This window comes from Heterodontus francisci, chromosome 29 (assembly GCF_036365525.1).
Source record: "Heterodontus francisci isolate sHetFra1 chromosome 29, sHetFra1.hap1, whole genome shotgun sequence".
Classification (NCBI taxonomy): Eukaryota; Metazoa; Chordata; class Chondrichthyes; order Heterodontiformes; family Heterodontidae; genus Heterodontus; species Heterodontus francisci.
In genome coordinates, this window is record NC_090399.1 from 66,447,831 (window position 1) to 66,691,623 (window position 243,793).

Sequence of the window (243,793 nt, forward strand, 5' to 3'; positions counted from 1 at the left end):
CACGTATTTAGTGAAGATTGGAGAGAGATTCTGTCAGTATCATGCCGATCATTTGCTTGAACGAAGGAATCCGACAGAAGGAGAGCATGATAATCATCCTATAGTCCAAATTCCTACTACAATCCAAAGTAGAAGTCAGTAAGAAAGGGAATGTCACAAAGTTTTCTGGTATCTCGGAATCCATCATTAGAACAAAGTGAGTCAGGGGCTTTAATTAAGACTAATCAGTCAATGTCACAGTCCCAACCATTAAGTAGAGCTGGTCGTCAAAGTTCAGAGATGTTGAGAGAACAGAGTCAAACTCATGGAAATGGAATAGGGGAGGAGATAGTCAGACAGAAAGAGAAAGAAACCAGATAGGTGAATTGAGAGACTGTCGGAAGGAAGAAGCAAGAAGTTCAAGAGGAATTGGGAAATTGGAAGTATAAACTAGTTCCCATTCCAAGAGAGGTTAAGAATTTATAAAAATAATTTTGTTGTCGATTCAAAGGCCATTCGACTAAATGGTATGTTGAAATATTTAGAATAGTGCCGTTAGATATTGTGTGTGTGCAAATTGTACACAAAACACAAGATACAGAGACATATTGCAGTGTTATTCCAGGAAAGAGGTTGTTCTTTTCATTATTTCTTTCATGATGATTTTCACTACACACGTACATGTATTGAAGTAAAAGACATTATTTTTAACATGTAATTTCTTTAGATTGTACCAGTCAAATATGTATTGGTTGTGATTACAGGAAAAACAAAAATGCAATCTAACCTGTTTAAACTGCAGGTATTGTTGGGATTGGTTGAGTGATGTTGTGTTGTGAGGTGACTGTATTTTTTTGAAGTGCGGAGGGAGTGTAGTATATGGTAAATGATGATCATTTTGTAATACTGCCCTCTCTGTTCAGAGGTTATAAGAATAAAAGGGAGAAGATAATATGGCTGATTAAGTAGAGTGTCTGTGTGAGTTATTTCCAGCCCAAACACCACACACAGTGGGCTGAGAGAGATAAATAACATTAGAGTGAAGAATATTTCATAAATTGGAGGGATCTGACGGGGCAATTTATTTTTTATTCTTTTATCATATCTAGGTGTCAATGGCATTTATTACACATCCCTAATTGCCCTTGAGAAGGTGGTGGTGAGCTGCCTTCTTGAACCACTGCAGTCCATGTAGTGCAGGTACACCCACAGTGCTGTTAGGAAGGGAGTTCCAGGATTTTGACCTAGCGACAGTGAAGGAACGGTGATATAGTTCCAAGTCAGGATGGTGTGTGACTTGGAGGGGAACTTGCAGGCGATGGTGTTCCCATGTATTTGTTGCCCTTGTCCTTTTAGGTGGTAGAGGTTGTAGGCTTCGAAGGTACTGTGAAAAGAGGCTTAGCAAGTTGCTGCAGTGCATCTTATATATGATACACATTGCTGTCTCTGTGCGTTGGTGGTGGAGGGAGTGAATGTTGTAGGAGTTGCCAATCAAGCGGGCTGCTTTGTCCTGGATGGTGTCGAGCTTCTTGAGTGTTGTTGGTGCTGCACCCATCCAGGCAAGTGGAGAGTATTCCATCACACTCCTGACTTGTGCCTTGTAAATGGTGGACAGGCTTTAGGGAGGCAGGAGGTGAGTTACTCACCGCAGGATTCCCAGCCTCTGACTTGCGGTTGTAGCCACAGAATTTATGTTGATGTCCAGTGCAGTTTTTGGTCAATGGATGTTAATACAAGGCAACATAAGATGCATTTGGAGTGCATGTGTGTAACTGGATGGAGTGTGGTAAAAACAGTCACTGAACTGCAAGCTCAGATCACTACATGGGACTGTGATATAGAGACAATAACAGAGACCTGACTCAAAGAAGGAGAAGATTGGAAACATAATATTCCTGGTTACAAGATACTCAGGACAGAGAGGGAAGGTAATGGAGGAGGAGGGGCTGGGGAACGGAGTGGCAGTAATGGTCAAACAAACTATTATAGATATGGAGAGGGATTATGACAGAATCTCTTTTGTGACAATTCAGAGACACCAGAGGTATTATTACACTGCTAGCTGTATGCTATAGACTACATTTTGAAACATAATTTTTAAAAATTGCTTTAAATATTTCTTGATGTCACACTCACGAGACGTGCGATGAAAATACAGAACCAAACTGCAAAGTTATAAAAAATTGACTTTTCCTTTAGAAAGTGCTCAATGTGCTGCAAAATGGCCACCCTTGGTCAGCTGACTTAACCTATATATTCAAACTGTATAGTCCCAGTCTGTAAAGAACAAAATGATACATTCCAGGCCAGGAGGTGTAAATTGCACCCTTCTTGAAACCATCAAGAGATGTTCCTGAATTGAATGGGCTCTTCTGAAACAAAGAGGTGTGAAGTAGCCACATCTTGCTCCATTGTGTTGTCACCACAGGGAAGGGCCAGAATTCTCCTAGCAGAGGCTCATGTGAATGATTTTTACCTTAAAAGGTTGGTCTCTGGAGAGAGCAAGAGATCACAAGAATATCACAGAAAGGAGGTCCAGCCTGTGGCTGTGGACAGGCCAGCCAAAATAAGAAAGGAGCATACTTTGAATTTTACACTTCAATGTGATGAACTGAAGCAGAGAACTGAAAGTGACCACTGCCTCCAGTCTGAAGACATAACCATCAAAAAACTATAAACACCCAGGCCTGCTTCTTTAAAAAGAAATTATCCTCTTAGAAGATACAACAGGTTTACCATGAACCCCGAACACCTACCTCACTTCAAAACACTTATCCTTTTCCTCTCCATCCATCTAATCTTGTGTTTATGTGTGTGCTCGCGCGTGCGCACACACGAGTCAATGTGTGCATATGTGCGGTTGCGACCATTTCAGGAATAAATATTTTTCAATACATCGTTAATCTTCTGTTTTCCACCTACAAGAAAACCTGTCACTGTCTGTTTATTTGGTAAATACAACACAAGGGGTTAAAACCCTAGTAACAGGTACGAAATACTTGCTCCCTGTATGGATGAGGAAAAGGGCTGCGGGGAGGATGAGCCAACTGACCACGGCACCATGGTGCAGAAGGCCATTCAAGAGGGGGGAGCAAAAAGACAAGTGGTAGTTATAGGGGATTCAATAATTAGGGGGATAGATAGTATCCTTTGCAAACCGGATCGGGAGTCCCGCATGGTGTGTTGCCTGCCCGGTGCCAGGGTGCAGGACATCTCTGACCGGCTTGAAAGGATATTGGAGCGGGAGGGGGAGGATCCAGTTGTTGTGGTCCACGTTGGGACTAACAACATAGGCAAGGCTAGGATGGAGGACCTGTTTGGGGATTATAAAGCACTAGGAACGAAATTAAGGAACAGGTCCTCGAGGGTCATAATCTCCGGATTACTGCCCGAGCCATGTGCAAATTGGCTTAGGGATAAGAATATTAGGGAAGTAAACACGTAGCTAAGGGAGTGGTGTGGGAAAGAGGGGTTCCATTTCATGGGGCATTGGCATCACTTTTGGAACCGGGGGGATCTGTACCGATGGAACGGTCTCCACCTGAACCGATCTGGAACCAGTGTTCCAGCGAAAAGGATAAATAGGGTGGTCTCTAGGACTTTAAACTAGTGACTCGGGGGGAAGGGAAAGGGAAAACGACAGGGAGTATGATAAATAAAAAGGTAAGCAGCAGGTTAACATGTGTGCAGGAGGGTTTAAGTTCAAGGCAGACTATGAAAGAAGCAGAAAGGAAGGATAACCCAGGAGATATTATTAGAGATGTTGGAAATAATGTGGGTAAGAAAGCTAACATAAAGTCACTTTACCTGAATGCTCGTAGCATTCGTAACAAAGTTGATGAGTTAACGGCACAAATCATTGTGAATGAATATGATTTGGTAGCCATTACGGAGACATGGTTACAGGTTGGTCACAACTGGGAGTTAAATATCCAGGGGTACCAGCCTATTCGGAAGGACAGACAGGAAGGTAAGGGAGGTGGTGTAGCTCTGATATTCAAGGACGACATCAGGGCGGTGCTGAGAGATGATATAGGTTCTATGGAGAATGAGGTTGAATCCATTTGGGTGGAAATTCGAAACTCTAAGAAGAAAAAGTCATTGATAGGCGTAGTCTATAGGCCACCAAATAATAACATCACATTGGGGCGGGCAATAAACAAAGAAATAACTAATGCCTGTAAAAATAGTACTGCAATTATCATGGGGATTTTAATCTACGTGTAGATTGGTCGAACCAGCTCAGTCAGGGTAGCCTTGAGGAGGAGTTCGTTGAGTGTATCCGTGATAGTTTTCTTGAACAGTATGTAATGGAACCGACGAGGGAGCAAGCTATCCTAGATCTAGTCCTGTGTAATGAGACAGGAATAATTAATGACCTCATAGTTAGGGATCCTCTTGGAAGGAGTGATCACAGTATGGTTGAATTTAGAATACAGATGGAGAGTGTGAAGATAAAATCCAATACCAGGGTCCTGCGCTTGAACAAGGGGGACTACAATAGAATGAGGGAGGACTTGGCTAAAGTAGACTGGAAACAAAGATTTTATGGTGGGACAGTTGACGAGCAGTGGAGGACTTTCAAAGCAATTTTTCAAAGTGCTCAGCAAAAGTATATTCCAGTGAAAAGGAAGGACTGGAAGAAAAGGGGTAATCTGCCATGGGTGTCTAAGGAAATAAGGGAGGCTTTCAAATTGAAAAAGAAGGCATACAAAGTGGCCAAAAACAGCATGAAACTAGAAGATTGGGAAAACTTTAAGGGTCAACAGAAAGCCACAAAAAGAGCTCTAAAGAAAAGTAAGATAGAACATGAGAAAAAACTAGCACAGAATATAAAGACAGATGGCAAAAGTTTCTATAAATATATAAAACGAAAAAGAGTGGCTAAAGTAAACTTTACATCCTTTAGAGGATGAGATGGGGAATTTAGTTATGGGATATGATGAAATGGCCGAGGCATTGAACAGGTATTTTGTATCGGTCTTCACAGTGGAGGACATTAATAACATGCCAGTAATTGACAAAGAGACGAACGTAGGTGAGGACCTGAAAACAATCATTATTACGGAAGAGGTAGTGTTGGGCAAGCTAATGGAGCTAAGGATTGATAAGTCTCCTGGCCCAGATTGAATGCATCCCAGGGTACTAAAAGAGATGGCGGGACAAATAGCAGTTGCACTGGCGGTAATTTTCCAAAATTCGCTGGACTCTGGGGTAGTCCCAGCAGATTGGAAAACAGCAGATGTGACGCCACTGTTTAAAAAGGGAGGTAGACAAAAGATGGGGAATTATAGACCGGTTAGCTTAACCTCTGTAGTGGGGAAGATGCTTGAGTCTATTATCAAGGAAGAAATAGCAGGGCATCTCGATAGAAATTGTCCCACTGGGCAGACGCAGCATGGGTTCATGAAGGGCAGGTCATGCTTCACAAATCTTTTGGAATTCTATGATGACATTACGAGCAAGGTGGACAATGGGGACCCAGTGGATGTGGTGTACCTAGATTTCCAAAAGGCCTTTGACAAGGTGCCGCACAAGAGGCTGCTGCATAAGATAAGGATGCATGGCGTTAGGGGTAAAGTATTAGCATGGATAGAGGATTGGTTGACTAACAGGAAGCAGAGAGTGGGGATAAATGAGTCTATTCTGGCTGGCAATCAGTCACGAGTGGTGTGCCTCAGGGATCGGTGTTGGGACCGCAATTATTTACAATTTATATAGATGATTTGGAGTTGGGGACCACATGTAGGATGTCAAAGTTTGCAGATGACACTAAGATGAGTGGCAGAGCAAAGTGTGCAGATGACTGTGAAACTTTGCAGAGGAACATAGATACTTTGAGTGAGTGGGCAAAGGTCTGGCAAATGGAATACAATGTTAATAAATGTGAAGTCATTCATTTCGGTAGGAGTAACAGTAAAAAGGATTATTACTTGAATGGTAAAAAGTTGCAGCATGCTGCTATGCAGAGGGACCTGGGTGTCCTTGTGCATGAATCGCAGAAGGTTGGTCTGCAGGTACAGCAAGTAACTAGGAAGGCAAATGGAATTTTGTCCTTCATTGCTAAAGGGATTGTGTTTAAAAGCAGAGAGGTTACGTTGCAGCTGTATAAGGTACTGGTGAGGCCGCACCTGGAGTACTGTGTGCAGTTTTGGTCTCCTTACTTGAGAAAGGATGTACTGGCACTGGAGGGGGTGCAGAGGAGGTTCACTAGGTTGATTCCAGAGTTGAGGGGGTTGGCTTATGAGGAGAGACTGAGTAGATTGGGATTATATTCATTGGAATTCAGAAGAATGAGGGGGGATCTTATAGAAACATATAAAATCATGAAGGGAATAGATAAGATACAAGTAGAGAGGATGTTTCCATTGGCAGGTGAAGCTAGGACAAGAGGGCATAGCCTCAAGATTAGAGGGAGCAGATTTAGGATTGAATTGAGAAGGAACTTCTTCACCCAGAGGGTTGTTAATCTATGGAATTCCTTGCCCAGTGAAGTAGTTGACGCTACTTCAGTAAACGTTTTTAAAGCTAAGGTAGATATCTTTTTAAACAATAAAGGAATTAAGGGATACGGTGAGAACGCGGGTAAGTGGATCTGAGTTCACGAAAAGATCAGCCATGATCTTATTGAATGGCGGAGCGGGCTCGAGGGGCCGGACGGCCGACTCCTGCTCCTAGTTCTTATGATCTTATGAACAGAAACACTTGCTGTGGTCAGTTGGGAGGTGAACAGTGGGAACAGGCCAGGTCATCACCCACCTGACTGTAACACTTGATGTTTTTAAGACTGGTAGCGGGGCAATTTAATAAACAAGTTTTTCTTTTGGGCCTCCTTATCTCGAGAGACAATGGATACGCGCCTGGAGGTCGTCAGTGGTTTGTGAAGCAGCGCCTGGAGTGGCTATAAAGGCCAATTCTGGAGTGACAGGCTCTTCCACAGGTGCTGCAGAGAAATTTGTTTGTTGGGGCTGTTGCACAGTTGGCTCTCCCCTTGCGCCTCTGTCTTTTTTCCTGCCAACTACTAAGTCTCTTCGACTCGCCACAATTTAGCCCTGTCTTTATGGCTGACCGCCAGCTCTGGCGAATGCTGGCAACTGACTCCCACGACTTGTGATCAATGTCACACGATTTCATGTCGCGTTTGCAGACGTCTTTATAACGGAGACATGGACGGCCGGTGGGTCTGATACCAGTGGCGAGCTCGCTGTACAATGTGTCTTTGGGGATCCTGCCATCTTCCATGCGGCTCACATGGCCAAGCCATCTCAAGCGCCGCTGACTCAGTAGTGTGTATAAGCTGGGGATGTTGGCCGCTTCAAGGACTTCTGTGTTGGAGATATAGTCCTGCCACCTGATGCCAAGTATTCTCCGAAGGCAGCGAAGATGGAATGAATTGAGACGTCGCTCTTGGCTGGCATACGTTGTCCAGGCCTCGCTGCCGTAGAGCAAGGTACTGAGGACACAGGCCTGATACACTCGGACTTTTGTGTTCCGTGTCAGTGCGCCATTTTCCCACACTCTCTTGGCCAGTCTGAACATAGCAGTGGAAGCCTTACCCATGCGCTTGTTGATTTCTGCATCTAGAGACAGGTTACTGGTGATAGTTGAGCCTAGGTAGGTGAACTCTTGAACCACTTCCAGAGCGTGGTCGCCAATATTGATGGATGGAGCATTTCTGACATCCTGCCCCATGATGTTCGTTTTCTTGAGGCTGATGGTTAGGCCAAATTCATTGCAGGCAGACGCAAACCTGTCGATGAGACTCTGCAGGCATTCTTCAGTGTGAGATGTTAAAGCAGCATCGTCAGCAAAGAGGAGTTCTCTGATGAGGACTTTCCGTACTTTGGACTTCGCTCTTAGACGGGCAAGGTTGAACAACCTGCCCCCTGATCTTGTGTGGAGGAAAATTCCTTCTTCAGAGGATTTGAACGCATGTGAAAGCAGCAGGGAGAAGAAAATCCCAAAAAGTGTGGGTGCGAGAACACAGCCCTGTTTCACACCACTCAGGATAGGAAAGGGCTCTGATGAGGAGCCACCATGTTGAATTGTGCCTTTCATATTGTCATGGAATGAGGTGATGATACTTAGTAGCTTTGGTGGACATCCAATCTTTTCTAGTAGTCTGAAGAGACCACGTCTGCTGACGAGGTCAAAGGCTTTGGTGAGATCAATGAAAGCAATGTAGAGGGGCATCTGTTGTTCACGGCATTTCTCCTGTATCTGACGGAGGGAGAACAGCATGTCAATAGTCGATCTCTCTGCACGAAAACCACACTGTGCCTCAGGGTAGACGCGCTCGGCCAGCTTCTGGAGCCTGTTCAGAGCGACTCGAGCAAAGACTTTCCCCACTGTGCTGAGCAGGGAGATTCCACGGTAGTTGTTGCAGTCACCGCGGTCACCTTTGTTTTTATAGAGGGTGATGATATTGGCATCGCGCATGTCCTGGGGTACTGCTCCCTCGTCCCAGCACAGGCATAGCAGTTCATGTAGTGCTTAGAGTATAGCAGGCTTGGCACTCTTGATTATTTCAGGGGTAATGCTGTCCTTCCCAGGGGCTTTTCCGCTGGCTAGGGAATCAATGGCATCACTGAGTTCCGATTTGGTTGGCTGTATGTCCAGCTCATCCATGACTGGTAGAGGCTGGGCTGCATTGAGGGCAGTCTCAGTGACAGCATTCTCCCTAGAGTACAGTTCTAGGTAGTGCTCAACCCAGCGGTCCATCTGTTTGCGTTGGTCAGTGATTATGTCCCCCGATTTAGATTTGAGGGGGGTGATCTTCTTGATGGTTGGCCCAAGAGCTCTCTTCATGCCATCATACATTCCTCTGATGTTTCCGGTGTCTGAGGCCAGCTGAATATGACTGCATAGGTGTTGCCAGTAGTCGTTTGCGCAACGCCTAGCTGTTCTTTGTGCAGTACTTCTGGCTGCTTTAAGTGCTGCGGATGTTAAAACGCTGGGGGCTTTCTTGTAGTTCAGAAGTGCAATAAACAAGTAAAGTCTTTTTAATCACAGTGTTAATCCACCACCTGTGAGTAACCCAATTTAAAATTACTGAAAATGGCTTTTAAAGACTCAATAAACATTTGTGCTTATATTGGGGTACAGTAGTCAGTTTCTTAATAAATTAAAAATACATTTATATTCCAAAGCTTTTAAAACATTCCTTTTGGTGTTCTTGTTCTCAATGAATCAGCTAAATTTTACAGCCTCCTCGAAGGCCGCAAACTAGTGGAATTAGTTGACTCAATGACTCTATGACTGGAGTGGAAATTCCCAATAGGGATAAATTCAATCTGGAGGTGGGGTCTGTTTTGTGGGTGGGGCCTATTTGTGGGCGGGGCCAGCCTCGTTTATTAAACAGCTATGTTTAATGATAAGCTATGTTTATTAAACTGGCTCTAAAGATCACAGAGACTCGATTTGTGCTGAATGTAATTTATACTGAAAATTCTGCAATCTCTGGCGCTGGTTTCACTGATTTCTGGAAAATTGAACAGAGGAAAGCAGCAGAACTGAGCAGGAAGTCCAGCTCATAGAGATTAACAAGAGACAGAAAAAGGAGGATTATAACAAATGTAATCTTGAGAATAGAGAAGCAAGAAATATAGTGGAGAGATAAAAAGGGAATAAGGAGGCAGAGAGAGAGGGTGAGAATCGATCAATGGTTAACATGAAAGGGAATGATAAAGTCTTGAATAAACATATAAATTGTAAAAGGGTTGTTAAAGGAAAGGTGGGGCTGATTATGAACCACAAAGGAGATATTCTCGGGCAGCTACACCTACGCCCAGATGTGTTGAGACGGGTCTGTAGGAGGTGGGGGTTTACTGTCAATAATAAACAAATGAAAAGATATGGAGTTGACACTGAGAAATGCAGTGCATCTTATATATGATACACATTGCTGTCACTGTGCGTTGGTGGTGGAGGGTGTGAATGTTGTATAGGGTGCTGATCAAACGGACTGCTTTGTCCTGGATGGTGAAGAGCTTCCTGAATGTTGTTGGAACTGCAATCATCCAGGCAAGTGGAGACTATTCCATCACACTCCTGACTTGTGCCTTGTAAATGGTGGACAGGCTTTGGGGAGTCAGGAGGTGAGTTACTCGCAGCAGAATTCTCAACCTCTAACCTACTATTGTAGCCACAGAATTTATGTTGCTGTGCAGTTCAGTATTTGGTCACTGGTAACCCCCAGGATGTTGATACAAGGTAATGTCAGATGCATTTGAAGTGCATGTGTGTAACTGGATGGAGTGTGGTAAAAACAGTCACTGAACTGCAAGCTCAGATCACTACATGGGACTGTGATATAGAGACAATAACAGAGACCTGACTCAAAGAAGGAGAAGATTGGAAACATAATATTCCTGGTTACAAGATACTCAGGACTGAGAGGGAATGTAATGGAGGTGGAGGGGCTGGGGGACGGATGGCAGTAATGGTCAAACAAACTATTATAGATATGGAGAGGGATTATGACAGAATCTCTTTAGTGACAATTCAGAGACACCAGAGGTATTATTACACTGCTGGATCTCTACTATAGGCTACATTTTGAAACTTTTCAAAAATTGCTTTTAATAATATTTCTTGATGTCACGCTCACGAGACGTGCAGCAATCAAAATACAGAACCAAACTGCAGAGTTATTAAAAATTGACTTTTCCTTCAAAAAGTGATCAATGTGCTGCAAAATAGCCACTCTAGGTTGGCTGTCCTGGCCTAAATATTCAAGCTCAGTCACTGTCTGGTAAGAACAAAATGATACATTCCAGACTAGGAGCTGTCAATTACACCCATCCTGAAAGCAGCAAGAGACATTCCTAAATTGAATGGGTTCTTCTGAAACAAAGAGGTGTGATGTCGTCACATTTTGCTCCATTGCCTTGTCACCACAGGGAGGGGGCCATAATTCCCCTAACAGGCTCACATGAAAGATTTTTTACCTTAAAATGTAGGTCTCTGGAAAGACAGCAAGAGATCACAAGAATATCACAGAAAGGAGGTCCAGCCTGTGGCTGAGGAAAGGCCAGCCAAAATAAGAAAGGAGCATACTTTGAATTTTACACTTCAATGTGATGTAGCAGAGAACTGAAAGTGACCACTGCCTCCAGTTTGAAGTCTTAACCATCATAAAAATACAAACACCCAGGCCTGCACCTTTAAAAATAAATTGTCCTCTGAGAAGATACAACAGGTTTACCGTGAACCCCGAACACCTACCTCACTTCAACCCACTTATCCTTTTCCTCTCTATCCATCTAGGTGTGTGTGTGTGTGTGTGTGTGTGTGTGTGTGTGGCCTTGGCATCCACAAGCGTGAGTGAATGTGTGCATATGTGTTTTTGCGACCATTTCGAGAATGAATAAATTGTTACTATTAATGTGAACCTACAAGGAAACCTGTCACTGTCTGTTTATTTGGCAAATAAAACACAAGGGGTTAAAACCCTAGTAACAGAAACACTTGCTGTGGTCAGTTGTGAGGTGAACAGTGGGAACAGGCCAGGCCATCCCCCACCTGACTGTAACACTTGATGTATTTAAGTGGCACAATTTGATTAATAACAAAAGAATTTTAATCCCAGTGTTAAGTATAGATATAAACATATAGACATATACCACCTGTAAGTAAGACAAATTTAAATTACTGAAAGTGACTTTTAAAAACTCAACAGAAACATTTGTGTTTATATTGGGGTACAGTAGTTAGTTCCTTAATTAGATATACATTTATATTCTCAAGCTTTTAAAATGTTCCTATTGGTGTTTTTGTTCTCAATGAAGCGGCTAAATTTTTACAGCCTCCTCAAAGGCCACAAACAAATGGAATTAGGGGAAATTCCCAATGGGGATAAATTCATTCTGGGGGTGGAGCTGTTTTGTGGGCGGGGCTGTTTGATGGGCAGGTCCTGATTTGTGGACGGGGCCTGATTTGTGGGCAGGGCCAGCTACTAACCCAATGTTTATTAAACTGGTGCGAAAGATCACAGAGACTGAAGTAATTTATACTGAAAATTCTGCAATCTCTGGTGCTGGTTTCACTGACTTCCGGAAAATTGCACAGAGGAAAGCAGCAGAACTGAGCAGGAAGTCCAGCTGATAGAGATTAACAAGTGACAGAAAAAGGAGGATTATAACAAATGTAAACTTCAGAATAGAGAAGCAAGAAATATAGTGGAGAGATAAAAAGGGAATAAGGAGGCAGAGAGAGAGGGTGAGAATCGATCAATGGTTAACATGAAAGGGAATGATAAAGTCTTGAATAAACATATAAATTATAAAAGGGTTGTTAATGGAAAGGTGGGGCTGATTACGGACCACAAAGGAGATATTTTCGGGCAGCCACACCTCCACCCAGATGTGTTGAGACAGGGCTGCAGGAGGTGAGGGGTTTACTGTCAATAAAAAACAAATGAAAAGATATGGAGTTGACACTGAGAAATGGATGGGACTCACAGGGATTTTTTTTATTCTTTCATGTGATGTGGGCACCACTGGCAAGGCCAGCATTTGTTGCCCATCCCTAATTGCCCTTGACAACTGAGTGGCTTGCTAGGTCATTTCAGAGGGCAGTTAAGAGTCATAGACTCAGAGAGTCATCGAGTCGTACAGCATAGAAACAGGCCCTTCGGCCCACCGCGTCCATGCCGACCATAATGCCTATCTATACTAATTCCACCTGCCTGCATTAATTCCATATCCCTCTGTGCCTTGCTCAATCAAATACCTGTCCAGATGCCTCTTAAATGTTGCTGCTGTTCCTGCCTCCACCACCTCCTCAGGCAGCTCATTCCAGATACCCACAATTCTTTGTGTGAAAAATTTACCCCTTTGATCCCCTTTCAACCTCCTTCTTAAATCTATGCCCCCTCGTTTTAGTCACCCCTACCATGGGAAACAGACTCTGGCTATCTACCCTATCTATGCCTCTCATAATTTTATATACCTCTATCATGTCCCCTCTCAGCCTCCTTCGCTCCAGGGATAACAGACCCAGCCTTTCCAATCTCTCTTTATAACTCAAGCCCTCCAAACCAGGCAACATCCTTGTGAATCTTTTCCGCACCCACTCTGCCTTAATCACATCTTTCCTGTAGTGCGGCAACCAGAACTGCACACATTACTCCACATGCGGTCTAACCAACGTTATGTACAACTGTAACATGACGTCCCAACTCTTGTCCTCAATGACTCGGCCGATGAAGGCAAGCATGCCATATGCCCTCTTCACCACCCTGTCTACCTGTGTTGCCACTTTCAGGGAACTATGTACTTGCCCCCCAAGGTCTCTCTGTTCAACAACACTCCCCAGGGCCCTGCCATTCACTGGATATGTCCTGCCCTAATTTAACTTCCCAAAATGCGTCACTTCACACTTGTCTGCATTAAATTCCATTTGCCAATCCCTTGCCCACTTTCCCAGTTGATCTATATCCTGCTGTAACCTTCTTCACTGTCCACTATACCACCAATTTTGGTGTCATCTGCAAACTTACTAATCATGCCCCCTATATTCACATCCAGGTCATTAATATATATGACAAACAACAGAGGACCCAGCACCGATCCCTGCGGCACACCACTGGTCACCAGCCTCCAATTGGAAAAACATGACCACCCTCTGCCTCCTATCACTAAGCCAATTTTGTATCCAATTGGCTAGCTGACCCTGGATCCCATGTGTTAAAACCTTCTGGATCAGCCTACCATGCGGGACCTTGTCAAAGGCTTTGCTAAAGTCCATGCAGACAACATCCACTGCCCTGCCCTCGTCAATCCTCTTGGTGACCTCCTCAAAAAACTCAATCAAATTCGTGAGACATGATTTCTCACACACCAAGCCATGCTGACTATCCCTAATCAGACCTTGCCTTTCCAAATGCATATAAATCCTGTCTCTCAGAATCCCTTCCAATAACTTTCCCACCACTGATGTAAGGCTCACCGGCCTGTAGGACCCTGGCTTATCCCTGCTGCCCTTCTTAAATAAAGGCACAACATTAGCTATCCTCCAATCTTCCGGTACCTCACCCGTGGCCTCTCCTTTATCTTATCTGCCAGGGAAATCTCATGGCCCCTTTTCGCCCTGCTAATTTCCTTCTTAAGTGTGCTCCTGCATCCCTTATACTCCTCGAGGGACTCGCTCGATCCCAGCTGCCTATACCTGACATATGCCTCCTTCTTTGTCCTGACCAGACCCTCAATATCCCTCTTCAGCCAGGGTTCCCTAAACTTGCCAGCCTTGCCCTTCCATCTAACAGGAACATTATTGTGGGTCCAGAGTTACATGGCCAGAACTTCTAAACCACCACCAAGATGTAGCTTGGCTGGTGGTGAAAAGGGCCTTCACCCAGAGTCTCACCACCTCCACATACTGCCCTCGCGATGGCTGTGGTGAAGAGACCATCACCCACCTCCTTCTGGAATGTGCCTTTACAAAGCAGGTGTGGAAAGAGATGCAGTGGTTTTTCTCAAGGTTCATCCAGAGTAACTCCGTAATGCAGGACTGAGCACTCTACGGGCTGTTCCCAGGGATGCACACGGAGATAAACATCAACTGCTACGGAGGACCATCAACACAGTGGAAGACGCTCCTTTGGTCTGCCTGAAACTTGCTAGTCTTCCAGTGTGAAGAGTTGTCCACGACTGACTGTTGCAGACTGGCACATTCCACTGTCCAGGACTATATACTGAGGGACACACTAAAGCTTGGGGCAGCCGCAGCAAAGGCTCAATGGGGAAAGACCCCTGTGTAATGTCCTCCCACCATAGCGAACCGAGGGGCTGGAACCTGTATAAAACTCCTCGGGCTGGATACACCTGAGAATGTTTGACTTTGTGAATGTAACCTGGAATGGTTTGACTCCTCCCTGTGAATCATCCAGAAATTCCCAGCTCCACACACTGTTTCCCTTTCACTTTAAACAGACAGGGGTTTATTTATGTATAGGGACATTCAGCCTCCCCCTCCCCCTGACACACAACACTGTCACTCCCACAGTGTGAGCAGCTCACACCCACCCTGACACACGACACTGTCACTCCCACAGTGTGAGCAGCTCACACCCACCCTGACACATGACACTGTCACCCCCACAGTGTGAGCAGCTCACACCCACCCTGACACACGACACTGTCACTCCCACAGTGTGAGCAGCTCACACCCACCCTGACACATGACACTGTCACTCCCACAGTGTGAGCAGCTCACACCCACCCTGACACATGACACTGTCACTCCCACAGTGTGAGCAGCTCACACCCACCCTGACACATGACACTGTCACTCCCACAGTGTGAGCAGCTCACACCCACCCTGACACATGACACTGTCACCCCCACAGTGTGAGCAGCTCACACCCACCCTGACACATGACACTGTCCCTCCCACAGTGCGAGCAGCTCACACCCACCCTGACACACGACACCGTCACTCCCACAGTGCGAGCAGCTCACACTCACCTGACACACGACACCGTCACTCCCACAGTGCGAGCAGCTCACACCCACCCTGACACACGAGACCGTCACTCCCACAGTGTGAGCAGCTCACACCCACCCTGACACACGACACCGTCACTCCCACAGTGCGAGCAGCTCACACCCACCCTGACACACGACACCGTCACTCCCACAGTGCGAGCAGCTCACACCCATCCTGACACACGACACTGTCACTCCCAGTGTGAGCAGCTCACACCCACCCTGACACCCGACACCGTGACGCCCACAGTGCGAGCAGCTCACACCCACCCTGACACACGACACCGTCACTCCCAGTGTGAGAAGCTCACACCCACCCTGACACCCGACACCGTGACGCCCACAGTGCGAGCAGCTCACACCCACCCTGACACACGACACCGTCAGGCCCACAGTGTGAGCAGCTCCCCCCCACCCCAACACACGACACTGTCACTCCCAGTGTGAGAAGCTCACACCCACCCTGACACACGACACTGTCACTGCCACAGTGTGAGCAGCTCACACCCACCCTGACACACAATACTGTCACTCTCACAGTGTGAGCAGCTCACACCCACCCTGACACTGTCACCCCCACAGTGTGAGCAGCTCACACCCACCCTGACACACGACACTGTCACTCTCACAGTGTGAGCAGCTCACACCCACCCTGACACACGACACTGTCACTCCCACAGTGTGAGCAGCTCACACCCAACCTGACACACGACAGCGTCACTCCCACAGTGTGAACAGCTCACACCCACCCTGACACACGACACTGTCACTCCCACAGTGTGAGCAGCTCACACCCACCCTGACACACGACAGCGTCACTCCCACAATGTGAACAGCTCACACCCACCCTGACACACGACACTGTCACTCCCACAGTGTGAGCAGCTCACACCCACCCTGACACACGACACTGTCACTCCCACAGTGTGAGCAGCTCACACCCACCCTGACACACAACATTGTCACTCCCAGTGTGAGCAGCTCACACCCACCCTGACACACAACACTGTCACTCCCACAGTGTGAGCAGCTCACACCCACCCTGACACACAACACTGTCACTCCCACAGTGTGAGCAGCTCACACCCACCCTGACACACGACACCGAGTGTGAGCAGCTCACACCCACCCTGACACACTCAGTCTGTTACTGCAGCTCAATACAGCCCTGAGTGGAGAGAGACCAATCAGAATAAAGATCTGACTGTAATCATCTGTTGCTGGGCAGAGTGTGGGAATTCAGGTTTGTTCCAGACACACGAGCAGAGGAACAGCCTCCGGCTCCCCCTGTGGACAAAGGAGGATCTGCAGTGTGTCCTTTATTCATTGGGGGATAATGGGGAGGCAGTGCAGGGCTGATAGTGGGAGAGAGAGAGAGAGAGATCTCAGTGCATGGGGGGGTGGGTCCAGAGATCCCCACACTCACACCCACACCCAGCTCACACTCACATCCAGACCCAGACCCAGCTCACACCCAGATTCAGCCCACACTCACAACCAGACCCAGCTCACTCTCACGCCCATACGCAGCTCACACCCAGATCCAGCTCACACTCACGCTCACATGCAGCTCACTCACACCCTACACAGACATTGTTCCAAAATGTAATTTTGTTCAAACTTTTGCTTTAAATAATGTTCTGTCCTGATCTTAAATCAGTTTAAGTGTGATCACATGATGCTGTTTGATCAATAATGTTGAATATGGGTTTAATCATAAAAAAAATAATTTTTAATCACACTGTCAATCACCCACCTGTGAATAACCCAATTTAAAATTTCTGAAAATGACTCTTAAAAAGTCTATGGAGTCAGTTTCTTGCTGAATTAAAAATACATTTATATTCTAAAGATTTTAAAACATTCCTATTGGTGTTCTTGTTCTTCATGAAGCAGCTACGTTTTTACAGCCTCCTTGAAGGCCGCAAACAAGTGGAATTAGTGGAAATTCCCAGTTGGGATAAATTCAATCTGGAGGCGGCACCTGGTTTTGGGCGGGAACTGTTTGTGGGCGGGGCCAGACTCATTTATTAAACAGCTATGTTTAATGATAAGCTATGTTTATGAAACTGGTGCTAAAGATCACAGAGACTCGATTTGTGCTGAATGTAATTTACACTGAAAATTCTGCAATCTCTGGCGCTGGTTTCACTGATTTCCGGAAAATTGCACAGAGGAAAGCAGCAGAACTGAGCAGGAAGTCCAGCTCATAGAGATTAACAAGAGACAGAAAAAGGAGGATTATAACAAATGTAATCTTCAGAATAGAGAAGCAAGAAATATAGTGGAGTGATAAAAAGGGAATAAGGAGGCAGAGAGAGAGGGTGAGAATCGATCAATGGTTAACATGAAAGGGAATGATAAAGTCTTGAATAAACATATAAATTGGAAAAGGGTTGTTAAAGGAAAGGTGGGGCTGATTACGGACCACAAAGGAGATATTCTCGGGCAGCCACACCTACAGCCAGATGTGTTGAGACAGGGCTGTAGGAAGTGAGGGGTTTACTGTCAATAATAAACAAATGAAAAGATATGGAGCTGACACTGAGAAATGGATGGGACTCACAGGGATTTTTTCTATTCTTTCATGGGATGTGGGCCCCACTGGCAAGGCCAGCATTTGTTGCCCATCCCTAATTGCCCATGACAGCTGAGTGGCTTGCTAGGTCATTTCAGAGGGCAGTTAAGAGTCAGTCACATTATTGTGGGTCCAGAGTTACATGTAGGCCAGACCAGGTAAGGACAGCAGATTTCCTTCCCTAAAGGACATTAGTGAACCGGATGAGTTTTTACAACGATTGACAATAGTTTTATGGTACCATTACTGAGACTAGCTTCTAATTCCAGGTTTGATTAATCAATTGCCTTGTTACGACCAGGTGAGAAAGATGTCGAGGGATCTTTTACTGTCTTCACCTGGTCTTATTGTAAAAGGGTTTAATTTTTAAACACACTGTGTTTTGAGCTCCCACTTTGGTGAATTCTTGTTCACCACTTTCCAATTATAAGGCAAAGAAATGAGCATAAACAGGCTTTCTTTGGTTTAAAGAAGAAAAGTGAAATTTATTAAAAACGTAAACTTAAACTCTAATACAGTTAGAGCCTCCAGATATACGTCGCACCCATGCAAGCATGCATATGCGATATGCACATGCAAATAGGGACAGAAAAGAGAAGAAAAATAAAATGGAGAGGTCTGAGGCAATCTGTGAAGAGGGGTTTTTACTGTGCTTCGAGCTCGCTGTAGGGTCCTTGATTGTAGGTAGTTCTTGCTTTTCATTGGGGCCCAGTATTCTTCTTAAAACCTGTTCACCGTAGGAGACTTTTCTCTCTTGGGGTTCATATGTCTTCAATGGTTTCCGAAGCTGGTGAGAGTGAGATGGGAGCAGATGGGAGAGAGATCTTTTCCAGTCCAGGAGCAAACAGCTTTCTCATTTCAAGTTCCCTGTTGGAAGCTCAAATTCAAAAAACTCCAACAGTCAGTTAGCCATGTGACCCAAACCGGTCCGACCACGTCTGTTTGTGTATTCGGCCATCTTAACAGTTAACCTGGAATGCTAGCCTTTCCACCTTCAATGTCTGGTAATCAAAAGTCCATTGTGGGTTAAATTGGAGCAGGGAATAGCCCCCTTTTTATACATTCATGGGACGTGGGCATCGCTGGCTAGGCCAGCATTGATTGCCCATCCCTAATTGCCCTTGAGAAGGTGGTGGTGAGCTGCCTTCTTGAACTGCTGCAGTCCATGTGGGGTAGGTACACCCACAGTGCTGTGAGGAAGGGAGTTCCAGGATTTTGAAACAGCGACAGCGAAGGAACAGCAATATAGTTCCAAGTCAGGATGGTGTGCAACTTGGAGGGAACTTGCAGGTGGTGGTGTTCCCATGCATTTGCTGCCCTTGTCCTTCTAGTTGGTAGAGGTCGCGGGTTTGGAAGGTGCTGTCTAAGGAGCCTTGGTGCATTGCTGCAGTGCATCTTGCAGATGGTACACACTGCTGCCACTGTGCGTCGGTGGTGGAGAGAGTGAATGTTTGTAGATGGGGTGCCAATCAAGCGGGCTGCTTTGTCCTGGATGGTGTCGAGCTTCTTGAGTGTTGTTGGAGCTGCACCCATCAAGGCAAGTGGAGAGTATTCCATCACACTCCTGACTTGTGCCGTGTAGATCGTGGGCAGGCATTGGGGAGTCAGGAGGTGAGATACTCGTCGCAGGATTCCTAGCCTCTGACCTGCTCTTGTAGCCACGGTATTTATATGGCGACTCCAGTTCAGTTTCTTGTCAATGGTAACTTCCAGGATGTTGATAGTGAAGCATTCAGCGATGGCAATGCCACTGAATGTCAAGGGGAGATGGTTAGATTCTCTCTTGTTGGAGATGGTCATTGCCTGGCCCTTGTGTGGCGCAAATGTTACTTGCCACTTATCAGCCCAAGCCTGGATATTATCCATGTATTGTTACATTTCTACACGGACTGCTTCAGTATCTGAGGAGTTGCGAATGGTGCTGAACATTGTGCAATCATCAGCGAATATCCCCACTTCTGAGCTGAAGATGGTTGGGCATAGGACACTACCCAGAGGAAGTCCTAGAGTGATGTCCTAGAGCTCAGATGATTGACCTCCAACAACCACAACCATCTTCCTTTGCGCTAGGTATGACTCCAGCCAGCGGAGGGTTTTCCCCCTGATTCCCATTGACTTCAGTTTTGCTAGGGCTCCTTGATGCCATACTCGGTCAAATGCTGCCTTGATGTCAAGGGCAGTCACTCTCACCTCACCTCTTGAATTCAGCTCTTTTGTCCATGTTTGAACCAAGGCTGTAATGAGGTCAGGAGCTGAGTGACCCTGGCGGAACCCAAACTGAGTGTCACTGAGCAGGTTATTGCTCAGCAAGTGCTGCTTGATGGCACTGTTGATGACACCGTCCATCACTTTACTGATGATTGAGAGTAGACTGATGGGGCAGCAATTGGCCAGTTGGACCTGTTCTGCTTTTTGTGTACAGGACATACCTGGGCAATTTTCCACATTGCGGGGTAGATGCCAGTGTTGTAGCTGTACTGGAACAGCTTGGCTAGGGGCGCGGCAAGTTCTGGAGCACAGGTCTTCAGTACTATTGCCGGAATACTGTCAGGGCCCATAGCCTTTGCAGTATCCAGTTCCTTCAGTCATTTCTTGATATCATGTGGAGTGAATCGAATTGGCTGAAGTCTGGCATCTGTGATGCTGGGGACTTCAGGAGGAGGCCGAGATGGATCATCAACTCGGCACTTCTGGCTGAAGATTGTTGCAAATGCTTCAGTCTTATCTTTCGCACTGATGTGCTGGGCTCCACCATCATTGAGGATGGGGATATTTGTGGAGCCACCTCATCCAGTTAGTTGTTTAATTGTCCACCACCATTCACGACTGGATGTGGCGGGACTGCAGAGCTTAGATCTGATCTGTTGGTTAGGGGATTGCTTTGCTCTGTCTGTCGCATGCTGCTTATGCAGTTTGGCATGCAAGTAGTCCTGGGTTGTAGCTTCACCAGGTTGACACCTCATTTTGAGGTATGCCTGGTGCTGCTCCTGGCATGCCCTCCTGCACTCTTCATTGAACCATCAACACCTCCCCACACACACACACAGATCAGCACAGACCATTAAACTTGTACATTCTCCCTGGTAACTGATGATATCTACATTGCCTTTCTCTGAATGGATAGTTGAATTTATTTGGAAAGTTTATTTCCACAACTCCAGGACTCTCCTACCCAGAGACCGATGATTCACAGGCTATTTTTATTCTCATTGGCTCACTGGTATATTAGTGTCCGATCAGTATGGAGATGTCTGAGTAATCCGGAACACTTCCTGGTTTGATACAATCAGCACTGCAATGGGCACACAGGCAGTTTGATGGGAAAGGATTCCCGACAATCTGTTCAACCCAGCCTATCGTGGGATGCAGCAATGATTGGACTGATAGAGCTGGTCCTGCTGTGTGGAGGGGTCTCTGCAGGTGGGTAATGGGGACTGAGGGGGTCTGAGTGCCAGGCTGGGTACTGGGGTATTAACCCTGTCAGTGGGTGATGAGGACTGAGATGATCTCAGTGCTCGGCTGGGTCTCCTTTGGCCTCCTTATCTCGAAAGACACTGGGTAAGCGCCTAGAGGTGGTCAGTGGTTTGTGGAGCAGCGCCTGGAGTGGCTATAATGGCCAATTCTAGAGTGACAGACTGTTTTTATTTATTTATTTTGAGATACAGCACTGAAACAGGCCGTTCGGCCCACCGAGTCTGTGCCGACCATCAACCACACATTTATACTAATCCTACATTAATCCGATATTCCTACCACATCCCCACGATTCCCCTACCACCTACCGATACTAGGGGAAATTTATAATGGCCAATTTACCAATCAACCTGCAAGTCTTTGGCAAGTCTTCCACAGGCGCTGCAGATAAAATTGGTTGTCGGGGCTGTTGCACAGTTGGCTCTCTCCTTGCGCTTCTGTCTTTTTTTCCTGCCAACTGCTAAGTCTCTTCGACTCACCACTCTTTAGCCCCACCTTTATGGCTGCCCGCCAGCTCTGGCGATTACTGGCAACTGACTCCCACGACTTGTGATCAATGTCACAGGACTTCATGTCGCGTTTGCAGACGTCTTTAAAGCGGAGACAATGACGGCCGGTGGGTCTGATACCAGTGGCGAGCTCACTGTCCAATGCATCCTTGGGGATCCTGCCATCTTCCATGCAGCTCACATGGCCAAGCCATCTCAAGCGCCGCTGGCTCAGTAGGGTGTATATGCTGGGGGTGTTGGCTGCCTCGAGGACTTCTGTGTTGCAGATGCGGTCCTGCCACCTGATGCCAAGGATTCTCTGGAGGCAGCGAAGATGGAATGAATTGAGACGTTGCTCTTGGCTGACATACGTTGTCCAGGCCTCGCTGCCGTAGAGCAAGGTACTGAGGACACAGGCTTGATACACTCGGACTTTTGTGTTCCGTGTCAGTGCGCCATTTTCCCACACTCTCTTGGCCAGTCTGGACATAGCAGTGGAAGCCTTTCCCATGCGCTTGTTGATTTCTGCATCGAGAGACAGGTTACTGGTGATAGTTGAGCCTCGGTAGGTGAACTCTTGAACCACTTCCAGAGCGTGGTCGCTGATATTGATGGATGGAGCATTTCTGACATCCTGCCCCATGATGTTCGTTTTCTTGAGGCTGATGGTTAGGCCAAATTCGTTGCAGGCAGCCGCAAACCTGTCGATGAGTCTCTGCAGGCACTCTTCAGTGTTGGATGTTAATGCAGCATCATTAGCATCGAGGACTGAGATGACCTCAATGCCAGGCTGGGTACTGGGGTGTTAACCCTCGGTCAGTGGGTAATGGGGACTGAGAGGGTCTGAGTGCCAGGCTGGGTACTGGGGTATTAACCCTCGGTCAGTGGGTAATGGGGACTAAGAGGGTCTCAGTGCCAGGCTGGGTACTGGGATGTTAACCCTCAGTCACAAAAAACAAGAGCAGGAGACCATTCAGCCCCTTAAGCCTGCTCCGCCATTCGAGAAGATCATGACTGATCTGATTATGGCCTTAACTCCACTTTCCAGTCTACCCCCAAATCCCTTGATTCCCTTGTGAATCTAAAACCTAACCCTGCCTTGAATATATTCAATGACCCAGCCTCCACTGCTCTCTGGGGAAAAGAACTCCATCGACTAACAACCCTCTGAGAGCAAAGAAATTCACATCTCTGTCTTAAATGGGAGACCCCTAATTTTTAAACTGTGTCCCCTAGTTCTAGTCTCTCCCACAAGGGGAAACATCCTCTCAGTATCCACCCTGTCAAGTCCCCTCAGGATCTTATATGTTTCAATAAGATCACCTCTCATTCTTCTAAACTCCAATGGGTACAGACCCAACCTGCTCAACCTTTCCACATAAAACAACCCCTTCATCTCAGGAATCAGACAAGTTGAACCTTCTCTGAACTGCTTCCAATGCAATGATATCCTTTCTTAAGTAAGGAGACCAAAACTGTACACAGTACTCCAGATGTGGTCTCTCCAAGGCCCCGTACAGCTGCAGCAAAACTTCTCTACTTTTACACTTGAATCCTGTTGCAATAAATGCCAACATTTCATTTGCCTTTCTAATCACTTGCTGTACCTGCATACTAACTTTTTGTGATTCATGTACCAGGACACCCAGATCCCTCTGTACCACCGAGTTCTGGAATCTCTCCATTTAAATAATATTCTGCTTTTCTACTGTCCCTGCTAAAGTGACTAAGTTCACATTTTCCCACATTATACTCCATCTGCCATATTTTTGCTCACTCACTTCACCTATCTATATCCCTGCGTAGACTCTTTACGTCCTTTTCACAAGTTACTTTCCTACCTATCTTTGTGTCATGAGCAAATTTAGCAACTGTACCTTCAGTTCCTTCATCCAAGTCATTGATATAAATTGTAAATAGTACAGATCCCTGTGGCACTCCATTAGGTAGTTAGCCAACCCGAAAAAGACCCATTTATCCTGTTAGCTAACCAATCCTCTATCCATGCTAATATGTTACCCCCTACACCATGAGCTCTTATTTTGTGTAGTAACATTTGATGTGGGTCCTTTATTAAATGCCTTTTGGAAATCCAAGTACACCACATCTACAGGTTCCCCTATCTCCACATTGTTCGTTACTCCCTCAAACAACTCTAATAAACTCACGCACCAGCCTGACTTGGAACTATATCGCCATTCCCTCACTGTCGCTGGGTCAAAATCCTGGAACTCCCTTCCTAACAGCACTGTGGGTTCAGGAAGGCAGCTCACCAAGAAGGAAATTAGGGATGGGTAATAAATGCTGGCCTAGCCAGTGACAACCGCATCCCATAAATGAATAAAAAAATTAGTCAAACATGATTTCCCTTTCACAAAACCATGTTGACTCTGCCTTATTGTATTGTGATTTTCTAAATGTCATGCTATCAGCTCCTTTATAATGGATTATGGCATTTTCCCCTGTGACAGATGTTAGGCTAACTGGCCCATAGTTTCCTGCTTTCTGTCTCCCTCCTTTCTTGAATAGAGATGACACATTTGCAATTTTCTAATCTGCTGGGACCTTTCCAGTATCGAAAGAATTTTGGAAGATCATAACCACTACTTTCTCTGCAACCACTTCTTTTAGGACCCTAGGATACAAGCCAACAGGTCCAGGGGACTTGTCAGCCTTTCATTCTGATAGTTTTCCCAGTACTTTTTCCCCTAGTGATTGGCATTGTTTTAAGTTCCTCCCTCACTTTTACCTCTTGATCTTAAACTATTTTGGGGATTTTTTTGTGTCTTCTACAGTGAAGACAGACACAAAATACCTGTTCAACACTTCTGCTATTTCCTCATTTCCCAGTATTAATTCCCCAGTCTCACCCTCTAAGGGACCACACTCACTTTAGTTACTCTTTTCCTTTTTAAATACTTGTGGAGACTCTGACTCTGTTTTTATATTTCTAACTACCTTTCTCTCATACTTCAATTTCTCCCTCATTAACCTTTTAGTTATTTTTTGCTGGTTTCTAAAATCTGTCCAATCTTTGACCTACCAGTAATCTTCACAGTACTGTTCACTTTTTCTTTCAATGTGATACTGTCCTTAACTTCCTTCATTAGCCATGGACGGTGCTTCCTTCTCATATATTAAAAGTCTGCCACTGCTTCTCTACTGTTCTATCCTTTCACCTAATTTCCCAGTTTACTTTCACCAACTCTGTCCTCAAACTCTTCATAATTGTCTTCATTTATGTTTCAGACACGAGTCTTAGACCCGCACTTGTCACCCTCAAACTGAATGTGAAATTCTATAATGTTATGATCACTGTTGCCTAGAGACTCCCTTACTATTGATCAATTGGCAGATATCCATTCACCAATATCAGGAAGCAGGAGACAGTCTCTGATCCACAACTGTTTTAGTCTCAATCCACAGTTCAGTACAAATACCAGTTTCTATTCTTCCCTCCTGGACTAACTCCCTGTCCAGAAGTAGCTGCCCAACTTGGGGGTGGGTGGGGGGGAGCAGGGTAAACCCAGCCCTTAAATACAAACTGCAATGAGCATTACCTGCTCTCTATTAACTCTGAAGTAAGTCCTGGTTAATTAAAGGGACCAGCATTTTCAACATGGTTAACTATGAGGTCATTAATTAATTCTGTCTCATTGCACATTCCCAGCTCTGAAATAACCTGCTCCCTGGTTAGCTCCAGAACAGTATTGTCTAACCCTTTCAATTGGGCGGGGGCATATTACAATTTATGTCTTTCTTGGGGGGCCGGTGAGACAATTTAAGAAAGATAAAGGCATCAAAAAGTTATCTTGCTATTAATCAAAACAACAGCAAATGTGCATTTTTCTGAAGAAGCTTTAAATGAGAAGATTAATTTATTGTCTTACTTTCTCATCACTATGTTGGATATTGATTTAGTGAGATACTTGGCATTTTGTTGCTTGCACAAGTAGTCAGTGTCTGCCTGCACACATGAGGCGATGCAGAGTATTCTGGACAGATGTCCATCTGTCAGGAGTGATCTCTCTCTCCCAGTCTGTCTCTCTCCCTGTGTTGCCACCCCCCCCCCCCCCCCCACCCACGGTGTTGTTCTCCCCCTCTCTGTGTCGTCCTCGCTCTCTGTATCGCCCCCCTCTGTCCCCCCCATTCTCTCTTTGTGCCTGCCTCTCTCTATATCTCTCTCTCTGTCCTCCTCTCGCTCTGTTTCTGTCCCCCCCTCTCTGTGTCTCCCTCTCTCTCTCTGTCCCCATCTCTGTCCTGCCTCTCTCTCTCCCTGTTTCCACTGCCCCTCTCTGTTCCCGCTCTCTCTCTTTTCCCTCTTTCTCTCTCTCTGTGGGGTTGGTGTTTTGGGGTTCATGCCCTGATGTCTATCTCTCGCTCTGTGGGGTTGGAGTTTTGGGGTTCATGCCCTGATGTCTATCTCTCTCTTTGGGGTTCATGCCCTGATGTCTCTCTCTCTCTGGGGTTGATGTTTTGGGGTTCATGCCCTGAAGTCTCTCTCTCTCTGGGGTTGATGTTTTGGGGTTCATGCCCTGATGTCTCTCTCTCTCTCTGCGGTTGATGTTTTGGGGTTCATGCCCTGATGTCTCTCTCTCTCTGGGGTTGATGTTTTGGGGTTCATGCCCTGATGTCTCTCTCTCTCTCTTTGAGGTTGATGTTTCGGGGTTCATGCCCTGATGTCTCTCTCTCTCTTTGGGGTTGATGTTTTGGGGTTCACGCCCTGATGTCTCTCTCTCTGGGGTTGATGTTTTGGGGTTCATGCCCTGATGTCTCTTGCTGTCTGTGGGGTTGATGTTTTGGGATTCATGCCCTGATGTCTCTCTCTCTGTGGGTTTGATGTTTTGGGGTTCATGCCCTGATGTCTCTCTCTCTGTGGGGTTGATGTTTTGGGGTTCATGCCCTGATGTCTCTGTCTCTGGGGTTGATGTTTTGGGGTTCATGCCCTGATGTCTCTCTCTGTGTGGGGTTGATGTTTTGGGGTTCATGCCCTGATGTCCATCTCTCTCTCTCTGGGGTTGATGTTTTGGGGTTCATGCCCTGATGTCTCTCTCTCTCTGGGGTTGGTGTTTTGGGGTTCATGCCCTGATGTCTCACTCTTTCGCTGGGGTTGATGTTTTGGGGTTCATGCCCTGATGTCTCTCTCTTTCTCTGGGGTTGATGTTTTGGGGTTCATGCCCTGATGTCTCTCTCTCTGGGGTTGATGTTTTGGGGTTCATGCCCTGATGTCTCTCTCTCTGGGGTTGATGTTTTGGGGTTCATGCCCTGATGTCTCTCTCTTAGGGGTTGATGTTTTGGGCTTCATGCCCTGATGTCTCTCTCTCTCTGGGGTTGATGTTTTGGGGTTCATGCCCTGATGTCTCTCTCTCTCTGGGGTTGATGTTTTGGGGTTCATGCCCTGATGTCTCTCTCTCTCTGGGGTTGATGTTTTGGGCTTCATGCCCTGATGTCTCTCTCTCTCTGGGGTTGATGTTTTGGGGTTCATGCCCTGATGTCTCTCTCTCTCTGGGGTTGATGTTTTGGGGTTCATGCCCTGATGTCTCTCTCTCTCTGGGGTTGATGTTTTGGGGTTCATACCCTGATGTCTCTCTCTCTGGGGTTGATGTTTTGGGGTTCAGGCCCTGATGTCTCTCTCTCTCTCTCTCTCGGGTTCATGCCCTGATGTCTCTCTCTCTGGGGTTGATGTTTTGGGGTTCATGCCCTGATGTCTCTCTCTCTGGGGTTGATGTTTTGGGGTTCATGCCCTGATGTCTCTCTCTCTGGGGTTGATGTTTTGGGCTTCATGCCCTGATGTCTCTCTCTCTCTGGGGTTGATGTTTTGGGGTTCATGCCCTGATGTCTCTCTCTCTCTCTGGGGCTGGTGTTTTGGGGTTCATGCCCTGATGTCTCTCTCTCTGGGGTTGATGTTTTGGGTTCATGCCCTGATGTCTCTCTCTCTCTGGGGTTGATGTTTTGGGGTTCATGCCCTGATGTCTCTTGCTGTCTGTGGGGTTGATGTTTTGGGGTTCATGCCCTGATGTCTCTCTCTCTGTGGGTTTGATGTTTTGGGGTTCATGCCCTGATGTCTCTGTCTCTGGGGTTGATGTTTTGGGGTTCATGCCCTGATGTCTCTCTCTGTGTGGGGTTGATGTTTTGGGGTTCATGCCCTGATGTCTCTGTCTCTGGGGTTGATGTTTTGGGGTTCATGCCCTGATGTCTCTCTCTCTCTGTGTGGGGTTGATGTTTTGGGGTTCATGCCCTGATGTCTCTGTCTCTGGGGTTGATGTTTTGGGGTTCATGCCCTGATGTCTCTCTCTGTGTGGGGTTGATGTTTTGGGGTTCATGCCCTGATGTCCATCTCTCTCTCTCTGGGGTTGATGTTTTGGGGTTCATGCCCTGATGTCTCTCTCTCTCTGGGGTTGGTGTTTTGGGGTTCATGCCCTGATGTCTCTCTCTTTCGCTGGGGTTGATGTTTTGGGGTTCATGCCCTGATGTCTCTCTCTTTCTCTGGGGTTGATGTTTTGGGGTTCATGCCCTGATGTCTCTCTCTCTGGGGTTGATGTTTTGGGGTTCATGCCCTGATGTCTCTCTCTCTGGGGTTGATGTTTTGGGGTTCATGCCCTGATGTCTCTCTCTCTCTGGGGTTGATGTTTTGGGCTTCATGCCCTGATGTCTCTCTCTCTCTGGGGTTGATGTTTTGGGGTTCATGCCCTGATGTCTCTCTCTCTCTGGGGTTGATGTTTTGGGGTTCATGCCCTGATGTCTCTCTCTCTCTGGGGTTGATGTTTTGGGGTTCATGCCCTGATGTCTCTCTCTCTGGGGTTGATGTTTTGGGGTTCAGGCCCTGATGTCTCTCTCTCTCTCTCTCTCGGGTTCATGCCCTGATGTCTCTCTCTCTGGGGTTGATGTTTTGGGGTTCATGCCCTGATGTCTCTCTCTCTGGGGTTGATGTTTTGGGGTTCATGCCCTGATGTCTCTCTCTCTCTGGGGTTGATGTTTTGGGGTTCATGCCCTGATGTCTCTCTCTCTCTCTGGGGCTGGTGTTTTGGGGTTCATGCCCTGATGTCTCTCTCTCTGGGGTTGATGTTTTGGGTTCATGCCCTGATGTCTCTCTCTCTGGGGTTGATGTTTTGGGGTTCATACCCTGATGTCTCTATCGCTGGCGTTGATGTTTTGGGGTTCATGCCCTGATGTCTCTCTCTCATTGGGGTTGATTTTTTGGGGTTCATGCCGATGTCTCTCTCTTTGGGGTTGATGTTTTGGGGTTCATGCCCTGATGTCTCTCTCTCACTCTGGGGTCGGTGTTTTGGGGTTCATGCCCTGATGTCTCTCTCTTTGGGGTTCATGCCCTGATGTCTCTCTCTCTCTTTGGGGTTGATGTTTTGGGGTTCATGCCCTGATGTCTCTCTCTTTGGGGTTGATGTTTTGGGGTTCATTCCCTGATGTCTCTCTCTTTGGGGTTCATGCCCTGATGTCTCTCTCTGGGGTTGATGTTTTGGGGTTCATGCCCTGATGTCTCTCACTCTCTGGGGTTGATGTTTTGGGGTTCATGCCCTGATGTCTCTCTCTTTGGGGTTCATGCCCTGATGTCTCTCTCTCTTTGGGGTTGATGTTTTGGGGTTCATGCCCTGATGTCTCTCTCTTTGGGGTTCATGCCCTGATGTCTCTCTCTCTCTGGGGTTGATGTTTTGGGGTTCATGCCCTGATGTCTCTCTCTCACTCTGGGGTCGGTGTTTTGGGGTTCATGCCCTGATGTCTCTCTCTCTCTCTGGGGTTGATGTTTTGGGGTTTTTGCCCTGATGTCTCTCTCTCTGGGGTTGATGTTTTGGGGTTCATGTCCTGATGTCTCTCTCTTTGGGGTTCATGCCCTGATGTCTCTCTCTCTTTGGGGTTGATGTTTTGGGGTTCATGCCCTGATGTCTCTCTCTTTGGGGTTGATGTTTTGGGGTTCATGCCCTGATGTCTCGCTATTTGGGGTTGATGTTTTGGGGTTCTTGCCGATGTCTCTATCTTTGGGGTTGATGTTTTGGGGTTCTTGCCGATGTCTCTATCTTTGGGGTTGATGTTTTGGGGTTCATGCCCTGATGTCTCTCTCTCTCTGGGGTTGATGTTTTGGGGTTAATGCCCTGATGTCTCTCTCTTTGGGGTTGATGTTTTGGGGTTCATGCCCTGATGTCTCTCTCTCTCTGGGGTTGATGTTTTGGGGTTCATGCCCTGATGTCTCTCTCTCTTTGGGGTTGATGTCTTGGGGTTCATGCCCTGATGTATCTCTCTTTGGGGTTCATGCCCTGATGTCTCTCTCTCTGTGGGGTTGATGTTTTGGGGTTCATGCCCTGATGTCTCTCTCTTTGGGATTCATGCGCTGATGTCTCTCTCTCTGTGGGGTTGATGTTTTGGGGTTCATGCCCTGATGTATCTCTCTTTGGGGTTCATGCCCTGATGTCTCTCTCTCTGTGGGGTTGATGTTTTGGGATTCATGCCCTGATGTCTCTCTCTCTTTGGGGTTGATGTTTTGGGGTTCATGCCCTGATGTCTCTCTCTCTTTGGGGTTGATGTTTTGGGGTTCATGCCCTGATGTCTCTCTCTCACTCTGGGGTTGATGTTTTGGGGTTCATGCCCTGATGTCTCTCTCTCTCTGGGGTTGATGTTTTGGGGTTCATGCCCTGATGTCTCTCTCTCTTTGGGGTTGATGTTTTGGGGTTCATGCCCTGATGTCTCTCTCTTTGGGGTTCATGCCCTGATGTCTCTCTCTCTTTGGGGGTTGATGTTTTGGGGTTCATGCCCTGATGTCTCTCTCTTTGGGGTTTATGTTTTGGGGTTCATGCCCTGATGTCTCTCTCTCTGGGGTTGATGTTTTGGGGTTCATGCCCTGATGTCTCTCTCTTTGGGGTTGCTGTTTTGGGGTTCATGCGCTGATGTCTCTCTCACTTTGGGGTTGATGTTTTGGGGTTCATGCCCTGATGTCTCTCTCTTTGGGGTTGATGTTTTGGGGTTCATGCCCTGATGTCTCTCTCTGGGGTTGATGTTTTGGGGTTCATGCCCTGATGTCTCTCTTTGGGGATGATATTTTGGGGTTCATGCCCTGATGTCTCTCTCTCTGTGGGGTTGATGTTTTGGGGTTCATGCCCTGATGTCTCTCTCTCTGTGGGGTTGATGTTTTGGGGTTCATGCCCTGATGTCTCTCTCTCTCTGGGGTTGATGTTTTGGGGTTCATGCCCTGATGTCTCTCTCTATGTGGGGTTGATGTTTTGGGGTTCATGCCCTGATGTCCATCTCTCTCTCTCTGGGGTTGATGTTTTGGGGTTCATGCCCTGATGTCTCTCTCTCTCTGTGGGGTTGATGTTTTGGGGTTCATGCCCTGATGTCTCTCTCTCTCTGGGGTTGATGTTTTGGGGTTCATGCCCTGATGTCTCTCGCTGTCTGTGGGGTTGATGTTTTGGGATTCATGCTCTGATGTCTCTCTCTCTCTGGGGTTGATGTTTTGGATTTCATGCCCTGATCTCTCTCTCTCTGGGGTTGATGTTTTGGGGTTCATGCACTGATGTCTCTCTCTCTCTGGGGTTGATGTTTTGGATTTCATGCCCTGATCTCTCTCTCTCTGGGGTTGATGTTTTGCGGTTCATGCCCTGATGTCTCTCTCTCTGGGGTTGATGTTTTGGGGTTCATGCCCTGATGTCTCTCTCTTTGGGGTTGATGTTTTGGGGTTCATGCCCTGATGTCTCTCTCTCTGGGGTTGATGTTTTGGGGTTCATGCCCTGATGTCTCTCTCTTTAGGGTTGATGTTTTGGGGTTCATGCCCTGAAGTCTCTCTCTCTTTGGGGTTGATGTTTTGGGGTTCATGCCCTGATGTCTCTCTCTTTGGGGTTGATGTTTTGGGGTTCATGCCCTGATGTCTCTCTCTCTCTGGGGTTGATGTTTTGGGGTTCATGCCCTGATGTCTCTCTCTTTGGGGTTGATGTTTTGGGGTTCATGCCCTGATGTCTCTCTCTCTTTGGGGTTGATGTTTTGGGGTTCATGCCCTGATGTCTCTCTCTTTGGGGTTGATGTTTTGGGGTTCATGCCCTGATGTCTCTCTCTTTGGGATTGATGTTTTGGGGTTCATGCCCTGATGTCTCTCTCTCTCTGGGGTTGATGTTTTGGGGTTAATGACCTGATGTCTCTCTCTTTGGGTTTGATGTTTTGGGGTTCATGCCCTGCTGTCTCTCTCTCTTTGGGGTTGATGTTTTGGGGTTCATGCTTGGATGTCTCTCTCTTTGGGGTTCATGTTTTGGGGTTCATGCCCTGATGTCTCTCTCTTTGGGGTTGATGTTTTGGGGTTCATGCCCTGATGTCTCTCTCTTTGGGGTTCATGTTTTGGGGTTCATGCCCTGATGTCTCTCTCTTTGGGGTTGATGTTTTGGGGTTCATGCCCTGATGTCTCTCTCTCTTTGGGGTTGATGTTTTGGGGTTCATGCCCTGATGTCTCTCTCTCTCTCTCTCTGGGGTTGATGTTTTGGGGTTTTTGCCCTGATGTCTCTCTCTCTGGGGTTCATGTCCTGATGTCTCTCTCTCTTTGGGGTTGATGTTTTGGGGTTCATGCCCTGATGTCTCTCTCTTTGGGATTGATGTTTTGGGGTTCATGCCCTGATGTCTCTCTCTCTCTGGGGTTGATGTTTTGGGGTTTTTGCCCTGATGTCTCTCTCTCTGGGGTTGATGTTTTGGGGTTTTTGTCCTGATGTCTCTCTCTCTGGGGTTGATGTTTTGCGGTTCATGCCCTGATGTCTCTCTCTCTTTGGGGTTGATGTTTTGGGATTCATGCCCTGATGTCTCTCTCTTTGGGGTTGATGTTTTGGGGTTCATGCCCTGATGTCTCTCTCTCTTTGGGGTTGATGTTTTGGGGTTCATGCCCTGATGTATCTCTCTTTGGGGTTCATGCCCTGATGTCTCTCTCTTTGGGGTTGATGTTTTGGGGTACATGCCCTGATGTCGCTCTCTTTGGGGTTCATGCCCTGATGTCTCTCTCTCTTTGGGGTTGATGTTTTGCGGTTCATGCCCTGATGTCTCTCTCTCTCTGGGGTTGATGTTTTGGGGTTTTTGCCCTGATGTCTCTCTCTCTGGGGTTGATGTTTTGGGGTTCATGCCCTGATGTCTCTCTCTTTGGGGTTCATGCCCTGATGTCTCTCTCTCTCTTTGGGGTTGATGTTTTGGGGTTCATGCCCTGATGTCTCTCTCTTTGGGGTTGATGTTTTGGGGTTCATTCCCTGATGTCTCTCTCTGGGGTTGATGTTTTGGGGTTCATGCCCTGATGTCTCTCTCTTTGGGGTTGATGTTTTGGGGTTCATGCCCTGATGTCTCTCTCTCTTTGGGTTGATGTTTTGGGGTTCATGCCCTGATGTATCTCTCTTTGGGGTTCATGCCCTGATGTCTCTCTCTTTGGGGTTGATGTTTTGGTGTTCATGCCCTGATGTCTCTCTCTTTGGGATTGATGTTTTGGGGTTCATGCCCTGATGTCTCTCTCTCTCTGGGGTTGATGTTTTGGGGTTCATGCCCTGATGTCTCTCTCTCTCTCTGGGGTTGTTATTTTGGGGTTCATGCCCTGATGTCTCTCTCTTTGGGGTTCATGCCCTGATGTCTCTCTCTCTTTGGGGGTTGATGTTTTGGGGTTCATCCCCTGATGTCTCTCTCTTTGGGGTTTATGTTTTGGGGTTCATGCCCTGATGTCTCTCTCTCTGGGGTTGATGTTTTGGGGTTCATGCCCTGATGTCTCTCTCTTTGGGGTTGATGTTTTGGGGTTCATGCCCTGATGTCTCTCTCACTTTGGGGTTGATGTTTTGGGGTTCATGCACTGATGTCTCTCTCTTTGGGGTTGATGTTTTGGGGTTCATGCCCTGATGTCCCTCTCTGGGGTTGATGTTTTGGGGTTCATGCCCTGATGTCTCTCTTTGGGGATGATATTTTGGGGTTCATGCCCTGATGTCTCTCTCTCTGGGGTTGACGTTTTGGGGTTCATGCCCTGATGTCTCTCTCTCTCTGTGGGGTTGATGTTTTGGGGTTCATGCCCTGATGTCCATCTCTCTCTCTCTGGGGTTGATGTTTTGGGGTTCATGCCCTGATGTCTCTCTCTCTGTGGGGTTGATGTTTTGGGGTTCATGCCCTGATGTCTCTCTCTCTCTGGGGTTGATGTTTTGGGGTTCACGCCCTGATGTCCATCTCTCTCTCTCTGGGGTTGTTGTTTTGGGGTTCATGCCCTGATGTCTCTCTCTCTCTGTGGGGTTGATGTTTTGGGGTTCATGCCCTGATGTCTCTCTCTCTCTGCAGTTAATGTTTTGGGGTTCATGCCCTGATGTCTCTCTCTCTCTGTGGGGTTGATGTTTTGGGGTTCATGCCCTGATGTCTCTCTCTCTCTGGGGTTGATGTTTTGGGGTTCAAGCCCTGATGTCTCTCGCTGTCTGTGGGGTTGGTGTTTTGGGGTTGATGCCCTGATGTCTCTCTCTTTGGGGTTGATGTTTTGGGGTTCATGCCCTGATGTCTCTCTCTCTGGGGTTGATGTTTTGGGGTTCATGCCCTGATGTCTCTCTCTTTGGGGTTGATGTTTTGGGGTTCATGCCCTGATGTCTCTCTCTCTTTGGGGTTGATGTTTTGGGGTTCATGCCCTGATGTCTCTCTCTTTGGGGTTGATGTTTTGGGGTTCATGCCCTGATGTCTATCTCTCTCTGGGGTTGATGTTTTGGGGTTCATGCCGATGTCTCTCTCTTTGGGGTTGATGTTTTGGGGTTCATGCCCTGATGTCTCTCTCTCTTTGGGGTTGATGTTTTGGGGTTCATGCCCTGATGTCTCTCTCTTTGGGGTTGATGTTTTGGGGTTCATGCTCTGATGTCTCTCTCTCTGGGGTTGATGTTTTGGGGTTCATGCCCTGATGTCTCTCTCTCTCTGGGGTTGATGTTTTGGGGTTAATGCCCTTATGTCTCTCTCTTTGGGGTTGATGTTTTGGGGTTCATGCCCTGATGTCTCTCTCTTTCTCTGGGGTTGATGTTTTGGGGTTCATGCCCTGATGTCTCTCTCTCTGGGGTTGATGTTTTGGGGTTCATGCCCTGATGTCTCTCTCTTTGGGGTTGATGTTTTGGGGTTCATGCCCTGATGTCTCTCTCACTTTGGGGTTGATGTTTTGGGGTTCATGCACTGATGTCTCTCTCTTTGGGGTTGATGTTTTGGGGTTCATGCCCTGATGTCCCTCTCTGGGGTTGATGTTTTGGGGTTCATGCCCTGATGTCTCTCTTTGGGGATGATATTTTGGGGTTCATGCCCTGATGTCTCTCTCTCTGGGGTTGACGTTTTGGGGTTCATGCCCTGATGTCTCTCTCTCTCTGTGGGGTTGATGTTTTGGGGTTCATGCCCTGATGTCCATCTCTCTCTCTCTGGGGTTGATGTTTTGGGGTTCATGCCCTGATGTCTCTCTCTCTGTGGGGTTGATGTTTTGGGGTTCATGCCCTGATGTCTCTCTCTCTCTGGGGTTGATGTTTTGGGGTTCACGCCCTGATGTCCATCTCTCTCTCTCTGGGGTTGTTGTTTTGGGGTTCATGCCCTGATGTCTCTCTCTCTCTGTGGGGTTGATGTTTTGGGGTTCATGCCCTGATGTCTCTCTCTCTCTGCAGTTAATGTTTTGGGGTTCATGCCCTGATGTCTCTCTCTCTCTGTGGGGTTGATGTTTTGGGGTTCATGCCCTGATGTCTCTCTCTCTCTGGGGTTGATGTTTTGGGGTTCAAGCCCTGATGTCTCTCGCTGTCTGTGGGGTTGGTGTTTTGGGGTTGATGCCCTGATGTCTCTCTCTTTGGGGTTGATGTTTTGGGGTTCATGCCCTGATGTCTCTCTCTCTGGGGTTGATGTTTTGGGGTTCATGCCCTGATGTCTCTCTCTTTGGGGTTGATGTTTTGGGGTTCATGCCCTGATGTCTCTCTCTCTTTGGGGTTGATGTTTTGGGGTTCATGCCCTGATGTCTCTCTCTTTGGGGTTGATGTTTTGGGGTTCATGCCCTGATGTCTATCTCTCTCTGGGGTTGATGTTTTGGGGTTCATGCCGATGTCTCTCTCTTTGGGGTTGATGTTTTGGGATTCATGCCCTGATGTCTCTCTCTCTTTGGGGTTGATGTTTTGGGGTTCATGCCCTGATGTCTCTCTCTTTGGGGTTGATGTTTTGGGGTTCATGCTCTGATGTCTCTCTCTCTGGGGTTGATGTTTTGGGGTTCATGCCCTGATGTCTCTCTCTCTCTGGGGTTGATGTTTCGGGGTTAATGCCCTTATGTCTCTCTCTTTGGGGTTGATGTTTTGGGGTTCATGCCCTGATGTCTCTTTCTTTGGGTTTCATGTTTTGGGGTTCATGCCCTGATGTCTCTCTCTTTGGGGTTGATGTTTTGGGGTTCATACCCTGATGTCTCTGTCTCTCTGCAGTTAATGTTTTGGGGTTCATGCCCTGATGTCTCTCTCTCTCTGTGGGGTTGATGTTTTGGGATTCATGCCCTGATGTCTCTCTCTCTCTCTGGGGTTGATGTTTTGGGGTTCATGCCCTGATGTCTCTCTCTCTCTCTGGGGTTGATGTTTTGCGGTTCATGCCCTGATGTCTCTCTCTTTGGGGTTGATGTTTTGGGGTTCATGCCCTGATGTCTCTCTCTCTGGGGTTGATGTTTTGGGGTTCATGCCCTGATGTCTCTCTCTTTGGGGTTGATGTTTTGGGGTTCATGCCCTGATGTCTCTCTCTCTTTGGGGTTGATGTTTTGGGGTTCATGCCCTGATGTCTCTCTCTTTGGGATTGATGTTTTGGGGTTCATGCCCTGATGTCTCTCTCTCTCTGGGGTTGATGTTTTGGGATTCATGCCCTGATTTCTCTCTCACACTCTGGGGTTGATGTTTTGGGGTTCATGCCCTGATGTCTCTCTCTCTCTGGGGTTGATGTTTTGGGGTTCATGCCCTGATGTCTCTCTCTCTCTCTCTGGGGTTGTTATTTTGGGGTTCATGCCCTGATGTCTCTCTCTTTGGGGTTCATGCCCTGATGTCTCTCTCTCTTTGGGGGTTGATGTTTTGGGGTTCATCCCCTGATGTCTCTCTCTTTGGGGTTTATGTTTTGGGGTTCATGCCCTGATGTCTCTCTCTCTGGGGTTGATGTTTTGGGGTTCATGCCCTGATGTCTCTCTCTTTGGGGTTGATGTTTTGGGGTTCATGCCCTGATGTCTCTCTCACTTTGGGGTTGATGTTTTGGGGTTCATGCACTGATGTCTCTCTCTTTGGGGTTGATGTTTTGGGGTTCATGCCCTGATGTCCCTCTCTGGGGTTGATGTTTTGGGGTTCATGCCCTGATGTCTCTCTTTGGGGATGATATTTTGGGGTTCATGCCCTGATGTCTCTCTCTCTGGGGTTGACGTTTTGGGGTTCATGCCCTGATGTCTCTCTCTCTCTGTGGGGTTGATGTTTTGGGGTTCATGCCCTGATGTCCATCTCTCTCTCTCTGGGTTTGATGTTTTGGGGTTCATGCCCTGATGTCTCTCTCTCTCTCTGGGGTTGATGTTTTGGGGTTCATGCCCTGATGTCTCTCTCTCTGTGGGGTTGATGTTTTGGGGTTCATGCCCTGATGTCTCTCTCTCTCTGGGGTTGATGTTTTGGGGTTCACGCCCTGATGTCCATCTCTCTCTCTCTGGGGTTGATGTTTTGGGGTTCATGCCCTGATGTCTCTCTCTCTCTGTGCGGTTGATGTTTTGGGGTTCATGCCCTGATGTCTCTCTCTCTCTGCAGTTAATGTTTTGGGGTTCATGCCCTGATGTCTCTCTCTCTCTGTGGGGTCGATGTTTTGGGGTTCATGCCCTGATGTCTCTCTCTCTCTGGGGTTGATGTTTTGGGGTTCAAGCCCTGATGTCTCTCGCTGTCTGTGGGGTTGGTGATTTGGGGTTCATGCCCTGATGTCTCTCTCTTTGGGGTTGATGTTTTGGGGTTCATGCCCTGATGTCTCTCTCTCTGGGGTTGATGTTTTGGGGTTCATGCCCTGATGTCTCTCTCTTTGGGGTTGATGTTTTGGGGTTCATGCCCTGATGTCTCTCTCTCTTTGGGGTTGATGTTTTGGGGTTCATGCCCTGATGTCTCTCTCTCTCTGGGGTTGATGTTTTGGGGTTCATGCCGATGTCTCTCTCTTTGGGGTTGATGTTTTGGGGTTCATGCCCTGATGTCTCTCTCTCTTTGGGGTTGATGTTTTGGGGTTCATGCCCTGATGTCTCTCTCTTTGGGGTTGATGTTTTGTGGTTCATGCTCTGATGTCTCTCTCTTTGGGGTTGATGTTTTGGGGTTCATGCCCTGATGTCTCTCTCTCTCTGGGGTTGATGTTTTGGGGTTAATGCCCTTATGTCTCTCTCTTTGGGATTGATGTTTTGGGGTTCATGCCCTGATGTCTCTTTCTTTGGGTTTCATGTTTTGGGGTTCATGCCCTGATGTCTCTCTCTTTGGGGTTGATGTTTTGGGGTTCATACCCTGATGTCTCTGTCCCTCTGCAGTTAATGTTTTGGGGTTCATGCCCTGATGTCTCTCTCTCTCTGTGGGGTCGATGTTTTGGGGTTCATGCCCTGATGTCTCTCTCTCTCTGGGGTTGATGTTTTGGGGTTCAAGCCCTGATGTCTCTCGCTGTCTGTGGGGTTGGTGATTTGGGGTTCATGCCCTGATGTCTCTCTCTTTGGGGTTGATGTTTTGGGGTTCATGCCCTGATGTCTCTCTCTCTGGGGTTGATGTTTTGGGGTTCATGCCCTGATGTCTCTCTCTTTGGGGTTGATGTTTTGGGGTTCATGCCCTGATGTCTCTCTCTCTTTGGGGTTGATGTTTTGGGGTTCATGCCCTGATGTCTCTCTCTCTCTGGGGTTGATGTTTTGGGGTTCATGCCGATGTCTCTCTCTTTGGGGTTGATGTTTTGGGGTTCATGCCCTGATGTCTCTCTCTCTTTGGGGTTGATGTTTTGGGGTTCATGCCCTGATGTCTCTCTCTTTGGGGTTGATGTTTTGTGGTTCATGCTCTGATGTCTCTCTCTTTGGGGTTGATGTTTTGGGGTTCATGCCCTGATGTCTCTCTCTCTCTGGGGTTGATGTTTTGGGGTTAATGCCCTTATGTCTCTCTCTTTGGGATTGATGTTTTGGGGTTCATGCCCTGATGTCTCTTTCTTTGGGTTTCATGTTTTGGGGTTCATGCCCTGATGTCTCTCTCTTTGGGGTTGATGTTTTGGGGTTCATACCCTGATGTCTCTGTCCCTCTGCAGTTAATGTTTTGGGGTTCATGCCCTGATGTCTCTCTCTCTCTGTGGGGTTGATGTTTTGGGATTCATGCCCTGATGTCTCTCTCTCTCTCTGGGGTTGATGTTTTGCGGTTCATGCCCTGATGTCTCTCTCTTTGGGGTTGATGTTTTGGGGTTCATGCCCTGATGTCTCTCTCTCTGGGGTTGATGTTTTGGGGTTCATGCCCTGATGTCTCTCTCTTTGGGGTTGATGTTTTGGGGTTCATGCCCTGATGTCTCTCTCTCTTTGGGGTTGATGTTTTGGGGTTCATGCCCTGATGTCTCTCTCTTTGGGGTTGATGTTTTGGGGTTCATGCCCTGATGTCTCTCTCTCTCTGGGGTTGATGTTTTGGGGTTCATGCCGATGTCTCTCTCTTTGGGGTTGATGTTTTGGGGTTCATGCCCTGATGTCTCTCTCTCTTTGGGGTTGATGTTTTGGGGTTCATGCCCTGATGTCTCTTTCTCACTCTGGGGTTGATGTTTTGCGGTTCATGCCCTGATGTCTCTCTCTTTGGGGTTGATGTTTTGGGGTTCATGCCCTGATGTCTCTCTCTCTGGGGTTGATGTTTTGGGGTTCATGCCCTGATGTCTCTCTCTTTGGGGTTGATGTTTTGGGGTTCATGCCCTGATGTCTCTCTCTCTTTGGGGTTGATGTTTTGGGGTTCATGCCCTGATGTCTCTCTCTTTGGGGTTGATGTTTTGGGGTTCATGCCCTGATGTCTCTCTCTCTCTGGGGTTGATGTTTTGGGGTTCATGCCGATGTCTCTCTCTTTGGGGTTGATGTTTTGGGGTTCATGCCCTGATGTCTCTCTCTCTTTGGGGTTGATGTTTTGGGGTTCATGCCCTGATGTCTCTCTCTTTGGGGTTGATGTTTTGGGGTTCATGCTCTGATGTCTCTCTCTTTGGGGTTGATGTTTTGGGGTTCATGCTCTGATGTCTCTCTCTCTGGGGTTGATGTTTTGGGTTAATGCCCTTATGTCTCTCTCTTTGGGGTTGATGTATTGGGGTTCATGCCCTGATGTCTCTCTCTCTTTGGGGTTGATGTTTTGGGGTTCATGCCCTGATCTCTCTTTCTTTGGGTTTCATGTTTTGGGGTTCATGCTCTGATGTCTCTCTCTTTGGGGTTGATGTTTTGGGGTTCATGCCCTGATGTCTCTCTCTCTCTGGGGTTGATGTTTTGGGATTCATGCCCTGATGTCTCTTTCTCACTCTGGGGTTGATGTTTTGGGGTTTTTGCCCTGATGTATCTCTCTCTGGGGTTGATGTTTTGGGGTACATGCCCTGATGTCTCTCTCTTTGGGGTTCATGCCCTGATGTCTCTCTCTCTTTGGGGTTGATGTTTTGGGGTTCATGCCCTGATGTCTCTCTCTTTGGGGTTGATGTTTTGGGGTTCATGCCCTGATGTCTCTCTCTCTTTGGGGTTGATGTTTTGGGGTTCATGCCCTGATGTATCTCTCTTTGGGGTTCATGCCCTGATGTCTCTATCTTTGGGATTGATATTTTGGGGTTCATGCCCTGATGTCTGTCTCTCTCTGGGGTTGATGTTTTGGGATTCATGCCCTGATGTCTCTCTCTCACTCTGGGGTTGATGTTTTGGGGTTCATGCCCTGATGTCTCTCTCTCTCTGGGGCTGATGTTTTGGGGTTCATGCCCTGATGTCTCTCTCTCTGGGGTTGATGTTTTGGGGTTCCTGCCCTGATGTCTCTCTCTTTGGGGTTGATGTTTTGGGGTTCATGCCCTGATGTCTCTCTCTCTTTGGGGTTGATGTTTTGGGGTTCATGCCCTGATGTCTCTGTCTTTGGGGTTGATGTTTTGGTGTTCATGCCCTGATGTCTCTCTCTGGGGTTGATGTTTTGGGGTTCATGCCCTGATGTCTCTCTTCGGGGATGATATTTTGGGGTTCATGCCCTGATGTCTCTCTCTCTGTGGGGTTGATGATTTGGGGTTCATGTCCTGATGCCCATCTCTCTCTCTCTGGGGTTGATGTTTTGGGGTTCATGCCCTGATGTCTCTCTATCTGGGGTTGATGTTTTGGGGTTCATGCCCTGATGTCTCTCTCTTTGGGGTTGATGTTTTGGGGTTCATGCCCTGATGTCTCTCTCTCTTTGGGGTTGATGTTTTGGGGTTCATGCCCTGATGTCTCTCTCTTTGGGGTTGGTGTTTTGGGGTTCATGCCCTGATGTCTCTCTCTGGGGTTGATGTTTTGGGGTTCATGCCCTGATGTCTCTCTTTGGGGATGATATTTTGGGGTTCATGCCCTGATGTCTCTCTCTTTGGGGTTGATGTTTTGGGGTTCATGCCCTGATGTCTCTCTCTCTTTGGGGTTGATGTTTTGGGGTTCATGCCCTGATGTCTCTGTCTTTGGGGTTGATGTTTTGGTGTTCATGCCCTGATGTCTCTCTCTGGGGTTGATGTTTTGGGGTTCATGCCCTGATGTCTCTCTTCGGGGATGATATTTTGGGGTTCATGCCCTGATATCTCTCTCTCTGTGGGGTTGATGATTTGGGGTTCATGTCCTGATGCCCATCCTTCTCTCTCTGGGGTTGATGTTTTGGGGTTCATGCCCTGATGTCTCTCTATCTGGGGTTGATGTTTTGGGGTTCATGCCCTGATGTCTCTCTCTTTGGGGTTGATGTTTTGGGGTTCATGCCCTGATGTCTCTCTCTCTTTGGGGTTGATGTTTTGGGGTTCATGCCCTGATGTCTCTCTCTTTGGGGTTGGTGTTTTGGGGTTCATGCCCTGATGTCTCTCTCTGGGGTTGATGTTTTGGGGTTCATGCCCTGATGTCTCTCTTTGGGGATGATATTTTGGGGTTCATGCCCTGATGTCTCTCTCTCTCTGGGGTTGATGTTTTGGGGTTCATGCCCTGATGTCCATCTCTCTCTCTCTGGGGTTGATGTTTTGCGGTTCATGCCCTGATGTCTCTCTCTCTCTGTGGGGTTGATGTGTTGGGGTTCATGCCCTGATGTCCATCTCTCTCTCTCTGGGGTTGATGTTTTGGGGTTCATGTCCTGATGTCTCTCTCTGTGGGGTTGATGTTTTGGGGTTCATGCCCTGATGTCTCTCTCTCTCTCTGGGGTTGATGTTTTGGGGTTGATGCCCTGGTCTCTCTCTCTCTCTGTGGGGTTGATGTTTTGGGGTTCATGCCCTGATGTCTCTCTCTCTTTGGGGTTGATGTTTTGGGGTTCATGCCCTGATGTCTCTGTCTCTGGGGTTGGTGTTTTGGGGTTCATGCCCTGATGTCTCTCTCTCTGTGCGGTTGATGTTTTGGGGTTCATGCCCTGATGTCCATCTCTCTCTCACTGGGGTTGATGTTTTGGGGTTCATGCCCTGATGTCTCTCTCTCTCTGTGGGGTTGATGTTTTGGGGTTCATGCCCTGATGTCTTTCTCTCTGTGGGGTTGATGTTTTGGGGTTCATGCCCTCATGTCCATCTCTCTCTCTCTGGGGTTGATGTTTTGGGGTTCATGCCCTGATGTCTCTCTTTGGGGTTGATGTTTTGGGGTTCATGCCCTGATGTCTCTCTTTGGGGATGATATTTTGGGGTTCATGCCCTGATGTCTCTCTCTCTCTCGGGTTGATGTTTTGGGGTTCATGCCCTGATATCTCTCTCTGGGGTTGATGTTTTGGGGTTCATGCCCTGATGTCTCTCTTTGGGGATGGTATTTTGGGGTTCATGCCCTGATGTCTCTGTCTCTGTGGGGTTGATGTTTTGGGGTTCATGCCCTGATGACTCTCTCTTTGGGATTGATGTTTTGGGGTTCATGCCCTGATGTCTCTCTCTCTCTGGGGTTGATGTTTTGGGATTCATGCCCTGATGTCTCTTTCTCACTCTGGGGTTGATGTTTTGGGGTTTTTGCCCTGATGTCTCTCTCTCTGGGGTTGATGTTTTGGGGTACATGCCCTGATGTCTCTCTCTTTGGGGTTCATGCCCTGATGTCTCTCTCTCTTTGGGGTTGATGTTTTGGGGTTCATGCCCTGATGTCTCTCTCTTTGGGGTTGATGTTTTGGGGTTCATGCCCTGATGTCTCTCTCTCTTTGGGGTTGATGTTTTGGGATTCATGCCCTGATGTATCTCTCTTTGGGGTTCATGCCCTGATGTCTCTATCTTTGGGATTGATATTTTGGGGTTCATGCCCTGATGTCTGTCTCTCTCTGTGGTTGATGTTTTGGGATTCATGCCCTGATGTCTCTCTCTCACTCTGGGGTTGATGTTTTGGGGTTCATGCCCTGATGTCTCTCTCTCTCTGGGGCTGATGTTTTGGGGTTTTTGCCCTGATGTCTCTCTCTCTGGGGTTGATGTTTTGGGGTTCATGCCCTGATGTCTCTCTCTTTGGGGTTCATGCCCTGATGTCTCTCTCTCGTTGGGGTTGATGTTTTGGGGTTCATGCCCTGATGTCTCTGTCTTTGGGGTTGATGTTTTGGGGTTCATGCCCTGATGTCTCTCTCTGGGGTTGATGTTTTGGGGTTCCTGCCCTGATGTCTCTCTCTTTGGGGTTGATGTTTTGGGGTTCATGCCCTGATGTCTCTCTCTCTTTGGGGTTGATGTTTTGGGGTTCATGCCCTGATGTCTCTGTTTTTGGGGTTGATGTTTTGGTGTTCATGCCCTGATGTCTCTCTTTGGGGATGATATTTTGGGGTTCATGCCCTGATGTCTCTCTCTCTGGGGTTGACGTTTTGGGGTTCATGCCCTGATGTCTCTCTCTCTCTGTGGGGTTGATGTTTTGGGGTTCATGCCCTGATGTCCATCTCTCTCTCTCTGGGGTTGATGTTTTGGGGTTCATGCCCTGATGTCTCTCTCTCTCTCTGGGGTTGATGTTTTGGGGTTCATGCCCTGATGTCTCTCTCTCTGTGGGGTTGATGTTTTGGGGTTCATGCCCTGATGTCTCTCTCTCTCTGGGGTTGATGTTTTGGGGTTCACGCCCTGATGTCCATCTCTCTCTCTCTGGGGTTGATGTTTTGGGGTTCATGCCCTGATGTCTCTCTCTCTCTGTGGGGTTGATGTTTTGGGGTTCATGCCCTGATGTCTCTCTCTCTCTGCAGTTAATGCTTTGGGGTTCATGCCCTGATGTCTCTCTCTCTCTGTGGGGTTGATGTTTTGGGGTTCATGCCCTGATGTCTCTCTCTCTGGGGTTGCTGTTTTGGGGTTCAAGCCCTGATGTCTCTCGCTGTTTGTGGGGTTGGTGTTTTGGGGTTCATGCCCTGATGTCTCTCTCTTTGGGGTTGATGTTTTGGGGTTCATGCCCTGATGTCTCTCTCTCTGGGGTTGATGTTTTGGGGTTCATGCCCTGATGTCTCTCTCTTTGGGGTTGATGTTTTGGGGTTCATGCCCTGATGTCTCTCTCTCTTTGGGGTTGATGTTTTGGGGTTCATGCCCTGATGTCTCTCTCTCTCTGGGGTTGATGTTTTGGGGTTCATGCCGATGTCTCTCTCTTTGGGGTTGATGTTTTGGGGTTCATGCCCTGATGTCTCTCTCTCTTTGGGGTTGATGTTTTGGGGTTCATGCCCTGATGTCTCTCTCTTTGGGGTTGATGTTTTGGGGTTCATGCTCTGATGTCTCTCTCTTTGGGGTTGATGTTTTGGGGTTCATGCCCTGATGTCTCTCTCTCTCTGGGGTTGATGTTTTGGGGTTAATGCCCTTATGTCTCTCTCTTTGGGGTTGATGTTTTGGGGTTCATGCCCTGATGTCTCTTTCTTTGGGTTTCATGTTTTGGGGTTCATGCCCTGATGTCTCTCTCTTTGGGGTTGATGTTTTGGGGTTCATACCCTGATGTCTCTGTCCCTCTGCAGTTAATGTTTTGGGGTTCATGCCCTGATGTCTCTCTCTCTCTGTGGGGTTGATGTTTTGGGATTCATGCCCTGATGTCTCTCTCTCTCTCTGGGGTTGATGTTTTGGGGTTCATGCCCTGATGTCTCTCTCTCTCTCTGGGGTTGATGTTTTGCGGTTCATGCCCTGATGTCTCTCTCTTTGGGGTTGATGTTGTGGGGTTCATGCCCTGATGTCTCTCTCTCTGGGGTTGATGTTTTGGGGTTCATGCCCTGATGTCTCTCTCTTTGGGGTTGATGTTTTGGGGTTCATGCCCTGATGTCTCTCTCTCTTTGGGGTTGATGTTTTGGGGTTCATGCCCTGATGTCTCTCTCTTTGGGGTTGATGTTTTGGGATTCATGCCCTGATGTCTCTCTCTCTCTGGGGTTGATGTTTTGGGGTTCATGCCGATGTCTCTCTCTTTGGGGTTGATGTTTTGGGGTTCATGCCCTGATGTCTCTCTCTCTTTGGAGTTGATGTTTTGGGGTTCATGCCCTGATGTCTCTCTCTTTGGGGTTGATGTTTTGGGGTTCATGCTCTGATGTCTCTCTCTTTGGGGTTGATGTTTTGGGGTTCATGCTCTGATGTCTCTCTCTCTGGGGTTGATGTTTTGGGTTAATGCCCTTATGTCTCTCTCTTTGGGGTTGATGTATTGGGGTTCATGCCCTGATGTCTCTCTCTCTTTGGGGTTGATGTTTTGGGGTTCATGCCCTGATCTCTCTTTCTTTGGGTTTCATGTTTTGGGGTTCATGCTCTGATGTCTCTCTCTTTGGGGTTGATGTTTTTGGGTTCATGCCCTGATGTCTCTCTCTCTCTGGGGTTGATGTTTTGGGATTCATGCCCTGATGTCTCTTTCTCACTCTGGGGTTGATGTTTTGGGGTTTTTGCCCTGATGTCTCTCTCTCTGGGGTTGATGTTTTGGGGTACATGCCCTGATGTCTCTCTCTTTGGGGTTCATGCCCTGATGTCTCTCTCTCTTTGGGGTTGATGTTTTGGGGTTCATGCCCTGATGTCTCTCTCTTTGGGGTTGATGTTTTGGGGTTCATGCCCTGATGTCTCTCTCTCTTTGGGGTTGATGTTTTGGGGTTCATGCCCTGATGTATCTCTCTTTGGGGTTCATGCCCTGATGTCTCTATCTTTGGGATTGATATTTTGGGGTTCATGCCCTGATGTCTGTCTCTCTCTGGGGTTGATGTTTTGGGGTTCAAGCCCTGATGTCTCTCGCTGTCTGTGGGGTTGGTGTTTTGGGGTTCATGCCCTGATGTCTCTCTCTTTGGGGTTGATGTTTTGGGGTTCATGCCCTGATGTCTCTCTCTCTGGGGTTGATGTTTTGGGGTTCATGCCCTGATGTCTCTCTCTTTGGGGTTGATGTTTTGGGGTTCATGCCCTGATGTCTCTCTCTCTTTGGGGTTGATGTTTTGGGGTTCATGCCCTGATGTCTCTCTCTCTCTGGGGTTGATGTTTTGGGGTTCATGCCGATGTCTCTCTCTTTGGGGTTGATGTTTTGGGGTTCATGCCCTGATGTCTCTCTCTCTTTGGGGTTGATGTTTTGGGGTTCATGCCCTGATGTCTCTCTCTTTGGGGTTGATGTTTTGGGGTTCATGCTCTGATGTCTCTCTCTTTGGGGTTGATGTTTTGGGGTTCATGCCCTGATGTCTCTCTCTCTCTGGGGTTGATGTTTTGGGGTTAATGCCCTTATGTCTCTCTCTTTGGGGTTGATGTTTTGGGGTTCATGCCCTGATGTCTCTTTCTTTGGGTTTCATGTTTTGGGGTTCATGCCCTGATGTCTCTCTCTTTGGGGTTGATGTTTTGGGGTTCATACCCTGATGTCTCTGTCCCTCTGCAGTTAATGTTTTGGGGTTCATGCCCTGATGTCTCTCTCTCTCTGTGGGGTTGATGTTTTGGGATTCATGCCCTGATGTCTCTCTCTCTCTCTGGGGTTGATGTTTTGGGGTTCATGCCCTGATGTCTCTCTCTCTCTCTGGGGTTGATGTTTTGCGGTTCATGCCCTGATGTCTCTCTCTTTGGGGTTGATGTTTTGGGGTTCATGCCCTGATGTCTCTCTCTCTGGGGTTGATGTTTTGGGGTTCATGCCCTGATGTCTCTCTCTTTGGGGTTGATGTTTTGGGGTTCATGCCCTGATGTCTCTCTCTCTTTGGGGTTGATGTTTTGGGGTTCATGCCCTGATGTCTCTCTCTTTGGGGTTGATATTTTGGGGTTCATGCCCTGATGTCTCTCTCTCTGGGGTTGATGTTTTGGGGTTCATGCCCTGATGTCTCTCTTTGGGGTTGATGTTTTGGGGTTCATGCCCTGATGTCTCTCTCTCTTTGGAGTTGATGTTTTGGGGTTCATGCCCTGATGTCTCTCTCTTTGGGGTTGATGTTTTGGGGTTCATGCTCTGATGTCTCTCTCTTTGGGGTTGATGTTTTGGGGTTCATGCTCTGATGTCTCTCTCTCTGGGGTTGATGTTTTGGGTTAATGCCCTTATGTCTCTCTCTTTGGGGTTGATGTATTGGGGTTCATGCCCTGATGTCTCTCTCTCTTTGGGGTTGATGTTTTGGGGTTCATGCCCTGATCTCTCTTTCTTTGGGTTTCATGTTTTGGGGTTCATGCTCTGATGTCTCTCTCTTTGGGGTTGATGTTTTGGGGTTCATGCCCTGATGTCTCTCTCTCTCTGGGGTTGATGTTTTGGGATTCATGCCCTGATGTCTCTTTCTCACTCTGGGGTTGATGTTTTGGGGTTTTTGCCCTGATGTCTCTCTCTCTGGGGTTGATGTTTTCGGGTACATGCCCTGATGTCTCTCTCTTTGGGGTTCATGCCCTGATGTCTCTCTCTCTTTGGGGTTGATGTTTTGGGGTTCATGCCCTGATGTCTCTCTCTTTGGGGTTGATGTTTTGGGGTTCATGCCCTGATGTATCTCTCTTTGGGGTTCATGCCCTGATGTCTCTATCTTTGGGATTGATATTTTGGGGTTCATGCCCTGATGTCTGTCTCTCTCTGGGGTTGATGTTTTGGGATTCATGCCCTGATGTCTCTCTCTCACTCTGGGGTTGATGTTTTGGGGTTCATGCCCTGATGTCTCTCTCTCTCTGGGGCTGATGTTTTGGGGTTTTTGCCCTGATGTCTCTCTCTCTGGGGTTGATGTTTTGGGGATCATGCCCTGATGTCTCTCTCTTTGGGGTTCATGCCCTGATGTCTCTCTCTCTTTGGGGTTGATGTTTTGGGGTTCATGCCCTGATGTCTCTCTCTCTTTGGGGTTGATGTTTTGGGGTTCATGCCCTGATGTCTCTCTCTCTGGGGTTGATGTTTTGGGGTTCCTGCCCTGATGTCTCTCTCTTTGGGGTTGATGTTTTGGGGTTCATGCTCTGATGTCTCTCTCTCTGGGGTTGATGTTTTGGGTTAATGCCCTTATGTCTCTCTCTTTGGGGTTGATGTATTGGGGTTCATGCCCTGATGTCTCTCTCTCTTTGGGGTTGATGTTTTGGGGTTCATGCCCTGATCTCTCTTTCTTTGGGTTTCATGTTTTGGGGTTCATGCTCTGATGTCTCTCTCTTTGGGGTTGATGTTTTGGGGTTCATGCCCTGATGTCTCTCTCTCTCTGGGGTTGATGTTTTGGGATTCATGCCCTGATGTCTCTTTCTCACTCTGGGGTTGATGTTTTGGGGTTTTTGCCCTGATGTCTCTCTCTCTGGGGTTGATGTTTTGGGGTACATGCCCTGATGTCTCTCTCTTTGGGGTTCATGCCCTGATGTCTCTCTCTCTTTGGGGTTGATGTTTTGGGGTTCATGCCCTGATGTCTCTCTCTTTGGGGTTGATGTTTTGGGGTTCATGCCCTGATGTATCTCTCTTTGGGGTTCATGCCCTGATGTCTCTATCTTTGGGATTGATATTTTGGGGTTCATGCCCTGATGTCTGTCTCTCTCTGGGGTTGATGTTTTGGGATTCATGCCCTGATGTCTCTCTCTCACTCTGGGGTTGATGTTTTGGGGTTCATGCCCTGATGTCTCTCTCTCTCTGGGGCTGATGTTTTGGGGTTTTTGCCCTGATGTCTCTCTCTCTGGGGTTGATGTTTTGGGGATCATGCCCTGATGTCTCTCTCTTTGGGGTTCATGCCCTGATGTCTCTCTCTCTTTGGGGTTGATGTTTTGGGGTTCATGCCCTGATGTCTCTCTCTCTTTGGGGTTGATGTTTTGGGGTTCATGCCCTATGTCTCTCTCTCTGGGGTTGATGTTTTGGGGTTCATGCCCTGATGTCTCTCTCTTTGGGGTTGATGTTTTGGGGTTCATGCCCTGATGTCTCCCTCTCTTTGGGGTTGATGTTTTGGGGTTCATGCCCTGATGTCTCTGTCTTTGGGGTTGATGTTTTGGTGTTCATGCCCTGATGTCTCTCTCTGGGGTTGATGTTTTGGGGTTCATGCCCTGATGTCTCTCTTCGGGGATGATATTTTGGGGTTCATGCCCTGATGTCTCTCTCTCTGTGGGGTTGATGATTTGGGGTTCATGTCCTGATGCCCATCTCTCTCTCTCTGGGGTTGATGTTTTGGGGTTCATGCCCTGATGTCTCTCTATCTGGGGTTGATGTTTTGGGGTTCATGCCCTGATGTCTCTCTCTTTGGGGTTGATGTTTTGGGGTTCATGCCCTGATGTCTCTCTCTCTTTGGGGTTGATGTTTTGGGGTTCATGCCCTGATGTCTCTCTCTTTGGGGTTGGTGTTTTGGGGTTCATGCCCTGATGTCTCTCTCTGGGGTTGATGTTTTGGGGTTCATGCCCTGATGTCTCTCTTTGGGGATGATATTTTGGGGTTCATGCCCTGATGTCTCTCTCTCTCTGGGGTTGATGTTCTGGGGTTCATGCCCTGATGTCCATCTCTCTCTCTCTGGGGTTGATGTTTTGGGGTTCATGCCCTGATGTCTCTCTCTCTCTGTGGGGTTGATGTGTTGGGGTTCATGCCCTGATGTCCATCTCTCTCTCTCTGGGGTTGATGTTTTGGGGTTCATGTCCTGATGTCTCTCTCTGTGGGGTTGATGTTTTGGGGTTCATGCCCTGATGTCTCTCTCTCTCTCTGGGGTTGATGTTTTGGGGTTCATGCCCTGGTCTCTCTCTCTCTCTGTGGGGTTGATGTTTTGGGGTTCGTGCCCTGATGTCTCTCTCTCTTTGGGGTTGATGTTTTGGGGTTCATGCCCTGATGTCTCTGTCTCTGGGGTTGGTGTTTTGGGGTTCATGCCCTGATGTCTCTCTCTCTGTGCGGTTGATGTTTTGGGGTTCATGCCCTGATGTCCATCTCTCTCTCACTGGGGTTGATGTTTTGGGGTTCATGCCCTGATGTCTCTCTCTCTCTGTGGGGTTGATGTTTTGGGGTTCATGCCCTGATGTCTTTCTCTCTGTGGGGTTGATGTTTTGGGGTTCATGCCCTCATGTCCATCTCTCTCTCTCTGGGGTTGATGTTTTGGGGTTCATGCCCTGATGTCTCTCTTTGGGGTTGATGTTTTGGGGTTCATGCCCTGATGTCTCTCTTTGGGGATGATATTTTGGGGTTCATGCCCTGATGTCTCTCTCTCTCTGGGGTTGATGTTTTGGGGTTCATGCCCTGATGTCTCTCTCTGGGGTTGATGTTTTGGGGTTCATGCCCTGATGTCTCTCTTCGGGGATGGTATTTTGGGGTTCATGCCCTGATGTCTCTGTCTCTGTGGGGTTGATGTTTTGGGGTTCATGCCCTGATGACTCTCTCTTTGGGATTGATGTTTTGGGGTTCATGCCCTGATGTCTCTCTCTCACTCTGGGGTTGATGTTTTGGGGTTCATGCCCTGATGTCTCTCTCTCTCTCGGGGCTGATGTTTTGGGGTTTTTGCCCTGATGTCTCTCTCTCTGGGGTTGATGTTTTGGGGTTCATGCCCTGATGTCTCTCTCTTTGGGGTTCATGCCCTGATGTCTCTCTCTCTTTGGGGTTGATATTTTGGGGTTCATGCCCTGATGTCTCTCTCTCTGGGGTTGATGTTTTGGGGTTCATGCCCTGATGTCTCTCTTTGGGGTTGATGTTTTGGGGTTCATGCCCTGATGTCTCTCTCTCTTTGGAGTTGATGTTTTGGGGTTCATGCCCTGATGTCTCTCTCTTTGGGGTTGATGTTTTGGGGTTCATGCTCTGATGTCTCTCTCTTTGGGGTTGATGTTTTGGGGTTCATGCTCTGATGTCTCTCTCTCTGGGGTTGATGTTTTGGGTTAATGCCCTTATGTCTCTCTCTTTGGGGTTGATGTATTGGGGTTCATGCCCTGATGTCTCTCTCTCTTTGGGGTTGATGTTTTGGGGTTCATGCCCTGATCTCTCTTTCTTTGGGTTTCATGTTTTGGGGTTCATGCTCTGATGTCTCTCTCTTTGGGGTTGATGTTTTGGGGTTCATGCCCTGATGTCTCTCTCTCTCTGGGGTTGATGTTTTGGGATTCATGCCCTGATGTCTCTTTCTCACTCTGGGGTTGATGTTTTGGGGTTTTTGCCCTGATGTCTCTCTCTCTGGGGTTGATGTTTTCGGGTACATGCCCTGATGTCTCTCTCTTTGGGGTTCATGCCCTGATGTCTCTCTCTCTTTGGGGTTGATGTTTTGGGGTTCATGCCCTGATGTCTCTCTCTTTGGGGTTGATGTTTTGGGGTTCATGCCCTGATGTATCTCTCTTTGGGGTTCATGCCCTGATGTCTCTATCTTTGGGATTGATATTTTGGGGTTCATGCCCTGATGTCTGTCTCTCTCTGGGGTTGATGTTTTGGGATTCATGCCCTGATGTCTCTCTCTCACTCTGGGGTTGATGTTTTGGGGTTCATGCCCTGATGTCTCTCTCTCTCTGGGGCTGATGTTTTGGGGTTTTTGCCCTGATGTCTCTCTCTCTGGGGTTGATGTTTTGGGGATCATGCCCTGATGTCTCTCTCTTTGGGGTTCATGCCCTGATGTCTCTCTCTCTTTGGGGTTGATGTTTTGGGGTTCATGCCCTGATGTCTCTCTCTCTTTGGGGTTGATGTTTTGGGGTTCATGCCCTGATGTCTCTCTCTCTGGGGTTGATGTTTTGGGGTTCCTGCCCTGATGTCTCTCTCTTTGGGGTTGATGTTTTGGGGTTCATGCTCTGATGTCTCTCTCTCTGGGGTTGATGTTTTGGGTTAATGCCCTTATGTCTCTCTCTTTGGGGTTGATGTATTGGGGTTCATGCCCTGATGTCTCTCTCTCTTTGGGGTTGATGTTTTGGGGTTCATGCCCTGATCTCTCTTTCTTTGGGTTTCATGTTTTGGGGTTCATGCTCTGATGTCTCTCTCTTTGGGGTTGATGTTTTGGGGTTCATGCCCTGATGTCTCTCTCTCTCTGGGGTTGATGTTTTGGGATTCATGCCCTGATGTCTCTTTCTCACTCTGGGGTTGATGTTTTGGGGTTTTTGCCCTGATGTCTCTCTCTCTGGGGTTGATGTTTTGGGGTACATGCCCTGATGTCTCTCTCTTTGGGGTTCATGCCCTGATGTCTCTCTCTCTTTGGGGTTGATGTTTTGGGGTTCATGCCCTGATGTCTCTCTCTTTGGGGTTGATGTTTTGGGGTTCATGCCCTGATGTATCTCTCTTTGGGGTTCATGCCCTGATGTCTCTATCTTTGGGATTGATATTTTGGGGTTCATGCCCTGATGTCTGTCTCTCTCTGGGGTTGATGTTTTGGGATTCATGCCCTGATGTCTCTCTCTCACTCTGGGGTTGATGTTTTGGGGTTCATGCCCTGATGTCTCTCTCTCTCTGGGGCTGATGTTTTGGGGTTTTTGCCCTGATGTCTCTCTCTCTGGGGTTGATGTTTTGGGGATCATGCCCTGATGTCTCTCTCTTTGGGGTTCATGCCCTGATGTCTCTCTCTCTTTGGGGTTGATGTTTTGGGGTTCATGCCCTGATGTCTCTCTCTCTTTGGGGTTGATGTTTTGGGGTTCATGCCCTATGTCTCTCTCTCTGGGGTTGATGTTTTGGGGTTCATGCCCTGATGTCTCTCTCTTTGGGGTTGATGTTTTGGGGTTCATGCCCTGATGTCTCCCTCTCTTTGGGGTTGATGTTTTGGGGTTCATGCCCTGATGTCTCTGTCTTTGGGGTTGATGTTTTGGTGTTCATGCCCTGATGTCTCTCTCTGGGGTTGATGTTTTGGGGTTCATGCCCTGATGTCTCTCTTCGGGGATGATATTTTGGGGTTCATGCCCTGATGTCTCTCTCTCTGTGGGGTTGATGATTTGGGGTTCATGTCCTGATGCCCATCTCTCTCTCTCTGGGGTTGATGTTTTGGGGTTCATGCCCTGATGTCTCTCTATCTGGGGTTGATGTTTTGGGGTTCATGCCCTGATGTCTCTCTCTTTGGGGTTGATGTTTTGGGGTTCATGCCCTGATGTCTCTCTCTCTTTGGGGTTGATGTTTTGGGGTTCATGCCCTGATGTCTCTCTCTTTGGGGTTGGTGTTTTGGGGTTCATGCCCTGATGTCTCTCTCTGGGGTTGATGTTTTGGGGTTCATGCCCTGATGTCTCTCTTTGGGGATGATATTTTGGGGTTCATGCCCTGATGTCTCTCTCTCTCTGGGGTTGATGTTCTGGGGTTCATGCCCTGATGTCCATCTCTCTCTCTCTGGGGTTGATGTTTTGGGGTTCATGCCCTGATGTCTCTCTCTCTCTGTGGGGTTGATGTGTTGGGGTTCATGCCCTGATGTCCATCTCTCTCTCTCTGGGGTTGATGTTTTGGGGTTCATGTCCTGATGTCTCTCTCTGTGGGGTTGATGTTTTGGGGTTCATGCCCTGATGTCTCTCTCTCTCTCTGGGGTTGATGTTTTGGGGTTCATGCCCTGGTCTCTCTCTCTCTCTGTGGGGTTGATGTTTTGGGGTTCGTGCCCTGATGTCTCTCTCTCTTTGGGGTTGATGTTTTGGGGTTCATGCCCTGATGTCTCTGTCTCTGGGGTTGGTGTTTTGGGGTTCATGCCCTGATGTCTCTCTCTCTGTGCGGTTGATGTTTTGGGGTTCATGCCCTGATGTCCATCTCTCTCTCACTGGGGTTGATGTTTTGGGGTTCATGCCCTGATGTCTCTCTCTCTCTGTGGGGTTGATGTTTTGGGGTTCATGCCCTGATGTCTTTCTCTCTGTGGGGTTGATGTTTTGGGGTTCATGCCCTCATGTCCATCTCTCTCTCTCTGGGGTTGATGTTTTGGGGTTCATGCCCTGATGTCTCTCTTTGGGGTTGATGTTTTGGGGTTCATGCCCTGATGTCTCTCTTTGGGGATGATATTTTGGGGTTCATGCCCTGATGTCTCTCTCTCTCTGGGGTTGATGTTTTGGGGTTCATGCCCTGATGTCTCTCTCTGGGGTTGATGTTTTGGGGTTCATGCCCTGATGTCTCTCTTCGGGGATGGTATTTTGGGGTTCATGCCCTGATGTCTCTGTCTCTGTGGGGTTGATGTTTTGGGGTTCATGCCCTGATGACTCTCTCTTTGGGATTGATGTTTTGGGGTTCATGCCCTGATGTCTCTCTCTCACTCTGGGGTTGATGTTTTGGGGTTCATGCCCTGATGTCTCTCTCTCTCTCGGGGCTGATGTTTTGGGGTTTTTGCCCTGATGTCTCTCTCTCTGGGGTTGATGTTTTGGGGTTCATGCCCTGATGTCTCTCTCTTTGGGGTTCATGCCCTGATGTCTCTCTCTCTTTGGGGTTGATGTTTTGGGGTTCATGCCCTGATGTCTCTCTCTTTGGGGTTGATGTTTTGGGGTTCATGCCCTGATGTCTCTCTCTCTGGGGTTGATGTTTTGGGGTTCCTGCCCTGATGTCTCTCTCTTTGGGGTTGATGTTTTGGGGTTCATGCCCTGATGTCTCTCTCTCTTTGGGGTTGATGTTTTGGGGTTCATGCCCTGATGTCTCTGTCTTTGGGGTTGATGTTTTGGTGTTCATGCCCTGATGTCTCTCTCTGGGTTTGATGTTTTGGGGTTCATGCCCTGATGTCTCTCTTCGGGGATGATATTTTGGGGTTCATGCCCTGATGTCTCTCTCTCTGTGGGGTTGATGATTTGGGGTTCATGTCCTGATGCCCATCTCTCTCTCTCTGGGGTTGATGTTTTGGGGTTCATGCCCTGATGTCTCTCTATCTGGGGTTGATGTTTTGGGGTTCATGCCCTGATGTCTCTCTCTTTGGGGTTGATGTTTTGGGGTTCATGCCCTGATGTCTCTCTCTCTCTTTGGGGTTGATGTTTTGGGGTTCATGCCCTGATGTCTCTCTCTTTGGGGTTGGTGTTTTGGGGTTCATGCCCTGATGTCTCTCTCTGGGGTTGATGTTTTGGGGTTCATGCCCTGATGTCTCTCTTTGGGGATGATATTTTGGGGTTCATGCCCTGATGTCTCTCTCTCTCTGGGGTTGATGTTCTGGGGTTCATGCCCTGATGTCCATCTCTCTCTCTCTGGGGTTGATGTTTTGGGGTTCATGCCCTGATGTCTCTCTCTCTCTGTGGGGTTGATGTGTTGGGGTTCATGCCCTGATGTCCATCTCTCTCTCTCTGGGGTTGATGTTTTGGGGTTCATGCCCTGATGTCTCTCTCTCTTTGGGGTTGATGTTTTGGGGTTCATGCCCTGATGTCTCTGTCTCTGGGGTTGGTGTTTTGGGGTTCATGCCCTGATGTCTCTCTCTCTGTGCGGTTGATGTTTTGGGGTTCATGCCCTGATGTCCATCTCTCTCTCACTGGGGTTGATGTTTTGGGGTTCATGCCCTGATGTCTCTCTCTCTCTGTGGGGTTGATGTTTTGGGGTTCATGCCCTGATGTCTTTCTCTCTGTGGGGTTGATGTTTTGGGGTTCATGCCCTCATGTCCATCTCTCTCTCTCTGGGGTTGATGTTTTGGGGTTCATGCCCTGATGTCTCTCTTTGGGGTTGATGTTTTGGGGTTCATGCCCTGATGTCTCTCTTTGGGGATGATATTTTGGGGTTCATGCCCTGATGTCTCTCTCTCTCTGGGGTTGATGTTTTGGGGTTCATGCCCTGATGTCTCTCTCTGGGGTTGATGTTTTGGGGTTCATGCCCTGATGTCTCTCTTCGGGGATGGTATTTTGGGGTTCATGCCCTGATGTCTCTGTCTCTGTGGGGTTGATGTTTTGGGGTTCATGCCCTGATGACTCTCTCTTTGGGATTGATGTTTTGGGGTTCATGCCCTGATGTCTCTCTCTCTCTGGGGTTGATGTTTTGGGATTCATGCCCTGATGTCTCTTTCTCACTCTGGGGTTGATGTTTTGGGGTTTTTGCCCTGATGTCTCTCTCTCTGGGGTTGATGTTTTGGGGTACATGCCCTGATGTCTCTCTCTTTGGGGTTCATGCCCTGATGTCTCTCTCTCTTTGGGGTTGATGTTTTGGGGTTCATGCCCTGATGTCTCTCTCTTTGGGGTTGATGTTTTGGGGTTCATGCCCTGATGTCTCTCTCTTTGGGGTTGATGTTTTGGGGTTCATGCCCTGATGTCTCTCTCTCTTTGGGGTTGATGTTTTGCGGTTCATGCCCTGATGTCTCTCTCTTTGGGGTTGATGTTTTGGGGTTCATGCCCTGATGTCTCTCTCTCTGGGGTTGATGTTTTGGGGTTCCTGCCCTGATGTCTCTCTCTTTGGGGTTGATGTTTTGGGGTTCATGCCCTGATGTCTCTCTCTCTTTGGGGTTGATGTTTTGGGGTTCATGCCCTGATGTCTCTGTCTTTGGGGTTGATGTTTTGGTGTTCATGCCCTGATGTCTGTCTCTGGGGTTGATGTTTTGGGGTTCATGCCCTGATGTCTCTCTTCGGGGATGATATTTTGGGGTTCATGCCCTGATGTCTCTCTCTCTGTGGGGTTGATGATTTGGGGTTCATGTCCTGATGACCATCTCTCTCTCTCTGGGGTTGATGTTTTGGGGTTCATGCCCTGATGTCTCTCTATCTGGGGTTGATGTTTTGGGGTTCATGCCCTGATGTCTCTCTCTTTGGGGTTGATGTTTTGGGGTTCATGCCCTGATGTCTCTCTCTCTTTGGGGTTGATGTTTTGGGGTTCATGCCCTGATGTCTCTCTCTTAGGGGTTGGTGTTTTGGGGTTCATGCCCTGATGTCTCTCTCTGGGGTTGATGTTTTGGGGTTCATGCCCTGATGTCTCTCTTTGGGGATGATATTTTGGGGTTCATGCCCTGATGTCTCTCTCTCTGTGGGGTTGATGTTTTGGGTTTCATGCCCTGATGTCCATCTCTCTCTCTCTGGGGTTGATGTTTTGGGGTTCATGCCCTGATGTCTCTCTCTCTCTGTGGGGTTGATGTGTTGGGGTTCATGCCCTGATGTCCATCTCTCTCTCTCTGGGGTTGATGTTTTGGGGTTCAAGTCCTGATGTCTCTCTCTGTGGGGTTGATGTTTTGGGGTTCATGCCCTGATGTCTCTCTCTCTCTCTCTGGGGTTGATGTTTTGCGGTTCATGCCCTGATCTCTCTCTCTCTCTGTGGGGTTGATGTTTTGGGGTTCATGCCCTGATGTCTCTCTCTCTTTGGGGTTGATGTTTTGGGGTTCATGCCCTGATGTCTCTGTCTCTGGGGTTGGTGTTTTGGGGTTCATGCCCTGATGTCTCTCTCTCTGTGCGGTTGATGTTTTGGGGTTCATGCCCTGATGTCCATCTCTCTCTGTGGGGTTGATGTTTTGGGGTTCATGCCCTGATGTCTTTCTCTCTGTGGGGTTGATGTTTTGGGGTTCATGCCCTCATGTCCATCTCTCTCTCTCTGGGGGGTTGATGTTTTGGGGTTCATGCCCTGATGTCTCTCTTCGGGGATGATATTTTGGGGTTCATGCCCTGATGTCTCTGTCTCTGTGGGGTTGATGTTTTGGGGTTCATGCCCTGATGTCCATCTCTCTCTCTCTGGGGTTGATGTTTTTGGGTTCATGCCCTGATGTCTCTCTGTCTGGGGTTGATGTTTTGGGGTTCATGCCCTGATGTCTCTCTCTTTGGGGTTGATGTTTTGGGGTTCATGCCCTGATGTCTCTCTCTCTTTGGGGTTGATGTTTTGGGGTTCATGCCCTGATGTCTCTCTTTGGGGTTGATGTTTTGGGGTTCATGCCCTGATGTCTTTCTCTGGGGTTGATGTTTTGGGGTTCATGCCCTGATGTCTCTCTTTGGGGATGATATTTTGGGGTTCATGCCCTGATGTCTCTCTCTCTGGGGTTGATGTTTTGGGGTTCATGCCCTGATGTCTCTCTTCGGGGATGATATTTTGGGGTTCATGCCCTGATGTCTCTCTCTCTGTGGGGTTGATGATTTGGGGTTCATGTCCTGATGACCATCTCTCTCTCTCTGGGGTTGATGTTTTGGGGTTCATGCCCTGATGTCTCTCTATCTGGGGTTGATGTTTTGGGGTTCATGCCCTGATGTCTCTCTCTTTGGGGTTGATGTTTTGGGGTTCATGCCCTGATGTCTCTCTCTCTTTGGGGTTGATGTTTTGGGGTTCATGCCCTGATGTCTCTCTCTTAGGGGTTGGTGTTTTGGGGTTCATGCCCTGATGTCTCTCTCTGGGGTTGATGTTTTGGGGTTCATGCCCTGATGTCTCTCTTTGGGGATGATATTTTGGGGTTCATGCCCTGATGTCTCTCTCTCTCTGGGGTTGATGTTTTGGGGTTCATGCCCTGATGTCCATCTCTCTCTCTCTGGGGTTGATGTTTTGGGGTTCATGCCCTGATGTCTCTCTCTCTCTGTGGGGTTGATGTGTTGGGGTTCATGCCCTGATGTCCATCTCTCTCTCTCTGGGGTTGATGTTTTGGGGTTCAAGTCCTGATGTCTCTCTCTGTGGGGTTGATGTTTTGGGGTTCATGCCCTGATGTCTCTCTCTCTCTCTCTGGGGTTGATGTTTTGCGGTTCATGCCCTGATCTCTCTCTCTCTCTGTGGGGTTGATGTTTTGGGGTTCATGCCCTGATGTCTCTCTCTCTTTGGGGTTGATGTTTTGGGGTTCATGCCCTGATGTCTCTGTCTCTGGGGTTGGTGTTTTGGGGTTCATGCCCTGATGTCTCTCTCTCTGTGCGGTTGATGTTTTGGGGTTCATGCCCTGATGTCCATCTCTCTCTCACTGGGGTTGATGTTTTGGGGTTCATGCCCTGATGTCTCTCTCTCTCTGTGGGGTTGATGTTTTGGGGTTCATGCCCTGATGTCTTTCTCTCTGTGGGGTTGATGTTTTGGGGTTCATGCCCTCATGTCCATCTCTCTCTCTCTGGGGGGTTGATGTTTTGGGGTTCATGCCCTGATGTCTCTCTTCGGGGATGATATTTTGGGGTTCATGCCCTGATGTCTCTGTCTCTGTGGGGTTGATGTTTTGGGGTTCATGCCCTGATGTCCATCTCTCTCTCTCTGGGGTTGATGTTTTTGGGTTCATGCCCTGATGTCTCTCTGTCTGGGGTTGATGTTTTGGGGTTCATGCCCTGATGTCTCTCTCTTTGGGGTTGATGTTTTGGGGTTCATGCCCTGATGTCTCTCTCTCTTTGGGGTTGATGTTTTGGGGTTCATGCCCTGATGTCTCTCTTTGGGGTTGATGTTTTGGGGTTCATGCCCTGATGTCTTTCTCTGGGGTTGATGTTTTGGGGTTCATGCCCTGATGTCTCTCTTTGGGGATGATATTTTGGGGTTCATGCCCTGATGTCTCTCTCTCTCTGGGGTTGATGTTTTGGGGTTCATGCCCTGATGTCCATCTCTCTCTCTCTGGGGTTGATGTTTTGGGGTTCATGCCCTGATGTCTCTCTCTCTCTGTGGGGTTGATGTTTTGGGGTTCATGCCCTGATGTCCATCTCTCTCTCTCTGGGGTTGATGTTTTGGGGTTCATGTCCTGATGTCTCTCTCTCTCTGTGGGGTTGATGTTTTGGGGTTCATGCCCTGATGTCTCTCTCTCTCTCTGGGGTTGATGTTTTGGGGTTCATGCCATGATGTCTCTCTCTCTCTCTGGGGTTGATGTTTTGGGGTTCATGCCCTGATGTCTCTCGCTGTCTGTGGGGTTGATGTTTTGGGATTCATGCCCTGATGTCTCTCTCTCTGTGGCGTTGATGTTTTGGGTTTCATGCCCTGATGTCTCTGTCTCTGGGGTTGGTGTTTTGGGTTTCATGCCCTGATGTCTCTCTCTCTCTCTGGGGTTGATGTTTTGGGGTTCATGCCCTGATGTCTCTCTCTCTCTGTGGGGTTGATGTTTTGGGGTTCATGCCCTGATGTCTCTCTCTCTGTGGCGTTGATGTTTTGGGGTTCATGCCCTGATGTCTCTGTCTCTGGGGTTGGTGTTTTGGGTTTCATGCCCTGCTGTCTCTCTCTCTGTGGGGTTGATGTTTTGGGGTTCATCCCCTGATGTCCATCTCTCTCTGCGGTTGGTGTTTTGGGGTTCATGCCCTGATGTCTCTCTCTCTCTGGGGTTGGTGTTTTGGGGTTCATGCCCTGATGTCTCTCTCTCTGGGGTTGATGTTTTGGGGTTCATGCCCTGATGTCTCTCTCTTTCTCTTGTGTTGATGTATTGGGGTTGATGCCCTGATGTCTCTCTCTCTCTGTGGGGTTGATGTTTTGGGGTTCATGCCCTGATGTCTTTCTCTCTGTGGGGTTGATGTTTTGGGGTTCATGCCCTGATGTCCATCTCTCTCTCTCTGGTGTTGATGTTTTGGGGTTCATGCCCTGATGTCTCTCTTTGGGGTTGATGTTTTGGGGTTCATGCCCTGATGTCTCTCTTTGGGGATGATATTTTGGGGTTCATGCCCTGATGTCTCTCTCTCTCTGGGGTTGATGTTTTGGGGTTCATGCCCTGATGTCTCTCTCTCTCTGTGGGGTTGATGTTTTGGGGTTCATGCCCTGATGTCCATCTCTCTCTCTCTGGGGTTGATGTTTTGGGGTTCATGCCCTGATGTCTCTCTCTCTCTGGGGTTAATGTTTTGGGGTTCATGTCCTGATGTCTCTCTCTCTCTGTGGGGTTGATGTTTTGGGGTTCATGCCCTGATGTCTCTCTCTCTCTCTGGGGTTGATGTTTTGGGGTTCATGCCCTGATGTCTCTCGCTGTCTGTGGGGTTGATGTTTTGGGATTCATGCCCTGATGTCTCTCTCTCTCTCTGGGGTTGATGTTTTGGGGTTCATGCCCTGATGTCTCTCTCTCTCTCTGTGGGGTTGATGTTTTGGGGTTCATGCCCTGATGTCTCTGTCTCTGGGGTTGGTGTTTTGGGTTTCATGCCCTGCTGTCTCTCTCTCTGTGGGGTTGATGTTTTGGGGTTCATGCCCTGATGTCCATCTCTCTCTGCGGTTGGTGTTTTGGGGTTCATGCCCTGATGTCTCTCTCTCTCTGTGGGGTTGATGTTTTGGGGTTCATGCCCTGATGTCCATCTCTCTCTCTCTGGGGTTCATGTTTTGGGGTTCATGCCCTGATGTCTCTCTCTCTCTGGGGTTGGTGTTTTGGGGTTCATGCCCTGATGTCTCTCTCTCTGGGGTTGATGTTTTGGGGTTCATGCCCTGATGTCTCTCCCTTTCTCTTGGGTTGATGTTTTGGGGTTCATGCCCTGATGTCTCTCTCTTTCTCTGGGGTTGATGTTTTGGGGTTCATGCCCTGATGTCTCTCTCTCTGTGGGGTTGATGTTTTGGGCTTCATGCCCTGATGTCTCTCTCTCTCTGGGGTTGATGTTTTGGGGTTCATGCCCAGATGTCTCTCTCTCTCTGGGGTTGGTGTTTTGGGGTTCATGCCCTGATGTCTCTCTCTCTCTGGGGTTGATGTTTTGGGGTTCATGCCCTGATGTCTCTCTCTCTCTGCGATTGATGTTTTGCGTTCATGCCCTGATGTCTCTCTCTCTGGGGTTGATGTTTTGGGGTTCATGCCCTGGTGTCTCCCTCTTTGGGGTTGATGTTTTGGGGTTCATGCCCTGATGTCTCTCTTTCATTGGGGTTGATGTTTTGGGGTTCATGCCGATGTCTCTCTCTTTGGGGTTGATGTTTTGGGGTTCATGCCCTGATGTCTCTCTCTCATTGGGGTTGATGTTTTGGGGTTCATGCACTGATGTCTCTCTCTTTGGGGTTGATGTTTTGGGGTTCATGCACTGATGTCTCTCTCTCTCTGGGGTTGATGTTTTGGGGTTCATGCCCTGATGTCTCTCTCTCTCTGGGGTTAATGTTTTGGGGTTCATGTCCTGATGTCTCTCTCTCTCTGTGGGGTTGATGTTTTGGGGTTCATGCCCTGATGTCTCTCTCTCTGGGGTTGATGTTTTGGGGTTCATGCCCTGATGTCTCTCTCTTTCTCTTGTGTTGATGTTTTGGGGTTCATGCCCTGATGTCTCTCTCTCTCTGTGGGGTTGATGTTTTGGGGTTCATGCCCTGATGTCTTTCTCTCTGTGGGGTTGATGTTTTGGGGTTCATGCCCTGATGTCCATCTCTCTCTCTCTGGTGTTGATGTTTTGGGGTTCATGCCCTGATGTCTCTCTTTGGGGTTGATGTTTTGGGGTTCATGCCCTGATGTCTCTCTTTGGGGATGATATTTTGGGGTTCATGCCCTGATGTCTCTCTCTCTCTGGGGTTGATGTTTTGGGGTCCATGCCCTGATGTCTCTCTCTCTCTCTGGGGTTGATGTTTTGGGGTTCATGCCCTGATGTCTCTCGCTGTCTGTGGGGTTGATGTTTTGGGATTCATGCCCTGATGTCTCTCTCTCTCTCTGGGGTTGATGTTTTGGGGTTCATGCCCTGATGTCTCTCTCTCTCTCTGTGGGGTTGATGTTTTGGGGTTCATGCCCTGATGTCTCTGTCTCTGGGGTTGGTGTTTTGGGTTTCATGCCCTGCTGTCTCTCTCTCTGTGGGGTTGATGTTTTGGGGTTCATGCCCTGATGTCCATCTCTCTCTGCGGTTGGTGTTTTGGGGTTCATGCCCTGATGTCTCTCTCTCTCTGTGGGGTTGATGTTTTGGGGTTCATGCCCTGATGTCCATCTCTCTCTCTCTGGGGTTCATGTTTTGGGGTTCATGCCCTGATGTCTCTCTCTCTCTGGGGTTGGTGTTTTGGGGTTCATGCCCTGATGTCTCTCTCTCTGGGGTTGATGTTTTGGGGTTCATGCCCTGATGTCTCTCCCTTTCTCTTGGGTTGATGTTTTGGGGTTCATGCCCTGATGTCTCTCTCTTTCTCTGGGGTTGATGTTTTGGGGTTCATGCCCTGATGTCTCTCTCTCTGTGGGGTTGATGTTTTGGGCTTCATGCCCTGATGTCTCTCTCTCTCTGGGGTTGATGTTTTGGGGTTCATGCCCAGATGTCTCTCTCTCTCTGGGGTTGGTGTTTTGGGGTTCATGCCCTGATGTCTCTCTCTCTCTGGGGTTGATGTTTTGGGGTTCATGCCCTGATGTCTCTCTCTCTCTGCGATTGATGTTTTGCGTTCATGCCCTGATGTCTCTCTCTCTGGGGTTGATGTTTTGGGGTTCATGCCCTGGTGTCTCCCTCTTTGGGGTTGATGTTTTGGGGTTCATGCCCTGATGTCTCTCTTTCATTGGGGTTGATGTTTTGGGGTTCATGCCGATGTCTCTCTCTTTGGGGTTGATGTTTTGGGGTTCATGCCCTGATGTCTCTCTCTCATTGGGGTTGATGTTTTGGGGTTCATGCACTGATGTCTCTCTCTTTGGGGTTGATGTTTTGGGGTTCATGCACTGATGTCTCTCTCTCTCTGGGGTTGATGTTTTGGGGTTCATGCCCTGATGTCTCTCTCTCTCTGGGGTTAATGTTTTGGGGTTCATGTCCTGATGTCTCTCTCTCTCTGTGGGGTTGATGTTTTGGGGTTCATGCCCTGATGTCTCTCTCTCTGGGGTTGATGTTTTGGGGTTCATGCCCTGATGTCTCTCTCTTTCTCTTGTGTTGATGTTTTGGGGTTCATGCCCTGATGTCTCTCTCTCTCTGTGGGGTTGATGTTTTGGGGTTCATGCCCTGATGTCTTTCTCTCTGTGGGGTTGATGTTTTGGGGTTCATGCCCTGATGTCCATCTCTCTCTCTCTGGTGTTGATGTTTTGGGGTTCATGCCCTGATGTCTCTCTTTGGGGTTGATGTTTTGGGGTTCATGCCCTGATGTCTCTCTTTGGGGATGATATTTTGGGGTTCATGCCCTGATGTCTCTCTCTCTCTGGGGTTGATGTTTTGGGCTTCATGCCCTGATGTCTCTCTCTTTGGGGTTGATGTTTTGGGGTTCATGCCCTGATGTCTCTCTCTCTGGGGTTGATGTTTTGGGGTTCCTGCCCTGATGTCTCTCTCTTTGGGGTTGATGTTTTGGGGTTCATGCCCTGATGTCTCTCTCTCTTTGGGGTTGATGTTTTGGGGTTCATGCCCTGATGTCTCTGTCTTTGGGGTTGATGTTTTGGTGTTCATGCCCTGATGTCTCTCTTTCATTGGGGTTGATGTTTTGGGGTTCATGCCGATGTCTCTCTCTTTGGGGTTGATGTTTTGGGGTTCATGCCCTGATGTCTCTCTCTCATTGGGGTTGATGTTTTGGGGTTCATGCACTGATGTCTCTCTCTTTGGGGTTGATGTTTTGGGGTTCATGCACTGATGTCTCTCTCTCTCTGGGGTTGATGTTTTGGGGTTCATGCCCTGATGTCTCTCTCTCTCTGGGGTTAATGTTTTGGGGTTCATGTCCTGATGTCTCTCTCTCTCTGTGGGGTTGATGTTTTGGGGTTCATGCCCTGATGTCTCTCTCTCTGGGGTTGATGTTTTGGGGTTCATGCCCTGATGTCTCTCTCTTTCTCTTGTGTTGATGTTTTGGGGTTCATGCCCTGATGTCTCTCTCTCTCTGTGGGGTTGATGTTTTGGGGTTCATGCCCTGATGTCTTTCTCTCTGTGGGGTTGATGTTTTGGGGTTCATGCCCTGATGTCCATCTCTCTCTCTCTGGTGTTGATGTTTTGGGGTTCATGCCCTGATGTCTCTCTTTGGGGTTGATGTTTTGGGGTTCATGCCCTGATGTCTCTCTTTGGGGATGATATTTTGGGGTTCATGCCCTGATGTCTCTCTCTCTCTGGGGTTGATGTTTTGGGCTTCATGCCCTGATGTCTCTCTCTTTGGGGTTGATGTTTTGGGGTTCATGCCCTGATGTCTCTCTCTCTGGGGTTGATGTTTTGGGGTTCCTGCCCTGATGTCTCTCTCTTTGGGGTTGATGTTTTGGGGTTCATGCCCTGATGTCTCTCTCTCTTTGGGGTTGATGTTTTGGGGTTCATGCCCTGATGTCTCTGTCTTTGGGGTTGATGTTTTGGTGTTCATGCCCTGATGTCTCTCTCTGGGGTTGATGTTTTGGGGTTCATGCCCTGATGTCTCTCTTCGGGGATGATATTTTGGGGTTCATGCCCTGATGTCTCTCTCTCTGTGGGGTTGATGATTTGGGGTTCATGTCCTGATGACCATCTCTCTCTCTCTGGGGTTGATGTTTTGGGGTTCATGCCCTGATGTCTCTCTATCTGGGGTTGATGTTTTGGGGTTCATGCCCTGATGTCTCTCTCTTTGGGGTTGATGTTTTGGGGTTCATGCCCTGATGTCTCTCTCTCTTTGGGGTTGATGTTTTGGGGTTCATGCCCTGATGTCTCTCTCTTAGGGGTTGGTGTTTTGGGGTTCATGCCCTGATGTCTCTCTCTGGGGTTGATGTTTTGGGGTTCATGCCCTGATGTCTCTCTTTGGGGATGATATTTTGGGGTTCATGCCCTGATGTCTCTCTCTCTCTGGGGTTGATGTTTTGGGGTTCATGCCCTGATGTCCATCTCTCTCTCTCTGGGGTTGATGTTTTGGGGTTCATGCCCTGATGTCTCTCTCTCTCTGTGGGGTTGATGTGTTGGGGTTCATGCCCTGATGTCCATCTCTCTCTCTCTGGGGTTGATGTTTTGGGGTTCAAGTCCTGATGTCTCTCTCTGTGGGGTTGATGTTTTGGGGTTCATGCCCTGATGTCTCTCTCTCTCTCTCTGGGGTTGATGTTTTGCGGTTCATGCCCTGATCTCTCTCTCTCTCTGTGGGGTTGATGTTTTGGGGTTCATGCCCTGATGTCTCTCTCTCTTTGGGGTTGATGTTTTGGGGTTCATGCCCTGATGTCTCTGTCTCTGGGGTTGGTGTTTTGGGGTTCATGCCCTGATGTCTCTCTCTCTGTGCGGTTGATGTTTTGGGGTTCATGCCCTGATGTCCATCTCTCTCTCACTGGGGTTGATGTTTTGGGGTTCATGCCCTGATGTCTCTCTCTCTCTGTGGGGTTGATGTTTTGGGGTTCATGCCCTGATGTCTTTCTCTCTGTGGGGTTGATGTTTTGGGGTTCATGCCCTCATGTCCATCTCTCTCTCTCTGGGGTTGATGTTTTGGGGTTCATGCCCTGATGTCTCTCTTTGGGGTTGATGTTTTGGGGTTCATGCCCTGATGTCTCTCTTTGGGGATGATATTTTGGGGTTCATGCCCTGATGTCTCTCTCTCTCTGGGGTTGATGTTTTGGGGTTCATGCCCTGATGTCTCTCTCTGGGGTTGATGTTTTGGGGTTCATGCCCTGATGTCTCTCTTCGGGGATGATATTTTGGGGTTCATGCCCTGATGTCTCTGTCTCTGTGGGGTTGATGTTTTGGGGTTCATGCCCTGATGTCCATCTCTCTCTCTCTCTGGGGTTGATGTTTTTGGGTTCATGCCCTGATGTCTCTCTGTCTGGGGTTGATGTTTTGGGGTTCATGCCCTGATGTCTCTCTCTTTGGGGTTGATGTTTTGGGGTTCATGCCCTGATGTCTCTCTCTCTTTGGTGTTGATATTTTGGGGTTCATGCCCTGATGTCTCTCTTTGGGGTTGATGTTTTGGGGTTCATGCCCTGATGTCTTTCTCTGGGGTTGATGTTTTGGGGTTCATGCCCTGATGTCTCTCTTTGGGGATGATATTTTGGGGTTCATGCCCTGATGTCTCTCTCTCTCTCTGGGGTTGATGTTTTGGGGTTCATGCCCTGATGTCCATCTCTCTCTCTCTGGGGTTGATGTTTTGGGGTTCATGCCCTGATGTCTCTCTCTCTCTGTGGGGTTGATGTTTTGGGGTTCATGCCCTGATGTCCATCTCTCTCTCTGTGGGGTTGATGTTTTGGGGTTCATGTCCTGATGTCTCTCTCTCTCTGTGGGGTTGATGTTTTGGGGTTCATGCCCTGATGTCTCTCTCTCTCTCTGGGGTTGATGTTTTGGGGTTCATGCCCTGATGTCTCTCTCTCTCTCTGGGGTTGATGTTTTGGGGTTCATGCCCTGATGTCTCTCGCTGTCTGTGGGGTTGATGTTTTGGGATTCATGCCCTGATGTCTCTCTCTCTGTGGCGTTGATGTTTTGGGGTTCATGCCCTGATGTCTCTGTCTCTGGGGTTGGTGTTTTGGGTTTCATGCCCTGATGTCTCTCTCTCTCTCTGGGGTTGATGTTTTGGGGTTCATGCCCTGATGTCTCTCTCTCTCTGTGGGGTTGATGTTTTGGGGTTCATGCCCTGATGTCTCTCTCTCTGTGGCGTTGATGTTTTGGGGTTCATGCCCTGATGTCTCTGTCTCTGGGGTTGGTGTTTTGGGTTTCATGCCCTGCTGTCTCTCTCTCTTTGGGGTTGATGTTTTGGGGTTCATGCCCTGATGTCTCTCTTTGGGGTTGATGTTTTGGGGTTCATGCCCTGATGTCTTTCTCTGGGGTTGATGTTTTGGGGTTCATGCCCTGATGTCTCTGTTTGGGGATGATATTTTGGGGTTCATGCCCTGATGTCTCTCTCTCTCTCTGGGGTTGATGTTTTGGGGTTCATGCCTGATGTCCATCTCTCTCTCTCTGGGGTTGATGTTTTGGGGTTCATGCCCTGATGTCTCTCTCTCTCTGTGGGGTTGATGTTTTGGGGTTCATGCCCTGATGTCCATCTCTCTCTCTCTGGGGTTGATGTTTTGGGGTTCATGTCCTGATGTCTCTCTCTCTCTGTGGGGTTGATGTTTTGGGGTTCATGCCCTGATGTCTCTCTCTCTCTCTGGGGTTGATGTTTTGGGGTTCATGCCCTGATGTCTCTCTCTCTCTCTGGGGTTGATGTTTTGGGGTTCATGCCCTGATGTCTCTCGCTGTCTGTGGGGTTGATGTTTTGGGATTCATGCCCTGATGTCTCTCTCTCTGTGGCGTTGATGTTTTGGGGTTCATGCCCTGATGTCTCTGTCTCTGGGGTTGGTGTTTTGGGTTTCATGCCCTGATGTCTCTCTCTCTCTCTGGGGTTGATGTTTTGGGGTTCATGCCCTGATGTCTCTCTCTCTCTGTGGGGTTGATGTTTTGGGGTTCATGCCCTGATGTCTCTCTCTCTGTGGCGTTGATGTTTTGGGGTTCATGCCCTGATGTCTCTGTCTCTGGGGTTGGTGTTTTGGGTTTCATGCCCTGCTGTCTCTCTCTCTGTGGGGTTGATGTTTTGGGGTTCATCCCCTGATGTCCATCTCTCTCAGCGGTTGGTGTTTTGGGGTTCATGCCCTGATGTCTCTCTCTCTCTGGGGTTGGTGTTTTGGGGTTCATGCCCTGATGTCTCTCTGGGGTTGATGTTTTGGGGTTCATGCCCTGATGTCTCTCTCTTTCTCTTGTGTTGATGTTTTGGGGTTGATGCCCTGATGTCTCTCTCTCTCTGTGGGGTTGATGTTTTGGGGTTCATGCCCTGATGTCTTTCTCTCTGTGGGGTTGATGTTTTGGGGTTCATGCCCTGATGTCCATCTCTCTCTCTCTGGTGTTGATGTTTTGGGGTTCATGCCCTGATGTCTCTCTTTGGGGTTGATGTTTTGGGGTTCATGCCCTGATGTCTCTCTTTGGGGATGATATTTTGGGGTTCATGCCCTGATGTCTCTCTCTCTGGGGTTGATGTTTTGGGGTTCATGCCCTGATGTCTCTCTCTCTCTGTGGGGTTGATGTTTTGGGGTTCATGCCCTGATGTCCATCTCTCTCTCTCTGGGGTTGATGTTTTGGGGTTCATGCCCTGATGTCTCTCTCTCTCTGGGGTTAATGTTTTGGGGTTCATGTCCTGATGTCTCTCTCTCTCTGTGGGGTTGATGTTTTGGGGTTCATGCCCTGATGTCTCTCTCTCTCTCTGGGGTTGATGTTTTGGGGTTCATGCCCTGATGTCTCTCTCTCTCTCTGGGGTTGATGTTTTGGGGTTCATGCCCTGATGTCTCTCGCTGTCTGTGGGGTTGATGTTTTGGGGTTCATGCCCTGATGTCTCTGTCTCTGGGGTTGGTGTTTTGGGTTTCATGCCCTGCTGTCTCTCTCTCTGTGGGGTTGATGTTTTGGGGTTCATGCCCTGATGTCCATCTCTCTCTGCGGTTGGTGTTTTGGGGTTCATGCCCTGATGTCTCTCTCTCTCTGTGGGGTTGATGTTTTGGGGTTCATGCCCTGATGTCCATCTCTCTCTCTCTGGGGTTCATGTTTTGGGGTTCATGCCCTGATGTCTCTCTCTCTCTGGGGTTGGTGTTTTGGGGTTCATGCCCTGATGTCTCTCTCTCTGGGGTTGATGTTTTGGGGTTCATGCCCTGATGTCTCTCCCTTTCTCTTGGGTTGATGTTTTGGGGTTCATGCCCTGATGTCTCTCTCTTTCTCTGGGGTTGATGTTTTGGGGTTCATGCCCTGATGTCTCTCTCTCTGTGGGGTTGATGTTTTGGGCTTCATGCCCTGATGTCTCTCTCTCTCTGGGGTTGATGTTTTGGGGTTCATGCCCAGATGTCTCTCTCTCTCTGGGGTTGGTGTTTTGGGGTTCATGCCCTGATGTCTCTCTCTCTCTGGGGTTGATGTTTTGGGGTTCATGCCCTGATGTCTCTCTCTCTCTGCGATTGATGTTTTGCGTTCATGCCCTGATGTCTCTCTCTCTGGGGTTGATGTTTTGGGGTTCATGCCCTGGTGTCTCCCTCTTTGGGGTTGATGTTTTGGGGTTCATGCCCTGATGTCTCTCTTTCATTGGGGTTGATGTTTTGGGGTTCATGCCGATGTCTCTCTCTTTGGGGTTGATGTTTTGGGGTTCATGCCCTGATGTCTCTCTCTCATTGGGGTTGATGTTTTGGGGTTCATGCCGATGTCTCTCTCTTTGGGGTTGATGTTTTGGGGTTCATGCCCTGATGTCTCTCTCTCTCTGGGGTTAATGTTTTGGGGTTCATGTCCTGATGTCTCTCTCTCTCTGTGGGGTTGATGTTTTGGGGTTCATGCCCTGATGTCTCTCTCTCTGGGGTTGATGTTTTGGGGTTCATGCCCTGATGTCTCTCTCTTTCTCTTGTGTTGATGTTTTGGGGTTCATGCCCTGATGTCTCTCTCTCTCTGTGGGGTTGATGTTTTGGGGTTCATGCCCTGATGTCTTTCTCTCTGTGGGGTTGATGTTTTGGGGTTCATGCCCTGATGTCCATCTCTCTCTCTCTGGTGTTGATGTTTTGGGGTTCATGCCCTGATGTCTCTCTTTGGGGTTGATGTTTTGGGGTTCATGCCCTGATGTCTCTCTTTGGGGATGATATTTTGGGGTTCATGCCCTGATGTCTCTCTCTCTCTGGGGTTGATGTTTTGGGGTTCATGCCCTGATGTCTCTCTTTGGGGATGATATTTTGGGGTTCATGCCCTGATGTCTCTCTCTCTCTGTGGGGTTGATGTTTTGGGGTTCATGCCCTGATGTCCATCTCTCTCTCTCTGGGGTTGATGTTTTGGGGTTCATGCCCTGATGTCTCTCTCTCTGTGGGGTTGATGTTTTGGGCTTCATGCCCTGATGTCTCTCTCTCTCTGGGGTTGATGTTTTGGGGTTCATGCCCAGATGTCTCTCTCTCTCTGGGGTTGGTGTTTTGGGGTTCATGCCCTGATGTCTCTCTCTCTCTGGGGTTGATGTTTTGGGGTTCATGCCCTGATGTCTCTCTCTCTCTGCGATTGATGTTTTGCGTTCATGCCCTGATGTCTCTCTCTCTGGGGTTGATGTTTTGGGGTTCATGCCCTGGTGTCTCCCTCTTTGGGGTTGATGTTTTGGGGTTCATGCCCTGATGTCTCTCTTTCATTGGGGTTGATGTTTTGGGGTTCATGCCGATGTCTCTCTCTTTGGGGTTGATGTTTTGGGGTTCATGCCCTGATGTCTCTCTCTCATTGGGGTTGATGTTTTGGGGTTCATGCCGATGTCTCTCTCTTTGGGGTTGATGTTTTGGGGTTCATGCACTGATGTCTCTCTCTCTCTGGGGTTGATGTTTTGGGGTTCATGCCCTGATGTCTCTCTCTCTCTGGGGTTAATGTTTTGGGGTTCATGTCCTGATGTCTCTCTCTCTCTGTGGGGTTGATGTTTTGGGGTTCATGCCCTGATGTCTCTCTCTCTGGGGTTGATGTTTTGGGGTTCATGCCCTGATGTCTCTCTCTTTCTCTTGTGTTGATGTTTTGGGGTTCATGCCCTGATGTCTCTCTCTCTCTGTGGGGTTGATGTTTTGGGGTTCATGCCCTGATGTCTTTCTCTCTGTGGGGTTGATGTTTTGGGGTTCATGCCCTGATGTCCATCTCTCTCTCTCTGGTGTTGATGTTTTGGGGTTCATGCCCTGATGTCTCTCTTTGGGGTTGATGTTTTGGGGTTCATGCCCTGATGTCTCTCTTTGGGGATGATATTTTGGGGTTCATGCCCTGATGTCTCTCTCTCTCTGGGGTTGATGTTTTGGGGTTCATGCCCTGATGTCTCTCTTTGGGGATGATATTTTGGGGTTCATGCCCTGATGTCTCTCTCTCTCTGTGGGGTTGATGTTTTGGGGTTCATGCCCTGATGTCCATCTCTCTCTCTCTGGGGTTGATGTTTTGGGGTTCATGCCCTGATGTCTCTCTCTCTGGGGTTAATGTTTTGGGGTTCATGTCCTGATGTCTCTCTCTCTCTGTGGGGTTGATGTTTTGGGGTTCATGCCCTGATGTCTCTCTCTCTCTGTGGGGTTGATGTTTTGGGGTTCATGCCCTGATGTCTCTCTCTCTCTCTGGGGTTGATGTTTTGGGGTTCATGCCCTGATGTCTCTCTCTCTCTCTGGGGTTGATGTTTTGGGGTTCATGCCCTGATGTCTCTCGCTGTCTGTGGGGTTGATGTTTTGGGATTCATGCCCTGATGTCTCTCTCTCTCTCTGGGGTTGATGTTTTGGGGTTCATGCCCTGATGTCTCTCTCTCTCTGTGGGGTTGATGTTTTGGGGTTCATGCCCTGATGTCTCTGTCTCTGGGGTTGGTGTTTTGGGTTTCATGCCCTGCTGTCTCTCTCTCTGTGGGGTTGATGTTTTGGGGTTCATGCCCTGATGTCCATCTCTCTCTGCGGTTGGTGTTTTGGGGTTCATGCCCTGATGTCTCTCTCTCTCTGTGGGGTTGATGTTTTGGGGTTCATGCCCTGATGTCCATCTCTCTCTCTCTGGGGTTCATGTTTTGGGGTTCATGTACTGATGTCTCTCTCTCTCTGGGGTTGGTGTTTTGGGGTTCATGCCCTGATGTCTCTCTCTCTGGGGTTGATGTTTTGGGGTTCATGCCCTGATGTCTCTCCCTTTCTCTTGGGTTGATGTTTTGGGGTTCATGCCCTGATGTCTCTCTCTTTCTCTGGGGTTGATGTTTTGGGGTTCATGCCCTGATGTCTCTCTCTCTGTGGGGTTGATGTTTTGGGCTTCATGCCCTGATGTCTCTCTCTCTCTGGGGTTGATGTTTTGGGGTTCATGCCCAGATGTCTCTCTCTCTCTGGGGTTGGTGTTTTGGGGTTCATGCCCTGATGTCTCTCTCTCTCTGGGGTTGATGTTTTGGGGTTCATGCCCTGATGTCTCTCTCTTTCTCTGGGGTTGATGTTTTGGGGTTCATGCCCTGATGTCTCTCTCTCTGTGGGGTTGATGTTTTGGGGTTCATGCCCTGATGTCTCTCTGTCTCTTGGGTTGATGTTTTGGGGTTCATGCCCTGATGTCTCTCTCTTTCTCTGGGGTTGATGTTTTGGGGTTCATGCCCTGATGTCTCTCTCTCTGTGGGGTTGATGTTTTGGGCTTCATGCCCTGATGTCTCTCTCTCTCTGGGGTTGATGTTTTGGGGTTCATGCCCAGATGTCTCTCTCTCTCTGGGGTTGGTGTTTTGGGGTTCATGCCCTGATGTCTCTCTCTCTGGGGTTGATGTTTTGGGGTTCATGCCCTGATGTCTCCCTCTTTGGGGTTGATGTTTTGGGGTTCATGCCCTGATGTCTCTCTTTCATTGGGGTTGATGTTTTGGGGTTCATGCCGATGTCTCTCTCTTTGGGGTTGATGTTTTGGGGTTCATGCCCTGATGTCTCTCTCTCATTGGGGTTGATGTTTTGGGGTTCATGCCGATGTCTCTCTCTTTGGGGTTGATGTTTTGGGGTTCATGCACTGATGTCTCTCTCTCTCTGGGGTTGATGTTTTGGGGTTCATGCCCTGATGTCTCTCTCTCTCTGGGGTTAATGTTTTGGGGTTCATGTCCTGATGTCTCTCTCTCTCTGTGGGGTTGATGTTTTGGGGTTCATGCCCTGATGTCTCTCTCTCTCTCTGGGGTTGATGTTTTGGGGTTCATGCCCTGATGTCTCTCTCTCACTCTGGGGTTGATGTTTTGGGGTTCATGCCCTGATGTCTCTCGCTGTCTGTGGGGTTGATGTTTTGGGATTCATGCCCTGATGTCTCTCTCTCTCTCTGGGGTTGATGTTTTGGGGTTCATGCCCTGATGTCTCTCTCTCTCTCTGTGGGGTTGATGTTTTGGGGTTCATGCCCTGATGTCTCTCTCTCTGTGGCGTTGATGTTTTGGGGTTCATGCCCTGATGTCTCTGTCTCTGGGGTTGGTGTTTTGGGTTTCATGCCCTGCTGTCTCTCTCTCTGTGGGGTTGATGTTTTGGGGTTCATGCCCTGATGTCCATCTCTCTCTGCGGTTGGTGTTTTGGGGTTCATGCCCTGATGTCTCTCTCTCTGTGGGGTTGATGTTTTGGGGTTCATGCCCTGATGTCCATCTCTCTCTCTCTGGGGTTCATGTTTTGGGGTTCATGCCCTGATGTCTCTCTCTCTCTGGGGTTGGTGTTTTGGGGTTCATGCCCTGATGTCTCTCTCTCTGGGGTTGATGTTTTGGGGTTCATGCCCTGATGTCTCTCTCTTTCTCTTGGGTTGATGTTTTGGGGTTCATGCCCTGATGTCTCTCTCTCTCTGTGGGGTTGATGTTTTGGGGTTCATGCCCTGATGTCTTTTTCTCTGTGGGGTTGATGTTTTGGGGTTCATGCCCTCATGTCCATCTCGCTCTCTCTGGGGTTGATGTTTTGGGGTTCATGCCCTGATGTCTCTCTTTGGGGATGATATTTTGGGGTTCATGCCCTGATGTCTCTCTCTCTGTGGGGTTGATGTTTTGGGGTTCATGCCCTGATGTCTCTCTCTGGGGTTGATGTTTTGGGGTTCATGCCCTGATGTCTCTCTTCGGGGATGATATTTTGGGGTTCATGCCCTGATGTCTCTGTCTCTGTGGGGTTGATGTTTTGGGGTTCATGCCCTGATGTCCATGTCTCTCTCTCTGGGGTTGATGTTTTGGGGTTCATGCCCTGATGTCTCTCTGTCTGGGGTTGATGTTTTGGGGTTCATGCCCTGATGTCTCTCTCTTTGGGGTTGATGTTTTGGGGTTCATGCCCTGATGTCTCTCTCTCTTTGGGGTTGATGTTTTGGGGTTCATGCCCTGATGTCTTTCTCTGGGGTTGATGTTTTGGGGTTCATGCCCTGATGTCTGTCTTTGGGGATGATATTTTGGGGTTCATGCCCTGATGTCTCTCTCTCTCTGGGGTTGATGTTTTGGGGTTCATGCCCTGATGTCCATCTCTCTCTCTCTGGGGTTGATGTTTTGGGGTTCATGCCCTGATGTCTCTCTCTCTCTGTGGGGTTGATGTTTTGGGGTTCATGCCCTGATGTCCATCTCTCTCTCTCTGGGGTTGATGTTTTGGGGTTCATGCCCTGATGTCTCTCTCTCATTGGGGTTGATGTTTTGGGGTTCATGCCGATGTCTCTCTCTTTGGGGTTGATGTTTTGGGGTTCATGCACTGATGTCTCTCTCTCTCTGGGGTTGATGTTTTGGGGTTCATGCCCTGATGTCTCTCTCTCTCTGGGGTTAATGTTTTGGGGTTCATGTCCTGATGTCTCTCTCTCTCTGTGGGGTTGATGTTTTGGGGTTCATGCCCTGATGTCTCTCTCTCTCTCTGGGGTTGATGTTTTGGGGTTCATGCCCTGATGTCTCTCTCTCACTCTGGGGTTGATGTTTTGGGGTTCATGCCCTGATGTCTCTCGCTGTCTGTGGGGTTGATGTTTTGGGATTCATGCACTGATGTCTCTCTCTCTCTCTGGGGTTGATGTTTTGGGGTTCATGCCCTGATGTCTCTCTCTCTCTCTGTGGGGTTGATGTTTTGGGGTTCATGCCCTGATGTCTCTCTCTCTGTGGCGTTGATGTTTTGGGGTTCATGCCCTGATGTCTCTGTCTCTGGGGTTGGTGTTTTGGGTTTCATGCCCTGCTGTCTCTCTCTCTGTGGGGTTGATGTTTTGGGGTTCATGCCCTGATGTCCATCTCTCTCTGCGGTTGGTGTTTTGGGGTTCATGCCCTGATGTCTTTCTCTCTGTGGGGTTGATGTTTTGGGGTTCATGCCCTGATGTCCATCTCTCTCTCTCTGGGGTTCATGTTTTGGGGTTCATGCCCTGATGTCTCTCTCTCTCTGGGGTTGGTGTTTTGGGGTTCATGCCCTGATGTCTCTCTCTCTGGGGTTGATGTTTTGGGGTTCATGCCCTGATGTCTCTCTCTTTCTCTTGGGTTGATGTTTTGGGGTTCATGCCCTGATGTCTCTCTCTCTCTGTGGGGTTGATGTTTTGGGGTTCATGCCCTGATGTCTTTCTCTCTGTGGGGTTGATGTTTTGGGGTTCATGCCCTCATGTCCATCTCGCTCTCTCTGGGGTTGATGTTTTGGGGTTCATGCCCTGATGTCTCTCTTTGGGGATGATATTTTGGGGTTCATGCCCTGATGTCTCTCTCTCTCTGGGGTTGATGTTTTGGGGTTCATGCCCTGATGTCTCTCTCTGGGGTTGATGTTTTGGGGTTCATGCCCTGATGTCTCTCTTCGGGGATGATATTTTGGGGTTCATGCCCTGATGTCTCTGTCTCTGTGGGGTTGATGTTTTGGGGTTCATGCCCTGATGTCCATCTCTCTCTCTCTGGGGTTGATGTTTTGGGGTTCATGCCCTGATGTCTCTCTGTCTGGGGTTGATGTTTTGGGGTTCATGCCCTGATGTCTCTCTCTTTGGGGTTGATGTTTTGGGGTTCATGCCCTGATGTCTCTCTCTCTTTGGGGTTGATGTTTTGGGGTTCATGCCCTGATGTCTTTCTCTGGGGTTGATGTTTTGGGGTTCATGCCCTGATGTCTCTCTTTGGGGATGATATTTTGGGGTTCATGCCCTGATGTCTCTCTCTCTCTGGGGTTGATGTTTTGGGGTTCATGCCCTGATGTCCATCTCTCTCTCTCTGGGGTTGATGTTTTGGGGTTCATGCCCTGATGTCTGTCTCTCTCTGTGGGGTTGATGTTTTGGGGTTCATGCCCTGATGTCCATCTCTCTCTCTCTGGGGTTGATGTTTTGGGGTTCATGCCCTGATGTCTCTCTCTCTCTGTGGGGTTGATGTTTTGGGGTTCATGCCCTGATGTCTCTCTCTCTCTCTGGGGTTGATGTTTTGGGGTTCATGCCCTGATGTCTCTCTCTCTGTGGGGTTGATGTTTTGGGGTTCATGCCCTGATGTCTCTCTCTCTCTCTGGGGTTGATGTTTTGGGGTTCATGCCCTGATGTCTCTCTCTCTCTCTGGGGTTGATGTTTTGGGGTTCATGCCCTGATGTCTCTCTCTCTCTGTGGCGTTGATGTTTTGGGGTTCATGCCCTGATGTCTCTGTCTCTGGGGTTGGTGTTTTGGGTTTCATGCCCTGCTGTCTCTCTCTCTGTGGGGTTGATGTTTTGGGGTTCATGCCCTGATGTCCATCTCTCTCTCTCTGGGGTTCATGTTTTGGGGTTCATGCCCTGATGTCTCTCTCTCTCTGGGGTTGGTGTTTTGGGGTTCATGCCCTGATGTCTCTCTCTCTGGGGTTGATGTTTTGGGGTTCATGCCCTGATGTCTCTCTCTTTCTGTTGGGTTGATGTTTTGGGGTTCATGCCCTGATGTCTCTGTCTCTGTGGGGTTGATGTTTTGGGGTTCATGCCCTGATGTCCATCTCTCTCTCTCTGGGGTTGGTGTTTTGGGGTTCATGCCCTGATGTCTCTCTCTCTGGGGTTGATGTTTTGGGGTTCATGCCCTGATGTCTCTCTCTTTCTCTTGGGTTGATGTTTTGGGGTTCATGCCCTGATGTCTCTCTCTCTCTGGGGTTGATGTTTTGGGGTTCATGCCCTGATGTCTCTCTCTCTCTGGGGTTGGGGTTTTGGGGTTCATGCCCTGATGTCTCTCTCTCTCTGGGGTTGATGTTTTGGGGTTCATGCCCTGATGTCTCTCTCTCTCTGCGATTGATGTTTTGCGTTCATGCCCTGATGTCTCTCTCTCTGGGGTTGATGTTTTGGGGTTCATGCCCTGATGTCTCTCTCTCATTGGGGTTGATGTTTTGGGGTTCATGCCGATGTCTCTCTCTTTGGGGTTGATGTTTTGGGGTTCATGCACTGATGTCTCTCTCTCTCTGGGGTTGATGTTTTGGGGTTAATGCCCTGATGTCTCTCTCTTTGGGGTTGATGTTTTGGGGTTCATGCCCTGATGTCTCTCTCTCTTTGGGGCTGATGTTTTGGGGTTCATGCCCTGATGTCTCTCTCTTTGGTGTTGATGTTTTGGGGTTCGTGCCCTGATGTCTCTCTCTCTCTGGGGTTGATGTTTTGGGGTTCCTGCCCTGATGTCTCTCTCTCTCTGTGGTTGATATTTTGGGGTTTTTGCCCTGATGTCTCTCTCTCTGGGGTTGATGTTTTGGGGTTCATGCCCTGATGTCTCTCTCTTTGGGGTTCATGCCCTGATGTCTCTCTCTCTTTGGGGTTGACGTTTTGGGGTTCATGCCCTGATGTCTCTCTCTCTCTGGGGTTGATGTTTTGGGGTTCATGCCCTGATGTCTCTCTCTTTGGGGTTGATGTTTTGGGGTTCTTGCCCTGATGTCTCTCTCTCTTTGGGGTTGATGTTTTGGGGTTCATGCCCTGATGTCTCTCTCTTTGGGGTTGATGTTTTGGGGTTCATGCCCTGATGTCTCTCTCTGGGGTTGATGTTTTGGGGTTCTTGCCCTGATGTCTCTCTCTCTCTCTGGGGTTGATGTTTTGGGGTTCATGCCCTGATGTCCATCTCTCTCTCTCTGGGGTTGATGTTTTGGGGTTCATGCCCTGATGTCTCTCTCTCTCTCTGGGGTTGATGTTTTGGGGTTCATGCCCTGATGTCTCTCTCTCTGGGGTTGATGTTTTGGGGTTCATGCCCTGATGTCTCTCTCTCTGTGGGATTGGTGTTTTGGGTTCATGCGCTGATGTCTCTCTCTTTCTCTGGGGTTGATGTTTTGGGGTTCATGCCCTGATGTCTCTCTCTCTGTGGTGTTGATGTTTTGGGGTTCATGCCCTGATGTCTCTCTCTCTGTGGTGTTGATGTTTTGGGGTTCATGCCCTGATGTCTCTCTCTTTGGGGTTGATGTTTTGGGGTTCATGCCCTGATGTCTCTCTCTGGGGTTGATGTTTTGGGGTTCTTGCCCTGATGTCTCTCTCTCTCTCTGGGGTTGATGTTTTGGGGTTCATGCCCTGATGTCCATCTCTCTCTCTCTGGGGTTGATGTTTTGGGGTTTATGCCCTGATGTCTCTCTCTCTCTGTGGGGTTGATGTTTTGGGGTTCATGCCCTGATGTCCATCTCTCTCTCTCTGGGGTTGATGTTTTGGGGTTCATGCCCTGATGTCTCTCTCTCTCTCTGGGGTTGATGTTTTGGGGTTCATGCCCTGATGTCTCTCTCTCTGGGGTTGATGTTTTGGGGTTCATGCCCTGATGTCTCTCTCTCTCTGGGATTGGTGTTTTGGGTTCATGCGCTGATGTCTCTCTCTTTCTCTGGGGTTGATGTTTTGGGGTTCATGCCCTGATGTCTCTGTCTCTGGGTTTGATGTTTTGGGGTTCATGCCCTGATGTCTCTCTCTCTGTGGTGTTGATGTTTTGGGGTTCATGCCCTGATGTCTCTCTCTCTGTGGTGTTGATGTTTTGGAGTTCATGCCCTGATGTCTCTCTCTCTGGGGTTGATGATTTGGGGTTCATGCCCTGATGTCTCTCTCTCTCTCTGGGGTTGATGTTTTGGGGTTTTTGCCCTGATGTATCTCTCTCTGTGGGGTTGATGTTTTGGGGTGTTTGCCCTGATGTCTCTCTCTGTGGGGTTGATGTTTTGGGGTTCATGCCCTGAAGTTTCTCTCTGGGGTTGATGTTTTGGGGTTCATGCCCTGATGTCTCTCTCTATCTCTGGGGTTGATTTTTTCTGGTTCATGCCCTGATGTCTCTCTCTCTCTGGGGTTGATGTTTTGGGGTTCATGCCCTGATGTCTCTCTCTCTCTGGGGTTGATGTTTTGGGGTTCATGCCCTGAGGTCTCTCTCTGGGGTTGATGTTTTGGGGTTCATGCCCTGATGTCTCTCTCTCTGTGGGGTTGATGTTTTGGGGTTCATGCCCTGATGTCTCTCTCTCTCTGTGGGGTTGATATTTTGGGGTTCATGCCCTGATGTCTCTCTCTCTCTGGGGTTGATGTTTTGGGGTTCATGCCCTGATGTCTCTCTCTCTCTGGGGTTGATGTTTTGGGGTTCATGCCCTGAGGTCTCTCTCTGGGGTTGATGTTTTGGGGTTCATGCCCTGATGTCTCTCTCTCTGTGGGGTTGATGTTTTGGGGTTCATGCCCTGATGTCTCTCTCTCTCTGTTGGGTTGATATTTTGGGGTTCATGCCCTGATGTCTCTCTCTCTCTGGGGTTGATGTATTGGGGTTCATGCCCTGATGTCTCTCTCTCTCTGTGGGGTTGATATTTTGGGGTTCATGCCCTGATGTCTCTCTCTCTGTGGGGTTGATGTTTTGGGGTTCATGCCCTGATGTCTCTCTCTCTGTGGGGTTGATGTTTTGGGGTTCATGCCCTGATGTCTCTCTCTCTCTGTGGGGTTGATGTTTTGGGGTTCATGCCCTGATGCCTCTCTCTCTTTGGGGTTGATGTTTTGAGGTTCATCTCCTGATGTCTCTCTCTGGGGTTGATGTTTTGGGGTTCATGCCCTGATGTCTCTCTCTCTTTGGGATTGATGTTTTGGGGTTCATGCCCTGATGTCTCTCTCTCTCTCTCTGCGTTTCAGGCTCTCATTCGCTCCGGTTTTTCTTTACCTCAATGACCCCGATTCCCGGTCTCCCAGATTTTTTTTCTGTCGGTTATGTGGATGAGGCTCAGATCGATTACTACGATAGCAACCTTCAGAAGGCGACCTTTCGGCAGCGGTGGATGTCGGAGAGTCCGGGTCCTGATTTCTGGCAGGAACAGACACAGAGGCTGCGGATTTGGGAGCAGACTGCAAAGGCCCAGATTCAGACCCTCATGAAACGGAACAACCAGTCGGCCGGTGAGTCATCCCCCCTCTCGGGGATCAGGGCTTGGAATGGGGCCTCAGACTAGGAGCGGGTGGGAGTACGTGATCCGGGGTCACGGTGATCCGGGTGGCTCCGCCCACTCCCTCATCACCCCTAACCTCTGGGGTCTCTGTGAACCGTGCTCTGATTGGCTGTGTGTATGTGTGTTTGCCATGGGACCTCTGATTGGCTGTGTGTGTTTGATTGGCAGTGGAGAGAGGGCGGGGTCTGTGTGAGCCAGGCACTGATTTTGTCAATAAAAACAAAACAAAAAATGTTGTAAATACTCAGGAACTCTGGCAGCATCTGTGGAGAGAGAAGCAGAGTTAACATTTCAGGTCAGTGACCCTTCATCAGAAACATAGAAAATCGGAGCAGGAGTAGGCCATTCGGCCCTTCAGCCTGCTTCGCCATTCATGATGATCATGGCTGATCATCGAACTCAGTGATCTGTTCCTGCTTTTGCCCCATACCCTTTGATCCCTTCAAACCCAAGAGCTTTTTCTAACTCCTTCTTGAAAACGTACAATGTTTTGGCCTCAACTGCTTTCCTTGGTAGCGAACTGGCAGAGCTAGAAATGTGATAGGTTTTAAGCAAGTAAAGTGGGGGTGGGGCAAGAGATAAGAAAAGCAAAGGTGTTGATAGGACAGAGAGTCACAGAGAATAACTGACCAGAAGGTCATGGAGCAAAGGCAAATGGTCTGTTAATGGTGTGGTAAAAGACAAAGCGTTAGTTCAGAGAAGGTGTTAATTGACAGAAAACTGAACAGCCCTGGCCCAAAGCACAAACATGAAAAAAACACAGTGGGCATGCACATGGTAAGAAAAATGAATGATGTAACAGACTAAAATAAAATAAAAAGAACGAAGAAAAAGGAAAAATACTGAAAATAAATTGGGGGGGGTGGGGGGTGGGGGGTGGTGGTGGGGGGTGGCCTGACATGCTCTGAAATTATTAAACTCAATATTCAGTTGCTACAACCTGCCGGACTGAACATTGAGTTTGATCATTTCAGAGCATGACAGGCTCCCCCTTTTCAGCGATGGTAATGCTTGTGAACATCAGGGGGAAATGGTTAGATATGCTCTTGTTGGAGATGGTCATTGCCTGGCACTTGTGTGCCACTTATCAGCCCAAGCCTGGATATTGTCCAGGTCTTGCTGCATTTCTACACAGACTGCTTCAGTATCTGAGGAGTCACGAATGGTGCTGAACATTGTGCAATCATCAGTGAACATCCCCACTTCTGGACTTTATGATTGAAGGAAGGTCATTGATGAAGCAGCTGAAGATGTTTGGGCCCAGGACACTACCCTGAGGATCTCCTGCATTGATGTCCTGGAGCTCAGATGATTGACCTCCAACAACCACAACCATCTTCCTTTGTGCTAGGTATGGCTCCAGCCAGCGGTAGGTTTTCTGCCTGATTCCCATTGACTGCAGTTTTGCTGGGGATGCTTGATGCCGTACTCGGTCAAATGCTGCCTTGATGTCAAGGGCAGTCACTCTCACCTCCCGATTGGCTGTCTTTGATTGACATTGCGGGGAGGGTGGGCTCTCTGGGTCAGGCTGTGTTTGGCTGTCAGTGGAGGATTGTCGGGGTCTCAGTAGGACAAGGTCTGATTGGCTGTGTGGTTGATTGACAGTTTGATTGGCGGTGGGGGCTCTGACTGGCTATCTGTTTGAACGTGGTGGAGAGGGCTCTGAATGGCTGTGTGTGTTTGATTGACAGGGATTCACATACTCCAGACAGTGTACGGCTGTGAGCTGCGGGAAGATGGGAGCACCTGGGGGTTTTATCAAGATGGCTGGGACGGGAAGGATGCCATCGTGTTAGACAAAGAGAACATGATGTGGGTCGCAGTGACACCATTCATGGTGCTGACCAAACAGGAGTGGGACAGAGACACTGCCAGGAACCAGCGGTGGAAGGATTACCTGGAGCAGGAGTGCATCGCCTGGCTGAATGAATTCCTGAAACTTGGAGAGAACGAACTGAGACCGGGTGAGTGAATGGGGAGTGGGGGTACTGAGAGTCGGCAAGTGAGGGCGGGGGGCAGGACTGAGAGTGGATGAGTGGGCGGGGAGTGGGGGTACTGAGAGTCGGCAAGTGAGGGAGGGGGGCAGGACTGAGAGTGGGTGAGTGGGGGCACTGGGAGTCTGCAAGTGAGGGTGGGGGGCAGGATTGAGAGTGGATGAGTGGGTGGGGAGTGGGGGTACTGAGAGTCGGCAAGTGAGGGCGGGGGCAGGACTGAGAGTGTTGAGTGAGGTACTGAGAGTAGGTGAGTGCGGGCGAGAGGCAGGACTGAGAGTGGGTGAGTGGGCGGGGGGACTGAGAGTAGGTGAGTGAGTGGGGAGTGAGGTACTGAGAGTCAGCGAGTCAGGGCGGGAGTGGGGGACTGAGAGTGGGAGGAGCTGAGAATCAGCGAGTGAGTATGGGGGTACTGAGAGTCGGTGAGTCGGGTGGGGGGGATGTGGAGCTGGGATTGGGAGCACAGTGAATGAGGGGAGGAGTTTGGGAGCAGGAATTGAGTGACAGAGGTCTGATCCCCAGTTTAAAGAGGTATGTAAAATTCCCCGGGGTCAGGAGTCTGATCCCCAGTTTAAAGAGATATGTACCATTCCCTGGGGTCTGGGGTCTATTCCCCAGTTTAAAGGGATATGTACCATTGTCTGGGGTAAGGGGTCTAATCCTCAGTTTGAAGGGATATGTACCATTCCCTGGGGTCAGGGGTCTATTCCCCAGTTTAAAGGGATATGTACCATTCCCTGGGGTAAGGGGTCTAATCCCCAGTTTAAAGGGATATGTACCATTCCCTGGGGTAAGGGGTCTAATCCCCAGTTTAAAGGGATATGTACCATTTCCCGAGGTCAGGGATCTAATCCCCAGTTTAAAGGGGTATGTACCGTTTCTTGGGGTCAGGGGACTGATCCCCAGTTTAAAAGGATATGTACCGTTCCTTGGGGTCAGGGGACTGATCCCCAGTTTAAAGGGATATATACCGTTCCGTGGGGTCAGGGGTCTGATCCCAAGTTTAAAGGGGTATGTACCATTCCTGCGGTCAGGGCTCTGATCCCCAGTTTAAAGGGGTATGTACCATTCCTGGGGTCAGGGGTCTAATCCCCAGTTTAAAGGGATATGTACCGTTCCTTGGGGTCACGGGACTGATTCCCAGTTTTAAGGGATATGTACCATTCCTTGGGGTCAGGGGTCTGATCCCCAGTTTAAAGGGGTATGTACCATTCCTGAGGTCAGGGGTCTGATCCCCAGTTCAAGGAGTATGTACCGTTCCTTGGGGTCAGGGGACTGATCCCTGGTTTAAAGGGATATGTACCGTACATTGGGGACAGGGGACTCATCCCCAGTTTAAAGGGATATGTACCGTTCCTTGGGGTCAGGGGTCTGATCCCAAGTTTAAAGGGGTATATACCGTTCCTGGGGTCAGGGCTCTGATCTCCAGTTTAAAGGGGTATGTACCATTCCTGGGGTCAGGGGTCTGATCCCCAATTTAAAGGGATATGTACCATTCCTTGGTGACAGGGGTCCAATCCCCAGTTTAAAGGGGTATGTACCATTTCCCGAGGTCAGGGGTCTAATCCTCAGTTTAAAGGGATATGTACCATTCCCTGGGGTCAGGGGTCTGATCCCCAGTTTAAAGGGGTATGTACCATTCCTGGGGTCAGGGGTCTGATCCCCAGTTTAAAGGGGTATGGACCATTCCTGAGGTCAGGGGTCTGATCCCCAGTTTAAAGGGATATGTACCGATCCTTGGGGTCAGAGGTCGAATCCCCAGTTTAAAGGGATATGTACCATTTCCTGAGGTCAGGGGTCTAATCCGCAGTTTAAAGGGGTATGTACCATTCCTGGGGTCAGGTGTCTGATCCCAAATTTAAAGGGGTATGTAACATAGCTGGGGTCAGGGCTCTGATCCCCAGTTTAAAGGGGTATGTACCATTCCTGGGGTCAGGGGTCTAATCCCCAGTTTAAAGGGGTATGTACCATTCTTGGGGTCAGGTGTCTGATCCCCAGTTTAAAGGGATATGTAACGGTCCTCGGGGTCAGGGGACTGATCCCCAGTTTAAAGGGATATGTAACGGTCCTCGGGGTCAGGGGTCTGATCCCCAGTTTAAAGGGGTATGTACCATTCCTGAGGTCAGGGTAAAGATCCCCAGTTTAAAGGGATATGCACCGTTCCTTGGGGTCAGGGGACGGATCCCCAGTTTAAACGGATATGTACCGTTCCTTGGGGTCAGGGGTCTTATCCCAAATTTAAAGGGGTATGTACCATTTCTGGGGTCAGGGGTCTGATCCCCAGTTTAAAGGGGTATGTACCATTCCTGGGGTCAGGTCTAATCCGCAGTTTAAAGGGGTATGTACCATTCCTGGGGTCAGGGGTCTGATCCCCAGTTTAAAGGGCTATGTACCATTCCTGCGGTCAGGTCTAATCCGCAGTTTAAAGGGGTCTGTACCATTCTAGAGGTCAGGGGTCTGATCCCCAGTAAAAGGGGTATGTACCATTCCTGGGGTCAGGGGTCTGATCCCCAGTTTAAAGGGTTATGTACCGTTCCTTGGGGTCAGGGGACTGATTGCCAGTTTAATGGGATCTGTACTGCTCCCGGGGTCAGGGGTCTGATCCCCAGTTTAAAGGGTATGTTCCGTTCTTTGGGGTCTGGGTCCGATCGCCAGTTTAAAGGGATATGTACCATTCCCTGGGGTCCGGGGTCTAATCCCTCATTTAAAGGGGTATGTACCATTTCCTGGGGTCAGGAATCTAATCCGCAGTTGAAAGGGATATGTACCATTCCCTGGGGTCAGGTGTCTAACCCCAGTTTAAAGGGATATGTACCATTCCCTGGGGTCAGGGCTCTGATCTCCAGTTTAAAGGGGTATGTGCCATTCCCTGGGGTCAGGGGTCTGATCCCCAGTTTAAAGGGTATGTACCATTCCTGGGGTCAGGGGTCCGATCTCCAATTTAAAGGGATATGTACCATTCCCTGGGGTCAGGGGTCGAATCCCCAGTTTAAAGGGAAATGTACCGTTCCTTGGGGTCAGGGGACTGATCCCCAGTTTAAAGGGATATGTACCATTCCCTGGGGTCAGGGGTCGAATCCCCAGTTTAAAGGGATATAGACCGTTCCTTGGGGTCAGGGGTCTGATCCCCAGTTTAAAGGGGTATGTACCATTCCTGCGGTCAGGGCTCTGATCCCCAGTTTAAAGGGATATGTACCATTCCTTGGGGTCAGGGGACCGATCCCCAGTTCAAAGGGATATGTACCGTTCCTTGGGGTCAGGGGACCGATCCCCAGTTCAAAGGGATATGTACCGTTCCTTGGGGGCAGGGGACTGATCCCCAGTTTAAAAGGATATGTACCGTTCCTTGGGGTCAGGGGTCTGATCCCAAGTTTAAAGGGGTGTGTACTATTCCTGCGGTCAGGGCTCTGAACCCCAGTTTAAAGGGGTATGTACCATTCCTGGGGTCAGGGGTCTAATCCTCAGTTTAAAGGGGTATGTACCATTCCTTGGGGTCAGGGGACCGATCCCCAGTTCAAAGGGATATGTACCGTTCCTTGGGGTCAGGGGACTGATCCCCAGTTTAAAGGGATATGTACCATTCCTGGGGTCAGGGGGCTGATCCCCAGTTTAAAGGGGTATGTACCATTCCTGAGGTCAGGGGTCTGATCCCCAGTTTAAAGGAGTATGTACCGTTCCTGGGGTCAGGGGTCTGATCCCCAATTTAAAGGGGTATGTACCATTCCTGAGGTCAGGGGAAAGATCCCCAGTTTAAAGGGATATGCACCGTTCCTTGGGGTCAGGGGTCTTATCCCAAATTTAAATGGGGATGTACCATTTCTGGGGTCAGGGGTCTGATCCCCAGTTTAAAGGGGTATGTACCATTCCTGGGGTCAGGTCTAATCCGCAGTTTAAAGGGGTATGTACCATTCCTGGGGTCAGGGGTCTGATCCCCAGTTTAAAGGGGTATGTACCATTCCTGCGGTCAGGTCTAATCCGCAGTTTAAAGGGGTCTGTACCATTCTAGAGGTCAGGGGTCTGATCCCCAGTTTAAAGGGGTACGTACCATTCCTGGGGTCAGGGGTCTGATCCCCAGTTTAAAGGGTTATGTACCGTTCCTTGGGGTCAGGGGACTGATCCCCAGTTTAATGGGATCTGTACTTCTCCCGGGGTCAGGGGTCTGATCCCCAGTTTAAAGGGTATGGTCCGTTCTTTGGGGTCTGGGTCCGATCGCCAGTTTAAAGGGATATGTACCATTCCCTGGGGTCAGGGGTCTAATCCCTCATTTAAAGGGGTATGTACCATTTCCTGGGGTCAGGAATCTAATCCGCAGTTGAAAGGGATATGTACCATTCCCTGGGGTCAGGTGTCTAACCCCAGTTTAAAGGGATATGTACCATTCCCCGGGGTCAGGGCTCTGATCTCCAGTTTAAAGGGGTATGTACCATTCCCTGGGGTCAGGGGTCTGATCCCCAGTTTAAAGGGTATGTACCATTCCTGGGGTCAGGGGTCTGATCTCCAATTTAAAGGGATATGTACCATTCCCTGGGGTCAGGGGTCGAATCCCCAGTTTAAAGGGATATGTACCGTTCCTTGGGGTCAGGGGACTGATCCCCAGTTTAAAGGGATATGTACCATTCCCTGGGGTCAGAGGTCGAATCCCCAGTTTAAAGGGATATAGACCGTTCCTTGGGGTCAGGGGTCTGATCCCCAGTTTAAAGGGGTATGTACCATTCCTGCGGTCAGGGCTCTGATCCCCAGTTTAAAGGGGTATGTACCATTCCTGGGGTCAGTGGTCTAATCCTCAGTTTAAAGGGGTATGTACCATTCCTTGGGGTCAGGGGACCGATCCCCAGTTCAAAGCGATATGTACCGTTCCTTGGGGTCAGGGGACTGATCCCCAGTTTAAAGGGATATGTACCATTCCTGGGGTCAGGGGTCTGATCCCCAGTTTAAAGGGGTATGTACCATTCCTAAGGTCAGGGATCTGATCCCCAGTTTAAAGGAGTATGTACCGTTCCTTGGGGTCAGGGGACTCATCCCCAGTTTAAAGGGATATGTACCGTTCCTTGGGGTCAGGGGTCTGATCCCAAGTTTAAAGGGTATGTACCATTCCTGGGGTCAGGGGTCTGATCCCCAGTTTAAAGGGTATGTACCATTCCTGGGGTCAGGGGTCTGATCCCCAATTTAAAGGGATATGTACCGTTCCTGGGGTAAGGGGTCTAATCCCCAGTTTAAAGGGATATGTACCATTTCCCGAGGTCAGGGGTCTAATCCTCAGTTTAAAGGGATATGTACCATTCCTGGGGTCAGGGGTCTGATCCCCAGTTTAAAGGGGTATGTACCATTCCCTGGGGTCAGGGGTCTGATCCCCAGTTTAAAGGGATATGTACCGATCCTTGGGGTCAGGGGTCTAATCCCCAGTTTAAAGGGATATGTACCATTTCCTGAGGTCAGAGGTCTAATCCCAAGTTTAAAGGGATATGTACCATTTCCCGAGGTCAGGGGTCTAATCCGCAGTTTAAAGGGGTATGTACCATTCCTGGGGTCAGTTGTCTGATCCCAAATTTAAAGGAGTATGTACCATTCCTGTGGTCAGGGGTCTAATCCCCAGTTTAAAGGGGTATGTACCATTCTTGGGGTCAGGGGTCTGATCCCCAGTTTAAAGGGGTATGTACCATTCCTGAGGTCAGGTGTCTGATCCCCAGTTTAAAGGGATATGTAACGTTCCTTGGGGTCAGGGGACTGATCCCCAGTTTAAAGGGATATGTACCGTTCCTTGGAGTCAGGGGTCTTATCCCAAATTTAAAGGGGTATGTACCATTCCTGGTGTCAGATGTCTGATCCCCAGTTTAAAGGGATATGTAACGTTCCTTGGGGTCAGGGGACTGATCCCCAGTTTAAAGGGATATGTACCGTTCCTTGGAGTCAGGGGTCTTATCCCAAATTTAAAGGGGTATGTACCATTTCTGGGGTCAGGGGTCTGATCCCCAGTTTAAAGGGGTATGTACCATTCCTGGGGTCAGGTCTAATCCGCAGTTTAAAGGGGTATGTACCATTCCTGCGGTCAGGTCTAATCCGCAGTTTAAAGGGATATGTACCATTCCAGACGTCAGGGCTCTGATCCCCAGTTTAAAGGGGTATGTTCCATTCCTGGGGTCAGGGGTCTAATCCACAGTTTAAAGGGATATATACCGTTCCTTGGGGTCAGGGGTCTGATCCCAAGTTTAAAGGGTATGTACCATTCCTGGGGTCAGGGGTCTGATCCCCAGTTTAAAGGGTATGTACCATTCCTGGGGTCAGGGGTCTGATCCCCAATTTAAAGGGGTATGTACCATTCCTGAGGTCAGGGGAAAGATCCCCAGTTTAAAGGGATATGCACCGTTCCTTGGGGTCAGGGGACGGATCCCCAGTTTAAAGGGATATGTACCGTTCCTTGGGGTCAGGGGTCTTATCCCAAATTTCAAGGGGTATGTACCATTCCTGGGGTCAGGGGTCTGATCCCCAGTTTAAAGGGGTATGTACCATTCCTGGGGTCAGGTCTAATCCGCAGTTTAAAGGGGTATGTACCATTCCTGGGGTCAGGGGTCTGATCCCCAGTTTAAAGGGGTATGTACCATTCCTGCGGTCAGGTCTAATCCGCAGTTTAAAGGGGTCTGTACCATTCTAGAGGTCAGGGGTCTGATCCCCAGTTTAAAGGGGTATGTACCATTCCTGGGGTCAGGGGTCTGATCCCCAGTTTAAAGGGTTATGTACCGTTCCTTGGGGTCAGGGGACTGATCCCCAGTTTAATGGGATCTGTACTGCTCCCGGGGTCAGGGGTCTGATCCCCAGTTTAAAGGGTATGTTCCGTTCTTTGGGGTCTGGGTCCGATCGCCAGTTTAAAGGGATATGTACCATTCCCTGGGGTCAGGGGTCTAATCCCTCATTTAAAGGGGTATGTACCATTTCCTGGGTCAGGAATCTAATCCGCAGTTGAAAGGGATATGTACCATTCCCTGGGGTCAGGTGTCTAACCCCAGTTTAAAGGGATATGTACCATTCCCTGGGGTCAGGGCTCTGATCTCCAGTTTAAAGGGTTATGTACCATTCCCTGGGGTCAGGGGTCTGATCCCCAGTTTAAAGGGTATGTACCATTCCTGGGGTCAGGGGTCTGATCTCCAATTTAAAGGGATATGTACCATTCCCTGGGGTCAGGGGTCGAATCCCCAGTTTAAAGGGATATGTACCGTTCCTTGGGGTCAGGGGACTGATCCCCAGTTTAAAGGGATATGTACCATTCCCTGGGGTCAGGGGTCGAATCCCCAGTTTAAAGGGATATAGACCGTTCCTTGGGGTCAGGGGTCTGATCCCCAGTTTAAAGGGGTATGTACCATTCCTGCGGTCAGGGCTCTGATCCCCAGTTTAAGGGGTATGTACCATTCCTGGGGTCAGGGGTCTAATCCTCAGTTTAAAGGGGTATGTACCATTCCTTGGGGTCAGGGGACCGATCCCCAATTTAAAGGGATATGTACCATTCCTGGTGTAAGGGGTCTAATCCCCAGTTTAAAGGGATATGTACCATTTCCCGAGGTCAGGGGTCTAATCCTCAGTTTAAAGGGATATGTACCATTCCTGGGGTCAGGGCTCTGATCCCCAGTTTAAAGGGGTATGTACCATTCCTTGGGGTCAGGGGACCGATCCCCAGTTCAAAGGGATATGTACCGTTCCTTGGGGTCAGGGGACCGATCCCCAGTTCAAAGGGATATGTACCGTTCCTTGGGGTCAGGGGACTGATCCCCAGTTTAAAGGGATATGTACCATTCCTTGGGGTCAGGGGTCTGATCCCAAGTTTAAAGGGGTGTGTACTATTCCTGCGGTCAGGGCTCTGATCCCCAGTTTAAAGGGGTATGTACCATTCCTGGGGTCAGGGGTCTAATCCTCAGTTTAAAGGGATATGTACCGTTCCTTGGGGTCAGGGGACTGATCCCCAGTTTAAAGGGATATGTACCATTCCTGGGGTCAGGGGGCTGATCCCCAGTTTAAAGGGGTATGTACCATTCCTGAGGTCAGGGGTCTGATCCCCAGTTTAAAGGAGTCTGTTCCGTTCCTGGGGTCAGGGGTCTGATCCCCAATTTAAAGGGGTATGTACCATTCCTGAGGTCAGGGGAAAGATCCCCAGTTTAAAGGGATATGCACCGTTCCTTGGGGTCAGGGGTCTTATCCCAAATTTAAATGGGGATGTACCATTTCTGGGGTCAGGGGTCTGATCCCCAGTTTAAAGGGGTATGTACCATTCCTGGGGTCAGGTCTAATCCGCAGTTTAAAGGGGTATGTACCATTCCTGGGGTCAGGGGTCTGATCCCCAGTTTAAAGGGGTATGTACCATTCCTGCGGTCAGGTCTAATCCGCAGTTTAAAGGGGTCTGTACCATTCTAGAGGTCAGGGGTCTGATCCCCAGTTTAAAGGGGTATGTACCATTCCTGGGGTCAGGGGTCTGATCCCCAGTTTAAAGGGTTATGTACCGTTCCTTGGGGTCAGGGGACTGATCCCCAGTTTAATGGGATCTGTACTGCTCCCGGGGTCAGGGGTCTGATCCCAGTTTAAAGGGTATGGTCCGTTCTTTGGGGTCTGGGTCCGATCGCCAGTTTAAAGGGATATGTACCATTCCCTGGGGTCAGGGGTCTAATCCCTCATTTAAAGGGGTATGTACCATTTCCTGGGGTCAGGAATCTAATCCGCAGTTGAAAGGGATATGTACCATTCCCTGGGGTCAGGTGTCTAACCCCAGTTTAAAGGGATATGTACCATTCCCCGGGGTCAGGGCTCTGATCTCCAGTTTAAAGGGGTATGTACCATTCCCTGGGGTCAGGGGTCTGATCCCCAGTTTAAAGGGTATGTACCATTCCTGGGGTCAGGGGTCTGATCTCCAATTTAAAGGGATATGTACCATTCCCTGGGGTCAGGGGTCGAATCCCCAGTTTAAAGGGATATGTACCGTTCCTTGGGGTCAGGGGACTGATCCCCAGTTTAAAGGGATATGTACCATTCCCTGGGGTCAGGGGTCGAATCCCCAGTTTAAAGGGATATAGACCGTTCCTTGGGGTCAGGGGTCTGATCCCCAGTTTAAAGGGGTATGTACCATTCCTGCGGTCAGGGCTCTGATCCCCAGTTTAAAGGGGTATGTACCATTCCTGGGGTCAGGGGTCGAATCCCCAGTTTAAAGGGATATAGACCGTTCCTTGGGGTCAGGGGACTGATCCCCAGTTTAAAGGGATATGTACCATTCCTGGGGTCAGGGGTCTGATCCCCAGTTGAAAGGGGTATGTACCATTCCTAAGGTCAGGGGTCTGATCCCCAGTTTAAAGGAGGATGTACCGTTCCTTGGGGTCAGGGGACTCATCCCCAGTTTAAAGGGATATGTACCGTTCCTTGGGGTCAGGGGTCTGATCCCAAGTTTAAAGGGTATGTACCATTCCTGGGGTCAGGGGTCTGATCCCCAGTTTAAAGGGTATGTACCATTCCTGGGGTCAGGGGTCTGATCCCCAATTTAAAGGGATATGTACCATTCCTGGGGTAAGGGGTCTAATCCCCAGTTTAAAGGGATATGTACCATTTCCCGAGGTCAGGGGTCTAATCCTCAGTTTAAAGGGATATGTACCATTCCTGGGGTCAGGGGTCTGATCCCCAGTTTAAAGGGGTATGTACCATTCCCTGGGGTCAGGGGTCTGATCCCCAGTTTAAAGGGATATGTACCGATCCTTGGGGTCAGGGGTCTAATCCCCAGTTTAAAGGGATATGTACCATTTCCTGAGGTCAGAGGTCTAATCCCCAGTTTAAAGGGATATGTACCATTTCCCGAGGTCAGGGGTCTAATCCGCAGTTTAAAGGGGTATGTACCATTCCTGGCGTCAGTTGTCTGATCCCAAATTTAAAGGAGTATGTACCATTCCTGTGGTCAGGGGTCTAATCCCCAGTTTAAAGGGGTATGTACCATTCTTGGGGTCAGGGGTCTGATCCCCAGTTTAAAGGGGTATGTACCATTCCTGAGGTCAGGTGTCTGATCCCCAGTTTAAAGGGATATGTAACGTTCCTTGGGGTCAGGGGACTGATCCCCAGTTTAAAGGGATATGTACCGTTCCTTGGAGTCAGGGGTCTTATCCCAAATTTAAAGGGGTATGTACCATTTCTGGGGTCAGGGGTCTGAACCCCAGTTTAAAGGGGTATGTACCATTCCTGGGGTCAGGTCTAATCCGCAGTTTAAAGGGGTATGTACCATTCCTGGGGTCAGGGGTCTGATCCCCAGTTTAAAGGGGTATGTCCCATTCCTGCGGTCAGGTCTAATCCGCAGTTTAAAGGGATATGTACCATTCCAGACGTCAGGGCTCTGATCCCCAGTTTAAAGGGGTATGTTCCATTCCTGGGGTCAGGGGTCTAATCCACAGTTTAAAGGGATACATACCGTTCCTTGGGGTCTGGGGTCTGATCCCAAGTTTAAAGGGTATGTACCATTCCTGGGGTCAGGGGTCTGATCCCCAGTTTAAAGGGTATGTACCATTCCTGGGGTCAGGGGTCTGATCCCCAATTTAAAGGGGTATGTACCATTCCTGAGGTCAGGGGAAAGATCCCCAGTTTAAAGGGATATGCACCGTTCCTTGGGGTCAGGGGACGGATCCCCAGTTTAAAGGGATATGTACCGTTCCTTGGGGTCAGGGGTCTTATCCCAAATTTCAAGTGGTATGTACCATTCCTAGGGTCAGGGGTCTGATCCCCAGTTTAAAGGTGTATGTACCATTCCTGGGGTCAGGTCTAATCCGCAGTTTAAAGGGGTATGTACCATTCCTGGGGTCAGGGGTCTGATCCCCAGTTTAAAGGGGTATGTACCATTCCTGCGGTCAGGTCTAATCCGCAGTTTAAAGGGGTCTGTACCATTCTAGAGGTCAGGGGTCTGATCCCCAGTTTAAAGGGGTATGTACCATTCCTGGGGTCAGGGGTCTGATCCCCAGTTTAAAGGGTTATGTACCGTTCCTTGGGGTCAGGGGACTGATCCCCAGTTTAATGGGATCTGTACTGCTCCCGGGGTCAGGGGTCTGATCCCCAGTTTAAAGGGTATGTTTCGTTCTTTGGGGTCTGGGTCCGATCGCCAGTTTAAAGGGATATGTACCATTCCCTGGGGTCAGGGGTCTAATCCCTCATTTAAAGGGGTATGTACCATTCCTGGGGTCAGGGGTCTGATCTCCAATTTAAAGGGATATGTACCGTTCCCTGGGTTCAGGGGTCGAATCCCCAGTTTAAAGGGATATGTACCGTTCCTTGGGGTCAGGGGACTGATCCCCAGTTTAAAGGGATATGTACCATTCCCTGGGGTCAGGGGTCGAATCCCCAGTTTAAAGGGATATAGACCGTTCCTTGGGGTCAGGGGTCTGATCCCCAGTTTAAAGGGGTATGTACCATTCCTGCGGTCAGGGCTCTGATCCCCAGTTTAAAGGGGTATGTACCATTCCTGGGGTCAGGGGTCTAATCCTCAGTTTAAAGGGGTATGTACCATTCCTTGGGGTCAGGGGACCGATCCCCAATTTAAAGGGATATGTACCATTCCTGGGGTAAGGGGTCTAATCCCCAGTTTAAAGGGATATGTACCATTTCCCGAGGTCAGGGGTCTAATCCTCAGTTTAAAGGGATATGTACCATTCCTGGGGTCAGGGGTCTGATCCCCAGTTTAAAGGGGTATGTACCATTCCCTGGGGTCAGGGGTCTGATCCCCAGTTTAAAGGGATATGTACCGATCCTTGGGGTCAGGGGTCTAATCCCCAGTTTAAAGGGATGTGTACCATTTCCTGAGGTCAGGGGTCTAATCCCCAGTTTAAAGGGATATGTACCATTTCCTGAGGTCAGGAGTCTGATCCCCAGTTTAAAGGGGTATGTACCTTTCCTGAGGTCAGGTGTCTGATCCCCAGTTTAAAGGGATATGTAACGTTCCTTGGGGTCAGGGGACTGATCCCCAGTTTAAAGGGATATGTACCGTTCCTTGGGGTCAGGGGTCTTATCCCAAATTTAAAGGGGTATGTACCATTTCTGGGGTCAGGGGTCTGATCCCCAGTTTAAAGTGGTACGTACCATTCCTGGGGTCAGGTCTACTCCGCAGTTTAAAGGGGTATGTACCATTCCTGGGGTCAGGGGTCTGATCCCCAGTTTAAAGTGGTATGTTACATTCCTGCGGTCAGGACTAATCCGCAGTTTAAAGGGATATGTACCATTCCAGAGGTCAGGGGTCTAATCCCCAGTTTAAAGGGGTATGTACCATTCTTGGGGTCAGGGGTCTGATCCCCAGTTTAAAGGGGTATGTACCATTCCTGAGGTCAGGTGTCTGATCCCCAGTTTAAAGGGATATGTAACGTTCCTTGGGGTCAGGGGACTGATCCCCAGTTTAAAGGGATATGTACCGTTACTTGGGGTCAGGGGTCTTATCCCAAATTTAAAGGGGTATGTATCATTTCTGGGGTCAGGGGTCTGATCCCCAGTTTAAAGGGGTATGTACCATTCCTGGGGTCAGGTCTAATCCGCAGTTTAAAGGGGTATGTACCATTCCTGGGGTCAGGGGTCTGATCCCCAGTTTAAAGGGGTATGTACCATTTCTGCGGTCAGGTCTAATCCGCAGTTTAAAGGGATATGTACCATTCCAGAGGTCAGGGGTCTGATCCCCAGTTTCAAGGGTATGTTCCTTTCTTTGGGGTCAGGATCCGATCGCCAGTTTAAAGGGATAGGTACCATTCCCTGGGGTCAGGGGTCTAATCCCCAGTTGAAAGGGATATGTACCATTCCCTGGGGTCAGGTGTCCAACCCCAGTTTAAAGGGATAGGTACCATTCCCTGGGGTCGGGGGTCTGATCCCCAGTTTAAAGGGGTATGTACCATTCCTGGTGTCAGGGGTCTGATCCCCAGTTTAAAGGGATATGTACCGATCCTTGGGGTCAGGGGTCTAATCCCCAGTTTAAAGGGATATGTACCATTTCCTGAGGTCAGGGGTCTAATCCCCAGTTTAAAGGGATATGTACCATTTCCCGAGGTCAGGGGTCTGATCCCCAGTTTAAAGGGGTATGTACCATTCCTGAGGTCAGGTGTCTGATCCCCAGTTTAAAGGGATATGTAACGTTCCTTGGGGTCAGGGGACTGATCCCCAGTTTAAAGGGATATGTACCGTTCCTTGGGGTCAGGGGTCTTATCCCAAATTTAAAGGGGTATGTACCATTTCTGGGGTCAGGGGTCTGATCCCCAGTTTAAAGTGGTACGTACCATTCCTGGGGTCAGGTCTAATCCGCAGTTTAAAGGGGTATGTACCATTCCTGGGGTCAGGGGTCTGATCCCCAGTTTAAAGTGGTATGTACCATTCCTGCGGTCAGGTCTAATCCGCAGTTTAAAGGGATATGTACCATTCCAGAGGTCAGGGGTCTGATCCCCAGTTTAAAGGGGTATGTACCATTCCTGGGGTCAGGGGACTGATCCCAGTTTAACGGGATCTGTACTGCTCCCGGGGTCAGTGGTCTGATCCCCAGTTTAAAGGGATATGTACCATTCCCTGGGGTCAGGGGTCGAATCCCCAGTTTAAAGGGATATAGACCGTTCCTTGGGGTCAGGGGTCTGATCCCCAGTTTAAAGGGGTATGTACCATTCCTGCGGTCAGGGCTCTGATCCCCAGTTTAAAGGGGTATGTACCATTCCTGGGGTCAGGGGTCTAATCCTCAGTTTAAAGGGGTATGTACCATTCCTTGGGGTCAGGGGACCGATCCCCAATTTAAAGGGATATGTACCATTCCTGGGGTAAGGGGTCTAATCCCCAGTTTAAAGGGATATGTACCATTTCCCGAGGTCAGGGGTCTAATCCTCAGTTTAAAGGGATATGTACCATTCCTGGGGTCAGGGGTCTGATCCCCAGTTTAAAGGGGTATGTACCATTCCCTGGGGTCAGGGGTCTGATCCCCAGTTTAAAGGGATATGTACCGATCCTTGGGGTCAGGGGTCTAATCCCCAGTTTAAAGGGATGTGTACCATTTCCTGAGGTCAGGGGTCTAATCCCCAGTTTAAAGGGATATGTACCATTTCCTGAGGTCAGGAGTCTGATCCCCAGTTTAAAGGGGTATGTACCTTTCCTGAGGTCAGGTGTCTGATCCCCAGTTTAAAGGGATATGTAACGTTCCTTGGGGTCAGGGGACTGATCCCCAGTTTAAAGGGATATGTACCGTTCCTTGGGGTCAGGGGTCTTATCCCAAATTTAAAGGGGTATGTACCATTTCTGGGGTCAGTGGTCTGATCCCCAGTTTAAAGTGGTACGTACCATTCCTGGGGTCAGGTCTAATCCGCAGTTTAAAGGGGTATGTACCATTCCTGGGGTCAGGGGTCTGATCCCCAGTTTAAAGGGGTATGTACCATTCCTGAGGTCAGGTGTCTGATCCCCAGTTTAAAGGGATATGTAACGTTCCTTGGGGTCAGGGGACTGATCCCCAGTTTAAAGGGATATGTACCGTTACTTGGGGTCAGGGGTCTTATCCCAAATTTAAAGGGGTATGTATCATTTCTGGGGTCAGGGGTCTGATCCCCAGTTTAAAGGGGTATGTACCATTCCTGGGGTCAGGTCTAATCCGCAGTTTAAAGGGGTATGTACCATTCCTGGGGTCAGGGGTCTGATCCCCAGTTTAAAGGGGTATGTACCATTTCTGCGGTCAGGTCTAATCCGCAGTTTAAAGGGATATGTACCATTCCAGAGGTCAGGGGTCTGATCCCCAGTTTCAAGGGTATGTTCCTTTCTTTGGGGTCAGGATCCGATCGCCAGCTTAAAGGGATATGTACCATTCCCTGGGGTCAGGGGTCTAATCCCCAGTTGAAAGGGATATGTACCATTCCCTGGGGTCAGGTGTCCAACCCCAGTTTAAAGGGATAGGTACCATTCCCTGGGGTCAGGGGTCTAATCCCTCATTTAAAGGGGTATGTACCATTCCCTGGGGTCAGGTGTCTAATCCCCAGTTTAAAGGGATAGGTACCATTCCCTGGGGTCAGGTGTCCAACCCCAGTTTAAAGGGATAGGTACCATTCCCTGGGGTCAGGGGTCTAATCCCTCATTTAAAGGGGTATGTACCATTCCCTGGGGTCAGGGGTCTAATCCCCAGTTAAAAGGGATATGTACCATTCCCTGGGGTCAGGTGTCTAACCCCAGTTTAAAGGGATATGTACCATTTCCCGAGGTCAGGGGTCTAATCCGCAGTTTAAAGGGGTATGTACCATTCCTGGGGTCAGGTGTCTGATCCCAAATTTAAAGGGGTATGTACCATTTCTGGGGTCGGGGGTCTGATCCCCAGTTTAAAGGGGTATGTACCATTCCTGGTGTCAGGGGTCTAATCCGCAGTTTAAAGGGGTATGTACCATTCCTGGGGTCAGGGATCTGATCCCCAGTTTAAAGGGGTATGGACCATTCCTGAGGTCTGGGGTCTGATCCCCAGTTTAAAGGGGTATGTACCATTCCTGAGGTCAGGTGTCTGATCCCCAGTTTAAAGGGATATGTGACGTTCCTTGGGGTCAGGGGACTGATCCCCAGTTTAAAGGGATATGTACCGTTCCTTGGGGTCAGGGGTCTTATCCCAAATTTAAAGGGGTATGTACCATTTCTGGGGTCAGGGGTCTGATCCCCAGTTTAAAGTGGTACGTACCATTCCTGGGGTCAGGTCTAATCCGCAGTTTAAAGGGGTATGTACCATTCCTGGGGTCAGGGGTCTGATCCCCAGTTTAAAGTGGTATGTACCATTCCTGCGGTCAGGTCTAATCCGCAGTTTAAAGGGATATGTACCATTCCAGAGGTCAGGGGTCTGATCCCCAGTTTAAAGGGGTATGTACCATTCCTGGGGTCAGGGGACTGATCCCAGTTTAACGGGATCTGTACTGCTCCCGGGGTCAGTGGTCTGATCCCCAGTTTAAAGGGATATGTACCATTCCCTGGGGTCAGGGGTCGAATCCCCAGTTTAAAGGGATATAGACCGTTCCTTGGGGTCAGGGGTCTGATCCCCAGTTTAAAGGGGTATGTACCATTCCTGCGGTCAGGGCTCTGATCCCCAGTTTAAAGGGGTATGTACCATTCCTGGGGTCAGGGGTCTAATCCTCAGTTTAAAGGGGTATGTACCATTCCTTGGGGTCAGGGGACCGATCCCCAATTTAAAGGGATATGTACCATTCCTGGGGTAAGGGGTCTAATCCCCAGTTTAAAGGGATATGTACCATTTCCCGAGGTCAGGGGTCTAATCCTCAGTTTAAAGGGATATGTACCATTCCTGGGGTCAGGGGTCTGATCCCCAGTTTAAAGGGATATGTACCATTTCCCGAGGTCAGGGGTCTAATCCTCAGTTTAAAGGGATATGTACCATTCCTGGGGTCAGGGGTCTGATCCCCAGTTTAAAGGGGTATGTACCATTCCCTGGGGTCAGGGGTCTGATCCCCAGTTTAAAGGGATATGTACCGATCCTTGGGGTCAGGGGTCTAATCCCCAGTTTAAAGGGATGTGTACCATTTCCTGAGGTCAGGGGTCTAATCCCCAGTTTAAAGGGATATGTACCATTTCCTGAGGTCAGGAGTCTGATCCCCAGTTTAAAGGGGTATGTACCTTTTCCTGAGGTCAGGAGTCTGATCCCCAGTTTAAAGGGGTATGTACCTTTCCTGAGGTCAGGTGTCTGATCCCCAGTTTAAAGGGATATGTAACGTTCCTTGGGGTCAGGGGACTGATCCCCAGTTTAAAGGGATATGTACCGTTCCTTGGGGTCAGGGGACTTATCCCAAATTTAAAGGGGTATGTACCATTTCTGGGGTCAGGGGTCTGATCCCCAGTTTAAAGTGGTACGTACCATTCCTGGGGTCAGGTCTAATCCGCAGTTTAAAGGGGTATGTACCATTCCTTTGGTCAGGGGTCTGATCCCCAGTTTAAAGTGGTATGTTACATTCCTGCGGTCAGGTCTAATCCGCAGTTTAAAGGGATATGTACCATTCCAGAGGTCAGGGGTCTAATCCCCAGTTTAAAGGGTATTGTACCATTCTTGGGGTCAGGGGTCTGATCCCCAGTTTAAAGGGGTATGTACCATTCCTGAGGTCAGGTGTCTGATCCCCAGTTTAAAGGGATATGTAACGTTCCTTGGGGTCAGGGGACTGATCCCCAGTTTAAAGGGATATGTACCGTTACTTGGGGTCAGGGGTCTTATCCCAAATTTAAAGGGGTATGTATCATTTCTGGGGTCAGGGGTCTGATCCCCAGTTTAAAGGGGTATGTACCATTCCTGGGGTCAGGGGTCTAATCCTCAGTTTAAAGATGTATGTACCATTCCTTGGGGTCAGGGGACCGATCCCCAATTTAAAGGGATATGTACCATTCCTGGGGTAAGGGGTCTAATCCCCAGTTTAAAGGGATATGTACCATTTCCCGAGGTCAGGGGTCTATTCCTCAGTTTAAAGGGATATATACCATTCCTGGGGTCAGGGGTCTGATCCCCAGTTTAAAGGGGTATGTACCATTCCCTGGGGTCAGGGGTCTGATCCCCAGTTTAAAGGGATATGTACCGATCCTTGGGGTCAGGGGTCTAATCCCCAGTTTAAAGGGATGTGTACCATTTCCTGAGGTCAGGGGTCTAATCCCCAGTTTAAAGGGATATGTACCATTTCCTGAGGTCAGGAGTCTGATCCCCAGTTTAAAGGGGTATGTACCTTTCCTGAGGTCAGGTGTCTGATCCCCAGTTTAAAGGGATATGTAACGTTCCTTGGGGTCAGGGGACTGATCCCCAGTTTAAAGGGATATGTACCGTTCCTTGGGGTCAGGGGTCTTATCCCAAATTTAAAGGGGTATGTACCATTTCTGGGGTCAGGGGTCTGATCCCCAGTTTAAAGTGGTACGTACCATTCCTGGGGTCAGGTCTAATCCGCAGTTTAAAGGGGTATGTACCATTCCTGGGGTCAGGGGTCTGATCCCCAGTTTAAAGGGGTATGTACCATTCCTGAGGTCAGGTGTCTGATCCCCAGTTTAAAGGGATATGTAACGTTCCTTGGGGTCAGGGGACTGATCCCCAGTTTAAAGGGATATGTACCGTTACTTGGGGTCAGGGGTCTTATCCCAAATTTAAAGGGGTATGTATCATTTCTGGGGTCAGGGGTCTGATCCCCAGTTTAAAGGGGTATGTACCATTCCTGGGGTCAGGTCTAATCCGCAGTTTAAAGGGGTATGTACCATTCCTGGGGTCAGGGGTCTGATCCCCAGTTTAAAGGGGTATGTACCATTTCTGCGGTCAGGTCTAATCCGCAGTTTAAAGGGATATGTACCATTCCAGAGGTCAGGGGTCTGATCCCCAGTTTCAAGGGTATGTTCCTTTCTTTGGGGTCAGGATCCGATCGCCAGCTTAAAGGGATATGTACCATTCCCTGGGGTCAGGGGTCTAATCCCCAGTTGAAAGGGATATGTACCATTCCCTGGGGTCAGGTGTCCAACCCCAGTTTAAAGGGATAGGTACCATTCCCTGGGGTCAGGGGTCTAATCCCTCATTTAAAGGGGTATGTACCATTCCCTGGGGTCAGGGGTCTAATCCCCAGTTTAAAGGGATAGGTACCATTCCCTGGGGTCAGGTGTCCAACCCCAGTTTAAAGGGATAGGTACCATTCCCTGGGGTCAGGGGTCTAATCCCTCATTTAAAGGGGTATGTACCATTCCCTGGGGTCAGGGGTCTAATCCCCAGTTAAAAGGGATATGTACCATTCCCTGGGGTCAGGTGTCTAACCCCAGTTTAAAGGGATATGTACCATTTCCCGAGGTCAGGGGTCTAATCCGCAGTTTAAAGGGGTATGTACCATTCCTGGGGTCAGGTGTCTGATCCCAAATTTAAAGGGGTATGTACCATTTCTGGGGTCGGGGGTCTGATCCCCAGTTTAAAGGGGTATGTACCATTCCTGGTGTCAGGGGTCTAATCCGCAGTTTAAAGGGGTATGTACCATTCCTGGGGTCAGGGATCTGATCCCCAGTTTAAAGGGGTATGGACCATTCCTGAGGTCTGGGGTCTTATCCCCAGTTTAAAGGGGTATGTACCATTCCTGAGGTCAGGTGTCTGATCCCCAGTTTAAAGGGATATGTAACGTTCCTTGGGGTCAGGGGACTGATCCCCAGTTTAAAGGGATATGTACCGTTCCTTGGGGTCAGGGGTCTTATCCCAAATTTAAAGGGGTATGTACCATTTCTGGGGTCAGGGGTCTGATCCCCAGTTTAAAGTGGTACGTACCATTCCTGGGGTCAGGTCTAATCCGCAGTTTAAAGGGGTATGTACCATTCCTGGGGTCAGGGGTCTGATCCCCAGTTTAAAGTGGTATGTACCATTCCTGCGGTCAGGTCTAATCCGCAGTTTAAAGGGATATGTACCATTCCAGAGGTCAGGGGTCTGATCCCCAGTTTAAAGGGGTATGTACCATTCCTGGGGTCAGGGGACTGATCCCAGTTTAACGGGATCTGTACTGCTCCCGGGGTCAGTGGTCTGATCCCCAGTTTAAAGGGATATGTACCATTCCCTGGGGTCAGGGGTCGAATCCCCAGTTTAAAGGGATATAGACCGTTCCTTGGGGTCAGGGGTCTGATCCCCAGTTTAAAGGGGTATGTACCATTCCTGCGGTCAGGGCTCTGATCCCCAGTTTAAAGGGGTATGTACCATTCCTGGGGTCAGGGGTCTAATCCTCAGTTTAAAGGGGTATGTACCATTCCTTGGGGTCAGGGGACCGATCCCCAATTTAAAGGGATATGTACCATTCCTGGGGTAAGGGGTCTAATCCCCAGTTTAAAGGGATATGTACCATTTCCCGAGGTCAGGGGTCTAATCCTCAGTTTAAAGGGATATGTACCATTCCTGGGGTCAGGGGTCTGATCCCCAGTTTAAAGGGGTATGTACCATTCCCTGGGGTCAGGGGTCTGATCCCCAGTTTAAAGGGATATGTACCGATCCTTGGGGTCAGGGGTCTAATCCCCAGTTTAAAGGGATGTGTACCATTTCCTGAGGTCAGGGGTCTAATCCCCAGTTTAAAGGGATATGTACCATTTCCTGAGGTCAGGAGTCTGATCCCCAGTTTAAAGGGGTATGTACCTTTCCTGAGGTCAGGTGTCTGATCCCCAGTTTAAAGGGATATGTAACGTTCCTTGGGGTCAGGGGACTGATCCCCAGTTTAAAGGGATATGTACCGTTCCTTGGGGTCAGGGGTCTTATCCCAAATTTAAAGGGGTATGTACCATTTCTGGGGTCAGGGGTCTGATCCCCAGTTTAAAGTGGTACGTACCATTCCTGGGGTCAGGTCTAATCCGCAGTTTAAAGGGGTATGTACCATTCCTGGGGTCAGGGGTCTGATCCCCAGTTTAAAGTGGTATGTTACATTCCTGCGGTCAGGTCTAATCCGCAGTTTAAAGGGATATGTACCATTCCAGAGGTCAGGGGTCTAATCCCCAGTTTAAAGGGGTATGTACCATTCTTGGGGTCAGGGGTCTGATCCCCAGTTTAAAGGGGTATGTACCATTCCTGAGGTCAGGTGTCTGATCCCCAGTTTAAAGGGATATGTAACGTTCCTTGGGGTCAGGGGACTGATCCCCAGTTTAAAGGGATATGTACCGTTACTTGGGGTCAGGGGTCTTATCCCAAATTTAAAGGGGTATGTATCATTCCTGGGGTCAGGGGTCTGATCCCCAGTTTAAAGGGGTATGTACCATTTCTGCGGTCAGGTCTAATCCGCAGTTTAAAGGGATATGTACCATTCCAGAGGTCAGGGGTCTGATCCCCAGTTTCAAGGGTATGTTCCTTTCTTTGGGGTCAGGATCCGATCGCCAGTTTAAAGGGATATGTACCATTCCCTGGGGTCAGGGGTCTAATCCCCAGTTGAAAGGGATATGTACCATTCCCTGGGGTCAGGTGTCCAACCCCAGTTTAAAGGGATAGGTACCATTCCCTGGGGTCAGGGGTCTTATCCCTCATTTAAAGGGGTATGTACCATTCCCTGGGGTCAGGGGTCTAATCCCCAGTTTAAAGGGATAGGTACCATTCCCTGGGGTCAGGTGTCCAACCCCAGTTTAAAGGGATAGGTACCATTCCCTGGGGTCAGGGGTCTAATCCCTCATTTAAAGGGGTATGTACCATTCCCTGGGGTCAGGGGTCTAATCCCCAGTTAAAAGGGATATGTACCATTCCCTGGGGTCAGGTGTCTAACCCCAGTTTAAAGGGATATGTACCATTTCCCGAGGTCAGGGGTCTAATCCGCAGTTTAAAGGGGTATGTACCATTCCTGGGGTCAGGTGTCTGATCCCAAATTTAAAGGGGTATGTACCATTTCTGGGGTCGGGGGTCTGATCCCCAGTTTAAAGGGGTATGTACCATTCCTGGTGTCAGGGGTCTAATCCGCAGTTTAAAGGGGTATGTACCATTCCTGGGGTCAGGGATCTGATCCCCAGTTTAAAGGGGTATGGACCATTCCTGAGGTCTGGGGTCTGATCCCCAGTTTAAAGGGATATGTACCGATCCTTGGGGTCAGGGGTCTAATCCCCAGTTTAAAGGGATATGTACCATTTCCTGAGGTCAGGGGTCTAATCCCCAGTTTAAAGGGATATGTACCATTTCCCGAGGTCAGGGGTCTGATCCCCAGTTTAAAGGGGTATGTACCATTCCTGAGGTCAGGTGTCTGATCCCCAGTTTAAAGGGATATGTAACGTTCCTTGGGGTCAGGGGACTGATCCCCAGTTTAAAGGGATATGTACCGTTCCTTGGGGTCAGGGGTCTTATCCCAAATTTAAAGGGGTATGTACCATTTCTGGGGTCAGGGGTCTGATCCCCAGTTTAAAGTGGTAAGTACCATTCCTGGGGTCAGGTCTAATCCGCAGTTTAAAGGGGTATGTACCATTCCTGGGGTCAGGGGTCTGATCCCCAGTTTAAAGTGGTATGTACCATTCCTGCGGTCAGGTCTAATCCGCAGTTTAAAGGGATATGTACCATTCCAGAGGTCAGGGGTCTGATCCCCAGTTTAAAGGGGTATGTACCATTCCTGGGGTCAGGGGACTGATCCCAGTTTAACGGGATCTGTACTGCTCCCGGGGTCAGTGGTCTGATCCCCAGTTTAAAGGGATATGTACCATTCCCTGGGGTCAGGGGTCGAATCCCCAGTTTAAAGGGATATAGACCGTTCCTTGGGGTCAGGGGTCTGATCCCCAGTTTAAAGGGGTATGTACCATTCCTGCGGTCAGGGCTCTGATCCCCAGTTTAAAGGGGTATGTACCATTCCTGGGGTCAGGGGTCTAATCCTCAGTTTAAAGGGGTATGTACCATTCCTTGGGGTCAGGGGACCGATCCCCAATTTAAAGGGATATGTACCATTCCTGGGGTAAGGGGTCTAATCCCCAGTTTAAAGGGATATGTACCATTTCCCGAGGTCAGGGGTCTAATCCTCAGTTTAAAGGGATATGTACCATTCCTGGGGTCAGGGGTCTGATCCCCAGTTTAAAGGGGTATGTACCATTCCCTGGGGTCAGGGGTCTGATCCCCAGTTTAAAGGGATATGTACCGATCCTTGGGGTCAGGGGTCTAATCCCCAGTTTAAAGGGATGTGTACCATTTCCTGAGGTCAGGGGTCTAATCCCCAGTTTAAAGGGATATGTACCATTTCCTGAGGTCAGGAGTCTGATCCCCAGTTTAAAGGGGTATGTACCTTTCCTGAGGTCAGGTGTCTGATCCCCAGTTTAAAGGGATATGTAACGTTCCTTGGGGTCAGGGGACTGATCCCCAGTTTAAAGGGATATGTACCGTTCCTTGGGGTCAGGGGTCTTATCCCAAATTTAAAGGGGTATGTACCATTTCTGGGGTCAGGGGTCTGATCCCCAGTTTAAAGTGGTACGTACCATTCCTGGGGTCAGGTCTAATCCGCAGTTTAAAGGGGTATGTACCATTCCTGGGGTCAGGGGTCTGATCCCCAGTTTAAAGTGGTATGTTACATTCCTGCGGTCAGGTCTAATCCGCAGTTTAAAGGGATATGTACCATTCCAGAGGTCAGGGGTCTAATCCCCAGTTTAAAGGGGTATGTACCATTCTTGGGGTCAGGGGTCTGATCCCCAGTTTAAAGGGGTATGTACCATTCCTGAGGTCAGGTGTCTGATCCCCAGTTTAAAGGGATATGTAACGTTCCTTGGGGTCAGGGGACTGATCCCCAGTTTAAAGGGATATGTACCGTTACTTGGGGTCAGGGGTCTTATCCCAAATTTAAAGGGGTATGTATCATTCCTGGGGTCAGGGGTCTGATCCCCAGTTTAAAGGGGTATGTACCATTTCTGCGGTCAGGTCTAATCCGCAGTTTAAAGGGATATGTACCATTCCAGAGGTCAGGGGTCTGATCCCCAGTTTCAAGGGTATGTTCCTTTCTTTGGGGTCAGGATCCGATCGCCAGTTTAAAGGGATATGTACCATTCCCTGGGGTCAGGGGTCTAATCCCCAGTTGAAAGGGATATGTACCATTCCCTGGGGTCAGGTGTCCAACCCCAGTTTAAAGGGATAGGTACCATTCCCTGGGGTCAGGGGTCTAATCCCTCATTTAAAGGGGTATGTACCATTCCCTGGGGTCAGGGGTCTAATCCCCAGTTTAAAGGGATAGGTACCATTCCCTGGGGTCAGGTGTCCAACCCCAGTTTAAAGGGATAGGTACCATTCCCTGGGGTCAGGGGTCTAATCCCTCATTTAAAGGGGTATGTACCATTCCCTGGGGTCAGGGGTCTAATCCCCAGTTAAAAGGGATATGTACCATTCCCTGGGGTCAGGTGTCTAACCCCAGTTTAAAGGGATATGTACCATTTCCCGAGGTCAGGGGTCTAATCCGCAGTTTAAAGGGGTATGTACCATTCCTGGGGTCAGGTGTCTGATCCCAAATTTAAAGGGGTATGTACCATTTCTGGGGTCGGGGGTCTGATCCCCAGTTTAAAGGGGTATGTACCATTCCTGGTGTCAGGGGTCTAATCCGCAGTTTAAAGGGGTATGTACCATTCCTGGGGTCAGGGATCTGATCCCCAGTTTAAAGGGGTATGGACCATTCCTGAGGTCTGGGGTCTGATCCCCAGTTTAAAGGGATATGTACCGATCCTTGGGGTCAGGGGTCTAATCCCCAGTTTAAAGGGATATGTACCATTTCCTGAGGTCAGGGGTCTAATCCCCAGTTTAAAGGGATATGTACCATTTCCCGAGGTCAGGGGTCTGATCCCCAGTTTAAAGGGGTATGTACCATTCCTGAGGTCAGGTGTCTGATCCCCAGTTTAAAGGGATATGTAACGTTCCTTGGGGTCAGGGGACTGATCCCCAGTTTAAAGGGATATGTACCGTTCCTTGGGGTCAGGGGTCTTATCCCAAATTTAAAGGGGTATGTACCATTTCTGGGGTCAGGGGTCTGATCCCCAGTTTAAAGTGGTACGTACCATTCCTGGGGTCAGGTCTAATCCGCAGTTTAAAGGGGTATGTACCATTCCTGGGGTCAGGGGTCTGATCCCCAGTTTAAAGTGGTATGTACCATTCCTGCGGTCAGGTCTAATCCGCAGTTTAAAGGGATATGTACCATTCCAGAGGTCAGGGGTCTGATCCCCAGTTTAAAGGGGTATGTACCATTCCTGGGGTCAGGGGACTGATCCCAGTTTAACGGGATCTGTACTGCTCCCGGGGTCAGTGGTCTGATCCCCAGTTTAAAGGGTATGTTCCGTTCTTTGGGGTCTGGGTCCGCTCGCCAGTTTAAAGGGATATGTACCATTCCCTGGGGTCAGGGGTCTAATCCCTCATTTAAAGAGATATGTACCATTTCCTGGGGTCAGGAATCTAATCCGCAGTTGAAAGGGATATGTATCATTCCTGGGGTCAGGGCTCTGATCTCCAGTTTAAAGGGGTATGTACCATTCCCTGGGGTCAGGGCTCTGATCCCCAGTTTAAAGGGTATGTACCATTCCCTGGGGTCAGGTGCCAACCCCAGTTTAAAGGGATATGTACCATTCCCTGGGGTCAGGGCTCTGATCTCCAGTTTAAAGGGATATGTACCGTTCTTTGGGGTCAGGGGTCTGATCCGAAGTTTAAAGGGGTATGTACCATTCCTGGGGTCAGGTGTCTGATCCCAAATTTAAAGGGGTATGTACCATTCCTGGGGTCAGGGGTCTAATCCCCAGTTTAAAGGGGTATGTACCATTCCCTGGGGTCAGGGGTCTAATCCCCAGTTGAAAGGGATATGTACCATTCCCTGGGGTCAGGTGTCTAACCCCAGTTTAAAGGGATATGTACCATTCCCTGGGGTCAGGTGTCCAACCCCAGTTTAAAGGGATATGTACCGTTCCTTGGGGTCAGGGGTCTGATCCCCAGTATAAAGGGGTATGTACCATTTCTGGGGTCGGGGGTCTGATCCCCAGTTTAAAGGGGTATGTACCATTCCTGGTGTCAGGGGTCTAATCCGCAGTTTAAAGGGGTATGTACCATTCCTGGGGTCAGGGATCTGATCCCCAGTTTAAAGGGGTATGGACCATTCCTGAGGTCAGGGGTCTGATCCCCAGTTTAAAGGGATATGTACCGATCCTTGGGGTCAGGGGTCTAATCCCCAGTTTAAAGGGATATGTACCATTTCCTGAGGTCAGGGGTCTAATCCCCAGTTTAAAGGGATATGTACCATTTCCCAAGGTCAGGGGTCTGATCCCCAGTTTAAAGGGGTATGTACCATTCCTGAGGTCAGGTGTCTGATCCCCAGTTTAAAGGGATATGTAACGTTCCTTGGGGTCAGGGGACTGATCCCCAGTTTAAAGGGATATGTACCGTTCCTTGGGGTCAGGGGTCTTATCCCAAATTTAAAGGGGTATGTACCATTTCTGGGGTCAGGGGTCTGATCCCCAGTTTAAAGTGGTACGTACCATTCCTGGGGTCAGGTCTAATCCGCAGTTTAAAGGGGTATGTACCATTCCTGGGGTCAGGGGTCTGATACCCAGTTTAAAGTGGTATGTACCATTCCTGCGGGTCAGGTCTAATCCGCAGTTTAAAGGGATATGTACCATTCCAGAGGTCAGGGGTCTGATCCCCAGTTTAAAGGGGTATGTACCATTCCTGGGGTCAGGGGACTGATCCCAGTTTAACGGGATCTGTACTGCTCCCGGGGTCAGTGGTCTGATCCCCAGTTTAAAGGGTATGTTCCGTTCTTTGGGGTCTGGGTCCGCTCGCCAGTTTAAAGGGATATGTACCATTCCCTGGGGTCAGGGGTCTAATCCCTCATTTAAAGGGATATGTACCATTTCCTGGGGTCAGGAATCTAATCCGCAGTTGAAAGGGATATGTATCATTCCTGGGGTCAGGGCTCTGATCTCCAGTTTAAAGGGGTATGTACCATTCCCTGGGGTCAGGGCTCTGATCTCCAGTTGAAAGGGATATGTACCGTTCTTTGGGGTCAGGGGTCTGATCCGAAGTTTAAAGGGGTATGTACCATTCCTTGGGGTCAGGGGTCTGATCCCCAGTTTAAAGGGATATGTACCGATCCTTGGGGTCAGGGGTCTAATCCCCAGTTTAAAGGGATATGTACCATTCCTGGTTTCAGGTGTCTGATCCCAAATTTAAAGGAGTATGTACCATTCCTGGGGCCAGGGGTCTAATCCCCAGTTTAAAGGGGTATGTACCATTCTTGGGGTCAGGGGTCTGATCCCCAGTTTAAAGGGGTATGTACCATTCCTGAGGTCAGGTGTCTGATCCCCAGTTTAAAGGGATATGTAACGTTCCTTGGGGTCAGGGGACTGATCCCCAGTTTAAAGGGATATGTACCGTTACTTGGGGTCAGGGGTCTTATCCCAAATTTAAAGGGGTATGTATCATTTCTGGGGTCAGGGGTCTGATCCCCAGTTTAAAGGGGTATGTACCATTCCTGGGGTCAGGTCTAATCCGCAGTTTAAAGGGGTATGTACCATTGCTGGGGTCAGGGGTCTGATCCCCAGTTTAAAGGGGTATGTACCATTCCTGCGGTCAGGTCTAATCCGCAGTTTAAAGGGATATGTACCATTCCAGAGGTCAGGGCTCTGATCCCCAGTTTCAAGGGTATGTTCCGTTCTTTGGGGTCAGGATCCGATCGCCAGTTTAAAGGGATATGTACCATTCCCTGGGGTCAGGGGTCTAATCCCCAGTTGAAAGGGATATGTACCATTCCTAGGGGTCAGGTGTCTAACCCCAGTTTAAAGGGATATGTAACATTCCCCGGGGTCAGGGGTCTAATCCCTCATTTAAAGGGGTATGTACAATTCCCTGGGGTCAGGGGTCTAATCCCCAGTTGAAAGGGATATGTACCATTCCCTGGGGTCAGGTGTGTAACCCCAGTTTAAAGGGATAGGTACCATTCCCTGGGGTCAGATGTCTAACCCCAGTTTAAAGGGATATATACCATTTCCCGAGGTCAGGGGTCTAATCCGCAGTTTAAAGGGGTATGTACCATTCCTGGGGTCAGGTGTCTGATCCCAAATTTAAAGGGGTATGTACCATTCCTGGGGTCAGGGGTCTAATCCCCAGTTTAAAGGGGTATGTACCATTCCCTGGGGTCAGGGGTCTAATCCCCAGTTGAAAGGGATATGTACCATTCCCTGGGGTCAGGTGTCTAACCCCAGTTTAAAGGGATATGTACCATTCCCTGGGGTCAGGTGTCCAACCCCAGTTTAAAGGGATATGTACCGTTCCTTGGGGTCAGGGGTCTGATCCCCAGTATAAAGGGGTATGTACCATTTCTGGGGTCGGGGGTCTGATCCCCAGTTTAAAGGGGTATGTACCATTCCTGGTGTCAGGGGTCTAATCCGCAGTTTAAAGGGGTATGTACCATTCCTGGGGTCAGGGATCTGATCCCCAGTTTAAAGGGGTATGGACCATTCCTGAGGTCAGGGGTCTGATCCCCAGTTTAAAGGGATATGTACCGATCCTTGGGGTCAGGGGTCTAATCCCCAGTTTAAAGGGATATGTACCATTTCCTGAGGTCAGGGGTCTAATCCCCAGTTTAAAGGGATATGTACCATTTCCCGAGGTCAGGGGTCTGATCCCCAGTTTAAAGGGGTATGTACCATTCCTGAGGTCAGGTGTCTGATCCCCAGTTTAAAGGGATATGTAACGTTCCTTGGGGTCAGGGGACTGATCCCCAGTTTAAAGGGATATGTACCGTTCCTTGGGGTCAGGGGTCTTCTCCCAAATTTAAAGGGGTATGTACCATTTCTGGGGTCAGGGGTCTGATCCCCAGTTTAAAGTGGTACGTACCATTCCTGGGGTCAGGTCTAATCCGCAGTTTAAAGGGGTATGTACCATTCCTGGTGTCAGGTGTCTAATCCGCAGTTTAAAGGGGTATGTACCATTCCTGGGGTCAGGGATCTGATCCCCAGTTTAAAGGGGTATGGACCATTCCTGAGGTCAGGGGTCTGATCCCCAGTTTAAAGGGATATGTACCGATCCTTGGGGTCAGGGGTCTAATCCCCAGTTTAAAGGGATATGTACCATTTCCTGAGGTCAGGGGTCTAATCCCCAGTTTAAAGGGATATGTACCATTTCCCGAGGTCAGGGGTCTGATCCCCAGTTTAAAGGGGTATGTACCATTCCTGAGGTCAGGTGTCTGATCCCCAGTTTAAAGGGATATGTAACGTTCCTTGGGGTCAGGGGACTGATCCCCAGTTTAAAGGGATATGTACCGTTCCTTGGGGTCAGGGGTCTGATCCCCAGTATAAAGGGGTATGTACCATTTCTGGGGTCGGGGGTCTGATCCCCAGTTTAAAGGGGTATGTACCATTCCTGGTGTCAGGGGTCTAATCCGCAGTTTAAAGGGGTATGTACCATTCCTGGGGTCAGGGATCTGATCCCCAGTTTAAAGGGGTATGGACCATTCCTGAGGTCAGGGGTCTGATCCCCAGTTTAAAGGGATATGTACCATTTCCTGAGGTCAGGGGTCTAATCCCCAGTTTAAAGGGATATGTACCATTTCCCGAGGTCAGGGGTCTGATCCCCAGTTTAAAGGGGTATGTACCATTCCTGAGGTCAGGTGTCTGATCCCCAGTTTAAAGGGATATGTAACGTTCCTTGGGGTCAGGGGACTGATCCCCAGTTTAAAGGGATATGTACCGATCCTTGGGGTCAGGGGTCTAATCCCAAATTTAAAGGGGTATGTACCATTTCTGGGGTCAGGGGTCTGATCCCCAGTTTAAAGTGGTACGTACCATTCCTGGGGTCAGGTCTAATCCGCAGTTTAAAGGGGTATGTACCATTCCTGGGGTCAGGGGTCTGATCCCCAGTTTAAAGTGGTATGTACCATTCCTGCGGTCAGGTCTAATCCGCAGTTTAAAGGGATATGTACCATTCCAGAGGTCAGGGGTCTGATCCCCAGTTTAAAGTGGTACGTACCATTCCTGGGGTCAGGTCTAATCCGCAGTTTAAAGGGGTATGTAGCATTCCTGGGGTCAGGGGTCTGATCCCCAGTTTAAAGTGGTATGTACCATTCCTGCGGTCAGGTCTAATCCGCAGTTTAAAGGGATATGTACCATTCCAGAGGTCAGGGGTCTGATCCCCAGTTTAAAGGGGTATGTACCATTCCTGGGGTCAGGGGACTGATCCCAGTTTAACGGGATCTGTACTGCTCCCGGAGTCAGTGGTCTGATCCCCAGTTTAAAGGGTATGTTCCGTTCTTTGGGGTCTGGGTCCGCTCGCCAGTTTAAAGGGATATGTACCATTCCCTGGGGTCAGGGGTCTAATCCCTCATTTAAAGGGATATGTACCATTTCCTGGGGTCAGGAATCTAATCCGCAGTTGAAAGGGATATGTATCATTCCTGGGGTCAGGGCTCTGATCTCCAGTTTAAAGGGGTATGTACCATTCCCTGGGGTCAGGGCTCTGATCTCCAGTTGAAAGGGATATGTACCGTTCTTTGGGGTCAGGGGTCTGATCCGAAGTTTAAAGGGGTATGTACCATTCCTTGGGGTCAGGGGTCTGATCCCCAGTTTAAAGGGATATGTACCGATCCTTGGGGTCAGGGGTCTAATCCCCAGTTTAAAGGGATATGTACCATTCCTGGTGTCAGGTGTCTGATCCCAAATTTAAAGGAGTATGTACCATTCCTGGGGCCAGGGGTCTAATCCCCAGTTTAAAGGGGTATGTACCATTCTTGGGGTCAGGGGTCTGATCCCCAGTTTAAAGGGGTATGTACCATTCCTGAGGTCAGGTGTCTGATCCCCAGTTTAAAGGGATATGTAACGTTCCTTGGGGTCAGGGGACTGATCCCCAGTTTAAAGGGATATGTACCGTTACTTGGGGTCAGGGGTCTTATCCCAAATTTAAAGGGGTATGTATCATTTCTGGGGTCAGGGGTCTGATCCCCAGTTTAAAGGGGTATGTACCATTCCCGGGGTCAGGTCTAATCCGCAGTTTAAAGGGGTATGTACCATTGCTGGGGTCAGGGGTCTGATCCCCAGTTTAAAGGGGTATGTACCATTCCTGCGGTCAGGTCTAATCCGCAGTTTAAAGGGATATGTACCATTCCAGAGGTCAGGGCTCTGATCCCCAGTTTCAAGGGTATGTTCCGTTCTTTGGGGTCAGGATCCGATCGCCAGTTTAAAGGGATATGTACCATTCCCTGGGGTCAGGGGTCTAATCCCCAGTTGAAAGGGATATGTACCATTCCTAGGGGTCAGGTGTCTAACCCCAGTTTAAAGGGATATGTAACATTCCCCGGGGTCAGGGGTCTAATCCCTCATTTAAAGGGGTATGTACAATTCCCTGGGGTCAGGGGTCTAATCCCCAGTTGAAAGGGATATGTACCATTCCCTGGGGTCAGGTGTGTAACCCCAGTTTAAAGGGATAGGTACCATTCCCTGGGGTCAGATGTCTAACCCCAGTTTAAAGGGATATATACCATTTCCCGAGGTCAGGGGTTTAATCCGCAGTTTAAAGGGGTATGTACCATTCCTGGGGTCAGGTGTCTGATCCCAAATTTAAAGGGGTATGTACCATTCCTGGGGTCAGGGGTCTAATCCCCAGTTTAAAGGGGTATGTACCATTCCCTGGGGTCAGGGGTCTAATCCCCAGTTGAAAGGGATATGTACCATTCCCTGGGGTCAGGTGTCTAACCCCAGTTTAAAGGGATATGTACCATTCCCTGGGGTCAGGTGTCCAACCCCAGTTTAAAGGGATATGTACCGTTCCTTGGGGTCAGGGGTCTGATCCCCAGTATAAAGGGGTATGTACCATTTCTGGGGTCGGGGGTCTGATCCCCAGTTTAAAGGGGTATGTACCATTCCTGGTGTCAGGGGTCTAATCCGCAGTTTAAAGGGGTATGTACCATTCCTGGGGTCAGGGATCTGATCCCCAGTTTAAAGGGGTATGGACCATTCCTGAGGTCAGGGGTCTGATCCCCAGTTTAAAGGGATATGTACCGATCCTTGGGGTCAGGGGTCTAATCCCCAGTTTAAAGGGATATGTACCATTTCCTGAGGTCAGGGGTCTAATCCCCAGTTTAAAGGGGTATGTACCATTCCTGAGGTCAGGGGTCTGATCCCCAGTTTAAAGGGATATGTAACGTTCCTTGGGGTCAGGGGACTGATCCCCAGTTTAAAGGGATATGTACCGTTCCTTGGGGTCAGGGGTCTTATCCCAAATTTAAAGGGGTATGTACCATTTCTGGGGTCAGGGGTCTGATCCCCAGTTTAAAGTGGTACGTACCATTCCTGGGGTCAGGTCTAATCCGCAGTTTAAAGGGGTATGTACCATTCCTGGGGTCAGGGGTCTGATCCCCAGTTTAAAGTGGTATGTACCATTCCTGCGGTCAGGTCTAATCCGCAGTTTAAAGGGGTATGTACCATTCTTGGGGTCAGGGGTCTGATCCCCAGTTTAAAGGGGTATGTACCATTCCTGAGGTCAGGTGTCTGATCCCCAGTTTAAAGGGATATGCAACGTTCCTTGGGGTCAGGGGACTGATCCCCAGTTTAAAGGGATATGTACCGTTACTTGGGGTCAGGGGTCTTATCCCAAATTTAAAGGGGTATGTATCATTTCTGGGGTCAGGGGTCTGATCCCCAGTTTAAAGGGGTATGTACCATTCCTGGGGTCAGGTCTAATCCACAGTTTAAAGGGGTATGTACCATTCCTGGGGTCAGGGGTCTGATCCCCAGTTTAAAGGGGTATGTACCATTTCTGCGGTCAGGTCTAATCCGCAGTTTAAAGGGATATGTACCATTCCAGAGGTCAGGGGTCTGATCCCCAGTTTCAAGGGTATGTTCCGTTCTTTGGGGTCAGGATCCGATCGCCAGTTTAAAGGGATATGTACCATTCCCTGGGGTCAGGGGTCTAATCCCCAGTTGAAAGGGATATGTACCATTCCCTGGGGTCAGGTGTCCAACCCCAGTTTAAAGGGATAGGTACCATTCCCTGGGGTCAGGGGTCTAATCCCTCATTTAAAGGGGTATGTACCATTCCCTGGGGTCAGGGGTCTAATCCCCAGTTGAAAGGGATATGTACCATTCCCTGGGGTCAGGTGTCTAACCCCAGTTTAAAGGGATAGGTACCATTCCCTGGGGTCAGGTGTCCAACCCCAGTTTAAAGGGATAGGTACCATTCCCTGGGGTCAGGGGTCTAATCCCTCATTTAAAGGGGTATGTACCATTCCCTGGGGTCAGGTGTCCAACCCCAGTTAAAAGGGATATGTACCATTCCCTGGGGTCAGGTGTCTAACCCCAGTTTAAAGGGATATGTACCATTTCCCGAGGTCAGGGGTCTAATCCGCAGTTTAAAGGGGTATGTACCATTCCTGGGGTCAGGTGTCTGATCCCAAATTTAAAGGGGTATGTACCATTTCTGGGGTCGGGGGTCTGATCCCCAGTTTAAAGGGGTATGTACCATTCCTGGTGTCAGGGGTCTAATCCGCAGTTTAAAGGGGTATGTACCATTCCTGGGGTCAGGGATCTGATCCCCAGTTTAAAGGGGTATGGACCATTCCTGAGGTCAGGGGTCTGATCCCCAGTTTAAAGGGATATGTACCGATCCTTGGGGTCAGGGGTCTAATCCCCAGTTTAAAGGGATATGTACCATTTCCTGAGGTCAGGGGTCTAATCCCCAGTTTAAAGGGATATGTACCATTTCCCGAGGTCACGGGACTGATCCCCAGTTTAAAGGGGTATGTACCATTCCTGAGGTCAGGTGTCTGATCCCCAGTTTAAAGGGATATGTAACGTTCCTTGGGGTCAGGGGACTGATCCCCAGTTTAAAGGGATATGTACCGATCCTTTGGGTCAGGGGTCTAATCCCAAATTTAAAGGGGTATGTACCATTTCTGGGGTCAGGGGTCTGATCCCCAGTTTAAAGTGGTACGTACCATTCCTGGGGTCAGGTCTAATCCGCAGTTTAAAGGGGTATGTACCATTCCTGGGGTCAGGGGTCTGATCCCCAGTTTAAAGTGGTATGTACCATTCCTGCGGTCAGGTCTAATCCGCAGTTTAAAGGGATATGTACCATTCCAGAGGTCAGGGGTCTGATCCCCAGTTTAAAGGGGTATGTACCATTCCTGGGGTCAGGGGACTGATCCCAGTTTAACGGGATCTGTACTGCTCCCGGGGTCAGTGGTCTGATCCCCAGTTTAAAGGGTATGTTCCATTCTTTGGGGTCTGGGTCCGCTCGCCAGTTTAAAGGGATATGTACCATTCCCTGGGGTCAGGGGTCTAATCCCTCATTTAAAGGGATATGTACCATTTCCTGGGGTCAGGAATCTAATCCGCAGTTGAAAGGGATATGTATCATTCCTGGGGTCAGGGCTCTGATCTCCAGTTTAAAGGGGTATGTACCATTCCCTGGGGTCAGGGGTCTGATCCCCAGTTTAAAGAGTATGTACCATTCCCTGGGGTCAGGTGCCAACCCCAGTTGAAAGGGATATGTACCATTCCCTGGGGTCAGGGGTCTATTCCTCAGTTTAAAGGAATATGTACCATTCCTGGGGTCAGGGGTCTAATCCCCAGTTTAAAGGGATATGTACCATTCCTGGGGTCAGGGGTCTAATCCTCAGTTTAAAGGAATATGTACCATTCCCTGGGGACAGGTGTCTAATCCGCAGTTTAAAGGGGGATGTCCGATTTCCCGAGGTCAGGGGTCTAATCCTCAGTTTAAAGGAATATGTACCATTCCTGGGGTCAGGGGTCTAATCCTCAGTTTAAAGGGGTATGTACCATTCCTGGGGACAGGTGTCTAATCCGCAGTTTAAAGGGGTATGTACCATTCCTGAGGTCAGGTGTCTGATCCCCAGTTTAAAGGGATATGTACTGGTCATTGGGGTCAGGGGACTGATCCCCAGTTGAAAGGGATATGTACCGTTCCTTGGGGTCAGGGGTCTTACCCCAAGTTTAAAGGGGTATGTACCATTTCTGGGGTCAGGGGTCTGATCCCCAGTTTAAAGGGGTATGTACCGGTCCTTGGGGCAGGTGCCAACCCCAGTTTAAAGGGATATGTACCATTCCCTGGGGTCAGGGCTCTGATCTCCAGTTTAAAGGGATATGTACCGTTCTTTGGGGTCAGGGGTCTGATCCGAAGTTTAAAGGGGTATGTACCATTCCTTGGGGTCAGGGGTCTGATCCCCAGTTTAAAGGGATATGTACCGTTCCTTGAGGTCAGGGGTCTGATCCCAAGTTTAAAGGGGTATGTACCATTCCTGAGGTCAGGGCTCTGATCTCCAGTTTAAAGGGGTATGTACCATTCCTGGGGTCAGGGGTCTGATCCCCAGTTTAAAGGGTATGTACCATTCCTGGCGTCAGGGCTCTGATCTCCAGTTTAAAGGGATATGTACCATTCCCTGGGGTCAGGGGTCTGATCCCCAGTTTAAAGGGATATGTACCGTTCCTTGGGGTCAGGGGTCTGATCCCAAGTTTAAAGGGGTATGTACCATTCCTGGGGTCAGGTCTCTGATCTCCAGTTTAAAGGGATATGTACCGTTCCTTGGGGACAGGGGTCTAATCTCCAGTTTAAAGCGATATGTACCATTCCTGGGGTCAGGGGTCTAATCCTCAGTTTAAAGGAATATGTACCATTCCTGGGGTCAGGGGTCGATTCCTCAGTTTTAAGGAATATGTACCATTCCAGGGGTCAGGGGTCTAATCCCCAGTTTAAAGGGATATGTACCATTCCTGGGGTCAGGGGTCTAATCCTCAGTTTAAAGGAATTTGTACCATTCCCTGGGGACAGGTTTCTAATCCGCAGTTTAAAGGGGTATGTCCGATTTCCCGAGGTAAGGGGTCTAATCCTCAGTTTAAAGGAATATGTACCATTCCTGGGGTCAGGGGTCTAATCCTCAGTTTAAAGGAATATATACCATTCCTGGGGTCAGGGGTCTAATCCTCAGTTTAAAGGGGTATGTACCATTCCCTGGGGACAGGTGTCTAATCCGCAGTTTAAAGGGGGATGTACCATTCCTGAGGTCAGGTGTCTGATCCCCAGTTTAAAGGGATATGTACTGGTCATTGGGGTCAGGGGACTGATCCCCAGTTTAAAGGGATATGTACCGTTCCTTGGGGTCAGGGGTCTTACCCCAAGTTTAAAGGGGTATGTACCATTTCTGGGGTCAGGGGTCCGATACCCAGTTTAAAGGGGTATGTACCGGTCCTTGGGGTCAGGGGATTGATCCCCAGTTTAAAGGGATATGTACCGTTTCTTGGGGTCAGGGGTCTGATCCCCAGTTTAAAGGGGTATGTACCATTCCTTGGGGTCAGGTCTAATCTGCAGTTTAAAGGGGTATGTACCATTCCTGGGGTCAGGGGTCTGATCCCCAGTTTAAAGGGGTATGTACCATTCCTGGGGTCAGGTGTCTGATCCCCAGTTTAAAGGGGTATGTACCATTCCTGGGGTCAGGGGTCTTATCCACAGTTTAAAGGGATATATACCGTTCCTTGGGGTCAGTGGTCTTATCCCAAGCTTAAAGGGGTATGTACCATTCCAGAGGTCAGGGGTCTGATCCCCAGTTTAAAGGGGTATGTACCATTCCTGGGGTCAGGGGACTGATCCCCAGTTTAAAGGGATCTGTACTGCTCCCGGGGTCAGGGGTCTGATCCCCAGTTTCAAGGGTATGTTCCGTTCTTTGGGGTCAGGATCCGATCGCCAGTTTAAAGTATATGTCCCATTCCCTGGGGTCAGGGGTCTAATCCTTCATTTAAAGGGGTATGTACCATTCCCTGGGGTCAGGGGTCTAATCCCCAGTTTAAAGGGATACGTACCATTCCCTGGGGTCAGGTGTCTCACCCCAGTTTAAAGGGATTATGTACCATTCCCTGGGGTCAGGTGTCTAACCCCAGTTTAAAGGGATAGATACCATTCCCTGGGGTCAGGTGTCTAACCCCAGTTTAAAGGGATATGTAACATTCCCTGGGGTCTGGTGTCCAACCCCAGTTTAAAGGGATATGTACCATTCCCTGGGGTCAGGTGTCTAACCCCAGTTTAAAGGGATATGTACCATTCCCTGGGGTCAGGTGTCTAACCCCAGTTTAAAGGGGTATGTACCGTTCCTTGGGGTCAGGGGTCTGATCCCCAGTTTCAAGGGTATGTTCCGTTCTTTGGGGTCAGGATCCGATCGCCAGTTTAAAGGGGTATGTACCATTCCCTGGGGTCAGGGGTCTAATCCCCAGTTGAAAGGGATATGTACCATTCCCTGGGGTCAGGGGTCTAATCCCCAGTTTAAAGGGGTATGTACCGTTTCTTGGGGTCAGGGGTCTGATCCCCAGTTTAAAGGGGTATGTACCAATCCTTGGGGTCAGGTCTAATCTGCAGTTTAAAGGGGGATGTACCATTCCTGGGGTCAGGGGTCTGATCCCCAGTTTAAAGGGGTATGTACCATTCCTGGGGTCAGGGGTCTGATCCCCAGTTTAAAGGTGTATGTACCATTCCTGGGGTCAGGAGTCTGATCCGCAGTTTAAAGGGGTATGTACCATTCCAGAGGTCAGGGGTCTGACCCCCAGTTTAAAGGGGTATGTACCATTCTTGGGGTCAGGGGACTGATCCCCAGTTTAAAGGGATCTGTACTGCTCCCGGGGTCAGGGGTCTGATCCCCTGTTTCAAGGGTATGTTCCGTTCTTTGGGGTCAGGATCCGATCGCCAGTTTAAGGTATATGTACCATTCCCTGGGGTCAGGGGTCTAATCCCTCATTTAAAGGGGTATGTACCATTCCCTGGGGTCAGGGGTCTAATCCCCAGTTTAAAGGGATAGGTACCATTCCCTGGGGTCAGGTGTCTAACCCCAGTTTAAAGGGATATGTACCATTCCCTGGGGTCAGGTGTCTAACCCCAGTTTAAAGGGATAGATACCATTCCCTGGGGTCAGGTGTCTAACCCCAGTTTCAAGGGATATGTACCATTCCCTGGGGTCTGGTGTCCAACCCCAGTTTAAAGGGATATGTACCATTCCCTGGAGTCAGGGGTCTAATCCCCAGTTGAAAGGGATATGTACCATTCCCTGGGATCAGGGGTCTAATCCCCAGTTGAAAGGGATATGTACCATTCCCTGGGGTCAGGTGTCTAACCCCAGTTTAAAGGGGTATGTACCGTTCCTTGGGGTCAGGGGACTGATCCCCAGTTTAAGGGGATCTGTACTGCTCCCGGGGTCAGGGGTCTGATCCCCAGTTTCAAGGGTATGTTCCGTTCTTTGGGGTCAGGATCCGATCGCCAGTTTAAAGGGGTATGTACCATTCCCTGGGGTCAGGGGTCTAATCCCCAGTTTAAAGGGATATGTACCATTCCCTGGGGTCAGGTGTCCAACCCCAGTTTAAAGGGATATGTACCATTCCCTGGGGTCAGGTGTCCAACCCCAGTTTAAAGGGATATGTACCGTTCCTTGGGGTCAGGGGTCTGATCCCCAGTATAAAGGGGTATGTACCATTTCTGGGGTCAGGGGTCTGATCCCCAGTTTAAAGGGGTATGTACCATTCCTGGGGTCAGGTTGAATCCGCAGTTTAAAGGGGTATGTACCATTCCTGGGGTCAGGGGTCTGATCCCCAGTTTGAAGGGGTATGTACCATTCCTGGGGTCAGGGGTCTAATCCACAGTTTTAAGGGATATGTCCCGTTCCTTGGGGTCAGTGGTCTTAGCCCAAGCTTAAAGGGGTATGTACCATTCCAGAGTTCAGGGGTCTGATCCCCAGTTTGAAGGGGTATGTACCATTCCTGGGGTCAGGGAACTGATCCCCAGTTTAAAGGGATATGTACCGTTCCTTGGGGTCAGGTGTCTGATCCCCAGTTTAAAGGGGTATGTACCATTCCTGGGGTCAGGGGTCTGATCCCCAGTTTAAAGGGGTATGTACCATTCCACAGGTCAGGGGTCTGATCCCCAGTTTGAAGGGGTATGTACCATTCCTGGGGTCAGAAAACTGATCCCCGGTTTAAAGGGGTATGTACCGTTCCTTGGGGTCAGGGGACTGATCCCCAGTTTAAAGGGATATGTACCGTTCCTTGGGGTCAGGGGTCTGATCCCAAGTTTAAAGGGGTATGTACCATTCCTGCGGTCAGGGCTCTGATCCCCAGTTTAAAGGGGTATGTACCATTACCTGGGGTCAGGGGTCTAATCCCCAGTTTAAAGGGGTATGTACCATTCCTTGGGGTCAGGGGACTAATACCCAGTTTAAAGGGATATGTACCGTTCCCTGGGGTCAGGGGTCTGATCCCCAGTTTAAAGGGATATGTACCGTTCCTTGGGGTCAGGGGACTGATCCCCAGTTTAAAGGGATATGTACCGTTCCTTGGGGTCAGGGGACTGATCCCCAGTTTAAACTGATATGTACCGTTCCTTGGGGTCAGGGGACTGATCCCCAGTTTAAAGGGGTATGTACCATTCCCTGGGGTCAGGTGACTGATCCCCAGATTAAAGGGATATGTACCGTTCCCTGAGGTCAGGGGTCTGATCCCCAGTTTAAAGTGGTATGTACCATACCTGGGGTCTGGGGTCTAATCCCCAGTTTAAAGGGATATGTACCATTACCTGGTGTCAGGGGACTGATACCCAGTTTAAAGGGATATGTACCGTTCCCTGAGGTCAGGGGTCTGATCCCCAGTTTAAAGGGGTATGTACCATACCTGGGGTCTAATCCCCAGTTTAAAGGGATATGTACCATTACCTGGTGTCAGGGGACTGATCCCCAGTTTAAAGGGATATGTACCGTTCCTTGGGGTCAGGGGACTGATCCCCAGTTTAAAGGGGTATGTACCATTCCTGGGGTCAGGGGTCTAATCCGCAGTTTAAAGGGGTATGTCCCATTCCTTGGGGTCAGGGCACTGATCCCCAGTTTAAAGGGGTATGTACCATTCCTGGGGTCAGGTGTCTAATCCGCAGTTTAAAGGGGTATGTCCCATTCCTGAGGTCAGGGGTCTGATCCCCCGTTTAAAGGAATATGTACCATTCCCTGGGGACAGGGGTCTAATCCCTCATTTAAAGGGGTATGTACCATTCCCTGGGGTCAGGGGTATAATCCCCAGTTGAAAGGGATTTGTACCATTCCCTGGGGTCAGGAGTCTAACCCCAGTTTAAAGGGATATGTACCATTCCCTGGGGTCAGGTGTCTAACCCCAGTTTAAAGGGGTATGTACCATTCCCTGGGGTCAGGTGTCTAACCCCAGTTTAAAGGGATATGTACCATTCCCCGGGGTGAGGTGTCTAACCCCAGTTTAAAGGGATATGTACCATTCCCTGGGGTCAGGTGTCCAACCCCAGTTTAAAGGGATATGTACCGTTCCTTGGGGTCAGGGGTCTGATCCCCAGTATAAAGGGGTATGTACCATTTCTGGGTTCAGGGGTCTGATCCCCAGTTTAAAGGGGTATGTACCATTCCTGGGGTCAGGTCGAATCCGCAGTTTATTGGGGTATGTACCATTCCTGGGGTCAGGGGTCTAATCCACAGTTTAAAGGGGTATGTACCAATCCAGAGTTCAGGGGTCTGATCCCCAGTTTGAAGGGGTATGTACCATTCCTGGGGTCAGGGAACTGATCCCCGGTTTAAAGGGGTATGTACCGTTCCTTGGGGTCAGGGGTCTAATCCGCAGTTTAAAGGGGTATGTCCCATTCCTTGGGGTCAGGGCACTGATCCCCAGTTTAAAGGGGTATGTACCATTCCTGGGGTCAGGTGTCTAATCCGCAGTTTAAAGGGGTATGTCCCATTCCTGAGGTCAGGGGTCTGATCCCCCGTTTAAAGGAATATGTACCATTCCCTGGGGTCAGGGGTCTAATCCCTCATTTAAAGGGGCATTTACCATTCCCTGGGGTCAGGGGTATAATCCCCAGTTGAAAGGGATATGTACCATTCCCTGGGGTCAGGTGTCTAACCCCAGTTTAAAGGGATATGTACCATTCCCTGGGGTCAGGTGTCTAACCCCAGTTTAAAGGGGTATGTACCATTCCCTGGGGTCAGGTGTCTAACCCCAGTTTAAAGGGATATGTACCATTCCCTGGGGTGAGGTGTCTAACCCCAGTTTAAAGGGATATGTACCATTCCCTGGGGTCAGGTGTCCAACCCCAGTTTAAAGGGATATGTACCGTTCCTTGGGGTCAGGGGTCTGATCCCCAGTATAAAGGGGTATGTACCATTTCTGGGGTCAGGGGTCTGATCCCCAGTTTAAAGGGGTATGTACCATTCCTGGGGTCAGGGGTCTAATCCACAGTTTAAAGGGATATGTCCTGTTCCTTGGGGTCAGTGGTCTTAGCCCAAGCTTAAAGGGGTATGTACCAATCCAGAGTTCAGGGGTCTGATCCCCAGTTTGAAGGGGTATGTACCATTCCTGGGGTCAGGGGTCTAATCCCCAGTTTAAAGGGGTATGTACCGTTCCTTGGGGTCAGGGGACTGATCCCCAGTTTAAAGGGATATGTACCGTTCCTTGGGGTCAGGGGTCTGATCCCAAGTTTAAAGTGGTATGTACCATTCCTGGGGTCAGGGGTCTGAGCCCCAGTTTCAAGGGGTATGTACCATTCCAGAGGTCAGGGGCTGATCCCCAATTTAAAGGGGTATGTACCATTCCAGAGGTCAGGGGTCTGATCCCCAGTTTAAAGGGGTATGTACCATTTTGGGGTCAGGGGTCTGATCCCCAGTTTAAAGGGATATGTACCGTTCCTTGGGGTCAGGTGTCTGATCCCCAGTTTAAAGGGATATGTACCGTTCCCTGAGGTCAGGGGTCTGATCCCAAGTTTAAAGGGGTATGTACCATTCCTGGGGTCAGGGGTCTGAGCCCCAGTTTCAAGGGGTATGTACCATTCCAGAGGTCAGGGGCTGATCCCCAATTTAAAGTGGTATGTACCATTCCAGAGGTCAGGGGTCTGATCCCCAGTTTAAAGGGGTATGTACCATTTTGGGGTCAGGGGTCTGATCCCCAGTTTAAAGGGGTATGTACCATTCCAGAGGTCAGGGGTCTGATCCCCAGTTTGAAGGGGTATGTACCATTCCTGGGGTCAGGGAACTGATCCCCGGTTTAAAGGGGTATGTACCGTTCCTTGGGGTCAGGGGACTGATCCCCAGTTTAAAGGGATATGTACCGTTCCTTGGGGTCAGGTGTCTGATCCCCAGTTTAAAGGGATATGTACCGTTCCCTGAGGTCAGGGGTCTGATCCCCAGTTTAAAGGGGTATGTACCATACCTGGGGTCTGGGGTCTAATCCCCAGTTAAAAGGGATATTTCCCATTCCTGGGGTCAGGGGACTGATCCCCAGTTTAAATGGGTATGTACCATTCCTGAGGTCAGGGGTCTGATCCCCCGTTTAAAGGAATATGTACCATTCCCTGGAGTCAGGGGTCTAATCCCTCATTTAAAGGGGTATGTACCATTCCCTGGGGTCAGGGGTCTAATCCCTCATTTAAAGGGATATGTACCATTCCCTGGGGTCAGGTGTCGAACCCCAGTTTAAAGGGATATGTACCATTACCTGGGGTCAGGTGTCTAACCCCAGTTTAAAGGGATATGTACCATTCCCTGGGGTCTGGAATCTAATCCGCAGTTTAAAGGGATAAGTACCGTTCCTTGGGGTCAGGGGTCTAAACCCCAGTTTAAAGGGATATGTACCATTTCTGGGGTCAGGGGTCTAATCCACAATTTAAAGGGATATGTACCGTTCCTTGGGGTCAGGGGTCTGATTCCCAGTTTAAAAGGGTATGTTCCATTCCAGGGGTCAGGGGTCTGATCCCCAGTTTAAAGGGGTATGTACCATTCCTGAGGTCAGGGGTCTGATCCCCCGTTTAAAGGGGTATGTACCGTTCCTTGGGGTCAGGGGTCTGATCCCCAGTTTAAAGGAATATGTTCCGTTCCCGGTGGTCAGTGGACTGATCCCAGTTTCAAGGGGTATGTACCGTTCCTTGGGGTCAGGGGACTGATCCCCAGTTTTAAGGGATATGTACCATTCCTGGGGTCAGGTGTCTGATCCCCAGTTTAAAGGGACATGTACCATTCCTGGGGTCAGGGTTCTGATCCCCAGTTTAAAGGGGTGTAATCCCCAGTTTAAAGGGGTATGTACCATACCTGGGGTCTGGGGTCTAATCCCCAGTTTAAAGGGATATGTACCATTACCTGGTGTCAGGGGACTGATACCCAGTTTAAAGGGATATGTACCGTTCCTGGGGTCAGGGGTCTAATCCGCAGTTTAAAGGGGTATTTCCCATTCCTGGGGTCAGGGGACTGATCTCCAGTTTAAATGGGTATGTACCATTCCTGAGGTCAGGGGTCTGATCCCCCGTTTAAAGGAATATGTACCATTCCCTGGAGTCAGGGGTCTAATCCCTCATTTAAAGGGGTATGTACCATTCCCTGGGGTCAGGGGTCTAATCCCTCATTTAAAGGGATATGTACCATTCCCTGGGGTCAGGTGTCTAACCCCAGTTTAAAGGGATATGTACCATTACCTGGGGTCAGGTGTCTAACCCCAGTTTAAAGGGATATGTACCATTCCCTGGGGTCTGGAATCTAATCCGCAGTTTAAAGGGATAAGTACCGTTCCTTGGGGTCAGGGGTCTAAACCCCAGTTTAAAGGGATATGTACCATTCCTGGGGTCAGGGGTCTAATCCACAGTTTAAAGGGATATGTACCGTTCCTTGGGGTCAGGGGTCTGATTCCCAGTTTAAAAGGGTATGTACCATTCCAGGGGTCAGGGGTCTGATCCCCAGTTTAAAGGGGTCTGTACCATTCCTGGGCTCAGGGGACTGATCCCCAGTTTAAATGGGTATGTACCATTCCTGAGGTCAGGGGTCTGATCCCCCGTTTAAAGGAATATGTTCCGTTCCCGGTGGTCAGTGGACTGATCCCAGTTTCAAGGGGTATGTACCGTTCCTTGGGGTCAGGGGACTGATCCCCAGTTTTAAGGGATATGTACCATTCCTGGGGTCAGGTGTCTGATCCCCAGTTTAAAGGGACATGTACCATTCCTGGGGTCAGGGTTCTGATCCCCAGTTTAAAGGGGTGTAATCCCCAGTTTAAAGGGGTATGTACCATACCTGGGGTCAGGAGTGTGATCCCCAGTTTAAAGGGATATGTACCATTCCTGGGGTCAGGGGTCTGATCTCCAGTTTAAAGGGACATGTACCATTCCTGGGGTCAGGGTTCTGATCCCCAGTTTAAAGGGGTGTAATCCCCAGTTTAAAGGGATATGTACCATTCCTGGGGTCAGGAGTGTGATCCCCAGTTTAAAGGGATATGTACTATTCCTGGGCTCAGGGGTCTGATCCCCAGTTTAAAGGGATATGTACCATTCCTGGGGTCAGGTGTCTGATCCCCAGTTGAAAGGGACATGTACCATTCCTGGGGTCAGGGTTCTGATCCCCAGTTTAAAGGGGTGTAATCCCCAGTTTAAAGGGATATGTACCATTCCTGGGGTCAGGAGTGTGATCCCCAGTTTAAAGGGATATGTACTATTCCTGGGCTCAGGGGTCTGATCCCCAGTTTAAAGGGATATGTACCATTCCTGGGGTCAGGTGTCTGATCCCCAGTTGAAAGGGACATGTACCATTCCTGGGGTCAGGGTTCTGATCCCCTGTTTAAAGGGGTGTAATCCCCAGTTTCAAGGGATATGTACCATTCCTGGGGTCAGGGTTCTGATCCCCTGTTTAAAGGGGTGTAATCCCCAGTTTAAAGGGATATGTATTATTCCTGGGCTCAGGGGTCTGATCTCCAGTTTAAAGGGATATGTACCATTCCTGGGGTCAGGGGTCTGATCCCCAGTTTAAAGGGATATGCACCATTTTCTGTCTCTTGCTGACTTATTTCTGATCCGTTTTACTCTCAGTTGCTCCTCATCTGTTTCCATCCGTGGACAAAGTGTCAGCCACTAAACCGACCCAGTTCTCCTGCCTGGTCACGGGCTTTTATCCTCGCGATATCGAAGTCACCCTCCTGAGAAATGGCAGATCAATGGCAGACACGGAATCCCATGACATCCTGCCCAACCACGATGGCACCTACCAGCTCCGGAAATGGGCTCAGATCGACCCTAATGATGGAGCCACCTATTCCTGTCAGTATGAGCAGAGTGGAAAAGAAGGAGTGAAGATCCGAGACTGGGGTAAGAGGAACAGTGACTGTAGGGGCAGTGTCTGTTTGTGAGATTTCAAGATGTTTATAATCACCTCTCCTCACTGTGTCTCCCAAAATCGATCGCCTCTCACTTCTCAGCATTAAACTGTATCTGCCACTTGTCAGCCCATTTCACCAGCCTGTCTCTGTGCTCCTGAAGGCTGTTATTATCCTCCATGCTGTTTCCTGCATTTCCAAGTTTTGTGTCTGACTTTGAAATTATGCCCTCTGTACTCAAATTTAGGACATTAATATATATCAGACAGAGCAATGATCTGCTACTGACTGCTGGGAAACATCACTGTATACTTCCCTCCAGTCCAAAACACAGCCATTCACCATTGCTGTCTGCTCCATGTTTCAGTCAATTCCCTTTCCACTTTGCCATTTCCATGGGCTTCGGTTTTACTCCCAAGTCTATTATTTGGCCCTTTTAATCAAGGTGTTTGTTATTCTTTCATGGGATGAGGGTGTCACTGGCAAGGCCGGAATTTGTTACTCATCCCTAATTGTCCTTGAATTTAGTGGCTTGCTGGGCCACTTCAGAGGGCAGTTAAGAGTCAACCACATTGCTGTGGGTCTGGAGTCACCTGTAGGCCAGACCAGGTAAGGACGGCAGATTTCCTTCCCTGAAAGACATTAGTGAAGCAGATGGGTTTTTATGGCAATCGATGATAGTTTCACGGCACCATTACTGAGACTAGCTTTATTAATTAATTGAATTTGTTGAATATAAATACCGCCAGCTGCTGTGGTGGGATTTGAACCCATGTCTCCAGGGCATTAGCCTGTGCCTCTGGATTAATAGTCCTGTGACATTACCACTACACCACCATCTCCCCTAAAGTACCTTTTCAAAGTCCATATAGAAAGACCAGGTGCTACTCCTCGAGCTTGCATTGATGTTCACTGGAGCATTGGAGCAGGCCATGTTGGCATGAGAGCAGGGGGATGATGTTGAAATGACCAGTGACCGGAAGCTCAGGGTCATACTTTCGAACTGAGCGGAGGTATTCCGCAAAGCGGTCACCCAGTCTGCGTTTGGTCTCCCCAATGTAGAGGAGACCACATTGTGAGCAGTGAATACAGTATACTACATTGAAAGTACAAGTAAATCACTGCATCACCTGAAAGGAGTGTTTGGGGCCTTGGATATTGAGGAGGGAGGAGGTAAATGGGCAGGTATTACACCTCCTGCAAACAGGACTGTCCTGGTAGACCCATTGTTTCAGCCTGCTCCTGCCCCACTGAACTTATTTCTTCCTATCTTGACTCTCTTTTCTCCGCTAGTCCAGTCTCTTCCCACCTACATCCGTGACTCTTCGGATGCCTTACGTCATTTTGACAATTTCCAGTTTCCTGGCCCCAACCGCCTCCTCTTCACTATGGACGTCCAATCTCTCTACACCTCCATCCCCCACCAGGATAGTTTGAGGGCTCTCCGCTTCTTCCTGGAACAGAGGCCCAACCAGTCCCCATCCACCGCCACCCTCCTCCGCCTGGCTGAACTTGTTCTCACATTGAACAACTTCTCCTTCAACTCCAAGCACTTCCTTCAAGTAAAAGGTGTCGCTATGGGTACCCGCATGGGTCCTAGTTATGCCTGTCTTTTTGTGGGATATGTCGAACATTCCTTGTTCCAGTCCTACTCAGGCCCCCTCCCCCAACTCTTTTTCCGGTACATTGATGACTGTATCGGTGCCGTTTCCTGCTCCCGCCCCGAACAGGAAAACTTTATCAACTTTGCTTCCAGTCTCCACCCTTCTCTCAGCTTTACATGATCCATCTCTGACACTTCCCTTCCCTTCCTCGACTTCTCTGTCTCCATCTCTGGGGATAGGCTGTCTACTAATATTCATTATAAACCCACCAACTCCCACAGCTACCTCGACTACACTTCTTCACACCCTACCTCCTGTAAGGAGTCAGTCGCATTCTCCCAGTTTCTCCGTCTCCGACGCATCTGCTCTGATGATGCTACCTTCCATGACAGTGCTTCTGATATGTCTTCCTTTTTCCTCAACCGAGGATTCCCCCCCACTGTTGTTGACAGGGCCCTAAACCTTGTCCGGCCCATTTCCTGCACCTCTACCCTCACCCCTTCCCCTTCCTCCCAGAACTGCCACAGGGATCCCCTTGTCCTCACTTTCCACCCCACCAGCCTCCACATCCAAAGGATCATCCTCCGCCATTTCCACCACCTCCAGCGTGATGCCAAACACATCTTCCCCTCCCTTCCCCTGTCAGCATTCCGAAGGGATCATTCCCTCTGTGACACCCTGGTCCACTCCTCCATTACCCCCACCACCTCGTCCCCGTCCCATGGCACCTTCCCCTGCAATTGCAGGAGGTGTAATACCTGCCCATTTACCTCCTCTCTCCTCACTATCCCAGGCCCCAAACACTCCTTTCAGGTGCGATTTACTTGAACTTTCAATGTAGTATACTGTATTCGCTGCTCACAATGTGGTCTCCACTACATTGGGGAGACCAAACGCAGACTGGGTGACCGCTTTGCTGAGCACCTCCGCTCAGTCCGCAAGCAGGACCCCGAGCTTCTGGTTGCTTGCCATTTCAACATCGTCTCCCCACCCTCCTGCCTGTCCACATTTCTGTCTTTGGCCTGCTCCAATGTTCCAGTGAACATCAACACAAGCTCGAGAAACAGCACCTGATCTTTCTATTAGGCACTCTACAGCCTTGTGAACTGAACATTGAGTTCAATAACTTCAGAGCATAACTGGGATTTTTTTTATATTTTATTTTATTTTTTAACCATGTGCCCGTTTTTCATGTAGTCAGAACTGCTCGTTATTCTGCTATTAACCCTCTCTCTGAACTAATGCTTTGTCTTCCACCACAAGCATTAACACACTCTTTGCCTTTGTCCCAGGACAGCTTTGTTATTTAATCTCTCCTGCCCTATCAAACACCTTCCCCTTTGTTCTCTCTCCCCTTCACTTGCTTAAAACCTAATTATTTTCTCATCTTTGCCAGTTCTGTTGAAATGTGACAGACCTGAAACGTTAACTCTGTTCCTCTCTCCACAGATGCTGCCAGACCTGCTGAGTATTTCCAGCACTCTTTGTTTTTATTTATGGTCAACACTGTTATTGGGTAAAAGTACAGATGAACAGTGGGAAGTGTTCAAAAGATAATTTAGCTTAAAGCAAGACCAGTATGTACCCATAAGGGGAAGAGGTCTACTTGACAAAAGAGGAGAGAGATAATATAAAATTCAAGATAAAAGCAAAGAATAGTGTACAAAGAACAGTACAGCACAGGAACAGGCCATTTGGCCCTCCAAGCCTGCGCCGATCTTGATGCCTGCCAAAACTAACACCTTCTGCACTTCCGGGGCTCATATCCCTCTATTCCCTTCCTATTCATATATTTGTCAAGATGTCTCTTAAACATCGCTATCGTATCTGCTTCCACCACCTCCCCCGGCAGCAAGTTCCAGGCACTCACCACCCTCTGTGTAAAGAACTTGCCTCGCACATCCCCTCTAAACTTTGCCCCTCGCACCTTAAACCTATGTCCCCTAGTAACTGACTCTTCCACCCTGGGAAAAAGCTTCTGACTATCCACTCTGTCCATGCCGCTCATAACTTTGTAAACCTCTATCACACTCTGCACACCTCTCGTATACACTTGACTATGCTTGCACAATCTCGGCGCTCCACCACACATGTTCCATCACCGAGCACACTCTTAGCCATATTAGGGCACACTTCTTCAACACTTTCACCTCTAGCACCTGCTGCCATCTCCTAGCACACTCTTGGGCATACTGTGGGCACAGCAGCAGACATTTAGGCAGCTTTACCGCACTCTTGGGCATCCGTAGTAAACACTTGACGTCCCAGCACACGCCTGACAACCTCGAGCACCTGTTTGGACACCATTATCTGGGCTAACCGTGCACCTCCTTGCAAACCTGACTGGTTCACCCGAGCACAAACCTGCTGACTCTTAGCATACACTTGGTTGTCCGTAGCACACTACGTCATTCTCTAGCACCCTCTTGGACAGACCGAACACACTCTGGACATACTGAGCACTCCCCTTGACACCTCTATCACGCACTGAGCTTCCCTACCACACTATTGCGCACCCCAGCACACCCTTGGGCACCTCAATACATACTTCAGCACCCGTACCAAACTCTTCGGCAGCCCCAGAACATTCTGGGTACTCCTGACATTCAGTTACCATTATGTAGCACACTCTTGGGAACGTCTATTACACAACTGGTCACGCATAGTACAGTCTGGTCTAACGGAGCACACACTTGGAAACCTCGAGCATACTCTGGGCACCCTGTGTGTACACTTGTAACACACACTTGGGCACGCCGAGCTCCTTATTGTGCAATACTAGCAGAATCTGGGCACTCCTGGCACACGTGCCATCTCCTAGCACACAACTGGGCACAGTTAATACATTTTAGGCACACCAAGCACGCCTTGGCCATCTTGACACACACTTGGTCACCACGAGAACACGCCTGTTGCACACTTTTGTCATTCTCTAGCACACTCTTGGATACCCCTATCAGTCTCTGGGCACACGAATCACACTCTTTGGCACTGCTACCACACACTGGGCGCCCCAAAACACTCTGGGCACCTGAGCACCATCTTGGACACCACTGGCACACTCTTGCCATCCCCAAGTACACTCTTGGGCAACCCGGAACACTCACTGTCACTTATCACACTCTGGACACCCCCAGAACACTCCTTGGTACCCCTATCATACTCTTGGGCTCTCCTAGTTCACTCTTGTGCGCCACAAAACATTCTTGGTTACCCCCAGTACACTCTTGGCCACCCATATTACAATATTGGGCATCCCGAATACAATCTTGGGTAGCACTAGTACACTCTTGGGCACCCCTATCACCTTATGGGCACTCCAATCACACTCTGGGCACTCCGGACATCCTTTGTGCAAAGTAGCCACACTTGGGCAGTCCTAGCACACACTTGGACACCCTAGCACACACTTGCCATCCTCTAGCACATGTTGGTTACCAAAGCACATTCTTGGGGACCTGTAGCAGACTCTTGTCTTTTGTTACCACCCTCTTGGACAGACCTAGGACACTGTGGGCACAGCGATCACTCTCATTGACACACCTGTCTCACACTGGGCACCCCGGCACACTCTGAGCACTCTAGTACAATCTTGGGCACCTCTATCACACTCTTGGGAAAGCCTAGCACACACTTGAACAACCCTAGCCAATCTGGGCACTCCTAGCACACACTTGCCTTCACCCAGCACACGATTGGTTACCCCGAACACACACTGGGCACACTGTATACCCCCTTGGGTACTTCTCACGCTCACTAGGGCACCCATAGAACACTTTCGAGTACTCCTGCACTCTCTTAGATTCAGATATTACACTCTTGGTCACCCTTAGAACATTCTTGGGCACACCTTGAACACCCTTTGCACACTCTTGGCAAACTAAGCTCACACCTCCGCACCTCTATCACACACCGGGCTCCCCTATCACACACATGTGCACCACAGCACTCTCTTGGACACACCTAGAACACTCTTGCCATCCCCTACCACACTGTTAGGCTCCCCTAACACACTCTGGGCACACCGTTGACACCCTTGTCCACCTGTAGCACATAGTGGGCTCCCCAGTACACTCTTGTGTACACAACACACTCTTGGACACTAAAATAAAAGCAAAATAGTGCAGATGCTGGAAATCTGAAATAAAACCAAAACGTATTTCCAGCACAAAGAACAAAGAACAAAGAACAGTACAGCACAGGAACAGGCCATTCGGCCCTCCAAGCCTGCGCCGATCTTGATGCCTGCCGAAAGTAACACCTTCTGCACTTCCGGGGCCCATATCCCTCTATTCCCTTCCTATTCATATATTTGTCAAGATGTCTCTTAAACGTCGCTATCATATCTGCTTCCACCACCTCCCCCGGCAGCAAGTTCCAGGCACTCACCACCCTCTGTGTAAAGAACTTGCCTCGCACATCCCCTCTAAACTTTGCCCCTCGCACCTTAAACCTATGTCCCCTAGTAACTGACTCTTACACCCTGGGAAAAAGCTTCTGACTATCCACTCTGTCCATGCCGCTCATAACTTTGTAAACCTCTATCATGTCACCCCTCCACCTCCGTCGTTCCAGTGAAAACAATCCGAGTTTTTCCAACCTCTCCTCATAGCTAATGCCCTCCAGACCAGGAAACATCCTGGTAAACCTCCTCTGTACCCTCTCCAAAGCCTCCACGGCCTTCTGGTAGTGTGGCGACCAGAATTACACGCAATATTCTAAGTGTGGCCTAACTAAGGTTCTGTACAGCTGCAACATGACTTGCCAATTTTTATACTCTATGCCCCGACCGATGAAGGCAAGCATGCCGTATGCCTTCTTGACTACCTTATCCACCTGCGTTGCCACTTTCAGTGACCTGTGGACCTGTACGCCCAGATCTCTCTGCCTGTCAATACTCCTAAGGGTTCTGCCATTTACTGTATACTTCCCACCTGCATTAGACCTTCCAAAATGCATTACCTCACATTTGTCCGGATTAAACTCCATCTGCCATTTCTCCGCCCAAGTCTCCAACCGATCTATATCCTGCTGTATCCTCTGACAATCCTCATCACTATCCGCAACTCCACCAACCTTTGTGTCGTCCGCAAACTTACTAATCAGACCAGCTACATTTTCCTCCAAATCATTTATATATACTACAAACAGCAAAGGTCCCAGCAGAACACCACTAGTCACATCCCTCCATTCAGAAAAACAGATCCAGCGGACTAGGAGGGATAGAGAGAACAGCAAAGGAAGACAAAATAGAGAGCAAGTGCAGCAAAAATGAAATATGAATGGAAATTTGAGAGAATCAAGATGAACAGCTTTTACAGTTCTATCAGAAGAGAAAGGGTAACACAGCCCTGTAAAAATCAATGCAGGAATATTACAATTGAAAATAAGGAAATGATAGACTTTTTGAATAACTACTTTGTCATCGAATCATAGAAACTTACAGCACAGAAAGAGGCCATTCAGCCCATTGTGTCTGTGCTGGCTCTTTGAAAGAGCAGTTATTCTTTGTCTCACATCTCTGCTTTCTGTCCCTAATGCTGTCAGTTCCTTATCCTTAAATACCTGTCCAACTCCCTTTTTTCAAATGTTTATGGATTCAGCTTCCACCATCTTCTCAGATCGAGCATTCCCGATCCCAACAACTGAGTGAAAAATTATTCTCCTCATCTCCCCTCTCGATCAGACTTCATCACATTGAACTCTATCTGCTGAGCTTATTCCTTTCTCACCATCCTGTTGTAGTTATCCTGAGGACTATACTTTACCAAGTTTCATATCACCTGTAAACTTTACAATGCTGCTCTCCACACTCGAGTCTAGGTCTTTTATAAAAGTTGCAGAGTAATGGACCCAAAACTGACCCTTGGGAAATAACACTGCAACACACCTCCCAGTCTGAAAAACATCCATCACCCTTTGTTTCCTGTCACTGAGACAGTTTTGTATCCATCATGTCACTTTCCTGTTAATTCCATGGGCTGACATCATCTTAAGCCTGCTGTGTGACACTTTGTCAAGTGCCTTTCAAAAGTCCATATATACAACATCTACTGCACGACCTTGATCAACCTTCTCTGAATTCAGTCAAATTAGTCAGACATGATTTACCATTAACAAATCCGTGCTGGCTCTCCTTCATTAACCCAGTTTATTTTGCCTCTGATAATGGTTTCCAATAACATCCTCACCACTGATGTTTGGCTGACTGGCCTATAGTTTCCTGGTTTATCCCTCTCCCCTTTCTGGAACAGTGTGGTATAACATTAGCGACCCTCCAGTCCTCCGGCAGTATTCCTGTGAGGATTGAAAGATTGTGACCAATGCCCCTGCTGTTTCTACATTTGCATCTTTCAGTAACCTCGGATGCATTCCATCCGGACGGGTGACTTTCCTGACTGTGACATTAATCTTTAATAAAGATCGATGCAGAGTGCTCGTTTTGTAGCTGTGCCCTGCCCTCTGACTCCATATGATGATCTCCTTTTCAGTCCCTAACTGGCTCCATCCTTCCTCAATTACCCCCTTTACTACTTGTATGTTTATAAAACTAATCCACTGGGTCAGATTCCTTTTCAACTCCCTGAAATTAGCCCTCCTCCAGTTGAATAATTACAAGCTTGATTTTGCCGTGTCTATTTCTGTAAAGCCGATGATATTGTGATCACTATTGCCCAAATGCGCCCCCACTGAAACATTCCCCACTTCATTCCCTCGGACTCGATCCAGCACTGCTTCCTTCCTCATTGGGCTGGAAACATACTGATCAAGAATGATCTCCTGTGCACATTTCAGGAATTCCTCCCCTTCTGTCCTTCACACTGTTACTATCCCAGTCTATATTTGGATATCACCACTGTACATTTCTTGCACCTTTCTGCAATTTGCTCCTGTAACACCTTCCCGCTATTTGGTGACCTGTACTGTACACCCAGCAGTGAAATCGCTCCTCTATTTGTCTTTAACTCTATCCAATTAGATTATGTCTTTGAATCCTCCAGCACATCACCTCTTTCCAGTGCTGTAACAATATTTTTGATCAATACCGTCACCCCGTCTTTCCTTTCCTAGAAACCTCCTACCTCCCATCACTCCACTACCAATGAGTCTATTCTGAGTCTGATGTGGGGATGAATCACTCGTGTAGGTGACTGGAAATGTCTTTGGAATGATGTGGAATTCCAATATCTGCAGACAAGCAACCCCTGCATTTATTTATCTCCTTTACTGCAGATAAACATCCCAAAGTGCTTCACAGGAGTGTAATCCAATGACACTGAAGCTTTCTAACCTATAACATGCTCTGCTCAGACTGCCCATCACATCACAGACTCGAATCTCATTCAACCTCAGGCCCCGCTTTGGTACAATTGCTTCTGAAGGAGCAGTGACTGTGGTTATTCATTCATCTCTTCCTCATTCCCCCCACAGACGGGACATTCCGAGATACTCCAGGATCTCCAGAAGGGACAAATCTGGGTTTGATTGTTGGAATTGTTGTTGCTGCCGTCGCTGTGATTGCTCTTGTCATCGGTGCTGTTGTGTGGAAGAGGAGAGGTAGGGAATGAGGGCAGAATCTGTCACTCTCGGGTATGAGCAGCTTAAAATATTACAGCACAAGGTCAGAACATTAGACACTTCACTACACAGGTGGGAAACTCACATACAGCCCAGTGATGGACAGGGAGTGAGGGGACTGGGAGAATGGGATAGGGAGTGAGCTGTTTGTAACTGATGTTCCCCCTGTGTGTGTACAGTAAGTTTGTGTGGGTGAGGGGGGGTGAGCTGTTTGTCACTGAAGTTCCCCCTGTGTGTGTACAGTAAGTTTGTGTGGGTGAGGGGGGAGGGGGGAGCTGTTTGGAACTGAAGTTCCCCCTATGTGTGTACAGTAAGTTTGTGTGGGTGAGGGGGGGTGGGGTGAGCTGTTTGTAACTGAAGTTCCCCCTGTGTGTGGACAGTAAGTTTGTGTGGGTGAGGGGGGGGGGTGTGAGCTGTTTGTAACTGACGTTCCCCCTGTGTGTGTACAGTAAGTTTGTGTGGGTGAGGGGGGGGTGAGCTGTTTGTAACTGAAGTTCCCCCTGTGTGTGTACAGTAAGTTTGTGTGGGTGAGGGGGGGGTGAGCTGTTTGTAACTGAAGTTCCCCCTGTGTGTGTACAGTAAGTTTGTGTGGGTGAGGGGGGGGGGGGTGAGCTGTTTGTAACTGACGTTCCCCCTGTGTGTGTACAGTAAGTTTGTGTGGGTGAGGGGGGGGTGAGCTGTTTGTAACTGAAGTTCCCCCTGTGTGTGTACAGTAAGTTTGTGTGGGTGAGGGGGGGGAGTGAGCTGTTTGTAACTGAAGTTACCCCTGTGTGTGTACAGTAAGTTTCTGTGGGTGAGGGGGGGGGGGAAGTGAGCTGTTTGTAACTGAAGTTCCCCCTGTGTGTGTACAGTAAGTTTGTGTGGGTGAGGGTGCGGGGGGGTGGGGTGAGCTGTTTGTAACTGAAGTTCCCCCTGTGTGTGTACAGTAAGTTTGTGTGGGTGAGGGTGCGGGGGGTGGGGTGAGCTGTTTGTAACTGAAGTTCCCCCTGTGTGTGTACAGTAAGTTTGTGTGGGTGAGGGGGGGTGAGCTGTTTGTAACTGAAGTTCCCCATGTGTGTGTACAGTAAGTTTGTGTGGGTGAGGGTGCGGGGGGTGGGGTGAGCTGTTTGTAACTGAAGTTCCCCCTGTGTGTGCACAGTAAGTTTGTGTGGGTGAGGTGGGTGGGGGGGGGGGTGAGCTGTTTGTAACTGAAGTTCTCCCTGTGTGTGTACAGTAAGTTTGTGTGGGTGAGGGGGGGGGGGTGGTGAGCTGTTTGTAACTGAAGTTCCCCCTGTGTGTGTACAGTAAGTTTGTGTGGGTGAGGGGGGGGGTGAGCTGTTTGTAACTGAAGTTCCCCCTGTGTGTGTACAGTAAGTTTGTGTGGGTGAGGGGGGGGGGGTGAGCTGTTTGTAACTGAAGTTCCCCCTGTGTGTGTACAGTAAGTTTGTGTGGGTGAGGGTGGGGGGGGGAGGGGTGAGCTGTTTGGAACTGAAGTTCCCCCTGTGTGTGCACAGTAAGTTTGTGTGGGTGAGGTGGGGGGGGGGGGTGGGTGAGCTGTTTGTAACTGAAGTTCCCCCTGTGTGTGTACAGTGAGTTTGTGTGGGTGAGGGGGGGGGGAGGTGAGCTGTTCGTAACTGACGTTCCCCCTGTGTGTGTACAGTGAGTTTGTGTGGGTGAGGGGGGGGGTGAGCTGTTTGTAACTGAAGTTCCCCCTGTGTGTGTACAGTAAGTTTGTGTTGGTGAGGGGGGTGAGCTGTTTGTAACTGAAGATCCCCTGTGTGTGTACAGTAAGTTTGTGTGGGTGAGGGGGGGTGACCTGTTTGTAACTGAAGTTCCCCCTGTGTGTGTACAGTACGTTTGTGTGGGTGAGGGGGGGTGAGCTGTTTGTAACTGAAGTTCCCCCTGTGTGTGTACAGTAAGTTTGAGTGGGTGAGGGGGGGGGGGGGTGAGCTGTTTGAAACTGAAGTTCCCCCCGTGTGTGTACAGTAAGTTTGTGTGGGTGAGGGGGGGGGGGGTGAGCTGTTTGTAACTGAAGTTCCGCCTGTGTGTGTACAGTACGTTTGTGTGGGTGAGGGGGGGTGAGCTGTTTGTAACTGAAGTTCCCCATGTGTGTGTACAGTAAGTTTGTGTGGGTGAGGGTGTGGGGGGTGGGGGGTGAGCTGTTTGTAACTGAAGTTCCCCCTGTGTGTGTACAGTAAGTTTGTGTGGGTGAGGGGGGGGGGTGAGCTGTTTGTAACTGAAGTTCCCCCTGTGTGTGTACAGTAAGTTTGTGTGGGTGTGGGGGGGGGTGAGCTGTTTGTAACTGAAGTTCCCCCTGTGTGTGTACAGTAAGTTTGTGTGGGTGAGGGGGGGGGTGAGTTGTTTGTAACTGAAGTTCCCCCTGTGTATGCACAGTATGTTTGTGTGGGTGAGGGGGGGTGAGCTGTTTGTAACTGAAGTTCTTTCTGTGTGTGTACAGTAAGTTTGTGTGGGTGAGGGGGGGGGGGGGGGTGAGCTGTATGTGACTGAAGTTCCCCCTGTGTGTGAACAGTAAGTTTGTGTGGGTGAGGGGGGGGGGGGGGTGAGCTGTTTGTAACTGAAGTTCCCCCTGTGTGTGTACAGTAAGTTTGTGTGGGTGAGGGTGTGGGGGGGGGGGTGAGCTGTTTGTAACTAAAGTTCCCCTTGTGTGTGTACAGTAAGTTTGTGTGGGTGAGGGGGGGCGGTGAGCTGTTTGTAACTGAAGTTCCCCCTGTGTGTGTCCAGTACGTTTGTGTGGGTGAGGGGGGGTGAGCTGTTTGTAACTGAAGTTCCCCCTGTGTGTGAACAGTAAGTTTGTGTGGGTGAGGGGGGGGGAGGTGAGCTGTTTGTAACTGAAGTTCCCCCTGTGTGTGAACAGTAAGTTTGTGTGGGTGAGGGGGGGGGGGGGGTGAGCTGTTTGTCACTGAAGTTCCCCCTGTGTGTGTACAGTAAGTTTGTGTGGGTGAGGGGGGGTGAGCTGTTTGTAACTGAAGTTCCCCCTGTGTGTGTACAGTAAGTTTGTGTGGGTGAGGGGGGGGGGGGGTGAGCTGTTTGTAACTGAAGTTCCCCCTGTGTGTGAACAGTAAGTTTGTGTGGGTGAGGGGGGGGGGGTGAGCTGTTTGTCACTGAAGTTCCCCCTGTGTGTGTACAGTAAGTTTGTGTGGGTGAGGGGGGGTGAGCTGTTTGTAACTGAAGTTCCCCCTGTGTGTGTACAGTAAGTTTGTGTGGGCGAGGGGGGGTGAGCTGTTTGTAACTGAAGTTCCCCCTGTGTGTGCACAGTAAGTTTGTGTTGGTGAGGGGGGGGGGGGGTGAGGGAGCTGTTTGTGACTGAAGTTCCCCCTGTGTGTGTACAGTGAGTTTGTGTGGGTGAGGGGGGTGAGCTGTTTGTAACTGAAGTTCCCCCTGTGTGTGTACAGTAAGTTTGTGTGGGTGAGCGGGGGGTGAGCTGTTTGTAACTGAAGTTCCCCCTGTGTGTGTACAGTAAGTTTGTGTGGGTGAGGGGGGGTGAGCTGTTTGTAACTGAAGTTCACCCTGTGTGTGTACAGTAGGTTTGTGTGGGTGAGGGGGGTTGAGCTGTTTGTAACTGAATTTCCCCCTGTGTGTGTACAGTAAGTTTGTGTGGGTGAGGGGGGGGAGTGAGCTGTTTGTAACTGAAGTTCCCCCTGTGTGTGTACAGTAAGTTTCTGTGGGTGAGGGGAGGGGGGGAGTGAGCTGTTTGTAACTGAAGTTCCCCCTGTGTGTGTACAGTAAGTTTGTGTGGGTGAGGGTGCGGGGGGTGGGGTGAGCTGTTTGTAACTGAAGTTCCCCCTGTGTGTGTACAGTAAGTTTGTGTGGGTGAGGGTGCGGGGGGTGGGGTGAGCTGTTTGTAACTGAAGTTCCCCCTGTGTGTGTACAGTAAGTTTGTGTGGGTGAGGGGGGGGTGAGCTGTTTGTAACTGAAGTTCCCCCTGTGTGTGTACAGTAAGTTTGTGTGGGTGAGGGTGCGGGGGGTGGGGTGAGCTGTTTGTAACTGAAGTTCCCCCTGTGTGTGCACAGTAAGTTTGTGTGGGTGAGGTGGGGGTGGGGGGGGGGTGGTGAGCTGTTTGTAACTGAAGTTCCCCCTGTGTGTGTACAGTAAGTTTGTGTGGGTGAGGGGGGGTGAGCTGTTTGTAACTGAAGTTCCCCCTGTGTGTGTACAGTAAGTTTGTGTGGGTGAGGGGGGGGTGAGCTGTTTGTAACTGAAGTTCCCCCTGTGTGTGTACAGTAAGTTTGTGTGGGTGAGGGGTGGTGAGCTGTTTGTAACTGAAGTTCCCCCTGTGTGTGTACAGTAAGTTTGTGTGGGTGAGGGGGGGGGTGAGCTGTTTGTAACTGAAGTTCTCCCTGTGTGTGTACAGTAAGTTTGTGTGGGTGAGGGGGGGGGGGTGGTGAGCTGTTAGTAACTGAAGTTCCCCCTGTGTGTGTACAGTAAGTTTGTGTGGGTGAGGGGGGGTGAGCTGTTTGTAACTGATGTTCCCCCTGTGTGTGTACAGTAAGTTTGTGTGGGTGAGGGGGGTGGGGTGAGCTGTTTGGAACTGAAGTTCACCCTGTGTGTGCACAGTAAGTTTGTGTGGGTGAGGTGGGGGGGGGGTGAGCTGTTTGTAACTGAAGTTCCCCCTGTGTGTGTACAGTGAGTTTGTGTGGGTGAGGGGGGGGGGGGGGGGGTGAGCTGTTTGTAACAGAAGTTCCCCCTGTGTGTGCACAGTAAATTTGTGTTGGTGAGGGGGGTGAGCTGTTTGTAACTGAAGTTCCCCCTGTGTGTGTACAGTAAGTTTGTGTGGGTGAGGGGGGGTGAGCTGTTTGTAACTGAAGTTCCCCCTGTGTGTGTACAGTAAGTTTGTGTGGGTGAGTGGGGGGGGGGGTGGGGGTGAGCTGTTTGTAACTGAAGTTCCCCCTGTGTGTGTACAGTAAGTTTGTGTGGGTGAGGGGGGGGGGGGGGTGAGCTGTTTGAAACTGAAGTTCCCCCCGTGTGTGTACAGTAAGTTTGTGTGGGTGAGGGGGGGGGGGTGAGCTGTTTGTAACTGAAGTTCCGCCTGTGTGTGTACAGTACGTTTGTGTGGGTGAGGGGGGGTGAGCTGTTTGTAACTGAAGTTCCCCCTGTGTGTGTACAGTAAGTTTGTGTGGGTGAGGGGGGGGGTGAGCTGTTTGTAACTGAAGTTCCCCCTGTGTGTGTCCAGTACGTTTGTGTGGGTGAGGGGGGGTGAGCTGTTTGTAACTGAAGTTCCCCCTGTGTGTGTACAGAAAGTTTGTGTGGGTGAGGGGGGGGGGTGAGCTGTTTGTAACTGAGGTTCCCCCTGTGTGTGTACAGTAGGTTTGTGTGGGTGAGGGGGGGGGGGTAGGCTGTTTGTAACTGAAGTTCCCCCTGTGTGTGAACAGTAAGTTTGTGTGGGTGAGCGGGGGGGGGGGGTGGTGAGCTGTTTGTAACTGAAGTTCCCCCTGTGTGTGTACAGTAGGTTTGTGTGGGTGAGGGGGGGGGTGAGCTGTTTGTAACTGAAGTTCCCCCTGTGTGTGAACAGTAAGTTTGTGTGGGTGAGGGGGGGGGGTGAGTTGTTTGTAACTGAAGTTCCCCCTGTGTGTGCACAGTAAGTTTGTGTGGGTGAGCGGGGGAAGGGGTGAGCTGTTTGTAACTGAAGTTCTTTCTGTGTGTGTACAGTAAGTTTGTGTGGGTGAGGGGGGGTGAGCTGTTTGTAACTGAAGTACCCCCTGTATGTGTACAGTAAGTTTGTGTGGGTGAGGGGGGGGGTGAGCTGTTTGTAACTGAAGTTCCCCCTGTGTGTGTACAGTACGTTTGTGTGGTTGAGGGGGGGTGAGCTGTTTGTAACTGAAGTTCCCCCTGTGTGTGTACAGTAAGTTTGTGTGGGTGAGGGGGGGTGAGCTGTTTGTAACTGAAGTTCCCCCTGTGTGTGTACAGTACGTTTGTGTGGGTGAGGGGGGGTGAGCTGTTTGTGACTGAAGTTCCCCCTGTGTGTGTACAGTAAGTTTGTGTGGGTGAGGGGGGGTGAGCTGTTTGTAACTGAAGTTCCCCCTGTGTGTGTACAGTACGTTTGTGTGGGTGAGGGGGGGTGAGCTGTTTGTGACTGAAGTTCCCCCTGTGTGTGTACAGTACGTTTGTGTGGGTGAGGGGGGGTGAGCTGCTTGTAACTGAAGTTCCTCCTGTGTGTGTACAGTAAGTTTGTGTGGGTGAGGGGGGGTGAGCTGTTTGTAACTGAAGTTCCCCCTGTGTGTGTACAGTAAGTTTGTGTGGGTGAGGGTGTGGGGGGGGGGGTGAGCTGTTTGTAACTGACGTTCCCCCTGTGTGTGTACAGTAAGTTTGTGTGGGTGAGGGGGGGTGAGCTGTTTGTAACTGAAGTTCCCCCTGTGTGTGTACAGTAATTTTGTGTTGGTGAGGGGGGGGGGGGGGGGGTGAGGGAGCTGTTTGTGACTGAAGTTCCCCCTGTGTGTGTACAGTAAGTTTGTGTGGGTGAGGGGGGGGGGGGGGTGAGCTGTTTGTAACTGAAGTTCCCCCTATGTGTGTACAGTAAGTTTGTGTGGGTGAGGGGGGGGTGAGCTGTTTGTAACTGAAGTTCCCCCTATGTGTGTACAGTAAGTTTGTGTGGGTGAGGGGGGGTGAGCTGTTTGTAACTGAAGTTCCTCCTGTGTGTGTACAGTAAGTTTGTGTGGGTGAGGGGGGGTGAGCTGTTTGTAACTGAAGTTCCCCCTGTGTGTGTACAGTGAGTTTGTGTGGGTGAGGGGGGGGGGGAGGTGAGCTGTTCGTAACTGACTTTCCCCCTGTGTGTGTACAGTGAGTTTGTGTGGGTGAGGGGGGGGGGGGGTGAGCTGTTTGTAACTGAAGTTCCCCCTGTGTGTGCACAGTAAGTTTGTGTTGGTGAGGGGGGTGAGCTGTTTGTAACTGAAGTTCCCCCTGTGTGTGTACAGTAAGTTTGTGTGGGTGAGGGGGGGTGAGCTGTTTGTAACTGAAGTTCCCCCTGTGTGTGTACAGTAAGTTTGTGTGGGTGAGTGGGGGGGGGGGGGGTGAGCTGTTTGTAACTGAAGTTCCGCCTGTGTGTGTACAGTACGTTTGTGTGGGTGAGGGGGGGTGAGCTGTTTGTAACTGAAGTTCCCCCTGTGTGTGTACAGTAAGTTTGTGTGGGTGAGGGGGGGGGGGGGTGAGCTGTTTGTAACTGAAGTTCCCCCTGTGTGTGTACAGTAAGTTTGTGTGGGTGAGGGGGGGGGGGGGTGAGCTGTTTGTAACTGAAGTTCCCCCTGTGTGTGTCCAGTACGTTTGTGTGGGTGAGGGGGGGTGAGCTGTTTGTAACTGAAGTTCCCCCTGTGTGTGTACAGAAAGTTTGTGTGGGTGAGGGGGGGGGGTGAGCTGTTTGTAACTGAGGTTCCCCCTGTGTGTGTACAGTAGGTTTGTGTGGGTGAGGGGGGGGGGGGTAGGCTGTTTGTAACTGAAGTTCCCCCTGTGTGTGAACAGTAAGTTTGTGTGGGTGAGCGGGGGGGGGGGTGGTGAGCTGTTTGTAACTGAAGTTCCCCCTGTGTGTGTACAGTAGGTTTGTGTGGGTGAGGGGGGGGGTGAGCTGTTTGTAACTGAAGTTCCCCCTGTGTGTGTACAGTAAGTTTGTGTGGGTGAGGGGGGGGGGTGAGTTGTTTGTAACTGAAGTTCCCCCTGTGTGTGCACAGTAAGTTTGTGTGGGTGAGCGGGGGAAGGGGTGAGCTGTTTGTAACTGAAGTTCTTTCTGTGTGTGTACAGTAAGTTTGTGTGGGTGAGGGGGGGTGAGCTGTTTGTAACTGATGTTCCCCCTGTATGTGTACAGTAAGTTTGTGTGGGTGAGGGGGGGGGGTGAGCTGTTTGTAACTGAAGTTCCCCCTGTGTGTGTACAGTACGTTTGTGTGGTTGAGGGGGGGTGAGCTGTTTGTAACTGAAGTTCCCCCTGTGTGTGTACAGTACGTTTGTGTGGGTGAGGGGGGGTGAGCTGTTTGTGACTGAAGTTCCCCCTGTGTGTGTACAGTGCGTTTGTGTGGGTGAGGGGGGGTGAGCTGTTTGTAACTGAAGTTCCTCCTGTGTGTGTACAGTAAGTTTGTGTGGGTGAGGGGGGGTGAGCTGTTTGTAACTGAAGTTCCCCCTGTGTGTGTACAGTAAGTTTGTGTGGGTGAGGGTGTGGGGGGGGGGTGAGCTGTTTGTAACTGACGTTCCCCCTGTGTGTGTACAGTAAGTTTGTGTGGGTGAGGGGGGGTGAGCTGTTTGTAACTGAAGTTCCCCCTGTGTGTGTACAGTAAGTTTGTGTTGGTGAGGGGGGGGGGGGGTGAGGGAGCTGTTTGTGACTGAAGTTCCCCCTGTGTGTGTACAGTAAGTTTGTGTGGGTGAGGGGGGGGGGTGAGCTGTTTGTAACTGAAGTTCCCCCTATGTGTGTACAGTAAGTTTGTGTGGGTGAGGGGGGGGGGGGGTGAGCTGTTTGTAACTGAAGTTCCCCCTATGTGTGTACAGTAAGTTTGTGTGGGTGAGGGTGTGGGGGGGGGGGGGGTGAGCTGTTTGTAACTGACGTTCCCCCTGTGTGTGTACAGTAAGTTTGTGTGGGTGAGGGGGGGGGGGGTGAGCTGTTTGTAACTGAAGTTCCCCCTGTGTGTGTACAGTAAGTTTGTGTGGGTGAGGGGGGGGGTTGAGCTGTTTGTAACTGAAGTTCCCCCTATGTGTGTACAGTAAGTTTGTGTGGGTGAGGGTGTGGGGGGGGGGGGGGTGAGCTGTTTGTAACTGACGTTCCCCCTGTGTGTGTACAGTAAGTTTGTGTGGGTGAGGGGTGGGGGGTGAGCTGTTTGTAACTGAAGTTCCCCCTGTTTGTGTACAGTAAGTTTGTGTGGGTGAGGGGGGGTGAGCTGTTTGTAACTGAAGTTCCCCCTGTGTGTGTACAGTAAGTTTGTGTGGGTGAGGGGGGGTGAGCTGTTTGTAACTGAAGTTCCCCCTGTGTGTGTACAGTAAGTTTGTGTGGGTGAGGGGGGTTGAGCTTTTTATAACTGAATTTCCCCCTGTGTGTGTACAGTAAGTTTGTGTGGGTGAGGGGGGGGGAGTGAGCTGTTTGTAACTGAAGTTCCCCCTGTGTGTGTACAGTAAGTTTGTGTGGGTGAGGGGGGGTGAGCTGTTTGTAACTGAAGTTCCCCCTGTGTGTGTACAGTAAGTTTGTGTGGGTGAGGGGGGTGGGGTGAGCTGTTTGGAACTGAGGTTCCCCCTGTGTGTGCACAGTAAGTTTGTGTGGGTGAGGTGGGGGGGGGGGGTGAGCTGTTTGTAACTGAAGTTCCCCCTGTGTGTGTACAGTGAGTTTGTGTGGGTGAGGGTGGGGGGGAGGTGAGCTGTTCGTAACTGACTTTCCCCCTGTGTGTGTACAGTGAGTTTGTGTGGGTGAGGGGGGGGGGTGGTGAGCTGTTTGTAACTGAAGTTCCCCCTGTGTGTGCACAGTAAGTTTGTGTTGGTGAGGGGGGTGAGCTGTTTGTAACTGAAGTTCCCCCTGTGTGTGTACAGTAAGTTTGTGTGGGTGAGGGGGGGTGAGCTGTTTGTAACTGAAGTTCCCCCTGTGTGTGTACAGTAAGTTTGTGTGGGTGAGGGGGGGGGGTGAGCTGTTTGTAACTGAAGTTCCCCCTGTGTGTGTACAGTAAGTTTGTGTGGGTGAGGGGGGGGGGGTGAGCTGTTTGTAACTGAAGTTCCCCCTGTGTGTGTCCAGTACGTTTGTGTGGGTGAGGGAGCTGTTTGTGACTGAAGTTCCCCCTGTGTGTGTACAGTAAGTTTGTGTGGGTGAGGGGGGGGGTGAGCTGTTTGTAACTGAAGTTCCCCCTATGTGTGTACAGTAAGTTTGTGTGGGTGAGGGTGTGGGGGGGGGGGGGTGAGCTGTTTGTAACTGACGTTCCCCCTGTGTGTGTACAGTAAGTTTGTGTGGGTGAGGGGGGGGGGGGTGAGCTGTTTGTAACTGAAGTTCCCCCTGTGTGTGCACAGTAAGTTTGTGTTGGTGAGGGGGGTGAGCTGTTTGTAACTGAAGTTCCCCCTGTGTGTGTACAGTAAGTTTGTGTGGGTGAGGGGGGGTGAGCTGTTTGTAACTGAAGTTCCCCCTGTGTGTGTACAGTAAGTTTGTGTGGGTGAGGGGGGGGGGGTGAGCTGTTTGTAACTGAAGTTCCCCCTGTGTGTGTCCAGTACGTTTGTGTGGGTGAGGGGGGGGGGGGGGTGAGGGAGCTGTTTGTGACTGAAGTTCCCCCTGTGTGTGTACAGTAAGTTTGTGTGGGTGAGGGGGGGGGGTGAGCTGTTTGTAACTGAAGTTCCCCCTATGTGTGTACAGTAAGTTTGTGTGGGTGAGGGGGGGGGTGAGCTGTTTGTAACTGAAGTTCCCCCTATGTGTGTACAGTAAGTTTGTGTGGGTGAGGGTGTGGGGGGGGGGGGGGTGAGCTGTTTGTAACTGACGTTCCCCCTGTGTGTGTACAGTAAGTTTGTGTGGGTGAGGGGGGGGGGGTGAGCTGTTTGTAACTGAAGTTCCCCCTGTGTGTGTACAGTAAGTTTGTGTGGGTGAGGGGGGGGGTTGAGCTGTTTGTAACTGAAGTTTCCCCTATGTGTGTACAGTAAGTTTGTGTGGGTGAGGGTGTGGGGGGGGGGGGGGTGAGCTGTTTGTAACTGACGTTCCCCCTGTGTGTGTACAGTAAGTTTGTGTGGGTGAGGGGGGGGGGTGAGCTGTTTGTAACTGAAGTTTTCCCTGTGTGTGTCCAGTACGTTTGTGTGGGTGAGGGGGGGTGAGCTGTTTGTAACTGAAGTTCCCCCTGTGTGTGTACAGTAAGTTTGTGTTGGTGAGGGGGGGGGGTGTGAGGGAGCTGTTTGTGACTGAAGTTCCCCCTGTGTGTGTACAGTAAGTTTGTGTGGGTGAGGGGGTGGGGGGGGTGAGCTGTTTGTAACTGAAGTTCCCCCTGTGTGTGTACAGTAAGTTTGTGTGGGTGAGGGGGGGTGAGCTGTTTGTAACTGAAGTTCCCCCTGTGTGTGTACAGTAAGTTTGTGTGGGTGAGGGGGGGTGAGCTGTTTGTAACTGAAGTTCCCCCTGTTTGTGTACAGTAAGTTTGTGTGGGTGAGGGGGGGTGAGCTGTTTGTAACTGAAGTTCCCCCTGTGTGTGTACAGTAAGTTTGTGTGGGTGAGGGGGGGTGAGCTGTTTGTAACTGAAGTTCCCCCTGTGTGTGTACAGTAAGTTTGTGTGGGTGAGGGGGGTTGAGCTTTTTATAACTGAATTTCCCCCTGTGTGTGTACAGTAAGTTTGTGTGGGTGAGGGGGGGGGAGTGAGCTGTTTGTAACTGAAGTTCCCCCTGTGTGTGTACAGTAAGTTTGTGTGGGTGAGGGGGGGTGAGCTGTTTGTAACTGAAGTTCCCCCTGTGTGTGTACAGTAAGTTTGTGTGGGTGAGGGGGGTGGGGTGAGCTGTTTGGAACTGAAGTTCCCCCTGTGTGTGCACAGTAAGTTTGTGTGGGTGAGGTGGGGGGGGGGGGTGAGCTGTTTGTTACTGAAGTTCCCCCTGTGTGTGTACAGTGAGTTTGTGTGGGTGAGGGGGGGGGGGAGGTGAGCTGTTCGTAACTGACTTTCCCCCTGTGTGTGTACAGTGAGTTTGTGTGGGTGAGGGGGGGGGGGTGAGCTGTTTGTAACTGAAGTTCCCCCTGTGTGTGCACAGTAAGTTTGTGTTGGTGAGGGGGGTGAGCTGTTTGTAACTGAAGTTCCCCCTGTGTGTGTACAGTAAGTTTGTGTGGGTGAGGGGGGGTGAGCTGTTTGTAACTGAAGTTCCCCCTGTGTGTGTACAGTAAGTTTGTGTGGGTAAGTGGGGGGGGGGGGGTGAGCTGTTTGTAACTGAAGTTCCCCCTGTGTGTGTACAGTAAGTTTGTGTGGGTGAGGGGGGGGGGGGGGGGTGAGCTGTTGGAAACTGAAGTTCCCCCCGTGTGTGTACAGTAAGTTTGTGTGGGTGAGGGGGGGGGGGGGGGGTGAGCTGTTTGTAACTGAAGTTCCGCCTGTGTGTGAACAGTAAGTTTGTGTGGGTGAGGGGGGTGGGGTGAGCTGTTTGGAACTGAAGTTCCCCCTGTGTGTGCACAGTAAGTTTGTGTGGGTGAGGTGGGGGGGGGGGGGGTGAGCTGTTTGTAACTGAAGTGCCCCCTGTGTGTGTACAGTAAGTTTGTGTTGGTGAACGGGGTGAGCTGTTTGTAACTGAAGTTCCCCCTGTGTGTGTACAGTAAGTTTGTGTGGGTGAGGGGGGGTGAGCTGTTTGTAACTGAAGTTCCCCCTGTGTGTGTACAGTACGTTTGTGTGGGTGAGGGGGGGTGAGCTGTTTGTAACTGAAGTTCCCCCTGTGTGTGTACAGTAAGTTTGTGTGGGTGAGTGGGGGGGGGGGGTGAGCTGTTTGTAACTGAAGTTCCCCCCGTGTGTGTACAGTAAGTTTGTGTGGGTGAGGGGGGGGGGGCGGTGAGCTGTTTGAAACTGAAGTTCCCCCCGTGTGTGTACAGTAAGTTTGTGTGGGTGAGGGGGGGGGGTGAGCTGTTTGTAACTGAAGTTCCGCCTGTGTGTCAACAGTACGTTTGTGTGGGTGAGGGGGTGTGAGCTGTTTGTAACTGAAGTTCCCCCTGTGTGTGTACAGTAAGTTTGTGTGGGTGAGGGTGTGGGGGGGGGGGTGAGCTTTTTGTAAGTGAAGTTCCCCCTGTGTGTGTACAGTAAGTTTGTGTGGGTGAGGGGGGGGTGAGCTGTTTGTAACTGAAGTTCCCCCTGTGTGTGTCCAGTACGTTTGTGTGGGTGAGGGGGGGTGAGCTGTTTGTAACTGAAGTTCCCCCTGTGTGTGTACAGAAAGTTTGTGTGGGTGAGGGGGGGGGGTGAGCTGTTTGTAACTGAAGTTCCCCCTGTGTGTGTACAGTAAGTTTGTGTGGGTGAGGGGGGGGGGTGAGCTGTTTGTAACTGAAGTTCCCCCTGTGTGTGAACAGTAAGTTTGTGTGGGTGAGAGGGGGTGAGCTGTTTGTAACTGAAGTTCCCCCTGTGTGTGAACAGTAAGTTTGTGTGGGAGGGGGCGAGCTGTTTGTAACTGAAGTTCCCCCTGTGTGTGTACAGTAAGTTTGTGTGGGTGAGGGGGGGTGAGCTGTTTGTATCTGAAGTTCCCCCTGTGTGTGAACAGTAAGTTTGTGTGGGTGAGAGGGGGTGAGCTGTTTGTAACTGAAGTTCCCCCTGTGTGTGAACAGTAAGTTTGTGTGGGTGAGAGGGGGTGCGCTGTTTGTAACTGAAGTTCCCCCTGTGTGTGTACAGTAAGTTTGTGTGGGTGAGCGGGGGGGGGGGGGGGTGGTGAGCTGTTTGTAACTGAAGTTCCCCCTGTGTGTGTACAGTAAGTTTGTGTGGGTGAGGGTGTGGGGGGGGGGGGGTGAGCTTTTTGTAAGTGAAGTTCCCCCTGTGTGTGTACAGTAAGTTTGTGTGGGTGAGGGGGGGGTGGTGAGCTGTTTGTAACTGAAGTTCCCCCTGTGTGTGTACAGTAAGTTTGTGTGGGTGAGGGGGGGGGGTGAGCTGTTTGTAACTGAAGTTCCCCCTATGTGTGTACAGTAAGTTTGTGTGGGTGAGGGGGGGGGTGAGCTGTTTGTAACTGAAGTTCCCCCTATGTGTGTACAGTAAGTTTGTGTGGGTGAGGGTGTGGGGGGGGGGGGTGAGCTGTTTGTAACTGACGTTCCCCCTGTGTGTGTACAGTAAGTTTGTGTGGGTGAGGGGGGGGGGGTGAGCTGTTTGTAACTGAAGTTCCCCCTGTGTGTGTACAGTAAGTTTGTGTGGGTGAGGGGGGGGGTTGAGCTGTTTGTAACTGAAGTTCCCCCTATGTGTGTACAGTAAGTTTGTGTGGGTGAGGGTGTGGGGGGGGGGGGGTGAGCTGTTTGTAACTGACGTTCCCCCTGTGTGTGTACAGTAAGTTTGTGTGGGTGAGGGGGGGGGGGTGAGCTGTTTGTAACTGAAGTTCCCCCTGTGTGTGTACAGTAAGTTTGTGTGGGTGAGGGGGGGTGAGCTGTTTGTAACTGAAGTTCCCCCTGTGTGTGTACAGTAAGTTTGTGTGGGTGAGGGGGGGGGGGTGAGCTGTTTGTAACTGAAGTTCCCCCTGTGTGTGTCCAGTACGTTTGTGTGGGTGAGGGGGGGGGGGGGGAGTGAGGGAGCTGTTTGTGACTGAAGTTCCCCCTGTGTGTGTACAGTAAGTTTGTGTGGGTGAGGGGGGGGGGTGAGCTGTTTGTAACTGAAGTTCCCCCTATGTGTGTACAGTAAGTTTGTGTGGGTGAGGGGGGGGGTGAGCTGTTTGTAACTGAAGTTCCCCCTATGTGTGTACAGTAAGTTTGTGTGGGTGAGGGTGTGGGGGGGGGGGGTGAGCTGTTTGTAACTGACGTTCCCCCTGTGTGTGTACAGTAAGTTTGTGTGGGTGAGGGGGGGGGGTGAGCTGTTTGTAACTGAAGTTCCCCCTGTGTGTGTACAGTAAGTTTGTGTGGGTGAGGGGGGGGGTTGAGCTGTTTGTAACTGAAGTTTCCCCTATGTGTGTACAGTAAGTTTGTGTGGGTGAGGGTGTGGGGGGGGGGGTGAGCTGTTTGTAACTGACGTTCCCCCTGTGTGTGTACAGTAAGTTTGTGTGGGTGAGGGGGGGGGGTGAGCTGTTTGTAACTGAAGTTTTCCCTGTGTGTGTCCAGTACGTTTGTGTGGGTGAGGGGGGGTGAGCTGTTTGTAACTGAAGTTCCCCCTGTGTGTGTACAGTAAGTTTGTGTTGGTGAGGGGGGGGGGTGTGAGGGAGCTGTTTGTGACTGAAGTTCCCCCTGTGTGTGTACAGTAAGTTTGTGTGGGTGAGGGGGTGGGGGGGGGTGAGCTGTTTGTAACTGAAGTTCCCCCTGTGTGTGTACAGTAAGTTTGTGTGGGTGAGGGGGGGTGAGCTGTTTGTAACTGAAGTTCCCCCTGTGTGTGTACAGTAAGTTTGTGTGGGTGAGGGGGGGTGAGCTGTTTGTAACTGAAGTTCCCCCTGTGTGTGTACAGTAAGTTTGTGTGGGTGAGGGGGGTTGAGCTTTTTATAACTGAATTTCCCCCTGTGTGTGTACAGTAAGTTTGTGTGGGTGAGGGGGGGGGAGTGAGCTGTTTGTAACTGAAGTTCCCCCTGTGTGTGTACAGTAAGTTTGTGTGGGTGAGGGGGGGTGAGCTGTTTGTAACTGAAGTTCCCGCTGTGTGTGTACAGTAAGTTTGTGTGGGTGAGGGGGGTGGGGTGAGCTGTTTGGAACTGAAGTTCCCCCTGTGTGTGCACAGTAAGTTTGTGTGGGTGAGGTGGGGGGGGGGGGGGGTGAGCTGTTTGTTACTGAAGTTCCCCCTGTGTGTGTACAGTGAGTTTGTGTGGGTGAGGGGGGGGGGGAGGTGAGCTGTTCGTAACTGACTTTCCCCCTGTGTGTGTACAGTGAGTTTGTGTGGGTGAGGGGGGGGGGGTGAGCTGTTTGTAACTGAAGTTCCCCCTGTGTGTGCACAGTAAGTTTGTGTTGGTGAGGGGGGTGAGCTGTTTGTAACTGAAGTTCCCCCTGTGTGTGTACAGTAAGTTTGTGTGGGTGAGGGGGGGTGAGCTGTTTGTAACTGAAGTTCCCCCTGTGTGTGTACAGTAAGTTTGTGTGGGTAAGTGGGGGGGGGGGGGGGTGAGCTGTTTGTAACTGAAGTTCCCCCTGTGTGTGTACAGTAAGTTTGTGTGGGTGAGGGGGGGGGGGGTGAGCTGTTGGAAACTGAAGTTCCCCCCGTGTGTGTACAGTAAGTTTGTGTGGGTGAGGGGGGGGGGGGGTGAGCTGTTTGTAACTGAAGTTCCGCCTGTGTGTGAACAGTAAGTTTGTGTGGGTGAGGGGGGTGGGGTGAGCTGTTTGGAACTGAAGTTCCCCCTGTGTGTGCACAGTAAGTTTGTGTGGGTGAGGTGGGGGGGGGGGGGGTGAGCTGTTTGTAACTGAAGTGCCCCCTGTGTGTGTACAGTAAGTTTGTGTTGGTGAACGGGGTGAGCTGTTTGTAACTGAAGTACCCCCTGTGTGTGTACAGTAAGTTTGTGTGGGTGAGGGGGGGTGAGCTGTTTGTAACTGAAGTTCCCCCTGTGTGTGTACAGTACGTTTGTGTGGGTGAGGGGGGGTGAGCTGTTTGTAACTGAAGTTCCCCCTGTGTGTGTACAGTAAGTTTGTGTGGGTGAGTGGGGGGGGGGGGTGAGCTGTTTGTAACTGAAGTTCCCCCCGTGTGTGTACAGTAAGTTTGTGTGGGTGAGGGGGGGGGGGGGCGGTGAGCTGTTTGAAACTGAAGTTCCCCCCGTGTGTGTACAGTAAGTTTGTGTGGGTGAGGGGGGGGGGTGAGCTGTTTGTAACTGAAGTTCCGCCTGTGTGTCAACAGTACGTTTGTGTGGGTGAGGGGGTGTGAGCTGTTTGTAACTGAAGTTCCCCCTGTGTGTGTACAGTAAGTTTGTGTGGGTGAGGGTGTGGGGGGGGGGGTGAGCTTTTTGTAAGTGAAGTTCCCCCTGTGTGTGTACAGTAAGTTTGTGTGGGTGAGGGGGGGGTGAGCTGTTTGTAACTGAAGTTCCCCCTGTGTGTGTCCAGTACGTTTGTGTGGGTGAGGGGGGGTGAGCTGTTTGTAACTGAAGTTCCCCCTGTGTGTGTACAGAAAGTTTGTGTGGGTGAGGGGGGGGGGTGAGCTGTTTGTAACTGAAGTTCCCCCTGTGTGTGTACAGTAAGTTTGTGTGGGTGAGGGGGGGGGTGAGCTGTTTGTAACTGAAGTTCCCCCTGTGTGTGAACAGTAAGTTTGTGTGGGTGAGAGGGGGTGAGCTGTTTGTAACTGAAGTTCCCCCTGTGTGTGAACAGTAAGTTTGTGTGGGAGGGGGTGAGCTGTTTGTAACTGAAGTTCCCCCTGTGTGTGTACAGTAAGTTTGTGTGGGTGAGGGGGGGTGAGCTGTTTCTATCTGAAGTTCCCCCTGTGTGTGAACAGTAAGTTTGTGTGGGTGAGAGGGGGTGAGCTGTTTGTAACTGAAGTTCCCCCTGTGTGTGAACAGTAAGTTTGTGTGGGTGAGAGGGGGTGAGCTGTTTGTAACTGAAGTTCCCCCTGTGTGTGTACAGTAAGTTTGTGTGGGTGAGCGGGGGGGGGGGGGGGGGTGGTGAGCTGTTTGTAACTGAAGTTCCCCCTGTGTGTGTACAGTAAGTTTGTGTGGGTGAGGGTGTGGGGGGGGGGGGGGTGAGCTTTTTGTAAGTGAAGTTCCCCCTGTGTGTGTACAGTAAGTTTGTGTGGGTGAGGGGGGGGGTGGTGAGCTGTTTGTAACTGAAGTTCCCCCTGTGTGTGTCCAGTACGTTTGTGTGGGTGAGGGGGGGTGAGCTGTTTGTAACTGAAGTTCCCCCTGTGTGTGTACAGAAAGTTTGTGTCGGTGAGGGGGGGGGGGGGTGAGCTGTTTGTAACTGAAGTTCCCCCTGTGTGTGTACAGTAAGTTTGTGTGGGTGAGGGGGGGTGAGCTGTTTGTAACTGAAGTTCCCCCTGTGTGTGTACAGAAAGTTTGTGTGGGTGAGGGGGGGGGGGGTGAGCTGTTTGTAACTGAAGTTCCCCCTGTGTGTGTACAGAAAGTTTGTGTGGGTGAGGGGGGGGGGGTGAGCTGTTTGTAACTGAAGTTCCCCCTGTGTGTGAACAGTAAGTTTGTGTGGGTGAGAGGGGGTGAGCTGTTTGTAACTGAAGTTCCCCCTGTGTGTGTACAGTAAGTTTGTGTGGGTGAGGGGGGGGGTGAGCTGTTTGTAACTGAAGTTCCCCCTGTGTGTGTACAGTAAGTTTGTGTGGGTGAGGGTGTGGGGGGGGGGGGGGTGAGCTGTTTGTAACTGACGTTCCCCCTGTGTGTGTACAGTAAGTTTGTGTGGGTGAGGGGGGGGGGGTGAGCTGTTTGTAACTGAAGTTCCCCCTGTGTGTGTACAGTAAGTTTGTGTGGGTGAGGGGGGGGGTTGAGCTGTTTGTAACTGAAGTTTCCCCTATGTGTGTACAGTAAGTTTGTGTGGGTGAGGGTGTGGGGGGGGGGTGAGCTGTTTGTAACTGACGTTCCCCCTGTGTGTGTACAGTAAGTTTGTGTGGGTGAGGGGGGGGGGTGAGCTGTTTGTAACTGAAGTTTTCCCTGTGTGTGTCCAGTACGTTTGTGTGGGTGAGGGGGGGTGAGCTGTTTGTAACTGAAGTTCCCCCTGTGTGTGTACAGTAAGTTTGTGTTGGTGAGGGGGGGGGGGTGTGAGGGAGCTGTTTGTGACTGAAGTTCCCCCTGTGTGTGTACAGTAAGTTTGTGTGGGTGAGGGGGGGTGAGCTGTTTGTAACTGAAGTTCCCCCTGTGTGTGTACAGTAAGTTTGTGTGGGTGAGGGGGGGTGAGCTGTTTGTAACTGAAGTTCCCCCTGTTTGTGTACAGTAAGTTTGTGTGGGTGAGGGGGGGTGAGCTGTTTGTAACTGAAGTTCCCCCTGTGTGTGTACAGTAAGTTTGTGTGGGTGAGGGGGGGTGAGCTGTTTGTAACTGAAGTTCCCCCTGTGTGTGTACAGTAAGTTTGTGTGGGTGAGGGGGGGGTGAGCTGTTTGTAACTGAAGTTCCCCCTGTGTGTGAACAGTAAGTTTGTGTGGGTGAGAGGGGGTGAGCTGTTTGTAACTGAAGTTCCCCCTGTGTGTGTACAGTAAGTTTGTGTGGGTGAGGGGGGGGTGAGCTGTTTGTAACTGAAGTTCCCCCTGTGTGTGTACAGTAAGTTTGTGTGGGTGAGGGGGGGTGAGCTGTTTGTAACTGAAGTTCCCCCTGTGTGTTAACAGTAAGTTTGTGTGGGTGAGAGGGGGTGAGCTGTTTGTAACTGAAGTTCCCCCTGTGTGTGAACAGTAAGTTTGTGTGGGTGAGAGGGGGTGAGCTGTTTGTAACTGAAGTTCCCCCTGTGTGTGTACAGTAAGTTTGTGTGGGTGAGCGGGGGGGGGGTGGTGAGCTGTTTGTAAATGAAGTTCCCCCTGTGTGTGTACAGTAAGTTTGTGTGGGTGAGGTGAGGGGGGGTGAGCTGTTTGAAACTGAAGTTCCCCCTGTGTGTGTACAGTAAGTTTGTGTGGGTGAGGGCGGGGGGTGAGCTGTTTGTAACTGAAGTTCCCCCTGTGTGTGTACAGTACGTTTGTGTGGGTGAGGGGGGGTGAGCTGTTTGTAACTGAAGTTCCCCCTGTGTGTGTACAGTACGTTTGTGTGGGTGAGGGGGGGTGAGCTGTTTGTGACTGAAGTTCCCCCTGTGTGTGAACAGTAAGTTTGTGTGGGTGAGGGGGGGGGGGGTGAGCTGTTTGTAACTGAAGTTCCCCCTGTGTGTATACAGTAAGTTTGTGTGGGTGAGGGTGTGGGGGGGGGGGGTGGTGAGCTGTTTGTAACTAAAGTTCCCCTTGTGTGTGTACAGTAAGTTTGTGTGGGTGAGGGTGTGGGGGGGGGGGTGAGCTGTTTGTAACTGACGTTCGCCCTGTGTGTGTCCAGTACGTTTGTGTGGGTGAGGGGGGGTGAGCTGTTTGTAACTGAAGTTCCCCCTGTGTGTGTACAGTAAGTTTGTGTGGGTGAGGGGGGGTGAGCTGTTTGTAACTGAAGTTCCCCCTGTGTGTGAACAGTAAGTTTGTGTGGGTGAGGGGGGGTGAGCTGTTTGTAACTGAAGTTCCCCCTGTGTGTGTACAGTAAGTTTGTGTGGGTGAGGGGGGGTGAGCTGTTTGTAACTGAAGTTCCCCCTGTGTGTGAACAGTAAGTTTGTGTGGGTGAGGGGGGGTGAGCTGTTTGTAACTGAAGTTCCCCCTGTGTGTGAACAGTAAGTTTGTGTGGGTGAGGGGGGGGGGTGAGCTGTTTGTCACTGAAGTTCCCCCTGTGTGTGTACAGTAAGTTTGTGTGGGTGAGGGGGGGTGAGCTGTTTGTAACTGAAGTTCCCCCTGTGTGTGTACAGTAAGTTTGTGTGGGTGAGGGGGGGGTGAGCTGTTTGTAACTGAAGTTCCCCCTGTGTGTGTACAGTAAGTTTGTGTGGGTGAGGGGGGGTGAGCTGTTTGTAACTGAAGTTCCCCCTGTGTGTGTACAGTAAGTTTGTGTGGGTGAGGGGGGGTGAGCTGTTTGTAACTGAAGTTCCCCCTGTTTCTGTACAGTAAGTTTGTGTGGGTGAGGGGGGGTGAGCTGTTTGTAACTGAAGTTCCCCCTGTGTGTGTACAGTAAGTTTGTGTGGGTGAGGGGGGTGAGCTGTTTGTAACTGAAGTTCCCCCTGTGTGTGTACAGTAAGTTTGTGTGGGTGAGGGGGGGGGATGAGCTGTTTGTCACTGAAGTTCTCCCTGTGTGTGTACAGTAAGTTTGTGTGGGTGAGGGGGGGGGGGGGTGAGCTGTTTGTAACTGAAGTTCCCCCTGTGTGTGTACAGTAAGTTTGTGTGGGTGAGGGGGGGTGAGCTGTTTGTAACTGAAGTTCCCCCTGTGTGTGTACAGTAAGTTTGTGTGGGTGAGGGGGGGGGGTGAGCTGTTTGTAACTGAAGTTCCCCCTGTGTGTGTACAGTAAGTTTGTGTGGGTGAGGGTCGGGGGGTGCGGGGGTTGTGAGCTGTTTGTAACTGAAGTTTCCCCTTGTGTGTGTCCAGTAAGTTTGTGTGGGTGAGGGGGGGTGAGCTGTTTGTAACTGAAGTTCCCCCTGTGTGTGTACAGTAAGTTTGTGTGGGTGAGGGGGGGGGGGTGAGGGAGCTGTTTGTAACTGAAGTTTCCCCTTGTGTGTGTACAGTAAGTTTGTGTGGGTGAGGGGGGGTGAGCTGTTTGTAACTGAAGTTCCCCCTGTGTGTGTACAGTAAGTTTGTGTGGGTGAGGGGGGGGGGGGGTGAGCTGTTTGTAACTGAAGGACCCCCTGTGTGTGTACAGTAAGTTTGTGTGGGTGAGGGGGGTGGGGGGTGAGCTGTTTGTAACTGAAGGTCCCCGTGTGTGTGTGCAGTAAGTTTGTGTGGGTGAGGGGGGGGGGGGTGGTGAGCTGTTTGTAACTGAAGTTCCCCCTGTGTGTACAGTAAGTTTGTGTGGGTGAGGGGGGGGGGTGAGCTGTTTGTAACTGAAGTTCCCCCTGTGTGTGTACAGTAAGTTTGTGTGGGTGGGGGGGGGGGTGAGCTGTTTGTAACTGAAGTTCCCCCTGTGTGTGTACAGTAAGTTTGTGTGGGTGAGGGGGGGGGGGGTGAGCTGTTTGTAACTGAAGTTCCCCCTGTGTGTGTACAGTAAGTTTGTGTGGGTGAGGGGGGGGGGTGAGCTGTTTGTAACTGAAGTTCCCCCTGTGTGTGTACAGTAAGTTTGTGTGGGTGAGGGGGGGGGGGGGGTGAGCTGTTTGTAACTGAAGTTCCCCCTGTGTGTGTACAGGAAGTTTGTGTGGGTGAGGGGGGGGTGAGCTGTTTGTAACTGAAGTTCCCCCTGTGTGTGTACAGTACGTTTGTGTGGGTGAGGGGGGGTGAGCTGTTTGTAACTGAAGTTCCCCCTGTGTGTGTACTGTAAGTTTGTGTGGGTGAGGGGGGGTGAGCTGTTTGTAACTGAAGTTCCCCCTGTGTGTGTACAGTAGGTTTGTGTGGGTGAGGGGGGGGTGAGGGAGCTGTTTGTGACTGAGGTTCCCCCTGTGTGTGTACAGTAAGATTGTGTGGGTGAGGGGGGGGTGAGGGAGCTGTTTGTGACTGAAGTTGCCCCTGTGTGTGTACAGTAAATTTGTGTGGGTGAGGGGGGGGGTGAGCTGTTTGTAACTGAAGTTCCCCCTGTGTGTGCACAGTAAGTTTGTGTGGGTGAGGGGGGGGTGAGCTGTTTGTAACTGAAGTTCCCCCTGTGTGTGAACAGTAAGTTTGTGTGGGTGAGGGGGGGGGGTGAGCTGTTTGTAACTGAAGATCCCCCTGTGTGTGTACAGTAAGTTTGTGTGGGTGAGGGGGGGGGGGTGAGCTGTTTGTAACTGAAGTTCCCCCTGTGTGTGTACAGTAAGTTTGTGTGGGTGGGGGGGGGGTGAGCTGTTTGTAACTGAAGTACCCCCTGTGTGTGTACAGTAAGTTTGTGTGGGTGAGGGGGGGTGAGCTGTTTGTAACTGAAGTTCCCCCTGTGTGTGTACAGTAAGTTTGTGTGGGTGAGCAGGGGGGGGGGTGAGCTGTTTGTAACTGAAGTTCCCCGTGTGTGTACAGTAAGTTTGTGTGGGTGAGGGTCGGGGGGTGGGGGGGTTGTGAGCTGTTTGTAACTGAAGTTTCCCCTTGTGTGTGTCCAGTAAGTTTGTGTGGGTGAGGGGGGGTGAGCTGTTTGTAACTGAAGTTCCCCCTGTGTGTGTACAGTAAGTTTGTGTGGGTGAGGGGGGGGGGGGGGTGAGGGAGCTGTTTGTAACTGAAGTTTCCCCTTGTGTGTGTACAGTAAGTTTGTGTGGGTGAGGGGGGGTGAGCTGTTTGTAACTGAAGTTCCCCCTGTGTGTGTACAGTAAGTTTGTGTGGGTGATGGGGGGGGGGTGAGCTGTTTGTAACTGAAGGTCCCCCTGTGTGTGTACAGTAAGTTTGTGTGGGTGAGGGGGGGGGATTTTGGTGAGCTGTTTGTAACTGAAGTTCCCCCTGTGTGTGTACAGTAAGTTTGTGTGGGTGAGGGGGGTGGGGGGTGAGCTGTTTGTAACTGAAGGTCCCCCTGTGTGTGTGCAGTAAGTTTGTGTGTGTGAGGGGGGGGGGGTGAGCTGTTTGTAACTGAAGTTCCCCCTGTGTGTACAGTAAGTTTGTGTGGGTGAGGGCGGGGGGGGGGGGGGTGAGCTGTTTGTAACTGAAGTTCCCCCTGTGTGTGTACAGTAAGTTTGTGTGGGTGGGGGGGGGGGGGGGTGAGCTGTTTGTAACTGAAGTTCCCCCTGTGTGTGTACAGTAAGTTTGTGTGGGTGAGGGGGGGGGGGGTGAGCTGTTTGTAACTGAAGTTCCCCCTGTGTGTGTACAGTAAGTTTGTGTGGGTGAGGGGGGGGGGGTGAGCTGTTTGTAACTGAAGTTCCCCCTGTGTGTGTACAGTAAGTTTGTGTGGGTGAGGGGGGGGGGTGAGCTGTTTGTAACTGAAGTTCCCCCTGTGTGTGTACAGGAAGTTTGTGTGGGTGAGGGGGGGGTGAGGGAGCTGTTTGTGACTGAGGTTCCCCCTGTGTGTGTACAGTAAGTTTGTGTGGGTGAGGGGGGGTGAGCTGTTTGTAACTGAAGTTCCCCCTGTGTGTGTACTGTAAGTTTGTGTGGGTGAGGGGGGGTGAGCTGTTTGTAACTGAAGTTCCCCCTGTGTGTGTACAGTAAGTTTGTGTGGGTGAGGGGGGGGTGAGGGAGCTGTTTGTGACTGAGGTTCCCCCTGTGTGTGTACAGTAAGTTTGTGTGGGTGAGGGGGGGGTGAGGGAGCTGTTTGTGACTGAAGTTGCCCCTGTGTGTGTACAGTAAATTTGTGTGGGTGAGGGGGGGGGTGAGCTGTTTGTAACTGAAGTTCCCCCTGTGTGTGTACAGTAAGTTTGTGTGGGTGAGGGGGGGGTGAGCTGTTTGTAACTGAAGTTCCCCCCGTGTGTGTACAGTAAGTTTGTGTGGGTGAGGGGGGGGGGGGGGTGAGCTGTTTGTAACTGAAGTTCCCCCTGTGTGTGTACAGTAAGTTTGTGTGGGTGAGGGGGGGGGGGGGTGAGCTGTTTGTAACTGAAGTTCCCCCTGTGTGTGTCCAGTACGTTTGTGTGGGTGAGGGGGGGTGAGCTGTTCGTAACTGAAGTTCCCCCTGTGTGTGTACAGTACGTTTGTGTGGGTGAGGGGGGGTGAGCTGTTTGTGACTGAAGTTCCCCCTGTGAGTGAACAGTAAGTTTGTGTGGGTGAGGGGGGAGGGGTGAGCTGTTTGTAACTGAAGATCCCCCTGTGTGTGTACAGTAAGTTTGTGTGGGTGAGGGGGGGGGGGTGAGCTGTTTGTAACTGAAGTTCCCCCTGTGTGTGTACAGTAAGTTTGTGTGGGTGGGGGGGGGGTGAGCTGTTTGTAACTGAAGTTCCCCCTGTGTGTGTACAGTAAGTTTGTGTGGGTGAGGGGGGTGGGGGGTGAGCTGTCTGTAACTGAAGTTCCCCCTGTGTGTGCACAGTAAGTTTGTGTGGGTGAGGGGGGGGTGAGCTGTCTGTAACTGAAGTTCCCCCTGTGTGTGTACAGTAAGTTTGTGTGGGTGAGGGGGGGGTGGTGAGCTGTTTGTAACTGAAGTTCCCCCTGTGTGTGTACAGTAAGTTTGTGTGGGTGGGGGGGGGGGGGTGAGCTGTTTGTAACTGAAGTTCCCCCTGTGTGTGTACAGTAAGTTTGTGTGGGTGAGGGGGGGTGAGCTGTTTGTAACTGAAGTTCCCCCTGTGTGTGTACAGTAAGTTTGTGTGGGTGAGGGTGTGGGTGAGGGGGGGTGAGCTGTTTGTAACTGAAGTTCCCCCTGTGTGTGTACAGTAAGTTTGTGTGGGTGAGGGTGTGGGTGAGGGGGGGGGTGAGCTGTTTGTAACTGAAGTTCCCCCTGTGTGTGTACAGTAAGTTTGTGTGGGTGGGGGGGGGGTGAGCTGTTTGTAACTGAAGTTCCCCCTGTGTGTGTACAGTAAGTTTGTGTGGGTGAGGGGGGTGGGGTGTGAGCTGTCTGTAACTGAAGTTCCCCCTGTGTGTGCACAGTAAGTTTGTGTGGGTGAGGGGGGGTGAGCTGTCTGTAACTGAAGTTCCCCCTGTGTGTGTACAGTACGTTTGTGTGGGTGAGGGGGGGTGAGCTGTTTGTAACTGAAGTTCCCCCTGTGTGTGTACAGTAAGTTTGTGTGGGTGAGGGGGGGTGAGCTGTTTGTAACTGAAGTTCCCCCTGTGTGTGTACAGTAAGTTTGTGTGGGTGGGGTGGGGTGAGCTGTTTGTAACTGAAGTTCCCCCTGTGTGTGTACAGTAAGTTTGTGTGGGTGAGGGGGGGTGAGCTGTTTGTAACTTAAGTTCCCCCTGTGTGTGTACAGTAAGTTTGTGTGGGTGAGGGGGGTGGGGGGTGAGCTGTTTGTAACTGAAGTTCCCCCTGTGTGTGTACAGTAAGTTTGTGTGGGTGAGGGGGGGGGGGGTGAGCTGTTTGTAACTGAAGTTCCCCCTGTGTGTGTACAGTAAGTTTGTGTGGGTGGGGGGTTGGTGAGCTGTTTGTAACTGAAGTTCCCCCTGTGTGTGTACAGTAAGTTTGTGTGGGTGAGGGGGGGTGAGCTGTTCGTAACTGAAGTTCCCCCTGTGTGTGTACAGTAAGTTTGTGTGGGTGAGGGGGGGGGGGGGGTGAGCTGTCTGTAACTGAAGTTCCCCCTGTGTGTGTACAGTAAGTTTGTGTGGGTGAGGGGGGTGAGCTGTTTGTAACTGAAGTTCCCCCTGTATGTGTACACTTCGTTTGTGTGGGTGTGGGGGGGGGTGAGCTGTTTGTGACTGAAGTTCCCCCTGTGTGTGGACAGTAAGTTTGTGTGGGTGAGGTGGGGGGGGGGGGGTGAGCTGTTTGTAACTGAAGTTCCCCCTGTGTGTGTACAGTAAGTTTGTGTGGGTGAGGTGGGGGGGGAGGTGAGCTGTTTGTAACTGAAGTTCCCCCTGTGTGTGTACAGTAAGTTTGTGTGGGTGAGGGGGAGGGGGTGAGCTGTTTGTAACTGAAGTTCCCCCTGTGTGTGTACAGTAAGTTTGTGTGGGTGAGGGGGAGGGGGTGAGCTGTTTGTAACTGAAGTTCCCCCTGTGTGTGTACAGTAAGTTTGTGTGGGTGAGGGGGGGTGAGCTGTTTGTAACTGAAGTTCCCCCTGTGTGTGTACAGTAAGTTTGTGTGGGTGAGGGGAGGGGGTGAGCTGTTTGTAACTGAAGTTCCCCCTGTGTGTGTACAGTAAGTTTGTGTGGATGAGGGTGTGGGGGGGGGGGGGGGGGGGTGAGCTGTTTGTAACTGAAGTGCCCCCTGTGTGTGTCCAGTAAGTTTGTGTGGGTGAGGGGGGGTGAGCTGTTTGTAACTGAAGTTCCCCCTGTGTGTGTACAGTAAGTTTGTGTGTGTGAGGGGGTGGTGAGCTGTTTGTAACTGAAGTTCCCCCTGTGTGTGTACAGTAAGTTTGTGTGGATGAGGGGGGGAGGGGTGAGCTGTTTGTAACTGAAGTTCCCCCTGTGTGTGTACAGTAAGTTTGTGTGGATGAGGGGGTGGGGTGAGCTGTTTGTAACTGAAGTGCCCCCTGTGTGTGTACAGTAAGTTTGTGTGGGTGAGGGGGGGGGGGGGTGAGCTGTTTGTAACTGAAGTGCCCCCTGTGTGTGTACAGTAAGTTTGTGTGGGTGAGGGGGGGGGGTGAGCTGTTTGTAACTGAAGTTCCCCCTGTGTGTGTACAGTAAGTTTGTGTGGGTGAGGGGGGGTGAGCTGTTTGTAACTGAAGTGCCCCCTGTGTGTGTACAGTAAGTTTGTGTGGGTGAGGGGGGGTGAGCTGTTTGTAACTGAAGTGCCCCCTGTGTGTGTACAGTAAGTTCGTGTGGGTGAGGGGGTGGGGTGAGCTGTTTGTAACTGAAGTGCCCCCTGTGTGTGTACAGTAGGTTTGTGTGGGTGTGGGGGGGGGGGGGGGGTGAGCTGTTTGTAACTGAAGTGCCCCCTGTGTGTGTACAGTAAGTTTGTGTGGGTGAGGGGGGGGGTGTGCTGTTTGTAACTGAAGTGCCCCCTGTGTGTGTACAGTAAGTTTGTGTGGGTGAGGGGGGGTGAGTTGTTTGTAACTGAAGTTCCCCCTGTGTGTGTACATTAAGTTTGTGTGGGTGAGGGAGGTGAGCTGTTTGTAACTGAAGTGCCCCCTGTGTGTGTACAGTAAGTTTGTGTGGGTGAGGGGGGGTGAGTTGTTTGTATCTGAAGTTCCCCCTTTGTGTGTACATTAAGTTTGTGTGGGTGAGGGGGGGTGAGCTGTTTGTAACTGAAGTGCCCCCTGTGTGTGTACAGTAAGTTTGTGTGGGTGAGGGGGGGTGAGCTGTTTGTAACTGGAGTTCCCCCTGTGTGTGTACAGTAAGTTTGTGTGGGTGAGGGGGGGTGGTGAGCTGTTTGTAACTGAAGTTCCCCCTGTGTGTGTACAGTAAGTTTGTGTGGGTGAGGGGGGGTGAGCTGTTTGTAACTGAAGTTCCCCCTGTGTGTGTACAGTAAGTTTGTGTGGGTGAGGGGGGGTGAGCTGTTTGTAACTGAAGTGCCCCCTGTGTGTGTCCAGTAAGTTTGTGTGGGTGAGGGGGGGTGGTGAGCTGTTTGTAACTGAAGTTCCCCCTGTGTGTGTACAGTAAGTTTGTGTGGGTGAGGGGGGGTGAGCTGTTTGTAACTGAAGTTCCCCCTGTGTGTGTACAGTAAGTTTGTGTGGGTGAGGGGGGGTGAGCTGTTTGTAACTGAAGTGCCCCCTGTGTGTGTCCAGTAAGTTTGTGTGGGTGAGGGGGGGGGGGTGAGCTGTTTGTAACTGAAGTTCCCCCCGTGTGTGTACAGTAAGTTTGTGTGGGTGAGGGGGGGTGAGCTGTTTGTAACTGAAGTTCCCCCTGTGTGTGTACAGTAAGTTTGTGTGGGTGAGGGGGGGTGTGCTGTTTGTAACTGAAGTTCCCCCTGTGTGTGTACAGTACGTTTGTGTGGGTGAGGGGGGGTGAGCTGTTTGTAACTGAAGTGCCCCCTGTGTGTGTACAGTAAGTTTGTGTGGGTGAGGGGGGGTGAGCTGTTTGTAACTGAAGTTCACCCTGTGTGTGTACAGTAAGTTTGTGTGGGTGAGGGGGGGTGAGCTGTTTGTAACTGAAGTTCCCCCTGTGTGTGTACAGTAAGTTTGTGTGGGTGAGGGGGGGGTGAGCTGTTTGTAACTGAAGTTCCCCCTGTGTGTGTACAGTAAGTTTGTGTGGGTGAGGGGGGGTGAGCTGTTTGTAACTGAAGTGCCCCCTGTGTGTGTCCAGTAAGTTTGTGTGGGTGAGGGGGTGGGGTGAGCTGTTTGTAACTGAAGTTCCCCCCGTGTGTGTACAGTAAGTTTGTGTGGGTGAGGGGGGGTGAGCTGTTTGTAACTGAAGTGCCCCCTGTGTGTGTCCAGTAAGTTTGTGTGGGTGAGGGGGGGTGAGCTGTTTGTAACTGAAGTTCCCCCTGTGTGTGTACAGTAAGTTTGTGTGGGTGAGGGGGGGTGTGCTGTTTGTAACTGAAGTTCCCCCTGTGTGTGTACAGTAAGTTTGTGTGGGTGAGGGGGGGTGAGCTGTTTGTAACTGAAGTGCCCCCTGTGTGTGTACAGTAAGTTTGTGTGGGTGAGGGGGGGGTGAGCTGTTTGTAACTGAAGTGCCCCCTGTGTGTGTACAGTAAGTTTGTGTGGGTGAGGGGGGGTGAGCTGTTTGTAACTGAAGTGCCCCCTGTGTGTGTACAGTAAGTTTGTGTGGGTGAGGGGGAGTGAGCTGTTTGTAACTGAAGTGCCCCCTGTGTGTGTACAGTAAGTTTGTGTGGGTGAGGGGGGGTGAGCTGTTTGTAACTGAAGTGCCCCCTGTGTGTGTACAGTAAGTTTGTGTGGGTGAGGGGGGGGTGAGCTGTTTGTAACTGAAGTTCCCCCTGTGTGTGTACAGTAAGTTTGTGTGGGTGAGGGGGTGGGGTGAGCTGTTTGTAACTGAAGTGCCCCCTGTGTGTGTACAGTAAGTTTGTGTGGGTGTGGGGGGGGGGTGAGCTGTTTGTAACTGAAGTGCCCCCTGTGTGTGTACAGTAAGTTTGTGTGGGTGAGGGGGGGTGAGTTGTTTGTAACTGAAGTTCCCCCTGTGTGTGTACATTAAGTTTGTGTGGGTGAGGGGGGGTGAGCTGTTTGTAACTGAAGTGCCCCCTGTGTGTGTACAGTAAGTTTGTGTGGGTGAGGGGGGGTGAGTTGTTTGTAACTGAAGTTCCCCCTGTGTGTGTACATTAAGTTTGTGTGGGTGAGGGGGGGTGAGCTGTTTGTAACTGAAGTGCCCCCTGTGTTTGTACAGTAAGTTTGTGTGGGTGAGGGGGGGTGAGCTGTTTGTAACTGAAGTTCACCCTGTGTGTGTACAGTAAGTTTGTGTGGGTGAGGGGGGGTGAGCTGTTTGTAACTGAAGTTCCCCCTGTGTGTGTACAGTAAGTTTGTGTGGGTGAGGGGGGGGTGAGCTGTTTGTAACTGAAGTTCCCCCTGTGTGTGTACAGTAAGTTTGTGTGGGTGAGGGGGGGTGAGCTGTTTGTAACTGAAGTGCCCCCTGTGTGTGTCCAGTAAGTTTGTGTGGGTGAGGGGGTGGGGTGAGCTGTTTGTAACTGAAGTTCCCCCCGTGTGTGTACAGTAAGTTTGTGTGGGTGAGGGGGGGTGAGCTGTTTGTAACTGAAGTGCCCCCTGTGTGTGTCCAGTAAGTTTGTGTGGGTGAGGGGGGGTGAGCTGTTTGTAACTGAAGTTCCCCCTGTGTGTGTACAGTAAGTTTGTGTGGGTGAGGGGGGGTGTGCTGTTTGTAACTGAAGTTCCCCCTGTGTGTGTACAGTAAGTTTGTGTGGGTGAGGGGGGGTGAGCTGTTTGTAACTGAAGTGCCCCCTGTGTGTGTACAGTAAGTTTGTGTGGGTGAGGGGGGGTGAGCTGTTTGTAACTGAAGTTCCCCCTGTGTGTGTACAGTAAGTTTGTGTGGGTGAGGGGGGGTGAGCTGTTTGTAACTGAAGTGCCCCCTGTGTGTGTACAGTAAGTTTGTGTGGGTGAGGGGGGGTGAGCTGTTTGTAACTGAAGTGCCCCCTGTGTGTGTACAGTAAGTTTGTGTGGGTGAGGGGGGGTGAGCTGTTTGTAACTGAAGTGCCCCCTGTGTGTGTACAGTAAGTTTGTGTGGGTGAGGGGGGGTGAGCTGTTTGTAACTGAAGTGCCCCCTGTGTGTGTACAGTAAGTTTGTGTGGGTGAGGGGGGGTGAGCTGTTTGTAACTGAAGTGCCCCCTGTGTGTGTACAGTAAGTTTGTGTGGGTGAGGGGGGGTGAGCTGTTTGTAACTGAAGTTCCCCCTGTGTGTGTACAGTAAGTTTGTGTGGGTGAGGGGGTGGGGTGAGCTGTTTGTAACTGAAGTGCCCCCTGTGTGTGTACAGTAAGTTTGTGTGGGTGTGGGGGGGGGGTGAGCTGTTTGTAACTGAAGTGCCCCCTGTGTGTGTACAGTAAGTTTGTGTGGGTGAGGGGGGGTGAGTTGTTTGTAACTGAAGTTCCCCCTGTGTGTGTACATTAAGTTTGTGTGGGTGAGGGGGGGTGAGCTGTTTGTAACTGAAGTGCCCCCTGTGTGTGTACAGTAAGTTTGTGTGGGTGAGGGGGGGGTGAGTTGTTTGTAACTGAAGTTCCCCCTGTGTGTGTACATTAAGTTTGTGTGGGTGAGGGGGGGTGAGCTGTTTGTAACTGAAGTGCCCCCTGTGTGTGTACAGTAAGTTTGTGTGGGTGAGGGGGGGTGAGCTGTTTGTAACTGAAGTTCCCCCTGTGTGTGTACAGTAAGTTTGTGTGGGTGAGGGGGGGTGAGCTGTTTGTAACTGAAGTTCACCCTGTGTATGTACAGTAAGTTTGTGTGGGTGAGGGGGGGTGAGCTGTTTGTAACTGAAGTTCACCCTGTGTGTGTACAGTAAGTTTGTGTGGGTGAGGGGGGGTTGAGCTGTTTGTAACTGGAGTTCCCCCTGTGTGTGTACAGTAAGTTTGTGTGGGTGAGGGGGGGTGGTGAGCTGTTTGTAACTGAAGTTCCCCCTGTGTGTGTACAGTAAGTTTGTGTGGGTGAGGGGGGGTGAGCTGTTTGTAACTGAAGTTCCCCCTGTGTGTGTACAGTAAGTTTGTGTGGGTGAGGGGGGGTGAGCTGTTTGTAACTGAAGTGCCCCCTGTGTGTGTCCAGTAAGTTTGTGTGGGTGAGGGGGGGGTGAGCTGTTTGTAACTGATGTTCCCCCCGTGTGTGTACAGTAAGTTTGTGTGGGTGAGGGGGGGTGAGCTGTTTGTAACTGAAGTGCCCCCTGTGTGTTTCCAGTAAGTTTGTGTGGGTGAGGGGGGGTGAGCTGTTTGTAACTGAAGTTCCCCCTGTGTGTGTACAGTAAGTTTGTGTGGGTGAGGGGGGGTGTGCTGTTTGTAACTGAAGTTCCCCCTGTGTGTGTACAGTAAGTTTGTGTGGGTGAGGGGGGGTGAGCTGTTTGTAACTGAAGTGCCCCCTGTGTGTGTACAGTAAGTTTGTGTGGGTGAGGGGGGGTGAGCTGTTTGTAACTGAAGTTCACCCTGTGTGTGTACAGTAAGTTTGTGTGGGTGAGGGGGGGTGAGCTGTTTGTAACTGAAGTTCCCCCTGTGTGTGTACAGTAAGTTTGTGTGGGTGAGGGGGGGTGAGCTGTTTGTAACTGAAGTTCCCCCTGTGTGTGTACAGTAAGTTTGTGTGGGTGAGGGGGGGTGAGCTGTTTGTAACTGAAGTGCCCCCTGTGTGTGTCCAGTAAGTTTGTGTGGGTGAGGGGGTGGGGTGAGCTGTTTGTAACTGAAGTTCCCCCCGTGTGTGTACAGTAAGTTTGTGTGGGTGAGGGGGGGTGAGCTGTTTGTAACTGAAGTGCCCCCTGTGTGTGTCCAGTAAGTTTGTGTGGGTGAGGGGGGGTGAGCTGTTTGTAACTGAAGTTCCCCCTGTGTGTGTACAGTAAGTTTGTGTGGGTGAGGGGGGGTGTGCTGTTTGTAACTGAAGTTCCCCCTGTGTGTGTACAGTAAGTTTGTGTGGGTGAGGGGGGGTGAGCTGTTTGTAACTGAAGTGCCCCCTGTGTGTGTACAGTAAGTTTGTGTGGGTGAGGGGGGGTGAGCTGTTTGTAACTGAAGTTCCCCCTGTGTGTGTACAGTAAGTTTGTGTGGGTGAGGGGGGGTGAGCTGTTTGTAACTGAAGTTCCCCCTGTGTGTGTACAGTAAGTTTGTGTGGGTGAGGGGGGGTGAGCTGTTTGTAACTGAAGTGCCCCCTGTGTGTGTCCAGTAAGTTTGTGTGGGTGAGGGGGGTGGTGAGCTGTTTGTAACTGAAGTTCCCCCTGTGTGTGTACAGTAAGTTTGTGTGGGTGAGGGGGGGTGAGCTGTTTGTAACTGATGTGCCCCCTGTGTGTGTCCAGTAAGTTTGTGTGGGTGAGGGGGGGTGAGCTGTTTGTAACTGAAGTTCCCCCTGTGTGTGTACAGTAAGTTTGTGTGGGTGAGGGGGGGGGGGTGAGCTGTTTGTAACTGAAGTTCCCCCTGTGTGTGTACAGTAAGTTTGTGTGGGTGAGGGGGTGGGGTGAGCTGTTTGTAACTGAAGTGCCCCCTGTGTGTGTACAGTAAGTTTGTGTGGGTGAGGGGGGGGGGGGGGGGTGAGCTGTTTGTAACTGAAGTGCCCCCTGTGTGTGTACAGTAATTTTGTGTGGGTGAGGGGGGTGAGTTGTTTGTAACTGAAGTTCCCCCTGTGTGTGTACATTAAGTTTGTGTGGGTGAGGGGGGGTGAGCTGTTTGTAACTGAAGTGCCCCCTGTGTGTGTACAGTAAGTTTGTGTGGGTGAGGTGGGGTGAGCTGTTTGTAACTGAAGTGCCCCCTGTGTGTGTACAGTAAGTTTGTGTGGGTGAGGTGGGGTGAGCTGTTTGTAACTGAAGTGCCCCCTGTGTGTGTACAGTAAGTTTGTGTGGGTGAGGGGGGGTGAGCTGTTTGTAACTGAAGTTCCCCCTGTGTGTGTACAGTAAGTTTGTGTGGGTGAGGGGGGGTGAGCTGTTTGTAACTGAAGTGCCCACTGTGTGTGTCCAGTAAGTTTGTGTGGGTGAGGGGGTGTGAGCTGTTTGTAACTGAAGTTCCCCCTGTGTGTGTACAGTAAGTTTGTGTGGGTGAGGGGGGTGAGCTGTTTGTAACTGAAGTTCCCCCTGTGTGTGTACAGTAAGTTTGTGTGGGTGAGGGGGGGTGAGCTGTTTGTAACTGAAGTTCTCTCTGTTTCTTGTGTAGGAGGAAAGATGAAATCTGGTTACAGCCCAGCAAATCGTAAGTGTGCTCATAGTATTTACGTGTGTGTGTGTGTGTGTGTGTGTGTGTGTGTGTGTGTCTGTGTGTGTGTGTGTGTGTGTATGTGTGTGTGTGTGTCTGTGTGTGTGTGTCTGTGTGTGTGTGTGTCTGTGTGTGTGTGTCTGTGTCTCTGTGTGTGTGTGTGTGTGTGTGTGTGTGTGTCTGTGTCTCTGTGTGTGTGTGTGTGTGTGTGTCTCTGTGTTTCTCTCATTCTCCCTTTGTCTTTGTCTGTGTTTCTCTCTCACCCTCTCTGTTACTCTTTCTCTCACTTTCCCTCTGTCTCCCTCTCTCTCTCTCTCTCTGCCTCTCTACAGAACATTCACCATGTTGTAAAATATCTGAGGGACATAAATCTTTCCTTTTAGCACCTGCAGAAAGAGGAGAATCGAACTTGGCCTGAGATATGAAGTCCCTCACTGGAGTGACAGGGTGTGAGACTGAAGAACAGAATACTGATTCAGATTACCTTGGACACGGAATACTCTGCCCTGTTCTGTAAACGTGTTGAAGCAAAGAACTGACTTAAACATGGTCCAGTGTAGAAACGGAAGATTGAGAGTATGAGACGCCCCCTCCCATTCCCTCGCTGCCTGAGGCCGTATCAGCAGTGAGAAGTGAACACATCCCCGAGGAGACGCTGGGTTTGTGCATTCTCACAACAGTGCAGCGATGACACGGCTGGCGGCCATTTTACATAATGGAGACGTCCGTCGCCCCAATCACGTGGTGGGAGCGGCAGTCGAAACTATATTCACGACATCATCTGGTGTTGGAGCTGGAGTCTAATGTAATATCGGCTTGTTACTGGGCAGAATATGTAAATAGTCTGGGAACACCAGCACAGGAAGTGATGTAATCAAATCTGTATATAAACTCGTGTCATGTGTAAGTGGAAGCCGTAGATGCAGTACACGTGTAAATAAACTCCTGTTATCCTAACCGAAACCTTCGATATTCTGGAATAAACCTCACAATGTCAGAATATTACAGGAGCAGGTGCTGGTACCATATTTAAAAGACTGTCAGCCCTGCATATCGTCTCTTTGAGCATTGAATAGCAGTGCATTAAAGTAATACCTCTGTGTTTAGAATTAAAATCCTCAATCCACAAGCAAGTCACCAGGAAACCTTGTCAGGTGTCAGAGTAAGGGTGGTCCCTCAGTTCAGTGATGTCTCCCCGCTGATTCTCCCCCAGGCTGTAAGGAGATGTCAGAGTAAGGGTGGTCCCACGGTTCAGTGATGTCTGTCTGCTGATTCTCCCCCAGGCTGTAAGGAGATGTCAGAGTAAGGGTGGTCCCACGGTTCAGTGATGTCTCCCTGCTGATTCTCCCCCAGGCTGTAAGGAGATGTCAGAGTAAGGGTGGTCCCACGGTTCAATGATGTCTCTCTGCTGATTCTCCCCCAGGCTGCAAGGAGATGTCAGAGTAAGGGTGGTCCCACGGTTCAGTGATGTCTCTCTGCTGATTCTCCCCCAGGCTGTAAGGAGATGTCAGAGTAAGGGTGGTCTCTCGGTTCAGTGATGTCTCTCTGCTGATTCTCCCCCAGGCTGCAAGGAGATGTCAGAGTAAGGGTGGTCCCACGGTTCAGTGATGTCTCTCTGCTGATTCTCCTCCAGGCTGTAAGGAGATGTCAGAGTAAGGGTGGTCTCTCGGTTCAGTGATGTCTCCCTGCTGATTCTCCCCCAGGCTGTAAGGAGATGTCAGAGTAAGGGTGGTCCCACGGTTCAGTGATGTCTCTCTGCTGATTCTCCCCCAGGCTGTAAGGAGATGTCAGAGTAAGGGTGGTCCCTCAGTTCAATGATGTCTCTCTGCTGATTCTCCCCCAGGCTGTAAGGAGATGTCAGAGTAAGGGTGGTCCCACGGTTCAGTGATGTCTCTCTGCTGATTCTCCCCCAGGCTGTAAGGAGATGTCAGAGTAAGGGTGGTCCCTCAGTTCAATGATGTCTCTCTGCTGATTCTCCCCCAGGCTGTAAGGAGATGTCAGAGTAAGGGTGGTCTCTCGGTTCAGTGATGTCTCCCTGCTGATTCTCCCCCAGGCTGTAAGGAGATGTCAGAGTAAGGGTGGTCCCTCAGTTCAGTGATGTCTCTCTGCTGATTCTCCCCCAGGCTGTAAGGAGATGTCAGAGTAAGGGTGGTCCCTCAGTTCAGTGATGTCTCTCTGCTGATTCTCCCCCAGGCTGTAAGGAGATGTCAGAGTAAGGGTGGTCCCTCAGTTCAATGATGTCTCTCTGCTGATTCTCCCCCAGGCTGTAAGGAGATGTCAGAGTAAGGGTGGTCTCTCGGTTCAGTGATGTCTCCCTGCTGATTCTCCCCCAGGCTGTAAGGAGATGTCAGAGTAAGGGTGGTCCCTCAGTTCAGTGATGTCTCTCTGCTGATTCTCCCCCAGGCTGTAAGGAGATGTCAGAGTAAGGGTGGTCCCTCAGTTCAATGATGTCTCCCTGCTGATTCTCCCCCAGGCTGTAAGGAGATGTCAGAGTAAGGGTGGTCCCACGGTTCAGTGATGTCTCCCTGCTGATTCTCCTCCAGGCTGTAAGGAGATGTCAGAGTAAGGGTGGTCCCTCGGTTCAGTGATGTCTCCCTGCTGATTCTCCTCCAGGCTGTAAGGAGATGGCGGGAGGTCCTCTTCCCCAGCGATGGAAAGAAGAGGTCCTCCTGCCTGACCAAGCCTGGACGGAGATCACAGAGGAGGTTAGTAACTGTTGGGTCACCTGTTGTATCTGGGTCCAGTTCAGGAAGAGGCTCAATGACCTCCTACACTCAACCAAGGTAAGTGGCACCTTTCGAAATTGATGGTGTGATCTGGTTGTCCATAAACATTCTGCCACCCGGGTGTCAGAGCTATTCCAAGAACAGGAAGGTCATAGCAGATTGATGGAAGATGACTGACTGCATATGTGAGACACGTCTCCCTCGTTTCTGACTTAGCCCTGGTGGGGCCCATGGCAGATTGAGTCAGTGTGATAGACGAGACATCCTCCCGGTGTTGATGAGGGGCCCAAGTGGAGACATTTGGAAATGTACAATATCTGCATCCTTGTCCTTTCAGAAAAGGGCCACAAGAGGAGGGAGGCGGCCAGGACTGGTGGGAGGGTGCCCGACCTGAGGCCTTTAACTCAGGCCATGGGGGTGTCCACCCAGACTATGACTGTTGTCATGTCACAGTCATACGAGCGCATGGCTTCATCCATCGAGAGGTTGGCGACTCTCTTGGAGAGTCACATTCCACAGACAGGCCGTGACCTTTAAATCCTCGCCTTGGCCATGAGTTCAGATTCAGTGGTAGGATGCTCGAAGGACCAGGAGCATGGAGAGTTTTCCTGCTCCAATCCATTTCTGGTGAGCAGGGAGGTCCCAACAAGCCTCGAGAGGGAGGAGGAGAGGATGCCCTCCACATCTGGGGTCTCCCCTCAGGGTGCTCCAAGTGTGGACACCGGCTCCTCAGCCCCTCTGCCAGTGAGTCCAGCTCCAGCAGTCGCGATGCCAGAGGACAGCCCTGCACTGGGGCAGGAGACCCGCAGACAGCCGGGACTATCCAGGCCTCAGACGCACAGAGGACACCCACCGAAGACATCCCAGGCCAAGGGGCATCCTGATCAGCAGCCTGCCTCCAGTCCAGCTGCTCGGGCAGGGGTAACACAGTGAAAGATCACCCACAAACGTATGTAAAAAAAAAACACCGAGACACAAATGAATATTCATGGGTGAGACAGATAGGTCAATATTAACTTGAATTCAATGTTATTTAGTGCCAATCATCAACCTTCATTGTTTGAAAAACACATTACACCATGGTGTAATTGTCACTCTTGAAATCATCAGTCTGATAGCATTATCAATGTGACCACTAATATCATTCTCATGGTAATGAGTGTGATGTTTCATTGCATGAATGATGTCACATGGGCCTTGGATCACATTGTTGCTGCCCTTCATTCTGGAGAGACAGTACAGAGGCGGGAGATGTGAGATTACATGCATGACCGTGAGGATTTTGCACATTCATACTTATTGATTTTGAAAAGGTGAGATTTTCAGGTTGTCCCTTGCCCATTGCTCCCCATGTCTGGTCTCCATCACTGTGCTCTGATCGTTCCATTGCTCCTTGGCCATGTCTGTCCTCAGTGTCCTCTTCATCAGAGGATGTCTGATGCTCTCTCATGTCTTCCTCATGCAAGGTCTCCCCCCCCCCCTCTCTAATGCAATATTATGTAGAAGGTAACAGACCACCATAATAGGCACAACCCTCTCTGGGGCAGACTGAAGGGCTCCACCAGATCTATTGAGCCATGGGAACCTCATCTTCAGCAGACCAATGGCCTGCTCGATAGTCACACGGGTGGAGCCGTCACAAGCGTTGTAATGTTTCTGTTCATCGTTGCGAGGGTTTCTAACTAGCATCAGAAGCTGTGTCTTCAAGGGGTAGCCCTTATCCCGGAGAATCCACCCTGAAGGTGAGCGGGAAACTGAAAAGATCTCTGGAACGGTATGTATGAGTCGTGACAGCTTCCCGGGATGCAGACACACTTGCAGGAATTGCTGTTGGTGGTTGCAATTCAGTTCCATGTTGATCAAATGGAACTTCTTCCTGTTGATAAAGGCGGCTGGTTGGTCCATGGGAGACTTGATGGTCACATGTGTGCAGTCAATTACACCTTGGACCTGTGGGAATCCCACAATGGCTCTAAATCCCATAGCCCTCTCGGCCTAGCTCTCAGGGTCTGTCCTGTAGTGGATAGAAGGTGAACACTAAAACCCATGGGTCACAGTTCTTCAGTAAGGAGTCTGCAGATGCTCTCTCTGGACAGCGGCAGCTTTCTCTGACAGTTTTACACCAACATCTGCAGGTATGTTGACTGAGTCCTGAACACTCACTGGTGTATTTTCACTCTAGTTTGCCTTGGCAGCTGCAGCTGTTCACATCCAGGAATGTCTTCCAGAAGAACAGCAGCCCCTTGGGCCCACATCCAGTGGAGGCAGCTCAACACAGCAGAGTTCCCCCCAGCGGGTCAAACACAATACCCTGGCAGAGTTCACCCCTCTTCATACACAATCCCCTTGCAGATTTCACCCCCTTCAAACACAATCTCCTTGCAGATTTCCCCCCCCCCCCGTCAAACACAATCCCCTTGCAGATTTCAACCCCTTCAAACACAATCTCCTTGCAGAGTTCACCCCACTTCAAACACAATCCCCTTGCAGAGATCCCCCCCCCCCGTCAAACACAATCTCCTTGCAGATTTCACCCCTCTTCAAACACAATCTCCTTGCAGATTTCACCCACTTCAAACAGAATCTCCTTGCAGAGTTCACCCCTCTTCAAACACAATCTCCTTGCAGATTTCACCCCTCTTCAAACACAATCTCCTTGCAGATTTCACCCACTTCAAACACAATCTCCTTGCAGAGTTCACCCCTCTTCAAACACAATCTCCTTGCAGAGTTCACCCCTCTTCATACACAATCTCCTTGCAGATTTCACCCCTCTTCAAACACAATCTCCTTGCAGAGTTCACCCCTCTTCAAACACAATCTCCTTGCAGATTTCACCCACATCAAACACAATCTCCTTGCAGAGTTCACCCCTCTTCAAACACAATCTCCTTGCAGATTTCACCCCTCTTCAAACACAATCTCCTTGCAGATTTCACCCCTCTTCAAACACAATCTCCTTGCAGATTTCACCCCTCTTCAAACACAATCTCCTTGCAGATTTCACCCACTTCAAACACAATCTCCTTGCAGAGTTCACCCCTCTTCAAACACAATCTCCTTGCAGATTTCACCCCCTTCAAACACAATCTCCTTGCAGATTTCACCCACTTCAAACACAATCTCCTTGCAGAGTTCACCCCTCTTCAAACACAATCTCCTTGCAGATTTCACCCCCTTCAAACACAATCTCCTTGCAGATTTCACCCTCTTCAAACACAATCCCCTTGCAGATTTCCCCCCCGTCAAACACAATCTCCTTGCAGATTTCACCCACTTCAAACACAATCTCCTTGCAGAGTTCACCCCTCTTCAAACACAATCTCCTTGCAGATTTCACCCCTCTTCAAACACAATCTCCTTGCAGATTTCACCCCCTTCAAACACAATCTCCTTGCAGATTTCACCCGCTTCAAACACAATCTCCTTGCAGAGTTCACCCCTCTTCAAACACAATCCCCTTGCAGATTTCCCCCCCGTCAAACACAATCTCCTTGCAGATTTCACCCACTTCAAACACAATCTACTTGCAGATTTCACCCACTTCAAACACAATCTACTTGCAGATTTCACCCACTTCAAACACAATCTCCTTGCAGAGTTCACCCCTCTTCAAACACAATCTCCTTGCAGAGTTCACCCCTCTTCAAACACAATCTCCTTACAGAGATCCCCCCCGTCAAACACAATCTTCTTGCTGATTTCCCCCCCGTCAAACACAATCCCCTTGCAGATTTCACCCCCTTCAAACACCATCCCTTGCAGATTTCCCCCCCCTTCAAACACCATCCCTTGCAGAGTTCACCCCACTTCAAACACAATCTCCTTGCAGAGTTCACCCCTCTTCAAACACAATCTCCTTGCAGATTTCACCCCCTTCAAACACAATCCCCTTGCAGATTTCACCCCCTTCAAACACAATCTCCTTACAGAGTTCACCCCCTTCAAACACAATCTCCTTACAGAGTTCACCCCCTTCAAACACAATCTCCTTGCAGAGTTCAAGCCCTTCAAACACAATCTCCTTGCAGAGTTCATCCCCGTCAAACACAATCTCCTTGCAGATTTCACCCCCTTCAAACACAATCCCCTTCCAGAGTTCCCCCCCCGTCAAACACAATCTCCTTGCAGATTTCACCCCGTCAAACACAATCTCCTTGCAGAGTTCACCCCGTCAAACACAATCCCCTTCCAGAGTTCCCCCCCGTCAAACACAATCTCCTTGCAGATTTCACCCCGTCAAACACAATCCCCTTCCAGAGTTCCCCCCCGTCAAACACAATCTCCTTGCAGAGTTCACCCCTTTCAAACACAATCTCCTTGCAGAGTTCACCCCCTTCAAACACAATCTCCTTGCAGTGTTCCCCCACTTCAAAGACAATCCCCTTGCACAGTTCACCCCCTTCAAACACAATCTCCTTGCAGAGTTCCTCACCCCTTCAAACACAATCCCCTTGCAGTGTTCCCCCACTTCAAACACAATCCCCTTGCACAGTTCACCCCCTTCAAACACAATCTCCTTGTAGATTTCACCCCGTCAAACACAATCTCCTTGCAGACTTCACCCCGTCAAACACAATCCCCTTCCAGAGTTCTCCCCCGTCAAACACAATCTCCTTGCAGATTTCACCCCGTCAAACACAATCCCCTTCCAGAGTTCCCCCCCGTCAAACACAATCTCCTTGCAGAGTTCACCCCTTTCAAACACAATCTCCTTGCAGAGTTCACCCCCTTCAAACACAATCTCCTTGCAGAGTTCACCCCCTTCAAACACAATCTCCTTGCAGATTTCACCCCTCTTCAAACACCATCTCCTTGCAGAGTTCACCCCCTTCAAACACAATCTCCTTGCAGAGTTCACCCCCTTCAAACACAATCTCCTTGCAGAGTTCACCCCTCTTCAAACACAATCTCCTTGCAGAGTTCACCCCGTCAAACACAATCTCCTTGCAGATTTCACCCCTCTTCAAACACAATCTCCTTGCAGAGTTCACCCCTCTTCAAACACAAACTCCTTGCAGATTTCACCCACTTCAAACACAATCTCCTTGCAGAGTTCACCCCTCTTCAAACACAATCTCCTTGCCGATTTCACCCACTTCAAACACAATCTCCTTGCAGAGTTCACCCCGTCAAACACAATCCCCTTGCACATTTCACCCCTCTTCAAACACAATCTCCTTGCAGATTTCACCCACTTCAAACACAATCTCCTTGCAGAGTTCACCCCCTTCAAACACAATCTCCTTGCAGAGTTCACCCCACTTCAAACACCATCCCTTACAGAGTTCACCCCACTTCAAACACAATCCCCTTGCAGATTTCCCCCCCTTCAAACACCATCCCTTGCAGATTTCCCCCCCATTCAACCACAATCCCCTTGCAGAGTTCACCCTCTTCAAACACAATCCCCTTGCAGAGTTCACCCTCTTCAAACACAATCCCCTTGCAGAGTTCCCCCCATTCAAACACAATCCCCTTGCAGAGTTCACCCTCTTCAAACACAATCCTCTTGCAGATTTCTCCTCATGATGATGCCATCATGTCGGATTATCAGTTTTGTCATGGTGCTTCCCACCTCTAACAAAATTGGAAATGAGCGTGACAGCGGCGGGTTCCGTGGGAGGGGCTCTGCCGGAATTCTCCAGCTTCCCCCAAGCCAACATTCCCACTTTCTACTGGAGCATAAAATTCATCCTTAAGTTTTGTTAACCTGTGTCATTAACATTGGGATGGTGTAGGGAGTATTCACTTCTGTTTTAATAAAAAGGGAACTGCACTTTGTGTCTGAGTTTCTCTCTCTCCACTCAGTCACTTGTTTAAGTTGAGTCTGACAGGGTCAATGAGTAAAGCCTACACTGGGGATTGTCTCTGATTCCCTGCCTGGTGTGGGGCTCTGCGATATCACCCAGTCAGTAGCTGAGCCCAGTGACAATCCCCCGTCTGCAATATCCCAACAGTGAACTCCTCTCTTCCCCTTTCTCTGTTAGAAAGAGGCTAACACAAACTAAAGCTGGGGTTTAATCTCAGTGATGGGAACCAGAAGTTGCTGCCAATGGTTCCCCTGGGAACTGAAGCTAGAAAGATCTGAGATTTAACAGAGTCCTGGAGTGTTCCTCACCCTGAACTACACGGAGACAGTAATGATCCAGGGACAATTCCCTTCACTTGGCAGCCTATATGATTGGATCTGTTGAACAAGGAGAGGCAGATTAAACTCTCGCTCCGTTCTATCCATTTATATTGTGTTCTCAATGTCACACCTGATACTTTCTGCCTCTACTGCAAAATGTCCACAATAGAACATCAGGATTAACAGTCACAGGGTGATGGAAATCTCTTCACACAACTGTTGAAAATCTCCTGAATATAAAGCAAAGCAGAACAAGAGCCTCAAATCCCAGTGGCCCCTGTGAATTAATATTAAATATGATGTGATATTTAGGACAGCTCCATATAAAGAAAGGGAACATGTTGAAGGAGTGTAAAGCAAGAATTTAAACTCCACACATCCTTGTAGGAACTGTGACAATTAAAGACACTACTGGAGTCATTGAGAGCCAGACACTGCAGTGTAGGAGCAGAATGGGAAAGGGGAAAGGGAGAGATCAATGGTTCATATAAATCAGGGATAAGAAACACACACAGGATCCAGATATAGATTGTGAACTCTATCCCTGACAGTCAGACTCTAGTGACCTGATTGGAGAGAGTTTAGGTACATGTTGACAGAACACGGGCTTACAGATCCCTAAATGTGTCCAAATGTCCGTCCCACTGGAGTTTACCCTGCGTCCAGGGACCATTTCCCAGTACAGGGAACTGGGATGGTTCCCACTGATTCAGTCTCCAGGTAATGATGTCTCCAGTGACTGTCCTCCCAAGACACAGAGCTTCCCCCTTTAGCAATAAGATGGATAAACTACCTTCAGTGTGGTGGGTGAGGTTACACAGGGCCAGTGACAGGGTTTCAGCCCATTCGATGTTCTCAATGTTTAAATCCAGTGTCAGTAACCAGGCTGACTCAACCACCAACTACAACATGGGAAATACATTGTTCCATATCAGGGGCTTTAACAGAGGGATCCTCACCCTGGTATAAAAGCAAAATACTGCGGATGCTGGAAATCTGAAACAAAAACAAGAAATGCTGGAATCACTCAGCAGGTCTGGCAGCATCTGTGGAAAGAGAAGCAGAGTTAACGTTTCGGGTCAGTGACCCTTCTTCGGAACTGACAAATATTAGAAAAGTCACAGATTATAAACAAGTGAGGTGGGGGTTGGGCAAGAGATAACAAAGGAGAAGGTGCAGATTGGACCAGGCCACATAGCTGACCAAAAGGTCATGGAGCAAAGGCAAACAATATGTTAATGGTGTGTTGAAAGACAAAGCATTAGTACAGATTAGGTGTGAATATACTGAATATTGAACAGCAGCAAGTGCAAACCTGAAGAAAAACAACCTGAAAAAAACAGTGGGTAAGCAAACTGAACAAACTAAGATGAAATGAAATAAATGCAAAAAAAGATTGTAAAAAATGTAAAAAGGAATGTACAAAAAAAGGAAGAAAAAAAAAAAAACTAAAAATGACTAAAACTGAAAGTAAAATGGGGGGCTGTCATGCTCTGAAATTATTGAACTCAATGTTCAGTCCGGCAGGCTGTAGTGTGCCTAATCGGTAGATGAGATGCTGTTCCTCGAGCTTGTGTTGATGTTCACTGGAACACTGCAGCAATCCCAGGACGAGATGTGAGCATGAGAGCAGGGGGGAGTGTTGAAATGGCAAGCAACCGGAAGCTCAGGGTCCTGCTTGCGGACTGAGCGGAGATGTTCCGCAAAGCGGTCACCCAGTCTGCGCTTGGTCTCCCCAATGTAGAGGAGACCACACTGTGAGCAGCGAATACAGTATACTACATTGAAAGAAGTACAAGTAAATCGCTGCTTCACCTGAAAGGAGTGTTTGGGGCCTGGGATAGTGAGGAGAGAGGAGGGAAATGGGCAGGTATTACACCTCCTGCGATTGCAAGGGAAGGTGCCCTGGGACGGGGACGAGGTGGTGGGGGTAATGGAGGAGTGGACCAGGGTGTCGCGGAGGGAACGATCCCTTTGGAATGCTGACAGGGGAAGGGAGGGGAAGATGCGACTGGTAGTGGCATCACGCTGGAGGTGGCGAAAATGGCGGAGGATGATCCTTTGGATATGGAGGCTGGTGGGATGAAAAGTGAGGACAAGGGGAACCCTGTCACGGTTCTGGGAGGGAGGGGAAGGGGTGAGGGTAGAGGTGCGGGGAATGGGTCGGACACGGTTGAGGACCCTGTCCCTCACCCTGGGATTGATTCTCCCTCCTGGTTACTGGATCACAGTCTGTTTTTACCCAGAGTCTTCCCTCTGTCAAACAATTTCCCTTTTTGTCTGAAATCTCCTTCAGAACTTGCTGGTGAATCTGGTAAATGGAGCAGAGGGACTCCTTCTACTGAGATCTCAGAGTTCACATCTACACATCTTCACTCAATTGTTTCTCAGCACCAGTAACAAGTTTCAAATGAAGTAAAGAAAACAACAATATGTTTAATTGTGGAACCAATTTTCCACAGAAAAATTACTTGTGTTACGGGGGTGTGTGGAATTTTTATAACACGGGACAGGGGCCTCAGAAAGCAGTAAGACTCCAGCTAAATGGACACTACTGGAAAATCTCTCACATTGTGAAATCCAGTTTAGATATCTTAGTTCTTTATCTTTGGTCCTTACCTTATCTTACACTATATTTATTCATTGGTCATTACTATTTCATCTGTTTTAAGTTATTTAAATTATACACACTAACTTGCATCGAGCACTAAAGGACTAAACAAAATTTTAAACATTTACTGTCTCACGCTTACACAACCCAGTACAAGTGTTAAAGACAAAAAGCATCTCTTTTCCCCTCGACACTGAATTCCCACTCTCACTAAATTCTAACCTTCCCTCTCAGTTTCCGTTGCAATCTGTGGTTACACTGTGTGTTCCAGCAGAAATCTTTTACTTTTATATCTCACTGAATCACATCCAAGTTACAACTGTTCAGTCAGTTTCAGCACATTTACCCCCTATTCAGGCAATTACTTCCATCTGATTGACTGTTAACTGTTCATCTGACTTACACTGTTTCCTGTTCACTGTTAACTTGAATAAACTGTTCACTGTTAACCTGAATAAACTGTTCACTGTACACCTGATTTATACTGTTCACCCGTCACCTGATTTATACTGTTCACCTGACTTATACTGTTCACCTGACTTATACTGTTCACCGGTCACCTGACTTGCAGTTGTAAAAGTCTGATGTGAAATTCTAAATGTTCAGAGCAAATTTCAGTCTGACCTCCTCACCCACCACTTATTAAACATGAAACTTCCCACTCGGTTAATGTTCAGATCTGTGATTACACTGTGCTGTATCTGGGAGCTGATCCCATTCTTTAAATTTACAGGGATCTGATCCCATTCCTTTAATTCGCTGAGATCAGATCGCGTTCCTTTAACTTTCTGGGATCTGAGCCCATCTGGAGAACATAGAGAACGGACCTGAATGAGAAGGGCAGCTGCAGAGAGATTCAAACCGGTGAAAGAAAGGGAGGCCCGGCACACGGAGAGCGGACCTGTGTGAGAAAGGCAGCGGCGGCAGAGAGGGAGGCCCGGCACACGGAGAGCGGACCTGTGTGAGAAAGGCAGCGGCGGCAGAGAGGGAGGCCCGGCACACGGAGAGCGGACCTGTGTGAGAAAGGCAGCGGCGGCAGAGAGCCCTTTCTACCTGTTTCCCCCTGTCATAGCCGAGTTGGACGTCACAGGAAAACAGGTAGGTGATTGGTGGGTATCTCTTCCGTGTCTCTTTTTCGCCAAGGGGTTTAAAACAAGAGACGTTATTACAGCTGAAGAGTACAGTTAAGAAATTCACCTTTAAAATGTTTAACATCCAAATTAAATAATTAAATGGAATAAAGATGGCTGGGCAGGAGATGTGTTGCAACTGCAGTCTGTGAGAGCTGGTGGACGCCGGTGTGATTCACGGTGACCACATCTGCAGCAAGTGTTGGCTGCTCGAGGACCTTCGGCTCAGTGTTGATGAGCTGGAGTCCGAGCTGCAGACACTGCGACACATCAGGGACTGGGAGAGTTAGCTGGACACTGTGTTTCAGGAGACAGTCACACCCTTTATCTTAATTACATCCAATCTGGACCGTGGTCAGGGACAGGAGGGTGTGACTACGAGTGAGGCAGGTATCGGGATCAAGAATTTAGCTTTGGAGGAGCCTCAGCCAGTGCCCTTATCCCATAGGTACGAGGTTCTTGCTCCCAGTGTGGACGAGAGCACAGACTACAGGGAGGATGAGCAAACTGACCACAGCACCGTGGTTCAGAGTACCATTCAAGTGGTGGGGGTGGGGAGGGAGGGAGAGAAGAGAAATGTGGTAGTCATAGAGGATAGTATAGTGAGGGGAATAGATACTGTTCTCTGCAGCAAAGACAGGGAATCCCGAAGGCAGTGTTGCCTACCTGGTGCCAAGATTAAGGACATCTCTTCTGGGCTGGAGAGGAACTTGGAGTGGGAGGGAAAGGATCCAGTTGTCGTGGTCCACATAGGCACCAACGACATAGGTAGAATTAGGAAAGAGGTTCTGCTGAGGGACTATGAGCACCTCAGGGCTAAATTAAAAAGCAGAACCACAATGATAATAATCTCCGGATTACTACTTGAGCCACGTGCAAATTGGTGTCGGGTAAATAAGATTAGAGAGGTAAACAGGTGGCTCAAAGATTGGTGTGGGAGAAATGGGTTCCGATTCATGGGGCACTGGCACCAGTACTGGGGAAAGAGAGCTGTTCCATTGGGATGGGCTTCATTTGAACCATGCTGGGACCAGTGTCCTGGCGAATCGTATAACTAGGGTTGCAGATAGGACTTTAAAGTAATTAGTGGGGGGCAGAGTTCAATTGAACGGAAGTTTAAAAAATCAAGAAGAAACGTGAGAGCAAAGGTGCAGGGTAGTGAAGAGGTGAACGGGAATCGAAGTGTGACAGGATGGGGCAGAAAATATAAGCAGAAGAGTGCAGCAGATATTTAAAACCAGAATGAGTAATAATGGTAAAAAGGTCAAAGCTTAAGGCTCTTGATCAATCACAATCCCCTTACAGAGTTCACCCCCTTCAAACACAATCCCCTTGCAGAGTTCCTCACCCCTTCGAACACAATCCCCTTGCAGTGTTCCCCCACTTCAAACACAATCCCCTTGCACAGTTCACCCCCTTCAAACACAATCTCCTTGCAGAGTTCCTCACCCCTTCAAACACAATCCCCTTGCAGAGTTCACCCCATTTAAACACAATCCCCTTGCAGTGTTTCCCCACTTCAAACACAATCCCCTTGCACAGTTCACCCCCTTCAAACACAATCTCCTTGCAGAGTTCCTCACCCTTTCAAACACAATCCCCTTGCACAGTTCACCCAATTTAAACACAATCCCCTTGCAGTGTTTCCCCACTTCAAACACAATCCCCTTGCACAGTTCACCCCCTTCAAACACAATCTCCTTGCAGAGTTCCTCACCCCTTCAAACACAATCCCCTTGCAGAGTTCACCCCCTTCAAACACAATCCCCTTGCAGTGTTCCCCCACCTCAAACACAATCCCCTTGCAGAGTTCACCCCCTTCAAACACAATCCCTTTGCAGAGTTCCCCCACTTCAAACACAATCTCCTTGCAGAGTTCACCCCCTTCAAACACAATCCCTTTGCAGAGTTCCCCCACTTCAAACACAATCCCCTTGCAGAGTTCCCCCACTTCAAACACAATCCCTTTGCAGAGTTCCCCACTTCAAACACAATCTCCTTGCAGAGTTCCCCCACTTCAAACACAATCCCCTTGCACAGTTCACCCCCTTCAAACACAATCTCCTTGCAGAGTTCCTCACCCCTTTAAACACAATCCCCTTGCAGAGTTCACCCCCTTCAATCACAATCCCCTTGCACAGTTCACCCCCTTCAAACACAATCTCCTTGCAGAGTACCTCACCCCTTCAAACACAATCCCCTTGCAGTGTTCCCCCACTTCAAACACAATCCCCTTGCACAGTTCACCCCCTTCAAACACAATCTCCTTGCAGAGTTCACCCCCTTCAAACACAATCCCTTTGCAGAGTTCCCCCACTTCAAACACAATCTTCTTGCAGAGTTCACCCCCTTCAAACACAATCCCTTTGCAGAGTTCCCCCACTTCAAACACAATCCCCTTGCAGAGTTCACCCCCTTCAAACACAATCCCCTTGCAGAGTTCCCCCACTTCAAACACAATCCCCTTGCAGAGTTCACCCCCTTCAAACACAATCCCCTTGAAGAGTTCCCCCACTTCAAACACAATCCCCTTGCAGAGTTCACCGACTTCAAACACAATCCCCTTGCAGTGTTCCCCCACCTCAAACACAATCCCCTTGCAGAGTTCACCCCCTTCAAACACAATCCCTTTGCAGAGTTCCCCCACTTCAAACACAATCTCCTTGCAGAGTTCACCCCCTTCAAACACAATACCTTTGCAGAGTTCCCCCACTTCAAACACAATCCCCTTGCACAGTTCACCCCCTTCAAACACAATCTCCTTGCAGAGTTCCTCACCCCTTTAAACACAATCCCCTTGCAGAGTTCACCCCCTTCAATCACAATCCCCTTGCACAGTTCACCCCCTTCAAACACAATCTCCTTGCAGAGTACCTCACCCCTTCAAACACAATCCCCTTGCAGTGTTCCCCCACTTCAAACACAATCCCCTTGCACAGTTCACCCCCTTCAAACACAATCTCCTTGCAGAGTTCACCCCCTTCAAACACAATCCCTTTGCAGAGTTCCCCCACTTCAAACACAATCTTCTTGCAGAGTTCACCCCCTTCAAACACAATCCCTTTGCAGAGTTCCCCCACTTCAAACACAATCCCCTTGCAGAGTTCACCCCCTTCAAACACAATCCCCTTGCAGAGTTCCCCCACTTCAAACACAATCCCCTTGCAGAGTTCACCCCCTTCAAACACAATCCCCTTGCAGAGTTCCCCCACTTCAAACACAATCCCTCCCTCCTGGTTACTGGATCACAGTCTGTTTTTACCCAGCTTCTTCCCTCTGTCAAACAAGTTCCCTTTTTGCCTGAAATTTCCCTCAGAACTTGCTGGTGGATCTGGTAAATGGAGCAGAGGGTCTGCGTCTACTGAGATCTCGGAGTTCACATCTACATGTCTTCACTCAATTGTTTCTCAGCACCAGTAACAAGTTTCAAATGAAGTAAAGAAAACAACAATATGTTTAATTGTGGAACCAATTTTCTGCAGAAAAATTACTTGTTAGATGAGATTAGATTAGAGATACAGCACTGAAACAGGCCCTTCGGCCCACCGAGTCTGTGCCGAACATCAACCACCCATTTATACTAATCCTACACTAATCCCATATTCCTACCAAACATCCCCACCTGTCCCTATATTTCCCTACCACCTACCTATACTAGTGACAATTCATAATGGCCAACTTACCTATCAACCTGCAAGTCTTTTGGCTTGTGGGAGGAAACCGGAGCACCCGGAGAAAACCCACGCAGACACAGGGAGAACTTGCAAACTCCACACAGGCAGTACCCGGAATCGAACCCGGGTCCCTGGAGCTGTGAGGCTGCGGTGCTAACCACTGCGCCACTGTGCCGCCCAACCCCTGTGTTACGGGGGTGTGTGGAATTTTTATAACACGGGACAGGGGCCTCAGAAAGCAGTAAGACTCCAGCTAAATGGACACTACTGGAAAATCTCTCACATTGTGAAACCCGGTTTAGATATCTTCGTTCTTTATCTTTGGTCCTTACCTTATCTTACACTATATTTATTCATTGGTCATTACTATTTCTTCTGTTTTAAGTTATTTAAATTATACACACTAACTTGCATCGAGCACTAAAGGACTAAACAAAATTTTAAACATTTACTGTCTCACGCTTACACAACCCAGTACAAGTGTTAAAGACAAAAAGCATCTCTTTTCCCCTCGACACTGAATTCCCACTCTCACTAAATTCTAACCTTCCCTCTCAGTTTCCGTTGCAATCTGTGGTTACACTGTATGTTCCAGCAGAAATCTTTTACTTTTATATCTCACTGAATCACATCCAAGTTACAACTGTTCAGTCAGTTTCAGCACATTTACCCCCTATTCAGGCAATTACTTCCATCTGATTGACTGTTAACTGTTCATCTGACTTACACTGTTTCCTGTTCACTGTTAACCTGAATAAACTGTTCACTGTTAACCTGAATAAACTGTTCACTGTTAACCTGAATAAACTGTTCATTGTTAACCTGAATAAACTGTACACTGTACACCTGATTTATACTGTTCACCTGATTTATATTGTTCACCTGATTTATACTGTTCACCTGAATAAACTGTTCACCGGTCACCTGACTTGCAGTTTTTAAAGTCTGATGTGAAATTCTAAATGTTCAGAGCAAATTTCAGTCTGACCTCCTCACCCACTGCTTATTAAACATGAAACTTCCCACTCGGTTAATGTTCAGATCTGTGATTACACTGTGCTGTATCTGGGAGCTGATTCGATTCCTTTAATTCGCTGAGATCAGATCGCGTTCCTTTAATTTTCTGGGATCTGAGCCCATCTGGAGAACATAGAGAACGGACCTGAATGAGAAGGGCAGCTGCAGAGAGATTCAAACCGGTGACAGAGAGGGAGGCTCGGCACACGGAGAGCGGACCTGTGTGAGAAGGGCAGCGGCGGCAGAGAGATACAAACCGGTGACAGAGAGGGAGGCTCGGCACACGGAGAGCGGACCTGTGTGAGAAGGGCAGCGGCGGCAGAGAGATACAAACCGGTGACAGAGAGGGAGGCCCGGCGCACGGAGAGCGGACCTGTGTGAGAAAGGCAGCGGCGGCAGAGAGCCCTTTCCACCTGTTTCTACCTGTCAGAGCCGAAGTGTGACGTCACAGGAAAACAGGTAGGTGATTGGTGGGACAAAAACAAGAAATGCTGGATTCACTCAGCAGGTCTGGCAGCATCTGTGGAAAGAGAAGCAGAGTTAACGTTTCGGGTCAGTGACCCTTCTTCGGAACTCCGGAGTTCCGAAGAAGGGTCACTGACCCGAAACGTTAACTCTGCTTCTCTTTCCACAGATGCTGCCAGACCTGCTGAGTGAATCCAGCATTTCTTGTTTTTGTTTCAGATTTCCAGCATCCGCAGTATTTTGCTTTTATTTTAGGTGATTGGTGGGTATCTCTTCCGTGTCTCTTTTTCGCCAAGTGGTTTAAAACAAGAGACGTTATTACAGCTGAAGAGTACAGTTAATAAATTCACTTTTAAAATGTTTAACATCCAAATTAATTAATTAAATAGAATAGAGATGGTTGGACAGGCGATATGTTGCAGCTGTAATATGTGGGAGCTGGTGGACGCCGGTGTGATTCACGGTGACCACATCTGCAGCAAGTGTTGGCTGCTCGAGGACCTTCGGCTCAGAGTTGATGAGCTGGAGTCCGAGCTGCAGACACTGCGACACATCAGGGAGGGGGAGAGTTACCTGGACACTGTGTTTCAGGAGACAGTCACACCCCTTAGATTATTTACATCCAATTTGGACCGTGGTCAGGGACAGCAGGGTGTGACTGCGAGTGAGGCAGGTATCGGGATCCAGAATTTAGCTTTGGAGGAGCCTCGGTCAGTGCCCTTATCCAATAGGTACGAGGTTCTTACTCCCAGTGTGGATGAGGGCACAGACTGCAGGGAGGATGAGCAAACTGACCACAGCACCGTGGTTCAGAGTGTCATTCAAGTGGTGGTGGTGGGGGGGGGGGGGGGTAGAAAAGAGAAATGTGGTAGTCACAGAGGATAGTATAGTGAGGGGAATAGATACTGTTCTATGCAGCAAAGACAGGGAATCCCGAAGGCTGTGTTGCCTACCTGGTGCCAAGATTAAGGACATCTCTTCTGGGCTGGAGAGGAACTTGGAGTGGGAGGGAAAGGATGCAGTTGACGTGGTCTACGTAGATACCGACGACATAGGTAGAATTAGGAAAGAGGTTCTGCTGAGGGACTATGGGCAGCTTGAGGCTAAATTAAAAAGCAGAACCAGAAAGGTAATAATCTCCGGATTACGACCTGAGCCACGTGCAAATTGGTGGAGGGTAAATAAGATTTGAGAGGTAAACTGGTGGCTCAAAGATTGGTGTGGGAGAAATGGGTTTCGATTCATGGGGCACTGGCACCAGTCCTGGGGAAAGAGAACTGTTCCGTTTGGATGGGCTTCACTTGAACCAGACTGGGACCAGTGTCCTGGCAAATCATATAACTAGGGTTGTAGATAGGACTTTAAAGTAATTAGTGGGGGTCAGGGTTCAATAGAAGGGAAGTTTAAAAAATCAAAAAGAAACGTGAGAGCAAAGGTGCAGGGTAGTGAAGAGGTGAACGGGAATCAAAGTGTGACAGGATGGGGCAGAAAATATAAGCAGAAGAGTGCAGCAGATATTTAAAACCAGAATGAGTAATAATGGTAAAAAGGTCAAAGCTTAAGGCTCTTGATCAATCACAATCCCCTTACAGATCTCCCCCACTTCAAACACAATCTCCTTGCAGAATTCCACGCCCCCTTCAAACACAATCTCCTTGCAGACTTCACCGCCCCCCTTAAACACAATCTCCAAGCAGAGTTTCCTCCCTTCAAACACAATCCCCTTGCAGAGTTCTCCCCTTAAACACAATCCCCTTGCAGGGTTCACCATCTTCAAACACAATCCCCTTACAGAGTTCACCCTTTCAAACACAATCTCCTTGCAGAGTTCACCCCCTTCAAACACAATCTCCTTGCAGAGTTCACCCCCTTCAAACACAATCTCCTTGCAGAGTTCACCCCCTTCAAACACAATCTCTTTGCAGAGTTCACCCCCTTCAAACACAATCTCTTTGCAGAGTTCACCCCCTTCAAATACAATCCCTTTGGAGAGTTCACCACCTTTCAAACACAATCCAACTGCCGAGTTCACCCCCTTCAAACACAATCCTCTTGCAGAGTTCCCCCCCTTCAAACACAATCCCTTTGCAGAGTTCCCCCCTTAAACAAAATCCTCTTGCAGAGTTACACCCCTTAAACACAATCCCCTTGCAGTGTTCACCCCCTTCAAACACAATCCCCTTACAGAGTTCCCCCCTTCAAACACAATCCCCTTGCAGAGTTCACCCCCTCTTCAAACACAATCCCCTTGCAGAGTTTCCCCCCTTCAAACACAATCCCCTTGCAGAGTTCCCCCCTTCAAACACAATCCACTCGCAGAGTTCCCCCCTTCAAACACAATCTCCTTGCAGAGTTCCCCCCTTCAAACACAATCGCCTTGCAGAGTTCCCCCCTTAAACACAATCCTCTTGCAGAATTCACCCCCTTCAAACACAATCCCCTTGCAGAGTTCCCCCCTTAAACACATTCCCCTTGCAGAGTTTTCCCCCTTAAACACAATCCCCTTGCAGAGTTCACCCTCTTCAAACACAATCCCCTTGCAGAGTTCGCCCCCATTCAAACACAATCTCCTTGCAGAGTTCCCCCCTTCAAACACAATCACCTTGCAGAGTTCCCCCCCTCTTCAAACACAATCGCCTTGCAGAGTTCCCCCCTTCAATCACAATCCCCTTCCAGAGCTCCCCTCCTTCAAACACAATCACCTTGCAGAGTTCCCCCCATTGAAACACAATCCCCTTGCAGAGTTCCCACCCACTTCAAACACAATCCCCTTGCAGAGTTCCCCCCTTCAAACATAATCCCCTTGCAGAGTTCCCCCCTTCAATCACAATCCCCTTGCAGAGCTCCCCTCCTTCAAACACAATCCCCTTGCAAAGTTCCCCCCTTCAAACACAATCCCCTTGCAGAGTTCACCCCCACTTCAAACACAATCCCCTTGCAGAGTTCCCCCCTTCAAACACAATCCCCTTGCAGAGTTCCCCCCTTCAAACATAATCCCCTTGCAGAGTTCCCCCCTTTAAACACAATCCCCCTGCAAAGTTCCCCCCTTCAAACACAATCCCCTTGCAGAGTTCCCCCCTTCAAACATAATCCCCTTGCAGAGTTCCCCCCTTCAATCACAATCCCCCTGCAAAGTTCCCCCACTTCAAACACAATCTCCTTGCAGTGTTCCCCCACTTCAAACACAATCGCCTTGCAGAGTTCCCCTCCTTCAAACACAATCACCTTGCAGAGTTCCCCCCCTTCAAACACAATCCCCTTGCAGAGTTCCCCCCCCCCACTTCAAACACAATCCCCTTGCAGAGCTCCCCTCCTTCAAACACAATCCCCTTGCAAAGTTCCCCCCTTCAAACACAATCGCCTTGCAGAGTTCCCCCCCTCTTCAAACACAATCCCCTTGCAGAGTTCCCCCCCTTCAAACACAATCGCCTTGCAGAGTTCCGCCCCTCTTCAAACACAATCCCCTTGCAGAGTTCCCCCCTTCAAACACAATCCCCTTGCAGAGTTCCCCCACTTCAAACACAATCCCCTTGCAGAGCTCCCCTCCTTCAAACACAATCACCTTGCAGAGCTCCCCCCCTTCAAACACAATCCCCTTGCAGAGTTCCCCCCCCCACCCAAACACAATCCCCTTGCAGAGCTCCCCTCCTTCAAACACAATCCCCTTGCAAAGTTCCCCCCTTCAAATACAATCGCCTTGCAGAGTTCCCCCCTCTTCAAACACAATCCCCTTGCAAAGTTCACCCTCTTCAAACACAATCCCCTTGCAGAGTTCCCCCACTTCAAACACAATCCCCTTGCAGAGTTCCCCCCCTCTTCAAACACAATCCCCTTGCAGAGTTCACCCTCTTCAAACACAATCCCCTTGCAGAGTTCCCCCACTTCAAACACAATCGCCTTGCAGAGTTCCCCCCCTCTTCAAACACAATCCCCTTGCAGAGTTCCCCCCTTCAAACATAATCCCCTTGCAGAGTTCCCCCCTTCAATTACAGTCCCCTTGCAGAGCTCCCCTCCTTCAAACACAATCACCTTGCAGAGCTCCCCCACCGTCAAACACAATCCCCTTGCAGAGTTCCCCCCCTTCAAACACAATCCTCTTGCAGAGTTCTCCACCAAACACAATCCCCTTGCAGAGTTTCCTCTCTTCAAACACAATCCCCTTGCAGAGTTTCCCCCCTTCAAACACAATCCCCTTGCAGGTTTCTCCTCATGATGATGCCGTGGTGTCGGATTGTCAGTGTTGTCATGGTGCTTCCCTCCTCTTACAAAATTGGAAATGAGCGTTACACTGGCGGGTTACATGGCAGAGGCTCTGCCAGAATTCTCCAGCTTCCCCCAAGCTGGCATTCCCACTTTCCACTGGAGCACAAAATTCATCCCTAAATTTTGTTACCCTGTGTCATGAACATTGGGATGGTGTTGGGAGTATTCACTTCTGTTTTAATAAAAAGGGAACTGCACTTTGTGTCTGAGTTTCTCTCTCTCCACTCAGTCACTTGTTTAAGTTGAGTCTGACAGGGTCAATGAGTAAAGCCGACACTGGGGATTGTCTCTGATTCCCTGCCTGGTGTGGGGCTCTGCGATATCACCAAGTCAGTAGCTGAGCCCAGTGACAATCCCCAGTCTGCAATATCCCAACAGTGAACTCCTCTCTTCCCCTTTCTCTGTTAGAAAGAGGCTAACACAAACTAAAGCTGGGGTTTAATCTCAGTGATGGGAACCAGAAGTTGCTGCCAATGGTTCCCCTGGGAACTGAAGCTAGAAAGATCTGAGATTTAACAGAGTCCTGGAGTGTTCCTCACCCTGAACTACACGGAGAGAGAAATGATCCAGGGACAATTCCCCTTCACTTGGCAGCCTATATGATTGGATCTGTTGAACAAGGAGAAGCAGATTAAACTCTCGCTCCGTTCCATCCATTTATATTGTGTTCTCAATGTCACACCTGATACTTTCTGCCTCTACTGCAAAATGTCCACAATAGAACATCAGGATTAACAGTCACAGGGTGATGGAAATCTCTTTACACAACTGTTAATAATCTCCTTAATATAAAGCAAAGCAGAACAAGAGCCTCAAATCCCAGTGGCCCCTGTGAATTAATATTAAATATGATGTGATATTTAGGACAGCTCCATATAAAGAAAGGGAACATGTTGAAGGAGTGTAAAGCAAGAATTTAAACTCCACACATCCTTGTAGGAACTGTGACAATTAAAGACACTACTGGAGTCATTGAGAGCCAGACACTGCAGTGTTGGAGCAGAATGGGAGAGGGGAAAGGGAGAGATCAATGGTTCATATAAATTAGGGATAAGAAACACACACAGGATCCAGATATAGATTGTGAACTCTATCCCTGACAGACAGACTCTAGTGACCTGATTGGAGAGAGTTTAGGTACATGTTGACAGAACACGGGCTTACAGATCCCTAAATGTGTCCAAATGTCCGTCCCACTGGAGTTTACCCTGCGTCCAGGGACCATTTCCCAGTACAGGGAACTGGGATGGTTCCCACTGATTCAGTCTCCAGGTAATGTCTCCAGTGACTGTCCTCCCAAGACACAGAGCTTCCCCCTTTAGCAATAAGATGGATAATCTACCTTCAGTGCGGTGGGTGAGGTTACACAGGGCCAGTGACAGGGTTTCAGCCCATTCGATGTTCTCAATGTTTAAATCCAGTGTCAGTAACCAGGCTGACTCAACCACCAACTACAACATGGGAAATACATTGTTCCATATCAGGGGCTTTAACAGAGGGATCCTCACCCTGGTATAAAAGCAAAATACTGCGGATGCTGGAAATCTGAAACAAAAACAAGAAATGCTGGAATCACTCAGCAGGTCTGGCAGCATCTGTGGAAAGAGAAGCAGAGTTAACGTTTCGGGTCAGTGACCCTTCTTCGGAACTGACAAATATTAGAAAAGTCACAGATTATAAACAAGTGAGGTGGGGGTTGGGCAAGAGATAACAAAGGAGAAGGTGCAGATTGGACCAGGCCACATAGCTGACCAAAAGGTCATGGAGCAAAGGCAAACAATATGTTAATGGTGTGTTGAAAGACAAAGCATTAGTACAGATTAGGTGTGAATATACTGAATATTGAACAGCAGCAAGTGCAAACCTGAAGAAAAACAACCTGAAAAAAACAGTGGGTAAGCAAACTGAACAAACTAAGATGAAATGAAATAAATGCAAAAAAAGATTGTAAAAAATGTAAAAAGGAATGTAAAAAAAAGGAAGAAAAAAAAATAACTAAAAATGACTAAAACTGAAAGTAAAATGGGGGGCTGTCATGCTCTGAAATTATTGAACTCAATGTTCAGTCCGGCAGGCTGTAGTGTGCCTAATCGGTAGATGAGATGCTGTTCCTCGAGCTTGTGTTGATGTTCACTGGAACACTGCAGCAATCCCAGGACAGAGATGTGAGCATGAGAGCAGGGGGGAGTGTTGAAATGGCAAGCAACCGGAAGCTCAGGGTCCTGCTTGCGGACTGAGCGGAGATGTTCCGCAAAGCGGTCACCCAGTCTGCGCTTGGTCTCCCCAATGTAGAGGAGACCACACTGTGAGCAGCGAATACAGTATACTACATTGAAAGAAGTACAAGTAAATCGCTGCTTCACCTGAAAGGAGTGTTTGGGGCCTGGGATAGTGAGGAGAGAGGAGGTAAATGGGCAGGTATTACACCTCCTGCGATTGCAAGGGAAGGTGCCCTGGGACGGGGACGAGGTGGTGGGGGTAATGGAGGAGTGGACCAGGGTGTCGCGGAGGGAACGATCCCTTTGGAATGCTGACAGGGGAAGGGAGGGGAAGATGCGACTGGTAGTGGCATCACGCTGGAGGTGGCGAAAATGGCGGAGGATGATCCTTTGGATATGGAGGCTGGTGGGATGAAAAGTGAGGACAAGGGGAACCCTGTCACGGTTCTGGGAGGGAGGGGAAGGGGTGAGGGTAGAGGTGCGGGGAATGGGTCGGACACGGTTGAGGGCCCTGTCCCTCACTCTGGGATTGATTCTCCCTCCTGGTTACTGGATCACAGTCTGTTTTTACCCAGAGTCTTCCCTCTGTCAAACAATTTCCCTTTTTGTCTGAAATCTCCTTCAGAACCTGCTGGTGAATCTGGTAAATGGAGCAGAGGGACTCCTTCTACTGAGATCTCAGAGTTCACATCTACACATCTTCACTCAATTGTTTCTCAGCACCAGTAACAAGTTTCAAATGAAGTAAAGAAAACAACAATATGTTTAATTGTGGAACCAATTTTCCACAGAAAAATTACTTGTGTTACGGGGGTGTGTGGAATTTTTATAACACGGGACAGGGGCCTCAGAAAGCAGTAAGACTCCAGCTAAATGGACACTACTGGAAAATCTCTCACATTGTGAAATCCAGTTTAGATATCTTAGTTCTTTATCTTTGGTCCTTACCTTATCTTACACTATATTTATTCATTGGTCATTACTATTTCATCTGTTTTAAGTTATTTAAATTATACACACTAACTTGCATCGAGCACTAAAGGACTAAACAAAATTTTAAACATTTACTGTCTCACGCTTACACAACCCAGTACAAGTGTTAAAGACAAAAAGCATTTCTTCTCCCCTCTGCACTGAATTCCCACTCTCACTAAATTCTCACCTTCCCTCTCAGTTTCCGTTGCAATCTGTGGTTACACTGTGTGTTCCAGCAGAAATCTTTTACTTTTATATCCCACTGAATCACATCCAAGTTACAACTGTTCAGTCAGTTTCAGCACATTTACCCCCTGTTCAGGCAATTACTTCCATCTGATTGACTGTTAACTGTTCATCTGACTTACACTGTTTCCTGTTCACTGTTCACCTGAATAAACTGTTCACTGTTATCCTGATTTATACTGTTCACTGTACACCTGATTTATACTGTTCATTGTTAGCCTGAATAAACTGTTCACCCGTCACCTGATTTATACTGTTCACCTGACTTATACTGTTCACCGGTCACCTGACTTGCAGTTGTAAAAGTCTGATGTGAAATTCTAAATGTTCAGAGCAAATTTCAGTCTGACCTCCTCACCCACCACTTATTAAACATGAAACTTCCCACTCGGTTAATGTTCAGATCTGTGATTACACTGTGCTGTATCTGGGAGCTGATCCCATTCTTTAAATTTACAGGGATCTGATCCCATTCCTTTAATTCGCTGAGATCAGATCGCGTTCCTTTAATTTTCTGGGATTAGATTAGATTAGATTAGAGATACAGCACTGAAACAGGCCCTTCGGCCCACCGAGTCTGTGCCGACCATCAACCACACATTTATACTAATCCTACACTAATCCCATATTCCTACCAAACATCCCCACCTGTCCCTATATTTCCCTACCACCTACCTATACTAGTGACAATTTATAATGGCCAATTTACCTATCAACCTGCAAGTCTTTTGGCTTGTGGGAGGAAACCGGAGCACCCGGAGAAAACCCACGCAGACACAGGGAGAACTTGCAAACTCCACACAGGCAGTACCCGGAATCGAACCCGGGTCCCTGGAGCTGTGAGGCTGCGGTGCTAACCACTGCGCCACTGTGCCGCCCATGGATCTGAGCCCATCTGGAGAACATAGAGAACGGACCTGAATGAGAAGGGCAGCTGCAGAGAGATTCAAACCGGTGACAGAAAGGGAGGCCCGGCACACGGAGAGCGGACCTGTGTGAGAAAGGCAGCGGCGGCAGAGAGGGAGGCCCGGCACACGGAGAGCGGACCTGTGTGAGAAAGGCAGCGGCGGCAGAGAGGGAGGCCCGGCACACGGAGAGCGGACCTGTGTGAGAAAGGCAGCGGCGGCAGAGAGGGAGGCCCGGCACACGGAGAGCGGACCTGTGTGAGAAAGGCAGCGGCGGCAGAGAGGGAGGCCCGGCACACGGAGAGCGGACCTGTGTGAGAAAGGCACCGGCGGCAGAGAGCCCTTTCTACCTGTTTCTACCTGTCATAGCCGAAGTGTGACGTCACAGGAAAACAGGTAGGTGATTGGTGGGTATCTCTTCCGTGTCTCTTTTTCGCCAAGCGGTTTAAAACAAGAGACGTTATTACAGCTGAAGAGTACAGTTAAGAAATTCAAATTAAAAATGTTTAACATCCAAATTAAATAATTAAATGGAATACAGATGGCTGGGCAGGAGATGTGTTGCAACTGCAGTCTGTGAGAGCTGGTGGACGCCGGTGTGATTCACGGTGACCACATCTGCAGCAAGTGTTGGCTGCTCGAGGACCTTCGGCTCAGTGTTGATGAGCTGGAGTCCGAGCTGCAGACACTGTGACACATCAGGGACGGGGAGAGTTAGCTGGACACTGTGTTTCAGGAGACAGTCACACCCTTTATCTTAATTACATCCAATCTGGACCGTGGTCAGGGACAGGAGAGTGTGACTACGAGTGAGGCAGGTATCGGGATCAAGAATTTAGCTTTGGAGGAGCCTCAGCCAGTGCCCTTATCCAATAGGTACGAGGTTCTTGCTCCCAGTGTGGACGAGAGCACGGACTACAGGGAGGATGAGCAAACTGACCACAGCACCGTGGTTCAGAGTACCATTCAAGTGGTGGGGGGGGGGGTGGGGGAGGGAGAGAAGAGAAATGTGGTAGTCATAGAGGATAGTATAGTGAGGGGAATAGATACTGTTCTCTGCAGCAAAGACAGGGAATCCCGAAGGCAGTGTTGCCTACCTGGTGCCAAGATTAAGGACATCTCTTCTGGGCTGGAGAGGAACTTGGAGTGGGAGGGAAAGGATCCAGTTGTCATGGTCCACGTTGGCACCAACGACATAGGTAGAATTAGGAAAGAGGTTCTGCTGAGGGACTATGAGCACCTCAGGGCTAAATTAAAAAGCAGAACCACAATGATAATAATCTCCGGATTACTACTTGAGCCACGTGCAAATTGGTGTCGGGTAAATAAGATTTGAGAGGTAAACAGGTGGCTCAAAGATTGGTGTGGGAGAAATGGGTTCCGATTCATGGGGCACTGGCACCAGTACTGGGGAAAGAGAGCTGTTCCATTGGGATGGGCTTCATTTGAACCATGCTCGGACCAGTGTCCTGGCGAATCGTATAACTAGGGTTGCAGATAGGACTTTAAAGTCATTAGTGGGGGGCAGAGTTCAATTGAACGGAAGTTTAAAAAATCAAGAAGAAACGTGAGAGCAAAGGTGCAGGGTAGTGAAGAGGTGAACAGGAATCCAAGTGCGACAGGATGGGGCAGAAAATATAAGCAGAAGAGTGCAGCAGATATTTAAAACCAGAATGAGTAATAATGGTAAAAAGGTCAAAGCTTAAGGCTCTTGATCAATCACAATCCCCTTACAGAGTTCACCCCCTTCAAACACAATCCCCTTGCAGAGTTCCTCACCCCTTCGAACACAATCCCCTTGCAGTGTTCCCCCACTTCAAACACAATCCCCTTGCACAGTTCACCCCCTTCAAACACAATCCCCTTGCAGAGTTCCCCCCTATCAAACACAATCTGCTTCCAGAGTTCCCCCCCCCCGTCAAACACAATCCCCTTGCAGAGTTCACCCCCCTGTCAAACACAATCCCCTTCCAGATTTCCCCCCCCTTCAAACACAATCCCCTTGCAGAGTTCACAACACTTCAAACACAATCCCCTTGCAGAGTTCACCCCGTCAAACACAATCTCCTTGCAGATATCACCCCCGTCAAACACAATCCCCTTGCAGAGTTCCCCCCCATCAAACACAATCCCCTTCCAGAGTTCCCCCCCGTCAAACACAATCCCCTTGCAGAGTTCACCCCACTTCAAACACCATCCCCTGACAGAGTTCCCCCCCTTCAAACAGAATCCACTTGCAGAGCTCCCCCCCGTCAAACACAATCCCCTTGTAGAGTTCCCCCCCTTCAAACACAATCCCCTTGCAGAGTTCCCCCCCTTCAAACACAATCCCCTTACAGAGTTCCCCCCCTTCAAACACAATCCCCTTGCAGAGTTCCCCCCTTCAAACACAATCCCCTTGCAGAGTTCCCCCCCTTCAAACACAATCCCCTTACAGAGTTCCCCCCCTTCAAACACAATCCACTTGCAGAGTTCCCCCCCTTCAAACACAATCCACTTGCAGAGTTCCCCCCATTCAAACACAATCGCCTTGCAGAGTTCACCCTCTTCAAACACAATCCCGTTGCAGATTCCCCCCCCCCCACTTCAAACACAATCCCCTTGCAGGGTTCCCCCCATTCAAATACAATCCCCTTGCAGAGTTCACCCTCTTCAAACACAATCCTCTTGCAGGTTTCTCCTCATGATGATGCCATCATGTCGGATTGTCAGTGTTGTCATGGTGCTTCCCACCTCTGACAAAATTGGAAATGAGCGTGACAGCGGCGGGTTCCGTGGGAGGGGCTCTGCCGGAATTCTCCAGCTTCCCCCAAGCCAACATTCCCACTTTCTACTGGAGCATAAAATTCATCCTTAAGTTTTGTGAACCTGTGTCATTAACATTGGGATGGTGTAGGGAGTATTCACTTCTGTTTTAATAAAAAGGGAACTGCACTTTGTGTCTGAGTTTCTCTCTCTCCACTCAGTCACTTGTTTAAGTTGAGTCTGACAGGGTCAATGAGTAAAGCCGACACTGGGGATTGTCTCTGATTCCCTGCCTGGTGTGGGGCTCTGCGATATCACCCAGTCAGTAGCTGAGCCCAGTGACAATCCCCCGTCTGCAATATCCCAACAGTGAACTCCTCTCTTCCCCTTTCTCTGTTAGAAAGAGGCTAACACAAACTAAAGCTGGGGTTTAATCTCAGTGATGGGAACCAGAAGTTGCTGCCAATGGTTCCCCTGGGAACTGAAGCTAGAAAGATCTGAGATTTAACAGAGTCCTGGAGTGTTCCTCACCCTGAACTACACGGAGACAGTAATGATCCAGGGACAATTCCCCTTCACTTGGCAGCCTATATGATTGGATCTGTTGAACAAGGAGAGGCAGATTAAACTCTCGCTCCGTTCCATCCATTTATATTGTGTTCTCAATGTCACACCTGATACTTTCTGCCTCTACTGCAAAATGTCCACAATAGAACATCAGGATTAACAGTCACAGGGTGATGGAAATCTCTTTACACAACTGTTGATAATCTCCTTAATATAAAGCAAAGCAGAACAAGAGCCTCAAATCCCAGTGGCCCCTGTGAATTAATATTAAATATGATGTGATATTTAGGACAGCTCCATATAAAGAAAGGGAACATGTTGAAGGAGTGTAAAGCAAGAATTTAAACTCCACACATCCTTGTAGGAACTGTGACAATTAAAGACACTACTGGAGTCATTGAGAGCCAGACACTGCAGTGTAGGAGCAGAATGGGAGAGGGGAAAGGGAGAGATCAATGGTTCATATAAATCAGGGATAAGAAACACATACAGGATCTAGATATAGATTGTGAACTCTATCCCTGACAGACAGACTCTCGTGACCTGATTGGAGAGAGTTTAGGTACATGTTGACAGAACACGGGCTTACAGATCCCTAAATGTGTCCAAATGTCCGTCCCACTGGAGCTTACCCTGCGTCCAGGGACCATTTCCCAGTACAGGGAACTGGGATGGTTCCCACTGATTCAGTCTCCAGGTAATGTCTCCAGTGACTGTCCTCCCAAGACACAGAGCTTCCCCCTTTAGCAATAAGATGGATAATCTACCTTCAGTGCGGTGGGTGAGGTTACACAGGGCCAGTGACAGGGTTTCAGCCCATTCGATGTTCTCAATGTTTAAATCCAGTGTCAGTAACCAGGCTGACTCAACCACCAACTACAACATGGGAAATACATTGTTCCATATCAGGGGCTTTAACAGAGGGATCCTCACCCTGGTATAAAAGCAAAATACTGCGGATGCTGGAAATCTGAAACAAAAACAAGAAATGCTGGAATCACTCAGCAGGTCTGGCAGCATCTGTGGAAAGAGAAGCAGAGTTAACGTTTCGGGTCAATGACCCTTCTTCGGAACTGACAAATATTAGAAAAGTCACAGATTATAAACAAGTGAGGTGGGGGTTGGGCAAGAGATAACAAAGGAGAAGGTGCAGATTGGACCAGGCCACATAGCTGACCAAAAGGTCATGGAGCAAAGGCAAACAATATGTTAATGGTGTGTTGAAAGACAAAGCATTAGTACAGATTAGGTGTGAATATACTGAATATTGAACAGCAGCAAGTGCAAACCTGAAGAAAAACAACCTGAAAAAAACAGTGGGTAAGCAAACTGAACAAACTAAGATGAAATGAAATAAATGCAAAAAAAGATTGTAAAAAATGTAAAAAGGAATGTAAAAAAAAGGAAGAAAAAAAAATAACTAAAAATGACTAAAACTGAAAGTAAAATGGGGGGCTGTCATGCTCTGAAATTATTGAACTCAATGTTCAGTCCGGCAGGCTGTAGTGTGCCTAATCGGTAGATGAGATGCTGTTCCTCGAGCTTGTGTTGATGTTCACTGGAACACTGCAGCAATCCCAGGACAGAGATGTGAGCATGAGAGCAGGGGGGAGTGTTGAAATGGCAAGCAACCGGAAGCTCAGGGTCCTGCTTGCGGACTGAGCGGAGATGTTCCGCAAAGCGGTCACCCAGTCTGCGCTTGGTCTCCCCAATGTAGAGGAGACCACACTGTGAGCAGCGAATACAGTATACTACATTGAAAGAAGTACAAGTAAATCGCTGCTTCACCTGAAAGGAGTGTTTGGGGCCTGGGATAGTGAGGAGAGAGGAGGTAAATGGGCAGGTATTACACCTCCTGCGATTGCAAGGGAAGGTGCCCTGGGACGGGGACGAGGTGGTGGGGGTAATGGAGGAGTGGACCAGGGTGTCGCGGAGGGAACGATCCCTTTGGAATGCTGACAGGGGAAGGGAGGGGAAGATGCGACTGGTAGTGGCATCACGCTGGAGGTGGCGAAAATGGCGGAGGATGATCCTTTGGATATGGAGGCTGGTGGGATGAAAAGTGAGGACAAGGGGAACCCTGTCACGGTTCTGGGAGGGAGGGGAAGGGGTGAGGGTAGAGGTGCGGGGAATGGGTCGGACACGGTTGAGGGCCCTGTCCCTCACTCTGGGATTGATTCTCCCTCCTGGTTACTGGATCACAGTCTGTTTTTACCCAGAGTCTTCCCTCTGTCAAACAATTTCCCTTTTTGTCTGAAATCTCCTTCAGAACCTGCTGGTGAATCTGGTAAATGGAGCAGAGGGACTCCTTCTACTGAGATCTCAGAGTTCACATCTACACATCTTCACTCAATTGTTTCTCAGCACCAGTAACAAGTTTCAAATGAAGTAAAGAAAACAACAATATGTTTAATTGTGGAACCAATTTTCCACAGAAAAATTACTTGTGTTACGGGGGTGTGTGGAATTTTTATAACACGGGACAGGGGCCTCAGAAAGCAGTAAGACTCCAGCTAAATGGACACTACTGGAAAATCTCTCACATTGTGAAATCCAGTTTAGATATCTTAATTCTTTATCTTTGGTCCTTACCTTATCTTACACTATATTTATTCATTGGTCATTACTATTTCATCTGTTTTAAGTTATTTAAATTATACACACTAACTTGCATCGAGCACTAAAGGACTAAACAAAATTTTAAACATTTACTGTCTCACGCTTACACAACCCAGTACAAGTGTTAAAGACAAAAAGCATTTCTTCTCCCCTCTGCACTGAATTCCCACTCTCACTAAATTCTCACCTTCCCTCTCAGTTTCCGTTGCAATCTGTGGTTACACTGTGTGTTCCAGCAGAAATCTTTTACTTTTATATCCCACTGAATCACATCCAAGTTACAACTGTTCAGTCAGTTTCAGCACATTTACCCCCTGTTCAGGCAATTACTTCCATCTGATTGACTGTTAACTGTTCATCTGACTTACACTGTTTCCTGTTCACTGTTCACCTGAATAAACTGTTCACTGTTATCCTGATTTATACTGTTCACTGTACACCTGATTTATACTGTTCATTGTTAGCCTGAATAAACTGTTCACCCGTCACCTGATTTATACTGTTCACCTGACTTATACTGTTCACCGGTCACCTGACTTGCAGTTGTAAAAGTCTGATGTGAAATTCTAAATGTTCAGAGCAAATTTCAGTCTGACCTCCTCACCCACCACTTATTAAACATGAAACTTCCCACTCGGTTAATGTTCAGATCTGTGATTACACTGTGCTGTATCTGGGAGCTGATCCCATTCTTTAAATTTACAGGGATCTGATCCCATTCCTTTAATTCGCTGAGATCAGATCGCGTTCCTTTAATTTTCTGGGATCTGAGCCCATCTGGAGAACATAGAGAACGGACCTGAATGAGAAGGGCAGCTGCAGAGAGATTCAAACCGGTGACAGAAAGGGAGGCCCGGCACACGGAGAGCGGACCTGTGTGAGAAAGGCAGCGGCGGCAGAGAGGGAGGCCCGGCACACGGAGAGCGGACCTGTGTGAGAAAGGCAGCGGCGGCAGAGAGGGAGGCCCGGCACACGGAGAGCGGACCTGTGTGAGAAAGGCAGCGGCGGCAGAGAGGGAGGCCCGGCACACGGAGAGCGGACCTGTGTGAGAAAGGCAGCGGCGGCAGAGAGGGAGGCCCGGCACACGGAGAGCGGACCTGTGTGAGAAAGGCACCGGCGGCAGAGAGCCCTTTCTACCTGTTTCTACCTGTCATAGCCGAAGTGTGACGTCACAGGAAAACAGGTAGGTGATTGGTGGGTATCTCTTCCGTGTCTCTTTTTCGCCAAGCGGTTTAAAACAAGAGACGTTATTACAGCTGAAGAGTACAGTTAAGAAATTCAAATTAAAAATGTTTAACATCCAAATTAAATAATTAAATGGAATACAGATGGCTGGGCAGGAGATGTGCTGCAACTGCAGTCTGTGAGAGCTGGTGGACGCCGGTGTGATTCACGGTGACCACATCTGCAGCAAGTGTTGGCTGCTCGAGGACCTTCGGCTCAGTGTTGATGAGCTGGAGTCCGAGCTGCAGACACTGTGACACATCAGGGACGGGGAGAGTTAGCTGGACACTGTGTTTCAGGAGACAGTCACACCCTTTATCTTAATTACATCCAATCTGGACCGTGGTCAGGGACAGGAGGGTGTGACTGCGAGTGAGGCAGGTATCGGGATCCAGAATTTAGCTTTGGAGGAGGCCTCGGTCTGTGCCCTTATCCAATAGGTACGAGGTTCTTGCTCCCAGTGTGGACGAGAGCACGGACTACAGGGAGGATGAGCAAACTGACCACAGCACCGTGGTTCAGAGTACCATTCAAGTGGTGGGGGGGGGGGGGGGAGAGAAGAGAAATGTGGTAGTCATAGAGGATAGTATAGTGAGGGGAATAGATACTGTTCTCTGCAGCAAAGACAGGGAATCCCGAAGGCAGTGTTGCCTACCTGGTGCCAAGATTAAGGACATCTCTTCTGGGCTGGAGAGGAACTTGGAGTGGGAGGGAAAGGATCCAGTTGTCATGGTCCACATAGGCACCAACGACATAGGTGGAATTAGGAAAGAGGTTCTTCTGAGGGACTATGAGCACCTCAGGGCTAAATTAAAAAGCAGAACCACAATGATAATAATCTCCGGATTACTACTTGAGCCACGTGCAAATTGGTGTCGGGTAAATAAGATTAGAGAGGTAAACAGGTGGCTCAAAGATTGGTGTGGGAGAAATGGGTTTCGATTCATGGGGCACTGGCACCAGTACTGGGGAAAGAGAACTGTTCCGTTGGGATGGGCTTCATTTGAACCATGCTGGGACCAGTGTCCTGGCGAATCGTATAACTAGGGTTGCAGATAGGACTTTAAAGTCATTAGTGGGGGGCAAAGTTCAATTGAACGGAAGTTTAAAAAATCAAGAAGAAACGTGAGAGCAAAGGTGCAGGGTAGTGAAGAGGTGAACAGGAATCCAAGTGCGACAGGATGGGGCAGAAAATATAAGCAGAAGAGTGCAGCAGATATTTAAAACCAGAATGAGTAATAATGGTAAAAAGGTCAAAGCTTAAGGCTCTTGATCAATCACAATCCCCTTACAGAGTTCACCCCCTTCAAACACAATCCCCTTGCAAAGTTCCTCACCCCTTCGAACACAATCCCCTTGCAGTGTTCCCCCACTTCAAACACAATCCCCTTGCACAGTTCACCCCCTTCAAACACAATCCCCTTGCAGAGTTCCCCCCTATCAAACACAATCTGCTTCCAGAGTTCCCCCCCCCCCGTCAAACACAATCCCCTTGCAGAGTTCACCCCCCTGTCAAACACAATCCCCTTCCAGATTTCCCCCCCCTTCAAACACAATCCCCTTGCAGAGTTCACAACACTTCAAACACAATCCCCTTGCAGAGTTCACCCCGTCAAACACAATCTCCTTGCAGATATCACCCCCGTCAAACACAATCCCCTTGCAGAGTTCCCCCCCCCATCAAACACAATCCCCTTCCAGAGTTCCCCCCCGTCAAACACAATCCCCTTGCAGAGTTCACCCCACTTCAAACACCATCCCCTGACAGAGTTCCCCCCCTTCAAACAGAATCCACTTGTAGAGCTCCCCCCCGTCAAACACAATCCCCTTGTAGAGTTCCCCCCCTTCAAACACAATCCCCTTGCAGAGTTCCCCCCCTTCAAACACAATCCCCTTACAGAGTTCCCCCCCTTCAAACACAATCCCCTTGCAGAGTTCCCCCCTTCAAACACAATCCCCTTGCAGAGTTCCCCCCCTTCAAACACAATCCCCTTACAGAGTTCCCCCCCTTCAAACACAATCCACTTGCAGAGTTCCCCCCCTTCAAACACAATCCACTTGCAGAGTTCCCCCCATTCAAACACAATCGCCTTGCAGAGTTCACCCTCTTCAAACACAATCCCGTTGCAGATTCCCCCCCCCCCCACTTCAAACACAATCCCCTTGCAGGGTTCCCCCCATTCAAATACAATCCCCTTGCAGAGTTCACCCTCTTCAAACACAATCCTCTTGCAGGTTTCTCCTCATGATGATGCCATCATGTCGGATTGTCAGTGTTGTCATGGTGCTTCCCACCTCTGACAAAATTGGAAATGAGCGTGACAGCGGCGGGTTCCGTGGGAGGGGCTCTGCCGGAATTCTCCAGCTTCCCCCAAGCCAACATTCCCACTTTCTACTGGAGCATAAAATTCATCCTTAAGTTTTGTGAACCTGTGTCATTAACATTGGGATGGTGTAGGGAGTATTCACTTCTGTTTTAATAAAAAGGGAACTGCACTTTGTGTCTGAGTTTCTCTCTCTCCACTCAGTCACTTGTTTAAGTTGAGTCTGACAGGGTCAATGAGTAAAGCCTACACTGGGGATTGTCTCTGATTCCCTGCCTGGTGTGGGGCTCTGCGATATCACCCAGTCAGTAGCTGAGCCCAGTGACAATCCCCCGTCTGCAATATCCCAACAGTGAACTCCTCTCTTCCCCTTTCTCTGTTAGAAAGAGGCTAACACAAACTAAAGCTGGGGTTTAATCTCAGTGATGGGAACCAGAAGTTGCTGCCAATGGTTCCCCTGGGAACTGAAGCTAGAAAGATCTGAGATTTAACAGAGTCCTGGAGTGTTCTTCACCCTGAACTACACGGAGACAGTAATGATCCAGGGACAATTCCCTTCACTTGGCAGTCTATATGATTGGATCTGTTGAACAAGGAGAGGCAGATTAAACTCTCGCTCCGTTCCATCCATTTATATTGTGTTCTCAATGTCACACCTGATACTTTCTGCCTCTACTGCAAAATGTCCACAATAGAACATCAGGATTAACAGTCACAGGGTGATGGAAATCTCTTTACACAACTGTTGATAATCTCCTTAATATAAAGCAAAGCAGAACAAGAGCCTCAAATCCCAGTGGCCCCTGTGAATTAATATTAAATATGATGTGATATTTAGGACAGCTCCATATAAAGAAAGGGAACATGTTGAAGGAGTGTAAAGCAAGAATTTAAACTCCACACATCCTTGTAGGAACTGTGACAATTAAAGACACTACTGGAGTCATTGAGAGCCAGACACTGCAGTGTAGGAGCAGAATGGGAGAGGGGAAAGGGAGAGATCAATGGTTCATATAAATCAGGGATAAGAAACACATACAGGATCTAGATATAGATTGTGAACTCTATCCCTGACAGACAGACTCTCGTGACCTGATTGGAGAGAGTTTAGGTACATGTTGACAGAACACGGGCTTACAGATCCCTAAATGTGTCCAAATGTCCGTCCCACTGGAGTTTACCCTGCGTCCAGGGACCATTTCCCAGTACAGGGAACTGGGATGGTTCCCACTGATTCAGTCTCCAGGTAATGTCTCCAGTGACTGTCCTCCCAAGACACAGAGCTTCCCCCTTTAGCAATAAGATGGATAAACTGCCTTCAGTGTGGTGGGTGAGGTTACACAGGGCCAGTGACAGGGTTTCAGCCCATTCGATGTTCTCAATGTTTAAATCCAGTGTCAGTAACCAGGCTGACTCAACCACCAACTACAACATGGGAAATACATTGTTCCATATCAGGGGCTTTAACAGAGGGATCCTCACCCTGGTATAAAAGCAAAATACTGCGGATGCTGGAAATCTGAAACAAAAACAAGAAATGCTGGAATCACTCAGCAGGTCTGGCAGCATCTGTGGAAAGAGAAGCAGAGTTAACGTTTCGGGTCAGTGACCCTTCTTCGGAACTGACAAATATTAGAAAAGTCACAGATTATAAACAAGTGAGGTGGGGGTTGGGCAAGAGATAACAAAGGAGAAGGTGCAGATTGGACCAGGCCACATAGCTGACCAAAAGGTCATGGAGCAAAGGCAAACAATATGTTAATGGTGTGTTGAAAGACAAAGCATTAGTACAGATTAGGTGTGAATATACTGAATATTGAACAGCAGCAAGTGCAAACCTGAAGAAAAACAACCTGAAAAAAACAATGGGTAAGCAAACTGAACAAACTAAGATGAAATGAAATAAATGCAAAAGAAGATTGTAAAAAATGTAAAAAGGAATGTAAAAAAAAGGAAGAAAAAAATAAATAACTAAAAATGACTAAAACTGAAAGTAAAATGGGGGGCTGTCATGCTCTGAAATTATTGAACTCAATGTTCAGTCCGGCAGGCTGTAGTGTGCCTAATCGGTAGATGAGATGCTGTTCCTCGAGCTTGTGTTGATGTTCACTGGAACACTGCAGCAATCCCAGGACAGAGATGTGAGCATGAGAGCAGGGGGGAGTGTTGAAATGGCAAGCAACCGGAAGCTCAGGGTCCTGCTTGCGGACTGAGCGGAGATGTTCCGCAAAGCGGTCACCCAGTCTGCGCTTGGTCTCCCCAATGTAGAGGAGACCACACTGTGAGCAGCGAATACAGTATACTACATTGAAAGAAGTACAAGTAAATCGCTGCTTCACCTGAAAGGAGTGTTTGGGGCCTGGGATAGTGAGGAGAGAGGAGGTAAATGGGCAGGTATTACACCTCCTGCGATTGCAAGGGAAGGTGCCCTGGGACGGGGACGAGGTGGTGGGGGTAATGGAGGAGTGGACCAGGGTGTCGCGGAGGGAACGATCCCTTTGGAATGCTGACAGGGGAAGGGAGGGGAAGATGCGACTGGTAGTGGCATCACGCTGGAGGTGGCGAAAATGGCGGAGGATGATCCTTTGGATATGGAGGCTGGTAGGATGAAAAGTGAGGACAAGGGGAACCCTGTCACGGTTCTGGGAGGGAGGGGAAGGGGTGAGGGTAGAGGTGCGGGGAATGGGTCGGACACGGTTGAGGGCCCTGTCCCTCACCCTGGGATTGATTCTCCCTCCTGGTTACTGGATCACAGTCTGTTTTTACCCAGAGTCTTCCCTCTGTCAAACAATTTCCCTTTTTGTCTGAAATCTCCTTCAGAACCTGCTGGTGAATCTGGTAAATGGAGCAGAGGGACTCCTTCTACTGAGATCTCAGAGTTCACATCTACACATCTTCACTCAATTGTTTCTCAGCACCAGTAACAAGTTTCAAATGAAGTAAAGAAAACAACAATATGTTTAATTGTGGAACCAATTTTCCACAGAAAAATTACTTGTGTTACGGGGGTGTGTGGAATTTTTATAACACGGGACAGGGGCCTCAGAAAGCAGTAAGACTCCAGCTAAATGGACACTACTGGAAAATCTCTCACATTGTGAAATCCAGTTTAGATATCTTAGTTCTTTATCTTTGGTCCTTACCTTATCTTACACTATATTTATTCATTGGTCATTACTATTTCTTCTGTTTTAAGTTATTTAAATTATACACACTAACTTGCATCGAGCACTAAAGGACTAAACAAAATTTTAAACATTTACTGTCTCACGCTTACACAACCCAGTACAAGTGTTAAAGACAAAAAGCATTTCTTCTCCCCTCTGCACTGAATTCCCACTCTCACTAAATTCTCACCTTCCCTCTCAGTTTCCGTTGCAATCTGTGGTTACACTGTGTGTTCCAGCAGAAATCTTTTACTTTTATATCCCACTGAATCACATCCAAGTTACAACTGTTCAGTCAGTTTCAGCACATTTACCCCCTGTTCAGGCAATTACTTCCATCTGATTGACTGTTAACTGTTCATCTGACTTACACTGTTTCCTGTTCACTGTTCACCTGAATAAACTGTTCACTGTTATCCTGATTTATACTGTTCACTGTACACCTGATTTATACTGTTCATTGTTAGCCTGAATAAACTGTTCACCCGTCACCTGATTTATACTGTTCACTGTGCACCTGATTTATACTGTTCACCTGACTTATACTGTTCACCTGACTTATACTGTTCACCGGTCACCTGACTTGCAGTTGTAAAAGTCTGAAGTGAAATTCTAAATGTTCAGAGCAAATTTCAGTCTGACCTCCTCACCCACCACTTATTAAACATGAAACTTCCCACTCGGTTAATGTTCAGATCTGTGATTACACTGTGCTGTATCTGGGAGCTGATCCCATTCTTTATATTTACAGGGATCTGATCCCATTCCTTTAATTCGCTGAGATCAGATCGCGTTCCTTTAATTTTCTGGGATCTGAGCCCATCTGGAGAACATAGAGAACGGACCTGAATGAGAAGGGCAGCTGCAGAGAGATTCAAACCGGTGACAGAAAGGGAGGCCCGGCACACGGAGAGCGGACCTGTGTGAGAAAGGCAGCGGCGGCAGAGAGGGAGGCCCGGCACACGGAGAGCGGACCTGTGTGAGAAAGGCAGCGGCGGCAGAGAGGGAGGCCCGGCACACGGAGAGCGGACCTGTGTGAGAAAGGCACCGGCGGCAGAGAGCCCTTTCTACCTGTTTCTACCTGTCATAGCCGAAGTGTGACGTCACAGGAAAACAGGTAGGTGATTGGTGGGTATCTCTTCCGTGTCTCTTTTTCGCCAAGCGGTTTAAAACAAGAGACGTTATTACAGCTGAAGAGTACAGTTAAGAAATTCACCTTTAAAATGTTTAACATCCAAATTAAATAATTAAATGGAATACAGATGGCTGGGCAGGAGATGTGTTGCAACTGCAGTCTGTGAGAGCTGGTGGACGCCGGTGTGATTCACAGTGACCACATCTGCAGCAAGTGTTGGCTGCTCGAGGACCTTCGGCTCAGTGTTGATGAGCTGGAGTCCGAGCTGCAGACACTGTGACACATCAGGGATGGGGAGAGTTAGCTGGACACTGTGTTTCAGGAGACAGTCACACCCTTTATCTTAATTACATCCAATCTGGACCGTGGTCAGGGACAGGAGGGTGTGACGACGAGTGAGGCAGGTATCGGGATCAAGAATTTAGCTTTGGAGGAGCCTCAGCCAGTGCCCTTATCCCATAGGTACGAGGTTCTTGCTCCCAGTGTGGACGAGAGCACAGACTACAGGGAGGATGAGCAAACTGACCACAGCACCGTGGTTCAGAGTACCATTCAAGTGGTGGGGGGGGGGTGGGGGAGGGAGAGAAGAGAAATGTGGTAGTCATAGAGGATAGTATAGTGAGGGGAATAGATACTGTTCTCTGCAGCAAAGACAGGGAATCCCGAAGGCAGTGTTGCCTACCTGGTGCCAAGATTAAGGACATCTCTTCTGGGCTGGAGAGGAACTTGGAGTGGGAGGGAAAGGATCCAGTTGTCATGGTCCACGTTGGCACCAACGACATAGGTAGAATTAGGAAAGAGGTTCTGCTGAGGGACTATGAGCACCTCAGGGCTAAATTAAAAAGCAGAACCACAATGATAATAATCTCCGGATTACTACTTGAGCCACGTGCAAATTGGTGTCGGGTAAATAAGATTTGAGAGGTAAACAGGTGGCTCAAAGATTGGTGTGGGAGAAATGGGTTCCGATTCATGGGGCACTGGCACCAGTACTGGGGAAAGAGAACTGTTCCATTGGGATGGGCTTCATTTGAACCATGCTGGGACCAGTGTCCTGGCGAATCGTATAACTAGGGTTGCAGATAGGACTTTAAAGTCATTAGTGGGGGGCAGAGTTCAATTGAACGGAAGTTTAAAAAATCAAGAAGAAACGTGAGAGCAAAGGTGCAGGGTAGTGAAGAGGTGAACAGGAATCCAAGTGCGACAGGATGGGGCAGAAAATATAAGCAGAAGAGTGCAGCAGATATTTAAAACCAGAATGAGTAATAATGGTAAAAAGGTCAAAGCTTAAGGCTCTTGATCAATCACAATCCCCTTACAGAGTTCACCCCCTTCAAACACAATCTCCTTGCAGAGTTCCTCACCCCTTCAAACACAATCCCCTTGCAGAGTTCACCCCATTCAAACACAATCCCCTTGCAGTGTTTCCCCACTTCAAACACAATCCCCTTGCACAGTTCACCCCCTTCAAACACAATCTCCTTGCAGAGTTCCTCACCCCTTCAAACACAATCCCCTTGCAGAGTTCACCCCCTTCAAACACAATCCCCTTGCAGTGTTCCCCCACCTCAAACACAATCCCCTTGCAGAGTTCACCCCCTTCAAACACAATCCCTTTGCAGAGTTCCCCCACTTGAAACACAATCTCCTTGCAGAATTCACCCCCTTCAAACACAATCCCTTTGCAGAGTTGCCCCACTTCAAACACAATCCCCTTGCAGAGTTCCCCCACTTCAAACACAATCCCTTTGCAGAGTTCCCCCACTTCAAACACAATCTCCTTGCAGAGTTCCCCCACTTCAAACACAATCCCCTTGCACAGTTCACCCCCTTCAAACACAATCTCCTTGCAGAGTTCCTCACCCCTTCAAACACAATCCCCTTGCAGAGTTCACCCCCTTCAATCACAATCCCCTTGCACAGTTCACCCCCTTCAAACACAATCTCCTTGCAGAGTACCTCACCCCTTCAAACACAATCCCCTTGCAGTGTTCCCCCACTTCAAACACTATCCCCTTGCACAGTTCACCCCCTTCAAACACAATCTCCTTGCAGAGTTCACCCCCTTCAAACACAATCCCTTTGCAGAGTTCCCCCACTTCAAACACAATCTTCTTGCAGAGTTCACCCCCTTCAAACACAATCCCTTTGCAGAGTTCCCCCACTTCAAACACAATCCCCTTGCAGAGTTCACCCCCTTCAAACACAATCCCCTTGCAGAGTTCCCCCACTTCAAACACAATCCCCTTGCAGAGTTCACCCCCTTCAAACACAATCCCCTTGCAGAGTTCCCCCACTTCAAACACAATCCCCTTGCAGAATTCACCCCCTTCAAACACAATCCCCTTGCAGAGTTCCTCACCCCTTCAAGCACAATCTCCTTGCAGAGTTCCCCCACTTCAAACACAATCCCCTTGCAGAGTTCCCCCACTTCAAACACAATCCCCTTGCAGAGTCCCACTCCCCCCCCCCCCCCCCCGCCCCCACCCCCCATGATTCAAACACAATCCCCTTGCAGGTTTCTCCTCATGATGATGCCGTGGTGTCAGATTGTCAGTGTTGTCATGGTGCTTCCCGCCTCTGACAATATTGGAAATGAGCGTTACAGCAGCGGGTTCCGTGGGAGGGGCTCTGCCGGAATTCTCCAGCTTCCCCCAAGCCAGCATTCCCACTTTCTACAGGAGCATAAAATACATCCCTAAGTTTTGTTACCCTGTGTCATGAACATTGGGATGGTGCAGGGAGTATTCACTTCTGTTTTAATAAAAAGGGAACTTCACTTTGTGTCTGAGTTTCTCTCTCTCCACTCAGTCACTTGTTTAAGTTGAGTCTGACAGGGTCAATGAGTAAAGCCTACACTGGGGATTGTCTCTGATTCCCTGCCTGGTGTGGGGCTCTGCAATATCACCCAGTCAGTAGCTGAGCCCAGTGACAATCCCCAGTCTGCAAGAACCCAACAGTGAACTCCTCTCTTCCCCTTTCTCTGTTAGAAAGAGGCTAACACAAACTAAAGCTGGGGTTTAATCTCAGTGATGGGAACCAGACGTTGCTGCCAGTGGTTCCCGTGGGAACTGAAGCTAGAAAGATCTGAGATTTAACAGAGTCCTGGAGTGTTCTTCACCCTGAACTACACGGAGAGAGAAATGATCCAGGGACAATTCCCTTTCACTTGGCAGCCTATATGATTGGATCTGTTGAACAAGGAGAGGCAGATTAAACTCTCGCTCTGTTCTATCCATGTATATTGTGTTCTCAATGTCACACCTGATACTTTCTGCCTCTACTGCAAAATGTCCACAATAGAACATCAGGGTTCACAGTCACAGGGTGATGGAAATCTCTTGACACAACTGTTGATAATCTCCTGAATATAAAGCAAAGCAGAACAAGAGCCTCAAATCCCAGTGGCCCCTGTGAATTAATATTAAATATGATGTGATGTTTAGGACAGCTCCATATAAAGAAAGGGAACATGTTGAAGGAGTGTAAAGCAAGAATTTAAACTCCACACATCCTTGTAGGAACTGTGACAATTAAAGACACTACTGGAGTCATTGAGAGCCAGACACTGCAGTGTAGGAGCAGAATGGGAGAGGGGAAGGGGAGAGATCAATGGTTCATATAAATCAGGGATAAGAAACACATACAGGATCCAGATATAGATTGTGAACTCTATCCCTGACAGACAGACTCTAGTGACCTGATTGGAGAGAGTTTAGGTACATGTTGACAGAACACGGGCTTACAGATCCCTAAATGTGTCCAAATGTCCGTCCCACTGGAGCTTACCCTGCGTCCAGGGACCATTTCCCAGTACAGGGAACTGGGATGGTTCCCACTGATTCAGTCTCCAGGTAATGTCTCCAGTGACTGTCCTCCCAAGACACAGAGCTTCCCCCTTTAGCAATAAGATGGATAAACTACCTTCAGTGTGGTGGGTGAGGTTACACAGGGCCAGTGACAGGGTTTCAGCCCATTCGATGTTCTCAATGTTTAAATCCAGTGTCATTGACCAGGCTGACTCAACCACCAATGACAACATGGGAAATACATTGTTCCATATCAGGGGCTTTAACAGAGGGATCCTCACCCTGGGATTGATTCTCCCTCCTGGTTACTGGATCACAATCTGTTTTTACCCAGAGTCTTCCCTCTGTCAAACAAGTTCCCTTTTTGTCTGAAATCTCCTTCAGAACCTGCTGGTGAATCTGGTAAATGGAGCAGAGGGACTGCGTCTACTGAGATCTCGGAGTTCACATCTACACATCTTCACTCAATTGTTTCTCAGCACCAGTAACAAGTTTCAAATGAAGTAAATAAAACAACAATATGTTTAATTGTGGAACCAATTTTCTACAGAAAAATTACTTGTTAGATTAGATTAGATTAGAGATACAGCACTGAAACAGGCCCTTCGGCCCACCGAGTCTGTGCCGAACATCAACCACCCATTTATACTAATCCTACACTAATCCCATATTCCTACCAAACATCCGCACCTGTCCCTATATTTCCCTACCACCTACCTATACTAGTGACAATTTATAATGGCCAACTTACCTATCAACCTGCAAGTCTTTTGGCTTGTGGGAGGAAACCGGAGCACCCGGAGAAAACCCACGCAGACACAGGGAGAACTTGCAAACTCCACACAGGCAGTACCCGGAATCGAACCCGGGTCCCTGGAGCTGTGAGGCTGCGGTGCTAACCACTGCGCCACTGTGCCGCCCAACCCCTGTGTTACGGGGGTGTGTGGAATTTTTATAACACGGGACAGGGGCCTCAGAAAGCAGTAAGACTCCAGCTAAATGGACACTACTGGAAAATCTCTCACATTGTGAAACCCGGTTTAGATATCTTAGTTCTTTATCTTTGGTCCTTACCTTATCTTACACTATATTTATTCATTGGTCATTACTATTTCTTCTGTTTTAAGTTATTTACATTATACACACTAACTTGCATCGAGCACTAAAGGACTAAACAAAATTTTAAACATTTACTGTCTCACGCTTACACAACCCAGTACAAGTGTTAAAGACAAAAAGTATCTCTTTTCCCCTCGACACTGAATTCCCACTCTCACTAAATTCTAACCTTCCCTCTCAGTTTCCGTTGCAATCTGTGGTTACACTGTGTGTTCCAGCAGAAATCTTTTACTTTTATATCCCACTGAATCACATCCAAGTTACAACTGTTCAGTCAGTTTCAGCACATTTACCCCCTATTCAGGCAATTACTTCCATCTGACTGACTGTTAACTGTTCATCTGACTTACACTGTTTCCTGTTCACTGTTAACCTGAATAAACTGTTCACTGTTAGCCTGAATAAACTGTTCACTGTTCGGCTGATTTATATTGTTCACCTGATTTATACTGTTCACCTGAATAAACTGTTCACCGGTCACCTGACTTGCAGTTTTTAAAGTCTGATGTGAAATTCTAAATGTTCAGAGCAAATTTCAGTCTGACCTCCTCACCCACTACTTATTAAACATGAAACTTCCCACTCGGTTAATGTTCAGATCTGTGATTACACTGTGCTGTATCTGGGAGCTGATTCCATTCCTTTAATTCGCTGAGATCAGATCGCGTTCCTTTAATTTTCTGGGATCTGAGCCCATCTGGAGAACATAGAGAACGGACCTGAATGAGAAGGGCAGCTGCAGAGAGATTCAAACCGGTGACAGAGAGGGAGGCCCGGCGCACGGAGTGCGGACCTGTGTGAGAAGGGCAGCGGCGGCAGAGAGATACAAACCGGTGACAGAGAGGGAGGCTCGGCACACGGAGAGCGGACCTGTGTGAGAAGGGCAGCGGCGGCAGAGAGATACAAACCGGTGACAGAGAGGGAGGCCCGGCGCACGGAGAGCGGACCTGTGTGAGAAAGGCAGCGGCGGCAGAGAGCCCTTTCCACCTGTTTCTACCTGTCAGAGCCGAAGTGTGACGTCACAGGAAAACAGGTAGGTGATTGGTGGGTATCTCTTCCGTGTCTCTTTTTCGCCAAGTGGTTTAAAACAAGAGACGTTATTACAGCTGAAGAGTACAGTTAAGAAATTCACTTTTAAAATGTCTAACATCCAAATTAAATAATTAAATGGAATACAGATGGCTGGGCAGGAGATGTGCTGCAACTGCAGTCTGTGAGAGCTGGTGGACGCCGGTGTGATTCACAGTGACCACATCTGCAGCAAGTGTTGGCTGCTCGAGGACCTTCGGCTCAGAGTTGATGAGCTGGAGTCCGAGCTGCAGACACTGCGACACATCAGGGAGGGGGAGAGTTACCTGGACACTTAGTTTCAGGAGACAGTCACACCCCTTAGATTATTTACATCCAATTTGGACCGTGGTCAGGGACAGCAGGGTGTGACTGCGAATGAGGCAGGTATCGGGATCCAGAATTTAGCTTTGGAGGAGCCTCGGTCAGTGCCCTTATCCAATAGGTACGAGGTTCTTGCTCCCAGTGTGGATGAGGGCACAGACTGCAGGGAGGATGAGCAAACTGACCACAGCACCGTGGTTCAGAGTGTCATTCAAGTGGTGGTGGGGGGGGGGGGGGTGGGGGGGGAGACAAAAGAGAAATGTGGTAGTCATAGAGGATAGTATAGTGAGGGGAATAGATACTGTTCTATGCAGCAAAGACAGGGAATCCCGAAGGCTGTGTTGTCTACCTGGTGCCAAGATTAAGGACATCTCTTCTGGGCTGGAGTGGGAGGGAAAGGATGCAGTTGACATGGTCTACGTAGATACCGACGACATAGGTAGAATTAGGAAAGAGGTTCTGCTGAGGGACTATGGGCAGCTTGAGGCTAAATTAAAAAGCAGAACCAGAAAGGTAATAATCTCCGGATTACGACCTGAGCCACGTGCACATTGGTGGAGGGTAAATAAGATTTGAGAGGTAAACTGGTGGCTCAAAGATTGGTGTGGGAGAAATGGGTTTCGATTCATGGGGCACTGGCACCAGTCCTGGGGAAAGAGAACTGTTCCGTTGGGATGGGCTTCACTTGAACCAGACTGGGACCAGTGTCCTGGCAAATCATATAACTAGGGTTGTAGATAGGACTTTAAAGTAATTAGTGGGGGTCAGGGTTCAATTGAAGGGAAGTTTAAAAAATCAAAAAGAAACGTGAGAGCAAAGGTGCAGGGTAGTGAAGAGGTGAACGGGAATCAAAGTGTGACAGGATGGGGCAGAAAATATAAGCAGAAGAGTGCAGCAGATATTTAAAACCAGAATGAGTAATAATGGTAAAAAGGTCAAAGCTTAAGGCTCTTGATCAATCACAATCCCCTTACAGAGCTCCCCCCACTTCAAACACAATCCCCTTGCAGAATTCCACGCCCCCTTCAAACACAATCCCCTTGCAGTGTTCCCCCACTTCAAACACAATCCCCTTGCAGAATTCCACGCCCCCTTCAAACACAATCCCCTTGCAGACTTCACCGCCCCCCTTAAACACAATCTCCAAGCAGAGTTTCCTCCCTTCAAACACAATCCCCTTGCAGAGTTCCCCCCTTAAACACAATCCCCTTGCAGGGTTCACCATCTTCAAACACAATCCCCTTGCAGAGGTCACCCCCTTCAAACACAATCCCCTTACAGAGTTCACCCCCTTCAAATACAATCTCCTTGCAGAGTTCAAGCCCTTCAAACACAATCTCCTTGCAGAGTTCACCCCCTTCAAACAAAATCTCCTTGCAGAGTTCACCCCCTTCAAACACAATCCCCTTGCAGAGTTCACCACCTTTCAAACACAATCCCCTTACAGAGTTCACCCACTTCAAACACAATCTCCTTGCAGAGTTCACCCCCTTCAAACACAATCTCCTTGCAGAGTTCACCCCCTTTCAAACACAATCCAACTGCAGAGTTCCCCCCTTCAAACAAAATCCTCTTGCAGAGTTACACCCCTTAAACAGAATCCACTTGCAGAGTTCACCCCTTCAAACACAATCCCCTTGCAGAGTTCCCCCCTTAAACAAATTTCCCTTGCAGAGTTACACCCCTTAAACACAATCCCCTTGCAGTGTTCACCCCCTTCAAACACAATCCCCTTACAGAGTTCCCCCCTTCAAACACAATCCCCTTGCAGAGTTCCCCCCTTCAAACACAATCTCCTTGCAGAGTTCACCCCCTCTTCAAACACAATCCCCTTGCAGAGTTCCCCCCTTCAAACACAATCCCCTTGCAGAGTTCCCCCTTCAAACACAATCTCCTTGCAGAGTTCCCCCCTTCAAACACAATCGCCTTGCTGAGTTCCGCCCCTTCTAACACAATCCCCTTGCAGAGTTCCCCCCTTAAACCCAATCCTCTTGCAGAGTTCCCCCACTTCAAACACAATCTCCTTGCAGAGTTACCCCACTTCAAACACAATCCCCTTGCAGAGTTTCCCCACTTCAAATACAATCCCCTTGCAGAGTTCCCCCACTTCAAACACAATCCCCTTGCAGTCTTCCCCCACTTCAAACACAATCCCCTTGCAGGTTTCTCCTCATGATGATGCCGTGGTGTCGGATTATCAGTGTTGTCATGGTGCTTCCCTCCTCTTACAAAATTGGAAATGAGCGTTACACTGGCGGGTTACATGGCAGAGGCTCTGCCAGAATTCTCCAGCTTCCCCCAAGCTGGCATTCCCACTTTCCACTGGAGCACAAAATTCATCCCTAAATTTTGTTACCCTGTGTCATGAACATTGGGATGGTGTTGGGAGTATTCACTTCTGTTTTCATAAAAAGGGAACTGCACTTTGTGTCTGAGTTTCTCTCTCTCCACTCAGTCACTTGTTTAAGTTGAGTCTGACAGGGTCAATGAGTAAAGCCTACACTGGGGATTGTCTCTGATTCCCTGCCTGGTGTGGGGCTCTGCGATATCACCCAGTCAGTAGCTGAGCCCAGTGACAATCCCCAGTCTGCAATATCCCAACAGTGAACTCCTCTCTTCCCCTTTCTCTGTTAGAAAGAGGCTAACACAAAGTAAAGCTGGGGTTTAATCTCAGTGATGGGAACCAGAAGTTGCTGCCAGTGGTTCCCCTGGGAACTGAAGCTAGAAAGATCTGAGATTTAACAGAGTCCCGGAGTGTTCTTCACCCTGAACTACACGGAGAGAGAAATGATCCAGGGACAATTCCCCTTCACTTGGCAGCCTATATGATTGAATCTGTTGAACAAGGAGAGGCAGATTAAACTCTCGCTCTGTTCCATCCATTTATATTGTGTTCTCAATGTCACACCTGATACTTTCTGCCTCTACTGCAAAATGTCCACTATAGATCAGGATTAACAGTCACAGGGTGATGGAAATCTCTTTACACAACTGTTGATAATCTCCTGAATATAAAGCAAAGCAGAACAAGAGCTTCAAATCCCAGTGGCCCCTGTGAATTAATATTAAATATGATGTGATATTTAGGACAGCTCCATATAAAGAAAGGGAACATGTTGAAGGAGTGTAAAGCAAGAATTTAAACTCCACACATCCTTGTAGGAACTGTGACAATTAAAGACACTACTGGAGCCATTGAGAGCCACTGATTCAGTCTCCAGGTAATGTCTCCAGTGACTGTCCTCCCAAGACACAGAGCTTCCCCCTTTAGCAATAAGATGGATAAACTACCTTCAGTGTGGTGGGTGAGATTGCACAGGGCCAGTGACAGGGTTTCAGCCCATTCGATGTTCTCAATGTTTAAATCCAGTGTCATTGACCAGGCTGACTCAACCACCAATGACAACATGGGAAATACATTGTTCCATATCAGGGGCTTTAACAGAGGGATCCTCACCCTGGGATTGATTCTCCCTCCTGGTTACTGGATCACAGTCTGTTTTTACCCAGAGTCTTCCCTCTGTCAAACAAGTTCCCTTTTTGTCTGAAATCTCCCTCAGAACTTGCTGCTGGATCTGGTAAATGGAGCAGAGGGACTCCTTCTACTGAGATCTCAGAGTTCACATCTACACATCTTCACACAATTGTTTCTCAGCATCAGTAACAAGTTTCAAATGAAGTAAATAAAACAACAATATGTTTAATTGTGGAACCAATTTTCTACAGAAAAATTACTTGTGTTACGGGGGTGTGTTGAATTTTTATAACACGGGACAGGGGCCTCAGAAAGCAGTAAGACTCCAGCTAAATGGACACTACTGGAAAATCTCTCACATTGTGAAACCCGGTTTAGATATCTTAGTTCTTTATCTTTGGTCCTTACTTTATCTTACACTATATTTATTCATTGGTCATTACTATTTCTTCTGTTTTAAGTTATTTAAATTATACACACTAACTTGCATCGAGCACTAAAGGACTAAACAAAATTGTCAACATTTACTGTCTCACGCTTACACAACCCAGTACAAGTGTTAAAGACAAAAAGCATCTCTTTTCCCCTCGACACTGAATTCCCACTCTCACTAAATTCTAACCTTCCCTCTCAGTTTCCGTTGCAATCTGTGGTTACACTGTGTGTTCCAGCAGAAATCTTTTACTCTTATATCTCACTGAATCACATCCAAGTTACAACTGTTCAGTCAGTTTCAGCACATTTACCCCCTATTCAGGCAATTACTTCCATCTGATTGACTGTTAACTGTTCATCTGACTTACACTGTTTCCTGTTCACTGTTAGCCTGAATAAACTGTTCACTGTTAACCTGAATAAACTGTTCACTGTACACCTGATTTATACTGTTCACTGTACACCTGATTTATACTCTTCACATTATTTATACTGTTAACCTGAATAAACTGTTCACTGTTCGGCTGATTTATATTGTTCACCTGATTTATACTGTTCACCTGAATAAACTGTTCACCGGTCACCTGACTTGCAGTTTTTAAAGTCTGATGTGAAATTCTAAATGTTCAGAGCAAATTTCAGTCTGACCTCCTCACCCACTACTTATTAAACATGAAACTTCCCACTCGGTTAATGTTCAGATCTGTGATTACACTGTGCTGTATCTGGGAGCTGATTCCATTCCTTTAATTCGCTGAGATCAGATCGCGTTCCTTTAATTTTCTGGGATCTGAGCCCATCTGGAGAACATAGAGAACGGACCTGAATGAGAAGGGCAGCTGCAGAGAGATTCAAACCGGTGACAGAGAGGGAGGCCCGGCGCACGGAGTGCGGACCTGTGTGAGAAGGGCAGCGGCGGCAGAGAGATACAAACCGGTGACAGAGAGGGAGGCTCGGCACACGGAGAGCGGACCTGTGTGAGAAGGGCAGCGGCGGCAGAGAGATACAAACCGGTGACAGAGAGGGAGGCCCGGCGCACGGAGAGCGGACCTGTGTGAGAAAGGCAGCGGCGGCAGAGAGCCCTTTCCACCTGTTTCTACCTGTCAGAGCCGAAGTGTGACGTCACAGGAAAACAGGTAGGTGATTGGTGGGTATCTCTTCCGTGTCTCTTTTTCGCCAAGTGGTTTAAAACAAGAGACGTTATTACAGCTGAAGAGTACAGTTAAGAAATTCACTTTTAAAATGTCTAACATCCAAATTAAATAATTAAATGGAATACAGATGGCTGGGCAGGAGATGTGCTGCAACTGCAGTCTGTGAGAGCTGGTGGACGCCGGTGTGATTCACAGTGACCACATCTGCAGCAAGTGTTGGCTGCTCGAGGACGTTCGGCTCAGTGTTGATGAGCTGGAGTCTGAGCTGCAGACACTGCGACACATCAGGGACTGGGAGAGTTAGCTGGACACTGTGTTTCAGGAGACAGTCACACCCCTTATCTTAATTACATCCAATCTGGACCATGGTCAGGGACAGGAGGGTGTGACTGCGAGTGAGGCAGGTATCGGGATCCAGAATTTAGCTTTGGAGGAGCCTCAGCCAGTGCCCTTATCCAATAGGTACGAGGTTCTTGCTCCCAGTGTGGACGAGGGCACAGACTACAGGGAGGATGAGCAAACTGACCACAGCACCGTGGTTCAGAGTACCATTCAAATGTGGGGGGGGGGGGGGGGGGGGAGAGAAGAGAAATGTGGTAGTCATAGAGGATTGTATAGTGAGGGGAATAGATACTGTTCTCTGCAGCAAAGACAGGGAATCCCGATGGCAGTGTTGCCTACCTGGTGCCAAGATTAAGGACATCTCTTCTGGGCTGGAGAGGAACCTGGAGTGGGAGGGAAAGGATCCAGTTGTCGTGGTCCACATAGGTACCAACGACATAGGTAGAATTAAGAAAGACGTTCTGCTGAGGGACTATGAGCAGCTCAGGGCTAAATTAAAAAGCAGAACCACAATGGTAATAATCTCCGGATTACTACTTGAGCCATGTGCAAATTGGTGTAGGGTAAATAAGATTAGAGAGGTAAACAGGTGGCTCAAAGATTGGTGTGGGAGAAATGGGTTCCAATTCATGGGGCACTGGCACCAGTACTGGGGAAAGAGAACTGTTCCGTTGGGATGGGCTTCATTTGAACCATGCTCGGACCAGTGTCCTGGCGAATCGTATAACTAGGTTTGCAGATAGGACTTTAAAGTAATTAGTGGGGGGCAGAGTTCAATTGAAGGGAAGTTTAAAAAATCAAAAAGAAACGTGAGAGCAAAGGTGCAGGGTAGTGAAGAGGTGAACGGGAATCGAAGTGCGACAGGATGGGGCAGAAAATATAAGCAGAAGAGTGCAGCAGATATTTAAAACCAGAATGAGTAATAATGGTAAAAAGGTCAAAGCTTAAGGCTCTTGATCAATCACAATCCCCTTGCAGAGTTCACCCCCTTCAAACACAATCCCCTTGCAGGGTTCCTCACCCCTTCTAACACAATCCCCTTGCAGAGTTCACCCCCTTCTAACACAATCCCCTTGCAGAGTTCACCCCCTTCAAACACAATCTCCTTGCAGAGTTCACCCCTTCAAACACAATCTCCTTGCAGAGTTCCTCACCCCTTCAAACACAATCCCTTTGCAGAGTTCACCCCCTGCAAACACAATCTCCTTGCAGAGTTCACCCCCTTCAAACACAATCTCCTTGCAGAGTTCACCCCCTTCAAACACAATCTCCTTGCAGAGGTCCTCACCCCTTCAAACACAATCCCCTTGCAGAGTTCACCCCCTTCAAACACAATCTCCTTGCAGAGTTCACCCCCTTCAAACACAATCTCCTTGCAGAGTTCCTCACCCCTTCAAACACAATCCCTTTGCAGAGTTCACCCCCTGCAAACACAATCTCCTTGCAGAGTTCACCCCCTTCAAACACAATCTCCTTGCAGAGTTCACCCCCTTCAAACACAATCTCCTTGCAGAGGTCCTCACCCCTTCAAACACAATCCCCTTGCAGAGTTCACCCCCTTCAAACACAATCTCCTTGCAGAGTTCCTCACCCCTTCTAACACAATCCCCTTGCAGAGTTCACCCCCTTCAAACACAATCACCTTGCAGAGTTCACCCCCTTCAAACACAATCTCCTTGCAGAGTTCCTCACCCCTTCAAACACAATCCCCTTGCAGAGTTCACCCCCTTCAAACACAATCTCCTTGCAGAGTTCCTCACCCCTTCTAACACAATCCCTTTGCAGAGTTCACCCCCTTCAAACACAATCCCCTTGCAGAGTTCCTCACCCCTTCAAACACAATCTCCTTGCAGAGTTCCTCACCCCTTCAAACACAATCCCCTTGCAGTGTTCCCCCACTTCAAACACAGTCTCCTTGCAGAGTTCCTCACCCCTTCAAACACAATCCCCTTGCAGAGTCCGCCCCCCCCCCCCACCCCCCCCACAATTCAAACACAATCCCCTTGCAGGTTTCTCCTCATGATGATGCCGTGGTGTCGGATTATCAGTGTTGTCATGGTGCTTCCCGCCTCTTACAATATTGGAAATGAGCGTTACAGCAGCAGTTTCCGTGGGAGGGGCTCTGCCGGAATTCTCCAGCTTCCCCCAAGCCAGCATTCCCACTTTCTACAGGAGCATAAAATACATCCCTAACCTTTGTTAACCTGTGTCATTAACATTGGGATTGTGTGGTGAGTATTCACTTCTGTTTTAATAAAAAGGGAACTACACTTTGTGTCTGAGTTTCTCTCTCTCCACTCAGTCACTTGTTTAAGTTGAGTCTGACAGGGTCAATGAGTAAAGCCTACACTGGGGATTGTCTCTGATTCCCTGCCTGCTGTGGGGCTCTGCGATATCACCCAGTCAGTAGCTGAGCCCAGTGACAATCCCCAGTCTGCAATATCCCAACGGTGAACTCCTCTCTTCCCCTTTCTCTGTTAGAAAGAGGCTAACACAAACTAAAGCTGGGGTTTAATCTCAGTGATGGGAACCAGAAGTTGCTGCCAATTGTTTCCCCTGGGAACTGAAGCTAGAAAGATCTGAGATTTAACAGAGTCCTGGAGTGTTCCTCACCCTGAACTACACGGAGACAGTAATGATCCAGGGACAATTCCCTTTCACTTGGCAGCCTATATGATTGGATCTGTTGAACAAGGGGAGGCAGATTAAACTCTCGCTCCGTTCTATCCATTTATATTGTGTTCTCAATGTCACACCTGACACTTTCTGCCTCGACTGCAAAATGTCCACAATAGATCAGGATTAACAGTCACAGGGTGATGGAAATCTCTTTACACAACTGTTGATAATCTCCTGAATATAAAGCAAAGCAGAACAAGAGCCTCAAATCCCAGTGGCCCCTGTGAATTAATATTAAATATGATGTGATATTTAGGACAGCTCCATATAAAGAAAGGGAACATGTTGAAGGAGTGTAAAGCAAGAATTTAAACTCCACACATCCTTGTAGGAACTGTGACAATTAAAGACACTACTGGAGTCATTGAGAGCCAGACACTGCAGTGTTGGAGCAGAATGGGAGAGAGGAAAGGGAGAGATCAATGGTTCATATAAATTAGGGATAAGAAACACATACAGGATCCAGATATAGATTGTGAACTCTATCCCTGACAGACAGACTCTCGTGACCTGATTGGAGAGAGTTTAGGTACATGTTGACAGAACACGGGCTTACAGATCCCTAAATGTGTCCAAATGTCCGTCCCACTGGAGCTTACCCTGCGTCCAGGGACCATTTCCCAGTACAGGGAACTGGGATGGTTCCCACTGATTCAGTCTCCAGGTAATGTCTCCAGTGACTGTCCTCCCAAGACACAGAGCTTCCCCCTTTCGCAATAAGATGGATAAACTACCTTCAGTGCGGTGGGTGAGGTTACACAGGGCCAGTGACAGGGTTTCAGCCCATTCGATGTTCTCAATGTTTAAATCCAGTGTCATTGACCAGGCTGACTCAACCACCAACTACAACATGGGAAATACATTGTTCCATATCAGGGGCTTTAACAGAGGGATCCTCACCCTGGGATTGATTCTCCCTCCTGGTTACTGGATCACAGTCTGTTTTTACCCAGCGTCTTCCCTCTGTCAAACAAGTTCCCTTTTTGTCTGAAATCTCCCTCAGAACCTGCTGGTGGATCTGGTAAATGGAGCAGAGGGACTCCTTCTACTGAGATCTCGGAGTTCACATCTACATGTCTTCACTCAATTGTTTCTCAGCACCAGTAACAAGTTTCAAATGAAGTAAATAAAACAACAATATGTTTAATTGTGGAACCAATTTTCTACAGAAAAATTACTTGTGTTACGGGGGTGTGTGGAATTATTATAACACGGGACAGGGGCCTCAGAAATCAGTAAGACTCCAGCTAAATGGACACTACTGGAAAATCTCTCACATTGTGAAACCCGGTTTAGATATCTTAGTTCTTTATCTTTGATCCTTACCTTATCTTACACTATATTTATTCATCGGTCATTACTTTTTCATCTGTTTTAAGTTATTTAAATTATACACACTAACTTGCATTGAGCACTAAAGGACTAAACAAAATTTTAAACATTTACTGTCTCACGCTTACACAACCCAGTACAAGTGTTAAAGACAAAAAGCATCTCTTTTCCCCTCGACACTGAATTCCCACTCTCACTAAATTCTAACCTTCCCTCTCAGTTTCCGTTGCAATCTGTGTTTACACTGTGTGTTCCAGCAGAAATCTTTTACTTTTATATCTCACTGAATCACATCCAAGTTACAACTGTTCAGTCAGTTTCCAGCACATTTACCCCCTATTCAGGCAATTACTTCCATCTGATTGACTGTTAACTTTTCATCTGACTGACACTGTTTCCTGTTCACTGTTAACCTGAATAAACTATTCACTGTTAACCTGAATAAACTGTTCACTGTTATCCTGATTTATACTGTTCACTGTACACCTGATTTATACTGTTCACCTGATTTATACTGTTCACCTGAATAAACTGTTCACCGGTCACCTGACTTGCAGTTTTTAAAGTCTGATGTGAAATTCTAAACGTTCAGAGGATATTTCAGTCTGACCTCCTCACCAACTACTTATTAAACATGAAACTTCCCACTCGGTTAATGTTCAGATCTGTGAAGACACTGTGCTGTATCTGGGAGCTGATCCCCTTCTTAAATTTACAGGGATGGGATCCCATTCGGAGAACATTGAGAGCGGACCTGAGTGGGAAGGGCAGCAGAGAGATGAAAACCGATGGCAGAGAGGGAGGCCCGGCACACGGAGAGCGGACGTGTGTGAGAAAGGCAGCGGCGGCAGAGAGGGAGGCCCGGCACACGGAGAGCGGACCTGTGTGAGAAAGGCAGCGGCGGCAGAGAGGGAGGCCCGGCACACGGAGAGCGGACCTGTGTGAGAAAGGCAGCGGCGGCAGAGAGGGAGGCCCGGCACACGGAGAGTGGACCTGTGTGAGAAAGGCACCGGCGGCAGAGAGCCCTTTCCACCTGTTTACTACCTGTCAGAGCCGAAGTGTGACGTCACAGGAAAACAGGTAGGTGATTGGTGGGTATCTCTTCCGTGTCTCTTTTTCGCCAAGTGGTTTAAAACAAGAGACGTTATTACAGCTGAAGAGTACAGTTAAGAAATTCACTTTTAAAATGTTTAACATCCAAATTAAATAATTAAATGGAATAAAGATGGCTGGGCAGGAGATGTGTTGCAACTGCATTCTGTGAGAGCTGGTGGACGCCGGAGCGATTCACAGTGACCACATCTGCAGCAAGTATTGGCTGCTCGAGGACCTTCGGCTCAGAGTTGATGAGCTGGAGTCCGAGCTGCAGACACTGCGACACATCAGGGAGGGGGAGAGTTACCTGGACACTGTGTTTCAGGAGACAGTCACACCCCTCAGATTAATTACATCCAATTCGGACCGTGGTCAGGGACAGGCGGGTGTGACTGCGAGTGAGGCAGGTATCGGGATCCAGAATTTCGCTTTGGAGGAGGCCTCGGTCAGTGCCCTTATCCCATAGGTACGAGGTTCTTGCTCCCGGTGTGGACGAGAGCACAGACTGCAGGGAGGATGAACAAACTGACCACAGCACCGTGGTTCAGAGTGTCATTCAAGTGGTGGGGGGGGGGTGGGGTGGGGTGGGGGAGAGAAGAGAAATGTGGTAGTCATAGAGGATAGTATAGTGAGGGGAATAGATACTGTTTTCTGCAGCAAAGACAGGGAATCCCGAAGGCCGTGTTGCCTACCTGGTGCCAAGATTAAGGACATCTCTTCTGGGCTGGAGAGGAACTTGGAGTGGGAGGGAAAGAATGCAGTTGACGTGGTCTACGTAGATACCGACGACATAGGTAGAATTAGGAAAGAGGTTCTGCTGAGGGACTATGAGCAGCTCAGGGCCAAATTAAAAAGCAGAACCAGAAAGGTAATAATCTCCAGATTAATACCTGAGCCACGTTCAAATTGGTGTCGGGTAAATAAGATTAGAGAGGTAAACAGGTGGCTCAAAGATTGGTGTGGGAGAAATGGGTTTCGATTCATGGGGCACTGGCACCAGTACTGGGGAAAGAGAGCTGTTCCGTTTGGATGGGCTTCATTTGAACCATGCTGGGACCAGTGTCCTGGTGAATCGTATAACTAGGGTTGTAGATAGGACTTTAAAGTAATTAGTGGGGGGTAGAGTTCAATTGAAGGGAAGTTTACAAAATCAAAAGGAAATGAGAGAGCAAAGGTGCAGGGTAGTGAAGAGGTGAATGGGAATCAAAGTGTGACAGGATGGGGCAGAAAATATAAGCAGAAGAGTGCAGCAGAAATTAAAACCAGAATGAGTAATATGGTAAAAAGTCAAAGCTTAAGGCTCTTTATCTGAATGCACACAGCATTTGTAACAAGATAGGTGAGTTGACGGCACAAATGGAAATGAATAAATATGACTTGATAGCTATTACAGAGACTTGGTTACAGGGTGACCAAGACTGAAAACTCAATATTCAAGGGTATTCGCTGTTCTGGAAAAATAGGCAAAAAGGGAAAAGGAGGTGGGGTAGTTTTGTTAATAAAGGAAAGTATCAGTGCGGTGGTGAGTAGTGATATAGGTGAAATAGATCGTGATGTGGAATCAGTTTGGGTGGACATAAGGAATAGCAAGTGAAAGAAGTCATGGGTGGGAATCGTCTATAGGTCCCCAAAGAGTTTCCCCACTGTAGGACAAAGTATAAATCGGGAAATAACAGAGGCGTGTAAGAAGGGCGCTCCAATTGTTATGGGTGATTTTATTCTGCATATTGACTGGACAAATCGGATTGGCAGATGTAACATGGAAGACAAATTTATAGAGTGCATCAGGGATTGTTACTTAGAGCAATACATTATAGAACCTACCAGGGAACAGGCTATTTTAGGTTTGGTAATGTGTAATGAGGTCGGATTAATAAGAGATCTCATAGTTAAGGATCCTCTAAGGGGTAGCGATCACAACATGGTCGAATTTCAGATTCAGTTTGAGGGCGAGCAACTCGGGTCTCAAACCAGTGTCCTCACTTAAACAAGGGCAATTACAGAGGTATGAAGAAAGAGTTGTCTAAAGCAGGCTGGGAAAATAGACTAAGGGGAAGGTCAGAGAATGAGCAGTGGCAGACTTTTAAGCAGATATTTCATAACACTCAGCAAAACATTTATCCCGTTCAAAAAGAAGGACTCGATGAGAAGGATGAATCACCCGTGGTTAGCTAAGGCAGTCAAGGAGATTATCCAATCAAAAACTAGGGCATTCAAAGTGGTGAAAACTAGTGGTAGGCCAGAGGATTGGGAATGTTTTAGGAACCAGCAGTGGATGACTAAAAAGCTAATAAAGAGGGAGAAAATTGATTATGAAAGTAAATTGGCAAGAAATATAAAAACAAACAGCAAGAGCTTCTACGGGTATATAAAAAGAAAGAGAGTAGCTAAAGTGAGCGTGGGACCCTTGGAGGATGCAACTGGAGAATTGATACGGAGAACAGGGAAATGGCAGATAATTTAAACCAATATTTTGCATCGGTCTTCACGGTGGAGGACACTATAAACATCCCACAGATATCAGACAGGCAAAGAGTTAATGGGAGGAAAGATCTTGTAACGGTCTCTATCACGAGGGACAAAGTATTTAACAAACTAATGGGACTAAAGGCAGACAAGTTGCCAGGACCTGATGGCCTACATCCAAGGGATTTTAAAGGAAGTGGCTGCAGAGATAGTGGAGGCATTGGTCGAAATATTCCAGAACTCATTGGATTCCGGGATGGTCCCAGTGGATTGGAAAACTGCTAATGTGACGCCCCTGTTCAACAAGGGAGGGAGACAAAAAGCAGGAAACACAGGCCAGTCAGCCTAACATCGGTCATTGGGAAAATTCTAGAGTCCATTATTAAGGAAGAAATAACAGGACATTTAGAAAAGCTTAACACAGTCAAACAGAGTCAACATGAAAGGGAAATCGTTTTTGACAAATTTGCTGGAGTTCTTTGAGGATATAACAAGCAAAGTTGATAAAGGGCAACGAGTAGATGTAGTGTATTTATATTTCCAGAAGGCATTCGATAAGGTGCCGCATAAAAGATTATTGCACAAGATAGGAGCTGACGGTATTGGGAGTAATGTATTAGCATGGATTGAGGATTGGTTAACTCACAGAAGACAGAGAGTCAGGATTAATGGGTCTTTTTCAGGTTGGAAAGATGTAACTTGTGGAGTGCCACAAGGATCAGTCCTAGGGCCTCAATTATTTACGATCTATATTAATGATTTGGAGGAGGGGGCAGAGTGTAATATATCCAAATTTGCTGATGATGCAAAAATAGGTGGGAGAGCATGTTGTGATGAGGACATAAAGAATCTGTAAGGGGATATAGATAGTTTGAGTGATTGGGCAAAAACTTGGCAGATGGAGTTTAATGTAGGAAAGTGTGAGGTCATGCACTTTGGTAGGAAGAATCAAAAGGCAGACTATTATTTAAATGGAGAGAGACTCCAGTAAAGTGCAGCACAGAGGGATCTGGGTGTTCTTGTGCATGAAACACAAAAAGTTAGCAAGCAGGTGCAGCAAGTAATTAAGATGGCAAATGGAATTTTGGCCTTTATTGCTGGGGGGTTGGAGTTTAAAAATAGGGAAGTCTTATTACAACTGTACAGGGTGTTGGTGAGGCTGCAGCTGGAGTACTGCGTACTGTTTTTGTCCCCCCGTATTTAAGAAAGGATATACTAGCATTGGAGGCAATTCAAAAGAGATTCACGAGGCTGATTCCTGGGATGAAGGGGATGACTTATCAACATTGGCTAAACAGATTACGCCTTTATACATTAGAGTTTAGAAGAATGAGGGGTGATCTTATTGAAATGTACAAGATTCTGAGGGGGCTTGCCAGGGTAGATGTTGAGAAGATGTTTCCACTAGTGGGGGAATCTCAAACTAGGGGACATGGATACAGAATAAGGGGACATTCATTTAAAACTGAGATGTGAAGGAATTTCTTCTCTCAGAGGGTAGTGAATGTCTGGAATTCTCTACCCCAGAGAGTTGTGGAGGCTAGATCAGTGAAAGTATTTAAAGAGGAGGCAGATAGATTTTTGAAATCTCGGGGAGTTGAGGGCTATGAGGAGCTGGCACGAAAGAGGAGTTGAGGTCTGGGGCAGATCAGCCATGATCTTATTGAATGGTGGGGCAGGCTTGAGGGGCAGAATGGCCTAGTCCAGCTTCTCTTTCTTATGTTCTTATTCCTTTAGTTCAGTGGGATTTGATCCCATCCTTTTAATTCTCTGGGATCTGATCCCATCCCTTTCATTCTCTGGGATCTGATCCTATTCCTTTCATTCTCTGGGATCTGGTACCATCCCTTTCATTCTCTGGGATCTGATCCCATCCCTTTCATTCTCTGGGATCTGATCCCATTCCTTTCATTCTCTGGGATCTGGTACCATCCCTTTCATTCTCTGGGATCTGATCCCATTCCTTTCATTCTCTGGGATCTGGTACCATCCCTTTCATTCTCTGGGATCTGATCCCATTCCTTTCATTCTCTGGGATCTGGTACCATCCCTTTCATTCTCTGGGATCTGATCCCATTCCTTTCATTCTCTGGGATCTGGTACCATCCCTTTCATTCTCTGGGATCTGGTACCATCCCTTTCATTCTCTGGGATCTGATCCCATTCCTTTCATTCTCTGGGATCTGGTACCATCCCTTTCATTCTCTGGGATCTGGTACCATCCCTTTAGGCTGTGCTGTGCTCAGTGGATTGGAATTCAGGTATTAATCCAGCTGTGATTGGATGAAACATCTGGTCTAAAACATCGATACGCCGGATTGTGGATCTGATCATCGGGATACTTCGGATCAATTTATCAAGGAAAAATCTCTTAAGCCACGACCTCCTCTGCATTTTTAAACATTGTATCTTTGGAGGCTCCCATATGTTTTTCCCTCCCTCCCCTGCTCCTGTCCTGTGTTAACCTTTCGCACATCCCAGAACTCCGGTTGTTCACACACAAAGGGAACCCAGAGTGAGGAAAAGAAACATCCAAACTCTCCCCACAAGGTCCAGCTGGGTGGAAAATACCCTGTTACTTGTAGCATGAAGAGGAGCTTCCAATGAAGTAGCTTCCAGGGGACCTGATCTTCATTCAGACTGTGTGTACACACTGCAGGCAACTAACAACAACAACCTGTTTTTATGTAGCACCTTTAACATCATAAAACGTTCTGACGTCAAGCCAGATAAGGTGATATTAGGGCAGATAACCAAAAGCTTTGTCACGAGCTGGGTTATAAGAAGGGTTTTAAAGGAGGAAAGAGAGGCAGAGAGGTGTAAGGAGGGAATTCCGGATTTTACAGCTCAGGTAACTGAAGGCAGGGCCAACAATGGTGGAACAATTAAAATCAGGGATGTTCAAGAGGCCAGAATTAGAGGAGCACAGATATCTCGGAGGGGTGTAGGGCTGGAGGAGATTATAGAGATAGGGAGGGGGAAGGACATGGAGAGATGTGAAAACAAGGATGAGAATTTTAAAATGGAGGTTTTGGTTGATGGGAGCCGGTGTAGGTCAGTGAGCACTGGGGTGATAGAGGAACAGGACAAGAACAGCAGAGTTTAGATGTAGAGTCTCGGCTGGAATGTGGGAGGATAGCTAGGACCATACTGGAATAGTCGAGTCTCGAGAGAGGCCTCCCCCAGGCCTCGATGTGGGTAGGCCCCGCCCCGTATTACCGGTGGCTCGTCGACGGAAACGCCATTTAAATATTCAAATAAATGTTAATTAATGAATAAGTACTTAGCTTGAAGCGATAGCCGTCCCACTCTGATATTCCGGCCTGTTCGGAGATCCGAGGTAGGATACTGTTGGGGATGGGGGAGGAGTGAAGTTTTCAGGGCGGGGCAGGAGGAGCGGGGATAATTCTTACGATTGGTGGAGTGCATGGCGGGAAGGGGTTGAAGGTCAAAGTGAATAAAGTTTAGGGGAAAAGCGCGGGATTTTTTGTGGAGAAAGGGTAATCAATAAATTCTTCAGTCACTGTGGAAGGTGGGAGAGGGGCTTGAAACAATTATTAAATTCAGCACGTTAAATTTTTATCGACTGCTCACTTAAGAATTTATATTACATGTCAAGGCTTGAAACCCTTTAAAAATGGCGCTGGTCCCTGCGCAGTGGTGCCGGACGCCATTGTCGGGGACGGTACGTGTTCCCCCCACATCATCAGTGGTGTAGGTTCCATCCCCTCCATGTAAATGAGCCACTGTGCTAAATATAGTGGTAGCTCTGGGGAACAAATCCCGTGTGTGCGCCCCACTATCAGCGGCGAGCTGGAACAATTCCGGCCACTGTCCCTTTAACTCCTGACTTCATTTAACCCAACACCCCAAGAAAATACTGTCCCTTTAACTCCTGACTTCAGTTAACCCAACACCCCAAGAAAATACTGTCCCTTTAACTCCTGTCTTCAGTTAACACAACACCCCAAGAAAATACTGTCTATTTAACTCCTGTCTTCAGTTAACCCAACACCCCAGACAAATACTTTCCCTTTAACTCCTGTCTTCAGTTAGCCCAACACCCCAAGAAAATACTGTCCCTTTAACTCCTGACTTCAGTTAACACAACACCCCAGACAAATACTGTCAATTTAACTCCTGTCTTCATTTAACCCAATACCCCAGACAAATACTGCCCCTTTAACTCCTGTCTTCAGTTAACCCAATACCCCAGACAAATACTGTCCCTTTAACACTTGTCTTCAGTTTACCCAATATGGAATCAAATCGAATTCTAGATTGATCCAGCACCACAGAAGACCATTCGGAGAGGGCCAAAGATCGATCCTGAGATAACGGTGCAGAAGCAGATCAACAGTTTTGTTATGCCAGTGTGCTTTGTTTAATGGTAATTTTCTTTAATCCACTCACTGGAGATCTGAATTTATATTTTTTACAAGTCATTTAAAAAAAAAAAGCTTAGGATGATCACCTAGTTTGCAACACTGTATCATTCATTGCAAAGGACTGTGAGGAGGGAGATGAAATGGCTGCATTTCCCAGCAAGAACCAAGACCCAGGAATTTTAAAGGAACTACCTGTTCTTTCAGCAAGCAGAGAAATACTGCTAATTACTATGTTTGAATGACTGAGTGACTGTAATGTGACGAGCTTCTCCTCATCTGTGGTTTTAGTTTGTGTTTTCTGCAGCAGGGAAACGAGTAGCAACTGGACTCTGACAAATGCAGACCTAAGTGGGGGTCCATCTCTCTCTCTCTCTATTACCGTTCGAAAGTTTTCAAATCCTGCTTGTTGACTGACCACCTTTGCATACTCCGGCTACAATCAGAAACCCCAATGGAGGAAATCATCCTCCAAGAGACGCACCGAATCAGTCAGCTACCTCTTCAAACTAAAAGCCTCAGGACCACTGAATTCAGTTAGAAGCCAGCTGAATTACCATACCCCACAGATTTCATACCGCTTTACGGACTCTAACTCAACCAATCTACCTTTCCCCATTCTGTAACCTATTTGTGTAAGTGTAAACCTCTAATTGTGTGTGTGAGTGAAAGTTGGCACATTGTAGATTCTCTTCCTCAGTCGAAGAGCCCCCCTACACTCAAGTTTGTGCCACTAGAATTACAAATGTTTGACTTGAACATAATAACCAGAGAGACAAGTTTCTTCTGATAACTCACAATCGCTTTATTGAATTATCCACAATCGTTAGAGAAGGTTACACTCAGTGATCACAAGTTACAGCTGCAACTATAGTTACATGACCCAGGACCCTGTCCTGGTAGAGGCTATATATAGGTTAAATCCCCTATTCCTAACTTAATTTCCTAACTTAACACTTACAATCACCCCTCAGTTGGTCTGCCGATGGTGTTCATAGGTCCCTTGGTGGAGATGACCAAGCTCTACCATCTTCCTTCACTGCTTTCAGGAACAGTAACATATCCCGATCTCCGTGTACATTTGTACATTTCTACCTGCTGACTGGGTCATCTTGTCTCCAAATTTGGCAATGCTCCAAATCTTTAGTTCTGATTGGCAACTTCTGTCCTCATTCTTGATGTACCTTTTTTTAAAAAAAGGTCTTCTATGAAAGAAACAATCACCTATTTCCTGCTGATAATTGATTTCAGGAAGACCAGTCATTCACACTAGTCTTCAATCCTTCAGTTTACACAGTACTTGAGCCCATCTCCTTCCATTGCCTGGTTCCGAAGGTTATCAGACACTAATCCCTTCTTCTCTGGTGCTTGCAAGACATACATGCTTATTGTGCCCTTGATTTTGAAGTGGGCTAATCTGTCTGTCTGTTTCCACTGAAACCTGTAACTTCAGCAGAATCTCAAACATGGAGTTAACCCCTTGTGGTACTTCAGTCCTCCCTTTAATATCTCCTTTATTCTTTAAATGAGATATTACTGCTCGGTTATGTATCTTCACAGAATAATACAGTGCAGAAGAGGCCCTTCGGCCCATCGAGTCTGCACTGATGTATTAAAGACACCTGACCTGTCTACCTAATCCCATTTGCCAGCATTGGCCCATAGCCTTGAATGTTATGACGTGCCAAGTGCTCATCCAGGTACTTTTTAAAGGATGTGAGGCAACCCGCCTCTACCACCCTCCCAGGCAGGGCATTCCAGACCGTCACCACCCTCTGGGTAAAAAAGTTCTTCCTCAAATCCCCCTTAAACCTCCCGCCCCTCACCTTAAACTTGTGACCCCTCGTAACTGAGGGCGGCACAGTGGCGCAGTGGTTAGCACCGCAGCCTCACAGCTCCAGGGACCCGGGTTCGATTCCGGGTACTGCCTGTGTGGAGTTTGCAAGTTCTCCCTGTGTCTGCGTGGGTTTTCTCCGGGTGCTCCGGTTTCCTCCCACAAGCCAAAAGACTTGCAGGTTGATAGGTAAATTGGCCATTATAAATTGTCACTAGTATAGGTAGGTGGTCGGGAAATATAGGGACAGGTGGGGATGTTTGGTAGGAATATGGGATTAGTGTAGGATTAGTATAAATGGGTGGTTGATGTTCGGCACAGACTCGGTGGGCCGAAGGGCCTGTTTCAGTGCTGTATCTCTAATCTAATCTAAACTAATGGGAACAGTTGCTCCCTATTCACCCTGTCCATGCCCCTCATAATCTTGTACACCTCGATCAGGTCACCCCTCAGTCTTCTCTGCTCCAGTGAAAACAACCCAAGCCTATCCAACCTCTCTTCATAGCTTAAATGTTCCATCCCAGGCAACATCCTGGTGAATCGCCTCTGCACCCCCTCCAGTGCAATCACATAGGGGCGGCACAGTGGCGCAGTGGTTAGCACCGCAGCCTCACAGCGACCCTGGTTTGGTTCTGGGTACTGCCTGTGCGGAGTTTGCAAGTTCTCCCTGTGTCTGCGTGGGTTTCCTCCGGGTGCTCCGGTTTCCTCCCACATGCCAAAGACTTGCAGGTTGATAGGTAAATTGGCCATTGTAAATTGCCCCTAGTGTAGGTAGGTGGTAGGAGAATGCTGGGGATGTGGTTGGGAATATGGGATTAATGCAGGATTAGTATAAATGGGTGGTTGTTGGTTGGCACAGACTCGGTGGGCCGAAGGGCCTGTTTCAGTGCTGTAGCTCTCTATGACTCTATGACATCCCTCCGATAATGTGGTGACCAGAATTGCACACAGTACTCCAGCTGTGGCCTTACCAATGTTCTGTACAACTCCAACATGACCTCCCTGCTTTTGCAATCTATGCCTCGATTGATAAAGGCAAGTGTCCCATGTGCCTTTTTCACCACCCTATTAACCTGCCCTTCTGCCTGTATTTCCTCCCCTGAACTAACGACATTACATGCATATCTAGCTAAGCAGTTACTCCATTTTGAAACATTCCCTCCTGTTCCTTTTGCGGTTCCATATAATCATACAAACGTTTGCCTTTCTTACCTCTCCTCAAATCACACAGTAAATACAATAATCGATTGCACAACAACCAAAACATGTGAAGCAATACGGATCCATGAATGGATCGGAATATCATATGAATGCTGAAATTCCAAAAGGTTTCCCACCAACTCTGGTCTGGGATCTCCTCCACCTATTTTGCTGTTCCCATGTATAATATACATGTTTGGAATGGTCTGTTTCCTTGTGCAGGTGTTTAAGGTGCTCAGGGATTGGGGGGAATATCATATCCAAACCTTTCTCCATACCTTCATAACTGACTCTGTAATTCATCTTCCACCTTTATCTCTGCTAGGTTATGGTGGTAGATATTAACCATGCTGTCTTATTTGATACGGGTGTGCCATCCGTCTGTCTCATTCCTTACACCCACCAAACTAACTCCCATCATAGAATTTCCAGATTAACAGTATGGGTGGTAAGATCTTGATGTTTTACCAGCATACCCTCTCTGGTAGTGGTGTTGCATCAGGGGAAAGGACAGGGAAGTACTGAACCAATCCTAACTGAGTCAAATTCGCTGTTTCACACTTTTCTTGCACAGGATGGACCTGTATTGAACCTTGGAGTTGGCACATGGTGATATTGTTCCCATACCTGTGTAAATCATGGAAGTCCTCATCTCCTATCCATGATGGTACTCCCTCTTTCCTAATCTGTTGAAGATTCTCCCTCGCTTGCTCAAACAGCCAGGAGCCATACATGACACACACATCATTCTGTGCAGCTCCTGCCGAGGCGTCCCTCTTCTCCCTTATGATTTCATTTATTTTAATTGCTTCAGTTTCTAACTGGCTCACTATCTTGGCAAGGTGAATTATTGCAGTCTGGGTTTCATTTAATTCTTTCCCCTGAACTATTGTGGTGCCTTCCACAATCTCCTTCAACCAGCTTCTCAATCCCCTGACTTCCTGATTTAATGTAAGCTCTTAACCAATGAGGTGCCAGTATTAAAGATTGTGGTGGCATCATTTGCCAGGCTCCTTCTTCTCTTGGTTCTACTTCTGGGTTTGTACAATTTCCTCCAATCCTGACTCCCCCCCTCACATTGTGTCTCCAAACTCTCTCCAGTAATTTCCCATATAAAGCCTTTGTTCTCTTCCCACACCACTCCAACAACCCTAGACCCATTAGCTTCAATATCACCAGTACCACCTCATGGTGTACATTGTGGTATAACATATTCCCCATCAGTATTAGTAACAGACCATTATTTGGCCCAGGTTCTAGCCCAGGACACCCCCATCACTTGTTTTCATTGTGACTAGGAGGTGACGGCTTACTAGGAGGTGGTGAATTAGACAGCTCTTTGGGCAATATCACCCTTAGCCCCAGCAACAACTCCCAAGTGCACTGCCCTCGGACAGGAACTGCAGCCACACCCTGCTCCCCCTTTGTTTGTGTCCAACAAACGGTACCTTTGGAATGTAACCAATCAGATTCTCCATTTATGTCCCCCTTGTCATATTCCCATGTTAGAGTCACTAACCTCGACCTGGGTCGAGGGCACATAATACAGAACTACTCTCCAAGTCTCACATCTACCACTGTTATCTACACGTGTGCTCTTGTTTTACTTTGTCCTGGAACCAAACAGTTCAAGTCAGCCCCAGCTAAATGGAAAACTTCACCATCCTCTTGGGTTGTAACCTTTGGTGTGACCTGCTGGTCATGTTAACTTGTTACTCTCACCACTCCAATGCTCTTCGCTATTCGATGAGTGGCAACCTCTTGTTCCCTCCCACTCTCCCCGTCCCCTTTTAATTGTCTGCACGGTCGTGCAATCCCCCCGGTTTTCGGCTCCAATTCCCCTGGATCAGGCTCAGGCTGAAGGCAGCTATACAGATTGTGAGGGTTCTCATCTTCCTCCGCCCAACGGGATTATCTGCAAGACATAACACAACACAAATCGGTTCTGTGACGGTCTTTCTCCCATCACAGGTCAACAGCTTAGCATGTTCTATTTACAAGATTAACACAGCACAAAGCACATGCTATTTACAAGACAAACTGGATTTTATGGCTGGCTCAGCCATTAGGTATTCTGTGTGGGCAGTGGGATTATACTGAGTGAACCCCCACTCTCCAGAGTTGTCAAGGAGGAGTCCCAGTTGGTCCTGGAGGGAAGTACCTATTGACTGGCCTCCTTTGTCTTTGGCTCCGTCTTACACCTCCCGTGTCTCGACCTCCATCATCATCATCCCAGATGATTGGTTCATCCCACCATTCCCAATGTACCAGGCTCAGGAGCATGTCCGAGGCTTTCAGTACTTTAATCTGTGTGGCTCCTGCTGCATACCTTTTACACTGATTTTTGTGAAACCATTTACTCGTTTGGGCAGTTGTACAGCAGACAACATAGGGCTAGTCTTATCCAGGATGGAATATGATCCTTTGTTTAGGGGTTCCGACATTCCTACCTGGGTGTAGTTTTGACTCATAACCTGATCTCCAATATCCCATTCCTGAGTCCCAGCAAATTCCATCCTTAACTTATTCTCTCTGTGTTTACCTCCCATATTTTTAGCAGCCTTTAACTGAGTCTCTCCCTTGGTTTCTGCCTGTACCTGTCTCTGTTGGTTTCCTGCTCTAACTTGTCCTTCCATCCTGGACCAAGAAATGCATAGCCGTCCTCATTTCTCTACCTGGAACTAATTGATGTGGATAATATCCTGTGGTTTTAGATACTCCCACCTTAACTCCCATCAGTATGAGAGGTAAAGCATCATCCCATTTCTTCTGGTTTACTTTTCCCAACTCCTTCCTCAGTTTCTCCTTGAGAATTCTATTCATCCTCTCTACAATCCCTGACGACTGTGGGTTATTGGCCACATGCCATTTCCCTTTGATTTCCAACATGACCAAAGTTGTTTGCATTACCTGCCCTGTAAAATGGGGCCCTTGTTCTGACTCAACTATATCTGGTCGGCCCCATCGTGAAAATGTTTCCTTGACCATCCCCACCCCCCCCACGAGTCTGAGCAGTAAATAGGGCAGTAGCTGCTTTACGTGGTGAAGTTGTCCTCCAATACCAAACAATACTTGTTCCCTTTCTTAGTGGTGGGGAGTGACAATGTTGGAAATGTTGGTTCCTTTTAGTAACCAGGACTTACTTCAGAGTTAATAGAGAGCAGGTGATGCTCATTGCAGTTTGTATTTGAGGGCTGGGGTTTTTTCCCAGTCGGGGAGTTACTTCTGGACAGGGAGTTAGTTCAGAAGAGTGGAAACTGGTATTTGTACTGAACTGTGGGTTGTGAATAAAACAGTTGTTGGATCACACACTGTCTCCTGCTTCCTGATTTGGCAAATGGATATCTGCCAAATTGACCATGGATTAGCTTCAGCCTCTTCAGATGCAAATATACGGGAAAAAAAGTATTTACTTTTTCTAACAAAAGCGGAGCTCCTGACTGCTTTCAAGGTGAAATGTTTGGGTCACGCTGCAGGCTCTCAAACGATGATTACCCAGCAGTCTTTTCAGAATTGGAACCATGTGAACAATGGAAGAATGAGGTGGAAATGTGAACTCAGGTCACTGCGCGAACCAAGAGGAAGCAAGGTATGGTCTTTACCAGGAAAAAGGAAGTTTAGCAATAAAGTATTTCAGAACTGGATGTTACTGATGTAAATACCGAAGAGGGATTGTTTGTTCTAATATTTACAAAAAAGATGATTGACTTGTTGGAAGCCTATGGGACATGGTGGACTTTGATAAATTTAAGAAGACAGACAATCAGTCCTTGGAAGAATATATCATGGAATTTGACAGGTTATATAACAGACTAAAAAAATTCAATCTAGAAATTCCTGAGTCTGTGCTTGTGTTCAAATTATTAGATTGTGCACAGATCTCCCATTTGGATAGACTTCTGGTTTTGACAGGGGTTCAATTTCATGGTAAAGATTCTCTTTTTGAGCAAATGACTGCTGCCCTAAAGAAATATTTGGGAAAACAATCGTTTCCTGCCACCTTCACAAATTGGAAATTCTGCAGGAATACAGAGAATGGAGGACTCCATAATAACCGACTCATAAAATTGACTGGGGCCTAGTCGCAGGTGCTTCTACAAAGAGGGAATTGCTGAAAGACGTTCTGAGGTGGGTCGTACTTTTAATAGATTTGTTGATCAAAACAGAATGCAAGATTGGGATGATAACCGAAAGCGAATGAATCCTAGAAATGGATGTGGAATGATTAATAGGGGTTTGTGGGGTCGATTGGCTAAACTATTACTTGGAAACCCTTGACCAGGCAGATAAAACTAGAGTTAAAGAATATGAAAGCTCTACCCGCTCTAGGTTCGGGGACGATAATACATTAACGTCTTTAAAGAGAGTGGTTCTCTTATGTGAAATAGCAGGAATGTGCCATTTCATCAGCACTGATGTGGTTCAGAGTGACATACCGTTATTGCTAAGTAAGTCTTCAATGAAAAAGGCAAAGATGAGATTGGACATGGAGAATGACAAAGCATTTGTCTTTGGTGAAGCTGTAAATTTGCACGTCACTGGATCAGGACATTATTGTATCCCATTGAGGAAACCGAGTGTTTCTCCCCGAGAAATTCAAGAAGTATATTGACCGCTGGAGACAAGAGTCTGGCTGACAAGAAGAAAATTTCCCATCCTTTATCACAAAAGTTAAAGCTACTGCTGAAGGAGGCTGGAGTTGTGGATAAAGAATACAACTCCCATGTTGAACAGATCACATCTCAATGTGACCATATGTATTAAATATCGGAATACACCACTACAGCCGATTGCAAGTGTCCTGTAATCCTGGGAATTTAATGAAGTGGACTTGAAAGTATGGGACAAGGGTCGGAATATTTATCTGTTACATTTTGACAACTAGGTTCAGCATATCTACGGTATTAAACAACAAGGACAAACGGACAATAGTGGATAAAGTTATGGAAAGGTGGGTTGGCAGGGGGCTTGGAACACCAGCAAAATTTCTAACAGATAACGGAGGGGAATTTGCAAATGAGTTTAGGGACATGTGTGAGAATTTACATATTGTAGTTATGAACACGACTGCAGAAAGTCCATTCAGCAATGTGAAAGAAATCATGCGATAGTTGATGAAATGTTACACAAGATACTGGCAGATCAACCAAACTGCAAGCTGCAAATGGCTCTGTCATGGGCAGTACACACAAAAGATTCTTTACAAATGGTGGAGGGTATATCCAAACCTATTGGTATACGGTCGTAATCCAAAATTGCCTTCATACTCCAGCCCGAGAGGGAACAACTATTAGCTCTACTTCCTTCACCCACCTAAATGTGCTACATGCCAGCATCAAAGCTGAAGCATCAGAAAAAATTCAGAGCATTAAGACATCGCATAAGACAGTGTGGGGAAGACTTTACTTCTGGTGACCTTGTTTATTGTAAGAGAGAAGGGCAGAGGAAATGGAGAGGTCCAGGAAAAGATATAGGACGTGCAAAGCATTAAGGTAGATAGGTCCCCAGGGCCTGATGGGATCTACCCCAGAATACTGAGGGAGGCAAGGGAAGAAATTGCTGGGGCCTTGACAGAAATCTTTGCATCCTCATTGGCTACAGGTGAGGTCCCAGAGGACTGGAGAACAGCCAATGTTGTTCCTTTGTTTAAGAAGGGTAGCAAGGATAATCCAGGAAATTATAGGCCGGTGAGCCTTACGTCAGTGGTAGGGAAATTATTAGAGAGGATTCTTCGGGACAGGATTTACTCCCATTTGGAAACAAACAAACGTATTAGCGAGAGGCAGCATGGTTTTGTGAAGGGGAGGTCATGTCTCACTAACTTGATTGAGTTTTTTGAGGAAGTGACCAAGATGATTGATGAAGGAAGGGCAGTGGATTTTGTCTATATGGACTTCAGTAAAGCCTTTAACAAGGTCCCTCATGGCAGACTGGTACAAAAGGTGAAGTCACACGGGATCAGAGGTGAGCTGGCAAGATGGATACAGAACTGGCTCTGTCGTAGAAGACAGAGGGTAACAGTGGAAGGGTGCTTTTCTGAATGGAGGGCTGTGACTAATGGTGTTCCGCAGGGATCAGTGCTGGGACCTTTGCTGTTTGTAGTATATATAAATGATTTGGAGGAAAATGTAGCTGGTCTGATTAGTAAGTTTGCGGACGACACAAAGGTTGGTGGAGTTGTCAGTGGATTGTCAGAGGATACAGCAGGATATAGATCGGTTGGAGACTTGGGCGGAGAGATGGCAGATGGAGTTTAATCCGGACAAATGTGAGGCAATGCATTTTGAGAAGGTCTAATGCAGGTGGGAAGTATACAGTAAATGGCAGAACCCTAAGGAGTATTGACAGGCAGAGAGATCTGGGCGTACAGGTCCACATGTCACTGAAAGTGGCAACGCAGGTGGATAAGGTAGTCAAGAAGGCATACGGCATGCTTGCCTTCATCGGTCGGGGCATAGAGTATAAAAATTGGCAAGTCGTGCTGCAGCTGTACAGAACTTTAGTTAGGCCACACTTAGAATATTGCGTGCAATTCTGGTCACCACACTACCAGAAGGACGTGGAGGCTTTGGAGAGGGTACAGAAGAGGTTTACCAGGATGTTGCCTGTTCTGGAGGGCATTAGCTATGAGGAGAGGTTGGATAAACTTGGATTGTTTTCACTGGAACGACAGACGTGGAGGGGCGACATGATAGAGGTTTACAAACTTATGAGTGCCATGGACAGAGTGGAGAGTCAGAAGCTTTTTCCCAAGATGGAAGAGTCAGTTACTAGGGGACATAGGTTTAAGGTGCGAGGGGCAAAGTTTAGAAGGGATGTGCGAGGCAAGTTCTTTACACAGAGGGTGGTGAGTGCCTGAAACTTGCTGCCGGGGGAGGTGGTGGAAGCAGGTACGATAGCAACGTTTAAGAGGCATCTTGACAAACACATGAATAGGTTGGGATACGGTCCCCGGAAGTGCAGAAGGTTTTAGTTTAGACATCAAGATCGGCGCAGGCTTGGAGGGCCGAATGTCCTGTTCCTGTGCTGTACTGCTCTTTGTTCTTTGTGACAGGAAAACTCCAATACTACAACATGGGAATCAGACCATAAAAGCACATTCTTCATGGGTAAGAGGGATGCGTTATGAATTTTCTGACACTGAGAACGCGGGAGAAAGTGATGATCATGAAACACCTTGTACATCACATAGCCATGAATTCTGTGATTTTTCAGCCAGAGGGGCAGGATCTGAGAGCTCAAGAAATAGATTCTGAAACACATACTGATAATGAAGGACAAGAAAAAGCAATCTCATCCAGGGATCGTTCACCTAAAGTAGGTTCTCGGGTGGTGTACTGGCCAGAAGGGTCAGATAACTGGAGGGAAGTTACAATAGTTGGACGAGCAGGGAAGTCTGTGGGCAAATACAAAAGTTGGTTCAATGTCCAAGAAGAGGGACAAGAAGTGAAGGCCGTGGATTGGCAGAAGGGAGTTCAAGAATGGTGAACAAGAAAATGTAGCTTGAGTTTGAGTAATGATTCAGGAGATGCATCTAGGAGGAAAAGATCATGTACAATGGAAAGGACCTCCAGTAAACATTCTGATAGGAGTAGTCCAGAGAGACCTCAACAAGAGTAAAGAGGGTGCAGCCTGGCGATGTGACAGTGTAGCCGGGATAGTGCAGAAACAGGTCCCTGTGATCGAGAGGTGTTTGTAGTCGCTAATAGATCAGAAGCTAGGGCGATAAGAGAGACTGGACTAAGAGTTAGAAAGTTGGAAAGATTTTGGGGTAT

The 243,793-nt window shown here is 48.9% G+C and overlaps 1 protein-coding gene across 4 annotated transcripts; it reads left to right on the forward strand.

Moving 5' to 3' along the window:
- Positions 1-21,300: 21,300 nt before the first annotated feature.
- LOC137345668 (major histocompatibility complex class I-related gene protein-like) lies at positions 21,301-225,051 on the forward strand. Of its 4 annotated transcripts, XM_068008932.1 has the most exons (7): positions 21,301-21,465; positions 80,309-80,569; positions 82,311-82,583; positions 126,853-127,128; positions 136,172-136,297; positions 169,118-169,153; positions 169,540-170,113. In XM_068008932.1, exons 1-7 carry the CDS (start codon positions 21,363-21,365, stop codon positions 169,572-169,574), a joined length of 1,110 nt encoding a protein of 369 aa, XP_067865033.1. In that variant the 5' UTR covers positions 21,301-21,362; the 3' UTR covers positions 169,575-170,113. The 4 variants fall into 4 exon arrangements, with proteins under 4 accessions (XP_067865033.1, XP_067865030.1, XP_067865032.1 ...); XM_068008929.1 differs by lacking the exons at positions 169,118-169,153; positions 169,540-170,113 and adding an exon at positions 224,710-225,051; XM_068008931.1 differs by lacking the exons at positions 169,118-169,153; positions 169,540-170,113 and adding an exon at positions 213,495-214,600.
- The last annotated feature ends 18,742 nt before the right edge of the window (positions 225,052-243,793 follow it).

Bases quoted from the DNA above. Each gene is read 5' to 3' on its own strand.
- LOC137345668 (XM_068008929.1), top strand. From the start codon at position 21,363: ATGGGAAAGGATTCCCGACAATCTGTTCAACCCAGCCTATCGTGGGAT. The intron at 21,466-80,308 runs GTGGGTAATGGG...TCTGCGTTTCAG, and splicing joins GTGTGGAGGGGTCTCTGCAG to GCTCTCATTCGCTCCGGTTT. The intron at 82,584-126,852 runs GTGAGTGAATGG...TTTTACTCTCAG, and splicing joins AGAGAACGAACTGAGACCGG to TTGCTCCTCATCTGTTTCCA.